The following is a 280,695-nucleotide window of genomic DNA, read 5'->3' as shown; positions in this document are numbered from 1 at the left end:
AGGTCCTGAGTTCAATTCCCAGCAACCACATGGTGGCTCACAGCCATCTGTAATGAGATCTGGTGCCCTCTTCTGGCATGCAAGCATACATGGAAGGAATGTTGTATACATAATAAGTAAATAAATCTTTAAAAGAAGAAGAATGGGCTCGTTTTTAAAAAAAAAAAAGGATACTTTGATACCAGAATCAAGAATGAGGCACTTTTAGAAATGATACAGTCTTTACAGACTAATAATGAACACTAGCTGACACAGGATTTATACCATTGAAAATCAAAAGCCAGCTGAAAAAATTAATAGCATTGAAAAGGATAACAGCAATTTTACAGACAAAATTCAATACATGTCAATGGGTTATGAAACCTTACAAAAGGGTGATGAAAAATTATCTGAAAGAATTCATACAGTTGAAATTGACAATCAAAATCATAAAAACTTACCATAAAAAGTTATGATACGTTAGCAGATAGAATATCTTTCCAGGAAGGCACGCTGTATGCCATTGAAATAATATCCAAGGATGAGAAGTTATTGCTAATAAAAAAATGTAATATCTTGGAATCCTATGTGCAGAATGAGGACCAGAAGTCATGTGAGTCAATGAAATCATTAGAAATATTCACAGGTCAAAGATTCTGGCTTTATAGAAGACAGTGGTGAAAAGATTTAAAAGGATTGAGGAAGTTATCAGAACTGATGAGCAGGGAGAGAAGATACAAAGGAAGAATTTAACATCGCCAGTCCTTGTCAGAGTCAGAGATGACTTACCAGGAGTTTTAGCTACTTCAGAATCACCTCTGACAAACCACCCAGTACTAAATAACCAAATAGATTCAAAGAATGCAAACAAAACCCTTTATCATACTCCACTCTGAGCTAGTGTGAGATTACGTTATTGCGATCCTTTACACTCAGGCCTTTATTTTCATTGTTTAGCCCAGGCTACTCAACACACCCTATTTGTGGGGCTTTATGCATGCTAGGCCGTTTATCCATGAGTTTAGCCACATCTCAAGCCACCTTGTTCATTCTTGGATCTTGAAAAAAAATGAACAAAAGAACTCCGAGAGAAACTGGGTATGGTGATTTAGGCTCCCTTCAGTTACAGAGGCTAAGGCAGGAGGATGAAGAATTCAAGGCTAGTCTAGGATACTCTGAGATCATCCGAGAAAGGTGGGGCAGGCTTGGTTGTACACACCTTTAATTCCAGGACTAGGTAGGGAGTGGCAGGCAGATTTCTGTGAGTTTGAAGTCATCACGGTCTACATAGTGAGTACCAAAACAAGACAGCCAGGGTGGCAATCCCAGCACTCAGGAGCTGTAGACAGGAAATCAGGAGTTCAAAACTGTCCAGGAAAATCAGAAGTTCAACGTTACCCTAAGCTACGTCGAAAGTTTAAGGCAACCTTGGGAAGCATGAGACTATATAAATAAGTAAATAAATAAATAAATAAACAATAGGAAAAAGGAAAAGATTAGAGAGATTAAGATAGGGTGTGAATCAGTGCACAACTGGATTTCAACTATACTACCTAAAAGTTCAGAAACAAGTATAATTACAATTTATTATGCTTTGTTTTTCAACAGGGTTCCATGCTACCCTATAGCTCACTTTGTTACCCAGATTTGCCTCAAACTCAGCAATCCTTCTGCTTCCAATCCCCAAGCACTGAAATGACTGTTGTGGACCACCTCACCCAGTTTAAATGAGAGGAACTCCCAGGCAGGGCAGTTCCTGTAATCCCATCACTTGGGAGGCAGAAGCAGGCAGATCTCTGTGAGTATGGTCTAAAGCGCCAGTTCCAGGACAGAGCTGTTACATAAAGAAAACCTGTTTCGAAAACTCAAAAATAGATAAATAAATTCTAGGAACTCTCTAACGAAGGAACAAACATCTAAGGTAAAAAGGAATGGCCTGGGTACTTCAGAATTAATCCTCTGGTATTTTGGAAGTGGCTCAGTCTCCTTCTGGGTTTTAAGTCTTAACCAAGGATTCCCCCTGAACTCAGCTTCCCATGGTGAAGCACCTGGGGCTAAAATCCAACTCTTCTAAAAACAAGGGCCTGGCACTGTAGAGATGGCTCAGAACCTAGGAGGGTATTGGTCTTCTAGACAACAAGGGTTCACTGCCCAGCACCCAAGTGGAGCAGCTCACAACTGCCTTTAACTCCAGATTGATGGATCTGATACCCGCTCTGGTATCTATGAGCACACAGACACACACACAAACACTCTTTGTTTTAATCAAAATTAGATGTGTTTGTTTTATGTATATGAATATTCAGATACACCACCCACAGGATTCCCCGGAACTGAAGTAACAAATGGTTGCCAGCCACCACGTAGATGATGGGAACTGAACCGGATCCTCAGCAACAGCAATAGGTGCTCTTAACCTCTAAGACATGTCTCCAGCTTGTTTTTAAACTTGAATCAAAATGGAAATAAGTGACAAGGAACTGGGGCACCACACACAGAGAGGCACCAACACCACAGTTGGCTTGTCTGTATCCTTGAGTATTTGACCACACACAGATTGGTTGTCGGTGGTGATGGTGGTTATGGGTGGGAGAGCAATTCACCTGCCTCCATATTCTGAATACTGGCACTAGTACTCAAGTAAGTATTTCTGAGAACATGTAGGTAAAATAACAATAAACTGGGGTATGCTTTAGTGGTAAAACCAGTAGACTTAACTGTCAAAAGAGGAAAGGCAGAATAGAGGAAGGGCTACACAAGCTTGTAATCCTGCACACCGAGGATAAGTTTAGGCTTTGGTTTGGTTTGTGGCATGTTGATGATGAGACCAGCTGAGGACTTTGCCCGTGCTAAGCATGGAGCAGCCTCAATAACAGCCCTGAAAGAATTTCGCTAACATAAAGGTTCCTTAAAAGCAGCACCTGCTGGTCACATTCTAACCACAAGAAACGGAGAAAGAAACGCAGCTGAGCCAAGACACAAAGGAGCCGCCTAGGGCATGGAGGCTGTGTGTGTGGTGCATTGGAGACTGGACCTGGAACCTCTTGCTGGCAGGTCATCTGCCTCCTGGCTCCAGACCAGGACCCCCACACTTACTTCTACCTGGAGACAGACCTCACCCTGTTTTTTCCATCTGAGGTAAAACTGACAGACTGAAAGGCAGCCATTTTCTTTTATTGAGACAGTAGCCCAGGCCGGCTGAAGCTGTGAACATTTGCCGTGCATCAGCCGCCGAAATGATGGAATGAACAGCGAAGAGCTGCCCTGATTAACCACTGTAAAGTGAGCCACGTGGGTGGAGAAATGACTCCGGGGTTAAGAGCACTTCTTGCTTTAGCAGAGGACTGGGGTTCAGTTCCCAGCATCCACATGGTGGTTCATAATTTCTGTAACTCCACTCCAAAGGATCTAACACAGTCCTCTGGTTTCTGGTGCACAAACATACATGCAAGTAAAATACCCATATACATAAAATAAAATTAATTCATTAGCAGTGATGTAAATGAGCCGTTTGTAAATTCATAATATCACAAATTCACCCACTTTCTGTAGTCTCCAAATATTTTCCAGTTTTGTTTGTTTGTGGGGTTTTGGTCTGTTCATCTCAAGTCTGGTTTTTGTTTTAGGCATCACAAGCTAACCTCAAATTCATAAAAAATCTTCCTTCTTCGGTTTCCGAAGAGCTGTGATTACAGCTCCCAAATATGTCATCACTCCAAGGATAACACCCATGTGTCTTCCTGCCCCCCGCCACCATCCATCCAGGGATGCCTGCACACATCGATGTGTCCACCCCCACAATGGACCACAAAAGTTCCATTTGCACCACTACCATGTCACAGTGGAATACTATTTCAGTCATGACATCCACAGCTTAAAGACAGATGGAAGCAAAAGAAAGCAGGACATGAAGGCAGCAGGTGAGTAGCTCTATTTTTTTTTCTGTGTACAGTGGGGTGTTGGTGTGGGCAGGAAGTTGATATGCTCCCACACTACTGTACAAGTACAGAGGCCAAGTGTCTGTTCTTTTCTTCCATCAAGTAGGTCCCAGGGATCGAACCCAGGTCATCATCCAACAAGTTTATCTACTGAGCATGAGTCTCCCTGGGCCACTAGAGACTTTTTTTTTTTTCAAAACATCATTTCTCTGTAGCTTTGGTTCCAATTCTGGAACTAGCTCTTGTAGACCAGGCTGGCCTTGAATTCACAGAGATCTGCCTGCCTCTGCCTCCCAAGTGCTGGGGTTAAAGGCATGCGCCACCACCCAGCTAGCTTCCTGATTTCAAGTGCCGTCCTATCTCTTGTCATGAGTGTTTGTGTGGTGTGTGTGTGTGTGTGTGTGTTTTCCAGACAGGGCTCTTAGTCGTTAGCCTTGGCTGTCCTGAAACTCACTTTGTGTACCCAGCTAGCATGGAACTCAGAGATCCTCCTGACTCTGCCTCTTGAGTGCTGGGATTAAAGGTGTGTGCCACCACGACTGGCTTGCCTTAAATTTTCTAAATAAATGGAATTTGTGTGTCTTGCATTGGTGGTGTACACCTTTAATCCCAGCATTTAGGAAGCAGAAGCAGGCAAACCTCCATGTTCAAGGCCAGTATGGTCTACAGCACAGTGAGTTTAAGGATAGTCAGGGGTACACAGAGAAATCTGAAATCCTGTCTCAAACAAACAACTACAAAAAAAAAAAGAGGAATTTGCATGCCAATTTGAGACATCCTCTGCTTTTAATCTCAGCATCTCAGTTATCTCAAGGCCAAGCTTGGAGAACTTTAGGACTAACCTGGGCTTCATAAATAATCTTCCCACCCTAAACCTGAGAGTCATATGACACTGTGAGCCTTTAATCCTAGGGCTGAGAGGATGGAGGCAGAAAGATCTCTATGAGTTTGAGGCCAGCTGGATCTTCACAGGGAGCTCCAGGCCAGCCATGACTGTACTAGAACATGCTATGCTGACCAGGCTGGCCTCAAACTCAGAGAGATCCACCTGCCTCTAACTCTGGATTGCTGGATTAATAGCACCCACCACCATGCCCAGCTTTAAAAAAATTTTATTTTCATCTGGGTGGTGGTGGTACACACCCTTAATCCCAGCACTCAGGAGGCCAAGGCAGTCAAGTTTGAGGCCAGGTCTACAAGAGCTAGTTCCAGAACAGGCTCCAAAGCTACAGAGAAACCCTGTCTCGAAAAAACAATTTTTTTTTTTTTACAGAGACAGGAAACAAGGTGTCTCTGTGTAGCCCTGGCTGTCCTGGAGCTCTGTAGAGCAGGCTGCATTACAGCGATCCTTCTGCTTCTGTCTCCCGAGTGCTGGAGTTAAAGGCATGCACCAGTATACCCAGTTTGAAAGGTGTCCTTTAACAAACCTCACAAGAGCGAGAGATCCAGCCCCATGCCCTGTATCTCCATCCAAACAATGCAGCCAAATCATCAAGGCTAGGATATGGTTTCCACTGACAGATTACTAACTCAGTAAACTCGAAGCCCTGGGTTTGAAACCAATAGTTCACACCTGAAATCTCAGCCCTGGGGATGAGGAGGTTGGAAGATCAGAAGCTCACAGCTGTTCTCAGCTTCATAGTGCCTTTGAATGAACCAGTCTGGGCTACAAGAGACTGACTCTCAACATCAATAAAGACAACAAATGCAAGACTGGTAAGATGGCTCAGATACGCATGACACACAAAGGAAGGAAGAAAATAAAGTGAAATAGGGTCAGAAAGATGCCTCAGAGGATAAAGGTGCTTACTGCCAAGTATGATAAACTGAGTTCGATCCGCAGGGATCCACATGATAGAAGGAAAGAAGAGACTCCCACAAATTGTCTTCTGAGCTCCATGTGCACATAAAATACATTTGAAAAGAAGATTTTTATTTTGTTAGTTTTGTTTTTCCCCCAGACAGTGTTTCTCTGTAGCTTTGGAACCGGTCCTAGAACTTGCTCTGTAGACCAAGCTAGCCTCGAACTCACAGATATCTATCTGCCTGTCTCTGCCTCCCAAGTGCTGGGACTAAAGATGTATCCCACCACCATCTTGCAAAAAAAAAAAGTTTTGAATTAAAATTAGTCAGCCAGAGATGGCTCAGCATTAAGAGCAAATACTGCTTTTTCAGAGGACCCAAGTTGAGCTCCAGCACTCATGTCACGCAGCAAACACCTGGAACTCCAAGTCAGCGAGAATCTAATACTTCTGACCTCCCAGGCAGGGCACCTGTGTTCACATACTCATGCACCTTCCATACACTCACAAATAGAGGCTAGAGAAAGATCTCAGTGGTTAAGAGCACCAGCTGTTCTTTGAGAGGACCCGGATTCAGATCCCAGCACTTACATTTTTTGTTGTTGTTACTTTGTTTTTGTTTTTCGAGGCAGGGTTTCTCTGTGTAACAGTCCTAGCTGTCCTCAAACTTACAGAGATCCACCTACCTTTGCCTCCTGAGTGCTGGGATTAAAGGCATGTGCCACCACTGTCCGGCTCCTACATGGGTTTCTTTTCTTTCTTTCTTTCTTTCTTTCTTTCTTTCTTTCTTTCTTTCTTTCTCTCTTCTCTTCTCTTCTTCTTCTTTTTTTTATTTTTGCTTTTCAAGACAGGGTTTCTCTATAGCTTTGGAGCCTGTCTTGGAACTAGCTCTTGTAGACTTGCTTGGCCTTGAACTCACAGAGATTCCTCTGCCTCTGCTGCCTCTGCCTCCCAAGTGCTGGGATTAAAGATGTGAATCATCACCACATGGGTTTCTTACAACCACCTGTAACTCCAGTTCCAGGAGAATCTGATGCCTTCTGGCTTCTTCTGATCCACATCTCGGTTCCCAGAACCTACATGTACCTTGTCAGGAGATTTGATGTCCTCTTTCTGCCTTTTATGGGCTTCTACACACATATGTCCAAACCCACACACATACACAAAAATAAAAATAAAATAAAATAAACATAAAGGGCTAGAAAGATGGCTTAATGATTAAGAGCTCAACTGCTCTCCCAGAAGCCCTGGGTCCAGTTCCCAACAACCACACTTCAGCTCACAACCCTTTGTAACCCCAGTTCCAGGCAGATCTAGCACCTGCTTCTGGCTCATATGTGCCGTGCACACATTGTACTGCATAAGCATCATGTATGCAGGCAGAAGACCCATACACATAAAAGTGAACATTTCTTTAAAATGTTCCATTCTGGGGACTGGAGAGATGCTGCTCTTCCAGAGGACCTGGGTTCCATTCCCACAAGATCTCATGCCCTCTTCTGGCCTGCAGGCATACATGAAGGCAAAACACTATACATAATAAATAAAAATCTTTTTTTAAAAAAAAAATGTTCCATTCTACCCAGTACTTTGGAGGCAGAGGAAGGTAGATCTCTGCGAGTTCGGTCTAGTCTGGTCTACAAAGCAAGTTCCAGAACAGCCAGGGCTGCTGTACAGACAAACCCTGCCTGGGGAAAAAAAAGCAAATAAAAAATAAGTAAAGCAAATAAAATGTTCCTTTCTGTACAACAAGTGATGCCCCACCCCCTTTCAGAGTGTTCTGCTATGTAGTCAAGGCTGACCTAGAACTCAGGTCTTACTGCCCCAGCCTCCAAAGGCTTGAATTCCATACATGGAATAGAGTGCCTGGATAATCCTTCGGAATCCTGTGCGTTACTCAAAGGAATGCACAGCAAGTCCAGACTCAACGGTGCAGAATGCTCATAAGCAGGGACCACCATGTGTTTCTATTGGAGGTGTCAAATTCTTCCCTGTGCCTTTCAGACCACGAGGATATTAACTTGCAGTCTATTCCAAAATGGTGCTACTGAGAGCTTTGTTAAAATGGTTCAGAGGTAGAGAGGCTGAAGACAGAGGAATCTTGTTCACCTTGGCCTGAAGACTGCATTTTTATAAATTTTTTCTTGTGTATACAATTGTCACAGTACACAAATGAAAATTAAAGGGCATATTTGTGGAGTGACTTCTCTCCTAACCACCTGTACCTGAATTCTGGGACTTCCGTAGTGCAGTGCCACATGACCCCTGATGTACTCATAATAATTTTTTTCAAAAAAAACAGCTGGGGGCTGGAGAGACCACTCATCAATGAAGAGCACAGGTTGATGTTCCAGAGGGTGTCATTACATTCCCAGCCCCCCCCCCAAGGTGCTTTACAGCCCGCATCTGCTGATGCTAGTGCGCTGATCCAGGTGCTACACGTTAGCCATTCTCACAAGAGATGCCAACAATCACTGCTTCCAAAAATCCCCATAACACAGATGGTATCAGCCTGCAATGATTGGGCTAGAACTGATGACATGCTCACAATCCCCATGTCTGCCAACCCCAGTGCCAATTGCCAGAAGAGCTTGATGGAGAGCATCAGAGTCACTGAAAGAGGAGTTACATACAGATGGTTGTGAGCAGACACTGCTCTCAACTTCTGAGACATCTCTCCAGCCTCCAGTTTCTATTGATTACTATTATTGCTACTAATAATGCAGAGCTCATGTGTCAGAACACTCACGTAGCAACAGAAATCAAAGGAGAACTTTGGATTCTGCCTCTCCGCTTTTACAAGTGGATTCCGGTGACTAAACTGGCTGCTAGACATCCCAGAAAAGTGCTTTTACCAGCAGTCACCCCAGACATCCCGATATCACCGCGGCATCCTGGGGATAATAAGGATCAGATCATAGTAAGAGGAAGACAAAGAGGGAAGAGGTGGATCTGTGGGAGTGGTTGGACAAGGATATATACATAAGACACGTGTTTGCCCGCCACGTGGGCCTTACTTGCAGAACTTACTCCAAGGAGCAGCTATGGTTAAGATGTCATCATCACCTTTCACCCTTCCTGAAGGTAAGACAGAGAAAGGGGTGAGCCCTGGTGTCTGACAGACACATTCTGTACTTATCAAGTACAGAACCCAGTGTGGAGACCTAGGTCCTGTCTTGCTTTTTCATTTTGTCATTGTTTACTTTTGTTGTTGTTTTGGTTTGGTTCAGTTTGGTTTTCAAGACAGGGCTTCTCTGTTTAACAGTGCTGGCTGTCCTGGAGCCCCTCTGTAGACCAGACTGACCCCAAATTCAGAGATTGGCCTGATTTCAAGTGCTGGAATTCGTTGGCAAAGGGACCATATTATGGCGATCAGAGATGACTTAGAATAGGTTCTCTCCTACCATAAAGATCCCGGGATTCAAACTTGGGTAATCAGGCATGGTTGCTGTTTCCTTTGTTTACTGAACTTTATTCAGGTTAAACTCTGAAGGTTAACCTATTTGGATCCTTTTTTATTATTATTATTTGAGACAGGGTTTCTCTGTAGCTTTGGAGCCTCTCCTGGAACTAGCTCTTATAGAGCAGGCTACTCTTGAACTCACAGAGATCCGCCTGCCTCTGCCTCCCGAGTGCTGGAATTAAAGGCGTTCACCACCACTGCCCGGTGCCTGCTTGGATCTCTAAGGACAACTGAGTCTTTAAGGAGGACTATACTCACTGATTATGCACTCAGATACTTTGAAGTTCTGGTTGCTTTGTTAATTTTGTTCTTGCTCCCTCAATATAGTTGATCATTAAACACAGCTAGCATAGAGAAATGTTATAAAGGGGTTAGAAGGATGATACTGTGGTTAAGAGTACTAGATAGGGACCTGGATTCAATACCAGTGTGGTGCCATCTGTGACTGCAGTCCCAGGGGGTCTGACATCGTCTGGCCTCTGTGAGCACGGTACATGGTACACAGACAGGCATGCATTCAAAACACCCATATACATCATTTTTGCTGGGTCAGCGGTGGCACTGGCCTTTAATCCAGCACTCTGGGGGCAGAAGCAGATGGATCTCTGTGAGTGTGAGGCCAGCCTGGTCTACAGAGCAACTTCCAGGACAACTAGGGCTGTTACACAGAGAAATCCTATCTTTCTTTTTTCTAAATAGTTTTTAATTGAACTATACATTTTTCATCGCTCCCCCTTTCTTCTCCTCTCCTCTTCTATCCTCTCCTATGACCTCCATGCTCCCAATTTACTCAGGAGATTTTGTCTTCACCTTCCTATGTAGACCCATGTATGTTTCTCTTAAGGTCCTGTTTGTTGTCTAGTTTCCTTGGTGTTGTGGCCTGTAGGCTGGTTTTCGTTTGCTTTATGTCTGAAAGTCACTTATATGTAAATACATATGATATTTATCTTTCTGGGTCTGGATTACCTCATTCAGTATGGTTTTCTTCTAGATCCATCCATTTGCCTGCAAATTTCGAGACGTCATTATTTTTTTACCACTATTTGCACACTCCATTGTGCAAATGTACCTTATTTTCTTTATCCGAGGAGCATCTAGGTTGGATAAATTCTGTTTTGAAAAGCCAAAACAAGAAAAAATTAGAGAGAACTGCTGTAGATAACTTGACTAATTAATCACCTAGTGGGCCGTGGGGGCCCGTTCAGGCGGTGCCGCCATGGCAGCACTACCAGCCGTTTCCTCGGCTTGGTAACAGCACGGGAGTAACATTTTCTTACATATTCGTTTGTCCGTCATGTTTGTGCATATGTATGGGGGCCTTTGGCTATTATGATCATTTTCCACACAAGTCTTTGGGTGACACTTCCACTTCTTCCAGGAACACACCCTGGAGTGCTAGCCCAGCTGAATCGTGTGCTGCGTAACCCAGCACTTTGGATGGAAGCTGCCGGTCATTAACAGCAGGTTCTTCCTACTGCTAGGAACCCTCCCACCCCGGAAGGTTTTAAGCCCTGAGATAATCCTTGCACGCCCAAAGCCAAATCCCTAGTCCTTGTTTTAAAGATTTATTAATCATATATACAGTATTGTCTGCATGTATGCTGCAGGCCAGAAGAGGGCACCAGATCTCATTACAGATGGCTGTGAGCCACCATGTGGTCGCTGGGAATCGAACTCAGGACCTTTGGAAGAGCAGGCAATGCTCTTAACCACTGAGCCATCTCTCCAGCCCTCATTACAGATGTTTGTGAGCCACCATGTGGCTGTTGAGAATTGAACTCAGGACCTTTGGAAGAGCAGGCAGTGATCTTAACCGCTGATCCATCTCTCCAGGCCTTGGTTTTTCAAAAAAGAGTTTCTCTGTACAGCTTTGGAGACTGCCCTGGCACTAGCTCTGTAGTTCAGGCTAGCCTCGAGCTCACTGAGATCCACCTACCTCTGCCTTCTGGGTGCTGGGATAAAGCCCTGCTTATTATTATTTTTAAGTGTGTATGTGTGTGTGTATGTGTGTGTGTGTGTGTGTGTGTGTGTGTGTGTGTGAGAGAGAGAGAGAGAGAGAGAGAGAGAGAGAGAGAGAGAGAGAGAGAGAGTGTTATGTTTCTTGTATGAGCCCCTTCTTGTAGCACTTTCTCCCCATGCAAAGCTTTCGGCTTCTGGAGTTGCTGTCCATATGTGATGTGGCGGACCAACACACCCAGCATAGGTAGCCCTATCTTTTAAGCCCTAATTATAAAAGGGGACTTACTTGGGAGATGATGTAGAAGGATCAGGAGCCAACGCTAGCCTTGGCTACATAGCAAGTTGGAGGACAGCTGGACTAAGTGAGACCCTTTCTCAAAAATGAGGGGAAAAGGCAAAGATAGGTGAATCTCTGCAAGTTCAAGGCCAGTTTGGTTTACATAGTAAAATCCTGTCTCAAAAAAATAAAGGACAGGGGCTGGAGAGATGGCTCAGAGGTTAAGAGCACTGACTGCTCTTCCAGAGGTCCTGAGTTCAATTCCCAGCAACCACATGGTGGCTCACAACCATCTGTAATGAGATCTGGTGCCCTCTTCTGGCCTGCAAGTATACACGCAAGCAGTATATGTAATAAATAAATAAATCTTTAAAAAAATAAAGGACACATTGAGAGTCTCTTGTCTTTCTGTCTTTCCAAGGTGAGTCCCAGAACAATCTATACAGAAGACGAACTATATTCACTCGGAAACAACTGGACTCACTGAAGAAAATCTATGAGGCAACCCCATATCCAAACCCCAAGCTCATGAAAGAAATTGCCTTGCAAATGGACTTGAATCCCAGAGTTCTGCAGGTTGGTCAGCAGTAACCCTTTCCATTTCCTTAAGCTTCTTCCCTGACTGTTGGGGAATATTATTTTAAGATATGTTACACTTGTTTATGCTGTTGAACATTTGTTCTAATGCTGCAAAGACGGATTGCATTCTATTACAATGCATTTAACTTTGGGAAGCTGTGTTACCATTGCCTGTCTAAAACACACCTGATAGCTGAGCAGCCAATAGCAAGGCAGGAGAAAAGGTAGTTGTGGGTGGCAGGCAAAGAGAATAAATAGGAGAAGATATCTTGGAAGAATGATCAAGGAAGGGCTGAGTGGTGGTGGCACATGTCTTTAATCCCAGCACTCGGGAGGCAGAGGCAGGTGGATCTCTGTGAGTTTGAGGCCAGCCTGGTCTACAAGAGCTAGTGCCAGGACAGGCTCGAAAACTACAGCAAAACCCTGTCTCGGAAAAAAAAAAAAGAGGTATATAGAAATAGAGACAGGTAAACGGCCAGATGCAAAAGGTAGATGCAATAATTTAACTTAAAAAAGGCTGGCTAAACCGGGCAGTGGTGGTGCAGACCTTTAACGCCAGCACTTGGAAGGCAGAGGCAGGCAAATCTCTGAGTTCGAGACTGGCCTAGAACTCAGTGTGTAGACCAGGTTTGCTTCCAACTCATAGAGATAGGGCTTTGAAGTCACAGAGGTCTGCCTATGCTGTAATCAGAGTGTGCCACCATACTTGGCCCTGCATTTCTGCTTTCTCACTCCTGCAACCTCTTTTGTCTCCACAACCTCTGGTTTCTGCTCCTGATATAGAATATAAGTGCAGGACGTACATGGCAGAGATGCAGGACTAGCCTTTCTCACCTAGAAGTCCCCATATCTGAACAAGAGCAACAGTAGCAGGCTTCTTAAGCCAGTCTCTACTTATGAACCCTCATGGCTCCCTTTTCCACATAGATTTGGTTCAAGAACCAACGAGCAAAACGCAAGAGAGTCAAATGTAACACTCAGCAGAAACAAGTACACCAGCAGTCACCCCAAGTCCAAGAGCAACACCAGCAGTCACCCCAAGTCCAAGAGCATCAGCAGCAGTCACCCCAAGTCCAAGAGCATCAGCAGCAGTCACCCCAAGTCCAAGAGCATCACCAGCAGTCACCCCAAGTCCAAGAGCAACACCAGCAGTCACCCCAAGTCCAAGAGCAACACCAGCAGTCACCCCAAGTCCAAGAGCATCAGCAGCAGTCACCCCAAGTCCAAGAGCATCACCAGCAGTCACCCCAAGTCCAAGAGCAACACCAGAAGTCACCCCAAGTCCAAGAGAATCACCAGCAGTCACCCCAAGTCCAAGAGCATCACCAGCAGTCACCCCAAGTCCAAGAGCATCACCAGCAGTCACCCCAAGTCCAAGAGCAACACCAGCAGTTACTTCAGTTCCAACTTCAGCCATTACTTCAGTTTCAAAGTCAGCAGTCACTTCAAGTCCAAAGGCAGCAGTCACCTCAAGTTCAACACCAGCCATCACCTCTAGTCCCGCTTCAGTTAGCTCAAGTACAAATTCTACAGTCGTCTCAACTCCAACACCAGCAGTCACCTCAAGTCCAACATCATCCGTCACCTCAAGTACAACACCAGCTGGCACCTCTAGTCCTACTTCAGTTACCTCAAGTTCAACATCAGGAGTTACCTCAAGTCCAGCACCAGCAGTCACCTCAAGTTCCACTTCAGTCACATCAAGTCCAACATCAACAATCACCTCAAGTCCAGCACCAGCAGTCACCTCAAGTTCAACACCAGAAGTTACCTCCAACTCCACTTCTGTTATCTCAAGTCCAGCACCAGCAGTCACCTCAAGTTCAACACCAGAAGTTACCTCCAACTCCACTTCTGTTATCTCAAGTCCAGCACCAGCAGTCACCTCAAGTTCCACTTCAGTCACATCAAGTGCAACATCAACAATCATCTCAAGTTCAACACCAGAAGTTACCTCCAACTCCACTTCTGTTATCTCAAGTCCAGCACCAGCAGTCACTTCAAGTTCCACTTCAGTCACATCAAGTCCAACATCAACAATCACCTCAAGTCCAGCACCAGCAGTCATCTCAAGTTCAACACCAGCAGTCATCTCAAGTTCAACACCAGCAGTCATCTCAAGTTCAACACCAGCAGTCATCTCAAGTTCAACACCAGCAGTCATCTCAAGTCCAACACCAGCAGTCATCTCAAGTCCAACACCAGCAGTCATCTCAAATCCAACACCAGCAGTCATCTCAAGTTCAACACCAGAAGTTACCTCCAACTCCACTTCTGTTATCTCAAGTCCAGCACCAGCAGTCATCTCAAGTTCCACTTCAGTCACATCAAGTGCAACATCAGCAATCACCTCAAGCCCAAATTCATCAGTCACCTCAAATCCAATACCAGCTGTCACCTCTCGTTCCATTTCAGTTATCTCAAGTTCAACACCAACAGTCACCTCAAGTCCAGCATCAGCAATCACCTCAAGTTCAATGCCAGCATTCACTTCATAGTGGAGTCAATACCAGTCCATCCCAGAGTAAGGAGAATATACCACCAGGAGCCCCTACCAGCATCCTGCCTGTGGCCCAAATTTATACCAACAATGAGATGCCCTCTTTCCAACTCAGTGTGTACCCTGACTTGAAGGACTACAACTATCCCCCTGGGGGTCATAAAATAGTCCATTTTGGTTGTTGCCAGGACCCTGCCATATACTGGCTTCAACCAATCTTGTGGTCTCCCAAGTACCTCTCATTCAATCATTTCGTCTCCTTACCCACAAAAACAGAAAAAGAAGCTAGAAACAACAGTAACTCATAGTTGACATTTTTTTTTGAGACTGGATCCTCCTATGTAGTCTGGTTAGTGATGGGGAAGCTCAACCAATCACATCTGGTTAGGGTGTGGCCACCTGGAGCCCAGGTACAAAAACAGGGAGAGGTAGGGGCGTGCTCTCTCTATGCGGTGCTCGCCGAACCATTTTGGATTTCGGACCTCCCACTCATGTAGTGTGAGTTTCCCACTTTTTCAATTATTAAATTATATCTGTTCTCAAGCTGGTCTGGTTATTTATCGTACCGACAGAATACACCAACTGATACTATGTACTCCAGTATGTCCTGGAAGTCAAGGCTATCCTGCTGCTTCCAACTCCCATAACCTGGGACACATCCTTCTATAACTTATTTATTATCGACAGCCACCTGTATTGAACCCAGGACCTTACCATTCTAACCAGGTAATCTGCCACTAAATTACTTCATCCTTGGTGTGAGGTAATGAACACAGAGACTTCCATGTCCTAAGCACACACTGTCACGAAGCTACATACCCAAGTGTGGCATATAGCCAAGAATGACCTTGACCACACAGCAAAGGATAATCCTCATGCTTACGGTTAGATGACACCATGCATTGGGAATTAAAACTAGCCTTCCTATATGTATCCTAGGGTGCTGTCCTCTTGAGTATAAGAGCCATTACCATTTTAATCATAGGAGACTCTAGATTGGTAACAATGATGTTCCCTCCTAGAACCGTGGGATGTGTGACCTTTCCCAGAGAACCTAGACAACAATGAGGACCCTAAGAGAGACATACATAGATCTAAGGAGAAAAAAGACAAGATCTCCTGAGTAAATTGGGATCACGGGGACCTTGGGAGAGGGTTGAAGGGGAGGGGAGAGGCAGGAAATGGAGCAGAGAAAACTGTAGAGCTCAATAAAAATCAATAAAATAAAAAAGAAGGTGTGGCCTTGTCAGAGCAGGTGTGAGCTTGTTGGAGAAACTGTCACTTATGGTGGTGGGCTTTGAGGTTTCAAATGATCAAGACTGACCTAATGTCGCTCTCTCTTCCTGCCACCCACCAGTCCAGATGTAGAAATCTCAACTACCTCTCCATTACCAGGTCTGTGTGCATGTCACCATACTTCCCGCCATGATGATAACGAACTAAACTTCTGAAACTATAAGGAAGCCCCAATTTTTTTTGCTTTGTTTTGTTTTTTATAAGAATTGCTGCTGGGTGGTGGTAGCGCTCGCCTTTAATCCAAGCTCTTGAAAGGCAGAGACAGGTAGATCTCTGTGAGTGCGAGGCCAGCCTGGGCTACAAGAGCTAGTTCCAGGACAGACTCCAAAGCTACAGAGAAACCCTGTCTCGAAAATCAAAAAAAAAAAAAAAAAAGAAAAAGAAAGAAGGGAGAGAGAGAGAGAAAAGAATTGCCATAGCCTGGCGACAGTGGCACACACCTTTAATCACAAGTACTCAGGAAATGGAGGCAGGTGGATCTCTGAGTTTGAGAACAGCCTGGTCTACAGAGTGGGTTCCAGCATTCCCAAGACTACACAGAGAAACCCTATCTTGAAAAAAAAATAGAAAATAGAAAAAAAAAATCCAAGCTAGACATGGTGGAGTATGCCTTTAATCCCAGCACTTGGGAGGCAGAGACAGGCAGATCTCTGTAAGTTCAAAGCCAGCCTCATCTACAAAGAGAGTTTTAGGACAGTCGGGGCTGTTACACAGAGAAACCCTGTCTCAAAAAAAAGAAAAAAAGAAGAAATTGGTTTGGGTGTCATGGTATTTTCTTCACAGCAATAGAACATTGACTAAAACAGGCCATTTGGAGGAATCTAAGTGCAAAGACTGCATGGATGGCATTACCAAGCTTGACTACAGTGTAATCCTGACTCTAGTTCATCACCGGAGTCCATCTGTTTCTTTCTCTCCAGAAGAAGTCAAGGCAAGCCATAATAACCAAGCACTCAACTAACTTGAGCTACAACTCCATCCCAAACATACACATAGCCTTGCTTTTGGTTTGACAGAATCTCGCAACATAGTCATGGAGAACTTTGAATTTGCTTTGTACACCAGGCTGGCCTTAAACCTGTGGCAATCTTTTTTTTTGTTTGTTTGTTTGTTTTGTTTTTCGAGACAGGGTTTCTCTGTGGCTTTGGAGCCTGTCCTGGAACTAGCTCTGTAGACCAGGCTGGTCTCGAACTCACAGAGATGACCTGCCTCTGCCTCTGCCTCCCGAGTGCTGGGATTAAAGGTGTGCACCACCATTGCCCAGCAACCTGTGGCAATCTTTGAGCAGCTACCTCCCCAGGGCTGGGGTTACAACTGCATCCCACTAAGCCCAGCATGTGTGCCTTGGCTTTGGATTTTCTCTTAGACCAGTGCTAGGGATTGTTCACCAGTGCCAGAACATTGTTCACGCTGAGCAAACTCTCTGTCATTGAGCAACACACACCCTCCCACACTAATAGCATTGTTTATATGTAGGAACACATGTAGTATGTAAATGTAGCTCATAACTCCAGTTCTGATGCCTTTGGTAGCACCTGTATGCATGTGCACAAATGTAAACATGATTGGAAAATAAAATAATATATTAAATATATGTTTCAATATATTAAAAGAAGGAAAAGAACAGGTGGGGCTGGCAAGATGGCTCAACAGGTGGGGGCCATTTGTCTATGAAGCCTGACAGGTAACCTGAGTTCAATCCTTGGGAAGCACAAAGTAGAAAGAGAGCCGCAAGTGTCTCTTTACCTCCACACTCATGTCATAACATGTTCGTGCTCACACATAATCACGAAATAAATATCTTGGAAGGTCAGAGAGCTGGCTTAGAAGTTAGCTGTGTCATTTTAAAGCACGGCTTCCTGGGGCTGTGCGGCCAGTGAAAACTCTGGCTTTTATGGGACTGGATGTTTCTGTTCCCGCTTGGGATCTGGACGAAAGTAGCTGAGACCAAGCCCTTGGCTCAGCTCTTCGTGCCTGGGCAGATGGTGGAGTCAGACTTGGTCAGGCGGGAGAGCATGGCAGATTCCTGCCGCCATACAGAGAGATGTTTCCAGGCTGTGCAGTGCTCTGCGTGTCAGATTTGGCTATAACTTGGACGAAAAGAGTTTCTGTGCTGCATGCTCAGTCTCAGAATTAAACTGCTGAATGTGTCTCCAATGTGGACTGCTGTGTGCCTGGAACTGTGCTCGGCTCATGGGCACCAAATGGCTGAGGCAAGATCAGCTCCGGCTCTGCTCCGCCAAGCTGAATTGTGCTGACCTCAGGCGGGAACTATCATAATTAACATAATAACAGCGCAATTAAGGTTTAGACTGGCAGTAAACAGGCAGTACCGTATTACCCCTACATGGTGCGACTTAAGTTTTTAAGAAGTGCTTAACATTTTAAGAAATGCTCCTGGATAGTAAAAAAAAAAATTACAGATTCACAATAGGACAGATTCAGACCACTAAATGGATCACAATGTTGGATGAGTGTACGTAGGCTTGAGAGAGAAAAAAAATGTAGAGAATAAAGTTAATGCCTTTTTTAAAAATTAAAAGGGGGGGTAAAGTCTTTAAAGAGACAGAATAAAGTGATAGAGTAAAAATAAGCCACGTAAAAATGGAAAATTCACAGAAAGTCTGGATTATGTACATTGTGTTTTCTTTAAAATTTTTGACTGTGAAAAAGCTAAGTACAGAGAGACATTTCATTACATGGGCTGCCAAGCTAAACCAGAATAGATATAAGGGTATTATGATTTCAGAATTTGGATCTAAGGTTATGATGCTTTGGAGAGGGTCTTCTTTTGTTTTCACAGAGGATGAGACCCTATGGATTGCTTCTATCCCAATATGGTATGATAGACCATGCCCTCCTGAAAGGTTGGTGTAAACACCCTCAAAAAATTACTTTGCTCAACTGGTGACTGAGATGACCCTGGCACACAGGTTACACCATAAAAGACCTGAATAACAGCACCCCCATTCAGCAGGAAGCAGTTTGGAGAGAAAAAACTGCACCCATGTTCCCAAATATTGTTTATAAATGTTCTTTTACATTTAAAGGGGGATATGATATAGATATGAATAATTTGCATTCGTATGGATTTTAAGGTCAATTTTGTTATATGTATATGTATTTCTGACCTTGATTAAGGTATTGTGATTGTGTAGTTCATTTAAAAATGTAATGTAGGGCCGGGCGATGGTGGCGCACGCCTTTAATCCCAGCACTCGGGAGGCAGAGGCAGGCGGATCTCTGTGAGTTCGAGACCAGCCTGGTCTACAGAGCTAGTTCCAGGACAGGCTCCAAAGCCACAGAGAAACCCTGTCTCGAAAAACCAAAAAAGAAAAAGAAAAAGAAAAAACAAACAAACAAAAAAGAAAAAAAGGGGGGGCTGGAGAGATGGCTCAGTGGTTAAGAGCATTGCCTGCTCTTCCAGAGGTCCTGAGTTCAATTCCTGGCAACCACATGGTGGCTCACAACCATCTGTAAAGAGGTCTGGTGCCCTCTTCCGGCCTGCAGGCATACACACAGACAGAATATTGTATACATAATAAATAAAATAAATATTAAAAAAAAATAAAAATGTAATGTATATAGGTTGTTAATGGATAATCATCTATAATAGTCAAATTTGTAGTCATGTTAGTTAGATTTTCTAGATATGCAGAGATATATTTCAATTAGATAGGCATTCTTCATATCTTTCAAAGACTTCAGAATATGGCATTTATAATATTTTAATAACTTAGGGCTTTTCATTACAATGAGACACTTCTGCTCCTGGCAGCACCAATCTACTTCAAGAGGAAGATGGGCATCGAAGAGGCTCCTTATGGAGTTTGATAGCCATTTGGGCAAGAAACTGTTCTTGCCTGGACTGTTGCATAAACTGGACACAGAGAACCCGCAGAGAGAGGACTGCTGAACTTGCCAAAAGGTGAGATGGTCTTTTGGGGTTCCTGATTCATGAAAGAGTCTACGAGACATTCTGCAGGACACAGCAGATAATGACTGACTGTCTTTGAAATTTCCTGCTTTGTGGAAATGTCTGCTGGATACTATGGGCCTGAAGGCTAAAGATTGATGCCCCAACGGTACAGAGGAACTTTGGGTGACTGTCCAGGCAGCAAGATGTCTCTGTCATTTCTAGAGTTTTGGACTTCTTGTTTGCTTAGGTAATATTATATCCTTCTGGAGTATTTGATGGAGTTGAAGAATGGTTAGTTATAGTTATAGTTTTCCTTAGTTATGAAAAAAGATAAAAAAGATATAAATATTGTAACTGTAATTCTTGCTTGATAACTGTTTTGTTCTATGTAATTTTACTATGTTAAAGTGAAAGCCTTTCTTTTTTGTTTAAACAGAAAAAGGAAAAATGATGGAGGTGGGTCATTTGTCTATCTGTTGCTTTCATTGGTTAATTAATAAAGAAACTTCTTGGCCTTTGATAGGCCAGCCCTTAGGTGGGTGGAGTAGACAGAACAGAATTCTGGGAGAAAGAAAGCCAAGTCAGTCAGTCACCATGATTCTCCCACCCGACACAGATGCAGGTTAAGATCTTCCCTGGTAAGCTACCAGCTCGTGGTGCTACACAGATTATTAGAAATGGGTTAATCAAGTTGTGAGAATTAGTCAATAAGAGGTTAGAACTAATGGGCCAAGCAGTGTTTAAAGGAACATAGTTTCCGTGTAATTATTTCTGGTAAAGCTGGCCGGTGGCCGGGAGCTGAGCAGTGGAAAGCAGCCCGCAGCTCTTATTACACAGGAGGAACAATGAAACCGAATAGAAGACCCGAATATCAATCCACACATCTTTGAACACCTGACTTTTGACAAGGAAGAAAAAAATATCAAGTGGAAAAAAGAAAGCATATTTAACAAATGGTGCTGGCATAACTGGATATCAACATGTAGAAGAAGGAAAATAGATCCATATTTATCACCATGCATAAAACTCAAGTCCAAATGGATCAAAGACCTCAACATAAAGCCAGCCACACTGAACCTTATAGAAAGGAAAGTGGGAAGTACACGTGAACACATTGTCACAGAGAGCCACTTCCTAAATAGAACCCCAGCAGCATAGACACTGAGAGAAACAATTAATAAATGGGACCTCCTGAAACTGAAAAGCTTCTCTAAAGCAAAGGACATGGTCAACAAGACAAAACGATAGCCTACAGAATGGGAAAAGATCTTCACTAACCCCACATCAGAAAGATATCCAAAATATACAAAGAACTCAAGAAATTGGACACCAAAAGATCACATAATCCAATAAAAAAGATGGATTACAGACCTAAACAGAGAGCACTCAACAGAGAAATCTAAAATGGTTGAAAGACACTTAAGGAAATCTTCAACATCCTTAGTCATCAGAGAAATGCAAATCAAAACAACTCTGAGATTCCACCTTACACCTGTAAAAATGGCCAAAATCAAAAACACTGATGACGGGGGCTGGAGAGATGGCTCAGTGGTTAAGAGCATCGCCTGCTCTTCCAAAGGTCCTGAGTTCAATTCCCAGCAACCACATGGTGGCTCACAACCATCTGTAATGAGGTCTGGTGCCCTCTTCTGGCCTGGAGACATACACGCAAACAGAATATTGTATACATAATAAATAAATAAATATTTTAAAAAAAACACTGATGACAACTTATGCTGGAGAGGTTGTGGGGAAAAGGGAACACTTCTGCATTGCTAGTGTAATGCAAGCTGGTACAGTCCCTTTGGATGTCAGTGTGGCAATTTCTCAGAAAATTAGAAAACAACCTTCCTTAAGACCCAGTAATACCACTTTTAGATATATATCCAAAGGATGCTCAATTGTGCCACAAGGACATGTGCTCAACTATGTTCATAGCAGCTTTGTTTGTCATAGACAGAACCTGGAAACAACTTAAATGCCCCTCCACCGAAGAATGAACAAAGAAAATGTGGTACATTTACACAATGGAGTACTACACAGCAGAAGAAAATAACGACAGCTTGAATTTTGCAGGAAAATGGGTGGAGCTAGAAAACATTATTTTGAGTGAGGTAACCCAGACACAGAAAGACAACTATCACAGGTACTCACTCATAGGTGGTTTTTAAACATAAAGCAAAGAAAACCAGCCTACAAACCACAATTCCAGAGAACTTAGACAACAATGAAGACATTAAGAGAAACATACATAGATGTAATCTTCATGGGAAATAGAAAGTAGAAAAAGACAAGATCTCCTGAGTAAATTGGGAGCATGGGGACCTTGGGGGAGAGTTGAAGGGGAGAGGCAGGGAGGGGAGCAGAGAAAAATGTAGAGCTCAATAAATATCAAAAAAGATTAGAATAAAAATATTAGAAATCAGAAAAGAACCAGATTATGGTGGCACATGCCTTCAACCCCAGCACTCCGAGGCAGAGGCAGAATCATTTCTGTGAGTTCGAGCTCAGCCTGTAGGGCCCAGGGTCTACCCCTGCTCCTGGGGTTCATTTTGAGGACAGTTTCTGGCCAGCCAGCATTTCCTGTTTGTTCCTGTGCTCCCTCTGCCCCACCTGGTGATTAGCTATAGGGCATTGTTGACTCCACCTTGGGTGTAGTAATTTCCCCCCTGCCTTAGGGGTATTCCTTTGTGCAGCAGCCAGGTATCTAAGGTTTTTCCTAAGTTTGAATAAATGGCAGTGGGCTTTCAATGACCTAGGTCTCTTGTGTGTTCTTTCAATCTCCAGGCCCTTGTCCTGCTCGCGTATGGTACAGTGGCCCGCGAACTTTACCAAGAGAGTAACACAGGCACAGGTCTAAAGACCAAGTTTCAGGACAGCTGAGGGTACATAGAAAAACCCTGTCTCAAAAAAAAAAAAAGCTGAAGAAAGGCAGGGAGGGAGACAGAAATGGAAAAAGAAGCCAGAGATATGGAGGTACAGACTCCTCCAGCTGCCGTCGCAGGAAAGCCTCTCCTAAGTCCTGCCTTCTCTCCCCACCTGTGGGCTCAGGGCTGCCTCCAAACTTGACTGATGATCATAAGAATCATCAGGTGCTGTTAAATGCAGACTGCTAGCCTAGAATGAGAGGCAAGTCCCAGAACGCAGGCTCGATTTAACCCAGGTTGTACTTCAAGGAAGGTCCCAGCCCAGAGAACATCACAAAAGCCCAGGTCCCCTTTCCCTTAGAGAAGCCAGGAAGCAGAAACTGCCAGAGGCCATCTCCAAGGTGAGCAAAGTCGTTGGATTGGTAGGTAAAGCAGCTTAGACAGTGGGTCTAACTAACTGCATGCGTGTGAATCCGATCAACACGAGAGCTCAGTGTTGGCTACCACTCTGCTTCTGTAAAAGCAGTGGTCTGAGACAACCCCTCCCCCCGCACCTGTTTTAATTTTACCCCCTAAAGAACAGAAATTGTGGTGCGTGTCTTTAGGAGGTCCTTGCCCTGTTTCTGTGTTTTTAGAGTTGGTTGAGGTTGGCTCTCACGTAACCCAGTGAAGCCTCCAACTCGCTGTGCTATTGCAACTCTTCATCCTCCTCCCTCTACTCCCTGAGTGCTGGTATTAAAAGAATGCACAGAGAAACCCTGTCTCGAAAAAACAAAAAAAAAAAAAAAAATGCACAAGCACATTAGGTTTGGTTTGGTTTGGTTTAGGCAAGGCTGTCCTGAAGCTTAGGTCTACATGGCTCTGCCTTATGAGTACTAGGATTAAAGGGATGTTTCATCACACTTGACTGTGTGTTTGGTTTTGAGTTTAGGGTCTCTCTTTACCCAGACTGCCTTTGAATTAATGTAAGCCAAGGGAAACCTTGAATTTGATTTTTCTTGCCTCTACCTTGAGAGAGCTGAGATTCTGCATGGTAGTTTAAAATACCCAGATTCCTGTGTTGTTGTTTTCAATAATATTGGATACTGAACTCCTTAACTCTTGGACGCTACTGGTCACTGACAGTTAATTGACAATTAAAGCAGGCCCACAGTGGTCCAAACCTGTAGCCCTGTACTCAATGCTGAGGCAGAAGTCACAGGCCAGCCTGGGCTATATAGTGAGGCCCTGTGGCAAAAAGTCAATTGAGGCGCTGGAGAGATGACTCAGCAGTTAAAGCACTTGCTGCTCTTCTAAGTGCTGGGTTGGATTTCCAGCACAGACGCATAGGGAGGCCCACAACTCTGTAAATCCAAGTTCAGGAGATCCGCTGCCGTTTCTCTTCTTTGGAGGCACTCACGTGCAGCAGGTGTGTGTGTGTGTGTGTGTACACATACATATATATATGCAGGCAAAATGCCAATACACATAAAATAAAAACCTTCTCTTTAAAAAGCAAAATTATTCCTAGCACTTAGGAGGCAGAGGCAGGTGGATCTCTGTGAGTTCGAGGCCAGCCTGGTCTACAGAGCTAGTGCCAGGCCAGGCTCCAAAGCTACACAAAGAAACCCTGTCTTGAAAAACCAAAGGAAAAAACAAAAATGACTGCAATCCTTAACATTTTCATAGTGATGCAGTGTCAGCTTTAAATGAAAACAGCCAGGGATGATTAAACAAATCCCAGAACTTGGGAGCTAGAGACAGATGGATCTGTGTGAGTTGGAACCCAGCCTAATCTCCAAACCAGTCAATGTTAAAGTTGGGGCTGGCAAAGCCATTGGCTAGCATCTGAGAGTCCCTGGCTTCCATTACCAACCCAACGAGGAAAAGATAATGACCACAGCAGTTAGAACTAATGAGAAGCTAGTCATCGTGGAAGGATTGATTCGGTTAGCTGACATGGGTCTATGTAACATAGGAAGAGCACCTGGAAGTTTTTAAGCAGGTATTCTGGGGACCAAGTAAATGGCTAGGTGAGTGATTAAAGGTACCTGTCATCAAGCCCAGGTATCTGAGTTCAATCTCTGGGACCACTGGAGAAGAGACTGCCATCTGACCTCTATATCCATATGTATGTTCACCAAGAAATACAAACTAAATGCAAAAAATAAATAAATAAAAACAAGCTGAGTGAATTCTGGACGCATGTTGTGGCGCATGTCTTTAATCCCAATACTCAGAAGGCAGATCCAGGCAGGTCTAGCAAGCTCTAACTAGCAAAGGCAAAAAAGGTCTCAAAGACAAGAAAACAAAAAATAAGTTTTGGAACCAGGTATAATCCTAGAATTGGAGAATAGAAGGCTAAGTCGGGAAGATCAAGAATTATATTTCCACCGGGCATAATGATGTATACTGAAAGACCAGGGATAAATCCAGACCCCTCTAGCGGGAAGAGAAGAGCCAAAAATCTAGGTTAGCCGGTTCAGTGACTCTGTTTCAGGAACTAGCTGAAGATAAAGTTAGATTGTAATCTTGAGAATAACTTGAGAAACAGGGAGTTATCCCCTTGTAATTATCATTGGTATTTTCGGAATTTTCAATGATCACTGGTATTTTCGGAATTTTCCAATGATGCCCTCCCTACCCACTTTGGATTACTGGGTTGTGATTTCTTCCCTTAAATACCTCTTCTCCCAGCTACTCGAAGTTGGGTTATGAATCTAGGCCTCAGCACTGGTACCTTTCAATAACCTCGTGTGATTGCAGCAAGGACGGTCTCCCTTGAGTTACTGGGGGGTCTTGAGTGAAAGTCTCTCCACACCCGGGGTCTTTCAATACCTTTAAAGGCAAGTGGATCTCTGTGTCTTCAAGGCCACCCTGGGCTACAGAGTCAGTTCCAGGACAGCCAGGGCTGTTACAGAGAAAGCCTGTCTCAAACCCACCCACCCCCCATATCAAAACAAAACAAAAAAACCTACCTAACCCACCTATCATGTGGTCAAAACTCTCTTAGCAAATATTATGATTATTATTACTATATTTTATGTTTTTTTTTTTTGTTTGTTTTTTTTGTTTTTTTTTGTTTTTCGAGACAGGGTTTCTCTGTGGCTTTGGAGCCTGTCCTGGAACTAGCTCTGTAGACCAGGCTGGTCTCGAACTCACAGAGATCCGCCTGCCTCTGCCTCCCGAGTGCTGGGATTAAAGGCGTGCGCCACCATCGCCCGGCCATAACATAATTTCTGTGGGTGCCCCAAGATCTGGAGATTCAGGCCAAGGAAAAAGATAGCCAATAAATAAGTCTGTGTATAATTGATCTTACGATGAAAAAGGTGGAAAAACACCACCAACAAAAAGCTGGATAATGAAAAAAGGGGAAATGGGGCTGGAGGGATGACTCAGTATTAAAGAGCCCTGGCTGTTATTCCAGGCATCCTGAGTTTAATCCCCAGCAACCACATTGTGGCTCATAACCATCTATAATGGCATCTGATGTCTTCTTCTGGCCTGCCGATAAACATGCCGACAACACTCATACATAAAAACATAAGTAAATCTTAAAGGAAAGAAAGAAGTGTAGGCTTTGCGTAAGTGGTACCTTTCACCAGGGCCCTCAGCAGGAGAGGCAGAAGCGTGCAGGTCTCTGAGGTCAAGGCCTGTCTGCTGTGCAAGCCAGTTTTAGGATACCCACACAAGACTTCATGGTGGAGAGACACTGCCTCAAAAACTAAAATGTGTTTACTAAGAAAAGAAAGAAAGAAAGGTTGCCAGGCGATGGTGGCGCATGCCATTAATCCCAGCACTCAGGAGGCAGAGGCAGGTGGAGCTCTGTGAGTTCAAGGCCAGCCTGGTCTACAAGAGCTAGTTCCAGGACAGGCTCCAAAGCTACAGAGAAACCCTATCTCAGGCTGGAGAGACGGCTCAGTGGTTAAGAGCACTGCCCGATCTTCCAAAGGTCTAAAGTTCAATTCCCAGCAACCACATGGTGGACACAACCATCTGTAAAGAGATCTAGTGCCGCCCTCTTCTGGCCTGCAGGCACACATGAGACAGAATACTGAGAATACTGTATACATAACATAAATAAATAAATCTTTTTTAAAAAGTTTAAAAAAAAAAACCTGTCTCGAAAAACAAAAAAGAAAAGAAAGTTGACGTCAGGAAATGAGGGTTTGTGTAAGGCATTTGGGATGTAGCTCAGAAACATAACCTAGATTTAGCATGCGCCATCACCGGGGTTCTGAGTTCACACCCAACAACAAAGTTATCAAAGGTTTCAGACCTCAGGGTGGAGGGAGGGAGAGGACACAGCCTCCGTGGGGGGAGGCTTTGGTCCCTGAGACGCTGCCTTCCAATAACAAGGTTCCAGAAGTCCTACTTAGAGAAGGAAAATTGCACCAGCATATACTATCCAGGCCAGGAAGAAATATTCGCTGACTGGGGTGTCCATGGTGAGGGTCATTAGATTACAGTTACCTGGGCTAACTCTCAGTGAGACCCCATGCCAAAATAAAATTAAACACTTCAGCTTCTGCCATACTGTTGCCTAGCATTCAGGGAGCTGAGGGTTCAAGATTCTGTCCAGGACGTTGAGGAAAAGATCTGTGCTCTTTGCTTTTTGCTTTTCAGTTCCAGATGCTGGATCAAGAGGGACAGCCAGGGACACTAGGCCTTGAAGGCACTTTCTGTTGTCAAGACCCAGAAGTGCTGTCCCAGCTGAGCGCCCCTGACTGAAGAAAGCCTTCCAGAAACGTGGAGACGTGCGCCACCTGCTGTCATTCTAGGACATTGCTGGTGAGACAGCCATTGAGACAGGAGGCAGCTTTGCTTAGATTCAGACCTTACCCACATGCCTGGGGTAAGGTCTGAATCTAAGCAGTGTTCTCTTAACAAAGGCTGCAAGCTGCAGGACCCCTAAAGCAGTAGAGTATTTAGACCTGCAGGAGAGGGTTTGTCTTCGTCACATGGAAAGGGAGTGGGCTACCGTCTCCCAGGAATGTCCTCCCACAGTAGGTCTTTTCCCTTCAGCTTTACACAGTCCGACCAGGGTGCGGGGTCATACGCCACCCGTGTTGGTCAGCATAGTGATACCAGTGGAGCAAGTTGGAGTAAGGCTCCAGCTTGAGCCACTGACACTGGACTGTCTGGGGCTCAGGCTGTGGTTTCAAGCTGGGAGGACATTTTTGTTCTAGAAAACACCTCTGAGGCTTGGACTTCATAATATAAGGCAAAAGTTCACTCCAACATCTCTGAAAACCTTTCGCATTCCTATACAAGGTTCTTTCCAAGCAGATGAGTAGAGCCAGAGGACCAAGCGAGAAGTGCCCCTGTACCTCCCAAGAGAGAAGACATCATCTTGAGTGTCACCCCTCTCGAAAGCAGCAGCCTGGAACCCAATAAGGGCAGCCAATTAAGTTCCAGATCAGGTCTAATCTCTCTCTACACTACTACAAGTCTTCAGCAAGGCCCAGTTATGGGGGGGGGGGGGGCTGGATACGGACAGAGGACTGGCATGTGTTGGATGATTTTCTGTATTGCTTTGGGGTGTTTCATTTTGTTTGTTTTTATCTTTTTGGTTGTGTGTCTCCAGAGCAACAGAGAATGATAATTGGGACATGGACACCATGCAGCTGTAATGTTCAGGCGACAACCCCAGAGTCATTCACAGAGACTTCTACGGATTTAGAGCAGGTCACAAGGTGGGTGTCAGCGTCCTCCCAGCCATATTGCTGGTATTGAGAAATCAAAAGGCAAGGTCTTCCTAAGTTCCCCAGCCTGGCCTCAGACTCGACCATACCCCTTCTGCTGCAGGTCTAGGATTGCAGGTATGTACCACCAATCACCATGGTTCAGTGGTTTTTTTTTTCAGTGTTTTGTTTGTTTTCATGTGTATGAATTTTTTTTGCCTGCATAGACACATGTGGAACGCATGTATACCTGGCTCCCAAGAAGGTCGTATCAGGGCAACAGATCCCCTTGGAATGGCTTTATGGGTGATGGTGAACTATCCCGTGGGTGCCAGGACTGCAAGGTTCTCTGTGCAAAGAGCCACTGAGTCATCTCCCTGGTCCCCAGTGCTTTCCGTCACTTGGGTTTTCTTTCTACTTGTTACGTTGTTTCCCTTGCACTCTGTTGGTGACACTGGCCTTGGTGTCCTGGCGATCCTCCTGCCTCAGCTCATGGAAGTGTTGATGCCAGGCACGAGTCACTACTCCCAGCAGTTATTCTTTGAAGAGGCCGTGTTCTTTGGTGGGAGATTTGAATCAAGGCCTCAGATTCGCCTCAGCGTTGGTTGGAAGTCATGCCTGGCCTCAAACTCTTTCCTGCCTGCAATTCTAACCATCTTGTCTGAGTCATAGCCATGTAGCTTTAATAAAATCCAAGTCTCCTCTCCAATCTCCTTGTTTGGGGTTGTCATCTGGGAGTGGGGACAGTGGGAAGGCAGAAAGAGGCATCAACAAAGCCCCAGAAGTTGTCCAAAGGTCTTGGTCATTTTATTGCTCTTGTGACTGAGGAAATTGGAGGGGAGGCTTTTCTCCTGACATTTCCCAACACTCTGGACACACAGAGGGTCCTGTATTGTTGGCCAAAAGTGGAGAACAAGAATATCCAGTGCAGGTGAACACAAGGCAATAAGGTTATTTGGGGTTACAAAGATTTTTCTTTTCTTTTCTTTCTTTCTTTCTTTCTTTTTTTTTTTTTGGTGGTGGTTTTTCAAGAAGGGTTTGGCTGTAGCCATTGAGCCTATTCTGGACCTAGCTCTTATAGACCAGGCTGGCCTCACACTCATAGAGATTCACCTGCCTCTGCCCCCTGAGTACTGGGATTAAAGGCATGTGCCACCAACAACAAACTTACAAAGATTTTTCAATTCCAGTTAAGTGTAGGTTCTTTGACTGTATCTAAGTGTGTCCTGTGATGGCCTGATACCCTGAATCCCGTGGACCTGATTAGAACTGAATTTGGTCCCATGCAGGAGCAATGTGCACTGTTCTCCAGTGACTGGAGTCTTTGGAGAAAATATCTTCACATCATTTTGATAGTATGTGCTTGGATGTATTGGGGAGTGCCACCAACGAGAAATTCATGCAGGACTGAGGAACACAGCTCAGCTGAGGAAAATGCTTTGCATGGCAAGATTGAAGCTGTGGGTTCTTCCATAGTATGTGTGTATGTGTGGGCCTGTGCATGCGCACATGCGGTTCTATGGATGCCAGTTACTTGAGAAGCAGAGGCAACAGGATGACCATGAGTTACATGCCTGCCAGAACCACATACTGAGGCCAGATATGAAGGTTTGGGTGACGTTGTGTTCTTTACCACACTGTAGAAAGAAACCATGACAGGTGCAGCTGATGGCCAGCGGAGCCTGTGGCAAAGCAGCAGCCGGGTAGAGCTGAGAAATCATCTCCATGGGAGGGGAATGTTGGCCTGGTCTAGGCCTGGCCACCAGACCTCAGCACTAGTAGAGTTCCCCAGTTGTGCTGCCTCTAGGAGGGAGGGCCGTGAATTTCAAGGCCACTGGGGGATATTGAGGGTGTTTGAGGCCAGCCTGAGCTCTTGGTTTTTGTTTGTTTGTTTGTTTTTGTTTTATTTTGTTTTTGTTTTGTTTTTCAAGACAGGGTTTCCCTGTAATTTTAGAGGCTGTCCTGGAACTAGCTCTTATACACCAGGCTGGCCTCAAACTCACAGAAATCAGCCTATCTCTGCCTCCTGAGTGCTGGGATGCAAGGCCTGTGCCACCACTGCCTGGCCAGGCCAGCAGCTAGAGAGAAACCCTGTCTCGAAAAACCAAAAAAAAAAAAAAAAAAAAAAAGAATTAGACAGGTGGGCTGTGTCTAATTGTAGCAGTGCCACGGACCGACTGTCTTGGAGATCGAAGACCGAGGGAGAACAGGGGTGAAGGCTTAGGAGAACCCAGGATTCGGTGAATGACAGACAGACACAACTCTAATGAGGTTTGAATCTGTTGCAATTTTACTAAAATTTAAGCATCACTTTTAAGAGATTACAGAAGGAAGTTGGCAGACATAAAAGTTTCCATAGAAAAATGATTACAGACAATTGATTATTCTCAGCAAGTCTTGTGGTCAGGGCCAGGTGGGCAGAGCTTTTCTTTGAAATTCGTCTCACACCACTAACTAACTGTGCTTTCTCATGGCCCTAAATCGGGGCTGGAGAGATGGCTCAGTGGTTAAGAGCATTGCCTAAATCATATCTGCCCTCAAGGTAACCCAAATACCATTCTTCAGGATTCCACCCCCAGGGTTTGCTCCAATATTGAATGGCTGGCTTCATGTTATTAAGAATAGCCTGCCCTTTTTTCCTATTGACAAGGATATTTGTGTTCTTTCTGGCCGGTGGGTCTCCACGGAAGGAGTAGAGGTATAAAAGGTTGCTGGGCAAAATAAAGGTTGCTGTTCTTCTACCTCAAAAGAAGCCTCCGGGCACTGGAGAGATGGCTCAGCGGTTAAGAGCAATGACTGCTCATCCAGAGGACCCGGGTTCAATTCCCAGCACCCACATAGCAGCTCACAACTGTCTAAAAATGCAGTTCCACGAGATATAACACCTTCACACCAATGTACATAAAATAAAGTTAAATAAATCATGAAGAAGAAGAAGGAGGAGGAGGAGGAGGAGGAGGAGGAGGAGGAGGAGGAGGAGGAGGAGGAGGAGGAGGAGAAGAGGAAGAGGAAGAGGAAGAAGAAGAAGAAGAAGAAGAAGAAGAAGAAGAAGAAGAAGAAGAAGAAGAAGAAGAAGAAGAAGAAGAAGAAGAAGACGATGAGGAAGACGACGACGATCCCGGCACCCCCAGCCAGTCTTGGCTATCCAGGCTGCTGCACAGGGACACTCAGCTTTGGAGGCACTTTGTGTTATCAGGACCCAGAAGTGCTGTCCCAGCTGCCCGCCTCTGCCTGCGGAACTTCCAGGAATGTGGAGACGTGCGCCACCTGCTGACACTCCAGGACATTGCTGGTGACGCAGCCTCTGAATCAGGCGCTTTGGTATTGGGGCTGCCCACACCTCTGGGGTGAGGTCTACATCCAAGGAAGCAATGGAGCAGGGCTTGCTTGATGGGGTGTTTTAGGGCGCTCAGTTCTGCACCTCTTCTGAAGGTTCTTGCCTGCCTGGTGCTGTGCTTGGGAATGAGCTTGGCTCAGGCTATGATTTCAATCTGGGAGGGTATTTTTTGCTGGTTTTGAAAAAAAAAGAAGAAGAAGCCTCCGTGTCTCAATCCCGGCACCCCCAGCCAGTCTTGGCTATCAGGCTGCGCTGGCAGCAGCACAGGGACACTCAGCCTTGGAGGCACTTTGTGTTATCAGGACCCAGGTTGGTCTCGAATTCACAGAGATCCTCCTGCCTCTGCCTCCCGAGTGCTGGGATTAAAGTGCCACCACCACCCAGCAGACATGGGGATTTTGACCTAGATTGAGACCAGTTTTTTTTTATACATTTAAAATCAATACATTTTATTTATTTATTATGTATACAATATTCTGTCTGCTTGTATGTCTGCAGACCAGAAGAGGGCACCAGACCCCATTACAGATGGTTGTGAGCCACCATGTGGTTGCTGGGAATTGAACTCAGAACCTTTGGAAGAGCAGGTAATGCTCTTAACCACTGAGCCATCTCTCCAGACCCTTGAGACCAGTTTTAACTTTAAAAAAAAATCCATGTATGTAGAAAAAATATGTATGTAAGTATATATATATATATATATATGCATACACACACACACGTATGATTAAGTGGCATGGGGATGTCACAAGAGCCCTCAAGAAGAGAGACATAGGAAGGCAGAATTCTGAAGTCAAACTCTGTATGCTATCCAAAACAACTACCCACCCAAAGCTTCATGTTGATAACCTGACTCAAAAAAAAAAACATTTAGGGCTGGAGAGATGGTTTAGTGTTTAGGAGCACTGCTTGTTCTTCCAGAGGTCCTGAGTTCAATTCCCAGCAACCACATGGTGGCTGACAACCATCTATAGTGGGATTTGGTGCCCCTTTCTGGTGTGCGGACATACATGCCAGAGCACGACATACATAATAAATATTTTTTAAAAAATCTAGTCAATGGGAGGAGGAAGAGTGATTGGCAATAGAAATTGGGAAAATAAAGGTATAAGGCATTTGGGGGATAGCTCAGCTACCTAGCCTATGTTTAGAACATTCCGGGCTGGGGAGATGGCTCAGCGGTTAAGAGCACTGGCTGTTCTTCCAGAGGTCCTGAGTTCAATTCCCAGCAACCACCTGGTGGCTCACAACCATCTATAATGAGATTTGGTGCCCTCTTCCTGACTGTAGGCATCCAAGCAGCCAGAATACTTTATACATAATAAATAAATAAATCTTTTTTTTTTAAAAAAAAAAAGAACATTCCATCTCTGGGGTTCTGAATTTACACAAAACATCAGGTTTACAAAAGTTTTGGGTCTCAAGGTGGAGGGAGGGAAAGGATACAGCCTTGAGGCTTTGGTCACTGAAATTCTGCCTTCCAATGACAAGGTTCCTAGCCGGGCGGTGGTGGCACACGCCTTTAATCCCAGCACTCGGGAGGTAGAGGCAGGCGGATCTCTGTGAGTTCGAGGCCTGCTGGTCTAGAAGCTAGTTCCAGGACAGGAACCAAAAAGCTACAGAGAAACCCTGTCTCGAAAAAAAAAAAAAGACAAGGTTCCTGAAGTCCCCTGTTGAGAAGGAAAATTGTATCAGCCTACACTATCCAGGCCAGTAAAAAATGTTAACCTACTCTGGGTGTCCCAGGGTGAGGCTGGAGGGTCAAGAGATGAAAGTCACTTGGCCTATCTTACACAGTGAGACCCCACGTCTAACTAAAATTGAACACTAAAGTTACTGCTAGACTCTTCCCTAGCATTCTGGGTGTTGTGGGTTCCAGATTCTGTCCCAGAAGTAAATATCTGTGCTGTTGAGATACGGTCTTAACGAAACGTGTTTGGCATTTCCAGATCCTGGAGTCATGAGGGACAAGAGCTCAGCTGGGACACTTAGCCTTGGAGATTTCTGTGGTCAGGATCCAGAATCGCAGTCCCTGCTGAACGCTCCTGACTGAGGCAGGCTCTGCAGGAACACGGAAATGTGCGCCCTCTGCTGTCAATTCAGGGCATCGCTGATAATGCAGCCTCGGAGGCAAGAGACAGCTTTGGGGTCTAGTTCACTGAAGCCATGGGGAGCCCAACTAAATAAATACTTTTTAAAAAATGGATGTAGCCGGCCAGTGGCACACACTTTTAATTCCAGCGCTCAGGAGATGGAGGCATGAGGATCTCTGTGAGTTCCAGGCCAGCCTGCTCTACAGAGTTCCACGATAGCCAGGGCCACACAAGGAAACCCTGTCTTGAAACCCCTCCATCATCCAGAAAAAAAAAAAAAAGATTTGGGGTTACCTGTTCCTAGTGGCACGTGTGTTTAATCTCAGCACATAGGTAGCAGGCATATTCCTGGGACAGTGGCTAACCAGGGCAACATGGTAATACTGTGTCTTGGGGAGATGATAGCTGTGTCATGAAGTCACTTACTTTAGCAAAAGTCACATTTGGGAACCCCTAAATGCACTTAATACCAAGTGGCCTTGGCAGCCTGCCCTCAATTCTAGTTTTTAAGACTAAATTAAAGCAATTGAGAAATGACCCCACCCAAACGAGAGAGGGATTTCAGCACTGACACCAAGCTCAATGTGCGTTTGAAAAATATGGTAGTGTTTTAACTTTCTTCCTACCACTAGGGAGTTATAGGTTGGTAGGGGGTTGGGGGAGATTTCTCTGTGAGGTCCAGGCCAACCAGACCCGCAGAGCGAGATCCTGAGATCCTGCCACAAACACACACAAAGCATTCCTGACGGGAAACTGTGAGGGGACCTCCTGGGGCAGTGACGGGTGTGAAATTCTGACCCGGTGGGGACTCTGGGGAGAAGCAGGAGGCCACTCTGAGTCAGTTTAGACTGGACTGAACTGGAACGTTGGAGCCAAGCGCCTTACACTTCCCCTCTATCTTTCCTCGAACCTGGGCAATCTGATGGCAGAAAAAGCCGCCTGTGACCGGACTCTCCTTCCGATATCAGCTCAGCAATCTGCAGTGTTGAGATCTGGCAGGAAGCAGGAGCCTCAGTGGAAATTCTGTCCCTCTGAGCCCTTTGTGCAGAGACCAAACCCCCTAGATTCTTTCCCCAAAGTGTAAAGTTAGCTAGACTCCTGGCTGCAAGGCTGATGATGGGGTAGGGCTCGGTGGGCAGGCTGCCCTGCCGGTCTGAGAAAGTGAAGGAAAGCGCTCCTGCCGCAAATTCAGTCTGGTCTGCAAGGCGACTCTTGGTGTAACCCCAACCAGCCTTTGGGAGGCAGAGTCCAGAGGACCCAGAAGGAAAAAATTAAGAGAAAATAAATTTGAGGCAGTCTGGACCACACAATGAGACAGATCCCCATATCTGGAAACAACTGGGGCCAAGTGTGGTGGCACACCCCTTTATGCTAGTATTTGGGAGGCAGAGACAGAAGGATCTCTGTGAATTCAAGGCCTGCTGCTCTGCACAGCAATTTCAGGACAGCCAGGACGACACAGAAGAACTGCCTCAAAAGGAAACCAAACTACAATAACCACTGGGTGACTCAGGTCTGTTACGCTATCACTCCACAGGTTGAGGCAGAAGGATTGCTGTGAGTCGCAGGCCAGCCTGTGCTACAGAGCAAGGCCTTCTCTGAAATAAACTATAAACAGCAGGCATGGTGGCATATACCTGGAACCCCAGCATTCAGGCAGAAGTGGCAAGAAAATCAGGAATGTGGGATCATACTTGGCTAGACAGCAAATTTGAGGCCAAGCAGTTATATGAGGTCCTGTCTCACAAAAACAAAGTAAAACTTATGCAGAAAACCTCCAGGGGGTGGTGGCCCTTGTCTTGAAGCCCAGGAACCAGAGGCAGGTAGTAGATCTCTGAATTCTAAATCAGCCTGGTCTACTTAGCAAGTTCCAGGCCAACCAGGGCTACGGAGTGAAACCCTGCCTAAAAACAAAAACTGAAGAAAAACAAGTTTAAAAAAAAAGCTATCTGCTTGGGAGAGGGTTGAAGGGAAGGGGAGAGGCAGGGGGGGGGGAGCAGAGAAAAATGTAGAGTTCAAATCAATAAAAAAAAAATTTCGCTGAGCAATGGTGGCGCACGCCTTTAATCCCAGCACTTGGGAGGCAGAGGCAGGCGGATCTCTGTGAGTTCGAGACCAGCCTGGCCTACAGAGCTAGTGCCAGGACAGGTTCCAAAGCCACAGGGAAACCCTGTCTTGAAAAACAAATAAATAAATAAATAAATTTTTTCAAAAAAAATTTATCTGGAGCATTTGGGTCTCAAAAACTGGCAGTCAGTATCAGACATACTTTGCAGATAAACATGTTCAATTAATTACCGCACTTCCTTATGAGTTTCCTCTTCAATCACAAACCTCTGTTTCATATGGGGACAGGAGATGGGGGTCTTGCATAGCATGAGCAAATCTGAAAACGACTATAGAAGCCATGACTTGAACTTCTGTCGTGGTCATTGTCCCCTCTGTTGTGATGTAGCTGCTGTGGTCTGTAATTGACAAGGATGTTTGTGTTTTTTCTGGCCAGTGTTTTTGCACAGAATCAGTAGAGGTATAAAAGGCTTTAGTCCAGGCAAAATAAAGGTTGCTGATCTTCCACCTGAAAAGAAGCCTCCGTGTCTCAATCCTGGCATACCCCCACCCCTCCGCCGCGAATCTGGGCATCCAGGCCACGCTGGCAGCCCCCCACCACCTCCAGAACGCTGGGATGACAGGCATAGGCACTTGCTTGATTCACACAAGCTAGGCAAGCCTCTACCAACTGAGTCACACACTGACCCTACATGGTCCCATTGACGAAGGAGCTGGAAGTAATAAATCAGTGTTGTAAAGGATTTGACAATAAACTTTCTTAGGAAATACTAAGTTATACAGAAGTAGAATTTATCTGAGGAGCCTCATATGACTGCAAGATACACAGCACTGTGAACTACCCGGACTTCTTAGAAACTACAGAAAGAAAAAGGCAGAACTGACATTCTAGATTAGTCTATGGTTACTACAGGTGTATTTCTCTCCCTCCTCTCAAGACAGGGTTTTTCTGTGTGGCCCTTGACTGTCCTGGAATTCACTCCGTGGACCAGAGCTACACAGAGAAATTCTGTTTCAACAAACAAACAAACAAAAAATCTTAAACCTGCCAGGCAGTGGCGGCACACACCTTTAATCCCAGCACTTGGGAGGCTGGCATACCTCTGTGAGTTCAAGGCCAACCTGGTCTACAGGAACTAATTCCAGGACAGCCAGGGCTACACGAAGAAATACTTTGTGGGGAAAAAAAAAACCCAAATACAAACTGTTACAATATTTTTGCTATATAAATTTCCCATTTGTCCAGAATGTCCAAGATTGCAGTTTCTGTGTGTAAAACATGTTCCATTGTTCCTTGGGGACTGGGACCTCAAAATGATTTACAGATGACAGTGTATGTCTGTCTACAATGGTAGCTTACAGGCTGCAGAGAATTTCTGTTCAAAATGGGTTTTGGTATTTAATTGGTATTAATTTGGTAGAATTGGATACCTTCTACTATTAATAGCACTCTTCCTTCCTGGTAGTCCCATGGCTGCTTGCTTCTGAACTCTCCCACCCATCCCTGCAAACAGCACCCCTGTGCATGACTCAGGTTGTTATTGGAGCCAGCAGGGCCAGACCCTAGGCGCTGCAGCGGCAAACAAGCAAGACTGGCTACTTGTCTGAAATGGAGCAACTAAACAGAGTTGCCACATTACAGGAGGTGAGATCCCCACCGTCCCTAACCCATCATTGACTTGGCTCCAGCAAGGTGGCCTGACCAGTTGTCAGAACTCTGTGGAATCTCTACCTGGGAGGCAGGTTCCCTCCACTGGCTGCAGCTCTTCGCCCAGCGTGAGATTCCTGGGGAAAATTCCATTTCCTTGGGAGCCATTGTCTCAATGATCTGATAGCAAAAGGGAGGGGTACAGGTGTCTCTTTAGAAAATCTTCCTTGGGATCAGGACGGTTGCAATACACTTTGCCCTTGAAGGGGCAACCTCCTAGTGTGAAGGCAGGCACAACCCCGCTGCTGAGAGCAGGGGAATTATCTAATGAGCTGGCAATCTTGAGGAGAAATTCACTTTTCCAAAGCTCCCGCCTGCAATGTCAGCACTCTGAAAATCTAGGCAGACTGCTCTGCAGTTCAAGGCCAATGTGGGCCACAAAACAACTTCCAGGCCAGAGAGGACCAAGCCTAAAGGTCACGTCTTTAAAAAACAAACAAACAAACAAACAAAAAAACTAGCCACCAAAGAAGGGCTGGAGGTGTGGCTAGTAAGAGAGTCCCTTCCTAGCGTGCCTCAAGTCACGGCTTCCTTAAGGTTTCCGTAAATCGACGCAGCACACTTCGGCTGTTTGGCTTCAGGCTATTCCTTGAGTCTGTAAACTGGGAGCTGCTTCTGGCATCCATAAATAATTAATCTTATCTTTTCCTCTCCCAGATCTAGCCTTTGTAAGTGAAGTTTTCAGGCCTGGCAACTATTTAGGGGTGGAGAATTCTCTCAGCCATCTGTCCCCCGGAAGATTTTTAATGACAAAGAGAAGTTAAGAATAGCTCATTCTTTCAAACTGCTAAAAATCTCTGGGGGGTGGGGAGGAACAGAACCCCACATCCTGTGTACGTAAGGGTGTTTTTTTTTTTTTGCTTTTGTTTTTTAAACTATTTTTCTTAATGAAATGTGGTGGTGTGTGTGTGTGTGCACCCGCGCATATGCACATTGGTTGCCCATACGTGCCCATGAGATATGGAGATGTGGAGGTCACAGGTCAACCTCCAGGTGTTGGAAATGGCCTAAGCAGGATTTGAACTCCTGACAATCCTCCTGCCTCCTCTCCTAGGTGAAATTACAAGTGTGAGCCACCTTGCCTGGCTAAGGATAGTGTTAATGGTTAATTTGCGTTCTGGTTTCCAACTTGGGCCATCCAGCAACCACTAGGTTGGAACTAAAACCTATGTGACCAGTACTGGAGACCAGGCCATGTCCCACCTTTAATAAGACGAGCCACGGGAATCCTCAGGAGAAGGTCTATGAAAAACAACAGGGTCCCTGGAGGTGTAACTCAGCTAGCAGAAGGCTTCCTTACCAGGCACTTAACCTCAGGTCGAGGCCCTAGCTTTGCATAGACCCTCCTTGGAGGGAAATACCTGCATTATCAACCTTCTGGGGTGGGAGGCAGGAGGTTCTAGGCTAAGGTCACCCTCTGCTACCTTAATCAGTTTGGGTTTCAGGAAGTCCTCTCAAGTTACAAACTGGGAGTGGCAGAGCGCAACCTTGATCCCAAAACTCTGGCAACCTAGAGGCTGGTTGACCCCTGTGAGTTCATTCCACAGAGCAGGCTGGCCTTAAACTCACAGAGATCTGCCTGTCTCTGCCTCCTGATATGTCCCTCTGTACCTGGCTCTGTTTTATACTCATTCTTATTATGTATAGTCCTAGCTGGACTAGAAATTTATATGGACACCTTGAACTTGTGTCTCCCACGTGCTAGGACAGATATGAGTCACTTGAACTGTCCAGGCAGGTGAGAAAATACATATATACAGCTGGGCAGTGATGGCGCACACCTTGAATCCCAGAACTTGGGAGGCAGAGGCAGAGGCAGAGGCAGGCTCTGAGTTCGAGGCCAGCCTGGTCTACAAGAACTAGTTCCAGCACAGGCTCCAAAGCTACAGAGAAACCCTTTTTCGAAAAACAAAAAGAAAGATAGAATTACTACTGTATATTTATTTTTAGTTTATGTACATTGTTTGTATTTTGCCATGGGTGTTGGGTGCCCTGGAACTTGAGTAAGAGACAGTTGTGAGTGATCATGTGACTCTGTGGATTGAACCAGGGAACTCGGGATGAGTGCTCTTAACCACTGAGCTACCTCTCCAGCTCTGAAAGAAGATATTACTAAAAAGAGAGACTTATGTCCCTTCCCTGAGCCCCAAGCAATCATTAGAACTGCCCTCAGGAATCTCATGCTGGGAAAAGGGAAAGGCTGAAGCCTGGTGCCAGCCAGAAAAGGGAAAGGATTTCACACAGTAAGGAGGCCTTACTGGGGGCACTGGAGCCCAGTCAGTTTGTCAGTAATTAATCAAGCATCACACCTTGTCTGGAGGACGATGGGTGCTTACCTATTTACCTCCTTTTAAACCTAAGCCTGTGTCAGTCCTGAGAAGTTAGACTTGGGGGTCACTGGACCTTGTCATTTGTCTCTCCTCCCACGGTGGGTGGCCACATTGAAAGAACCTCTTTTCTCTGCTTTCTCTACCACAGGCCTGTTTTTGTTTTTGTTTTTTTGGTTTTTTCGAGACAGGGTTTCTCTGTGGTTTTGGAGCCTGTCCTGGAACTAGCTCTTGTAGACCAGGCTGGTCTCGAACTCACAGAGATCCGCCTGCCTCTGCCTCCCGAGTGCTGGGATTAAAGGCGTGCTCCACCACCGCCCGGCTACCACAGGCCTGTTTAATTGGCCTGTTGATAGTCAAGGTCAACTTCTTTTGCTACCAGGGCCCAGGCCTAACCACTGTGGTAATTTAGTCTTTTACCTTTTCACCCGAGGTTCATTTTATAGTTCAGGAAGTAAATGTTAAGGAACAGTACTGCTAGCTGGGCATTATGGCACATGCCCTTAATCCCAGCATTTGGGAGGCAGAGGCAGGCGGATCTCTGTGAGTTCAGAGGTCAGCCTGGTCTACATACAGGGTGAGTTCCAGGACAGCCAAAGATACACAGAGAAACCCTGTCTTGGGAAAAAAGAAGAACATTACTGTTTACTGGGCATGGTGGCACACATCTTAATCCCAGTACTCAGGAGGCAGACACAGGTGGATCTCTGAGTTTGAGGCCAACCTGGACTAAAGGACTACTAAAGCCCATTTCAGGACAGCCAGACACAAAGAAAGCCTGTCTCAAAAACTAAAAAAACAAGACCATTACTGCTATGCTTCTATTCATCTCTTCTAACCCCAACTGAGGGTCTGTCTTCTCTTCTCTGGGCATTTCCGGCGCTGTCACTTTAATTTTTTCTACACAGAGACGGGGTTTCTCTGTGTAACAGCTCTGGCTGTCCTGGACCTCATTCTGTAGACCAGGCTGGCATGGAATTTGCAGAGATCAGCAGGTCTCAGCCTCCTGAGTGGTGGGATTGTCTCTTGGTTTTTGTTTTTATTTCATGAAACAAGTTACAATGTAGCCTTAGCCGGCAGTGACCAGGCCGCTGGCCTCTGTCTCCCAAATGCTGGAATTAAAGGCACACACCAACACTACCAGTACTGGCTTGGGTTTTTTCAGTTGTTTGTGACAGGCTCTAAAGTATCCCAGGCTAGCCTCCAACTCTTTTGGAGGGTGACCTTGAACTCCTGATCTTCCGCCCTCCACTCCCACGTGAGCTGAGATTGTAGCTGGGTCTCACCACACCCAGCTTTTTTTGAGGAACTTTCTAGAGAATGTATTTTGAACCCAGAGGCTCAGCCACTAGGCCTTGGCAGCCTTCTAATCTTTGAGCAGCCCAATTTAGTCTCAGCAAAGAATCTGCTGAGTTACCTCCCATTCTAGGTATCTGATCGCAGATAGCTCCAGGAGTCACTCTGTCTCCTGCCTTTGAAGTGTTAAGAGAAAAGCCTGCCTGCCCTCTCCAGAATCCTGCTGGGTCAGTTTAAGCAAGAATCAGGCCATCTTGGTGGCTCTTCCTAGTAATTTTCCACACACTCCGCCCACAGCACCCCCAGTCTGTGCTTGGTTCTGGCTAAAGTCCCTATTTTGCAGCTTTGTTCAGATAAACTCAATTCATTTCCCCTACCTAGATAATCTTTTCTCTCCCCCTCCCCACCCCTCAGGGTTTCTCTGTTATCCTGGAACTCACTCGGTAACCAGGTGGGCCTCTAACTAGCAGAGATCCACCTGCCTCTGTCCCCTGAGTACTGGGGCTAAAGGTATGAACTACCACCACCTGGCTGGTTTGTTAGTTTTCTTAAAGCGGAATTTCACTTTGTATCCGAGGCTGTCCAGTGTGGTAATCCTCCAGCCTCTGCCTCAACAAATACTGTGATTATAAGCATGTACCAACTCAATTATGTCTTCGTTTGTTTTTGAGACAGGGTCTCATCATAACATAGTCTGGCTCACAACAAAGATATAGCAAAGGATGTCTTTGAATTTCAGATTCTGCAGCCTCCACCTTCCCAGTTCTTCCAGTAGTCTTCCTGTCCTACCCCTTCTTTCCTCCAGCCTAGAAGGAATGCTGGCCGGGCCACGTGCTCCATCAACTGTTCTACACCTCCAGCCTTTCCTTGTGAGGCTTTAAGGAGTGTCGGGATCATTTCTCAATAACGAGCCACATTGTCATAACAGAATATTATATTTAGCACAAGGCTTGAAAACATAAGCCCTATAGGAAGACTGCAGTGTGGGCTGAGACATACTTGTCTGACATGTGAGAGCTTCTTGGGTTCAGTCCCAAACACACACACACACACACACACACACACACACATACACACACATACACACACACACACACACACTCACAGAGAGAAAAGGGGGGAAGGGGGGGGAGAAGGGAGGGAGAGATTCTTGTCCAGCCCCCCTTCCCCATGCTGGTTTCCACAGAACAAGTTTTCGGTAAAGAACTGGCTAGTGAAAAGTTGCATAGTCACAAGGTATCCATCACAAGGACTCAGTTCCTGGATCCGACTAGAAAAGCAGCCTGAGAGAATGGAAAGAGGAATGGGTGTGACAAGTGGAGAGTGTTAGCAGCCCGTGCAGCAATTCTGCAGAAATTGGAATCTCCTGGATCAAATAACTTATTCTTTAAAAAAAAAAAAAGCCTTTAATCCCAGCACTCAGGAAGCAGAGGCCTGTGGATCTCAGTGAGTTCGAGGCCAGCCTGGTTTACAAGAGTTAGTTCCAGGGCAGGCTCTAAAGCTACAGAGAAACCCGGATACGGGAATCACTGTTCTGAGTTCAAGGCCAGCTTGGTGAATTTTAGATCTACCTTGGCTGCGTAATGGGCCTCCCAGGTCTAGGCCTCGGTAGGATTGGAACACCTGGTTCACCTAAGCACACTGGGTCATCCCCAAAAGGAACCTTTTCCTCCACTTTTTCTTTTAGCACTTTTCACTGAAGAAAATATGGTAGTTTACTCTTAGAGGGCTTAAAGAAGATTATCTTTCAGTCCGCTCAGGGTGTGGATAAGCATTTGATGGCCAAAGGGATTACAGCAATTAATTTTGTGTATAAAAGGATTTCAAACACCGTAGGGAACTTTAAGGAAGCAAGTATCCTTATTGTTATGACCAGTCCAGCAGACAAAGCCAAGGCCTGGGAGGGGAAGGGAGGGAGGCCTGGGCCATTACCATTACAGCCAAGTCTGATGGCATGCAAATGACCATCCTTCAGCCTGGAGAATTTCTGGAGAGGTGAAATGTTGTCCTTTCTTGGGTCCTAATTTCAAGCTGTCAAATCTCCTCCCTTAGTTCTGTGAAATTTCCAGTAACTTCCTTCATACTCTCTTTAAGGAAAAGACACGGGTGGTAGTGGGAGAGCACGTGAGATGCCCATTGGGTAAAGGCACCGCCCATACGCCTAGTGCTCTAGGTTCCATAGGACCACAGAGATGGAGAGCCAGATCCCTTAGAATGGTTTTACAGACAGTTGTGAGCTGCCATGTACTGGGATTTGAACCCAGGTCCTCTGGAACATGAGCCTCTAAGCCATCTCTTCAGTCCCAGGAGAAATTTTTTTGTTGTTGTTTTTGTTTTGTTTTGTTTTGTTTTTTCAAGCTAGGGTTTCTCTGAGTAGCTTTAGAGTCTGGCCTGGAACTCACAGAGCTCTACCTGTCTCTACTTCCCGAGTGCTGGGATACTAGGCCTGTGCTACCACTGCTGAGCCAGAAGACATTTCTTTAGGCAGGCTGTCTTTGGACTTCCAAAGAAGCACCCAACTCAAATAAATAAAATAAAACGAAAAGCCCAGCTCTCAGGAGGTAGAGATCTGGGACTTGGAGGCTGCCCTGCTTTTCATAATGAGTCTCAGGCCAGCCAGGGGTCTACATAGGGACCCTGTCTAAAATATAAATAAGTCAGGCAGGCATGGTACATACACCTTTTATCTCAGCACTTAGGAAGCAGAGACATGTAGATCTCTGAGTTTGAGTCCAGCCTGACCTACATAGAGAGACTTATTATGTCTCAAGATAAATAAATAACCCATACCACCCCCAAACCACAAAGGAACAAAAAAATAAAGTAAAATAAATTACTTCATATAATGTAACATATGATAAAGAATAAAGTGTGTTAGGAACTTGCAGGGGCAGCTGGTTGCCTTGAGCCCGGGAAGGGAGCATTAGGAGAGGTGGTTTTCTCTACTCGTCAAGTCTGAAGCGGTTAGCTCAGCTCTGTGACTACGGAGCAGTCATTGAATGAGTCTAAAGCCATCGGCTCAGCTCTGTGGCTATGATCGTTCTGCCAACATCAGGGCCAGTCAGACTCTAGATGAGGAAAGAACTCTTGCTCGTAGCACATTGGTAGGATTGGAAGAAGGGGGATACTGGGGAACCGTAGCCAGTGCCTGGCCTGGCGCCTCCCTTCCCAGCTGTAGCATGAGCCCCACGCATTTTGGCTGTTGCTCAGCACCAGGTGAAAGCCACAGGAGCACAACGATAGGGCACACAGATAAAACGAACATTTTTGCTGATTTTCATGTATCCCAGGTTGTCCTAAAGTTCAGTGAAGAGCCACCCTTGACCCTGATTTTCCAGTTCACCTCCTAAGTGCTGAGCTGGCAAAGGCCACCACACCCCGTGTATAGGGTGTTGGGGAGGGTTTAGTGCATGCTAGAAAAATACTTTTCATTTTTTTAGCCACATTCTTAGCCTCAAAGTGATGTTAGTTGGATGCAACCTTGTTAGCCAAATGCTAGGCTTGCTACTAACTCAACTCCTCCAAAGACCCTTTGTGACAGATGTCTGTTTCACAGCCCTCGGAGAGAGGCTTTAGTCAGAACTCTGGAAGGCAGCTGGCAGTACCGAGCTGTGAGGGGGGAGCGGCAGTCCACCTCCACCCCTCCTCCACTCCCAGTTCCCTGCTTGGCCTCAGGGACAAAGGTGAGCTCAGTGGAAGCCTGCAGAGCTCCTTCTACACTTTTACCCTAGTGGCTTTCAAAACTGTCCTTTTCGGAGCCTGTCAGCTGTCTTAATCGAGTAAAGGTGCTGGCTGACCAAACCTGAAAACCAGAAAGTTCAGTCCCTGGGCGCCACACTGTGAGAGAGAATCCACTGCCACAACTTACCTTGTCACATCTATGTGCTCCTAAAACACCTCTTGATACACCACCCACCACACACACACACCAAAATTAAATTAAATGTAATTTTGTTTGTTTTTCAAGATAGATTTCCTTCGCGTAGCCCTGGCTGGCCTGAAACTTCAGAGGTCCATCTGTGTTTGCCTCTAGAATGCTGGGATTAAAGGCGTGCACCACCACTGCCCGGCTCTAAATGCAGTTTTTAAAAGCTCATTGCAGTCTAGCTTGGTAGTTCAAGCCTTTATTCTGAGAAGCAGAAGTAGTGGGATCTCTGTGACTTAGTGGTCTGCATTGCCTACCTAGTGAGTTCCCGGCTGGCCAGAGCTACGTAGTAAGATCCTGTCACACATACACACACAAAATAAAATAAAGCCAGGCGATGGTGGCACACGCCTTTAATCCCAGCACTCAAGAGGCAGAGGCAGACGAGTTTGTCTGTGAGTTCGAGGCCAGCCTGGTCCACAGAGCTAGTTCCAGGACAGCCAGAGCTGTTACACAGAGAAACTCTGTTGCCTCGAAAAACCAAACTAAAACAAAAGCAAACAAACAAAAAACAAAATAAATCCTGAGAGTGAAGCTAAGTTGGTGGAGTGTTTTGCTTGGTTAGGTCCAGTATAGAATAGACAAGGCATAGTGGCCAAGGCCAGACTGCAAAAGCAGAGACCGGAGGATGATTCAAGGTTATGCTTAGCTACCTAGAGAACCCAAGGCTAGCCTAGCCTACTCTAGCCTAGGAAGACCCAGTCTCAAAGTAAATAAAGGAAGAAAAACTAAAAAGGAATCCAGTATTCTAGACTATAAAACCAATATCCTTGTTGCTATTGTTATTCATTGAGACGGAGTTTCTCGTTGTAGTCTTGTCCCTAAACTAAACTCAAGAGATCTATCTACCTGCCTCCCAAATGCTGGGGTTAAAGGTGTGTGTCACCATATGGAACCAAATCCATATCTTTATCTGCTTCCCCAAATCTAAGACCTAGCTGCCTGCTGAAAAGGCTTCCCGAGACATGATGACTCCCTTTATTCATTTTATTAATATTTTGAAGACTAAATTTCATTATATATTTGTCACAAGCCTCTGCCTCACCAAGTTCAAAAATAAAAGGTACCACCCTACCTGGCTGATTAAAAAACAACAAACAAACAAACAAATCCATTTCCTCTTCTAGGAGGAGGAAAAAAAAAAACGATGAAGGTCATTCTGCCCCAGGGAAGCTCAGCACGGAGGAAGCTGGGTGGGTTGGGTAAGGATGGCCCCAGGTGGGGGAGGGGTACCAGAGCCTCCCAGTCCAGGGGGCCAATGAGCCCTCAGACTATATAAGAACCTACAGCCTTTCCCCCTCCCAGAGGCTTCTTCTCTACACCCCTAGGGTCCAGTTTGCGCTCCCGGTGACTGACTTCTGCGCCACGTTCCCACCGCGGTCGGCTTTCTCCACAGGAAAGGTAATCTGTTTTTTGGGTTTTTTTTTTTTCCTTTAGTTTCAGGATCCTTGGCTTTGGGGGAGCAATAATAGTCTTCATATTAATGGTCTCATTTTTTTGGACGTTTTTGAGCGGGCCGGAGACGATTCATGGGCAAGACTAGTAACTCAGTTCCGCCTGCCTCCCAGGCCTTTTTTTAAACCAGAATTTTAAGGCAACACAGCCGTGAGTTTGGTCTCCCGGCCCCACTGTCGTCTCAGTTTAATTCCACGTGAGGTAGAGGTAGGCAGATAGAACTGTATAGAGTAGAAATGAGTGCGGTAAAGATTGGTTGGTGTAAGTTACAGGAGTTCGAGGGTCCCAGGCAATTAATTACATTTCCAGTGACTTTAGTCCATACTTGGCTTAGTTTTGGAACTGGGTACTAATCTCTGTTTTCATATACAGGTTTTGGACACCAATTGAAGGCATGGATTCAATTTCATCTTTCTGGCGGGTAAATTTTTCCGGTTTGCGTGACTCTGAACCATTTCAGCCTGTGGTACTCAAACTGTGGGGGCATTTTTTTGTTTTTGAATAAAAGTGCCGCCAGGTTTTGAGCGTTACCGGTTGAGAAGACGGCGATTTCCTTGGTTGGGCCAGTAAAAGCCTAGCCATTTTAGTGGCTTATCTGGCAGCCCAGTAGTGTGGGGCACCCAGGAGTTGGCTCTACGCTGTCCCTTGTCACGTGTGTGAGTTGGGTTTCCGGGCATGGATGGAGTAAAGGGATGTTGCAGATTAGGAAGGTTCGGGAAGGACGCGGACTTCCTGCCCAGTAGCCAGTAACTGAAGCGGCGGTGTCGGAAACCTTGAGTTCATGGCCCAGGCTCGAGGGAACGGACTACTCACATAGTGGTCAATAAAGTGGAGGCCCTCTCTTGAGACAGAACTAGAAAGTGCTTCCACTTTGTGCGCCACTGTGTGGGGAACCCTGTATACGTTGGCAGGCCCCTAAAGTCTTCGACAGAGAAGCATTTGCATATGTGCCTAGTATATGTTCCTTGGACCTTAAAGCAGTGCGAGCTGAGCTACAACGGTTACATTTTGAAACTTTAAGCCTTGACGCCAGTTTAGGTCCCATCTTAGGGTTGGGATGAAAGGGATTCATATGAGCCTTCTAATTGTACTGTACTGACCTTGGGATGCTCAACCTGTGATACTCAAACTGGGGGCTCTTTTTTTTTCTTTAAAGAAAAGTGCCGCCAGGTTTTGAGTGTTACCGATTGAGAAAACTCGGCGTGGTTCTCGTGGCTCATGTTTTTTTCCTCATGAGTTTGTGCAAGTGCTGTTGGGTTTCACGGGTCGGCCCCATGTGTTTCCAAGTAAGGTCCCACCTGAGGGGAATTGGGATCCGCTGGGATCTGGTGCGCACAGTGACGATCAAAGTGGAAGCCCTCTCTGAGGTTTGTCCAGAAAGTGCATCCATTTTGTTGGTCTCTGTATGTACAAGGCATCTCAAACCCAGCCCATCCAGTTACAGCCTGGAGTCTGAAGGCTAAAGGTGAATTCCTTTTCCCTACTTCGCTGGTGCTGGAGAAGTTGATGCCGGAACTTGGTGAGCACGGGGGAGTGGGGGGGGGGTTGGGGGCAGGGAGACTTGGGTCTTGGTGTGGGCAGGAGTGAAGGGAGTCTGCTTGCAGTCGGGTATATAGAAGGCCTGACTGGGGGATAATTTAAGTTTTTTTCCAGCTTATTTACCACAGATCCACAGATCTTAACCTGCAATACTCAAACTACGGAGACACTTTTTATTCCAGGAAAGAAGTGTCGCCAAGTTTTGAGAATTGCCGATTGAGAAAGCAGCTTGGGAAGATGTGTTGCCTGCCCACCTGATGGCACTCAAATGTTAGCTCTCTTCTCTTTCTCCAAGTGGAAAGTGTTGCAACATTTGGGTGTTGTCTGTGGGTACCACTCACCGCCTGTGCAGTGGATGGGGGCTCAGTGAGCCTTCCCGGGAAATGGGAGATTGAGGTGGATGGATGGGGGCGATGGATGCACCTAGGATAATTGAAGGCTAGCTTGCTGCCAATGGGGGGGAAGTACTGTGCTGCTCTGACATTTAATGGTTTTAATATTCTGTTTTCAGTAGGCATGTGGTCTTCATGCTGTCTTCCAGTCCCCGTCAATGTCCCAGGTAGCCATACTCAAAATGGAGGCCCTCTCCAAGCCCTTTAAAGTGGAAAGTGCTTCCGTTTTGTGTGTTGCTGTGTGGAGAAACCAGCGTGGAGCTTCAGCTGAGGGACTTCAGTCAACGGAATTGCTCATTTGGGGAAACTCGAATGTGGAGCACTATTCTGGACTGAGTAGAAAGTGCTACGACATTTGAGTTTCCCCTATGAGCACCCTTCAGCCCGCCCGCCCCCCCAATCCCCCGTTCCTGAAGTCTGCAGTGGGAGCCTCCAGGCTTCTGAGGGGCCAGTCTCCAGTTTCCTGGTTGGGTGCTGAGAATTTTAACCCTAATGTTCACCGTTTTTTGAATAAAAGTTTTGTTCTTTTTGGCACTAATGTTTCAGTTTTCTGTTAACCTACACGTGGCAGGGTTGGGCTTCCATTTTATGCAGTTCCATGTGGTTTGGGTCACTTCCTGGGGCTGACCTTAAATGCTTCAATCTAGGCAATGAACTATTATAAGCCGTGTCCCTTTGCATCTTTTAGTGGCTCCCTTATTCAGTCCCAGGGACTTTTGCACCAGGTGGGAGGGCTGGTTTAGCTTCTACACCTGTAAGGACTGGGACAGAACGGGTGTTCAAGGAATGTTTGGTTTTATTTTCCTTTTTGTGGATTTTTCGAGACGGGTTTCTCCCGTAGCTTTTGGTTCCTGTCCTGGGACTAGCTTTTGAATATTTGGTTTCAAATGCAGTGGTAGTGTCTTAGAATTGTGATCCTGTAGATCACATCAGGGGAAATGGGAGGTAATGAACAGGCTTTGAAATTACCAGTTAATTCCATGTCCAAATAGTGAAGCAGTTTTTGAGACTTGGAAACCAAGTGGGAGCATGCATCTGTTTCGGGCCGTAAGGTATTTCCTACCAGGTAAAATCCCCAGTAAGTCAGGCGGACTGGGCATGTGCTTAGTGTGTGGGATGCATCTCTGGTCCTCAATGGCATGCTTTCTTAGGTTATATAGCCTTAATGCCCAGAGCTAAGCCACCTATATTGCCCTGGAGTTGGCATGGTTGTGAACTGTACTCTGGGAGTTTAAACCCATTGCCCATAAAGACTGCCTCCCTGTACCTGTACAGCCCAGATACAGGCACACCTCAAACCAGGCATGCGATCTGGTTCCTAAGGACAGGTTTTCAATGTGTGAATAGCAAAGCAGTCCTGGAGCTTATTAGATCTACCACCTCCGGAACCTTTGCCCTACAGCCCCAGCCTACTTGTTAGGAAAGTTGGCAGGCAGGGAAGTATGAGCCACTCTATCTGCAAGGGTTCTGTGTTACTGATTGCTATTGAATCACCTCTGGAAAATAAGCCCGTAATACTGCACAAATAGCTGCTTCTTGGGAAGCAGAACTCAAATTCAAGCCAAGTCTGGTCTACAGAGCAAGTTCCAGGACAGACAAGGCTACACAGAAACCTCTAAAACACTCCTCCCAGCACGTACAATGTTCTCGGCATATTTTAATCTGTTGTAGTTTTAGACTTTGGCCAGTAGGTGGGAGCCTTGGTCTGATGACTGAAATTTCCAAGCCTCGGATTTTTTTGTTGTGTTGTCTTATTACTGCTCTTCAAACCTGCTAACCAGCCATTCCCGATCTTAAATGATCTACATGGAGTCGACATCAAATCCAAAGAGCTTCATCAAAGATTGGTAATGGCTCAACTGAACAAACATTTTTGTCAGCTGGCACTTTCTGGGCCTCCTGTCCCAAGTCAGGGTCTCTGGTTTCTGATTCCTAGGGTGACCTTGAATTTCTGATTCTCCTGACTCCATCACGTGACAGAGGCTGATCTCTGCCACAAAGTGCTGGATTGTAGCTGTCTGAGGGAATAAAAAGATCCTGGTCGTCTCCATTCTGATGCAGCAGCAATGTTCAGCACCCAATGTCCAAGTATGGCTTTGTGACTCGAAGTGCTGCCAGCTTCCTGTGGGTCATTTTGCTCAGGACCATTCCAAACAGCCTGGAGACAAAGCAGGGAACTGTCACTAAGGTCACTAAAAAGATAGCCTGGTGAGGAGAATTTCCCTACTCAGTTTTCTCTGGGGCTGAATCGAGTGCTTCCTGCTTTTGTGTAGGGTTCAGTTCCACAGGGCCATTTTGAACTCCAGGTCCAAGGGATCCAACATTCTTTTTCTGGCCCATATCAGCAGAAATGCACGAGTACACATACATACACACACAATTAACCATCAAAATCTCTCTGGTTTATGTCATGGCTGTCCTGAAACTCGTTCTGTAGAGCAGGCTGGCCTCGAACTTGCAGAGATCCCACTGCCTGCCTCCCAAGTGTTGGGATTAAAGGCGTGTGCCACCACTGCCCAGCAGCAATTCAAATCACATTTTTTTCTTTTGAAGATTTCTTTTTTAGGCACATTGGGGTTTTGCCTGCATGAGAGAGCCAGATCCCCTGGAATTGGAGTTAGACAGTTGTGAACTGCCATTTTGGTGGTGGGAATTGAACCCAAGTCCTTTGGAAGAATGGCCAGTGTTATTAAACCGCCGAGCCATCACAAAATCTTAAGGGAATGGGTAACAGAGATGACTCAGGATAAAGTCTCTTGCTGTCATGCTTATTACCCAGAGAGCACTCATCTCAAGTTGGCCTCACTCAGATTGTACAAGTGCTGTGGAACTCTAGAATGCAAATAAATGCAAAATTTTAAATACTCATTTGCAGTGTTGGGACTTATAGTTCTGTGTATGCTAGGCAGGCAGGCATTCTACTGACCAGCCATGAGCCATCCTCCTAGCTCACATTTTGGATAGACTCTCACAAAGTTGCCCCGACTGGCCTTGATCCTGGGATCTTCTTGCCTCAGCTCCCTGTAATGCTCGGATGTATACTCCTAGGTTTTTTGTTTTGTTTTGTTTTTGTTTTTTTGGTGTGAAGGTGTGCCTGTGGAGGCCAGAAATCAACCAGCATATGTTTTCCTTTCTATCCACGAGGGTCCTCAAGAGTGAACTCTGGTCACCAGGCTTGGCAGTAGATGCTTTAACCTGCCAGGTCAGCTCACCTGCCCTTTATTTTTGTCTTATGCATGAGTATTTTGCACACAGGTACGACTGAACCTCATTTTGCAGTGTCAATGGAGGTCAGCAGAGGTTATTGGATCCTCTGGAACTGGCTGTGAGTCACAAAGTGGGTTCTGGGAACTGGTCTCTGCAAGAACAAGTATTCTTTGTTTGTTTGATTTTGTTTTTCGAGACAGGATTTCTCTAGCTTTGGAACCTGTCCTGGAGCTAGCTCTTCTAGAACAGGCTGGCCTCGAACACAAGTGTTCTTAACCACAGAGCCACCTCTCCAGCCTCCTTACTTCCAATTGTTTGTTTGCTTGTTGGAGACAGGGTCTCTCTTCAGCCTTGGCTAACCTGGATTTCTTAGAGATCTTCCTGTCAAGTGCGTTACTGTGCTGGAACCAAATATGTTCCCCAGCACTCTGGGTTCCTTACTCCCAGTTTTAGGTGTCTTTAGTCATTAATAAATAAGAATCCCAGGGAAATCCAACTTGCATTCTCATTTACAGGTGCAGACACCATGGTGGGGAAAACATGTCAGGCGGGTAAATAACAGACTGAGATGAGACTGGCTTCGTTTAAAAGAATAGGAAATAAAGGCATACTGTTCATGCTTGCAATGCCAGTATTCAGGAGGCTGAGGCAGGGGGATGGAATGTTTGAAGACTACCTATTAAGTCTAATTCCCAGCTAGCATGTTGCATAAGTACTGATCTCATGTATTATACCCAATTCCATGAGTGAAATAGCTTGTGTTTATCCAGTTTATTTTATTTTTATTATTTACATATATGTATGTCTGTGTGGGTGAGAGGTAGGGCAGGCCCATGACGGCTAGAAAAGGGGGGCTGGATCTATGGGAGCTAGAATTATAGGTGGATGTGGCCACCTGACAAGGGTGCTGGAAACGGAACTCAGGTCCTCTGTAAGAACAGCAAGTGCTTTTAACTGTTGAGCTATCTCTCCAGAGTTATTTATCCAATTTTTTAAATTTTATTTAACTTTATTTTATGTGTATTGGTGTGAGGTGTCAGATCCCTGGAATTGGAGTTACAAATAGTTGTAAGCTGCCATGTGGGTGCTGGGAATTGAACCCAGGTCATCTGGAAGAGCAGCTGGTGCTCTTAACCACTGAGCCATCTCTCCAGCCCCCTATTTATCCACTTGTTAACACATCTCAATTATTCAGTATTCCTACCCCCAAATCTGAGCCCAGCATTCTCAAATCCCCCATTCTCCCCAAGCAATCAGGATCACCTCTCACCACAAGACTCGAAGTTTGCACCCTGGATGCCTTAGCCTCTTGCACAGCAACCGGACACCTGTGTCCCCCAGAGCATTGTTGGTCAAATAAAGCTCCATCAGGGTCTGGCTGGTCCCCAGGATGGAAGAGAGGTCCTCACAGGCTTTTGATGTGAGGCCACAGCTGTCCAGCCTGCAGAAGACAAGTCGAAGATGGGTGAGGTGAGCTTTTCAGGGAATTGGGGTGCTGATTTTGAGGTGATCAGGTTTAAAGGAAACAGGCATGAGCCCATCCAGTGGTTGCTGGACACACTCCTTGGTGAGCGGTGTAGCCCTTAGCAAGTAGTCTCCCTACCATGCTCCCACAGGTAACCCTAATTAAATTAGCTTCACTTTGGTGGGCAGAAGGAGTTGGATCCGACTTCAAGGCTACCCTCCTCTACAAAGCTGAGTTTCAAGAGAGTCATGGCTACACAGAATAACCAAGGGGTGGTGGTGGGGAGGACTTGGAGACGAAAAAATAATACAAGTTATACCAATGTGAGTTATTATAGACTGGATCCCTGGTCAATGATTTCCTTTTGCATTTAAGCGTTCCTCAGTTTTAGCCTGGAGCCAAATTTGGATATAAGGGTAGAGGTAGGGCTGGCTCCAGCCCTCAACAGGTTTCTGTCCCCAGAGAACACATCGTCGATAAACGATAAATCCAACGCCCACAGCTTTTTAAGGATGTAGATTGGTGGTAGCACTCAGAAGGCGAGGCAGGCAGATCTCTATGAGTTCAAGGCCAGCCTGGTCTACAAGAGCTAGTTCCAGGACAGGCTCCAAAGCTAAACAGAGAAACCCTGTTTGGGTCTTGGGGGGTGGGATGAGGGGAGTGGAGAAAGCCATGATTCGGAAGACTAGTCACGGTGGCTCACACCTGTAATCCCAGCAGAGGGAAGCAGATCTCTGAGTTTCAGCGCAGCCTGGTCTACAGCGTGGGTTCCAGAACAGCCAGGGGTAAGCAGAGAAACCGACTCAGGGAGGAAAAAATCTGGGACCGAGTAGGCAGAACAGCCCCGCAGGGATCCTGCTGTGAAGCAGGGTCAGCCTGAGCATGGGGCCAGTATAATAACAAGTCACAGAAGCCACACATCCCAACAGCAGGAGCTGGAAAAGATGGCTCAGTGGGTTAAGATTGCTCTCCTAGAGGACCCAAGTATGGTGTCCAATACCAAGTTTGTTGGTTCACAACAACCTGTAACTGATAATGAAGGGGAGTATGGGGATCTGATGCCATCTTCTGGCTTCTGTGGACACACGCAGACCCAGATGCACTTATACATAGATGAAAAGAAAATGCCCAAATCAGTCCATGCCTGAAGTCTGGTCCTTTTAGCTACACAATTAATAAATGCCACCTCCTCAGAAGTTTGTCACCTGTTTTTTTTTTTTTTGGAGGGGGGGGTTGCTTTTTGGAAGATGGAGGATCTACTCTGTCTCTGGTTTCTCTCTCTCTTTCTTTTTCCGAGACAGGGTTTCTCTGTAACTTTGGAGCCTGTCCTGGAACTCGCTCTGTAGACCAGGCTGGTCTTGAACTCATAGAGATCCGCCTGCCTCTGCCTTCTGAGTGCTGGGATTAAAGGTATGAGCCACTACCGCTCCGCTGGGTCATGTTTCTTAATGTGTTTTCTGTTTTCACAATAAAAACAGCCATCATTTTTGTTTTCTGTTTTATTTTTTGAAGTAGCATCTCTTACAGCTCAAGCTGGCCTGATACTAGTTATGAAGCTGAAATTAGCTTTAACATTTCTGCTTACCCAGGTGGTGGTGGCGCATGCCTTTAATCCCAGCACCCCTCCATTAACATCCCCACCCTACTCCTGTCCCCTTCCTCCCAAGGAAAACACTCACCACAGCTTCTGGAGTCTGCAGGCCGGATGCCGTAGTCCTTCTCCCAGCAGCCGCAGGCCCCTGTCTCCCAAGTCATTGAAGCTCAGGTCCAGCTCTCGGAGGCAAGTGTTGACCTGGAGCACACGGGCAATCCCTGCACATGCATCTGAGCCCAGTCGGCAAATGCCCAACCTAGAGGAAGAGATGGCCAAACTGAGTTTGCCCTATAAATTTCAGTAATGTCACAAGGACTGGGCTTAAGTGTCAAATGTGTATGCTGGGTGTAGGGGTGTGGCTTTGCCCACCTGAGAGAGACAAAAGGGGAGAAAGCAGAGAGGAAGACAGGATAGAAAACAAGGGCCCAGGCAGCTCACAACTGGCTATAACTCTAGTCCCAAGCAATTTAAAGCTGTCTTCTGGTCTCTGAGCATGCACTCGGTCACAAGCACACATGCAGGCAAAAAGTCAAATATGTAGAATTTTTTAATCTAAAAAAGAAGAAAGGCAGGTGGTTGATAGAGAGTACGTGCCTAAGATACACAAAGCCCTGGGCTCCATCCCTAGTGTTGCGTGAATGGGGTGTGGTGTTGTTTGTCTGTGGTCATCATATTTGGGAGGTAGAAGCTGGGAGATCAGGAGTTCAAGGTTGTCCTAAGCTACATAGGAAAGTTTGAGGTCAGTCGGTTGGTTAGCCTGGGCTGCATGAAACCCTGTCTTAAAAAAAAAAAAAAAGGCCGGGCGATGGTGGCGCATGCCTTTAATCCCAGCACTCAGGAGGCAGAGGCAGGTGGATCTCTGTGAGTTCGAGACCAGTCTGGTCTACAGAGTTAGTTCCAGGACAGGCTCCAAAGCCACAGAGAAACCCTGTCTCAAAAAACCAAAAAAAAAAAAAAAAAAAGCATATGACAGAGGATGTGAGACCCCCCGTTCTCTGGGCACATATACACTCACAAAAGTACATATGTAAAAATAAAATTAATATTTGTAAAAATGTTTTAAAGATTATTTTCCTTTTTATGTGTGTGGTTTTTTGAGACAATATTCTCCGTGTCGCTCTGATTCCTCAGTGCTGAGATTAAAGGTCTCAGCCACCACGCCCAGCCAGGTTTTACCTTTTTTTAAAACAATTTATTTTTATTTTATGTGCGTTTTGTGTTTTACCCACATGTAAATCTGTGTGATGGTGTCGGATCCCCTGAAATGGGAGTTACAGGTAGTTATGAGCTGCCCTGTGGGTGCTGGAAATTGAACCCAGGTCCTCTGGAAGAGGAGGCAGTGCTCTTAACCACTGAGCCATCTCTCTAGCCTTGGGCTTTACATTTTTTTAAAGTTAGTAGCATGTGTGCACGAGCATGCATCTGCACATACGCTGCTTTGCCACAATGTCAGAAGACAAGCTGCGAGAGTTGGTTCTCTTCTTCTACCATGTAGGTCTCAGGATTTGAACTTAGATCATCAGGCTTGCCAGCAAAACACCTATTCCCACTGAGTCGTATAGCCCTGGATGTTCTGGAACACTCTGTGTAGTCCAGGGTGATTTATTTATTTATTTAGAGACAGGGTCTCACTGTATATCCCAAAACTCATTATATAGATCAAGTTGGCCTGGAACTCAAAGACCTCCACCTGCCTCTGCCTCCCGAGTGCTGGGATTGAAGGTGTACACTATGGTACTGGGCTAAAAATACACCTTTAAAAAATACTTATTTTTACTTTACAATGCATGAGTATTTTGCCTGCATGTATGTACATCACATGCATCGCTGATGTCTTCGCAGGCCAGAAGAGGAACTGGAGTTACAGATGATCAGTTATAGATGGTTGTGAACCACATTGTGGGTGCTGGAACAGAACCCATGTCCTCTGTAAGAGCAAGTGCTATTAATTGCTGAGACTTCTCTCCAGTCATGGTAGGCATTTTCTTTTTCTTTCTTTCTTTCTTTCTTTCTTTCTTTCTTTTTTTTTTTTTTTTTTTTTGGTTTTTTCGAGACAGGGTTTCTCTGTGGTTTTGGAGCCTGTCCTGGAACTAGCTCTGTAGACCAGGCTGGTCTCGAACTCACAGAGATCTGCCTGCCTCTGCCTCCCAAGTGCTGAGATTAAAGGCATGCGCCACCACCGCCCGGCTCTTTTTCTTTTTTTAAAAAAAGTTTATTTATTATGTACAGTGTTCTGCCTGTATATGAACCTACACCCCAGAAAAGGGCACCAGATCTCATTACAGATGGTTGTGAGCCACCATGTGGTTGCTGGGAATTGAACTCAGAACCTCTGGAAGAACAGTCAGTGTTCTTAACCTCTGGGCCATCTCTCCAGCCCCCCATCGTAGGCATTTTCTTGATGGTTAATTGATGTAGGTGCCCATTGTGGGTAGTATAGGCCTGGGCTGCAGACTAACAACCAGCAGAGCCAGTCAGAGAGAACCAGCCAGTAAGCAGCATTCTCCTGTGGTTTCTCCTGCTTCAAGGTTCTGCCTAGGCTTCCCTCAGTGACAAACTATAACCCTTGCCTTCCCAAGTCGCCTCTGGTCATGCTCTTTATCACAGCTACAGAAAGCCAACCAGAACAGAGGCTCACTTCCGTCAGTAGTATCCGTTCTGAGACTGGACGGATGAGCCAGTCTGCCCTGGAAATGAAGTGGACAGCAGATCAGATGGGCGATTTCAGGGGATGTCAGAGACTTGTGTAAAGGCCCCGTGGCAGGAAATCCTGAAAGCAGGCAAGGAATTGGGAGGCACCATGACCTCCGTGGCAGAGAAGACAGGGCAAGGATGCTAAACTGGCAATCCCACTCACCGGAGGGTCTGGAGTCTACAGTCTGGGTGCCCAAGGCCCTCACATAGCAAAAGCACCCCAGGATCCCCGAGGTCATTCAGTCCCAGGTCTAGCTCCGTCAGGCTCTGGTTCATGCTGAGGCTAGAGGCCAGATCTTCACAGGCAGCCTGGCCCAGGTGGCAGATCTTCAGCCTGTGGAAAAGCCAGTCAGTGAGTATGATGGGGGGATTTCCTGGGGACACTCACTGCTTTCTCACGCTCTGCCCCCATCTTCACAGTTCTGTGTTCTGATCAAGCTATGTTGCACACACCTGTGACACCCACCAGCCCTTGGTAGACAGGCAAGAGGATGTTCCTGCTCCATCAGAGACTATACTGAGTATATAGGAAGGCTGAGGCTCAAAAAGCAAGGGGGTGTGGGTGGGTGGAGCTCAGTAGTAGGGCACTTGCCTAGTACGTGCAAGGTCCAGGGTTTGATTCCCAGCACCATCAAAAAAACAAACAAATCCCAGCACTCGGGAGGCAGAGGCAGGCGGATCTCTGTGAGTTCAAGACCAGCCTGGTCTACAGAGCTAGTTCCAGGACAGGCTCCAAAGCCACAGAGAAACCCTGTCTCGAAAAACCAAAAAAAGAAAAAAAAAAAAAACCAAAAAACTGTTTAAGGCCTATCAATGGTGACACACATACCTTTAATCCCAACCTTTAATCCCAGCACTCAGGAGTTACAGGCAGGTGGATCTCTGTCAGTTCAAGGCCAGCCTGGTCTACAGATGCAAATACATGTACTGGATTACATAAATATATACGTGATTTTTCAAATTGTACTTAAAAATTATTTTGTGTGAACCAGGCATGGTGGCACACACCTTTAATCTCAGCACTCAGGAGGCAGAGGCAGGCAGATCTCTGAGTTCGAGACTAGCCTGGTCTACATATCAAATTCCACGTTAGTCAGAGAAGCACTCAAAAAATATTTTGTGGGCGTGCCTGTGTACATATACAGCAGCAAGTGCTCTGCCCCACTGAGCCATCCCTCCAGCCCCTGCGGGCATTTTCTCCATAGCTAACTAATGCAGGCGCCCACCGTGGGCAGCGTTCCAGGACAGTGTGCAAGACTCAGCCTCCACTTTCATGGTGTGGGCCCCAGGCACGAAACTTAGACTGATGAGCTTGGTGACAGGTATCTTCACTGCTGAACCTTCTCACTAGCCCCTACCGATATTTTTTAGTAAGACTTCTTTTTATTGGTTAAAACAAGCAAGACTGGCATGTGTCTCATGCCTGTGATCCTAGTACTTTGAGGGTGTGTGTGTGGAGATCATTTTCTTCTTTATTCGGTAATGGTTGAACTTCTTCAGGAAGTGGAACTTTGGTCATAAGCCTTGATGGTCAGTGCCTTTACCTGTGGAGCCGTCTTTCTGGCCCCTGCTATCGAATCTCTCTCTCTCTCTTTTACTTTTTTAGATTATTATCTTATGGGGTTGGCGAGATGGCTCAATGGTTAAGAGCACTGGCAGTTCTTTTTTTTTTTTTTTTTTTGCTTTTTCGAGACAGGGTTTCTCTGTGGCTTTGGAGCCTGTCCTGGAACTAGCTCTGTAGACCAGGCTGGTCTCGAACTCACAGAGATCCGCCTGCCTCTGCCTCCCGAGTGCTGGGATTAAAGGCGTGCACCACCATCGCCCGACCGCACTGGCAGTTCTTGCAGAGGACCTGGGTTCAATTCCCAGCACCTACATGGCAGCTCACAACTGTCTGCAACTCCAGTTCCAAAGAACCTAGCACTCTCTCACAAACATACATGCAGGCAAAACACCAAAGCTCATGAAATAAAAATACATAACATCATTTATAATTATAATTTGAAGATTAGATTATCTTATTTTATGTATATATTAGTGTGTGCCTGGTGTCTGTGGTAACCAAAGGAGAGTATTGGATCCCCTAGGACTTTACAGACAGTTGTGACTGCCATGTGGGTGCTGGTTAAACTGAACCAAATTCCTACTGTAAAAGCAACAATTGCTCTTAACCACCAAGCCATCTCTCTAGCTCCCTTTTATTTCAGGTTCGAGTAAGATGCCAAGAGCATGAGGTGGTGGCGCATGCATTTAATCCCAGCAGTTGGGAGGCAGAGGCAGGTGGATCTCCAAGTTCGAGGTCAGTCTGCTCTACAGAGCTAGTTCCAGGGCATCCAAAGATACACAGAGAAACCCTGTCTCGAAAAACTTACTCTCCAAGTCAACCCCTGAAGAACTCACCACAAGGTGCGCAGCCTGCAGACTGGGTGACTCAGCCCTTGACACAACAACTTCAGTCCCAAATCCTGCAAGGGGTTTCCTGTCAGGTCTAGCTCCACCAGATGTGAGTTGCTGCTGAGAACACTGGCGATCTCTCCACCGGCTGCAGCCTCCAGTAGACACTTTCTCAGCCTGGAAGACAGTGAAGAGGATGACATGTCCTGACCTACATACATGTCCTGATTAGTCACCTAACATGAACCTATGCAATTTTCTGTCTTCCCTATGTGGTTGGGTTTTGTTTGTTTTGTTTATTGAGACAGGGTCTAAGGAGTCCAGGCTAGTTGTGGAACTCACAGAGATCCACCAGGCTCTGGCACCCAATCGCTGGAATTAAAGGTGTGCATCACCACACCTGACTTCCAAGGGTGTGATCATGCACCCCTTTAATCTCAGCACTGGGGAGGGAGAGACACACAGATCTCTGTGAGTTCAGGGCTAGCCTGATCTCCATAGCGAGTTCTAGGTTAGCTACACAGTGAGACCTTGCCTCAAAAGATCAAAACCCAAGATAAACAAAAAGAAATAATCTATCTACTTTTTTTTTTAAATCAAACTTTCTGGGATAGTAGGAAAAGGGGGGGGTTGATCTGTGCAAGTGATACACAGCAGAAATATTGTACAGGAGGATCGGTGTGGTGATACACTATCAGCATAGAAACAAATAAAAGGATGAGTTCAAGGGCAGCCTATTCTACAGAACAAGACTGGGGTCAGCCTGGCCGACGTGAGACCCCGTCTTAAAAAACTGAGAGAGAGAGCAGGGGGTGGGGGAGGATGAAGACACTGAACTCCAGTAATATGTACAGTTAATATGCTTATGGATATAAAGAGGAGGAGGGAGCAAAAAGAGGAGGAGGGAGAGAAGAAGGGGAGGAGGGGAAGAACACCCACTGAATCATCTGCAGCCTACACCTGGGGTGCCGCAGGCCCTTGCAGAGCAGTTGCAGGCCTGGGACCCCAATGCTGTTGCCACTGAGGTCCAGCCTGATTAAATTCCTGTTGGCGATGAGAGCTGTTGCAAGATCCTGGCAGGCTGATCCAGAGACCCGACACCGTTTCAGCCTGAGGTGAGAAGGAAGATGGAACCAAGTCATTTATTTGGTAGCTCTTCTGGAATTCTGGCATTTATTTATTTATTTACGACAGAGTTCTTTATGTAGCCTTGACTGTCCTGGAAAACTGACTTTGTGGAGCAGGCTGACCTTGAATTCACAGAGATCTTTGCCAGCCTCTGCCTCCCAAGTACTGGGATTAAAGGTGTGTGCCACCGTACTTGGGTTGTTTCTCCCCCTTTTATCCTAGTTTATTGACGGAGTCCTTGAGTTGCAGGTTTCTGTTCTAAGGGCAAAGAGAGAGAGGGAGGGGAGGGGAGGGAGGGAGGAAGGGAGGGAGGGAGGGAGAGAGAGAGAGAGAGAGAGAGAGAGAGAGAGAGGACTGGAGAGATGGTTCAGAGGTTAAGAACAGGGGCTGCTCTTCCGAACGTCCAGAGTTCAATTCCCAGCAACCACATGATGGCTCACAAACATCTAAAATGAGCCGGGCGGTGGTGGAGCACACCTTTAATCCCAGCAATCGGGAGGCAGAGGCAGGCGGATCTTTGTGAGTTCGAGGCCAGCCTGGTCTACAAGAGCTAGTTCCAGGACAGGAACCAAAAAAAGCTACGGAGAAACCCTGTCTTGAAAAGTCAAAAAAAAAAAAAATGAACAAACAAAAAAATCATAAAAATGTTATGGGGGCTAGATAGGTGGTACCGTGAGTAAAGTGGAGGCCTGTGTTCTATCCCCAGCACCCAAGGAAAAAGTCTGGGTGTGGCTCAGTGGTAGACCCCTTTCTGAGAATTCCCCCAGTGAAGGGCTGGGGGTGCTGCTCAGTGTAGACCCCTGCCTAGCACAGAGGAGGCAGAGGCAAGTGGATTCCAGGGGTAAGCTCCAGGTTCAGTTTAAGAGCTTGCTTCAAAATATAAGGTTGTCAGGCTGGAGAGAAGGATCAGTGGCTACAGGCATATATTGCTTTTGCAGAGGACACAAATTCAATTTCCAGTACCTATGTCAAGCAGCTCACAACTGCCTGTAACTCTCGTTCCAGTCCTCCAATAGAACTCTAGTTCCTACACTTTAGAACTCTAGCTCCAATACAATCGAACTCTAGTTCTAATACACCTCTGTCCTCATATGCAGACATACACATAAAACAATAATAATAAATATATGTATTTTTTAAGGCTATAAGCCAGTGGTGGCACATGCCTTTAATCCCAGTGCTCGGGAGACAGATCTCTGAGTTTGAAGCCAGCCTGGTCTAGGACAGTCAGGACTACCCAGAGAAACCCTGTCCTGAAGAAGAAAAATAAAAGTGGTGCACTGGCTGGGTGGTGGTGGCGCACACCTTTAATCCTAGCACTCGGGAGGCAGAGGCAGGCGGATCTCTGGGAGTTCGAGGCCAGCCTGGTCTACAAGAGCTAGTTCTGGGACAGGCACCAAAGCTACAGAGAAACCCTGTCTCGAAAAACCAAAATAAAAAATAAAAAAACAAAAAAGTGGTGCACTGGAGATGGCTCGGTATGCAAGCCTGACAAAACAAGTTTGATTCCTAGAACCTAGAACCTTCTTAAAAGTGGAAGAAGAGGCTACCCCATTGTAATATACTGCCACACGAGCCATGGCAATCAGATACGCCACCTTGTGTGTCCTTAGATGAGCCTCATGGGAGAGGGTGGTGGGGACCCCGAGAAGCTCATGTTGCAGCTGGGACTCACCTCAGGTTCTGAAGCTTGCAGTTGGCATGTCTGAGGCCTTGGCAGAGCAGCCGCACGCCCCAGCTGCCCAAGGCATGGCGGTACAAGGCCAGCTCGACCAGGTTTGGGTTGGTGCAGACCGCTGCTGAGAGATGTGCACTGTAGACATCAGGAAGTGTGTTCTCCTGTCTGGGTAGAGGACGGCGAGTTCAGTAGTCTGCGTAATCACTAAGGTTGACACAGGAACTCACTAACCAGCTCAGGAAGCATCATGGCCTTTTATAAATCATCTCCTTTTCTCTGCTATTTTCAGCTTATCTCAAACTCCAAGCCTTAGATTATTCTTTGTGTGTGTGTGTGTGTGTTTGTGTGGGTGTGTATATGTGTGTATGGGGGTGAGATGGGGTCTCCTGTAGCCCAGGCTGGTCCTTAACTTACTGTGTACCTGAGGATGACCTTGAACTCCAGATCCTCTGTCCTTCACCTCCCAATTTCTGGGATTACAGCCCTGTGAGGTATCACGCTTACTTCAGAGAGATAGTTCTTTTATTTTTCTATTATGTCTTTTTTCTTTCCTAACTTTCTATGTTTTTGTTTTGTTTTGTGACAGGGTCTCACTATGTAGCTCTGGCTGTCCAGGAACTCACTAGGCAGGCCAGGTTGGCCTTAAACTCAGAGAGTTGCATCTGCCTGCCTCTGGAGTGCTGGAATGAAAGGCACGTGCCACCACGCCCTGCTGAAAGGTTTGTTATAACAGTCTCCCTATCAGAGCTCCAGTTAGTATCAGTGGGTATTGTTTAGGCACAGGTTCAGGCTCTTGCATTATTGGTCTTTTTCTGTTATAGGGGCCACCATACATGTTTGGGGGACCACCTTGTATGGACCCCACTGAGTATAATTAGGGACCGTCTTATGTTTGGCCGGAACCACCCTGCCTAATGTGCCAATTCGAAGCATCTCCCACGTCTTGCCACTAGATGTCAGTAGTATCACCGGCTTCCTAGTGAGACAATCAAAACAGTGTCGCAGAATTCCTGGATGTGGGCTGAGGGCCTGGGTGAGAGGCAACAAAATCCTTGGCTGGTGGTCATGGTGACTCACACTTGTAATCCTAACACCGGGAGGCTAGGCAGGAGGACTGCCAGGGTGAGACCCTGTCAAAGCAGGCGGGCATGGTGGTGAATACATGTAATTCCAGCGCCTGGGAGGGGGAGGCTGGAGAATCAGGGGTTCAGAATCATCTTCCAATACATACCTAGTTGGAGACAAACTTGGGCTACATGGGACTCAAAAACGAAAGTAAGGCCAGTGAGAAAGCTGAGCACGGAAAAAGTTTGCTATATAAGCCTGACACTTGACCTTCTGAATCCCCAGAACTCACCCAGAGGCATAGAACCCACATACATAACACCTGCCCTGGAGCACCTGCACACAAGACACACACACACACACACACACACACACACACACACACACACACACACACGGCACGGACCACGTGGCGACCATTGCTGCTGGACAAAGTTCCAGCATTTTGAATTGCGAATCACAGCTCTCCACCACCTTTTTGCTACTTATTGATTCTCACTATGTGCTAGGGGAGTTCCTTATGCCTTTTCCTTTGGGAATTTTGTGTCAGCTTTGGTGTAGGATGAGAACATATACAATGGCAGTCTCTTTAAATGAAATAATTCTTTGGAAAAAAGTCCTTGCGACAGCAGAACTACATAGCAGGATATGCCTACTCTCCACACAGAACTCCCTACTGTGCCCGCCCCACCCCCATTACACCAGGAAGAGAGACATTCAAGACTTACTAACTGGGCTTACCTGGTCCCAGGGTAGATAATGGAGAGAAACAATGGGGCCATATCAAGAACCTGAAACCCTTCAGGGCACAAGTTCAGTTAATAAACATAGTGGCTTACTGGACTAGCAGCAAGCTCTGACCAGCCCCAAGGGGAACAGAATCCATTAAGAAGTTAGACTGGGGCTGGAGAGATGGCTCAGTGGTTAAGAGCACTGTCTGCTCTTCCAGAGGTCCTGAGTTCAATTCCCAGCAACCACATGGTGGCTCCAAACCATCTGTGATGAGATCTGGTGCCCTCCTCTGGCATATGGGTATAAATGGAGGCAGAAAGTTGTGTGCATAACAAATAAATAAATCTTAAAAAAAAAAGAAGTTACTGGTCTACAAGAGCTAGTTCCAGGACAGGCTCCAAAACCACAGAGAAACCCTGTCTCGAAAAACCAAAAAAAAAAAAAAAAAAAAAAAAGAAGTTAGAATTAATCCCCTCTGACACACAAAGACACATACATTGAACGAATCGGAATTGAAAAAGAGGAAGATGTCAGGACCTTCCCTTTTGGAAGCTTAAGAGGGTAACAAGCCATATTATAAGACTGAGGCACAAAGGAATGCAATTAGGAAACAGCTCAATGCTTGTGGTGCTCATGGTACAAAAAACTAAATCATGCCCCCTGAAAAATGGAAATTGCTCTCATGGGCTTGGTTCTCGGTATTCAATGTCTGACACCTCCTGACCATGTAGGAAGAAGTGCGGTTACTGAATCTTGGAGGACAATAGGCATTTATATTCTCGCTAAACTTGTTGCTTTCTGCCTCAAGAGAAATATTGTAATGACATTGATGATTGCTTTCACGCCAGAATCATTGCCTGCTTTCAATATTGCTTGTGGTTAAGCTAAAATGCAGTTAGAGTATATAAGGTGTAGCCTATTTTCAATAAAGGGGCAGCCATCCTGATTCACCCTCAGATCGTGCCAGTCTCTTTCCCTGGCTGGCTCCACATCTCCTCCTCTTTGGGAGCTGAACCCCACTGGAGCTGGACTCTGGCACACACACACACACACACACACACACACACACACACACACACACACACAGAGACATACTCAGAGAGACAGAGACAGACACACACCAATAGAGGTACACTCATAGAAAGAGACACAGAACCGGACGGTGGTGGCGCATGCCTTTAATCCCAGCACTCGGGAGGCAGAGGTAGGCAGATCTCTGTGAGTTCGAGACCAGCCTGGTCTACAGAGCTGGTTCCAGGACAGGCTCCAAAGCCACAGAGAAACCCTATCTCGAAAAACCAAAAAAAAAAAAAAAAAAAAAGAGAGAGAGAGAGAGAGAGAGATACTAAAACTGAATAAAATAAAGTGTAAGGGTTAGCAGGATGGCTCAGCGGGTAGAGGCACTTGCCACTAAGCTTCATGGCCTGAGTTCAGTCCCTGAGACCCAAGTGGTAGAGGGAAAGAAGTGAGCCCTACATGCCATGACGCTGCACCTACGTACACACATACAAAATAAATAAATGTAATCAAAGTTCTTAAATAAAAAAAACTGAAAGTCCCAAGCCACTGAGAGATGGATGGCTCAGTGCTTAAGAGAGGACCTTAGTTCAGGTTTCACTGCTAGGAACTCTCTCAAGCTCCAGTTCTAGGAGAGCCAGCGCCCTCTTCTGGCTTCATGTGCACATACCCACACTCACACACACATAATTTAAAATAAGTGCTGGAGAGGTGGTTCAGTGGTTAAGAGGGTTTACTGCTCCTCCACAGACCAGAGCGCACCCACGTGCAGGGGCTCATAATGGCTTAGAATGACTCCAACTCTAGGGGAGCTGGTGCCCTCTTCTGGCTTCCTTGGGTTCCTACATACACCCCCCCCCTCTCTTTCACACACACACACACACACACACACACACACACACACACTACAAATAGAAATGGGCGGGGCAGTGGTGACACCTGCCTTTAATCCCAGTACCGGGGAGGCAGTACCAGGTGGATACCTGGTCTACAGAGTGAGTTCCAGGACAACCAACAATACTACACAGAAAAAAAAAAATGTGTCTCAAAAAAAAAATTAAAAAAATCTTCTTATTTATTTTTATTTTTTGTGTATTGGTGTTTCATCAGCACATATGTCTGTGTGAGAGTTCTGGAGTTACACACGGTTGTGAGCTGCTGTGTGGGTGCTGGGAATAGAACCTGAGTCCTCTGGAAGAGCAGTTCCTGCTCGTAACTAACTCAACCATCTCTCCAGCCCCATAAAGGATTGTTTTATGTTATTGTTGTTGTCTTGGGTTTGTTTGTTTGTTTGTTTGAGACAGGGTTTCTCTGGCTGTTCAGCCCTGGAACTCACTTTGAAGACCAGGTTGGCCTCGAACTCACAGAGGTCTGCATCCCAAGTGCTGGAATTAATTAAAGGCACCACACCTAACAAAATCTTTATTTATTTATTTATTTATTTATTTATTTATTTATTTATTATGTCTATAAAATTCTGTCTCTGTGTATGTCTGCAGGCCAGAAGAGGGCACCAGACCTCTTAACCACTGAGCCATCTCTCTAGCCCCTAACAAAATCTTTTTTTTTTTTTTTTTTTTTTTTTTTTGGTTTTTCGAGACAGGGTTTCTCTGTGGCTTTGGAGCCTGTCCTGGAACTAGCTCTGTAGACCAGGCTGGTCTCGAACTCACAGAGATCCGCCTGCCTCTGCCTCCTGAGTGCTGGGATTAAAGGCGTGCGCCACCACCGCCCGGCCCCTAACAAAATCTAAAAAAAAAACCAAAAAACCCAAGCTCCTTCCCCTCCCCAGATCTCGGGCTAAGGAGGCACGAAATCAGAACACTGTTCCCCAAGGGCACTTACAAGGGTTCTGATGGAGCCCGGGCTCCTGAGGGTTCCGGTTCCGGCGGGCCATCTGTGCCAGCACTGTAGGCACTCCCATACAAATGAAGAACCACTGCGTTCCTGCAGTACCTCACGCAAAAGGAGCATACCATGTGCTCCATCGTGGTTGTGATCTTGCTGACTACGACCACTTGAAAGTGGCTCAGGGCTTGCTGGATGAAGTCTTCCTCCTGGATCTCATACAAGCAGCTGAGGAGCTCTAGGGAGCCACGCTGCAGGGTGGAGCCTTCGCTGCGAGCTTTGTCTCGGATCCAGGCCAACACTTCCTCCTTGACCTGAGGTGAGATGGTCCAGCCTAGATTCTTCTCCAGGTACTGTCTCATCTCCTCATTGAGGAGGCCGAACAGGAAGCGGACGGTGAGGGCCAAGAAGCTCCTTTCTGAGAAGCCGTACTCCGCCAGCGCTCTCCTCACTGTCTCTCTGCCTTGCAGGGCACAGTACATGGCTGTGAAGAACTCCTGGAAACTCAGGTGGATGAAGCTGTAGAATTTTTCACACTTGATATCCTTCTGGAAGATGTTCACGTTGAGAAAGGTCGAGACATCTGCTCCATCTAGGCCGTGTTTACCAAGGTCCTGCTCCTCAAATAGAATCTTCTGATTCCAGAGACCCTCTGCAGCCAGAGAGACCAGGCCTCTCTGGCTGGCTGGGACTTTGAATGTTGGGGTCCCTGGCTTGGGCTGCATCAGACTCAGAAGGTAGAACATGTAAACTGCCGTGGTGGTCCGAGATGTTTGTCTTAAAAGCTCCCCACTCTCTAGCTGCTGCTTGAGGCAGGTGCAGACCACCCAGGACACCATGGGCACGAAACACATGGTGAAGAGGGGCTCATTGCCCGTCATGAAGCTGAACACTTGGTTCGCTTGCCCGGTGTTATGGAAATACCTGTAGAAGTATTCCTTCCTCTCTGCCTCAGAGAAGCCCAGGATCTCCACATGCCGTGGGTGTTCCAGCAAGCCATGCAACTTCTCCAGGGCACAGGGTCGTGTGGTGATGAGCAAAGAGAGTTGGGGCAGAAGCGACTTCCGAATCAGGCTGCCGAGGAGGAGTTCAGTGGGTCGTTTCTCCTCCCAGCAGAGGCACCAGGGACCCTGAGCATCATGAAATGAAGGATGAAGGTTATCAAAGCCGTCGATGATGAACAGGAGGCGACCAGGTGCCCTGACGAGGTCCTGGAGGGGTGCACCAGGCTCCGGCCAGCACCTGGAGAGGAGATCGCGTGCGCTGCACTGGACATGGCTTCTGTTCAGCTCCCTGCAGCTGATATAGAAGACATAATCGAACCGACCTTGGAAGAGCCTCCCATCGGCCCAGTCCAGCATCACTTTGTGGGCCAGCATGGACTTCCCCATGCCTGCTGCCCCTTGTAACACCACTGTGCCTGGTGGCTCAGGGCGCTCTTCATCTGGCTCAAAGAGGGTCTCTATTTGGATAGGGCTAGCCTGGTGTCCCTCGGCTCTGTTGTATCCACACCCCGTATCTAGAAGTTTCTGCTGTGCCCAGACAGGATTTGAATGTTCCTTTACTAAGAGAGGCCGAGTATAGCGGTGGCTCAGGTTGACGCATTCGCCTAGTCGTGCATTGCGGTCTTCCATTAGTCGAAATTTCCTGCGGACATAGTCTTTGTAGGTTGCTTGGGGATCTAGTAGAGAGAAAGGGAAAGTCTGTAACATATCCATTAGCAACTTTTTTAAAAAAAAATTTTTAGTCGGGCGGTGGTGGCGCAAGCCTTTAATCCCAGCACTTGGGAGGCAGAGGCAGGCGGATCTCTGTGAGTTCGAGACCAGCCTGGTCTACAAGAGCTAGTTCCAGGACAGGCTCCAAAGCCACAGAGAAACCCTGTCTCGAAAAACCAAAAAAAAAAAAAAAATTAAATTTATTTTTAATTTAGTTTAATTTTTAAAATGTGTATGGGTGAATTTTATTTTATTTTATTTTTTTTGCATGTATGTCTGTGCACCTCACATATGCCTGTGACTGCAGAGGCCAGAGGAAGCAGAAGAAGGCATTGGATTTCCTGGGACTGGTGTTATAGACTTGCCATGTGGCTGCTGAGAATCGAACTCAGGTCCTCTGGAATACAACAAGTGCTCTTAACTGCTGAATCCATCTCTCCACCCCCTATTTTTAGTTTGGAATTATGTGTATATGTGTGGGTATATAAATATCAATTCCAGTGCCCACAAAGGCCAGAAAAGGGTGTTGAATCTCCTGGCACTGAGTTAAAGGCTGTTGGGAGCTGCTTGATGTGGGTGCTGGGATCCAAACCTTGATAGAGCAGTAAATGTTCTTAACTGCCGAGCCATCACTTTTTCTTTTTTTTTCTTGAGGCAGGGTCTCATATATTCAAAGATGGCTTTTGGTCTTCCCGTCTCTACCTCACATGTGCTGGGATTACAAGTATGTACCACCATGTCCAATTTATACAGTGCTGGGGATGGAACCCAGGACTTCAAGGATGGTAAGGAAAGCATTCAAACAATAAGCTACATGCCCGGTCCCTTCCACCTTTTTACTTTGTTTGTTTTGGTTTTTCAAGACAGGGTTTTTCTGTGTATTTCTGGCTGTCCTGGAACTTACTCTGTAGACCATAATGGCCTCGAACTCACTGAGATTTGCCTGCCTCTGCCTCCCTGAGTGCTGGGATTAAAGGCATGCACCACCACTGTCTGCTCTCTGGCCTCCCACATGTCTTGCTGTTTTTTCTTTTCTTTCCTTTTTTTTTCTTCCCTTCCTTCCTTTCTTTCTTTTTTTCTTTTCGAGACAGGGTTTCTCTGTGTAACAGTCCTGGAGTTCACAAACAAGGCTGGCCTCAAACTCACTGAGATCCACCTGCCTCTGTCTCCCAAGCACTGGGATTAAAGGCATGAGCCACCACCACATGGCACACTCTGCTTTTCTTTCTTTCTTCCTCCCTCCCTCCATCTCTGTCTCTCTTTCAGCCACAACCTTGCCCTGTAACTCAGGCTGGATTCTAACTTTTGTTGATATCCCTGCCTCAACCCCGCGCCGCCCCCAGCCTCCGAGCCCTAGGTGGTTTACTGTTGTAAACCACCACTCCCAGATGTCACCAGTGGTGGTGAACACCTTTAATGCCAGCACTCAGGAGGTGGCAGATCTTTGGGTTTGAACCAGTCTGGTCTACAGAGATACTTCTAGGGTAGCCAGGGCTACACAGAGAAACCCTATCTTGAAGGGGAAAAAAATGAGATTATAGGCTTGAACCAACACATCCAGCTCTCTGCCCCTCTTCTCTTAGACTATGAATCATTTGTGAGAGGTAGTTTGTTAGCTTTCTCACGCCCACAGAATGGCAAGTCTTAGGACTTAAGCTAAGAACCTGTCACCCCAACACTTGGAAGTTAGAGGTAGGAGGGTCAGGAGTTCAAGTCCACCCTCAGCTACATGGTAAATTCCAGACCAGACAACAAACCAAAAGATTATATGACAAATGGCTCACATATAGAGGTTGATTCAATCAACAAAGTTGGGACGAGATGCCTCAGCCAGTGAAGGTGCTTGCCACCAAGCTTACCAACCTGAGCTGAATCCCCAGGACTCCTGTGGAGTGAGAAAACAATTCCTTCAAATTGTCTTCTGGCCTTCACACAAGCCCCATAGCATACTCCCCACCCCCATGCACACAAAGTAAGTTTTTTAAAGGGATCGAAGAAATGACTCAGTGGTTAAGAACATTTGATGCTCTTGCAGAGGACCCAGGTTTGGTTCCCAGCACCTATGTGGTAGCTCACAGCCACCTATAACTCCAGTTCCAGGAGATCTTCAAGGCCTTCTGGTTCATCGGGCATGAAAATACAGGCAAACACTCATATAAAATAAAAACAAATAGATATTTTAAAAGTATAAACAATTTTAAAAGAAGTGACATCTTTGATGGTGTTTATCTACCACACAAAACCAGCAACTATCCACCCAAGACTCCTTGCCATGTGCCAACATTAAATTCGGTTTCTGGCCGGATGTGAATGCATACACCTTTAGCACTCAGGAGGCAGAGGCAATTGGAGTTCTGTGAGCCTGGCCTACAGAGTGAGTTCCAGAATAGCCAGGGATATGTAGAGACCCCATAGACACACACACACACACATTTTCTTATACACATATATATTTATATGTATATATATTATATTATTTTATATTATATATTTTTCTGTCTCATCTGCCTTCAACTTATGTGCCTATGTGCAGCTAGTACATCCTAATTGATACAGGGCTCATAGCTTACCTTTCCTTGGAGCACTGGGAGAGGCATCCAGAAGACAAGTTGATTGGCTCTTATAGGAGCATGGGCCATTATTCGGAGTGGCTGGAAGAGACATTGTGAGCGTCAGTTAGCACTCAGTATTATATATATATATATATATACGAGACAGGGTTTCTCTGTGGCTTTGGAGCCTGCCCTGGAACTAGCTTTTGTAGACCAGGCTGGTCTCGAACTCAGAGATCCGCCTGTCTCTGCCTCCCGAGTGCTGGTCAGTATTATATTTTATTCTTTCCTTTTATTACTGCGCAGCTGTTGGGCCTCGAGTTTGGAGACCTGTATTTGGCCGTGATGTCCACATGTGAGTGACTCAGCAGATGCCCACCTAGACCCACCTCTGCCTCAACCACCGTTAGCATGGTATAATATAGTGTCATTAGCCCTTGCTCCTTACTCTGCCTCAACCCATCCCAAGCTTCTCTACCCCCATCACAACCCTATGTAAGTTCCTGCCTGACACCACTAAACAAGATCCTGCTTTGACAGACTCCCAACTCAGTGGGTGATTTTCTCCCCGGTGGCCAGTGTGGAGGGCTGGGCCGTTTGACATTCACCATCCCGCTCAGCCCCAGGGAGAGTCCAGTGGGTGGGCTCTGCCCCTGCTCTTTCTGCCAGAGAACACACAGTATCAAACCCAAAGCCTTGAGCATGCTGGTCAAGCTCTTTTCCCCTGAGCTACACTCCCAGTCCTGATATTATTTGTTATTATTGATATTATTGTTGGGTATCAAATGCCTTTGTAGCTCCTGCCCAGCCAAGCCAGGAAGTCCAGCACTCACAGTGGTGTCGGGAGAGCAATATATGGAAAATAAACAGTATTGTTTCCCACACTGAGTGATGAGTGGTTCAAAGTCAAGCAAGGTGAAGAAATGGAATTGTGTCTAAGGTAAGATATTTTGGGGGGTAGTTAGGAAATAATTTTCTTTAATATACATATATGTGTATACACATACATACATACATACATAGAGAGAATTCCAGTACTTAGGAGGTAGAGACAGAAGGTCCAGGATTTCAAGTCATCTTTGGTTACTTAGGGATTTCAAGGCTAGCCTGGAGCACAAGACCCTATCTCAAAGCCCCCCATATAAATAAATAAATATAACAAAAACATAAATAAGCAAATCTTTTATATAAATAAGATATTTCTCTTCATATATAAAGATAATTTAATTGTTTTTTTTCTTTTTTATTTATTTATTTATTTATTAAGTATACAGGCCAGAAGAGGGCACCAGATCTCATTACAGGTGGCTGTGAGCCACCATGTGGTTGCTGGGAATTGAACTCAGGACCTTTGGTAGAGCAGGCAGTGCTCTTAACCACTGAGCCATCTCTCCAGCACTTTTCTTTCTTTTTTGAGACAGGCTCCTATTATGTAACCTTGGCTGAGCTGAAACTTGCTATATAGACTAGGCTAGCCTCGAACTCATAGAGATCCATCTGCCTCACTCATGTGCTGGGATTAAAGGTAGACACCAACATAAAGCACGCCCAGCTTGATACATACATACACACATATTAGTTTTATTACATTTGATTTTTGAATTTTTGTGGTGATGAGAGACACATCCCTTGGGGAGTCTGTGAAGGTAAGAGGACAACCTTAAGAGTCACTTGTCTCCTTTTACCATGTGGGTTCTGTGGGTTTTGAGGATGAAACTCAGGTCACCGTCAGGTTCAGTGGCAGGAGCTTTTATCCACTGAGCCATTTTACCAGTCCTTGTATTTGGTTTCTGAGACAGGTTTTGCTGTGTTGTCCAGACTGACCTTCAGCTTCTGTACTCCCTACCTCTCAGTGTCTCAAATAGCTGGGATTATAAAGGTGTGGCAGCTCACCCAGCTTCAGGAACTCTTGTTTTATTAGGCAATTTGTGGTGGCACACACACTTTAATCTCAGCACTCAGGAAGCAGAGGCAGACAGATCTCTGTGAGTTCGAGGCCTGGTCTGTAAGAGCTAGTTGCAGGACAACTAGGGCTGTTACACAGAGAAACCCTGTCTTGAAAACATCCCCCCACCAAAAAGAAAAAAGAAAGAAAGAAAGAGAAAACCTCATTTTATTATTGCTGTTATTATTGGGTACATATATGATGTGTGTGTGTGCGTGCATGCATGTGTGAGAGAGAGAGAGAACTCATGTGGAGATCAGAGAACAACTTGGTGAAGATGTCCATTTTTTCTTGCTTTATTTTTTATTTTATTTTATTCTATTTTATTTTTTTATTTTGGTTTTTTTTTCAAGACAGGGTTTTTCTGTGGTTTTGGAGCTTGTCCTGGAACTAGCTCTTGTAGACCAGGCTGGTCTCGAACTCACAAAGATCGCCTGCCTCTGCCTCCCAAGTGCTGGGATTAAAGGCGTGCGCCACCACCGCCCGGCCTTCGTGTTTTAAAGATTTATTTATTTATTATGTATACAGTGTTCTGTCTGCATATATGCATGCAAGCCGGAAGAGGGCACCAGATCTCATAGATGGTTGTGAACCACCATGTAGTTACTGGGAATTGAACCCAGAACCTCTGGAAGAGCAGTCAGTGCTCTTAACCACCGAGCCATCTCCCCAGCCCTCAAAGATGTCCATCTTAACGTAGATTCCAGAGAATGAACTAAGTTTGTCTGGATTGAGATACTGGTAAAAAAAAAAAAAAAAAAAAAAAAAAAAGAAGAAGAAAGAAAAAGAAAAACAAAAAGGTCTAATCCAGAAGTTCTCAACATGTGGGTCTTGATACTTTCACAGAGCTCACCCAAGACCATCAGAAAACACAGATATTTGTGTTACAATTCATAATGGTAGCAAAATTGCAGTTATGCAGCAGGAATGAAAATAATTTTATGTTGGGGTCAGCACAGCATGAGGAACTAACTATATTGAAGGGTCAGAGCACTAGAAAGGTTGAGAACCACTGCTCTAATGAACAGACTCTTTACAAAGGAGCCAACAGCCGGGCGCTGGTGCATTTAATCCCAGCACTCAGGAGGCAGAGGCAGGCGGATCTCTGTGAGTTCGAGACCAGCCTGGTCTACAGAGTGAGTTCCAGAACAGAATCCAAAGCTACACAGAGAAACCAGTCTTGAAGAAAAAAAAAGAAAAGAAAAGAAAACAAAGAAGAAAGAAAGAAAGAAAGAAAGAAAGAAAGAAAGAAAGAAAGAACGAACGAACAAAAATAGCCTATTGTGGTGACTCTTACCTGTAATGCCAGCACTCAGGAAGCTGAGGCAAAGGGATCAATACAGGTTTGAGCCATCCTAGGCTGCATTAAGACTGTATCTCAGAAGTCCAGATAGATAGATAGATAGATAGATAGATAGATAGATAGATAGATAGATAGATGGATGAATAGATAGGTAGATTGATTGATAGATGATAGATCTCTATAGTAATGGATTTTGCTTTAAAAATTATTCTTATTTAAGTGTATGTGTGTGAAGCAGTGTGCGTTTATGTGCAGTCCATACATGCAGGTATCCTTGGCGTCCAGAAGGTGCTGGATCCCCTGAAACTAGAGCTGTCCTCTGACTCCGCACACGGGCTGACACTCAAGTGCTTGCACTCATTCACATGTGCCATATGTACACTATAAACAATAATAATAATAATAATTTTTTGAGTTAGGGTTTATCTCTAGCCGTTGTGGAACTTGTTTTGGAGACCAGGCTGGCCTCAAACTCACAGAGATCCACCTGTCTCTGCCTGAGCACTGGATTAAAAATGTATGCCACCACCACCTGGCTCACAATAATTTTTTTAAAGATAGGGCTTCTGCCTAGCAGTGGTGGTGCACACCTTTAATCTCAGGAAGACAGAGGCAAGCCCATCTTTGTGAGTTCAAAGCCAGTCTGGCCTATAGAGCTCCAGGACATCTAGGGCTGTTACACAGAGAAACCCTGTCTTGGAAAAGCTAGAAAACAAACACAGCGCTTCTCTGTGTAGTTCTGACTGTTCTGGAACAGCTCACTCACTTTATAGACCAGGCAGGCCCTAATTCAAGGATCTACCTGCCTCTGCCTCCCTAGTGTTGGGATTAAAGGCATTCTCCGCTATTGCCTGGCCATAAATATTTGTTAAAAGACAACAAAGTAGCCAGGCGGTGGTGGCGCACGCCTTTAATCCCAGCACTTGGGAGGCAGAGGCAGGCGGATCTCTGTGAGTTCGAGACCAACCTGGTCTATAAGAACTAGTTCCAGGACAGGCTCCAAAGCCACAGAGAAACCCTGTGTCGAAAAACCAAAAAAAAAAAAAAAAAAAAGACAACAAAGTAAAAAGCATATTATTTGGGAGAGGAAGGGTGAAGAGGAGTGACAGGGAGACAGACAAGAAAGGGTTGTAGGGGTGGCTGAGTGTCATCAACATACATTATGTACACACATGAAAATATCATTACAGGGGCTGGAGAGATGGCTCAGCGGTTAAGAGCATTACCTGCTCTTCCAAAGGTCCTGAGTTCAATTCCCAGCAACCACATGGTGGCTCACAACCATCCATAATGAGGTCTGGTGCCCTCCTCTGGCCTGCAGACATACATGCAGACAGAATATTGTATAATTGTATACATAATAAATAAATATTTAAAAAAAAGAAAATATCATTACAGTCAGAGACACGGCAAGTCTGAGGACCAGGGGCTGATCCCTGGGACCCTCATGGTAGAAGGAGACAATGGATCTTCGCAAATTGTCACAGACACACACATGTCAGGAGCCAATTTCCTCCTAAAATCATTACAGGAACCATCACCCTGGGGAGTCTGCAGAGAACCCCACACCCCTAATTGTGTTAGGAATCAAAGCCTACCCCACACCCAAATTGGCTGTTTATGGAGAGCTATCTGTTAGCGGAACCCACCCCGCATTCCAAACTATCTAAAGATCTAGGTGTGTCGACTCGTGACTTCTTGGCCTACAGTGACCTGACCGAAGATAACCTCCTGCCTACGTGACCAACTCGGACCATGTGACCAACGTGAACCACGCAGCAAGAGCCCAGGCCCCTGTGCCCATCCCCCAACTCTTTACCCTATAAAAGTTGTATTCCGTCCCTAATAAAAGGAGGCTTTGACAAGAACTCTCGCTTAGCCTCCTTCCTCTTTCTTAGCTCATATCTTCCAGGTAGTGCCTCTCTGTGACCCTGGAATAACTGAACTGCTAGGTGGGTTACTAACCCTAGACTAAGTAACCCGCCAAGGCAATCAACACACACACATGCGCGGACGCACACACATGCGTGAACGCACACACAGCACATAGACCACTGGGCTGACATCTGAATCCAGCTCAACAGACATTGTAAAGCTAAGAGAATGGGTGCATTCCAGGCAGGGCTCTTTCTCCCTCTCCTTACCCAGCTCCAGGTCTTCTCTCTGTCCTTGCTCCCACAGGTCCTTCCTGTGGATCCTCTCAAAGGTACTGAGAGCCAGCAGCCAAGCCTCCCTTGTCCCCATATGGGCCACCATCAGCTGGGCCATTTCCAAAGGGCCAGCCATTTCCATTCGTCCCCAGGGGATCTTGTCCTGGCCCAGTTCCTCTGCAGTCCCCAGGTATAATTTGAATTTCTTCAGTTCCCCAGCCTCAAGTTCTTCCAGGTAAGTGGACAGTTGACAGAGAACATCCCTAGCTGTAGCTGGCAACATGGGGATGCAGTAGTGGGATCAGACACTCAAATGCTTCTCTGAAGGGGCAGTGGGCACTGTAACATGCTGCCACCACCACACTGACAGGCAAGGGAGCAAGGTGGTACAGGAAAAATCTTTCAAGAAATCACGCTTGCTCCTCCAATGCCTGCCCCTCTCAACAACAGTGTTTACTTTGAAGAAGGGGAAGTTGGTATGAGGTAATCAAATTTCTCCTCTGGTTTCCCAGCTTCTTTGTCAAAACAACCACTGTTCTGTCTTTCCTCTTGTCATCCTCACTCAGGAAAGGCTTGTGAAGACTGCTGTGGCCTCTTCCACGGATATCTATCAAGAACCTTCTAAAGTCAGGCATGGTGGCACATGTGTTTTATACCAGGACTTGGAAGGCAGAGGTAGGCAGATCTGATCTACAAATCAAGTTCCAGGACAGCCAGGGCTGTTACCCAGAGAAACCCTATCTCAAAAAACCAGAAAAAAAAAAAACTTTCCACAGGGGCTGGGGATATGGCTCATTTGGTAATATGCTTGCCTAGTATCAGTGAAGCCACTGCATGGAAAGGCTGTGGTGATGTATTCTTCTATAAGTGCAAAACCCCTGAGTTAGAGGAAGGATGGTCAGAAGTTCAGGACCATGCCTAGCTAAACAGTGAGTTCTCGGGGCACACCTTTGTGGCCAGACTTGTCTACAAAACTCCAGGACAGTCAGGGCTCTGTTACACAGAGAAGTTCTGTCTTTAAAAACCAAACCAATAGATAAGTAAATAAATGCTGAGTTCAAGGTCAATTTGGGACACGCTTGCATTTTTTTTTGTTGTTGTTGTTGTTTTTGTTTTTCGAGACAGGGTTTCTCTGTAGCTTTAGAGCCTGTCCTGGAACTAGCTCTTGTAGACCAGGCTGGCCTCAAACTCCCAGAGATCCGCCTGCCTCTGCCTCCCGAGTGCTGGGATTAAAGGCGTGCGACACCACCGCCTGGCTAAAAACTGTTGTTTGCTGCTCAGGGCTTCTTCCTTCCCATGATCAGTTAGCACCTCTTCAGGAGGCTGAGGACAGAGGTTGAGACACTTCCTGTGAGCTGTGTGCTCACATTCAGACCACAGGGGCTGTCAGGAAGCCAGCATCTTGGTCATCGCCTCCCCCACTGCCCCTTTGGTTTTGGGAACAAAGAGAATATACTCCCACTCTAAATCTCCACCATCTTGTCCTGTTAAATTGGGAGGACTCAGCCACTGTGCTGATGCCAAAAGGTGACCCCAGGACACAGTGTGCAGCAGTTAGAGAAAATACGCCATGCTCCCAACACCCAAGGTCACCCCACTCCAACTGTGGCATGGTTCTCCAGAAACACATAACCAATAGGAGAGATAGGCATGATAAATAGAAGCAAGAAAACAAGATATGTGATAGGCATAGGATATAGATAGAAATCAGGTTTGGTGGCCGGGCGGTGGTGGCGCACGCCTTTAATCCCAGCACTTGGGAGGCAGAGGCAGGCGGATCTCTGTGAGTTCGAGACCAGCCTGGTCTACAAGAGCTAGTTCCGAGACAGGCTCCAAAACTACAGAGAAACCCTGTCTCAAAAAACAAAACAAAAAAATCCAAGCCCATCATCACACACATACACATATACACAGATGCCTACAGATGCACATACCCATGCCAAAATACATCTATAAGCCCAATCTCTCTAACACACACACACACACAGATACCTACAGATGCACACACCCATGCAAACATACATATATAAGCCCAATCTCTCTAACACACACACACAGATACCTACAGATGCACACACCCATGCAAACATACATTTGTAAGCCCACTACACACACACATACACTACCAGCAAGCCAGTAAGATAAAGGTACCTGCCACCAAATTTGGCTCCTGAAGTTCCATCCCTGAGACCCACATAGTAGGAGGAAAGAACTGACTCCTGCGAGTTGTTCTCTGACCTCCACAAGTGTGCCAGCGCATTCAGAGACCAATATACAGACACACAAACTAAATAAAAAATTTTAGAGAAAGAAATTTCTTTAAATGTAGACATGGGGTGCCTCTTGAGGGGCACCTAATAAGATTAGAATTGGTAAAAGTAAGAGCCTAGATCACAGGGATGCAGATAGGAGTCTTCACTGTAAATAGAGGGATTTTGTTGTTGTTGTGTTAATTATATTTACATATTTAAAAAATTCTAATTAAAAAAAGTGGGATTTAGTGGGCAAACTTTTAATCCCAGACTCAGGAGGCAGAGGCAGGTGGATCTCAGCGTTCAAGGCCAGCCTGGTCTACTTGTCTCCAGGACAGCCAGAGTTAAAAAGTGAGATCTTGTCTCGAAAAGAAAAGAAAGACAGAAAAAACTCATGTGTGTGTCTGTGTGCATGTGTGGGGGTGCCCAGTGAGGACTGACCCCCTGAAGCTGGAGTTACAGGTGTGGGGGTGCCCAGTGAGGACTGACCCCCTGAAGCTGGAGTTACAGGTGGTTGGGAGTGGCGTGATGTAGGTACTATGAAGAGCAGACAATAAGCCATCCCTTTAGCTGCTTTCATTTTGTTTTAGTTATTTTATTTATTGGGGAGTAGGGAGGGCTTTCTAAACAGGATTTCTCTGTGTAGTCCTGGAATTCACGTAGTAGATCAGGCTGGCCTCGCGTTGGATGCACAGCTGACAGATTCATAAAGGCAGGCCCACAACTGTACAACGTATGGGCAACCCGTTTCCAGAGCCGCAGGAACACTTGTCTTTTGGGAAAGTCACTGTCAATTCTGTGGAAACCTTCTGAAGCCATGATTCTTCCCTTCAAAATGGAATTCATTTACAAAACACCTCAGCAGTGTGACTTCTGCATGGGCAACGGAGTGATTTTGCTCCATTCCCCCACACCAGGAAGCCTTGGCATTCACTCTTTGTTCTAGCGGTCAAATCTGCATAGTCAGTCCCACAAAATTACCTGCTAACAGACCGCGTAGAAATTTCTATAAAGACAGGCGCTGAGCAGGAAGGCAGCCTGCTCCACGTTAGCTAGCCAACAAATCTGGTTATCACAAAAGAGATTAGATGAGGAGAATGGGTGGCCACAGGATTCATGGATCTTCAGTAACTGCATCTAATGGTTCGGAATGTCAAGTACTTCTCCTTGAATGCTGGGTCTTTCCTGGGTCAGGCCACCTGGGCCACCCCTTCGGGAGTCAAATTCTACCTGCCCATTTTATGACTCTGATATGCATATTATCATTGTCCTTGCCTATGGAATTTTCCAACTCTGTCTTACATAAAGACTAAAAACCTCAGGCTGGAGAGATGGCTCAGAGCTTAAGAGCACTTATTATTATTCTTCCAGAAGTCCTGATTCAATTCCCAGGGACCACATGGTGGTTCACAACTATCTATAATGAGATCTGGTGCCCTCTTCTGGTCTGTTCGCACACATGCAGACGGAACAGCAACCTTTATTTTGCCCAGTAACCTTTTATACCTCTACTCCTTCTGTGGAGACCCACTGGCCAGAAAGAACACAAACATTCTTGTCAATTACAGACCCCAAGGAAGTTCTGCTATAGGTCAGGGGAGTGAGGGCAGCTGGATCACAACACCCCAAATGCTGGGATAACAGGCACGCACCACCACACCAGATTTTATATTGTGCAGCTGATCAAGCCCAAGGCTTTCATGCATTTAAGATAAGTGGTACATTTATCTAAGTATTCTTTAGCAATAAAAATTCTGGAGTCAGGCCGAGCGGTGGTGGCCCAAGCCTTTAATCCCAGCACTTGGGAGGCAGAAGCAGGCAGATCTCTGTGAATATACCAGCCTGGTATACAAGAGCTAGTTCCAAGACAGACTGCAAAGCTACAGAGAAACCCGTTCTCGAAAAACAAACAAACAAACAAACAAAAATTCAGGTGTCAGATATTGGGGTAAGAACTTGAATCATGCACGCCTTTAATCCCAGCACTCGGGAGGCAGAGACAGGCGGATCTCTGTGAGTTCGAGGCCAGCCTTGGTCTACAAGAGCTAGTTCCAGGACAGGCTCCAAAGCCACAGAGAAACCCTGTCTCGAAAAACCAAAAAAACAAATAAAACCTCTTCCTGTTCTTTCTGGTGTGCACATGCGTCTCTCTCTCTCTCTCTCTCTCTCTCTCTCTCTCTCTCTCTCTCCCTCTCCCTCTCCCTCTCCCTCTCCCTCTCCCTCTCCCTCTCTCTCTCTCCTTTAATAAATGTTTATGGCAAAAAAAAAAAAGAACTTGAATCATCAGAGAAGTGAAGGAGAAGCAACCAGTGACCTCCTATTTCTGTAGTTCCTCCATCTATAAGGACCTAAACCATCTCTAAGGCAGACCCTACTACTTCCTGTCTTTCTATCTCTCCGCAGTCCTCCAAAACCTCTATGATTATAGCTAACTTTGCCCTCTGATTCAAAGCAAACTTTATTGTCAGAATGTGATGACGTCACACAACAGACAAGTACTCTACCAGCTAAGCTACACTTTCAGTACTTAAAGAGCGCTAGTAGTCTCTCCCTCCCCCCTCTAGAGACGGGGTTTAACTACATAGCCCTAGCTGCCTACAACTTGCTACTAGAGCTGATGGGCCTTGAACTCACAGTGTTCCTGGAGGGCTGAGGTTAAAGGGGTGTGACGCCCTACCTGGCATGCACTTTGTGAACACTCTAGCTTGCATGTGGAGGGAAAAGGATCACTGTTGGGAGTCAGTGTTCTCGGGTGGATTCTGGGGATGGAACTCAGATCAGCAGGCTTATTCAGCAGGCTCCTTTACTCACTAGCCGTCTGGCCAGCCCTGAACATATTCCTTTATAAAAGGAAGTTTGTTTCTGGGTTGGCAACCTGCGCAGCAAATGTTCGTTGTGCTGGAACTTTCGATTCTCTACTGGCCAGAGGCTTCAGTCAGACTCTATGGTCAGGCTTTGGTCCTCTTCACGTTCCCCATAGGTTTTGACTCAAAACCAAAGAAGAATGTGGAAAATACTGCAAGATGGGCACCAGGGTGCTGTTTGAAATCCCTGGTGCCCCTGCTGCGGAATCTGGATGGGTATTTTTAGAATTGGAGTTGAATTGGCAGTTAAAGCAGTTCTCATCTGCAATAAGAGAAATTTCGTGGGATGGGTTGTAATGGCGTGTTTCTAAAACGTGAACAGATTCAGGGCCTTGGATTTGACAGACTGCTTTACTTGAGGAAGGAGAGGCACCTACCAGTGAACTACAGACTAAGAAATGGTGAAAGAAGCATCAACAGTCCGGTTCTGTTTGGTTTTGGGTGGTTTTTGTTTGTTTGTTTTTCTAGACAGGCTTTCTCTGTGTAGCCTTGGCTGTCCTGGATCTCACTCTGTAGACCAGGCTGTCCTGGAACTCACAGAGATCCGCTTGCCTTTGCTTTCCACGTGCTGGGATTAAAGGCATGTGCCACCACTACCTGGCCCTGATGCTGTTTTTTGTTTGTTTGTTTTTTATTTATTTTTTGGTTTTTCAAGACAGGGTTTCTCTGAAGCTTTGGAGCCTGTCCTGGAACTAGCTCTTGTAGACCAGGCTATTCTTGAACTCACAAAGATCTGCCTGCCTCTGCCTCCTCAGTGCTGGTATTAAAGGTGTGCACCATCACTGTCCAGTTCAGTGTGTTTTTTAAACAGCGCCTCACTTATTATGGCCAGCTAGCCTCTAACATCTGAAGATAACTGAGACCTTCTGACTCTCCTGCTTCTACCTCCTGAGTGCTGAGATCATGGGCAGGTAATGTCAAGCAAAGTTTATGTGGTAAGGCTGCGTGCCTCAGCAGTTGCAAATAGTAGCTGTTTCTCACCGGGAAGGCTGTTGGCCCAGGAGTTGCTCAATCCAAGGGGCTGGGTGTCTCTACAGTCCCAATCTGGCATTGAAGACGTAGAAGGTTCCTGAAGTGCTTCTGGGCCTCAGTCTGGAATGGAAGCCTGAAAATGCTGGCTGTGCTATTAGGGAAAGAATTGGCGGCAGCAGCATCAGGGAAAGGCCAAAGGAGTCATCTTACAACTGCTACGCCGTTTTCTCTGAATTGCCACCAGAAAGTGCCACTCACAATCAGAGTAAGTCTTCCTGTATGATTTATGGCAATCAGGACAGGCTGAGGCGTGATACTTAGGTGATTCTAACTTGTGACAATGTGACATAAAGCATTTGCACGTTTGATACAATTAGGGACAGAATGGGCAGGATCACCACGGTCTGTGGATTTTGATCCAATTTCCTTAATGTTTACTGAAGTCCTGTTCCAAGATCTCCATCAGCACCCTACATACACTTGTAAGTCGTGAACCTCAAGACTCCCCTGGATCATAAGAGTTCTTCAGATCACAGATTACACTACACAATACCCTGCCTTTTTTATTTTTATATTTGGAGACAGTGACTCATGTAGCCCAGATTGGCATCAAATTTGATATGTAGCCAAGGATGACCTCGAACCTTTGATCCTCCATCATCGTCTTTCCCAGGACTAGGATTACAGACTTGTTCCACCACAAGGCACCAACATTTAAAGGAGTCTAGGTTGTTACTTTGTTTTCCTTCCCTACTCAACAAAACATGCCTACATTGCCTGGAGAAATGACTCAGTGGTTAAGAGCACTTACTGCTCTTGCAGAGGACTTGGATTCATTTCCCAGCACCCCCGCTGGACTGCTCACGACTGCCTATAATTCCAGTTCAAGGGAATCTAATGTTCTCTTCTGGCCTTGAGTGCAACTGCACGCAGGTGATCTCAGCAGCTCAAACACACACACATGAATTCACAGAAGCTTCATTTTAAAAAATATTTATTTTTATTTTTTGAGTATGAGTATTTTATCTGCATGTATGTATGGGCACTGGATACATGCCTAGCACCCGAGGTGGCCAAAACAGGGTTCCAGAGACCCGGAAACTAGAGTTAAAGATACTTGTGTCTCCATGGGGGTGCTGGAAACTGAATGAAGGTCCTCTATAATTTTTGTTTTGTTTTGTATTTTGAGACAGGGTTTCTCTGTCACTTTGGAGCCTGCCTTGGAACTAGCTCTTGTAGACCAGGCTGGCCTCAACCTCACAGAGATCCGCCTGCCTCTGCCTCCAGAGTGTTGGGATTAAAGGCGTGCGCCACCCCTGCCCGGCTCTCTACAATATTCTTAAAGGCTGAGCCATCTCTCTCTCTCTCTAGTCTCAATTTAAAAAAAAATTAAAAATAATGAGTTCAGGGCCAGGCATGGTGATAAATGTCTTTAATCCTAGTGCTCCAAAGGCAGATCTCCATGCCAACCTGGTCTACATAGTGAGTACCAGGACAGCTAGGGCTACATAGATCCTGTCTCCAAAAACAAATTATCAAAATGATGATAATGATAAAGAACTCAAGCTCATCCTTGGTTATACAACAACTTGGAGGGTAGTAGCCTTGATTACAGGAGACCCTGTCTTGGCAAGCAAAACATAAACTAAATAAATAAATTTAATTTAAAAACAGGTCCAGGCCGGGCGATGGTGGCGCACGCCTTTAATCCCAGCACTCGGGAGGCAGAGGCAGGCGGATCTCTGTGAGTTCGAGACCAGCCTGGTCTACAAGAGCTAGTTCCAGGACAGGCTCCAAAGCCACAGAGAAACCCTGTCTCGAAAAACCAAAAAAAAAAAAAAAAAAAAAAGAAAAAAAAAAGAAAAAAAAAAACAGGTCCAGGATGCTGAGTAGTGGTGGCACATACCTTTAATTCCAGCAATAGGGAGGCAGAGACAAGTAAGTAAATCTCTGTGAGTTCGAGGCCAGCCTGGTCTACACTAGTTCCAGGGATGGTACACAGAGACACCTTATCTCAAAAACAACAAAACAAACAAACAAAAAAAAAAACAGGATCCGGAGTGCTGGAGAGACAGGCTCGGTGGTTAAGAGCACTGACTGCTCTTCTACAGAACCTGGATTCAATCCCTAGCACCCACATGGCAGCTCACTACTGTCTGTAACTCCAAGATCTGACATCCTCATACAGATATACATGCAGGCAAAACACCAATGCCATAAAATAAAAATAAATTAATTAAACAAATAAAAAAGCACCTCCAGGTTTCACGGTGCATTCCCTCAGGAATGAGAAGAAGAAAGATAAGGAAACTGAAGTTAATCTCCACTACTTACTGATTTTCAAGCCAGCCTAGCTTACACAAAGGACTTCTCACAAACAAGAGTGGGGGTGGCCAGGAGCGCCTCCAAGTGCAGTTCCGAGCACTGCAAACAAATCACTAGGCCACAGTCCAGTCAAAGAGAGGGAGGAGTGAGAAGAGGAGCAAAGAGGTGAAGACCATGACAGGGATACCCACTGAAACAGTTGACCTGCGCTAATGGAAGCCTTCCAACTCCAGCCAGACAGCAAGGGAACCAGCACAGGGCCAAACTAGGCCCTCTGAATGTGGGTGACAGTTGTATGGCTGGGTCAGACTGAAGGGCCACTGGCAGAGAGACCAGGATTTATCCCTACTGTTTGTTCCGGCTTTTTGAAACCCATTCAGCTTAGATATAGTGGGGAGGGCCTTGGTCCTGCCTCAAAGCAATGTGTTAGTCTTTGTTAACTCCCCATGGGAAGCCTTACCCTCTCTGAGGAGTGGATGGGATTGGGTTGGTGGGAGGGAGTGGAAGGAGCAGGAGAAGGGAAGGGTGTGGGAAATGGATTTGGCCTATATAAGAAGAGATAATTTTTTAAAAATAAATTTAAATTAAAAAACAACAAAATAAAACAAAAGCAAGCAAAATAAACCAGTGACAAACTTTTGCAGTCTCATGCTCTGAATATCTTGGAGGAAAGCTCCCTTCCCCTGAGCAGCAAATCCCTGCACACGCTGTGGACCAGTTGGTTCCTGAGGCAATAGATGAAGGGATTCAGCAGGGGCGACACCGTGGTGTTGAAGAAAGCTATCCCTTTGTTGAGGTCCAGCCTCCCTGTCTGTGTGGGGTTGAGGTACATGACGATGCAGCTCCCATAGCTCATCGTCACCACGAGGATGTGGGAAGAACAGGTGGAGAAGGCCTTGCTGCGAGCCCCAGCTGCTGGCAGGCGCAGGATGGTGCTGATGATGAAGCCATAGGACAAGGCTGTGATCAAGGTAGCAATGAGCAGGGTGCACACAGCCACCAGGAAGGCCACTAGCTGCAGAAGCCTGGTGTCTGCACACACCAGCTCCAGCAAAGGGGAGCTGTCGCAGAAGAAGTGATTGAGGACTCGAGGCCCACAAAAAGGGAGAGACAACATCCAGGCAAACAGCCCAGGCAGGGCCAAGAGGCTGGCAGCCCAGCAGGCCAGTACCAGGGAAGAGCAGACGCGGGGCGTCATGAGCGCGGGGTAGCGCAGGGGCCTGCAGATGGCCAGAAAGCGGTCGGTGGACATCACTGCCAGCAGCAGGGTCTCCACGGCTCCCAGGGTGAAGTAGAGAATCATCTGTGCGAAGCAGCGGTGGCGGGAGATGGCCCCGCGTGCCGACAGTAGATGTGCCAGCATCTGCGGGGACACAGTGGATGTGAAACCCACCTCCAGCAGCGAGAAGTGGCGCAGGAAGAAGTACATAGGGGTGTGCAGGCGGCGGTCTGTCAAGGTGAGGGCGACTATGAGCAGATTGCCCAGCAAGGTCAGCGTGTAGGTGACCAGGAGGACCCCAAAGAGGAGGAGTTGGAGCCCGCGCTTGTCTGTGACCCCCAGAAGCAGGAACTCCAGCACTGAGGTGCGGTTGACCGCGGGGATGGGCGCAGAGGTCTCCATCTGCAAGCGTTGTCGGGAGCCTGTGTAGGTGTCAGGAACCTCGGAACTACAGGGCAGTCAGTGTCTGTATCTAAGCGTACTGCGAATCAAATGCAGGAAGTTTAGAGCAGCGCTTGGAATATCGTGAGCATATGAACACCGCATGAATGCGAGATATTCCCAGAGTTCAACCGCACAACAATGGAAAAGAGTTCAGAACCTCTTGGTAATGCACTCCTTTAATGCCAGCACTTGCGAGGCTGAGGCAGCAAAATTAGGAGTTCAAGATCAGCCTCAGTTAATGGGAAGTTTCAGGCTAACCAAGACTATATGAGATTCCATTTCAAAAAACACTTAAAAAAAGATTTATTTATTTATTTAGTATATGAGTGTTCTATTTGTATGTATGCCTGTACGACAGAGGGTATCAGACAGAAGATAGCATCAGACTCCATTCTAGGTAGTTATGAGCCTACATGTGGTTGCTGGGAATTGAACTCAAGACCTCTGGAAGAGCAGCCAGTGGTCTTAACCGCTGAGTCATCTCTGCAGCCTGGATTCCACTTCAGAAATAAATTTCACAAAAATATTACTTTAATTAGGTAATTTTTGCTTCCTACTCTTACAAGATGCTTGTTAGGTACTGAGTGAAAACTTTGCCAATCCAGCTTGATGGATATGATGGTCCATCTGGGGGAGACCTTATTCTTTGCAGGGACTTTCTTATATATGGACTGAGTTAATATAGTTTGGCACTGACCAGGTCACAGACAGCATTCATTTCATTTCCTGCAACTGTCATATTGCTTATTTATGTTTGAATGGTAAAATGTATTTTTGATAAGTGCACACATTTTTTGTGTCCCTTGCTTCCTTACAGCCTGCACATACTTACACTCTCACAACTGTGACGATTTCCAGTTTTTCTGCAGCCCCCACCTTCAGAGCAAGTGGATGGACTGGAGATCACAAGCCAGGAGAGGGTTGGGTGTGGGGATGTATATGGGCGATTTCAGTGCATGAGAGGTTGAGGCAGGCACGTCATGAGTTTGAGGCTTAGCCTGAACCACACCAGAGACTCTGCTATGACATTTATAAAGCAAGCAAACAAACAAAATACCTGGAAACTTTCAGATCTCTTTATCATGAAGAGCCAAGGTTCTATTTCTCGAGTTCCCATAGAAGTATATGGCAGGAGAGGACTGACAGGGGAGGTTCATTAGTCAAACCAGCCCAAATGACGAGAGGAGTCCTCAGAGTGGAGTAGAAACAGACAGAGTCAGACCCTGTGAGACAGTGGCTCTCAACCTGTGGGCGGTGACCCTTCTGAGGGTCGAATGACCCTTTCACAGGGGTCGAATATCAGATAACCTGACTTTCAGGTATTTACATACGATTCCTGATAGTAGCCAAAATCCAGCTACAAAGTAGCAACGAAAATAGTTTTATGGTTGGGGAAACCACATGAGCTGTGTCACGGCATCTGGAAGATTGAGAATCACTACTACTGTAAGGCAAGAATGCAGGGAGGGGGTGGGGATGGGGTCCACAGAGATGGAGGTGGGGAAGACCGGCAGCTGGGGAAAAACACACAGGAGTGGCCAGAGAGCCAGACAGAAAGGGAAGACGCAGAACACAGGAAGACAGAGGAAGAGAAAAATAAGGACAGAGACACAGAGAACGGAAGGAGTCAGAAAGACAAGGACAGAGACAAAAGAAAGACTTTGAGGACCTTGGGAGACGTGGAGCTGCTCTGATCTCCAGAGACACTATTATTGCTGGAGCCAGTGTGAAGATGAAGGACCTTGCCCTCTCAGCTTCCTTCCCCAAGGCCTCAGACCTCAGGGACCCAGAAAACATCTAAAATTTTCGTCCTCCTTAAGGGAGTGATTAACTCAACTTGCTTCAGATGTTGCCCACGGGAACTTGTTTGGAGCCTCATTTTTATTTTATTTATTAATTTATTTTTAGACTACTACTGTTATTTTAGATTATTGTTATTAGATTATTTAACATTATTATTAGGATTTATTTTAGATTATTTATATTTAGATTATTGTTTATATTATTCTTTTAGATTATTGTTAGATTATAATTTATTCTTAGATTATTATTTATTAGAGACTGGAGAGTCGGCTCACTGATTGAGACAGGATTTTTCTGTGAAACAGTCCTGGCTGTCCTGGAACTTGCATTGTAGGCCAGGCTGGCCTCAGACTCACTGAAATCTACCTACCATGTACTGGGATTAAAGGCGTGAGCCACCACTGCCCCTACAACTACTCTTTTTGTTTGTTTTTTGAAAGAAGGTTTCCCTGTGTAGCCTTGGCCATCCTGGAACTTGCTCTCTAGACCTGGCTAGCCTCAAATTCAGAGATCTACCTGCCTCTGCTTCCCAAGTGCTGGGACTAAAGTCCTATGTCACCACTGCCTGGTCCACCTGCAGCTACATGAGACCCTATTTCAAAAATCCACAAAGAAGAAGGAAAAGGAACAAAGAGGAAATTGAGGAGGATGAATATTGGAAGAGAAAATAAGAATGGGTGATGTCCAAGAGGATGGGGAGGAAGACGGGGAAGAAACAGGAAGTGGAGTGAAAGTAAGAAGGAGGGGAAAGAAGAGAAAGAGGAATGTGGAGGAGGAGGAGGAATTTTAATTCCTGCTTCCCTAATTCATTTGCTAGGGACTTCGAGAAAACTGTGATGATTGTGTCTGGTAAATCTGACAGTCTACTGTGGTGAGACCTGTTCTTCGCAGGGAGTCTCTTGAGTATGGAATTGGTCGGTTATTACAAAGAATTTTTTTTTTTACACTGCCGTGCTGTTTGCTTACATGTTGCATGATAACATCAGTTTTTATAAGGGCATGTGTCTCACTGTGTAGACCAGCCTGGCCTCCAACTTCCCAGGGCCTGGGATTAGAGGTGCTCACTTCTGTCCCTGGTTTTGGGCATATGTCCTTTAGATGCCACTTGCTGAGTCTTCACAAATGTAGCCAGGACACAGAGCAAAAAACAGAACACAGCCTGGGCAGGTGGGTCATCTGCCATCTCAGTACTAGGGAGACAGAAGCAGGAGGATTAATGCAGATACAGGACCAGCCTGAGTTACAGATTGAGTGCAAACGGATCTTGGTTACAAAGTGAGACTCTGTCTTGGAGGAGAGAAAGGCATGGGAGAAGGGACGAAGGAAAAGAAGGAGACAGGGAAGAAGAAAAAAGAGAGAAAAGGAGGGAGAGAAGGAAGAGGTGAGGGGTAGCTTAAAGGATAGAGATGTTTGCTGCAGCACCTAACAGCCTGGGTTCAAGGATAGAGATGCTTGCTGCAGCACCTAACAGCCTGGCTTCAAGGATAGAGATACTTGCTGCAGCACCTAACAGCCTGGGTTCAAGGATAGAGATGCTTGCTGCAGCATCTAACAGCCTGGGTTCAAGGATAGAGATGCTCGCTGCAGCATCTAACAGCCTGGGTTCAAGCCCTAGGACCTACATGGTGGGGCAAGAGAATGAACTCCTGTAAACTGTCCTCTGACCTCTACATGGCCCCTTCAGTAAATAAGTAAATAGATAAATGTAGTTTCTAAAATGAGGAGAGCAGTTTGAGTCCCAGCACCAATGTTGAGTGACTCACAACCACCATGAAGACTAGCTCCAGGAGACCAGACACATTATTCTGGACTCTGTGGCACTGACACTTGCATGTATCCCTCCAACTTCACTCACACACACAATTATTTTTAAGAATAAAAAATAATTATTTTTTAAAAACGTGAGAAGAAAGAAACCAGGGATGAAGGATGGATGGGTGGAAGGAAGGAAACACCACACACAAACTGCTGCTCTGGGAAGACAGTACCATCTTCTGTAAGAGAACCACAATAGAAAGAACTAGAGATCTGAACAGGGATGAGTTGATTGACAGCTGGAGAAAAGTGGCTATTCCAAGCTTCTGCGAGCTACTACATCACATTGGATTGGTCTACAGAACATGACTAGCAAAGCCCATCGTTGTTTTCATCTTGTTCACCCAGACCAGATGTGCTAATGAAGATATAACATAGTGCTTGGGTAAAAGCCACATCTGTATGCACTTTTATTTCTTCTGGGGCCAGGGTCTCATGTAGCCCAGGTTGGCCTGGAGCTCCCTATGCAGCAGAGGATAGCCTTGAACTTCTGATCCTACTGGCTCTCCCTCCCAAGTGCTGGGATAGCAGGTGAGTGCCACTGTGTCTTGCTCTATGTGGTGTTGGGAATGGAACCTGAGTCATCCAGCACACTAGGCAAGTGTTCTCCCAACCTAGCTTCATCCTCAGCTCTTAAGTCAAGTTTATAATGTACATCTCAGCACGGAGCCTCGGCCAACGGTGACAAAGTGAACAGATGAGCAGTAAGTGCTCTGAGGAGAAGGAATGAAAATGTGAAGGAAGGATAGCTATGAGAAGATGGGTCAGTAGGTGTATCAATTAATGGGTGAGAAAAGGAAGGAGGGCTGCAGGCGAAATGCAAAGCTGAGGGATGCCTTTGCCAGGCTCAGACACCTTGGACAGCTCAGGATCCTATGTGTGGCTTGCTCCCATGCCATCACAAGAACAAGAGCACTATGGGGCCTCATGAGCTTCAGGGTTCTTCTCAATTCATTACAGAGACATCACCCAAACCCACAGCATGTGGCTGGGAGGAGGTGGCTTTCCCTGTCTGAGCCTCCATCTCTGCCCCCTCTGAGGTGACACTAACACCTCCTTGGTCTTCTCCATCAACATGTTATGACATCCTAACAAAGCCATGAATGTGAAGTAACCTCTGTTATAATGTGTGCTGCAAAAAAGAAGTTAATTCCAAGTTCGCACTCCCTCTGCTTGGCTTCCACGGGCTCTCTCCTGCTAAAGATTCACCACTCAAATCTGAAGCTGGTAGCTTGCCAAGAGACTGTGCCTAAAGGTATCCAGGCTTCCTCACCTCTAATTACTCTATTCCAGCTGCACTGGGAAGCCAAAGTGAGTCCTAGCGGGTGCAGTGAGCCCTAGCAGGTGTAGTGAGCCCTAGCGAGTGCAGTGAGCCCTAGCGGGAGCACGCCTTCAATTCTAATACTCAGGCCGGGCGGTGGTGGTGCACGCCTTTAATCCCAGCACTCGGGAGGCAGAGGCAGGCAGATCTCTGTGAGTTCGAGACCAGCCTGGTCTAGAAGAGCTAGTTCCAGGACAGGCTCCAAAGCCACAGAGAAACCCTGTCTCAAAAAACAAAAAACAAAAACAAAAAAAAACAATTCTAGTACTCAGGAGGCAGAGGCAGGTGGAGTTCTGTGAGTTCCAGAACAACCAGGGATACACAGAGAAATCATCTCAGACACCCCCTCTAAGAGCCCCCTCTCCTGCACAGGTATCTCTTCTGCATCTTTGGCTGTGTTCTGCTTTCTGGCCCCCAGCTTTCTAGAAAATGGGCTGACTGGAAATTAAAAAACAGGGTAGGGCTGGCATGGTGATGCCAGCCTATAACCTCAGCTTGTGAGTAGTTGAGGCAGGAGCATTATGAGCGGGAGACTAGCCTGCACTATACAGCGAGACTTCACTCTGAAGAAAAGATTTTTTTTTTAACCTAGAATTTATTAACCCCCGTTATCATGAAGGGTCAAGGTTCTGATTCTGGAGTTTTTCCACAGAGGCACATGGCAGGAAACGGGCTTACGGGAGATTCTCGATGGAGAAACAGAGACAGACACACACGGACAGGCAGGCAGACTCTGTAAGGGGACAGCATGACAAGGTCTAGAAACGGAGAAGAGAGGCAGCTGGGGAGAAACTAGTGGTCAGAGAGCCGGAGGGAGGAGGATGATACAGAACTGGAAAGACAGAAAGCAACAAAAACAGAAAAAACAGAGGCACAGAGAAAGGAAAGGATCAGAAAGGCAAACCCAGAGAGAGACAAAAGAAAGACTTTGAGGTCCTTTAGAGACATTAAAGTGTCCTGGACTCTAGAGACACTATCATTTCAGGAGCCAGGTCACACTCCAGTGTGTGGGGAGGGACATTTCCTTCTCAGTTCCCCAGTTCCTCAGGCCTTAGGAACAAAGAACACTTGTAAAACTGTAGTCATCCTTAAGGGACTGATTAACTCAACTTCCTCCCAGCTTTGCTCATGGGGACTGTTTGGATATTCTCATTTCAGAGAGAGTTGTGGTTTTCCCTCCCACTTGTTTGGTATCTGGAAGAACCATATAACCACTGGTTTCATTCAGAAAAGACACAGAGTGCTGGGTGGTGGTGGCACACGCCTTTAATCCCAGCACTCGGGAGGCAGAGGCAGGCAGATCTCAGTGAGTTTGAGGCCAGCCTGGTCTATAGAGAAAGTACCAGGACAGACAGGCTCCAAATCTACACAAAGAAAACCTGTGTCAAAAAACCAAAATAAATAAATAAATAAATAATAGAAAGAAAGAAAGAAGGAAGGGAAGGAAGGAAGGGAAGAAAGAAAGAAAGAAAGAAAGAAAGAAAGAAAGAAAGAAAGAAGAAAAAAAGAAGGAAAGATGAGAGAGAGAGAGAGAGAGAGAGAGAGAGGCCAAGCGGTGGTGGTGCACACCTTTAATCCCAGCACTCAGGAGGCAGAGGCAGACAGATCTTTGTGAGTTCAAGGCCAGCCTGGTCTACAAGAGCTAGTTCCAGGGCTGGAGAGGTGGCTCAGAGGTTAAGAGCACTGACTACCCGATGGGCGGTGGTGGTGCACACCTTTAATCCCAGCACTCAGGAGGCAGAGGCAGGTGGATCTCTGTGAGTTCGAGACCAGCCTGGTCTACAGAGCTAGTTCCAGGACAGGCTCCAAAGCCACAGAGAAACCCTGTCTCGAAAAACCGAAAAAAAAAAAAAGACAGGGTTTCTCTGTGTGGCCCTGGCTGTCCTGGAACTCTCTCTGTAGACCAGGCTGGCCTCAAACTCAGAGATCCGCCTGCCTCTGCCTTCTGAGTGCTGGGATTAAAGAGGTGTGCCACCACACCCAGCCCTCAAGTAGTCATTAGAGAGAGGTGTTCTGTTTGAAAATGGGAAACAACCTGTTTTTGTTGTTGCTTTGGGGCAAGCCTCCCTGTCCGTAGAATTTGCATTGATTTTTCTGCGTGCCGGGGTTACGGCAGTGTACAATTATACCTTGCTTAATTTTTCAGTTTTTCTGAACATCCCAAGCTTCACTTCAATTACTTACAAGAGGTTTTATTTATAGGCATCTTTCCAGTGGCTACCCCAATGAAGGGGAAGTAGATATGTTAAAACTCCATGTCCAAAAGCAATTTGGGATGAAAAAGATTTATTTCAGCTTGTAACTGTCAGGTCACAGTTCATCACTGAGAGAAGTCAGGGCAGAAACTCAAAGCAGGAATCTGGAAGCAAGAACAGAAGTGGAGGTAGTAGAGAAGCACTGCTTACTGGCTTGTTCCTTAAGGCTTGCTCAGTCTGCTTTCTTTCTTTCTTTCTTTCTTTTTTTTTTTTTTGGTTTTTCGAGACAGGGTTTCTCTGTGATTTTGGAGCCTGTCCTGGAACTAGCTCTTGTAGACGAGGCTGGTCTCGAACTCACAGAGATCCGCCTGCCTCTGCCTCCCGAGTGCTGGGATTAAAGGCGTGCACCACCACCGCCCAGCCAGTATGCTTTCTTTTATACCCCAGGATAACCTGCCAGGGGTTGTACCATCTACAGCAGGCTCAGCCATTCTACATGAATCGTTAATCAAGAAAATTCCCTAAAGATTTGCCTACAGACCAATTTTATTGCAGCATTTTCTTGATTAAGATTCCTTCTTTTGCCAAGCAGTGATGGCACATGCTTTTAATCCCAGCACTTGAGAGGCAGAGGCGGGAGGAACTCTGTGAGTTCAAGGCCATCTAGGTCTACAAATGAGTTCCAGGACAGACAAAGCTACACAGAGAAACCCTGTCTCAAAACCAAACCAAACAAAACAACAACCACAACCCTCTTTCCAGATGACTGTAGCTCAGCAGTTCTTAATCTATGGTTTGCAACCCTGGGGGTCGAGTAGTGGTGCAAGCCTTTAGTTCCAGCACTCAGGAGGGAGTGGCAGGTGGATTTTTGTGAGTTCAAGGCCAGCCTGGTCTACAAGAGCTAGTTCTATGACAGGCTCCAAAGCTACAGACAAGCTACAGAGAAACCCTGTCTTGAAAAACCAAAAAAAAAAAAAAAAAAAAAAAAAAAAAACCAACCCAAAAAACAGAAATAGTATCTTACCCTAATTCTGGTAGGCAATAAATAGTAAATAATAGTAATATCAATAGCCTGTATTGGTTTTGGGGGTGTATAAGGGACTTTCCTGGGTCACACACTGAACACAGGAATCTTCCATTTACTAACCCTGTTCTGGGACAAGCTTATTTGCTCGTCCAACACTTCTGTTTAATCTGTTTAAAGTTTTTGTTTGAAATCAGCTTAGCAAATTTCCATTTCCTTTACAGTTTTGTTGTTGTTGTTGTTTTGTTTTTCAAAATAGGGCTTCTCTGTGTAGCCCTGGCTGTCCTGAAACTCTTGCGGACAAGGCTGGCCTCGAACTCTCTGGCTTCTGCCTCCCAAGTGCTGGGACTAAAGCGGTGTACTGATACTCTCATGGCTTTTTTTTTCCTGTTTTTTTTTTTAATTTATTTTATGTGCATTGGTGTTTTTGCCTGCATGTAAGTCTGTGTGAGGATGCCAGATCCCCTGGAACTGGAGTTACAGACAGTTCAGTTGTGAGCTGCCGTGTGGGTGCTGGGAATTGAACCAGGGTCCTCTGGCACTGGTGCCCTTAACCACTGAGGCATCTCTCCAGCTTCTTTATGGCTTTTTTTGTACATCTTTAGTTTTGGTTGATTCTCTGCTCTTCTTCTCTTTCCCATCTCCCCTGGAATCTTTCCACTATCAGTTATCTCCCTTCATCATTTTCTTTCTTTCTTTCTTTCTTTCTTTCTTTCTTTCTTTCTTTCTTCCTTCCTTCCTTCCTTCCTTCCTTCCTTTCTTTCTTTCTTTCTTTCTTTCTTTCTTTCTTTCTTTCTTTCTTTAATCTAACTTTATTTTTTATGTGTATTGGTGCAAAGGTATCAGATCCCCTGGAACTGAAGTAACAGACATTTGGGAGCCGCCATGTGGGTTGGGAATTGAACCTGGGTCCTCTGGAAGAACACTCAGTGTTCTTAGCTGCTGAGCCATCTCTCCAGCTCCCTTCATTTTCTTATCATATGGGCCTTAAAGGCCCCTCCTCCCTTAAAGCCCCTTTCTAGTCTCCTTGGCTCTACATCCACACTCCCACATACATGTATGTACGCGTGTGTGTTTGAGAAAGCAGGATCTGCATATGAAAGCAAACGTTCAGTATTAGTCTTTCTGAGCCTGGTGCCTCACTTAACATTTTTTTCATCCTTTAGCCATTTTCCTGAAATTTCACAATTTTACTTTTCTTCGCAGCCCCTCACAGTTTCATGGTGGGTAGGTAGCACATTTTCATGATCCATTCGTGAGTTGAAGGACAACTGTGCTGATCATGTTTCCTGGCCGCTGTGAGTAGAGCAGCAATGAACGTGGAGACGCGAGCATCTTCCTGGTAGAATCTAGAACCCCTCGAGGACACACTAGGAGTGACACAGCTATGCTACTCTAGCTCTACTTTTTAAAAAGACGGTTTCAGATCGATTTACATAGAGGCTACACACTTTACACTGCCAACAATGAATACAAATTCTCTTTTCCCCGCATCCTCACCAGCATTCGCTGTCATCGATTAATTAACTCATTTATTCATTTGTTTGTTTAGGTGGTAGCCATTCTCACCGGGGTGAGATAAAATCTCAAAGTAGGGGCTGGAAAGACGGCTCAGAGGTTAAGAGCAGTAGCAGCACTTCCAGAGGTTCTGAGTTCAATTCCCAGCACCCACATGGCTCACAACCATCTATAACGAGAGCTGGTACCCTCTTCTGGCCTGCAGGCAGAACACTATATACATAATAAATAAATCTTTTAAAAAATCTCAAAGTAGTTTTAATTTGCATTTTCCCCAATGGTTGAAGAAATTAAACATTAAAAAAATATTTTCCATTTGTATTTTTTCTTCTGAGACCTCTTTGTTCATTTCTTAGCCCATTTTTAGAATGATTTTTTTGTTTTTGTTTTTTGTTTTTCGAGACAGGGTTTCACTGTAGCTTTGGAGCCTGTTCTGGAACTTGGAACTAGCTCTTGTAGACCTAGCCTCAAACTCACCTGCCTGCTGGGATTAAAGGCAAGCGCCACCACTGACCTGCATGATTTGTTTTTGTTTTTATTGTGTGTATGCATGTGTGTCTGTGAGATCTGGGTATGTGCCTGTGAGTGTAGTGGTCAGTAAAGACCAGAAGAGGGCACTAGATCCCTGAAGTTGGAGTTTAAGTGCTCGTGAGTGTGTGTGTGTGTGTGTGTGTGTGTGTGTTGTGTGTTTAGGTCCTCTGCAACCATCCACTCTTTTTTAATTTTTAAAAAATAAAGCCGAACATGGTGACACACACTTTTACTCCTGGCACTCAGGAGGTAGAAGCAGGTGGATCTCTGTGAGTTTGAGGCCAGCCTGGTCTACAGACAAAGTTCCAGGACAGCAAAGATATTACACAGAAAAACCAATCCTGTCTTGAGAAATTAAATAAAATAAAATGCTTATTTATTTACTTTAGGTGTATGAGTGTTTTGCTTGCATATTCTACCAAAGCGCCAAATGCTCAAGGAGACCAATAGCCTGCAGAGGTTCTCTGTCCTGTCCTCCTCAGCAGGTGGCAGGTCCTGCTGAGAGCTGCAGGTTTCACGAGTAAGCACTCATGCTGAAGTTGAAGTCGGGTTTTGTTTTCTTTTGGGGGGTTTATTTTCTTTGCTGCTTCTTTCTTCTTCTTCTTCTTCTTCTTCTTCTTCTTCTTCTTCTTCTTCTTCTTCTTCTTCTTCCTCTTCTTTCTCTTCCTCTTCTTCCTCCTCCTTCTTTTATTGATTTTTCAGGACAGGGTTTCTCAGTAGCTATGGAGCCTGTCACTCATGTTCCTGTTAGTAACCCCAATAAACACACAGGTCCACCAGACTCTAATGTAACTGTAAAACTGCTGGATATCTATGAGCTTGAGGTCAGCCTAGTCTATATAGTGAGTTCCAGGACAGCCAAGGCTACATAGAGAGACTCTGTCTCAAAATTAATTAATTAGTTAATTAAAAACTGTACACAAAGTTCAGTTGGTAGAGTCCTTGCCTTTCAAGCATGAGACCATAGGTTGATTTCCCAGTGTTAGAAAAAGGAATAATTAGGGGTTGGAGAGATGGCTCAGTGGTTAAGAGCACTGGCTGCTCTTCCAAAGTACCTGGGATTAATTCCCAGCACCAACATGGCAGCTCCCAACTATTTGCAACTCCAAGATCTGATACCCTCATTGCAGGCAAAACACCAATACACACACAAAAAAAATAAATAAAAATTTAGGGGGAGGGGGAGGGAAATGGGAAGCGGTGGCAGGGAGGAGGCAGAAATCTTAAATAAATAAATAAAGGAAAAAATAAATAAATAAAAATTTAAAAAGGAATAATGATAATAATAATCACACAATGAAGATATCTTTTTCATGCAATCAAATTGAAGCTTGAGTTACATAGCTAGCTCTATCCAGGCAAGTGATTCCTTCCTTCCTTCCTTCCTTCTTTCCTTTCTTCCTTTTTTCCCTCTCTTTCTTTCTTTTTTCTTAAATTTATTTATTTAATCTTCAAGTGTGTGGGTGCTTTGCCTGCTTGTACATCTGTGCAGCACATGTGCCTGGTGCCCGAAGAGGTCAGAAGAGAGCATTAGATTCCTCAGAACTGGAACCATGGATGCCTGTGAGCCATCACATGAAAGCTAGGAATTGAACTCCAGTCCTCTGCAAGAGCAGCCAGTGTTTGTAACCACTGAGCCATCTCAACCTCAATTTCTTTCATCCTCAATAGCTACTGAAAATCATTAATCAGTTTAATCACTGGGGGGTGGGGGGTGCGCTCGTGCGCATATAGACGCTAAGGACAACCTAACGTGTCATTCTTTAGGCATCATTCACTCTACCAAAAAGTTATTTTTTTAAAGATTTGGGTTTTTTGCTTTTTTTGGTGTTTTTGTTGCTGCTTTCTTTCTGTTTTTTGTTTTTGTTTTTTGAATTTTCGAGACAGGGTTTCTCCGTAGCTTTTGGTTCCTGTCCTGGAACTAGCTCTTGTAGACCAGGCTGGCCTCGAACTCACAGAGATCCACCTGCCTCTGCCTCCCAAGTGCTGGGATTAAAGGCGTGCGCCACCACCGCCCGGCCTGTTTTTGTTTTTTTGAGACAGGGTTTCTCTGTATAGCCCCTGGCTATCATAGAAGTCATTCTGTGGACCAGGATGGACTCAAATTCAGAGATCCACCTGGGGATTAAAAGTGTGCATCACCACTGCCCAGCTTAAAGATGTCCTTTTATTGTTTTAAGTCACATGGAGGTGTGTGTGTGTGTGTGTGCGTGTGTGCACACGAGTGCAGGTTAGGGCAGGGCTCAGATTTCCTGGAACTAGAGTTACCTTATGACGTAGGTGCCAGAGGTTCCATTCCTGGTCTTCTGGAAGAGCAGCCAGTGCTCTTAACCACTGAGCCATCTCTCTGGCCCTGCCTCCAATTTCTTTTTGAGACAGGATCTCTCTTGACCTGAAATTCACAAAGGAGGCAAGGCTGGCTGGCTTATGAGCCCCAGGAATATGCCTGTCTCTGCTTTCCAGGACTGGGATTACAAGTGGCTACCTAGCACCACACCTGGCTTTAGGGCTCTGGGGATTGATTGCAGGTCCTTGGACAAGCACTATACCTGCAGTCTCAAATAAGCTTTATATTCAGATTAAGAGCCTAGTAAAGAAAGGTATTCAACTGGCATTTTTAAGGTTAGTAATAATCAAAAGTGAACTATTTTCTTTTCTTTGACTATTTATTTTATATGCACTGATGTTTTGTCTGCATGTATATCTGTGTGGGGGTGTCAGATCCCCTAGAACTGTAGTTACAGTTGTGAGCTGTTTGTGTGGGTGTTTGGATTTGGACCCAGGTCCTCTGGAAGAGCAGCCAGTGCTCAACCACTGAATGGTCTCTCCAACCCATTAACTATTTTTTCTTCCTTCCTTCTTTTTCCTTCTTTTTTTCCTTTCTTTCTTTCTTTCTTTTTCTTTTTTCTTTTGTTTTTTCAAGACAAGACAGAGTTTCTCAGTAGCTATGGAGCCAGTCCTGAAATTTGCTCTGCAGACCAGGCTGGCCTTGAACTCACAGAGATCCACCTGCCTCTGCCTCTGAGTGTGGTGGGCATCACCACAGCCCAGCGTGAACTGTTTTCTTATGGGATGTAGAAGTACACTGCTTTCTGAGTCCTTATTTGCAATTTTGCATAATTTCTGAGATGCTGGGATCAAACCCTGGCTTCAGCCACACTCTACTAAAGGGAGCCACACCCCAGGCCTCTTTCTGGACTTTATAGATGTCCTCTGGCCTTTCTGGAGGGCCAAACGTAGAGGGCCTCTGACTTGCAGAGGACGTTGGAGCTCAGCAGGGGGCGCTGGAACGGAGCAAGTGTAAACAGAGAACAAGCCTTGAAAGAGTCCCGTAAACCACGAAGTGACTCACTCCTTCCTGGGCGCGGTTACTTAAGTAAGATAAATAGAAATCGTAAGGAGCAAAGGCTTCAGCTGCAGAGGAGTGCAGAGACCTTAATAAAACAAGTGCAAATTCAAGGTCATTGCTTTGTGAGGGGGAAAAAGGGGTCTTAATTACCTCAAGTCAGGCGTCAGTTGCGGAGAGCAAAGCCGGTTCACAAGGTCAGTCCAGCAGCTAAGGAGATTAACAGCTCTTGCATTAGTACTTAGAAACGTAAATTCGTAAGAGCTCACGCTACGATCCTTCGCCACACAGAGGGATAAAGAAAAGCTACCAGTAACACCAGCTCTAGGGGAGCTGGGGCCAAAGGTCACTCTGGGCCACACGGGGAGGCCCCATTTTTTTTTTTTCAAGAAAAGAAAAGAAACAACAACAACAAAACTTTTAAAAACCACAACCTAATAAATTCTACCGACTGTTTACTTAGAAAATATTTGTGAGGTCATTGCACCATGGACCCAAACATCAGAGATACCCAATGCTGCCAGAGGATACAGGAACTTACAGACATTCAACGTTTTCAGTTAAGGAGAGAGGGAAGAATGGGAAAGATTGAGAGGAGGAGAGGAAGGAAGGAGGGCATGCAAGGATTGAACTCAGATCGTCAAGCTTGGCGGCAAATATTTTCACCCACCTGGTCATCTTATTGAGCCCTGTTTTTTGGTTTTACTTTTTTTCTTTTTAAAAAAAATGACATTGACTGGTTTTGTTTTGTTTTGTTTTTTTGGGGTTTTTTTGGGGGGGGGGTTCGAGACAGGGTTTCTCTGTGGTTTTGGAGCCTGTCCTGGAACTAGCTCTTGTAGACCAGGCTGGTCTCGAACTCACAGAGATTCGCCTGCCTCTGCCACCCGAGTGCTGGGATTAAAGGCGTGCGCCACCACTGCCCGGCTGGTTTTTGTTTGTTGTTTTTGTTTTTTGAGACAGGGTTTCTCTGTAGCTTTGGAGCCTGTCCTGGAACTAGCTCTTGTAGACCAGGCTGGCCTCGAGCTCACAGAGATCCGCCTGCCTCTGCCTCCCAAGTGCTGGGATTACAGGCGTGCGCCACCACCGCCTGGTAATACTGACTGTTTTATATAGACATTTCCTTCGTTATTGATGTTTCTGAAGAGCCAGCCTGCTTTCATCTTTTTTTTTTTTAAAGGTTTATTACGTAGACAGTGTTCTGCCTGCATCTATGCTTGCATGCCAGAAGAGGGCACCAGATGGCCGTGAGCCACCATGTGGTTGCTGGAAACTGAACTCAGGACTTCTGCAAGAGCAGTCTCCAGCCTTTTTTTTTTTTTCGAGACAGGGTTTCTCTGTGGCTTTGGAGCCTGTCCTGGAACTAGCTCTGTAGACCAGGCTGGTCTCGAACTCACAGAGATCCGCCTGCCTCTGCCTCTCTAGTGCTGGTATTAAAGGCGTGCGCCACCATCGCCCGGCTCAGCCTTTTTTTTTTTTAAATAACATTTTTTTTTCATTTATTTTACATAAAAATGGAATGCTTCATGAATTTGCATGATGTCCTTGTGCAGGGGCCATGCTAATCTCTGTATCATTTTAATTTTAGTATATGTGTTGCCAAAGCAAGAACAACCTCTTTAAAGAAAAAACATTCATTTATTATTTTTTTTTTTAGATTTATTTTGCTCATTAGAGTGTTTTGCCTACACATATGTCTGTGCACCACGTTGCATGCCTGAGGGAGTGGTGAGCCTCCACGTGCCTGCTGGGAATTGAACCTGAGTTCCTCACAAGAACAGCAAGTTCTCTTTACCACCGAGCCAGTTCTCCAGCCGCTGCTTATTTATAGTTTTTAAGTTCTTATGTGTATGGGAGGAGCTGCTCCAGAGGCCAGAAGAGGACATTGGATCCATCCCCTGTTCCCAGAAGCTGGGTGTTAAACTCAGTCGTCTAGAGGGGCAGCACTCGGTCCTCGAGACTGAGCTGTCTGTCCACGCAGCCCCTTTTAGACGGGGTCTCCTGTCTTCAGGACTAGCCTCAAACCCGCCACTGCCAAGGAAGACCTTGAACTTCCTGCCCCACCTCCCTCATGCTGGGATTCTGGAGAGTCCGTTCAACTGGTGTTGGAAACGCTCTGCTCTACCCCGTCTGGGAGGAGGAGCGATTGAGTCAGCCGTTACATGGGCTGGAGACTGTCTCCAAGGCAGGGCCCGAGTGCATCCAGCTGGTGATTTCACCATGGCTCAAGCAAGAAGCTGAAGGAAAGTCTACTGAATTAGGAAACTATGCAATAAATCAGCTGGGGGAAATTAAGGCTGTCAGTTTTGTTGTTGGCATGTTGACCCAGCCAGCCTGGGGGAGTCTCGGCTGTTAGAGCTGGCTGGATGTTTAGTGAGATCATCTGGACCTCTTCTTAGAAGCTATCAGTAGTGTTCCCTGACCCCAACCAAAATTGTCTGCAGCCGCTGCAGTTGTTCCCCAGAGGCGGTGCGACATATTAAGCTTTTTCCCTCCTCCTCCTCTTTCTCTTCCTCCTCTTCCTTCCTGAAACAGCCCAGGCTGGCCTGGAACTCACTCTCTAGAGTAGGCTGGCTTCGAACTCAGAGATCCTCTTGCCTCTGCTTCTTAAGTGCTGACTACCACCCAGCAGCTTTTCTTTTTTTCATTATTTTGTTTTGATTTTTGCAGATGTCACAAGATAACTTTATTCAGAAGGAGCAACAATGAAGATTTTAGAGGGCCACATGGCTCAGGGTGACAGCTGGCCAAAGCGAAAGTATCCCAGGACCTAGTTTCTTTCTTTTTTGGAAAGGTTTATTTATTATGTATTTGGCATTCTGCATGTATGTCTGCAGGCCAGAAGAGGGCACCAGATCTCATTACAGATGGTTGTGAGCCACCATGTGGTTGCTGAGAGTTGAACTCGGGACCTCTGAGAGAGCAGTCAGGAATCTTACTGGCTAAGCCAGCCATCTCTCCAGCCCCCAAAACCTACTCTTGGTGTGTTTGTTTGTTTGTTTGTTTGTTTGTTTGAGACAGGGTTTCTTTGTGCAGCCCTGAATGTCCTGGCATTTGTTCTTGTAGACCAGGCTAGCTCAAACTCAGAGATCCACCTGTCTCTACCACTTAAGTAATGGGATTAAAGGCTTGCACCACCACCGACTGGCCTATTCTTGTTTTAAATAATTATTATTGTTTTGTCTATGTAGCATAGACTAGCCTTAATTTCACCATTCTCCTGTTTTAGTCCCCTGAGTGCTGGGGTTACAGGATTGTACCAGTTCCCCTGACTTGTTCTGATTCCCAGCTCACCCATCTTCTTCAGTTCAGGGAATTTAACCTAAAACATTCAAAATGCTAGGCAAGAGATTTACCATTGAGCTGTAGGGAAAATGCAGAACTGAGTTAGCAAGATGGCTCAATGGGTAAGGCACCTGCTGCCAAGAAAACCATAGGCTTTGGACTTCTGATCTTCCTGCCACCTTCTCCCAAACTGGCCCATCACTTTTTCCCCGGGGTGGGGGAGAGAGGAGTGCAGTTTGAGACAGGGTTTCTCTGTTATGTGGTTCTGGCTGTCCTGGAACTCACTGTGTAGATAACATTGGCCTCAAACTCACAGAGATCTGTCTGCCCCTGCTTCCTGAGTGCTGGGATTAAAGGTATGCACCACCACGCCTGGCCTGACTCTTTACTGCTGTATTTTTGACACTTGAGGTTCTTGCCTCTGCCCCTCCCAGAGCTAAGAAATTTCTATGTGCAGCAAACAGTTTGCCAAAGGCAATTATTCTTCTGCTGGTTACACAATCCAGGGCCTATAAATCCAGTGATACCAGCTCTACTAGGCTCTCTTGCCCAGGTTTGCTGTGACCCCAGGGCAGGTCCCACGAAAACCACTATGCTCCAGGGCTCTCTGAAGTAATTCAAACCAGCTGATCCTCTTGCCTACACCTTCACAACATTCCCTCTGCCTCTTTTTTAATTTCTTGTGCATCGGTGTATTGCCTGAATGTTTAACTGTGTGAGGATGTTAGATCCCCTGGGACTGGAGTTACAGATAGTTGTGGAAGAGTAGCCAGTATTCTTAACTGCAGAGCCATCTCTCCACCCCCTCCCTTTGCTTAAATGCTAACTTAGTCTGGGTTACTGTTGCTATGATGAAACACCACTACCAACAGGATGTTGAGGAAGAAAGGGTTTATTTGCCTCAAGCTTCTGCATCTTAGTGCATCACTGAAGGAAGTCAGGACAGGAACTGAAACAGAGCAGGGATCTGAAGGCAGGAGCAGAGGCAGAGGTCATGGAGAGGTGCTGCTTACTGGATTTGCATTCTGTGGTTTGCTCAGCCTGCTTTTTGTAGAACCTAGGAAAACCAGCCCAAGGAGGGCACCATTCAATGGGCTAGGCCCTCCCCCATCAGCCACTAATTTAAAAAAATGCCTGAAGGCTTGCCTACAGCCTTATGTTCTGGAGACATTTTCTTAATTGGGATCCCCTCCTCTCAGATGACTCTAGCCTATGTCAAGCAGACATAAAATTAGCCAGTGTGAGCGCACCTCCCCCCACAGAAAGGAAGGAAGCTGCCAGGCATGATGGCATACACCTTTAATCCCAGTCCTGGGGAGGCACAGGCACGTGGATCTCTGTGAATCTGAGGCTAACCTGGCCTACATAGTAAGTTCCTGGAGAGCCAGGACTATATGGAAAATCCCATCTCAAATAAATAAACAAACAAATACATACATAAATAAAGATGATGGTGGTGGTGATGATGACAGTGATAACAATAATAATACATAGAAAAGAAGGAAGCTTGCTTCACTAGAGGCAGGCAAGCTTGTGTATACTTGTAACCTCACCTCTCTAGAAGTTCAGCCTTGAGGGACATGAGTTCCAGACCCTCAGAACAGCTTGGGCTGCACCGTCAGATAGCAGGAAGATCTCTTCTTCCTGCCTCTTCTCTTCCTCTTTTCTTTGAAACGCGGTCCTATTACATTGTTCAAATTGTTCTCACACTCACTATGTAGCTAGGTATGGTAGTACACCCCAATGCTTTGGGCTGTGTGGGGCCAGATGTGGTGGTACACCCCAATGCTTTGGGCTGTGTGGGGCCAGATGTGGTGGTGCACACCAATGCCCTGCACTGTGTGGGGCCAGATGTGGTGGTGCACACCAATGCTCTGCACTGTGTAAGGCCAGATGTGGTGGTGCACACCAATGCTCTGGGCTGTGTAAGGCCAGATGTGGTGGTGCACACCAATGCTCTGTACTATGTGGGGCCAGATGTGGTGGTGCCCATCAATGCTCTGCACTGTGTGGGGCCAGATGTGGTGGTGCACACCAATGCTCTGGGTTGTATAAGGCCAGATGTGGTGGTGCACACCAATGCTCTGCGCTGTGTAGGGCCAGATGTGGTGGTGCACACCAATGCTCTGCACTGTGTAGGGCCAGATGTGGTGGTGCACACCAATGCCCTGCACTGTGTGGGGCCAGATGTGGTGGTGCACACCAATGCCCTGCACTGTGTGGGGCCAGATGTGGTGGTGCACACCAATGCTCTGTGCTGTGTGGGGCCAGATGTGGTGGTGCACACCAATGCTCTGCGCTGTGTGGGGCCAGATGTGGTGGTGCACACCAATGCTCTGTACTATGTGGGGCCAGATGTGGTGGTGCCCATCAATGCTCTGCACTGTGTGGGGCCAGATGTGGTGGTGCACTCATTTAATCCAAGCACTTAGGAAGCAGAGGCAGGTGATCTCTGATTTCCAGTCCAGCCCATTCTACATAGCAGTTTCCAGGCTAGCCACGGGTGGGGGTTCAGGGAGATGTATTATTACTTGTGGGGCTTAAACTCCTGAAGATCCTGCTACTACAGCCCCCAGAGTGCTGTGATTACAGGCAGGAACAATGCCCAACTTTGTTATTCACTAAAACGTGGATTTGTTTCTGTTTCGTATGTATGAGTGTTTTGCCTGCAGGTATGTCTGTGTACCACATGTGTGCAATGCTCCTGGAGTGCAGAAGAGGGCAATGATCCACTGGAACTGGAGTTAAAGGTTGTTAGGAACCCTCCAGTGTGGGTGCTGGAAATGGTACCCCCCGTTCTCTGCAGGAGCAGCCAGTGCTCCTAAGGCTGAGCCATCTCACCAGTCCTTATTACACTTCCTTATTTCCCCAGGTTTAATGAGTCTTGAGGCAGAGCTCTGGCACGAGTCTAGCCTTGCCTGGCAGGTCGGGCCAATGGTTTATATGCTTTATGCTCATTAAATCCTTCAGTCACTGAACAGACCTATAATGTGTACTTATATAATAAATCACAATGAAAAACAATAGAGGGAGTGAGACAAAACATGGTTTCATTTCATCCATGGCCTCCCCGCATGACATCCATTCCCATCTTTGCAGCCGATCCCATTTTGTCTTCACATCCAATTTCACATGTGGGGAACACATGGGAGGAGGATGTGGCCAGCTTCCATAACACACAGAGACTAAATGCCACAAGAATTCTCACAGTCTGTATGAGGAAGAGTCATACCACCTCTCTCTGTCTCTGTCTCGTGTGTGTGTGTGTGTGTGTGTGTGCGTGCGTGTGTGTGTGTGTGTGTGCGCGCGCGCGCCCAGGCCCTTCACTGATGCTAGGCAAGAGGATCTACCCCTGAGCCATGCCCGTGGCCCCACTATGGTGGATTATAGTCAAGAGATCTACCACTAAGCTACATTCTCAGTCTTTTACTGGTAGATATTAGGTCCGCAATAGAACACTGAGCCATGCCCCAAGCCCCTCTGGTTGGATTTTAGGACAGTTGCTATACTGCTGAGCCATGTCTTCAACCCCTCACTCGTGGATTGTAGGCAAGTGCTCTACCACTGAGGCATGCCCACAGACCCTCACTGGTGAATTCTAGGCAGATCCGCCTGCCTCTGCCTCCCCAGTGCTGGGGTTAAAGGTGCGCACATCCCCACCCCTACTCCTACTGGTGGGTTTTAAGCTAATTGCTCTACTTCTGAGCCACACCCACAGCTGCCCACTGGGGGATTCTAGGCAGGGACTCCACCACTGAGCCCTTTTTAGACTTCTTTACTTTGAGACAGGACTCACTCTGTCATCCAGGCTTGCCTGGAACTCAAGATTCTTCTGCCTCAACCTCCTAATGTTGGTGTTAGAGATGTGTACTGCCATGCCTGGTTCTCTGCTTGTGACTTGACTAATAAGCTAAACCTCAGATTTTCTAAAAAGAGCTTCTCCTAGAATTGTTTCTCAGAGCTGGTGCTTTGTGTAGCATGAAAACTGTATGGTCAGGACAGACAGAGTTGTGTATGCCTGTAATTGCAGCACTTGGAAGGCTAAGGCAAGATTATCCTCTAGGCTAGCCTGGGCTACATAGTGAGTACTCAACCAGAAAAAGCTACATGGCAAGATCCTGTCTCAAAGACAAACAAACAAACAAACAAACAAAAACTACTAAGAAAAAGAAAACTGAGAGAGATGGGCTGGCAAGATGGCAAGTGGGTAGAGGAGACTGTCACCAGAACAAGTGATGATGTGAGTTATGATGTCCCCGGAACCCACATGGTAGGAGAAGAGAACCAACCCCCCTAAAGCTGTCCTTTGACCTCTACATTTGTGCCATGCATGCCCCCCCCACCCCCCCGCAAACCAATGATGCAATTTTTCAAACTAAGAGAAAATCAAACAACCAGGGTTGGGCCTGTAGTTCAGTTGGTAGGTGTTTGTCCAGCATACAGGAGGCTCTCACTGCCACCCTCATCGCTGCATAAGCCTGGCCTGGTGGCAAGCTAGCACTCAGCTAGCAGAAGCAGGAGGATGAGAAGTGCAAGCCGGGCATGGTGGCCCACTCCTGTAATACCAGCACTCAGTAGGCAGAGGCAGACAGATCTTTGAGTTCAAGGGCAGCCTGGTCTACAGAGTTCCAGGACAGCTAGGGGTACACAGAGAAATCCAGTCTCTCTTACACACACACACCCAAAAGAGCGAAAGATTATCCTTAACTAAACTACATATTCAGTTTGAAATCAGCCTCAAGGGGTACAGGACATCTGCATGTACACATGGAAAGGAAGGAAGGAAGAAAGGGAGGGAGGGAGGGAGGAAGGGAGGGAGGGAGGGAGGGAGGGAGGAAGGGAGGGAGGAAGGGAAGTGTAGTGCTGGTTAATTTTTTTTTTTTGTCAATGTGACATAAACTAGAGTCATCTGAAAAGAGAAAACTTAAGTTGGGAAAATGTCTTTGTTAGACTGACCTGTAGGCAAGTTTGTGAAACATTTTCTTGATTGATGATTGACATGGGAGGGCCTACTCCACGGTGGTACTGTCCCTGGGCAGGTGGTCCTGGGTTGTATAAGAAATCAGACTGAGTTGAGCGGTGGTGGCACAGGCCTTTAATCCCAGCACTCAGGAAGGATCTATGTGAGTTCGAGGTTCAAGGCCAGCCTGGTCTACAAAGCGAGTTCTAGGACAGTCTCCAAAGCTACACAGAGAAACCCTGTATTGAAAAACAAGAAAGAGAAAGAAAGAAAGAAAGAAAGAAAGAAAGAAAGAAAGAAAGAAAGAAAGAAAGAAAGAAGGGAAGAAAGAAAGAAAGAAAGAAAGAAAGAGAGGAAAGAAAGAAGGAAGGAAGGGAAGAAAGAAATAAAGAAAAAGGAAAGAAAGAAAGGAGGAAAGAAACCAAGCTGAGCAAGCCGGTTAGCAGTCTTCTTCTGTGGCCTCCACATCAAATTCTGATTCCCCCTCATAAGGGACTGTGATGTGAAAGTGTGAGAGAAGCAAACCCTTTTCTCCCTAAGTTGCTTTTGGTTGTGGTGTTTATTTGAGTAATATAAAAGTAAATAAAGAAGAAGGCAATAAGGAGGAAGGGAGAGAGGAGGAGAAGGAGGGAGAGGGGGAGGGGAGGAGAGAGAGATGCAGGGGAAAGGAGAAAGAGGCTTAGCCACATAGCACTGTCCCATCCGTCTTCCATTGTGTCCTCCAGGACAGGAACTTCGTTTTCTTCATAGCTTCATCAGTGCTTACAATGGGGCAGTCATCCCTATATAAATACTTGTAGATAAAAAAAAATCTCCTTACAGCTTACAGAGCCAGGCTGCCCTGTGGCCACCCATGGGAGGCCTCCAGCATGGTCCCAAGTATCCCAGCAGATCAGATCTCCTCCCTTCCATCTTTCAACTCACTTTTTGCTACAGCAAGATTCATTCAACTGAGCAGTGATGGTGTACACCTTTAATCTCAACACTTGGGCTCGGTGGTGGTGGCACATGCCTTTAATCCTACCACTCAGGAGGCAGAGGCAGGTGGATCTCTCTGAGTTTGAGGCCAACCTGGTCTACAGAGAGAGTTCCAGGACAGACTCCAAAGCTACACAGAGAAAACCTGTCTCAAAAAACAAAAGCAAACAAACACAAATCAACACTTAGGTGGCAGAGGCAGGTGGATCACTATGAGTTCAAGGCCAGCCTGGTCTACAGAGAGAGTTCTAGGACAGTCAGAGCTACACAAAGAAACCCTGTTTCAAAAAACCTTAAAAAGAAAAGAAAAAAAATTCAACCCAGGTTCTTTCAAAACCAGAAATGGAATTGTGTCATTTCCTGCCTCCAGTTGCTTCCCTTTATACTTGAACAAAAGCCAGATGCTTTATCATGTCCTGGTCTGCTTTCTATTCAGCTTCCCCATCTCATCATAGCTCCCTGTCAACTTTCTGTTACACTGACCCCTGGGCTACTGGTCTCTTTATTCTGGATTCTACGCTCTGGACCCTTAGGTCTACTCTGCCCTTAGTTTGGAACGCCCAGCCTTTCCTGAGATCTTCCAAATAAATGGCTTTTCTTTATTTTTCAGTTCTTGACTTAAATGTTATCATTTCAGAATCCTTAAGAAATTAAAAATAGAACCTCCATCTGATGAGGCAATCCAGCTTCTGGGTATACATCCAAAGGAAATGAAGCCAGTGTAGGAAGAGATATCAGCATCCTATGCTTGTGTGGACCATCACCTCAGCAGCCAAGAGAAGCAGCCTGTTAGCCATCACTAGATGAATGGATAACAGCAATGAGATATATAATGGACTATTATTCAGCCTTAAAAAAAAAGTTGGGCTGGGGATATATTCCAGCGGTAGAATACTTGGTTAGAGTGTGTGAGGTTTTGGTGACCATCCTCAGTACAGAGAGAAAGAAATAAAACAAGGAAAGGAGGGTCAAAGGAAGGAAGAGGAGGATTCCTGTCCTGTTTTTAGGGGTTTGTTTGTTTGCTTGTTTGAGACAGGGTCTCTTCATGTAGCTCTGACTGGTCCTGAGACTCAGTATGTAGATCAAGTCGACCTTAAACTCACAGAGATCCTCCTGCTTCCTTCTCACAAAGGCTGGGCTTAAAGGCGTGATCCACTGCATCTGGCTACGGGTTCCTGCCCTTTGTCACAAGATGAATGAACCGAACCTGCAAGACTTTACAGTAACTAAAATAAATCTGACATAGAAAAAACACTCACATGTGGAGAGGAAAAACAGTTCAACTCACGAAAGCTAGGAGTGAAAGAACCGCACCAGGGTCAGCAGAGGGGAGGACTGGGACACTGTTGTTTAAAGGACACAAAGTTTCAGCGAGACAGATGAGAAGAAAAAGGCCAAGGGAGTAACAGAGTAAAACTGGAGCTAACAACAATGATTGGTGTTGTTGAAAATCGCTAAGTAGTGTGGTGGATGCCTTTGCTCCCTGATGTGGGATTCCCCTCTGTATGCTGTGATTACCATTGGTTAATAAAGAATCTGTTTTGGGCCTGGCAGGGCAGAATAGAGGTAGGCAGGGAAAACCAAACAGAATGCTGGGAGAAAGAAGGCAGAGTCAGGAGAAGCCATGTAGCCCCGCCAGAGACAGATGCCGGATGCAACCTTGCCGGTACGCCACAGCCAAGTGGTGATACACAGATTAATAGAAATGGGTTAAATTAAGATGTAAAAGCTAGCCAATAAGAAGCTAGAACTAATAGGCCAAACAGTAATTTAATTAATATAGTTTCTGTGTGGTTATTTTGGGGTTGAGCAGCCAGGAACAAACAAGCAGCCTCCTACAACAGATCCGAGCACTTAGAGGGCAGAGGCAGGAGGATCTCTGAGTTTGAGGCCAGCCTGGTCTATGAAGCAAGTTCTGGGACAGCCAGGGCCACATAGAAAAACCCTGCCTCAAAAACAAACAACATGGGACTGGAGAGCTGGCTCAGTGGTTAAGAGCACTGACTGCTCTTCCAGAGGACCCAGGTTCAATTCCCAGCACTCACATGGCGGTCCACAACTGTCTGAAGATCCAGTTGCAGGGGATCTGACACCTTCATACCAATGCACATAACATAAAGTTAAATAAACCATAAAAAATATTGAAAAAAAAAAGAACAGCAACAACCGAAAAAAAGAAAAAGGAAAGAAAGAAAGAGAAAAGTAACTCACTACGTAGACTGAGTGGAGCTTTTTTTTGGTTGCAATCAATCTCCCTGTATGTCCCAGGCTGATCTGCCACTGTCCACACTCCTCCTGTTTTAGCTTTCCCAGTGCTGGGACTGCAGGCCTGCACTGCCATGCCCACTGGCTAAGAAGACTGTAAGTGTTCTGATCACATGAAAAAAATAATAATACCTGTCAGGTGTGTGCCTTTAATCCCAGCATGTGGGAGGCAGAGGCGGGCAAGTCTGTGTGACTTTGAGGCCAGACTGGTCTACACACAGGGTTCCATGCCAGCCACAACTGCACAGTGAGACCCTGTCTCCAATGATATGTGAGGTTATGTATACATGAAGTAGCTTATCATTCCCCAGGATACATGTACATCGAAACATGTTGTGTACTATGGATTTATGGAATCCAGGGCTAAGGATTAAGACTCTGTCTCAAATTTTTAAAAAGTCAAACTTTGGGGCTGGCCAATGGCTTAGCAGTTAAAAGTGCTTGCTGCCACTACAAGTGGTAAGAAGGTTTTAAAATGTCGAACTTTGAACTCAACAAGGATAAATAATAGCCGTAATTCCAGGTCTCAGGATTCTGAGTCAGTTGAATCACTGAGAGCTCAAGGCCTGCCTGGTCTTTACAGCAAGCTCCAGGCCAGCCAGGATCACAAAGTCAGATCCTATCTCCACCTCCCCCAACAATAAGTTTGTGTGTTAAAGTGCAGAACGGAACTTCTAGGACTTGGGGTTTTTTGTTTTGAGTGTGACTTTTTCTACTAGATTTTAGATTCCCTTTCTTCCTTCCTTCCTTCCTTCCTTCCTTCCTTCCTTCCTTCCTTCCTTCCTTCCTTCCTTCCTTCCCTTCTCTCTCTCTCTCTCTTATTATTTTTCTTTCAGGTTTTAGAAAAATTCTGTCTAGAAGACAGGATTCCCTAGCTGTCCTGAAACTTTCTTTGTAGTCCAGACCGGCCTCTAACTCATAGAGACCCACGGGCTTCTGCCTCCTGAGAGCCTCAATTAAAGGTGTATGTTCTACCACGCCTGGCTAGCTTTTAGATTCTTGGGTTTAGCGGGGCGGTGGTGGCGCACGCCTTTAATCCCAGCACTTGGGAGGCAGAGGCAGGTGGATCTCTGTGAGTTCGAGGCCAGCCTGGTCTACAAAGGGAGTTCTAGGACAGGCTCCAAAGCTACAGAGAAACCCTGTCTCGAAAAACCAAAAAAAAAAAAAAAAAAATTAATTAGATTCTTGGGTTTTTACTTTCAATTTTTGTTTTGTTTTTGGGACAGGGTCTCATGTGGCTCAGACTGACCTTCACTGTCTTCAAAGGTAAGACTGACGGTGAACTACAGATCCTACTACCTGAGCCTCCTGAGCACCGGAATGACAGAGCAGCGCTACCATGGTCCTTCTGGTGACACAGCAGTCCTCTCAGGGGAACTGAGCAGAGCTCCACAAGAGCTACATTAATGGCTTCTGAAGACAGCGTCCCAGCACCTCTCAACTCTGCCACACCCAGGCCTAACACACCTCACTTAGTGCACACACTCAAACTGCAATCCAAACCTCACCAGTTAGAGAAGAAAGATACAAAGAAGTCTGGTGCAGGGTGGTAGTGGTGCACGCCTTTAATCTCAGCACTCAGAGGCAAAGGCAGGTGGATTTCTGTGAGTTTGTAGCCAGCCTGGTCTACAGAGTGAGTTCCAGGACAGCCAAGGCTACACTGAGAAACTCTGTCTCAAAAACAAAACAAAAAAGAAACAAACAAAAGAAGTCTGGAAAGGTTGGCGAGGAGCGGCATCTGGGTGAATGTATGATCAGTCAGTGTCATGGGGCGAGGAGAACAGTTAGCTGCTCCTGAGCGGCAACCTCACAAGCCGGCTCTGGGTGCAACGTGACTTAGGAAGCATTTCTCAGGCTGTCTACACTCGGCTTTCTGACAAATTCCTGGGCCTGCTTCTCGTCTTCCCGTGGCGTCCCATGATTTACTCAGCATCCTCAGACACAATTCTCCTTTCTTGGTTTGCAAGGAGCCAGGATGGGCACAAGTTCCGGTGGCTGTTCTGCTCCGGTGAGACCCTGGGAAATTCCCCCGTGGTGGAGTGGGAGAGGGGCTTTCACATGGTGAAGTGAGTTTCTTTTCTTCCTGATGCAGATTGGATTAACAGATAGCAGCTTTGTCATCCTTAGACCGAAGAGGATGAAGTCGTCTGTTTTGAAGGCGTGGGCTGCATCTGGGGACAGGGCAGGAAGGAAATCTACTTGATTTCTAAAGTTGCTAAATGCATTTATCATGTTGGAAATGAGTCAAGCCTCCATGTTAAGAACTGGGTTCACAATGAATAGTTAGATAATGTAACAGGCTGTTAAGACGGCTCAGCGAGTAAAGGTCTCTGCAGCCAAATCTGGCTACCTCAGAATCTAAATGGTGAAAGAGAATTAACATTCCCACAAAAGGCCGTATGACCAGCAAGTACAACCACACACACACACACACACACACACACACACACACACACACACACACTTAAAAATGTGAGCCATTGAGATGGTTCGTTGGATAAAGGTGCTTGCTGCCAAGTTGACTGCCTGAGTTAAATTCCCAGGATCCAAACAGATGAAGAGAGAACTGACTCCCACAGATTTTCCTCTGACTTCCAAACACTTGTGTCCTCCACCCTAAACACAAATAAACGTAATAAAATATTTTTCTTTCTTTTTTTCTTTCTTTCATTTTTTTTTCTCTATGTAGCCCTAGCTGTCCTAGAACTCTCTCTATAGACCAGGCTGGTCTTGAACTCACAGAGATCTGGCTGCTTCTGCCTCCTTAGTGCTGGGATTAAAGGCATGCGCCACCACCTCCTGGTTTGTAATAAAATATTTTTTAATGTTAATAAAAATTATTAAGGGTGGTGAGATGGCGCAGGATTTAAGAGCACTGGCTGCTCTGCAGAAGATCCAGTTTCAGTTTCCAGCACCCATATGGTAACTCATTACCATACAGTTCCAAGGTATCTGATTCTCTCTTGAGGCCTCTATGGGTACTAGGTACATTTATAGTGTGCCTAGATACATGCAGGCAAACAGTCATACACACAAAAAAAATTAAGATATATAAATATTTTAAAGTTTTTAAAGGAGGTGGTGGCCCACGTCTTTAATACAGCACTGAGGAGGCAGAGGCAGGTGGGTCTGTGAGTTCGAGGCCAGCCTGGTCTACAGAGTGAGTTCCAGGACAGGCAGGGCTTCAGAAAGAAATCCAGTCTCAAAAAAAAAAAGTTAAGATAATGAAATAATATACACATCTTATTTTTCTTTCTTTCTCTGGTACACAGTGATGACCAGAACCTCAAAAACATAAGAATCCTGCTGCAGCCGCCTGACTGCAGGCAATGCGCATGGCTTAAAAATAGAATCAGGAAATTATGTTTACATAAATGAAAAAATTTCAGGACAGAGTCTTGAGTTAAAAAGTCCTGGTGTAGGCCGGGCGGTGGTGGCGCATGCCTTTAATCCCAGCACTCGGGAGGCAGAGGCAGGCGGATCTCTGTGAGTTCGAGACCAGCCTGGTCTACAGAGCTAGTTCTAGGACAGGCTCCAAAACCACAGAGAAACCCTGTCTCGAAAAAAAAAAAAAGAGTCCTGGTGTAGAATGGGGTATGAAGACACAATTATTACCTGTGAGAAAACTGAGAATGTTTGGGCCTTTGAGAGGACCCAGCTGGTAAAGGCAATGGCTGCCAAGAAAGACAGCCTGAGGGGGATCCTCAGGACCTGGAGGAATCGGAGGAAGAATAGAAACAGCTCAGAATAGTTATCCTCTGATCTCCACGGATGTGCTGTTTGTATACCTCTCCCCAACAATGTGAGCAAAGAAATGTTGTTTAAAAAAGAATTTATTTACTTATTTTATGTGTATGGGTTTGCATGGATATATCTGTACATATACACACAGTGCCCTTGGAGGCCAGATGGGAAGCTGGATTTCCTGGAACTGGACAACAGATGGTTGTGAGTGCCGGAAATTGAACCTGGATCCTCTGCAAAAGTAAGTGCCTTTAAACGAGCAGCACTTTTCCATGGCCTCTGCATCGGTTCCTCCCTCCAGGTTCTTTCTCTGCCCTCAGGCTTGTGGAGGTGAACTGTTACATTTAAGTGTGAATGAAGTAAAAACTCTATTTCCTGCCCTGCGGTGGTGGCTCAGCCTTTAATCCCAGCATTTGAGAGGCAGAGACAGGCTCTGTGAGTTCAAGGCCAGCCTGGTTTATAAGAGGTGGTTCCAGGACAGGTTCCAAGGTACGGAGAAACCCTGCCTCAAAAAAACAAAAACAAAAAACAACAACAACAACCAAAAAACCCAAAACTTTCTTTTCCAAATTGCATTTGGTCACGGTGGCTCATGACAGCAATAGTAACCCTAACTACGACATTTCCTAATCCTTCCCAAACAGCTCTACCCACTCGGAACAAACACTGCAAATGCCTGGCATCATGAGGGACATGTCTCAATCAAGCTGTCACAGATATTCAACAGTATCTTACCTCAGGATATTCTGACATGGGCACCTACACTCCTTGAATACATGTGGATAGATATTTCTGGAAACACAAATAATGGATATTATGCAATGGATATTTCTGGAAAGTTAGAAAATAGACCAGTAAAGACAAAAAGGAAGAGGCACTGGGCAATTGGAAAGGTATTTCCTTAAATAGATTACTTCTGCTTACCTCTCTGCCTCTGGAGTGCTGGCTGGGATTAAAGGCATACTCCATCACACCCAGCTCTTGCCTTTTGTTTTTGTTTGAGACAGAGTCTGACAATTTAGCTTGACTCTCCTGGGATTCATTATTAGACCAGGCTGGCCTTGAACTCACTATGGGTTCACTTGAGATCTCACACTCACTGGAGATCTGTTTGCCTCTGTCTCCTGAGTGTTGGGACTAAAGGCGAATGCCAACATGACCGGCCCTGCATGTCACACATTGTAAGTATGAAACCAGAGTATAACTTGAAGGAGCCATTTTGGTTCTCTCCTTCCTCCATGTGGGTCCCAGTAGCCTTGGAGGCAAGCATCTTTATCCGATGAGCTGTCTGACATACCTCTACTTTTGGTTTGCTGTGGAATAATCTTTTAGTACACTTTAGATTGAGGCTGCTACACCACTGCAGGTCCAGTTGATACACTGTCACCATTCCCTCTGCACCGCTGTCTCATTCCAAAAGGTTTGTGCACCGAGCCTCCAGCCATACATGCTCTGACTCCCATGGCTCACTGAAAGCTGGCCAGCACCCAGGAGAGCATGCTTTGCTCCACCCTGGCCTCTTATTCGGGTAGTTAGGTCACAAAGCCTCCAATAAAACTCCACCCCTTGGGCCCAACTGCTTCTTACAATTGGCTAATCAAACTGATGCCAGAATTCTTGCAACATTGGCTGTCGTGGTACTCGCTCAATAGACCAGGCTGGCCTCAAATTCACAGAGATCTGCCTGCCTCTGACTCCTGAGTATAAGTCCCAAGTCCTGGTCCATCTTTGGAAGCCCCAGGGAGGAGGGCCAAGACAGCCTGCCAAAATCTTGACCACTCCCCCAGACTATTTAAACAGCTTCCCGGAAAGTTCTGGCGTGTTCCGTGTCCCACCCTCCATCTCCCCCCATTGTCGTCATTGTACCCCCCAAGTCACATCTGCGGCTTCCCAGTTCCCCCTCAGGCCCACCCGAGAGTGCAGGAATCCCATTAAACCTGGATATATTTTAATTTGGCTTGATTGGGATTTTTGCATTGGCAGAGAGCTCGCGTTAGGAAAATTCCTGACACTGAGTATTGGGATTACAGGTATGTGCCACCACTGCCTGGCTTATACATCCCCACTTTTGAGACAGAGCTTCATGTTGTTGACAGAGGTTTCTGTCCAACCAGGTTCTACAGCTGTTTAGTACCAAATAAACACAGAGAGGTCTACATTAATTATAAACTGATTGGCCTATTAGCTCAGGCTTCTTATTAACTCTTATAACTTATATTACCCCATAATTCTTATCTGTGTTAGCTACATGGCTTGGTACTTTTCCAGCATCTGGGTGCTGGCTACAGACTGAAACTTCCCTCTTCCCAGAATTCTTATGCCCCACCTCTACTTCCTGCCTGACTACTGGCCAATCAGTGTTTTATTAAAATACAATTGACAGGGTCAAGACCATTGTCCCACAGCATCATGTGGCTTGGCAGGCTTGAACTCACTATGTAGCCCTGTATGAATTTGAGCTGTTGGTTCTTCTTTCTCCACCACCTTTCAAATGCTGGAATTCCAGGCATGCACCGAATACCTGGTTTATTTAGTGTTAGGAATTAACTCTAGGATGCTACATTCCCAGTACACTTGAGCTGTCTTGGTGATCAGACAGATCACCATGGTATCACAGCACTGTTCAAGCAAACTATTTTTTTAACAGTGGTCCCAAACCACAAGAGTAGAGATGTTGGCTCTGTTTGTTACTTTGTGCTCCCATGGTCACTATTCCTGAAAGAACGTGAAGAAAGGTTTGTTTTGGTTCATGCTTTCAGAGGGTTCCATCCACTGCAGCAGAGAAGGCATACCAAAGCTGTTTGTGTCAAGGTGATGAGGAAATGGGAAGAGGGGAGGGGCCTGGATACTTGGTATAATCTCCAAAGATGCATCCTCACTGACCTATTTCCTCCAGCTCTTCCCGCCTCCCAAAGTTTCCAGAGGATCTCCAAAACAGTGCCAGAAGGGTATCAAGCCTTCTATACACGGAACTTTGTGGGACATTTAAGATCTACACCATAGAACTGGGCACAGTGGCCCAAACCTCTAATCCCAACACTTGAGAAATAGAGGTAAGAAGATGGCTGTGAATTCCTAGGCTATGTTCCTTCCTAGTTTCTGTCTAGATTGGTCTTCAGAGTAAGATCCTGTCTCAAAACACCAAAAACATCCATGAGAGTGAAACTCACAATTCCAGCACTCAGGACGTGGAAGCAAGAGGATCAGGAGTTCAAGGTCAACTTAGACAATGTAGGGATTTCATGACTAGCCTAGGCTACATGAAAACCTATCTCAAAAGCACCAACAGGGCCATGGAGATGGTTTGTCTAGTAAAGGTATTTACCTGCAAGTCTCATGACTTGATTGTGAACTCAGGTCTTCCGCGAGAGTAGTAAGGGCTATTAACCACAGAGTGGTCTCCAGCCCCATGGAAGCTTCTTCCCTCCTTAAATAAGATCTCAGTGGTGATCTTGTGCACCTCTAAACCCAGCACTCAGGAGGCAGAGGAAGGTGGATTTCCGAGAGTTCAAGGCCAGCCTGATCTACAGAACGAGTTCCAGGACAGTTAACACAGAGAAACCCTGTCTGGAGGGGGCAGTATCTCACTATGTTTCTGTGTCACTTTTAAATTTTATTATGTGTGTGTGTGTGTACACATGTGTGTGCATGTGCATGTCTAGATGTGAGCATGGAGGTCAGAAGACAATTTCTTCTTCCACCATGGATTCCAGAGATTAAATTTACATGTGTTGAGCAAGCATTTTTGCTCACTGAGCCACCTTACCCAGGAAGACAGCTATTTGCTGTTGTTGTGTTCAGTGTTGTCCCTAGCCCTGGGTTTGATGCTCAGAACAACACAAACTGGTCTAGGTGATACACACTTGTAATATCAACTCTAGGGAGTTAGAAACAGGTGGATAAGGAGTTCAAGGTCACCCTTGTCTACCCAGCAAGGTCAAGGCCATCCTGGGAATGACAAAATCTTTGCTCTTCCAGATATTCAGAGTTCGAGTTCAGGTCCTAGTACCTACACAGTGGCTCACAACCATCCGTTAACACGAAGGGTATCTAACTCCCTTTCCTGGCCTTTGAGGGATGCTTGTAGTGCACATAAATTCACGTAAGCACACATACATTAGAATGAAAAAATTCTTTTAATTGAATTGTAAGATAGAAAAAGATTTGATTGTTAGTTCAGAAAATAAAAGTTATATAATAGGTGAAAAGTTTCTGCACCTCAATAAGCCTCTCTGCCAATGCAGCAATCCAAACCAGACCAAATCAAACAGATTTAAAAAAAAACCAGGTTTAGGGCTGGGCAGTAGTGGTGCATGCCTTTAACCCCAGCACTCAGGAGGCAAGGGCAGGAGGAACTCTAAGACTTCGAGGTCAGCCTGGTCTACAGAGTGAGTTCCAAGACAGTCAGAAATACACAGAGAAACCCTGTCTTGAAAAACAAAAACAAAACAAAACAAAAGGCTGGGTAATGGTGGGAGGCAGAGGCAGGCAGATCTCTGTGAGTTCGAGGCCAGTCTGGTTTATAATGTGAGTTCCAGGACAGGCTCCATAGCTACACAGATAAATCTTGTCTTAAGAAAAACAAACAAACAAACCAAACAAAATTAAAAAGCCAGGTTTAATGGATAAAAGGTTTTCAGATGACTTTCCAGCACCCCCACCCCTCACCCCTACCCATAGGAGACAGGAAAGGAAGACTAGAAAACCACACTTCTGTTTTCTGGGGGGGGCAGTTTAAGTACACTGTGGGAGTGGTCTTGAGCATTTCAGGGGAGGGGTCATTGTTTGGTGGGCCTTCTGAGATGAAGCAGGGTTTGGAGAGTGCTAGGGAGGTGGCTTTGGGTGGATCTTCAGCCTGAACATTCCAGGCTCTTTGGGTTTATGGATGCCAGGGCCTGGGGTGAAGCTTCCAGGAGAACAGTAGATGTTAGAAGTTGTGAGAATGAAAACTACCTCATAGTTTATATCTCATGAACTCTCCCATAACCACCTCTACTAGAGGGAATTTTATTATGTCACGTGGTAGACAAGATGGTTGCTTGGTGTCTCTTGGTCAGCTCTTGTAGGGCCCACAGGTCTACCCCTCCTCTCAGGGTTCATCTTGAGGACAGTTTCTGGCCAGACATCTTGTTGCTTTTTCCGGCTAAACATCCTGTTTGTTTCTGTGCTCCCTCTGCGGTCCACCCCCACCCCCCCTCACCCGTGGTGGTTAGCTATGGCCATTTTGGGCTTGATAATTTCCCATTTGCCTGGGGGGAATTCCACTGCGCAGCAGTTAGGTATATAAGGGATTTCCTAAACTTGAATAAGCGGCATTTAGCATAATCTCCTCATGAATGACCCATGTCTCTTGTATGTTCTTTTAATCTCCAGGCCCTTGCCCAGCTCGCGAATGGTACAGTAGCGCGAACTGTACCGTAGAAAGTAATGCAGGCATTGTTATTACAAGCTCTTCTCTGGGTATTTCAGCTCCTAAGCAAAAATGGCCATGGAAGACCATAGTAGATTCAACTCACCAACCTTAGCCTGTCGCATCATCAATGAATGCAAACCTTGCTGTTGGCAGCAACACTTGCTGAGCCCCCAAGGAAGCACAGTGTACTATGGAGGCCAGGCAAATGCCCAGTCTTCTGAGGACTGCATTGGGCCTCTCCTATCATGGGTTGGGCAATATGTTTTTTCTCCATGGAATAAGTAACTCTGTTCTTGTTATTTGCTTTTCTTGCCCTTTTCACTTCTGCCAAAAGCAGCCTGTGTGTGCACAATGAATGGCCCTATTCACCATTCACCATCGTGGTAAAGCACACAGTACTGCTTCTGATCAAGGGACTGTTTATTTAGAAGTTGGGTCGAGTTTGGAGAAGGGTTGTTCGTGTACAACAACACCCCCAAAGCAGTCAGCCTCCTAGAACACAGGCACAGCCTACTGGAAAGGTGGTAAGAGTGACAGATTGGGGGACATTTGGGTGGGGGCTCTGTCTTAAAAGATGTGTAAACACTGAACCAGTGGCACATACCTGATCCCAGGTAACACAGACCTGGGAACCCAAGAGAGTAACATTTCTCCAAAATCACACCCTGTGACTCACTCTTCAAATGTTTGCACACTGGGCTGGGGAAAGGTCTCAGGGGTACTGAGCTCACCTAGCATGTTTGAGGCTGGGGGTTCAGTCTTCAGCATCACACATGTGTGCACCCCAGATTGTTCTTGTATCTTGTTCATGTTACCCTGAACACTGAGATGTTTTGTTTGTTATTTGTTTCTTTTCCATCTATGCGTGTGTGTGTGTGTGTGTGTGTGTGTGTGTGTATGCATGTGTCGGAATGCACGCCGCAGTGGACATGTGTCAGCCAGAAGAAAACTTTTGGGAATCAGTTCTCTCCTTCTACCACATGGGTTCTGGAATTCAGGTCATTAGGCTTGACATGACCCACTGAATCATTGTAGGGCCCATGGGTCTACCCCTGCTTCCGGGGTTCCTTTTGACGGCAGTCTCTGGCCAGCCAGTGTTTGCATTTCCTGTTTGTTCCTGTGCTCCCTCTACCCCACCTGGTGATTAGCTATAGGGTTTTGTTGACTCCACTCTAGGGCTTTGTTGACTCCACCTTGGGTGTGGTAATTTCCCACCTGTCTGGTGGGTATTTCAATTGTGCAGCAGCTACTGATTTAAGGTTTTCCCTAAATTTGAATTAACGGCCTTCGGCTGATCTCCTTTCAAATGACGCAGGTCTCCCATATGGTACAGTGGCATGCTAACTATACTGAGAGGGTAACATAGACGCAGGTGTTACAAACCATCTCTGTACAGGAAATAGTTCACAGGATATGGCATGGTAGGTTGTGAAAACCAAGACCTCTGCAGAGCACTTGAGATGCCTCCAACTTCGTGGTTGTGTGACTTACTAAGTAGAAGGGGGAGAGAGACATTACTAAGCCTGAACCCCAGTGCTAACGAGGCTTGTAAATAGAATCTATGGGAAACCCAACCTGTTATTTATAGACTATATAGGTTTATGCTCCGAGCGTGTGTGTGTGTGTGTGTGTGTGTGTGTGTGTGCGTGTGCAATGTCTGATGCTGGACCTATTAAAAACTCCTCAGCAGTTAAGAGCACTTATCTTGCGGAAGGAAGAGGGTTCAATCACCCGCAAAGGTGGCTCACAAACATATGTAACTTCAGTTCTAGGAGATCTGATTCCCTCCTTCTGACCTCTGAAGAGACCAGGTTTGCACGTGGCGCACATACATACATGAAGGCAAAACACCCAGACACATTAAAAACGAATAAATCTAAAAAAAAAATAAATAAAAACAAAATCCTGCCTTCCACAGACCAACAAGATACCTCAAGTAGATAGAGGCGCTTGCTAATCAAACTGATGACCTGAGCTGGAGCCTCAGATCCTACATGGCGGAAGGAGAAAACTGACCCCACAAGTTGTCCTCTGCCTTCCACAGTTGCTCTCTAACACATACAATAAGTAAACGTGTGTGTGTTTAAACTAAACTAAAACCCTCCTTATGCAGGCCAGAGGATGACGAAGAGGGTCTGTTTGTGTCTCTTCGCGGGAATGCAAAGTGAGTGTGCAGCTCTTCACCTACCCATTCCCTATACCTCGGTCCCCACCCCCACTTCAGCAAATCCCCAAGCAAGCGCCCAGGTCTCCCCCTACAGCTCCTCCCTCCACCGTAGGGCACGTTGCTGGCGGTTCTGAGCTCCTGGACCCCTTCCGACCCTTCCCTTCGCAACGTTCCTGGCTCCCACTATAGGGCTGCGCCTCTAAACCTCCTTAGACCTCCTGGAAGACGACCAGAAGCAGCCGCGGGGAAGAGCCTAGCATCTGCAGCCGCCACTAGGCCCCGCCCAGCAGCAGCGGTGCAGGGCCGCGCCCGGGACCGCTGCAGAGCCGGGTGAGTGAGAGCGACAGAGGAGGGAGGGAGGGAGCCAGGTATCCCGGGTTCCCGCCCTGCCCAAGGGGCCGGCGTTGCGACCTTCAGCAGCTCCCTCGGCAGCACGACCTTCAGTTTCCTTTCCCATTTGGCTAGGTCCAATCCTTTCAGGTCCTCAAATCCGACCAAAAAAAAAAAAGCCCAATCCTAAAGCCCTTCCCTGCTTTGCCCCCCCCCTTCTCGGGGCACCACGGGGTCCACCGTATCCCTCCCATATGGTAGAACCCAGAATCCAGAACTCCAGGCTCCAGGCCCATCCTCGTAAAGATTCTGAGTCCCTCCCTGTTTCCTGAAGGCAGGAATGCTAGCCAAAAATAGCTCGCCTTTCTAGACTCAGGAGTCTCAGAGACAGCTAGCCACATATGTTCTGAAAACCGTCTGATCGCTCAGACATCCCCTCTCCCCCAGAATTCCAGTAATTTAGCTACTGTTCATCACCCCTTCGCCTCTCTTGACTGTGATCTTCAGAGGCGTGGCCCAGTCCTCTTGCCGCAGTTACAGTGCATGGCCCACTCCTATCTAGGAAGACCCCCCCCACCACAGAAATATAGTCTTTGTTCTTTGGGGAGGGGGGAGCCTCGCTTCTCAAGGTTGCTTGCTCAGAACTCCTAAAAGCTCTAGGCCTGGCACCCTAAATTCCTTTCTTTTTTAGGTAGACAAGACCCTAGCCCATAGATTCCGTTAAACTGTGAGGTCTGGCCCTAAATACGCTGCGACCTGGATGTTTTTTTTTTTCCTTTCTTTTCTCCAGTCTGCGTTGGGGATCAGATAGACAAGGACAGGAGCAGAGAGAGGGAAAATTGAATGGGGGGTAAGACTAGGCGTGGGTACCCAAGCTAGGGGCGAGGGGGAGCGGGGAAGGGGACTCCCATCTAAAAACAAACCGTAAACATGCAGGTTTCCACGGCAACGGCATTCTCGGGCCTACCCTGGAGAGTTCATTCTAGAGCTATGTCAAGGAGGATAGCCCCTGGGAGCCCCCGCGCCGCCAGCTGCTGTGTCTTCCTGTTTTGTCTCCACGGCAACGGTGACCTCAGCCCTGCACCCCCTCCCTGGTTGGGCTAGAAATAGGCGACGTTCTAGTCTTTAGAGGGGCGTGGTGTGACATTAGTCCCGCCTTGGGGGCCCGACCAGGGATAGCTCAAGCGGAGGAAAGTACCCCCTTCACCGCCCAAATCAGGCCCAAACCCCGCCCTCAGCCCCGCCCTCGCACGCTTCTCAGATGGTCAACTCCACCCAGCCCAAGACCCTTCTGGTCTGCAGCTGTTGCTCTGTTTCTGCTGCAGACGCCACTGACTGGAGAGGTGAGGCTGCAGAGACCCCGAAGGGAAGGAGTGGTAGCCCAAGATCCTGGGGTCTGGAAAGAGAAGTGAGCAGGGATTCAGATGTCTGGGTCCCTAGAAACACTCCATTTGAGCCAGAACCCTGAGCTCATTCAGGTCTAACATGGTAACGAGAAGGGATTAGAGAGTGGGCGCCTGGGTCTGAGATAGGACGGTGGGGGTTGAGTCCTTGAGGCTGAGAGAGGTGAGATGGGGTCTGGAATACTAGGTAAGACCGAACAGGCCTGGGATCCGGATTTAGATGGGTCTTGGGGCACGGAGGGCTGGATTTTGGGCTTAATCCGGAGGAGGGCGGAGGTCTGAATTTGTTCTGAGGGAGGAAGGACTGGGCTCTGAACTTGGACTGAAGGAGGCGGGTGCGACTGGGATCCGGACTCCAGGGTTTGAGGACCTGGAGAGATGGAGTATAGATTCCTGAATTTCAGGGGAGATGGGACTCTTGGAGACGAGGTTTGCATCTGGTGCCCAGCAGCTCAGGATGGGAAGAATTCCGTGGTCTGAACCTCCTTCCAGAGGCCCTGTATGGGCAGTTGGAGTGTGGGGGAAGTTGTGGGATTAAGGCTGTGCCCACTGATGGTGTGGGGCGTGGCCGGGAGTCTGATCCGGGCAGTGCCCGAGTCTGTGGAGTGATGGATGACATCAGGAGTGTAGCTGGGGGGGGGGGATGATAGCAGGGGTGCTGGGTGTGGCCCAGGAGAGTGGAACTAGGTCTAGGAGGAAGCTCAAGGGGCGTTTCCTTTCCCTGCTTAGGTCTTTGAGCATTCCTGAGCTCTGATTTCAAACAGTGCTGGAGGCCCTGTCGAGGGGCAAGGGCGTCGTCAATCTTGCGTCTCGTGTCTCCCTTTCTCTTCTTCCTCCTTTCCTAAACAACCTTTCTCCAGACCAAAGGATTTTTGCTCTTTCCTCCTCCTCCAATGTTTATGGCGGGACAGTAGCCTACTTTTAGCCTACTTTTTTTTTTTTTTTTGAAAGACAGGGTCTCTCCATGTATAACCTTGGTTGTCCTGGAACTTGCTCTGTAGACCTCGCTGGCCCTGAGCTCGCAGAGATCCGCCTGTCTCTGCCTCCTGGGATTAAAGGCGATCAGTAGCCCACTTTTTACCGTGCTGGGTATGGGACTAATCCTGGCTTCCCATTGGCCGTTCCCAGCGGAACTGAGGTTCTCCTTTCCTGTGGCATCTACCAGGTGAACTAGCACTGACCTGAAAAAATACATTTATTTTGTGTACCTAATTCTAATTTAGCATGAGTTTTACAGCCTGGAGCTGGGAAATCGATGCGTCCTCCAGTTTAGCAAGGCGAATTCGGAGCGTTTTTAAAGGAGTTCAGGTGTGGTGGGTACTCAAGAGTTTTATTTCCCTAACCACATCCCCACTGGTTGTTGGGGGTTGAACCCAGTACCTCCACCTACTTCACCACTACCGATCTCCCCCCTTCCCTATTTTGTTTTTTTTTTGTTTTGTTTTGTTTTTTTTTGTTTCGAGTTTTGGTTTGTCTTGAAGTCTACGACTACAGGAAGGCCTTGAATTTCCAATTCGGCCTTTGCCAGGATTCTGGGAATACAGTCCTGCGCTACCAGGTCACACTCATCTCCAATCCATTCTTGGAGGGACAAAAAAAAACAAGATAAAATAAAAAAATTCCCAGTACTTGGGAGACAGAGGCATGCGGATCTCTGTGAGCGCCAGGCCAGCACATAGTAAGCGCCAGGCGAGCGAGGGTTACAGAGCAAGAGCTTGTCTCAAAATAGATTTTTAAAATGTACTTGCTTTGCATGGGGTTGGGGACGCACGTACCACAAGGCATGTGTGGAGGTCATAGGACAACTTGTGGGAGTCAGTTCTGTCTGGCACCCAACTCACTTTTCAAGGATCCACACACCCTCTCGCCTCCTCCTAGAACCCAGGATTCTTCCCCATCCCCCCACCCCCACACGCTGAGTCAGTTCTGCCTGGTTCTCCCAACTCACTTTTCAAGGAACCACAAATCAGACCCTCCTGCTTCTTTGGAAACGCGCGCGCACGCGCACACAGACACACACACACACACACACATTCTCCTACACACACGTATGTATATATGTATATGTATGTGTATACAGCCAGTCTCTAGCTAGGGTGTCCTGGAGGGGTGGGCAGCCTCCGAGTGGGTCTCCTGGATTTTGGCACCACCTCCTGGTCCCTGCCACATAGCCCAGACTGAGGCCACTTAAAGCCCTTATAAGGCGCGGAGACGCCGGGCGAGGCTGGGCTTCCCGCTCCCAGAACCTCCGCCCAGGGATCTCACTCCAGCCGACTGCAAGGCTGGGCTAAACGGTTAACACACTCACGCCCCTAGCGGTCCCGAGGGCCGGCCCTTTGTCCACTTTTGCTTCCACCTCGCCCACGCGGCTAATCCTAGGGGAGGGACGAGAGGGCGGTGCTTCCTCCGGTTACCCTCTGAGACCTCGCCCCGGGGCAGGCCGCCAAGTATGCGTCCCCACCGGGAGATTTGTCCCTGCTGTCGCGTCTAGGGCTCGGGGTCAGGGTGCTGCAAGGGAGGACAGTCTGAGTTCCGTCCTGACTGCCTTTCTCCTTCTCAGGGCTTCTGTTCAGCCTTTTCCAGGTGCTCAACCATTTCGGCCTTCACAGCGTGATCTTCCTCCTTCCAGTCTTCAGTTAAGACAGCAGGTGAGTGTGCTAGTGTCCCCATTTCCTAGTTCTTGAGAGTGAAACAGTTGTGGTCTGGACTGTAATTACAGTTCTTGAAGGTGAACAGCTGGGGTAGGAAGAGCTCCGAGTTTAAGGGAAAAGGCTGGGGGGTTCTGGATCTAAGGGAAGAGTATCTAGGGTGCTTTTCTTTTGAGTCTTTGGAGGAGGGCCTGGAGCCTGGTCCCCTGAGCCTAAGAGCGAAGTGATTGGAACCTGAACTTCTGAGTCTATGATAGGAGGGCTGGTGATTTCCTGGGTCTTACTAAGGGAGGTTGACCAGGAATACTGAACTGGATCTGCAGGACCTAGGGCCCCATCTCTGGGTATGAGGGAGGAGGGGAATGGTGCCTCGATTCCTAGATCCCCGATAGAGGAGGAGCCTGGTAAGGTTCCAGATGATATAATCAGAGTTATCCGTGTGCCCAAGAAGTTGTATCCAGGAGCTGGCTCCTGTGTACTTTTGGGAGCTCTTCTGGGACGGTGTGAGCTTCCAGAGGTTAAAGCCTGCCCTTTTGTCTTTCCACAGGCCTGACCTTAGCATGACTTTTCCTGAGGGAAAGTTAGGAATAGCTTATGCTTGTCTCGGAGCATAAGATGATGTACCACTGCGGGGTGGTGGGAAACAAGGGAGGCAAAGACAGGCGGATCTCTGTGAGTTCGAGGCCAGCCTGGTCTACAGAGTGAGTTCCAGGACATCCAGGGCTACACAAAGAAACCCTGTCTCAAAAACAAAAAAGGATGATGGACCAAAAAAGGATGATAATCTGTTAAGCCAGGTACAGCCTATTGAGCCAGTGAGTTGATTGGGATACTTACAGGGAGGGGCATGGGCATCATTGAAAAACCCACCCCAGCATGGGTGATGAAAGATTCATTTCTGGGTCACAGGTCGGTGGGCCTCGTACTTTTACGCATGCACAGCCATAGATGCCAGCGCGGGAAGATCCCTAATTTAGGCCAAAAATGGGTTCAGAGTCACATGTGAAAGCAACCTGGGACAGGAATAAGGGTGAGGTGTTCAGCCTGGACCATCCCAGCAACCCAGGAGCTGGTGTGGGTGTTTGTATGAAACTTCAAATTGAAATATATTTTCAGTATATAGCCCATGTAATCCAGGTTGGCTTTGAACTCCCTGAGTAGCTGAGGATAGTCTTGAACTTCTGATCCTCCAGTCTCCATCTTCTGTGTGCTTACAGTCACGTACCACCACACCTGGTCCATCCTGTGTTGAGGATCAAACCCTCTACCAACAGAGCTGTAAAGTCATACCTTCCTCGGTTTGTTTGTAAAATGCAGCCACGCTGAAATACTTCCTTCAGGGTAACTTGAATGAATTCGTGTTCACGACCTGTTTGGCTCAGAATAAACTATCATGTCTTTAAAACAAAAGAAAGAAAGAAAGAAAGAAAGAAAGAAAGAAAGAAAGAAAGAAAGAAAGAAAGAAAGCAACATTCCTGGATCATACTTGTATGTAGCTGGGCAGGAGGTTTTTCGAGACAGAGTTTCTCTGTGTAGATCGGCCCATCTGCAACTCCTGTAGACCAGGCTGGCCTAGAACTCAGAGATCCACCAGCCTCTGCCTCCCAAGGACTGGGGATTAAAGGCGTGCGCCACCACTGCCCAACTAAATAAAATATCCAACCCCCCCACTCCCCCGAATCCAATGAAATATCCACCACCCACCTGCATCCCATCTTAATTGCTCAATGCTTCCCTCCGACACACAGGGTTTCTCTGTAGCTTTGGAGCATGTCCTGGAACTTGCTCTGTAGATCAGGCTGGCCTCGAACTCTGCCTTGTGAGTGCTGGGATTGAAGGCGTGTGCCACCATTGCCTGGCTAATGCTCATATATTCTTGTGGTGGGGCTTCAGTTTTGGTAAGGGACCTTATACCGTAACCTTGTAACTTTCTAAGTGTGTTTCCTGAACGTTGAAAGTTCCTATGGTCATTTTTCTTTCTAACATGTAATTATTTCGTGTGTATGTGTATGTTTTCTTTTGTGGTTTTTTTGTTTGTTTGTTTTGTTTTTGTTTTCTGGGACGGGATTTCACTGTAGTTTTAGAGCCTGTCCTGGAACTAACTCTTGTGGGCCAGGCTGGCCTCGAACTCACAGAGATCCGCCTGCCTCTGCCTCGCGAATGCTGGGATTAAAGGTGTGTGCATACCTGAGGCAAGTCTATGGAGGTCAGAGGACAATTTGCAGAATTCAGTTCTATGCACCATGTGGATCTTGCGAGTTGAATTCAGGACTGCCATGCTTTGTTGCAAGTTCCTTTACCTGTTGAGCATCTAATTTGGCCCGGGTCTTCTTAGCTTTTGAGTCATTTGAGCCTCTCCCCTCCCTCCAGCAGCTGATGTTAAGTCAGAGGAAATAACTGTAGAATGATACTAGCAATAAGGAAGTTTTATTTTCCAGGTCTGGGAACCACCTCCCCAGCATCAGCTGAGAGGTCAGACAGTCATGCTGAGGAGGGCTCTGGCATCTGGTCCCTGTTCTGAGTCTCCAGGACAAGGAAATAGAAGCTGTGGTTTGTCACTGGAAAAAAAGATGGTAGTCCTTCTACCCCCATTCTATGTCTGGGTCACATGGGACGTCAGAAGAGTGAGAGGCCTGTCCTGAGGTCCAACCCTGCAGGACTGATCTTGAAAACTAGAAATTTCAGTGGATGAAGCTGGGCCACTGATCGGTGGGAGTGGAGGGAGTTGGATTTTCCTGAACTTGAGGAACCTGTTGATTGAGTCCCTATAGGAAGTGATAAGGCTTACTGATAGGAAAAAGGAAACTGAGCTGTCTTTTTAACATGTTTCCATGTCTGAAGTAGGATTAGGGGGAGGATGGGTGAAATTTAGGAGAGAAAGAAAACTTGATGTTCCAGATCAGAGGTCTTTGGGAGGGCAGTGAGAAGGATGGAGGTCCAGCGCTCTGGTTAGATGTGGGTGCTGGAACTGACGTTGGACTATTGGATGTGTAGGGGCTGCTAATGTCTAGGTTGCTTTTACATAAAAGAAATCTTTTTGTTGTTGTTGTTTGTGTTTTTTTTTTTTTGAGACAGGGTTTCTCTGTGTAGTCCTGACTGTCCTGGAACTAGCTCTGTAGACCAGGCTGGTCTCGAACTCACAGAGATCCACCTGCCTCGGCCTCCCGACTGCTGGGATTAAAGGTGTGCGCCACCACCACCCGGCCATAAAAGAAATCTTTTTGCTGGGCAGTGGTGGCACACGCCTTTAATCCTAGCACCCACGAGGCAGAGACAGGTAAATCTCAGTGAGTTCCAGGCCAACCGCTGGGGCATTTATACAGAGAAACCCTGTCTTATACTGAAAAAAGAAAAAAAAAAGTTTACTCACAGGGCCTAAAGTATGAGGAAGTTTGAGTCTTGGCTGTGGGGAAGCTACAGAGGCCTGGCTTGCTGCAGGGTCAAAGGGGGAACCTCCGTTCATAGGGCCTGGGGTATAAAGCCCCAGGTCATGCAGAGGAGGAAATGACACAGGCAGGATCTTAGACCATAATGCTTTTTTTTTTTTTTGCTGGTGGACCTCACTGAAGGTTGAATGATATATGATATATATATATATATTTAAAGGTAGAATCTTTCATTTTGTAGCCCAAGCAGGCCTAGATTAACTCAGGCTGGCTTCTATCTCACGGTAACCCTACCTCAACCTTTGAAATGCTGGGTTCACAGTCTGCACTTCTGCACTTGGTCTATGCAGTGCAGGAGTTGGAGCCAGGCCTTCCTGAATGGTAGGCAAGCGTGTTATCAACTGAGCCACATCCTCAAGAGCACATCTTAGGTGCGCGTTTGGGGTGGGTTCTGTGTGTACACACGTGTGGAGGGGTTGGTGCTCTCCTTCCGTCCACCAGGTGTCTCCCAGGGATCCAGTTAGGTTTGTCCAGCATGGCAACAAGTTCCTTTGTCCACTGTCTTTCTGGTCCACAATACTTCAGCAGTCGAGGGGTTGCTGAGTCCCTGGGGAAGGAGAGCAAGAAGTGCTGCTTTGGGTCTCTGGATTCTGAGTTCTCTCACAGGTAGATTTGGGATGAGCCTAGAACCTAGGTGACCAATTCATTGTTTTGTTTTGTTTTTTGTTTTTCAAGACAGGGTTTCTCTATCTAGCTTTGAAGCCTGTTCTGGAACTCACTGTGTAGACCAGGCTGGCCTCGAACTCACAGAGATCCATTTGCTTCTGCCTCCTGAGTGCTGGGATTAAAGGCGTGTGCCACCACCACCTGGCTGACCAATTAATTCATTCTTATAGTTAATAAACAAGTTCTACCCCCCCCCCCCATTTGACAGGGATTCTCTGTGTGGCCTTAGCTGTCCTGGAACTTGCTCTGAAGACCAGGCTGGCCTCGAACTCACAGAGTTCCTTCTGAATGCTGATATTAAAGGTGTTCACCACCACTTCCTGAGTAACAAGTTCTATATTTTGAGGCATACCCTTTTCAGAGTTCAGAGTAATTGTTCCAAGACAGATGAGGGGCTGGGTGCCTGGATTCCTCGCTATGAGACCTTATCCAAATGCTTTTGTTTTTTCTCAGCCATGCCGGTAACAGTAACCCGCACCACCATCACGACTACGACGACATCGTCCTCCACTATTGTGGGGTCCCCTCGGGCACTGACGCAGCCCCTGGGCCTCCTGCGTCTCCTGCAGCTAATATCCACTTGTGTGGCTTTCTCGCTGGTTGCCAGTGTGGCTGCTTGGACTGGGCCCATGGGTAACTGGGCCATGTTCACCTGGTGTTTCTGCTTTGCTGTGACCCTCATCATTCTGATCGTGGAATTAGGCGGACTCCAGACCCGCTTCCCCCTGTCATGGCGAAACTTCCCCATCACCTACGCCTGCTATGCAGCTCTCTTCTGCCTGTCGTCTTCCATCATCTATCCCACCACCTATGTGCAGTTCATGGCTCACGGACGTACCCGGGACCACGCCATCGCCGCCACCACCTTCTCCTGTGTCGCCTGTTTGGCCTATGCCACTGAAGTGGCTTGGACTCGTGCGAGGCCTGGTGAGATCACTGGCTACATGGCTACAGTGCCAGGGCTGCTCAAAGTTTTTGAGACCTTTGTAGCCTGTATCATCTTCGCCTTCATCAGCGAACCGTCTCTGTACCAGCAAAAGCCGGCCCTGGAGTGGTGTGTGGCAGTCTATGCTATCTGCTTCATACTAGCTGGGGTGACCATCCTGCTCAACCTGGGGGATTGTACTAACATGTTGCCCATCCCCTTTCCCACCTTCCTGTCAGGCCTGGCCTTACTGTCTGTCCTCTTGTATGCCACTGCCATTGTCCTTTGGCCCCTCTACCAATTTGATCAGAGGTATAATGGCTTCCCCCGGCGTTCCTCGGATGTCAGCTGCACTTATACACACCCGCACTCAGTGTGCTACTGGGACCGCCGACTGGCGGTGGCCATCCTGACGGGTGTCAACCTGCTGGCATATGTGTCTGATCTGGTGTACTCCACTCGTCTGGTGTTTGTCAAGGTCTAAGGTTAACAAGGGGCTCCCCTCCCCATCCCTTCTTGCGGCCTCTTCACCTGATTACCCAAGCTTTTGGTATCGTGCTGTTTCCTCTTCCTCCTTCCCTCCCATGTGCTCTTCCTCCTATGTATTCTTCCTGACTTACCTTCCCTTTCCTCCACCTGTTTGCTTGCCCATGTCCTGTTTTGCCCCTGAGCTCTCTCCACAGCGCTCTTCCTTACCTCTTTCGTATTCTTGTTTCTCTTGTTCTCTGGTTGGTTTTGTCACCTGCCTGTTTTCCTGGGAGCCCTCAGAATTCCTGCTTTCTCTCCCTCACCCCTCAAAGGTGCTGGCCCCACACATCCCATACTCCTTTGCAGTTCTTCATCCATGGGCCTTTTTCGGGGCCTCATTGCCAAAGCATGTCTGCCTGCCTGCTTGTCTGCCTTAGCTGTGCCTTAGTGTGTGTGTGTGTGTGTGTTTAAGTGGTTGGGGAGCAGGCTGTATATCACACCTCTCCTTTAGGTTCAAAACCCTGGAGGTCAGTGATTCCCGGTAGCCAGGAGTCATTAAGCAGAGTCTGTCTCTATCTGTCACTCAGTTTTCTTTAAATTGGCTCTTGAATTTTTACCAGATTTCCTGAAAACCTGTTTATCCTAGATGAAGCAAAGGATGGATACCTTTTGCTGACTTATTCTCTGTGCTATTCCAAAAAACAAGCATAAAAAGCAACAAACAGAAATCCACCAAAATAGCCACATGGTCTTCAAGATGACTCTGAAGTATTTCTGAGGGGCAGTCACAGTACCCTCCTATCTCAGTGTTAAAAATACCATGACCCGCTTTAGCATGGAGAAGAAAAGCGGCCTCTGCCGGCCTTAAAGGCACTATTAGCCTCTTTGATTTTTTTTTCCTAAATATGAAGGCAAAAACAAAACAACTAAGAAGCTCTTTTGGGTTTTGTTTTTGGTTTCTGGAGACAGGATTTCTCTGTAGCCTTGGAGCCTGTCCTGGAACTAGCTCTTGTAGACCAGGCTGGCCTCGAACTCACAGAGATCCCCCTGCCTCTGCCGAGTGCTGGATTAAAGGCCTGCACCATCACCCACTGCCCGGCTTTTTGTTTATTTTTTTAAAGGTTTTTGAGACAGGGTCTCATATAGCTCAGGCTGGTTTCAAAGCTGTGTAGCTGAGGCTGCCCTTGAATCCTTGGTCTTCCCATCTCCACCTCCTGGTGCTGAGATTACAGGTTTACTACCACACCCCAATTGTGTAGCCTCATTCAGGAGAAAAGTTCCTTAACTCTTAACGATCTTTTCTTTGGGGGGTGGGGGGGGTGTCAGGGTTGGAATGCCTTGTGTGTGCTGCACACACACCCAGGTCTGTGTGTGTTAGTTGCTTCTTGCTGCTGCTTTTCTGCTTCTCTGGGACTCACATGCATTACTTGGTATACATATATATATATATAAAATAAGTGTATAAATATATATTTTATTTTTTTTTAATTTTTTGGAGCTTTCGGTTCCTCTAGCTCCTACTGTCAGTCATCCCTTCCCACCCTTCACGTCCATAATGTTCTTTTTTAGAATTCAATATAAAGATAACAGGAAGACTCATGCTTTATTTATCACGGCTGGGGGGAGTCTGGGAAGGTGGGTGGGGAAGGCTCGAAGAGAGGGTTGAGACCCAGATTTTTCAGTTTGATGGCAGAGGGGTGATGTGACTAAGAACCTTGGGCTTCATCAGAAAACAGTGGCAGTGTCTGGAATTTTTTTTCCTTAAGACCGTTTCACGTAGCCTAGGCAGACCTCAAAATCACTATGTAGCCAAGGATGAACTCAAGGCCTGCCTCCACCTCCAGTGCTGGGATTGCAGGCATGAGCCACCACTTCCCCTTTATGTAGGGCTAAGGACTGAACCCAGAGCTTGGCACTTGGCCAACTGAGCTATGTACCATAGCCTCTTTGTTTTCTAAATTATTCTGTAAAACCATGAGAGCTCGGAGGTTGGTTAAAAGCACATGCTTCAGCATCTGACTTTGAATCCCGGTACCCATGGAATAAGCTGAGCATCCCTCAAATTCATGCAACATTCCTGCCATGGATGGGGGACAGTGGGACAGAGACAGGAGAATCACTGGGGCTTGCTGGATTCCTGCCTCAGAGTGAAGAAAGGTGACTAGATTAACTCTTTTCTGGCCTCTATGCCCACATTCACACAGACATACACAGACATTTTTCATCTTTTGTGGGCTAAGAACGGCATGAACATGATTTCTCCCCCAGAGAGTCGCATGAGTACATGAGAAATACAAAGCACCATGGCTTGGCAAGTGGCTCGCTTAGCATGTACAAGGCCCTGGCAGTCCTCTCCCTAGCAACGCACACAGAGATTCAGGAGGAAAATCTCAGAAATCCAGTGTCCTGGGGCCAGAGGGGGTGACCTTGCAGATAAAAATGCTTGACTTCAGCCCATAGCACCCACATCAGCAGCTCACAACAGTTTCAGGAGACTGATAGCTCAGAGGTTAAAACTGCTGACACCCTCTGGTCTCCACCACTTACACAGACTTATACAGGTAAGCCTTAAAAAAAAAAATATCCAGGCCGGGCGGTGGTGGCGCACGCCTTTAATCCCAGCACTCGGGAGGCAGAGGCAGGTGGATCTCTTTGAGTTCGAGACCAGCCTGGTCTACAAGAGCTAGTTCCAGGACAGGCTCCAAAACCACAGAGAAACTCTGTCTCGAAAAACAAACAAACAAACAAACAAAAAATCCAGCGTCCAAGCTGAGCATGGTTGCCCCTTGCCTTTAATGTTAGCATTTGGGAGGGAGAGGCAGGCAGATCTCTGGGTTCAAGGCTAGCCTGGTCTACAGAGCTAGCTGCAGAACAGCCACTTCTACCCAGGGAGCCCTGCCTCGAAAAAAAAAAAACGAAAAACAAACATATATTCCAATTTGAGTGCAAAAGCTTTCTCCAAAATGCACTCCTTTCCCCCTGTTTCTCAGCACAGACTCTTGGTGCATGGACCCCATTCTTTCTCCTGAGTTCCACTCATATCTGCTCATATCTGCCTCCTCCTTGACTACCCTCTGTCCAACTTACCCTTTCCCCAAAGGGGCCCACTCCATCCAGTTCTGATCCTGCCCATCCCTGCCGAAATACACCTGAAGAAGGTATTGCATACGGAAAACACACTCGTAGAACACGTAGAGATTCCAGGATCGGGTTGGAGAGATGGCTCAGGGCTTAAAAGCACTGGCTTCTCTTCCAGAGGACCCGAGTTCAACTCCCAGCGCCCACAGGGTAGCTCACAACTGCTTATAATTCCACTTCCAGGTGTCTGGCACCTTCACAGGCAAAACACCAATGCATATAAAAATAAATCATTAAAAACAATTCAAGGATTAGCTGGGCGGTGGTGACGCACGCCTTTAATCCCAGCATTTGCCAGCCCAGTCAACAAAGCGAGCTCTGGCAGAGCCAGGACTATTACACGGGGAAACCCTGTCTGGAAAAACCAAAAAGAAAAATTTCAGGATCATAGGATCCTTTTTTTTTCCCCACCTGTAACTTGGAAAACGAAGGACATGACTGCTTTTAGGTATGTTGGAGGAGGTTTATTGTAGAGAAAAGGGAGAGCATAGCCAGACAAAGACATCTGGGAGAGTTCAGAGTGAACAGGACTGAGCTGGGCCCCGTGAGAGAGTGGGGAGGGGAGAGCCAGGAGACCAAGAGGTCAGGACAGTAAAGGGTAGACAGAAGACTGTGTAACCAAGCTAGCTGGGCTCTACACGGAAGGACAACTGGGGGAAGGGCAGCTCAACCTCGGCTGGAGAAGTTCAGGTAGGGATTGGGGTATGCTAGCCATACTCTACAAACAGGAAGGGACTGAGGAAAGCAGGGAGAACCTGGCTGCCAGGTCTGCTTTGATATGTTAAATAGGAACGTCAGCCTTTTGACCCGGGTTTAAGATTCAACAGGAAGTACGTAGGAGAAGGGCCAGTTAGGACACGCACTCAAGGAGAAAGAAAAGTCTTTTATTTTTTTATTTTTCAGTGGTTACCAAGACCTATGTGCATGAATCCCTCTTTTAGGAGGGCATCACACCCACTCCTTCCCCTACCCGGTTCAGAATACCTTCTAGAAGATACCAGAAAGAACAGCTAGAGGGTTGTGTTGATGGATCAGTCGGTACAAGGTCCTCGGTTTAATCCTCAGCACCTGAGCACTCAGACTGTGGTAAGCCACGTACACCTAGAGGTGGCTTGCAGGGTGGGCAGGGAACTCTGCGTTCAGCGAAGGGTGCTTAAGGGTTGACTCGAATTCCTCCACCACCCCTGCACCTTCTGGAATCCCGACGCCACCGCGAGCTAAGCAAAACCGCAAAGAAGGCGTGGTGCTAAACAGACAACCGTGCCAATGCCGGCGTCCAGTCCGACGCGCAGGGCACGCTGGGAGGAGTAGTTCTCTATTGCTTCCCAAAAATTGCCCTTACGAAGTCCCAACTATAAGTCCCAGAGTGCACTGAGCTCGACAGTCTGGCGGGCCAGGGTTCCCCAAGACCTATGAGCCGCTTCCTGCCAGAATGGACCGGTTGGAGTGCCAGAACTACGGGAAAGGCGCACCGTGGGGCGTGGCTTGGGGGAGGAACGCAGGGGAGTAAACCTGGTGGGGGTGCCTGGGAAACCCCAGGGAGACACAGAGTCGGGAGAAGCCCCCATCCAGATAGTCACAGGGAGACACGAGAGACCCCCGAGACCGAGTCACAGAGAGATCCACAAAACCCTCACAACCAGATATAGTCGTAGGGAGACACCGAGGAGGCAGGCCCTCAGAGATGGAGAGTTACAGGGAGACACGCAGTGGGGAGGAACCTCCAGAGACGGAGAGCTGTAGGGAGAGACACAGTGGGGAGAAGCCTCTGAGACTCACGGGAAGATAGAGGAGGGAGAAACCCCAGAGAGGGAGCGGTCACTGGGAGACACCGAGGAGGGTGGGACTCCCACAGACAGGGGAATGCGGAGGGCGCGAAGAGACCACTAGAGACAGAGTCACAAGGAGTGGGGAGGGATCCCCAAAGACAAAGAGGGTCACAGAACCTAAAAGAAAAATCCTGAATGGGTCCGAGAGAAGGGGACAGAAGGAAAGAGGCATAGGAAAGGAGGGACAGGCAACTATTCAGGGAGAGCATCCCCTAGCGACAGAAGGGGAGAAATACAAAAGCAGGGAGTGACGGACATCGGAAAACGCTGAATTTAACGGGCAGAGAGGTGAAGCAGGGAACATAGGTTAGTGGAGAAAAGACCGGGAAAGGCAGGAAGGTGGAGATGAAAACACTTCCAGTGCACCAAGTGGGGCATGAGGAGAGATGTGAGCAAGAAAACGAAAGAGGCAGATTGGGGAAATGGAGAGAAAACACAGAGGAGAGAAGAAAGGGAAGAAGAGACAAGAAACGGGAGAGAAAGGAGGGACACACCCAGAGGGAGGCGAAGCTGTAAATTCAGAGATCAGAGAGCAATAAAGAGCCTGCAGCATCACGGGGAGTGAGACGCTAGCCTCTCGGTTCATTCGGAAGTCCTCAGCACTGAACACAAAAGTTTCTTGATTCAAGGATTAATATGACCAGAGACCCACAGATCTAGCCCAGATTCACGAGCCTGACAAGACCGACCCATGCAACTGAGTGGGGAGGAAAGTGGAGTGAGGGGGACCAGGATGACAGAATGGAATGGATTTGGGGGGAAGGGGATGGACAAGTGTACCCTACCTGCTTATAGCCTGCGGAATGGGTGTGTGCACGTGGAGAGGAGGGAGGGGACATCTGTCCGGGATTCGGGGGGGGGGGCTCGTTGCTCCTTTAAGCTGAAACCCCGCCCCTTGGTCGTCATGGCAACGCCTCTCCCACCCCCCCACCCCCCACCCCCAGCTTCTACATTTCAGCAGGTGCCGGGAGTCGGAGCTCCCGCCGCCGCCCGTGCCTGCGGCTCTTCGTTGCCCCTGCCTTCTGCTCTGACCCCACCCGCCTGCTCCCCCTTCGGTGCAGCCGGTGCCGGGGTGCTGCTTCCTACCCTGCTCCTCTCACCGTTAGGTGCCTCGCCCCTGTCCTTCCCATCTCTGAGTCTGCAGAGTCTCCCTTTCCCGTCCACCTGTTTCCTCAGAAAAAGGACCAGATCGTGGTCCCTACTGCGTTCCTGGGGCCATGGCGGGTCTGGGCCCCGGCGGAGGCGACTCAGAGGGGGGACCCCGGCCCCTGTTTTGCAGAAAGGGGGCGCTGAGACAGAAGGTGGTCCACGAGGTGAAGAGCCACAAGTTCACCGCTCGTTTCTTCAAGCAGCCAACCTTCTGCAGTCACTGTACCGACTTCATCTGGTGAGGGAAGCGGACTGGGGGAGAGGGCTGGAGGAAGAGGGGACTTGAGGGTCAGTCATGTCACACCGGTCCCTAAGCGATTGAGCAGAAAGGGGCTGTAGCACCCATTTTTGGGCTCAAGGGTGTGTGTGGGGGGTGACGCCTAGGTTCCTGGGTCTGAGAGAGGAGGGACTGGAAGCGAGATTCCAGGGTCCAAGGGAAAAGGAGCTGGGACTAGAATTTCTTGGTTCTAATAGAAAGAGATTGAGACTCACACAGACACCTGGGTGAGGATGGGAAGCCGCAAACCTATGACTTGCAAAGGTGGGAGGGCCCTGGTACCCCTCTTTGCACTGACCTTAGATCCTTGATTCTTCCAGGGGCATTGGAAAGCAGGGCCTGCAATGTCAAGGTAAGAGCTGAGACCTGGACTCCTGGGACCCCCGAGGGTGGAGGCTGGGGCCTCACAGCTGAGGCGGCTGACACACGTGTTCTGTGGTCCCCAGAGAGGCGCGGGGGAGCCCTGGGCGGGGGGTGTGGCAGAGACACAGCCTGTGGTGGGGAGGAAACTCTGATGGCAGGGCCATGGCGGAGGTGGTGCTGGGGGCCCCTCCCTCGGCCGGCTCCAGGTGGGGACAGATATTTGGAGAATCTGTTTCCATGGGAACAGAGAGATTTGGAAAAGGGGAGATGAAGGGGGGGAAGGGGCTCGGAGATGCAAAGTCAAAGCCCCCCCCCCGACTACCGTTGCCATGACAACACCATCCATCCCTAAAGCAGGGGCAGGCCGGGTGGGGTCACTAATGGGCGGGTGGGGGCCGGGCGAGGGGGGCGAATCCTAAAACACCAGCTGCCACTTGGCTGAGAACAGAGTGACTCAAGGTGGGGGGCGGGCCGAAGCAGCGCCCCCAGACTCACTTCTGTTCAAGTTGCTGCTCTCTGCTATGTCTAAGGATTTCTGTTTCTCTTCAAAACCCGTCTCTCTCCTTGCTTTCTTCTCTCTCTCTCTCTCTCTCTCTCTCTCTCTCTCTCTCTCTCTCTCTCTGTATGCGCACGTGTGCGCATGGAGGTTGTGTCACTGTGTTTCTCTGTCTCTTTTTGGCTTCCTTGAAGTCTATCTCTTGGGGTTCTGCGTCCTGCTCTCTGGGTTGTGTCTGTCTGTCTCCATGTGGTCCTTGGTCTGAGTCTCTCCTCTGCCTTTTTTCTCTATTGGACTCTATGTGGGAATCCCTCTTTTTGTGGTCTTCTGTGGGCTGAAATGCCTGGCTCTGAATTTGTGTCTATGGGGATCTCTCCCTGCCTCTGTGTCTCTTGCATTCTCATCTCCAGTCTGCAGCTTTGTGGTCCACCGCCGATGCCACGAATTTGTGACCTTCGAGTGTCCAGGCGCTGGAAAGGGCCCCCAGACGGACGTGAGTGCCCAGACACCTGGTTCCTCCTCCTCAGGCCATGTCCCCGCCCTCACCCCCTCGGCGTCCGTCCCAATTTCTCTTTCTATTTTTAAGGCTGGGAGGGGAGGGGGGCTGGAGAGATAGGGGGAGCTAGTCTGGCCCAGATTCCTTGCCCTTGGCCTGAAAAGGGGGACTGAGAAGGGGGCCTGGAAGAGGCTGGGGACACAGGTGAGGGCATAGAAAGGAAGCAGGGCTTGAAGGGACCAAAGTCATTGAAAGGATGAAGTTGTAATTGGCACGCGCGCACACAGACACACACAGACACACAGACACACACAGACACACACAGACACACACAGGAGAGAGAGAGAGAGAGAGAGAGAGAGAGAGAGAGAGAGAGAGAGAGATTAATGCCCCAACCGAAATAGTAAAATAGGCAGAGAGAATCTCAGAAGATGGACAGAGATGCAGGAAAAGAGAAATTTGAAGTCGGGTATCATGGCACAAGCCAGGTATCCTAGCACTTAAGAGGTGGAGGCAGAAGGATCTGGAATTGAAGGCCAACGTTGTCTCCATAGCAAATTCCAGGCAAGTCTGAGCTACATAGGACTTTTCTGAGGAGTGTGTGTGAAATAGGAAGTGGTAGAGATGTTTAGATGTCTAGGGAGACTCAGAGAGACCCCACAGTGCACAGAAACTTTGCAGATCCACAACCATCTCGCGCTGTTCCTCTGCACAGCAGTGTTGATAAGCACAGTCAACTCTGGGCACTGGTTTCTTTCCTCTTCTTCACTTTCTCATCAAGCCAATGATTCTGTTAAATGGAGCTGTGACCTAGCAGAGACCAGTGGAGCTGTCTGTGGTAATGGAGATGTTTTCTTTCTATGCTTGCCATCAGCAGCATGCAGCTGGCATGAAACAGGGATGCTGTGAGGAAGAGAAACCTAAACTCCGTTTTGCTCAGATCGATTTCAATTTGAACACCTACATGGCTGAACGGGGTAGCGTCAATCTAGACATTTCCAATCTTACGTTAGCGGTTCAACGGAGCTTGTTTCTTCCCAGAGTTTGGTACAGGGCAAGAGATAGTCATATGATTCATAGACAAGGAAGATAGCAATCGGGAAGTTGAGGCAGGAGGATCATGTGTTTGAGGGCAGACTGGGCTAAATAGCAAGACACTATTTAGCAAGACAAAGAAAAGACAGGAGGAAAGATTCACGTAGGTTCATGAGGCACCTGCCTACTTGTCAAGTAAAGAAAACAAATTTGCATAAAGAGTGTGACTACATAGAGCACATATTGAGCACCACTGTGTACCAAAGCCAGGGTGTGTTGTTGCCTGCCTGTGCACCTGCTTGCCTCCAACGCTAGCTGTGTCTTATGAGGTCCTGATTACATACATACTCATCAACTATTTTACACCCAGTGTAGGCTTGAATCCGTATAATTGCTCATAAGATTAGATTAGTTGCTTCTTCATCTGTTCCCATCTGAGCAGAGACTCTTGAACTAGAACACATGATCTGAATGCCAGTCCCTCTATGAAAGAGGAATTATCTCTTACAGTCTTTCTTAAAAAAAAATTAAATACATTTTAAAGTCTTTTCTGTTTCTTTGAGAGAGATCAAAAGTCTTTTTTGCTTCTTTTGGAGGTCTTGTTTTTGTTGTTTTGTTTGAAACAACATCTCACTATATAGCCCTAGATGGCCAGGAACTTGCTGTGTAGACCAGGCTGACCACATAAAATCCATTTGCCTCTGCTGCCTGAGTGCTGGGATTAAAAGTATGCACCACCATGTCCCATGTTTTTCTGTTTTTTTTTTGTTTTGTTTTGTTTTGGTTTTAGATAGGATCTCTCTATGTAGTCCAGGCTGCCCTTAAAACCCTATTCTACTGAGGACTCAGCCCCCCAAATGCTGAGATGACAGGTGTGTGTCGAAACAGCTGGCTTAATTACTTACAGTACATCTTAAGTTCATGGGCTATAAAGTGAGGTGAGAATTGTGCCTAATTACGGGGTCATTTCCTAGTATCAGTTGCATCAAATCCTTGGGATAGTATCTAAAACAGAGTAAGGAAAATATTGGATCATCAAGATGGCTGGTAAAGACATTTGCTGCCAAGGTTGGCAACCTGAATTTCATCCCTAGGGCCCACACAGTAGAAGATAGAATTCCTGCAAGCTGTCCTCTGACCCCCACATGTGTGCCTACACATGCACGCACACATGTACATGCACACTCACACGTGCGCGCACAAGTTCAAAACAGAAAACTAGGGACTAGAGAGGTGACTCGGTGGTTAAGAGCAATTGTTGCTCTTGTAAAGGACACAGGTTCAATTCCATACATTCAATGGTGGCTCACAACCATCTAGTTCCAGGGGATCAAATGCCCTCTTCTGATATCTGTGGACACCAGGCACATACATGTGTAGCATATATATACACATATATACATGCATGCATGCATGCATACATACAGGTAAATCCCTCATTCACATAAAATCATAAATCTAAAAGGTAAAGATAGCAATCTCACTAAAATAAATGAAAGCCTGAGAATATCTTCACTTTCCTATCTTTAGGATAATCTTTCCAATGCTTGCTCAGAGAAAGGTAAATCTGAGGCTGGGGCTGTAGCTCAGAAGCCAGAGCACCTGCCCAGAAGCCCTGGGTTCCATCCTTAACACTGTGTAAACTGTTCATGGCAAGGGATGCCTGCATCACAGTGGTAGAGGCGGGAGGATCAGGACTTCAAAACATCCTGAGCTACACAATAAGTTCCAAACAAGCCTGTACAAAGGACGGAAAGGAAAATCAGAGAGAGGGATGGTGAAAGGGAAGGAGGTAGGAAGGAAGAAGGAAGGGTGGAAGGGAGTAGGGGAAAGTAAAATAATTTTCTAAGAACCAGACATTACCCTGAGGGTGGAATGTGGGTGGGGAAGGTAGTGGCTGATGTCCTAAATTCCTGAATAATTGGGCACTGGGCATTTAATGTCGTTTTAAGACTAGAAAGAATGTTTATTTCTATTTGACAGAGAAGGATGCTGGGGCTCACAACTGGGAAATGAATTTGCTACCCCCCCCCAAATAATCATTCATCTGGGAAGTGACCTAGCTGATATTTGAACTCAGAGCTCTTCAGGGCCAGCAATAAAACCACTCCTAATAACCACAGCACCACAATAACTGCTGTCAGACTAGCGGCAGTGGGCCTGTCCCACATACTAAGTTCTGCTGTGAGTCTCCCATTAATCTCGTCAGGCCCTCTGGTGCCTGCTGTAACTGATTCTTGTCTCACATGGCGCCCGGTGAAGGCAGCCTGGAGGGAGGCAGCAAGCAGAGGACCTGGGGCTAAGGGTGGCTCACCTGTCCTCGGAGAGCAAGTTGAGGGAGAGATGGACTCTGGGAGCTCTCATGCCACTTTGTGGCTAAGACCTTCCCTGAACACTCCTTTTTGAGTCTCCAACATCAGATTTTACTCCTTCTCATCTTCCTCCTCATCTTCCTCCTTTTTCTTCCTCCCACTCTTCTCTCTCCTTTCATGTTTTTCTCCATCCTGTTCCTTGGTTCTCTCCTCCCCTTCCTCTTCTTCATTTTCCTTCTTTCCTTCCTCTCCCTCCTCCTCATTCTTACCCTCCTCTTCCTCCTTCTCTTTCCTCCTCCTCTCTTTCCTCCTTACTCTCACCTCTTCCTCTTCCTCCTCTTTCCTCCTCCTCTCCCTCCTCCTCACTCTCACCCTCCTTCTCCTCCTCTGTCTTCTGCTCATTCTCATGCTCCTCCTCTCCCTCCTTTTCTCCCTCCTCCTCATTCTCATGCTCCTCCTTTCCCTCCTTTTCTCCCTCCTCCTCATTCTCATGCTCCTCCTCTCCCTCCTCCTCACTCTCACCCTCCTTCTCCTCCTCTGTCTTCTGCTCATTCTCATGCTCCTCCTCCTCTTTCCTCCTCCTCTCCCTCCTCATTCTCACCCTCCTCATCTCCTTCTTCCCATCCTCCTTCTCTCCCTCCTCCTCCCCTGCTGTCTCTTTCTTTCCAGCTCCCCCCCCCCCCCGCTTCTTTTTAAAATCCTGGGATCAAACCCAGAGTCTCATGTATACCAGACAAGTGCTGTATCACCGGGCAACACTCCCAGCCCCTTTAAAATGTTAGACAGGGTATCACTAAGTTACCCAAGCTGGCTTTGAATTCTCTGTGTAGCTTAGACTAGCCTTGAATTTCTGATCCACCTGTCTCACTTCGAGAATAGCTGGGATGACAGGCTTATGCCACCAGGTCCCTACCGCTGCTTCATTTTCCTCCAAAACAGCCATGGACATTTGTCTTACCATATTATTTATTTATTATTTACTGCACTTACTATTCCATCCCCCTCCATTAGAAAGAAAAGAAAAGTGTCAGGTGACGAGTGTTTTCATTGTTCTTATTTTTTTAGATAGGGTTTTGAAGCTGCTCCGCAGCTAAAGGATGCTAAAGGATGATACCTTGGATTCTTGACCCTCTGGCATGAACCACCACACCCAGTTTATGGGGTGCCGGGGAGCAGAGGATTCCATGAAGGCCAGACAGGCATTTCATAGCGCTAAATCTCCACATGACAGATTTTTAGTTGCATGTATTCTCTGCTGGGCTTGACACACAGCAGGATCTCGGTGAATTCGTGTAGACTGAAAGGAGAGAGGTGGAGCAGAAAGCCGATGGATAGCGAGGCCAAAGGAAGAAAACTGAAAGGATGTTTCTCTGACTGGGGACACTTCTTTGTTGGTAGTTCTATCCAAGCATGGTGGTCCATGCCTACTACTATCTCAGTTGGAGGCTGGAGGATCAGGGGCTCAAGGTCAGCCTCCACTACATCTTGTTTAGGGCTGGCCTGGACTACATGAAACCCCATCTCATGGCTGGAGAGATGGCAAAGCAGTTTAGAACACTTGCTGCTCTTGCCAAAGCATCTGAGTTCCGTTCCCATACCCGTATTGGCAAGTTCACACTTCATGTAACATCAGCTCCGCGGCATCTGACGCCCTCTTCTGGCCTCCACCTGCACTTGCATTCCCGTGCAGACGTGTGTAGGCAAAAATAATAAACCATTTTTTAAAAAAAAAATCACCTCTCTTAAGATTTCAGGACCCAACCCTATTTCCCTAAATGGCTCTTCTCTGCCCCCCAGGACCCTCGCAACAAGCACAAGTTCCGCCTGCACAGCTACAGCAGCCCCACCTTCTGCGACCACTGTGGTTCCCTCCTCTACGGGCTGGTGCACCAGGGCATGAAATGTTCCTGTGAGTGTGCCAACCAGGACGTCTGTTGCTCTAGCCCAGATCGGGGACTAGGGGGCGCTCCTTCTTCAGCCACAATGCAACGTCTGGGTGGAGGGGAGATTTAAGGGGGAAACGGTGAGCGCCTGTGCCTGAAATACTAACTCCAGTTTTGTCCCTCCAGGTTGCGAGATGAACGTGCACCGACGCTGTGTGCGCAGCGTCCCCTCCCTGTGCGGCGTGGACCACACCGAGCGCCGTGGACGTCTGCAACTGGAAATCCGGGCTCCCACGTCAGATGAGATCCACATCACTGGTGAGGACTTGCTTCCTCAGTAGCCACGCCCTCAACCTAGAGCTGAGGCTGGCTGAACTCACCTGGGGTGTTCTCAGTGGGGAACCAGCATACCACACCCCCACAGACACTGCCCACATTTCTGACACCATCCCCACTGGGCTCCATCTATCCAGTCCCTTTCTAGCAGAAGACCTGTCTTCAGCCATTGTCTTCCAGCTGTGATCTCATGTAGCCCAGGCTCATGTCTGTTTGAGAACTAGATATGTAGCAGATATGCAGGAGAGACTGGTCTCTAACCTGTGGCCTACATGGCTCTACTTCCCTAATGCAGATATGCAACACCATGCCAGGCTTTGTGTGTGTGTGTGCGCGCGCGCTCACGCGCTAGTACTGGGGATTGAACCTAGGAATTCATCGTGCTTATCAAGCACTCTGTCATTAAACTATATCCCCACTCTCATCCCAGATTTCCAATTAGTGGCCATTGAGAGGGCAAGATGAGAGGCTAGATCTGACTTATCAAGCAGTCTGACTCCAGACTCCTGAGTTCTAGTGAAGAAATACGCCGATTTCTGGACACATGCTCCAGACAACAGGCCTTACGTCCTGGATATAGGTGGTAGAAAGATAAATCCTAGAGAAAGGAAACTGACCTTAAATTCTGTTTTTAAGAATATTGATTTTAGATGTATTTATTTTCTATGTGTGAGTGTTATGCCAGAATGTATGCGTGAGCACCATGTGAGTACCTGGTGCCCATAGAGGCCAAAAGAGGGTGTCAGATCCCCTGGAACTGGAGCTATAGTAGCCAACCACCATGTAGGTGCTGGGAACCAAACTTAGGTGTTCTGCAAAACAAGTACTCTTAATGACTGAGCCATCTCTCCAGCCTCTATTACTTTATTCTTTATATTTTTTGAAGATTTATTTATTTATTTATTATGTATACAATATTCTGCTGGCATGTATGTGCCAGAAGAAGGCACCAGATCTCATTACAGATGGCTGTGAGTCACCATGTGGGTGCTGGGAATTGAACTCAGGACCTCTGGAAGAGCAGGCAGTGCTCTTAACCTCTCAGAAATCTCTCCAGCTCTCTCTTTTAAACATTCATTTATCTATCAGGTACACGTGTACATGTATGCACTGTGTGTTACAGCGAATGTGTGCAGGTCAGAAGACAATGGGAAGAAGTCATTCCTTCCTGCCATATCAGAGGATCAGGATTGGTGGCCGGCACCTTTACCATTTAGCTGTCTTGCTGGATGTGATCCTGCATTCCTAATCACTGGCTGTGGGAGGGCTGGGAGCTATTTCTTGGATCTCTAACTCAAGAAGTCATCTTTCCTTGCCTTCTACCTTCAGTTGGCGAGGCCCGGAACCTCATTCCCATGGACCCCAATGGTCTGTCTGATCCCTACGTGAAACTGAAGCTCATCCCAGACCCTCGGAACCTGACGAAACAGAAGACGAGGACTGTGAAAGCCACGCTGAATCCCGTGTGGAACGAGACCTTCGTGTTGTGAGCTCTGGGGCTGTGATGACAGAGGAGGATCTGAGAGTCCCAGAGTGCTTGGGGGCAGGGTATTAGGGTAGAGGAAGTCTCTAATAAGAGACAGGAGAAGGTGGGAGACAGGAATGGAATGATCGAGGAGGACAGGGGAGCTGAGAGACAGGTCTCTGGCTATTTACTCCCCCTCAGTGCCCTACATGTCAGAGTGAGAATATCAGAGGAGAGACAGAGTGAGGACAGGACTCTCAAGAAGCAGGCAGAGGGGCTGGAGAGATGGCTCAGTAGTGAAATGTGAGTACTACTCTTGGTGAGGAACTGGAACCTCAGCACCTGCATGGCACAGCCACTTGTAATTCCAGTTCCAAGGGACCTGGTGGTCTCTTCCGGCCTGTACAGACACCAGGCACACACGTGGTCTATAGGCATGTGCCGGCAAAATGTTCATACACATTCAAAATATTTAAATTGTTAAGGAAGCAGTCAGAGAGAATGAGCAGGCAGGATGATGGATACACAAGTGCTCAGACAGGCAGTCAGAATATGTGAGAACAGAAGAGAGAGAGAGAGAGAGAGAGAGAGAGAGAGAGAGAGAGAGAGAGAGAGAGAGGTCCAGAGAAGAGTTCAGAAGTAGGGTGGCACAGAAAGAGAAGGACAGAGGGACAGACAGACAGAAACAACTAGGAAGGTCAAGAGGCTGGGCATAGTTGTGCATGCCTATAATGTAACTCAACTTGGGAGCTGAGGCAAGTTCAAAGCCAGCTGGAATAATATAGAGAGGCTTTGTTTCAAACGAATAAACAAAAAACCAAAAGAAAGAAAAGGAGTGAGGGAGAGAGGAAGGATAGAGAGAGAAGAGAAGGAAAGAAACAAAGAGGAGAGGAGGAGGGGAGTGACAAGGACAGAAAGGGAAGCCAGGACATGAGGACAGACACCCTGTGAGGAGGAGCACAGAAAGTCAGAGTAAAGAGAGAAAAGGGCCAGAGAACTGATGGGAATGGACCAAGAATTTGAGAGGAATGGAGAGAGCTTGTGATAGCTATGTTTATAAACGGTGACAGTAGGGGAGGCTCTCTGAGGGTCAGAGATGGGAAAACCTCCAGTGCCTGGGGTAAAAAGAAGTGGGGAGCCATGGCTTTGGCTCCTCACTCTGCTTCCACCCTTCCCACAGCAACCTGAAGCCAGGGGATGTGGAACGCCGGCTCAGTGTGGAGGTGTGGGATTGGGATAGAACATCCCGAAATGATTTCATGGGTGCAATGTCCTTTGGCGTCTCAGAGCTCCTCAAGGCCCCTGTGGATGGATGGTGAGGAGCAGGGCTGGGCTGGTGGTGGACCTGGGTGTCACCTTCTCTTTCCATATGTGGTCTCTCTTTTAGGCCACCATCTTTTCCCCCTTTATCTTCCAACATAGCTCCTCCCCTTTCTCCTCTTCCTCCTCCTCTTCCTCTTCTCTCCCCTCCTGCCTCTCCCCTCTCTCCGTATCTCACTCTTTCTCTCTCTCCATCTCTGTGTCCGTCTTTCTGTGTCACTTACCTCCCTTTGGATGTCTTTGCCTCTCCCATGGGTGCCCTGCTTCCCCCATCCCTGCCCGGCCCTGGTCTCCGTCTGTATGTCAGGTACAAGTTACTGAACCAGGAGGAGGGCGAGTATTACAATGTACCGGTGGCCGATGCTGACAACTGCAGCCTCCTCCAGAAGTTTGAGGTACCCTGACCGACTGACTGGCTTCCCCCAGGGGAGCCCAGCCCAGCCTCCCCATCTTCAGAGCTGGCTTTGCCCTCTATCCCTGGTAGATCACTGGGACTGGGACTACAATTCCCAGAAGACTCCAGGGCTCCTTCCTCAACTTTTCTTAGGGGTCTAGGCCACAGGGTCTCATGGGAATTGTAGTTCTCCATCCCCATGACTTTGGGGTATTAGGTGCCCCTTTGGGCCTTTGCTCTAGGGCAATTATCTATCTCTAAAGGGGTTCTGACTGTGACTTTTCTTCTCCTCCAGGCCTGTAATTACCCCTTGGAATTGTATGAGGTGAGTATCACTCATTATCTTCCTGATTCCTTTCTTCAATTTTGCACACATAAGTTGACCACCTACTTTGTGTTTGTTGAATAATATCAGTGACTACATGAGGTAGGGCCACCATCATAGGTATTTGAGTTCAATTACAGGTCCTGAAGTCTTAGTCTACCCTGAAGAGTGAGCAGTGAGTGAGGCTTCTCCTTGAATTGGCCCTTGAGCTTTGTGTCTCTGTAGTGAGGACACTGTTCTCTTCATTCACTCATTTGGTCATTGAACACTATTTCCTGAAGCATGGTGCCAGCAAAGAATCAGGCCATTCCCTAGGGCTCCTCTCTAATGAAGGAGGCAGCTTGAGACATCAGAATGGGGATGTGTTTGATGGTGAAAATAGCTTCAGGCACCAGGGAACCGGCATAGTCTGAGAGTCAGGACAACTTCCTAGAGAGTGCTGATGGGTGGGAAGAGGGAAGAATGCAGGGAAGGAGGCAGTGTGACTCTTCCCCTCCTTTGCTCTTTCAAACAAACAAAAAAAGGACATTTCTGCATACAAGGCAAGGGTCTAGTCCCTGGGGATCCCTATGCAGCCAACAAAACAGTCCTTCCTTCCTCCATCCAACTCACCCATGATGTAAGTCATGATTCTGGCCTAGTGGTGCCTGCCAGCTATCCTAGCTACTCCGAAGGCTGAGGCAGGAAGTTCGCAAGTTCATGCTTGCCATCTACAGAATGAGTAGACAGCCTGAGCTATGGAGTGAGTTCAAAGACAGCAGGGTAAATTAGTGAGGCCCTGTCTCAAAATGGAAAGTAAAAAAAAAAGAAGGGGGGGCTGAAATTATAGTTTAGCAATTGAATTCTTTTTTTTTTTTTTGTTTTTCGAGATAGGGTTTCTCTGTGGCTTTGGAGCCTGTCCTGGAACTAGCTCTGTAGACCAGGCTGGTCTCGAACTCACAGAGATCCGCCTACCTCTGCCTCCCGAGTGCTGGGATTAAAGGCGTGCACCACCATCGCCCGGCAGCAATTGAATTCTTTTCTGGAATCCACTAATGAGGGACTGGGGTATGACTCAATGGTAGAACCCCTGCCTAGAATCCCCCAGTGAGGGGCTGGGGTGTGGTTCAGTGGTAAAGTCCCTGCCTAGAATCCTCCAGTGAGGGGCTGGGGTGTGGCTCAGTGGTAGAGCCCTGCCTAGGATCCCCTAGTGAGGGGCTGGGGTGTGGTTCAGTGGTAGAGCCCTGCCTAGAATCCCCCAGTGAGGGGCTGGGGGTGTGGCTCAGTGGTAGAGCCCTGCCTAGGATCCCCTAGTGAGGGGCTGGGGTGTGGTTCAGTGGTAGAGCCCCTGCCTAGAATCCCCCAGTGAGGGCTGGGGTGTGGCTCAGTGGTAGAGCCCCTGCCTAGAATCCCCCAGTGAGGGGCTGGGGTGTGGCTCAGTGGTAGAGCCCCTGCCTTGAACCCATGAAACTCCAGATTCAGTTCTCTTACTATTAAAAACTAAAAGTGCATGACAGTATGTTAGGAAGTCATAAGCGATAGGGAGCACAATGAGCACTGAGTAGCATTGGGAATTCTGTTGTTAATACTGCAATCTTCTTCGAGAAGCACTGGGAATTCTGCTGATAATAATGTGAGCTTGCAGTAAGAAGATTGCCTGAGAAAGGGACTGTTGGGCAAAGATCTAAATGAAGCAAGACAAAGAGTGCGGATCCCCAGAGAAGGGTCTTGCAACAGAGGGAGGGGCATGTGTGAGCCCTTGAGGTAGGAGCCAGGTAGGAGGGCTGGGAGCAACAAGGACAGTGAAGTTTGGTCAAAGGATGTGGGGGAAGGAAAGGAGATGGCATCAGAGAGAATGCTGTGTCATTCCTCACAAGGATGTCTGATTTTAAGCCAAGCAAAAATGAAGGTTTCTGGGCGGAGCTATGTTGTATCCTGAGATAATTTAAATATTAAACTGGGTGTGGTGGCACATGCCTTTAATCCCATCATCCTGGAGACAAAGACAGGTAGATTTATGTGAATTTGAGGACTGCCTGGTCTACACAGAAACTTCCAGGCCAGCCAAGGCTACACAGTGAGACTATCTGAAGAAAAGGCGGTGAGTGGGTGGGAGGACTCATATAACCCAGGATAGCCTCAAAATCACTATGGAGCTGAGACTGGCCTTAAATTTCTGATCTTTCTGTCTTCCTCTCCCTAGTGCTGGGGTCACAGGCATGTGACTACCATACCCAGTGTAGACTAACTGCTTAGTCCATGAGTACCAATGATTAGTATGACTGTGTGTGGTGTTTTCCACAGCTGTCTCCACAACCAGTAAGCGCACATTAGTGTCACCAATGCAGACCTACTATGTGACATACCAGGGCTGCACAAAGAAACCCTGTCTCGAAAAACAAAGTCCCCGAGAGGCCTGGAGATAGAGCTCACTTGCCTAGCTTGTTCAGGCCCAGTGCTGGGTGAAAAGGGGCATGCTGGGTACTGTTCTAAGCGATTTGCGGATGTTAATCACCAACTCTTGCTAACTCTATTGGAAATTACACCTATTACACTTACATTATAGATGAGGTTATAAAGCGATGCCCTTGGTGATTGGGCCCCAAATTCAGAAGGTCAGACTGCACCTCTGCATAAGAACACATCCTGTAGGAACTGCTTCTTGAATCCAGGTTAGATGGCTTGTCTGTGTAATCCTAGCACTTGGGAAGCAGAAGCAGGCAGATTGAAGACCTCAAGGCACATGGCAAGTTTGAGGCTGGTCTGGGCTACATGAGATCTTGTCACACAAAAATGCAAATACTCCTACTTTCTGTCTCTTTCTGTCTTTGTCCGTCCGTCCATCCGTCCATCCGTCTCTCTATCTCATATATGTGTGCAGTTTTTCTTGAACCTGGCTCTGCTCCAGGCGCTGTGTCTTGGAGAACAAACAGACTGCCCTGTAGGATCTCCCAGGGAGTAAGGAGACAGTCACACTGATGGGGAGTTGCTAATTACTCCGAGCCACGCAGGAGCTGTCCATGGTAGCCAGGGGCCTCAAGAGAGGTGTCTGACCCTGCTAAAGCCACCAGGAGACACCTGCGAAGGAGACACTTGATTCTGGTCGAAAGGAGGAACAGATTGCAGGAGATGGGACAGGACAGCCTTTAAGAAGACTCGGTGTCACCTCCCGAGGCTTTGAGGGGAGACAGAGGACTAGGCAAATGAGGCCAGGGTTTATATCATGGAAAGAAAGCGAGGGGAAGAGAGAAGAAGGGCACTCAGGACCGATCAGAGCCTGGTTTTGAAGCTGCAGGGAATAAAATCTTAATACACGGAAGCCGTTAGAGGCTTTGAAGGCAAAGGGAAGATATGACCTGATTTATTTATTTTTAAATTGGTCCTTCTGCCTGCAGAGCAGAGAACATATCAGAAAGAATGGCAGTGGATATAGAGGGACCCATGTGGCAGCTGTTGTAGTTCAGTCATGGGACCCCCAACTCTGCTCCCCCCTCGAGAGGTGGAGGCACGGAAGGATGAGAACACTTCATCACCAAAACTCAGTGTTGTCCCCAGACCAATGTCCTCAGGCTGTGTCCCCTTGGATCTCCTTTCAAGTCTAAGTTCTCAGGCCCTATTTCCAGAAAACCTGGAAATGAGACTCAGGTGGTTTTTTTTTTCTTTTTTTCTTTCTTCTGATCCCTCAAGGAGTTCTGGTTTAGTGGCTAACAGGTGCAAATCTATAAATGTGAATTCTTTGGATCTGACTAGGTGTTAGTTAAATAATATGTCCATCAGCTATGGAGAATCCTGCCTTCCCTCGCTCCCTCACTCCCTCCTTCCCTTCCTTTTCTCTCCTTCCCTCCCCTCTACCCCCCCTCTACTATCTCTTATCTTCTGAGACAAGGTCTTGTGGCAGCCCGGACTGGTCTTATGCTCTCCATTCTCCTTCTTCGGGTTCCCTAGTGCTGGGATTACAGGCGAGCATAGCCAAAGAATGTTCTTAACCTAACACAGAATGAGGACAATGCTGTTTTCTCTCCATTCTGTCTCTCTTGGTCCTTTTCATTTGGGGGTGTTGTGTCCCGTGGGGACTTCTCTAGGTTCTGACTGTCTCTGAATCTCTCTCTTCTTTCTCACAGAGAGTGCGGATGGGCCCTTCTTCCTCCCCCATTCCTTCCCCATCCCCCAGTCCCACGGACTCCAAGCGATGTTTCTTCAGTGCCAGCCCAGGACGCCTGCATATCTCTGACTTCAGCTTCCTCATGGTTCTAGGGAAAGGCAGTTTTGGGAAGGTTAGATTCCTGGGATTCTGGAGGGAGGGGAGGAGGCCTGCAGACAGGTTGGATTTCTATTCTTTAGGGAGGAAGTTTGGGGGGGGGGATGTACTAGGCTCCTGAGTCCCTAAATGGAGTTAGGCTAAGATTAGATATCTAGGGGCTGGAGAGATGGCTCAGTGGTTAAGAGCACTGGCTGCTCTTCCAGAGGATCCGGGTTCAATTCCCAGTACTCACACGGTGGCTCACAGCTCTCTATAACTCTGCACTGGCTGCTCTTCCAGAGGACCCGGGTTCAGTTCCCAGTACGCACATGGTGGCTCACAGCTCTCTATAACTCTATTTCCAGGGGATCCAACACCCTCACAAGGACATGCAGGCAATCTGAATATTTCTGCTACATACTGGGCTGTTAACCAAAACTGGGCCGCCACCAAAATAGCAAAGCAGATAAAGGCGCTGGCCACCAAGCCAGACTACCTGAGTGTGATTCTCAGGATCCATGTGGCAGGATAGAGCTGACTACCCCAAGTTGTCCCTGACTTCCACACACTCACTGACACTCATATCCCTCCCTGTAGCAAACATGCCAGCACTCTTCTGAAGGGGAGCAGACACAACTGCAGAATACCCGGTCCTCTGGGAGAGGAGGAAGGGGCTATCATCCTGTCTTCTGTATGAGGAGTGGTGCATGTCCCTGCGGTCTTGAGTTTCTCAAATGGACTGGTCCTTTCGGACATCTGTTTGTAGGTGATGCTGGCAGAACGCAGAGGTTCTGATGAACTCTATGCCATCAAGATCCTGAAAAAGGATGTCATAGTCCAGGATGATGATGTGGACTGCACCCTAGTGGAGAAACGTGTGCTGGCACTGGGAGGCCGAGGTCCCGGAGGCCGGCCCCACTTTCTCACGCAGCTTCATTCCACCTTTCAGACACCGGTGAGGAAGGAGGGATGGGGGTCATGGTTCAGAAGGCTGAGTTCAGGGAAAGGCAAAAAAACCCCTTGTGATCTGAGAGGATGTGGCCAGTGCTGAGAGATGGCTCTCTGGGTAAGAGCGCTGGCTTCACGAGTGTGAGGGCCAAGTTTGAATCCCAGTCCTCACTTAAGAAGTCAGATATGGCTGTGCAGTGGTGGCGCACACCTTTAATCCCAGCACTTGGGAGGCAGAGGCGGGTGGATCTCCGTGAGTTCGAGGCCAGCCTGATCTACAGAGAGAATTCCAGGACAGGCTTCAAAGCTACACAGAGAAACCTTGCTTTGGAAACAAAACAACAACCAACCAATAACAACAACAACAAAATGAGGATACAGCTGTGTATTCTGTGGCCTCAGCATTGCAGGGGTGGGGGTGGGATGGGGGTGATCAGAGACAATAGGTCCAAAGATAGCCAGGCTTGTCACTTTGGTGAGCTTCCAGTTCAGAAAATGACCCTGTCTCAAAGCAATAAGAGAGCTAAGAGACACCATTACTGCCACATGGGACACATGGGTTCACACGCCCTCACACTTACATGCATGTAACCACACTTATAGATCACATATAACTACGAATAAATTGTTAAAATGAATAAGTCTGGAGGTGATGCACACCTTAAATCCCAGCACTCAGGAGGCAGAGGCAGGTGGCTTTCTGAGTTGGAGGCCAACCTGGTCTTCAGAGCAAGTTTCAGGACAGCTAGAGCTACAATGTGAGACACCATCTCAATAAAATAAAATAAAAATAAAGAGATGAATGAGTGATCTGGAAGGATGGCCCAGCAATGAAGAGAATGGGCTGCTCTTGCAGAGCTCCTAAGTTTGGTTCCCATAGGTACCAGATGCACAGTGGCTCCTAACCACTTGTAGCTCTAGCTCCAGGGGGTGCTGATGCTCTGGTCTCTGGGGACCCCTGTGCTCATATGCACATACCTGCTCCAATACCTAATTTAAAATCATTTTAAAAATTAATTTTATTTATTTTTAATAAAATTTTTTTTTGATGTTTTTGAGACAAGGTTACTCTGTGTGGCACTGGCTGTTCTGGAACTCACTCTGTAGACCAGGCTGGCCTGGAATTCAGAGATCCATCTGCCTCTGCCTCCTGAGTGCTGGGATTAAAGGTGTGTGCCATCGCCTCCCATAAATTTAAAAATGAATGAATGTGGTCCTACAAGAGGGATCCAGTGGGGTGGGGTTGCTGGTGCCATGCAGGGCATGGTCAGAGGACGAAATCTGAGTGGGTGTGGTCTGAAGCTTTGTGGTTTCTGTGAACTCAATTTCCAATGCTTGTAGTCAGTGTTCTATGGCTTTGAGCTGAGAATAAGTTAGATGGGAATTTTTTTTTCCCTTGAGACAGGGTCTCGTGTATTCCAGGTTTGTCTTGAACTTGCTATTTATAGAGGATGAGCCTGTTGATGCCATGCTGGGGATCGAACCAGGGCTTTGTGAATGCTAGGCAAGCATTCTACCAAACAAATTGTATCCCCAGCCCTTAGTGATGTCTTCTAATTGGACATGCCCAGAATGGTTGGGCTTCCAGGGTGAGCTCATTACTTTTGGATTCTGACTGAAGTATGAGTCACAAAAGGGAGTTTCCCTGAGACTGAGGGATTAAACAAGAAGTTAGGATCCTCGAGGCTTGGGGAGGGTATGACTTCACTTTCCATGGTCTCTGACCAAGCAAAAATTAATTGCAGGCAATTGAGTGTAGTGGCCTACATTTGTCATCCTGGCCCTTGGGAGGCTGAGGCAGGAGGATTGCCATGAGCTTGAACTTAACCTCAGAGTGGAGATCCTATATAATAGTAGGGGCTATGGCAGGGAAGTGGTGGCACATTCCTTTAATACCGATACTTGGGAGGCAGAGGCAGGATCTCTGTGAGTTCAAGGCCAGCCTGGTCTACAGAGTGAGTTCCAGGATAGGTTCCAAAGCTACACAGAGAAACCGTGTTTCGAAAACAAAACAAGGAAACAAAAACAATAGGAGAGATGGCTTAGTGGGTAGGAACGCCTGCTGTGCACACGTGAGGACCTAAGTTTGAATTCCCATCACCCATGTAAAAAGCCAGCTGTGGCTTCATGAGCCCCTGTACCACCAGTACTGTTGGGGTGGGGATGGAAACAGTGTCACAGGGGGTCTTTACTGGGTGCCACCTTAACTCTGGGTTCACTAACAGACCCTGTCTCAGGGAATAAGGCAGAGAGTGATTGAGGTGTGCATCCTGTTTTCTCTGACCGCATACATGCACACATACACATATGTGCACACACGTCTACAGTTTCCCCCTAGAGAAATAAAAACTGAGAGCTGCAGAGAAAGCTGGCCACCGTTGGTCTCAGACAGCCAGAGCTACACTTGCGTGTGGCTGCAGCATGAGATTTAGTGTTCCTGGATTTCAGTCCAGTCCTGTGGGTCTCTTAGAAAATCAGGTAATCAGAGTAACAGAGACAGGGCTGCGGAGATTCTGAGGTGGCAGGGTTAGAATCTAAGAGCTTGCCTCTGTGTTTGTCCAGTTCCTCTGGATTACTGGCAGAGTGAATTGGGAGGTTTCCATGTCTGTCCCAGGTGGGCAGGAGGAAAGAGCTGTTCTTAGACGGCTGTGTTAGATCCCTATATTCCCAGCACTTGGAAATCAGAGGCAGAAGGATTATGAGTTCAGGATTATCCTCAGTTACACAGTGAGTTCAAGGCCAGCTTGGGCTACAGGAGACCATCCTTGTCTTTTTATTTGTATGTTTGTGATACAGGATTTCTTTGATTTAGCCCTAGTCATCCTGAGACTTGCTCTGTAGACCAGGCTGATTTCAAACTTAGAGATTTGTCTGACTCTGCCTCCCAAGTTCTAGGATCAAAAGCATGCACTACCACTGACCTTGTCTTTAAACAAACAAACAAACAAAAAATAGTTTGAGGCTGGAGAGATGGCTCAGTGGTTAAGGGCATTGCCTGCTCTTCCAAAGGTCCTGAGTTCAATTCCTAGCAACCACATGGTGGCTCACAACCATATGTAAAGAGGTCTGGCGCCCTTTTCTGGCCTTCAGGCACATACACAGAATATTGTATACATAATAAATAAATAAATATTAAAAAAATAGTTTGGAGCTAGGGAGATGACTAAGCAGTTAGAGACACCGCTCTTGCAGAAGACCCAGGTTCAGTTCCCAGCATCCACATGGTGGAATCTCCGGGTCCTTGGCATCGATTGATTGTCCTCTTCTGACACTCAAAGATACCAGGTGCAAATGTGGAGACATATATACATGTAGGCAAAACACTCAAAAAAATAAAAAAAGGCGGTTGTGGTCCAGCCCTTTAATCCCAACTCTTGGGAGGCAGAGGCCGGCAGAACTCTGTGACTTTGGGGCCAGCCTGGTCTACATAGAAAGTTTCAGGACAGCCAGAGCTACACAGAAAAACCCTGACTCAAAAAACCAAAACCAAACCAAATCAATACAATAAAACTTTTCTGTCCAGGTGTGGTGTGTCCCTGACACTAAGCCACACCTACTGTTCCTCAGGACCGCCTGTATTTCGTGATGGAGTACGTCACCGGAGGCGATTTAATGTACCACATTCAGCAGCTGGGCAAGTTTAAGGAGCCCCATGCAGCGTAAGTCTCAGCAACAGTGAAGGGAGTGGGAGGCGGGAGGGGGTGGTCTTGTCACTGACCTTCCCACTTCCCATGTGCTCCTCCAGATTCTATGCTGCGGAAATTGCAATAGGCCTCTTCTTCCTTCACAACCAGGGCATCATCTACAGGTCAGTAGCCCCAGCACTTTCCTTGGAGCGAAAATATGGATGCCATTCCAACACATAGCTCTGGATTGCTGAATGCTAGTTGCTTTGGGCTTTGCATCCCATTGTTGTTCTAAATTGCACCACAAGGGGGTTGGAAAGATTGTTCAGCAGAAGACAGAAGTCAACTGCCTATAACTCCAGCTCCAGGAGATATGACATCATCTTTTTGTTTGTTTTATTTTTCGAGACAGAGTTTCTCTGTGTAACCATGGCTGTCCTGGAACTCACTTTGTAGACCAGGCTGGTCTTGAACTCACAGAGTTCCACCTGCCTCTGCTTCCTGGTACTGGGATTAAAGGCGTGCGGTACCACCACTCAGCCATGACATCCTCTTTTGCATCCTTCCCCAGGCACCTGGACACACCCACACACAATTTTTGAATCTAACAAAAGCAACCTAGGGACACCGGGCAGGAGTAATGCATGCCTTTAATCAAGCACTCGGGAGGAAGAGGCAGGTGGATCTCTGTGAGTTTGAGGCCAGCCTGGTCTACAGAGTGAGTTGCAGGACAGGCTCCAAAGCTACAGAGAGAAATCTTGTCTCAAAAAAAACCAAAACAAAAATCAAAACAAAACCAAAAACAAGGAGGGGAAAAGTTTGGTTTGGCTCACAGTTTCCATCACTGAGGAAAAGTCAAGGCTCTTCACACCCACAAGTAAAGGTAGAGAGCAATGAATTAATTCACGAAGCTGGTGTCCTGCCTAGAGTGGTTCCACCCGCAGTAGACTAGGTATGCCTGTCTAAACTAAAGTAATCAAGGAAGTCTTGGCAAATATGTGCACTGGCCAACCGGCTCTAGGCAATTCCCTCACTGAGAGTCTCTTTCTGGAGCTAGTGCATTGTATCAAGTTGACACGGAACGCTGACCATCACACTACTCTTTCGCAATTCTCCCTTGTACTCTCACCTTCCAGGGACCTCAAGTTGGATAATGTGATGCTGGATGCTGAAGGACACATCAAGATCACAGACTTTGGCATGTGTAAAGAGAATGTCTTCCCTGGGTCCACAACCCGAACCTTCTGTGGGACCCCAGACTACATAGCACCTGAGGTAACCCTGAGCCTGCTGCTCTGTGAACATCTCTCAGTGGGTGCAATTGTCTAGTAGTCATAGGAGACAAGGCTTGTCCTTGGTTTGTGGGAATCTTACCAGTCCCCATCTATGGTTGTCTCCACCACTGCCTTGAGTGGAGAGACACATAGGCTGAGTACTTCAAGTCACGGAGCTGGTCACTTTCATGTTAAGAGCAGAAGCAATGTGTTCACACATGTGCTCAGTGCTCAGCCCATACACCTTTTACTATTCCTACACTTCAGGCTTCCCTGCCTAGGGAATGGTACCACTCACAGTGGTCTAGATCTCCCTCCTTCAAGCGGGTAAAGCCAGCAGAACTAGAGGATGAGTAGTGTACAGGAGTAGGATCGGCTTGTAGGAGCGTGAGTAGAGCATGCACTATTCCCAAGTGGAGAAGGTGGAGACTATTTCTAGTATATTCTGAGTGGGAAGGCCTGAGAACACTATGCCTGCTGTGAGGCTTTGTCTCTTCTGTGTGCTGGCTGGGTGGGGCTTACCCTTTGGTACGGAATTGAATGGCAGCTCGTTGATAGTACATGTAGCTTTGCTGTTGAATTTTAAGGAACTCTTTCCATTTTTCTAGTGTGTGTTTGTATAGTGACATGTATATGCATGTTTGCATGTGTGTGGGCACATTTGTGCAGGCATGCAGAGGCCCAGGGTTATGTTAGGAACCCTCCACCACTCTTCTGTTTTATTCACTGAAGCAAATTTTCTCAGTCAAACCCAGAGTTTTCTGATATAGCTAGTCTCCCTAGCCAGCTTGTACTAAGGGTTCCTTGCCCCCACCTTCCAAGGCTGGAATCACAGATGGGTCACTAAACCCAACTGGCATTTATGTGGGTTCTGGGGATTCAAACTCTCGTCCTCACACTGATGTGGCAAACAGTTTTAACCACTGAGTCATCCCTATAGCTCACCGTCTTTATTTTTTGCTTCCTTCCTTCCTTCCTTTTTTTTTTTTGAGACAAACTTTTTTTGTGGTTTTGTTGTTGTTTTGTTGGTTTTTCAAGACAGGGTTTCTCTGTGTAGTCCTGGCTGTTCTGGTTCTTGCTTTATAGATCAGGTTGGCCTCGAACTCCCATAGATCTGCCTGCTTCTGCCTCCCGAGTTCTAGGACTAAAAGTGTGTGCCACTGTGACTGGCCTAGATAGTTTTTAAAATATTAAGTTTATTATTACTTTGTGTATGCATGGGTATACATGTCACAGCATGTTTGTGGGGGTTATAAGAAAACTTTACAGGGCCTGTTCTCACCACTTAAAAAAAAAGTATTGCATTTACGAGTGTGTGTGTGTGTGTGTGTGTGTGTGTGTGTGTGTGTGTGTGTGTGATAGGTAACATATGGAGGTTTCTGGGGATCCAATTCTAGCCATCAGGCTTTATGTGTAAAGGGCCTTTTTATCTGCTGTTATCTTGCCAGCCCTTAGGTAGCCTTTATATCTGACCGCAAAGGAACATTGCACGTATATAAACATCATTTCCTGGATTTTCCAAAGGGTGGAGCTCTTGCTAAAATATTCAGAGTGGAAAATATTTGTGTCAAAAACACTTGAAATAGGTCAGGATCCAGAGAGAGAGAGGCCAGAGGAGTTCTGCACATCTTAAAGTAGCCACAGCCAGGCACAGTGCCACATATCTGAATTCCTAACACGCAGGAGGTGGAGGCAGGAGAATAAAGAGTTTAAGGCCACCCTTCAATACATAGTTCAAAACTAGCCTGAACTGCGTGAGACCCTGTCTCAAAAAATGTCACTCTTTACTTTCTCTTTTAGATCATTGCCTATCAGCCATATGGGAAGTCTGTTGACTGGTGGTCTTTTGGGGTCCTGCTGTATGAGATGTTGGCAGGACAGGTAAGGGGAAGTGCGGATGTGTTGACTTGATTACATTGAGTGGATGCTCCTTTTTGGATGGCATGATTCTTGAAGGAAGTGGAGTCCAGTCTAAGAAAACGTGCTAGTAGTGCTAAACCGCAGGAAGCTGGGGCAGGACAGCGCTGTCCACGGTCCTGAAACATTGGCTTAGCCCTGTCAGTTGGCTTTTGTTTCATCTTTTTCCTGTGGACCTCTTTAGTGGTCTGATGAACCATATCACCACTCCCCAGAACAAAGTGATATCCATGGTATGAACATGGGAAGGATGTCTTTAAATTCAAAAGATTACTGTGTGTGTTATTATATGCCTATAACTTCAAAACTTGGGAGGTGGACATAAGGGGATTAGGAGTTCAGAGTCATCGTTAGCTACCTAGCCTGGCTAAATGAGACCCTGTCTCAAGACAAACAGATAAACAAGCAAACCTTTACTTCATATCGCACTTCCTAACCATGGAAGACTGAACACTTTCAGTGAGGGTAATTGTTTCCAGTCTTCCCTGCAGCCTCTCCTTCTGTGACTCTCTGTCCCTCTGTGTGTGTGTCTTTCTCCTTCCCTACCTCTCTCATTAGATGACATATTTCCTAATTAACACTCCATTGATTTGCATAGCAGAAAAATACAGGCAAACAGTAGAGAGATACACAGAATTGGAGCATGTGTGAGAGGCGATTGGAGATGAAGGTGGGATAGTTTTCTAGGTTTTTCCCAGGGCAGTTGTAGAGGTGCATTATCAGGATGCTTTTGTTTGAAGTGGATAATAAAGAGATGCAGCCTCGGGAAAGGCAGTCTGTCAAGCCCTGACATTATTCTCCCTATGTTTGTAGCCGCCCTTTGATGGGGAAGATGAGGAGGAGCTGTTTCAAGCCATCATGGAACAAACTGTCACCTATCCCAAGTCACTTTCCCGGGAAGCAGTGGCCATCTGCAAGGGGGTGAGAGCCCCAGCTCCCAGCTTCTTCAGATCCACAACCCATACACCCCAGTTTCCAACTCTTTTAGGAATAGGTTCCTATCTCTCAAACCTCTTTACGGCCATCTGCTGCAAAAGTTGGCTGAACAGTAGTTTGCCACCTTGCTGTCATTCCAAACCAACGTTGGCTTCTACTTAATCATTTTTTGCAGTACCCACATCCTGGCACTCTGTGGGGAATGCCGAAAGGGAAAGGCCTGTCTTTCCAGAGCTGGATGGGTCAGATTACCTCCAATTCCTGTGATTTTTATTTTTTAGGGATCTTGATGAGTCGCCCAAACTGTGAGCCCCAAGCCCCAGTTTCTTCTTCCTTAGTTGGCACAGAAGATCCAGAGGAGATCTTCTATTTCCAGCGCTCTCTCTTCTCTCTCTCTCTCTCTCTCTCTCTCTCTCTCTCTCTCTCTCTCTCTCTCCTCTCTCTCTTCCCCCCCTCCCTCCCTCCCTCCCTCCCTCCCTCCCTCCCTCCCTCCCCCTTTGGGATTTTTCTTATTTCTCTTTTATTTTCTCTGATCCTTAGACCACCACACTTGATTTTTAAGGTATTTTAAATTACATTTTTTTAATCTGTTGATTGTGTGTGTGTGTGTGTGAACACACACGCATACCATAGCACATATGTGGAGTTCAGAGAACAATTTTAGGAAGTCATTTCTCCCTTCCATCATGCGAGTCCTAGGGATTGAACTCAGTCATTTATCAGGCTTGTGACAAATCTTTACTCAGTGAGCTATCTGGCAGCCCCTCTCTGTGTGTCTTTCTCAGTTCTTGACCAAGCACCCGGGAAAGCGCCTGGGCTCAGGGCCAGATGGCGAACCTACCATCCGGGCACACGGCTTTTTCCGCTGGATCGACTGGGAGAGGTTGGAGAGACTGGAGATTGCACCTCCGTTCAGACCACGTCCGGTCAGTTGCCCTCCCAGCTTCCATCCCTGGGGGTTGGAGTTCCCGACCTTCAATACCTGTGTGTGTGGTTGTGGGGACCCTTCTGCAGAGATGCTCCCAAAAGGAGTATCAGAGACTACGGGGGTGTGCCTAGGTTCTGATTATCAGAGCTTAATTTTCCATCCGTTCATATCACAGTGTGGACGCAGTGGCGAAAACTTTGACAAGTTCTTCACACGGGCGGCGCCAGCATTGACTCCGCCAGACCGCCTGGTCCTAGCCAGCATCGACCAATCGGATTTCCAGGGCTTTACCTATGTAAACCCGGACTTCGTGCACCCAGATGCCCGTAGTCCCACAAGCCCAGTGCCCGTGCCTGTCATGTAATCTCACCTGATACCACTAGGTGTCCCCAGTGCCCCCCTCCGCCACGTCGGCTGCAGCCCCTCCCTGCCTCTAGTCCAGATTCTAGGTCCCGCACCCCAGGCTCTGGCCTCTTTCCCGCACCCCAATGGGTTCTAGATGCTGTTCCCAAGCATTGCTGGCATTTTAAACGCCATACAGTCTCTAGAGCCTTTCTGTGCTCTAGATTCCGTTGTGCTGAGCCTGTTTCCCCTCCCCACCCCCAACATCTGGATGCTGTTCCCACTGTTCCCAGAAACCCCACTCTGTGAGGGGTTCTAGACTCCATCTTGGTAGTTTTATGCCTTCTCCCCCCTACAACACCCTGGGAGAAGTAGTCTCATGAGATTGCCTGCTCCAGACTAAGATGCCAGATCAGCCCGCCCGCATCCTTCAAGGCCCCTCCTACCTCCACTTCAGTTGTAGAGTTAAGTGGGAGGCTGGGCTCCGTGTTCCAGGCCACCTTCCTTCCACGCTCTGGGGATTCCTGGCATGCACGGAGGATTCTTTCCCCGACTGTTGTCAGTCAGCTTTTGTTCTAGACTTGTTCCAGAACCCATCACTGCTCACCTGCCCCCGTGCATGGCTCCAGCCTTGGTCGGAAGCACACCTCCCCATCCATGTCCTCGGCAGTGCCTGCCACTCTCTGGGACTTTTTTCTCCCCCACCCCCTTCCTTTAGCCTCTCCCACCCAGACACAGCTGCTGGAGAATAAATTTGGGATGCTGATGCTAAAATGTTTGGATGTTTTCTTGTAAGCTTGGGGAATGAAGGGGGTGCGGAGGTGGGCCGGCTGTACATAGAAACAAACATAGGGGGTGTGGAGAGAGATGGGGGAGAGAGACTGCACAGACCAGACCCGTAAAATAAAAGCGAAGACACCTTCGGCATGTGAGCGACATACAGAGACTGCTTTAAAGAAGCAGTCAAATACTTAATGAGAAAGAACACCCCTTGACTATTAATTGTGTCAGCAAATGACCGACCCTCCACCCAGATACCATACGTGTATACTCACCCAGAGCAAAGTACACACACACACACACACACACACACACACACACACGCACACACGCACACACGCACACACACATACACACACACACCAGGATCCAGAGAAGTCCATGGGAAGGGAGATGAAAGGCTAGCCTCCTATGGAGAGACAGACATGATCAGAAGGATGGACCCCATGTCACAGAAGTCGAGACAATCAGAACCTGGGGGCTTAGAAAAACCAGTTAGCAAGGCAGAAAACAGGCAGGAGCGTTCTCCCGGCCTCTTTCTCTCCTGACCCACTTGCAAGTGTGTGTGGAGGGGAGTGATGAGTGTGTGGAGTGGAGCAATCAATTCAGACTACGTTTCCCAGAAGACATCGGAGAAGACCCTGACCCCCGCTCCAGGTGCTGGCCTCTGGCCGCCAGGGCTGATGGGGAATGTAGTCACTGGATCGGGCAGGCCAGCAGAATGGTGTGCCTGTCAGTGTGTTTGGAGGGGACAGAGCCTCAAAAGCTTAGCAGGTTCCTTTGAGGGCCTGGCATCTCCCATGGGTTTCCGAGTCCCACTCCAGCTGGATGCTAAAACTATCCCTTTCTCCAGCACCACCAACCCTGTACCCCTATCCCCGCTCCTGAAGGCCCCAGCCCAAATTCCGACCCTCCGCAGGCGGCCTGCCCCTTTAAGAGTGGCCCCGCTGACATCACGGCGGGGGGGGGGGTTGGCCCCGCTCCCGGCTCCGCGGCGGCTGCAGGACCCGGCTCTGCTCTGCGCCTGCCCGCCTGCTGCTCTAGGGACCCCGGCCCGGGACGCCCCTTCCCGCCTTCTCCAGCTACCCAGACCCCAGGCTCCGCCCCTTGCCTGACTACAGCCCCAGTCCTCACCAGGGGACCTCCCACTCCGGCTTGCCCCTGCTGTCTCTCCTCAGAGAGTATCTATCTATCTATCTATCTATCTATCTATCTATCTATCTATCTATCTATCATCTATCATCAATCTCTGTTTTTCTTTCTCCCCCACTCCATCTCCAAGCTCAAGATCCCTGGATTTCAGTTTTTCTTGACCCAAGGCCTCTGAGCTTTCTCCTGTCTGAATTCTGGGGCTCTCTGACCTCTCCACTTCCAGGGCCTTAGACTCTCTGAGCCTCTGTAGTGGTGGGGGTGGGGACACCTGAAACTATTCCATCTCTCTCCTCTCTCTCCTTTTCTGTCTGTCTCCTCCAGACTCAGGACTCGTGAGTTCCAGAATCAATCTCTCTCTCTCTCTCTCTCTCTCTCTCTCTCTCTCTCTCTCTCTCTCTCTCTCTCTCTCTCAGTGTGTGTCTCTCTGTGTCTCTCTGTCTCTGTCTCTCTCTCTGTCTCTCACTGTCTCTCTCTTTCTGTCTCTCTGCCCCTCTCAGGCTCTCTGCCTCTGTTTCTTTTCTCTCTCCCTCCCTGCCTCCCCCCCCCCATCCTGAAGGCTCATCTCATTCCGTCTCTGCATCCTTCCCCCTCCCTTCCCGCCCCTCCCCTCCTCCGCAGTAGCCAATGAGCGGCCGCCGGTCCCTGCTCCCGGCTGCGTCCGCCGAGTGAGGCCGCGGGCGCGGGGGGTGGGGGGTGGGAGGCCGGGAGGGGGCCGGGACGCCGGGCTCGGGGGCGGGGGCGGGGGGCGCGGGCACCGGAGACCCCGGTGGCGGCGGCGGCGGCCGGGGGAAACCGCGGGGCCGGTCATGCGGCTGCGGAGCCCGCGGCCCGGAGCGTCCGCCCAGCCCTGAGAGAGGTAAGTGTGAGGGGAGGGTCCGGCAAGGCAGGGGTCTCCGCGCTAGACCACTCTCAGCGGGAGTTGGGGCTCAGGGAGGTTAGAGAGGGCTCCAAGAGTGGGATCCTGGGGGTTCCAGTGTCGGATTTGGGAAGGTTTGGGTGGATGGAGGGACATTTGGGCCTGGTGGATCCCAGAGGACCGGGATCCAAGGGTCCGGGAGTAAGAAAACAAACTCTGTAGTGTTTGAGTTCAGAGATCGTCGCCACTGGGCAGGGTCTAGGCAGGGTCTTTGAAAAAGGTGGTAACGGATAAAGGCGGAGGGGCCCAGGTTGGTAGAGCAGCTGTTAGTCTGGGAAAGGGTCCCCAGAAAAGCGAAGAGTTACGGTCTGGGAGATTGAGTTTGGACTTGGGCTTTGAGGAATGGAACTTCAGCCATTCAATATCCAAATCGCGGAAACGCTGGGGTAAGAGACCAAAAGGAGATTCCAGGCCTGGTAAGTGATGGCGGTGGGGGTGTCCCAGAGGAGGAATGGCTGCAGATAAAGAGCTCTGAGTGGGTCAGGTAGAAAGAAGATGAACTGGACGGGAGAAGGAGTGGGATTAGTATGAGAAGTGAGGGGAGCTGAAAAGGTCCAGCTTCCCCACTGTGGGTCCAGTCGGAGGAGCAGACCCGGAGGCTGAGGTCAGCTACCTGGACCGAGACAGTCCAGTGACTGGGTGACTGGGTGGATGGATGATGCTTGTTTGAGCCGAGGACTGGAAGCTGAACAGGCAGCTGGCGGTCAAGCTCCAGAGCCGCTTGGAGGGGGATGGGAGGAAAATCTAGCCAGAGCTCTGACAGAATCTAGATCTTTGGGTCCTCCACGAGGCTGAGGTTGGAAGCCAGGAGTTCTGGAGGCTCAGATTGCCGGGATGTCGGGGGGTGACTCTGATTCTAGGGTCTTATTGGGAAGTAGATTCCCAATGCTCACAGAATTATGAGGAGATGTGGAAACTGAGGTCTCGGGTCGTCTTAACTGCTCTGTTGGGAAAATGTTTGGGGGAGGTGTCTCAAACTTTATAATGAAAAAGATCAAGGGTGGGAGCTGGAGAGATGGTGGCTCAGTGGTTAAGAACACTTGCTGCTCTTCCATAAGTCTAGAGTTTGGTCCCAGCACCCATACTAGATGATTCACAATTGTCTGTTACTCCGGTTCCGGAGTATCCATCACCTCTGGCCTCTTTTCCAGGGGTCTGTCAACTCTGGCCTCATTCTCCTGAACATACCCACATGCAGACTCACACACCTACAAATAATTTTTTAAAAGGGGAATGAGTGTCTTTGCTCATAGAGGACTCTGGTTGAGGTAAATTGCAGACCCCAAGATGAGTCCTGTGTGCACATCATGGCATTTTGTGGCAAGGTGGGATTTCTTGTGTGGTGAGTGGGGGTGTAAGTGTAGATAAAGAATTTGGGGACTGTTGAGATGGCTCAGATGGTAAAGGTTCTAGTGTCTGGCTTGTCTAGCTGATGACCTCAGCTGGATCCCTCAGACTCACATAGTGAGAAGAAAGAACCAATTCTCGAAAGTTGTCCTCTGACTTGTACATGAGTGCCATGATCACACACACACACACACACACACACTCACGCACACACACACATACACACACTCACACACACACACACATACACACACACACACTCACACACACACACACATACACACACACACACTCACACACACACACACATACACACACACTCACACACACACACACATACACACACACACACTCACACACACACACACATACACACACACACACTCACACACACACACACATACACACACACACTCACACACACACACACATACACACACACACATACACACACACACACTCACACACACACACACACACACAATGAATACATTACATAAAAAAAGATTTGGAAGCCTTCAGAACACCACCCCCCCCTTAGCACTTCTGAGCTCCCAATAGGAATTTGGGAGGTCGAAGATGGTATTTCTTGCTTGAAGAGTGCAGGACTGAGACAATACTGACTGGAAAGTTCTACTATGAAAAATCAAGGCCCGGAGTCGGGCAGAATTGGGGGAATGGGATGGAGTGTACTGGAATTCCTGATTGGACAGTCAGTTCAGAGTGCTGGTTTCTTGTTTGCAGGATGAAGGGCATTGGTTTTTACTGGAGATCTCTGGGAATGCTATCTTGGAGGGCCCAGCTCAAGCTCTTGTTATTCTAGAGTCTCTAATCCAGATGATGCTTCAGAGTTCTGGGTCCTAATGTCCTGGAACAAAGTCCAGCATCCCAGGTTCAGAGACATGCCTGGATCTGGAAAAGTAGGGTTAGGTTTGGAACTGACATTATACAAATGATTTGACCCCAAGCTAGGGAAATGACTCAAAGGGTAAAAGCAGTAGCCACAGAAGTGTGAGGACCTGAGTTCAGAGTCCTAGAACCCACGTAATGGTCATGGTAGCCTGTGTCTGTAATGAAAGCATTTCTAGGATGAGATAGGAGATACAGACAGATGAGTCCCTGGTTCAAGTTTGTATGGCAGCTAGCTTGGCATATGCAGGGACAAACAACTCAAACATGGTGCAAGGTGACAGACACCTGAGGTTGTCGTCTGACCACCAGTGAACACACACAGACACACACACACAGACACACACACACATACATGCAGCGGGGGGGGGGGGTGTTAAAAATTACAACTGAGTGTGGGGGTAAGGTAGACATCCAAGAGTGTCAACTCAGGAGCAGGCCTGAAGTCAAGTGTGGGAGTCCAAAGTATGGGGTTAGGGAGAGTAGTGACCTACTTTGAGGATTATTAAATGCGCTTCAGAGACAGGTTCTAGAGAGAACATTCCAATATACAGGTCAGAGCATAGAGTTAAAGCTGGGCAGCATGGGATAGAATTTCTGAGTAAACCAAGTTGTCCGTAATTCAGTGTCTAAACCTAGTACCCCAGTTCTTAAAATGTGCCAACAGGTCCTTTGTGGGGGGCCTGTCTAGTGTGCAGAGTTGAGGGTTAATCAGGGCACACAGTCAGGGTTGAGGTACCAGGTCCAAATTTGAAGCTGTTGAATGAGGCTTGTCTCTGAGTCACTGGCTTACTTCAAAGGTTAAGGACTCTGCTAAGGTCTGACTTTTAAAATTGAGCTTGCAAGCCAACACAGGAAGTTGGATCTGGGGGACTCTGTCATGAGTTGAGAATTTGGAGTCTAGTCAGAATCCTGACTGATACTTTGGACCTCTGGTCTAGACATGGCTCAAGTCAAGACATGGCTCATCTCCCGGTCGAACTTAAAGACTGTGGCTGCAAGTCTTATTTCAAGTTGAGGATCTGCATTCCTAAGAGCAGAGCTCAATGAAGGGTCAGGGAGGTCCAGTGTGGAGGTTTGGAGTCAACAGAGTTCAGGGCTGGGATGGTGGTTCACTGCACAGAAATCAAACCTAGAAGTTTGGTTTTGGGTTTCTGTGTCTCTGACCGGAGCTCATGTCCTAAATGTCTGCATGGGGCTGGGGACTCTGGGCACTCTCTGTTATATTTTCTGGTTCCGCAGGCCCCGCAGGGCGCCCCCCGCCGCTCAGGATGAGTCACTGCAGCAGCCGTGCCCTGACCCTGCTGAGCAGCGTGTTTGGTGCCTGCGGCCTGCTCCTCGTGGGCATCGCGGTCAGCACGGACTACTGGCTGTACATGGAAGAGGGGACCGTTTTGCCGCAGAACCAGACCACCGAGGTCAAGATGGCACTGCACGCTGGCCTCTGGAGAGTCTGCTTCTTTGCAGGTGCCCCCCCTGACCTGCCCTCTCTCACCCCAAAGTCTTTATCTATAGTCACATATTGTAGACTCCAAGAATCCAGAAGTTGATTTTATTTCTCTCCGGAAGTTAATTTCAGCACAGAATCCTCGTGCCTACCCCTTTATCCCCTAGATAGTGAAGCTAAGATACTCAAAATCCATGTCTCAAACCTTCTCCTGGCTTTAACTCTTAGAAGTCAGCAGCCTAGGTCCAGGGAGGTGCTTCAGTGGACGGGGTTTTGATGACCTGAGTTTCATGACCAGATTCACACACATGCTGGAAGGAGAGCGTCTGTTCCAGAATGTTGTTCTCTGACTTCCACACTTGCAGGCTGGCACACTCACACCTGTCTCCCCCAAAATGAGTAATATACTTTTTAAAGTGACAAAAATAAGCCAGAATTCTAGGTCTAGAGCTATAGATAGTATAATTGGTCGAATGGCCGTTTAGCACGCAATAAGGCCTGGGACTGACCCCTGGAACTTCAAGAACTATGTGTAAGAGTACTTGTCTGTAATCGCGGCCTGGGCGATCAGAGGCAAGAAGATCAAGGTCAGCCTCAGCTATGGAGAGAGTTCAAAGCCAGCCTGGAATACATGAGTCTGTCTCAAAAACGAAAAGAAAGCCAGGTGGTGATGACACACGCCTTAAATCCCAGTACTTGGTTGGCAGAAGTAGGTGGATCTTTGTGAGTTTGAGGCCAGCCTGGTGTATAAAGTGAGTTCCAGGACAGCTAGGACCGTTACACAGAGAAACCCTGTCGGGAAAAACCAAAATAATAATAATGACGACGACGACAACAACAACAAAGAGACAAAACCTGTCAACAGTTTAGATTCAGAACTTACTCCTTGGACAGTTCCCATGTTTCATGGGTAATGGGGAAGATTCCCTGCCTTCTAGCTGAACATTAAGACTATTTCCTTTCAGACACCCCAGCTCCCTGGACCTTAGGAACCCAGGAGTCCTTGTCCACAGAGCCCTCCTCATTTCAAATGTTAAAATCCAGCCCTGTCCTCTTCCACCTTCCAATATTCAGAGCAACTAAGTAAGATCTTCCAATACTCTGATGGCTCGCCATTCTATGAATTTCTTCATTTTTCAGTACTTGGGAAGGAACCCAAGGCCTCGTGCGTCCTTGGCAAGTGCTACATCCCTAGCTTTCTCTTTGCTTCCTATTTTGAGACAGGGCTTTATTAAATTGCCCAGACTGGATTTAATCTCATTTATATAGCCCAGCTGGCCTTGAACTTACAGTTCTCCTGCCTCAGACTCCCCAGTAGATATGGTTGCACTCCTGTACCCCCAGGCTCAGCTGGCTCAACCCTTTCTCTCCAGCCCCAAGAGTGCAGATTATAAATGTTGGGTGAAATTTCCCGTCTCCATCCTGGGTCCCGTTCTGTTCCTGAGAGCTTCCCTTGAACCCCAGAGCCTCTCCTCCACCCATGCTTTCTTATCTTCCTCCCCACCAGGTCGGGAGAAGGGGCGTTGTGTGGCTTCCGAGTACTTTCTTGAACCAGAGATCAACTTGGTGACGGAAAACACGGAGAATATTTTGAGTGAGGGGGATCAGGGAAGGGGCACAGGCAACAAGAGGGTTTGGGGAGGAAGGGCAGGATTAGGTAGGGAAGGGGTGGGTTCATACAGAGGGCAGAGGGTTGAAAGAAGAGAGTAGTGGGAGAGAAGAAGTCAAACAGAAATGTCTTGGCTGAAGTGGGGAGGGATCAGCAGGAGACGGGTGGGGTCGATCTGAGTGTGTGGTTTGGTTGAGAGTGGAGTCAGCAGAGGACATAGCTCCCAGGAGGATGGAGTAGGTGAGAAGGGGGAAGCTAAAGGGAAGAACAGTGAAGGGCATGGGGAAGTAGCTCACTGGAGACTTGGCCCTCACCCCTGCTTCTTCTTGTCCACCTCCCCCAGAGACAGTACGCACGGCTACTCCCTTCCCTATGGTTAGTCTCTTCCTTGTGTTCACCGCCTTTGTCATCAGCAACATCGGCCACATCCGACCTCAGAGGACCATTCTGGCCTTCGTGTCTGGCATCTTCTTCATTTTATCAGGTGAGTCCAAGGAACTGTGTGTGGGCTGGGGCAGGGGTGAGGAAGGTAAGAGACTTTCAGCTTCGGAGCTAGAAAGGGACCTTCTTTCACTGAGAGGTTTCTTTGCTGTGTGGCCTAGGAGGCATGTAGGATCTCTGTGTGAAGTAGAGATGGTGTAGTGTCCATGCACTGTGCTGTTTAGTGGGCTAAACTACAGCTACGTTCTTGATCAGGTGTCAGGCTCTGCTCTGATAGAAGCCCATGAGGTGAGGACTATTAATAGCCACATTTTATAGACATGGAAGGAGCCACTCAGAGGGGTGAAGTCATTTGCTTGGGGCCAAAAGAGAGTGAGGGGTAGAGCTGGGAATCAAACTCACGTCACTCGCCTCCAGAAGTTGTATTTTTAACCAGCACTGTTATTTTAGAAATTAACAGTTTACAGAGCTCTTTATTTTGGGTGCAATATTTTATTATTTTAATTTTTTTCCACAAACAAACAGACAAGAGTTTCGCAGTGAGCCACACAGGCCCATCAATTCCAGCCAGCCGATGACCTGTTCCTGGGTTAACATTTCCTTTTATCATTCCCTGTCTCTGTTTTTCTTCCTTCTCATCGTATCTCCTTCCATTTTCTTCCATTGTCTCTCCTCCTTTCTCTGTCTCTTCCCTTCCCTTCTCTTCCCCTTTTCTTCCTTTTCTGTTCTTGGAATCAGGGTCTCAAATAGCTCAGGCTACCTTCCAGTTCATTACGTAGCTGAGGTTGACCTTGAACTTCTGAGCCACCTGCCTCCACCTTCGGAGTACTGGATGTACAGGCACAGTTTATATGGTGCTGGGAATCAAACCCAGGCTCTCATGCGCCTAGGCAAGCCGTGTACCATCTGAGCTATATCCAGCCCTTTATCTAAGCTTCTAACTATCTATCATTTATCTCAGTTTTTGATTTTTTTTAAAGCATTTCAAGGTGTATTTCTGGTGTCCTTCACCACCAGCACTTCACAGTGCATGCCATTAGCTAGAGTGCAGATTTCATCGTCTTCTGAGCTGTGAGGCTCTTTATCTTTAGCATGTGTGAGCTCACACTCCACCCTCTAAGAACTCTGTGGGGAGCTGTTAGCCATCCCCTGATGAAGTAAGGGTTCTAAGATCCACACACCCAAGGCACCAGCACAGACCTCTTCCAGATGATGCCAGTGTCCAGAGATCCAAACACCGCTCTCTGGGGTGTCTTACCTTTCCAGCTTTGTCCAATCCAGTTCTATTCAGATCAGCTTACTGATGGGATGAAATATATTTCATCCCCTCAATCCTGTCCAACTAACCCCGATTCATTCTGACTTATTTCTCCAATTCAATCCAAATTAGTTCACCATTACATAATTTAACTCAAACCAGGTCCTTCCAATTGATTGCCATTTTAATGTGTGTGCATTGTGTGTGGTTTGATGTACATGTGAGGTAGATGAATCCTTGCACCTGTGCGTGTACAGGCAGAGACCAGAGCGGGATGCTGGGTGTCTTTTGACTGGTCCCCCTCTGCCTATGGTAGAGGGTGTGCTTCTACCTGAGAAGCTCAACTTTTCAGTTAGACTGACTCCAGTGAGGTCAGAGGATCTGCTTGTCTCTGCCCCCACTCCCCAATGCTAGGGTTACAGACATGGTAGCCATGTCCCTTTTTGTACATGGGTGCTGGAGATTTGAACTTAGGTACACATGCTTGAACACTCTTCTACACTGAGCCATCTCTCTAGCCCCTTGAGCTGATACTTTCTATATACATACTTATGAAATATTATATTAACCTATCGTGTGTTTCCTCTTCACTCTGCCTAAGTGTGGGTCCATCTTTATAGCTCACTGTGTTACAGAAGGATATCCCTGCTCCTCCCCCAGCTCTCTTGAGGCCAAATCTTCCCCAAGCCTTCACCCTAACCCGAGGAGACCTTTTCCAGGGAAAGCAGGGTGCAGCCTCCGTGCAGACTCAAATCTCAGCATTCGAGCCAGACACCGAGCTAAAATAAGACATGTTGGATATCACGATCCCAGAGTGTCAGAGCAGAAAGGGCTCATCATTTCTGAGATGGAAAAATAGTAGCCTAGAGAGAGAAAGTGGGGCAAGAATGGATCCCATGGGGACTTTTATTCAGTCTTCCCAGTATGTTGGATATAAAGTCCCACTGTTTGCAGATCATAGGAATGGAACTGGTTGATTCAGCCAGTCAATGGCAGAGCTGGGCTTTGAACCAAGAGTATTCTGCGTCTAAAAGCCACCCTTCCAGCACTGAACCAGTAACTGTCTGCTGGGCCAAGGTCAAACTGCAGATTAATGATGCCTTTGGGGCTGGAAGTCTGATGCGTGCCTGTGTGTGTGTGTGTGTGTGGTGTGTGTCCGTGTGTGTGGTGTGTGTGTGTGGTGTGTGTCTCTGTGTATGTGTGTCTGTATGTGTGTGTCTGTGTGTATGTGGTGTGTGTCTGTGTTGGTGTGCGTGTGTGTATGTGTGTGGTGTGTGTGTGTGTGGTGTGTGTGTGTCTGTGTGTGTGTGGTGTGTGTGTTTCTGTATGTGTGTGTGTGGTGTGTGTGTGTGTGGTGTGTGTGTCTGTGTGTGTCTGTGTGTGTGGTGTGTGTGTGTGGTGTGTGTCTGTGTGTGTCTGTGTGTATGGTGTTTGTGTGTCTGTGTGTGTGTGGTGTGTGTATGTGGTGTGTGTGTCTGTGTGTGTGGTATGTGTGTGTCTCTGTGTGTGTGTGTCTGTGTTGGTGTGCGTGTGTCTGTGTGTGTGGTGTGTGTGTATGTGTGTGTCTTGTGTGGTGTGTGTGTGTGGTGTGTGTCTGTGTGTGTGTCTGTATGTGTGTGTGTGTGGTGTGTGTCTGTGTGTGTCTGTGTGTATGGTGTTTGTGTGTCTGTGTGTGTAGTGTGTGTGTGTGGTGTGTGTATGTGGTGTGTGTGTCTGTGTGTGTGGTATGTGTGTGTCTGTGTGTGTGTGTCTGTGTTGGTGTGCGTGTGTCTGTGTGTGTGGTGTGTGTGTGTGTCTATATGTGTGTCTGTGTGTGTGGTGTGTGTGTGTGTGTGTGTGTGTGTGTGTGTGGTGTTCTACTTTGATTTCTCTCACTGTGATAAAACACCCAGGTGAAATATCCAGGGCATACATAGGGAGGGGCTTAGATAAGCTTTCCATATATAGATCTGATTAGCCTAAAATTCATGGCCATCTACCTACCTCATGTTCCCTAGTGCTGGGGTGATAGGTGTATACCACCATACTTGACTGAATCTTTTTCTTGAATTCATTTAATAGATTTTGATCTGTTTACCCTATTCCAGGGTATTTGCTCATGTGTTTTCAAGCTTTTGGGCTGCAGTAGCTGAGCCACATGTTGTAAACCTAGAGAGATGTGGGTTCAGACCCCTTACTGCCTGAATGAGCTCACTCCGAGAGACGAGAGAAGAGTTTCCAGGATGAAAATATTGCTGTAGATCATGATTTCACAGATTTCATTTTGTGGGTTGTCTGGCTCCATTGATGTGAGCCTGTGGTGGGGCAGAATGTCATAGAAGTAAAAGTGTGTGGTTTGGGGTAGGGGGATGGCTCATTGGTAAAGTGCCTACCTTAATTTGGATCCATAGCACCATGTTAAAAACAAAAACAGCAAAAACAAAAAAGCATTATGGCAATGCACTCCTCAAATCCTATCACTGGGGAGGTGGAGACAGGTGGCCCCTCGAGCTTATTGACTTAGTTGAATAATGAGCTTCAGGTTCAGTGAGAGACTCTGCCTCAAGGGATAGGTGGAGAGTGTTGGGGAATTATGCCAGAGCTCCCAACCCCACCTTGTTCTCGCTTGGTCCTTTTAAATTTTTATTTTATTTGATTTTTCTGTATATATGTGTGTGTGTGTGTGGGTATGGGAACTCATGTACTCGTGGAGATGGAGTTACAGGTGCTTGTGAGCTGCCTGATATGGGTGCTGGGACTGAACCTGCATCCTCTGCAAGAGCAGTACACAGTGCTAACTGAGCCATCTCTCCATCCCCTCTGTGTACCTCAGACCACACACACATCCTCGCCTCCATCATAAACGAGTGTTGAGTTGAACAAAGTTGCTAGAGAGCAGAGACAGTGCGTAAGGACAAAATCTATATCCAAGTCATCTTTTAGCTCAGTCTCACTTCCTAAAGAACCTTCTAAAATTACAGCCCCAGCTGGGGAACAAGCTTTCCACATATGAGCCTGTTGGGGTACATTTCGTATTCAAATCATACAGTGTCGTGAAATATTTCTCTCTCTCTCTCTCTCTCTCTCTCTCTCTCTCTCTCTCTCTCTCTCTCTCTCTGTTTTTCTTTTCTATCATGAAGTTAAAAATGTAAAGTCCATCCTTAGCTTGCAAACCAAACAAAACCAGGCACAAACCAGCTGGTGGTGGTGTACGCCTTTAATCCCCAAACATTCCGGTGGCAGAGGAAGGCAGATCTCTGTGAGTTGGAGGTCAGCCTGGTCTACAGAGTTAGTTCTAGGACAGCCAAGGCTGCACAAAGAAATCCTGCCAAAAAAACAAAGAAAAAGCAAATGCCATGCAGAAGAGGAATTGCAATTGTCCGAACCCTGATCTCGGTGGTGGACATCATGTGTTTGGACTGTAACAATATGTGTTCAACTGTATGGAGTAGAACAGACGAATAAGAGAGGCTGTAGTAGTAGCTCATTGGTAGAGTGTTTGTGTAGCATGCACAAATCCCTGGGCTCCGTCCTCAGCATCACATGAACAAAGTGTGGTGGTCCATGCCTACAATACCAGCCCGTGGAAGGTGGAGGCAGGAGGATCATGAGTTTAAGGCCATTTATATCTACAAAATGAATTAAAGGCAAGCTTGGACTACATGAATCCCTGTCTCAAAAAAAAAAAAGAAAGAAATAGAACAAAGCAGAAAAGATTGATAAATAAATAAATGTGCAGGTGTTGGTAGTGTCCCTGCTGGCTTGGTGGCGTGTTTGGGTCTGGGCAGCTCTGTTTTATGTGAATTTCATTATTTCATTTCCTTGACTATTAATAGCTCCATTAAAGTTTATTATTGCCATTATCATCATTATTATTGTGTGTGTGCATGCACACACGTGCACATGTATGTGAATGATGTCTCTGTGGTTGTGGGTGCAAAGGTGAACATGTGGTGGTCAGAGGGAAGCCTTGGGAAGTCAGTTCTTGCCTTCCACTTTGGTGTGGGTTTTAATAATCGAAATCTTGCTTGCTCAACAGGCGCCTTTATCCTCTGAGCTACCTCGCCAGTCCCAATATCTTTATTTACCCCTGTGAAAGCAGAAGCAGTAGGAGGTGAAGTTGTTCAGAATGAGACCAGGGTTCCAGACCAGGCATTTTCACCACAGCCCTGCACCACCCACTAAAATCACAGCTTCTAAGACTCTACCAGGCATGTGCCTGTAAGCTCAGCTCTCAGGAGGCTGAGTCAGGAAGACTGAGAGTTTGAGAACAATCTGGGCTACATGGCAAGACCATTTTAAAGGAACAATAATAACACTGGGCATGGCGGTATGCGACTTTAATCTCAGCACTCAGGAGGCAAAGACAGGCAGAGCTCTACAAGTCTGAGGCCGGGGACTCATCTATGTAGAGAGCTCCAGTCAGCCAGGGCTATATAGTGAGATCTTTTCTTATGCCAACCATACGCACTGGGTGTGGTGGTACACACATGTTATCCCAGTACTCAGGAGGTGGTGGAGGCAGGAAGATCAGATATTCACAGTCATCCTAGACTATATAGTGAGTTCAGGACCAGCCTAGGCGACATGAGACCTTTTCTCAAAACCAAACCAAACAGAAACTCCATGTGTAACATCAATTCCTTAGACTTTGGACTAGAATCATCTGGTCTAACTCTCTGTTCCCAATGAAGACTTCAAGGCTCAGAGACAGGAGTCACTTCCGAGTTTATCACTGATACATCAGCACTCAAAACTGGAGAAAGTGGTGCTGGAGATTGGAGCAGGAGAAAGGAAGGGATGCAGCTGGTTGTCAAACATCCTCCAAGGACCTGTTGGGAAAGAGCTGGGGGGCGAGAGACTTGACTGGTTAATTTTTTTCTTTTTCATTATTGAGACAAAAGACCTAAGAAAACCAACTCAAGGATGTAAGGGGTTATTAAAACTCAGGGTTCCAGGGTGCAGTCCACCCTGCTGGGAGGAGCAGGAGGCAACCAGTCACATTCATCAGCAGTCAGAAGCAGAGAGCCATAAATGCTGACCTCAAATGACCACCCCTGTTTAGGGTGAGTCTTCCCACCCCAGTTAGCTCCATCTAGAAACTCCCTTACGTGTGTGCCCGAAAGTTTGTCGCTTAGATAATCGTAGACTTGGTCAAGTTGACATTCAATTTTATCCATCACAAGGCTGAGAATGGACAGTGTCTGCAGTGGTCCAGGCAACAGCAGACGAGGTCTATGCTGGGTGTCACACGGCTGTGACAGAGAGGGCTGTTGACAGGAGAATCAATAGACCCTATGACTGACTGGGGAGGGGAGCTGGGAGAAAGCCAAGGTGGCATAGATTTCCTTTTCTTTCTTTTGTATTTTTTTTTTGGCAGGACTTCTCTGTCTAGCCCTGGCTGTTATGGAACTTGCTCTGTAGACCAGGCTGACCTCGAACCGAGAAATCTATCTGCCCGCCAGTGCCTCCTCCTTAGTGCTCAGATTAAAGACACGCACCACCGCCCAGCTTGCATAGATTTTCTTGTAGGTCATGACAGACATCCATACACCCCGCACTCATTCCAGCTCTCAAGCTCAGTCTGTACATTTAATCCAAGCAAACAAACAAACACGTACCCTAGAAAGGCCCTAGAAAGGCCTTGAGTGCATGGTGTAGCTGAGAATGACCTTGACATTCTGATCTTCCTGTCTTTCCCCGTCCTGACTCCCCCAGCTCGGGGACCACAGCCCACGGCATCACAGCTGCCGCATGCACTGCTGAGGACTGAATCTAGGCTCGTGCACACTAGGCAAGCACTCCACCAACCAAGCAACATCCCCAGCCCCATATCTGCCTTAACATTCATCCATCAGCTACCCAGGGGAGCGGGTCTCATGTGGCTAAATCTAGGCGAATGCCCCGACAGTCTCAGGACAACCCCATCTCCATGCTATTCCTAGCTAGTCACAGTTTCCCGGATCTCTCCTGCACATTTTTTTTTTTTTTGGTTTTTCGAGACAGGGTTTCTCTGTGGCTTTGGAGCCTGTCCTGGAACTAGCTCTGTAGACCAGGCTGGTCTCCCTCCTGCACATTTTTAATGTGTCAAAAGGCATTCGGGTTGTTCACTCAGCCAACAAGGTCTATTAGGGTCTAGCTGGTGTCCAGGTCCGCGACCTCATCTCCGACCCACTAACGCTCCACCTCTCGCCTTTTTAGGCTGTCCCAGCCTCATTCAATTGCTGGAGCACGCAGATCCCAGCCTCCCTGCAGGACCTCTGCACTTCATTATTCCTCCCTGCAGGGGTCTCTTTTCCTGACCCTCAGGGCCTCTTCAAAAATTGCCTCTTCTGGCTGGGTTTGCTGGTCTATGCCTGCAATCCCAGCAATTAGGAAGTAGAAGAATTGTTTTGAGTTTGAGACCAGCCTGGGTTATGCAATTAGTTTAAGGGCAGCCTGGGATACATGGCGAAACCCTGTCACACACACACACACACACACACACACACACACACACACACAAAAGTCTCTGAGGTGGCTCAGTGGGTAAAAGTGCCTGTCACAAGACTGAAAGCCTGCATTCTAGTCTTAGGATCCACATGGTAAAACGAAAGAACCAATAAATCTAGATGCTGTCCTCTGACCTCTGCACGAACACATTACATGAATAAGTTAAACAAACAGACAGTGAAGAAGTCAGGCGGGCAGGCAACAATGGGACTCCCCTACAATGGAAACAATTTCTAATGTCATAATACATCATATCTCCCCCCCCCAACGTGTGTGTGTGTGTGTGCTACACTCACATGAGAGTGGGTACACACATGTAGAGGTCAGAGCAGAATGTGGAGTGACTTTCATTGTTACTTCCTGCGTTTTTATCTTTTTTCTTAAAAAAAAAGTTTTATTTTTTGATTTTCTTTTTTGACAGCATTTTTCTATGTAACCTTAGCTGTCCTGGAACTCACTCTGTAGACCAGGCTGGTCACAAACTCAGAAATACGCCTACTTCTGTCTTCTGAGTGATGGGATTAAAGTCCTGCACCACCACGCTCAGCTCTGTGCTATTATCTTGGGACAGGCTCTATGACTGACAGATTTGTCTTTTGGGTGTCACTGGATGGCCAGTGTGCTTGCAGGAAGAATGTGTCTATCCCACACCCTGGTGCTGAGGTTACAGGCATAGCAGCAAGGGTTGACCTTTTGTATAGATTCAGGGGATTTGAACTTAGGTCTTCATGTTTGCAGGGTAGGTCCTCTTATCCACTGAGCCATGTCTCCAGCCTCCCCGTTTTCTAGCCCAGGCTGACCTGGAATTTACTATGTAACCAAAGATGATATTGAATTCCTGACTCTTGTGCCTCAGTATCCTAAGTGCTGGATTACAGCCCTGGGCCAGCATGTCTGCTTTATATAACACTAGGAGTCAAACCCAGGACTTTGTCCCTTTAGTTCAGCAGTCTACCAACTGAGCCACGCCCCCACTGCCATACAGATTTTTCATATCCCTTATTCTTAGTCTCAGTCTCATTATTTCTTTTTCTTTTTTCCTTTTTTTTTTTTTTGAGATAAGGTTTCCTGTGTAGCCCTGGAACTAGCTTTGTAGACCAGACTGACCTTGAACTCACAGAGATCCACCCACCTCTGCCCTTGGGATTAAAGCTGTGCACCATCACTACCAGGCTTATTTTATTATTTTTATACCTGCGTTCAAAATATAAACTCTAAAACACATGCACCTTTCCTTTAATCCTCCCCCTTTCCTCTTCTGTGTGTGTGTGCCTGTGGCTGAGGTGAATGTTCATGTGTGTTCATGCATGTTGAGTCCCTGAGCTGAGGTTGGGAATAATTCTCTATCATTTTCATTGAAGCAGGGTCTCTTAGTCAAATTCAGAGGTCACTGATGTGGCTCATGTCTCTAGAGAGCTTATTCTGGGATCTGTTCCACTTTCGAGGCTGGAATCACAGGCAAACCCCCATATCCACCAGGCATTTTCTTGCGTTCTGGGCTTCTAAACGCCAGTCCCCCCATTTGCATGGCAAGCAGTTTAACTGCAGAACCACCCCCCTAGCCCAACAGGGAACTTTTGAAATGTACCCTCATTTGTGTGTCTGAAGAGTCCATATGAATTTCCGGTAGGGAGGAGGTATTTGGAGAGTGGATGAGAGTGACGGATCTGGCATTCCCAGAAAAGAGAATATGCCTTGACCTGGTACAGTGTGATGTGGGGAGCAACAGGGATGGCTTCCATAGGCAGCCCATTAAAGTGGATTGCACAGAGGGAGAGATAGGCAAAGCAAGACAGGTGCCTTGAAATGAGCTACAATGTATAGCACAGACTGGAGGCCATCAGACCAGAGCTGCTACTACCCCAGTCGTCCATGGTCCTGAAGAATCTCTGCTCTAATGTTGGGGTGATTGTGTTCGCTTGGGATGTGATGTCTACAGTTAGCTGAGATTTGTGCACAGATGAACTTGAGGGGACACAGAGAAAATGAGAGAGATGTACTGCAGGTGTAGAAATGGAGAGAGAGAGAGAGAGAGAGAGAGAGAGAGAGAGAGAGAGAGAGAGAGAGAGAGAGAGAGAGAAAGCCATTTTCAGAGATGCTGCCAAATGGCCAGGAAGGGAAAAGTCTTATTGTGCAGGCTTTTCAGCTACTGGGGCAGCTCAGGCAAGCTCAAAGACAGCCTGGTCTACAGAGTAAGTTTAAAGGAGGCTTTATCAATTTAGCAAGACTGCCTCAAAACAAACCAAAAAGTAAGAGGATTGAGAGGGGAGGGGGGAGAGACCATGTTGCTCTCCCAGAGGACCAGAGTTTGATTCCAAACACCCATGTCTGATGGCTCACAGTAGCCTATAACTCCATCTCCAGGGAGTCTGATGACCTATTCTGGCTTGCAACCACATGCACATGTGTGCACATACATTCACACAGACACATACACAGAAATAATAAAGGAAATATTTTAAAATAATTTTTAAAATTTATGTGCATTGTTATCTTGCCTACATGTAGGTCTGTGTGAGGGTGCTGGATCTTCTGGAACCAGAATTATAGACAGTTGTGAGCTGCCATTTGGCTGCTGGGAGTTGAACCCAGGTCCTTTGAAGAGAAGGCAGTGCTCTTAACCTCAGAGCTATCTCGCTAACCCCTGTACATACAAATATAACACACACACACACACACATATAGTTAAGGCTAGGGATATAGCTCAGCTGTAGAGTGCTTCTATTCTAGAACACCCCAGTGAAGGATTAGAGGCATGATTTAGTAGTAGAGCACATCCTAGGATCCCCTAATGAGAGATGGGGTTTAGTGGTATTCCACCTACCTAGAACTTACCATTGAGGAGCTGGAGGCATAGCTAAATGGTAGAGCACCTGCCTAGAATTCCCCAGTGAGGGGCTAGGAGTGTGGCTCAGTGGTAGGGCACTTGTCTAGCATTCTGGAGCCCCATAGATTCTCCATCACTACTGGGTACTGGGGAGGCTAGTTTAGTTCATGAAATTCTCCAGAAGTTCCATTCTACTTGCCTTAGTTAGGATTACTTTTGCTGCGGCAAAACACAGTGATCAAAAAGCAAGTTGAGGAGGAAACGGTTTGTTTGATTTACACTTCCACATTGCCATTTATCACTGAAAGAGGTCAGGAGAAGAACTCCAAGAGGGCAGGATCCTGGAGGCAAGAGCGACGCAGGGGCCATGCAGGGGTGCAGCTTACTGGCTTGCTTCATGTGCCTTGCTCAGCCTGCTTTTTTATAGAACCCAGGACCGACAGCCCAAAGATGGCCCCACCCACCATGGGCTGGGACTGGGCCCTCCCTCATTGATCACTAATTGAGAAAATAAATGCCTTATAGCTGGTCCTCATGGAGGCGTTTCTGCAACTGATGCTCCTTGGTCTCTGATGACTCTAGCTTGTGTCAAGTTGACACACAAACCCAGCCAGGACACGACTGTCTTACATGTGCTGGATGCAGTAGAAAAGACGATGGACTCATTCCCAGCACCATGGAGCTTAGAGAGCTTTCTAATGAGGTGGGAACAATGTACAATAAAACAGCAACAGAGAATACAGTCTAGGTAGTGATGGGTACTGCAGTGAAAACAACCCAGGGGCCAGTAAGATGAAGTGAGGATGCTTGCTGCCAGTGTGCCAGCCTGGGCTCTATCCTTGGGACCCACATGGTGGAAGGAGAACCAACTCCTACACGTTCTTCCCTGAACCTCACATACTCCATGGTGTGCCTCCACCCCCTCCTCACAGAATTAACTAATAAATAAGACAGGCTGGGGGAAAATGAGAGATAAGAAATGGTTTTATCCACCTATCTGAACCATCCAGATATTTCTCCATTCTCTCCTTCCTCTTTCTCTTTTCCCTTATTCTTCCTCCTTGTGCGCCTGTGCATACGCACATAAGGGTGCAGTGCCAACAGAGACCACAAGAGGGCGTAAAATCCCTTGAAGCTGGAGTTACGGGTGGCCGTGAGCTGTCTGACATAGGTACTGGGAACTGAACTTGAGTCCTCTGGGAGAGCAGCGAGTGTCCTCCACCACTGAGCCGTCTTACCAGCTTCCCTCCTTTCCTTCCACGCAGAATGCACCTTCTGCCCCCCAAAACACTGGGGACTGAACCAGGATCTCCCACGTGCCAAGCAAATGCTCTACCACTGGGCTACATCCCGGTCGTTTTATATTTATTAATGTTGTGATGGGGTCCTTGCATGAACTCTCTCTGTAGCTCAGGCAAACCTTACACTTGGCATCCTCCTGCCTCTGTCTGCTGAGTAGCTGTGATTACCAATTACATTTTTTTCATTACCATTTGAAGATAAGTTTGAGAGCCAGGTATAGTAGGTAGTACACATCTGTAATCTTTGAATTCGAGAGTTTGAGGTAGAGTTGGCATTGTGGCACACACCTTTAATCCCAGCACTTGGGAGGCAGAGGCAAGTGGATCTCTGTGAGTTCAAGTCCAGCCTGGTCTACAGAGTGAGTTCCAGTACACCCAGGGGTATATACAGAAACGTTGTCCCCTCCACTCCTAAAAAAGAGAGACTAAGACAAGGAAGACTGCAAAGTCATGGCTAGCTCTGGGTATAGACTGGGGCTTCCTCAAAAAAGCAGGAGGCGGTGGTTGCAGAGAGAGGGAGAGAGAAAGAAAGTAAATTGTAGATACGGTGTCATTTTCCTGCTTTTAAGTTCAGGGACTGGGGAGATGACTCTGGGTGAAGGGTTTGCCACCCAAGCACACACACCTGAGTTCAAGTCCCAGCACCCACATAAGAGTTTCATTTGGAGTACACATCTGAACCCCTAGAGCTGGAGAAGAGGAGACAGGAGGATCTAATCTAATTAGTCATCTCTAATTTCAGTGAGAAACCCTGTCTCGAAAAACAAAACAAACAAGCAAAAAAACTAACGTGGAGCCCGGCGGTGGTGGCGCACGCCTTTAATCCCAGCACTCGGGAGGCAGAGGCAGGCAGATCTCTGTGAGTTCAAGGCCAGGCTGGTCTACAGAACTAGTTCCAGGACAGTCAGGACTACACAGAGAAACCCTGTCTCATAATAACCAAAGCAAACCAAATCAAACAAGAGATTGCGGAAGATGTCTGGTGTTGACCTCTGGCACCCGCGTGCGCGCACACACACACGTGTCTGAGCACACAGAAACATGAACATGTACACATACTTATCACAGTTTTAATGATCTTACAACACATTCTTTGCATGAATACAGTGCCAATATATATCACACCTAGAATTTGACAATATGTGTCTAATGTAATGTAATTTATTTTCTTTTGTTTTTTTTAAATTGCATATATTTATACAATATGTGTGACATGGCACATGCATGAAGGTCAGAGGGTAACTTCTGGGAGTCCGTTTTCCCCTTCCATGCTGTGGAACTCAGGGATCAAACTCAGGTTTTCAGGCTTAGCAACAAACACTTTTTATCCACTGAGCCATCTCACTGGCCCAATTTAATCCATTTTTGTACTGTCCCATTTGTTTCAAAAATACCTTTTCTGAGGTTGGTGGGGTAGTTCCGGGATTGTGAGCATGTGTACTTGAAGCTCTGGGTTCAACAGCATTGAAAAAAAAGAAAAAAATATTTTTTTTTTTTTAGGTTTCTGTTCAGAACCAGGACTCCATCCAGCCTCTTGAATTTATTTTGTTAATAAGTCTTTTTTGGTATATACTGCCACTGGTTTTTTGCCCCACCCCCAACAGTGACTTTTAAAATATGGAAAAAAATAGTGTAAGGAAATCCCATGCACCCTCATTCAGTTCCAACAATTGCCAGCATATGGCGGATCTTTTTTTAGCCAACCACTGCCATGTCCCCCCTCCGTGCTTTGCTGCCTTATTTTAAAGCCAGCCTCAGACACCAGCAACTCATTTTGTCCTCACGTATTTTAGTATGTCTCCGAGTAAGAAGTACTCTTTTATTTACGCCAGCCACACAAGCCACGGTACCGCAACACAGCCTGAACAAAACAAACCAAAGAGAGTAAGTTAATACCATCTCATACCTCCTTACTATTTATTCCCCACACTGGTCTCAGAAATGCCTTTTAACTGTGAGCGGGTTGCAAATCAGCATGTAAATTACAACGGGCATTTATCTGATGGCTCTCTGATGCCTCCTTTAAGTCAGACAGTCTCTCTTTTTCCTGGTAAAAAATAAGCATTTATTTATCTGTGGCTGTGGCTCTGCACATGTGTAGGGGATCGGGGATAGCCCGTGGGAGTCAGTTCTCTCCTCCCATGTGTGTCCTAGGGATTGAACTCAGGCCGTCCAGTTTGGCAGGAGGGGGAGCATGGCAGTTAGTGGCATAGAAACCTCACGTTCTGTGTTCTTGTTTTGTTTTTCTGAGACAGGGTTTCTCTGTAGCTTTGGAGGTCTGTTCTGGAACTCGTTTCTTAGGCTAGGCTGGCCTCGAACTCACAGAGTTCTACCTGTTTCTGCCTCCTGAGTGCTGGAATTAAAGGTGTGTGCTACCACCACCAGACTTTGGGTTCTTCTAAAGGCATGCCATGCTGTGGTTGAATGCATCCATCCGTCTTTGTAAACTAGGATTTTGAAGAAGCTTGGGAAAGCCTGGTTTAATTTCTTGTTTTGTCAAGAGCACTTCCTAAAGTTGACTATGCTGGACACAAGTGCGTAATCCCACCATTTAGCAGATAAAGACAGGAGGATCGGGAACTCAGGGTTGTCCTTGGCTTCAAAGACAGTTCAAGGTCAGGCTGGGTTATAAGATAGATGGGGCTATTAAAGTTCTATTAGGAAATGCAGTGCTCTCTCTCTCTCTCTTCCCCCTCTCCCTCCCCTTTCTCTCTCTCTCCCCTCCACCTCCCTCTCTCCCTCCCTTCCCGCCTCTCTGCTGCAAGGATCGATCCCTGGTCCATTCACCGCTCTTAGAATGCCACAGGGGAAGGGTTTCTGTAGAATATCCTCCCTTGCAGTTTTTGGTTTTTATGTTTGGTTTTAAATAATTAATTCATTTACTTTTATTTCATTTGCATTTGTATTTGTATTTTGCCTCCATGTATGTCTGTGTGAAGGTGTCAGATCTTGACCTTAGAGATAGTTGTGAGCTGCCATGTGGGTGCTGGGAATTGAACCCAAGTCCTCTGGAAGAGTAGTCAGGGCCCTTAACTGCTGAGCTATCACTCCAGTCTCATGGTTTTGTGTTTTTGAAATAGGATTTCTCTGTGTAATCCTGGCTGTCCCGGCACTTACTTTATAGACCAGGATGGCCTTGAACTCGCAGAGATCCACCTGCCTCTGCCTCCTGAGTGCTGGGATCAAAGGCACGTGCTATCACCACCCGGATCTCACTCTGTATTTTATCTGTTTCCTTGCTTAGCTTATTTCTCTTTCCTGTCTGTGCTGTAATCTGAAAAGCTATGCCTGGATTTTAGGCTCGAATTGCATTTGGGTTAAACATAATTGGCAAAAAGAAAAAAAAAAGTGCTGTTATGAGGTTTGTGATCTTCTCTTCGGGTAGTAGTTGCATCTCTCCCCGTAACGTTTGCACTCACTTCTCCTGGGCAGATGGTAACCAATGTTTATTCTCTCAAGGTAGGGCACCAGTGAAGGACCGGAGTAATGCACCAAATTCTAGCTTGGTGAACTTGTTCGTTTATTGGGCTTCCTTACAGGAGGATGGGTGACGGGTTACAGGAGTGTGCCTGAGGAGTTACCTACAAAAGTGTGGGTGGCTGCTCAGTGGGGGCGCATGTCTTTAATCCCAGCACTTGGGAGACACACGCAGGTGGATCTCAGTGAGTTCGAGACCAGCCTGGTCTACAGAGTGAGTGTCAGGACAGCCAGGACTGTTACACAGAGAAACCCTGTCTCGAAAAACCAAAACAAAGCAGCTGTACTGAAAAGCCTCACCCTGGCATGGATGACAACCTCCCCATAGCGGCACAAATGAAGTTCAGCCAGCTTCTCACCTCTGTATTCTGCCTACCATCATCTTCTAAAACCGTATACAACTGGAGCAGAATTACATACAGCTCTCAGGGAGGGAGGGAGCGGCTGAAACCTCATGGAGGTTAGAGGACAGCTTGCTCGAGTCTGTCCTTTGCTTCCACTATGCGAGTTCTGAGGATCAAACTCAAGTCATCAGGCTGGGCTACAGTCCTGCTGAGCCGTCTCAGCAACCCACCGTTAATTTTATTTTGAAGTTATTAGAGTTTCAAGAGTCTCATTTTGTTGCCCAAGATGGCTTCCAAGTCACAGCAATGCTCCTGCTTCAGCCTTCCAAGTGCTGGGGTTAGAGGTTTGAGTTACCATGACCTGGTTCTTCCTCTTGTTTGTTGCCCTTTCTTGTATCCGACCAGCCCGCAGCTTGCCATGGACAACGTTCTTCCCATACTTTGCCTTTAGCTCAGCAGCCTTCTTGTGTGGCTGCCAATCATTTACAGCATGCCCGATCCACGGCTTTCCTGATCGCTTTGCAACACCACCGTGGCCAGGCTCAGCTGTTCTTGGGTTTGAGGGCAAAACTCAGAACAGAAAAGAAGGTCAAGGGAGGCCTCTTGGGTGAATATAGATCCTTAATTTTGAACATTTTTTTGTTTGTTTTTGAGTCAGGATGTCCTGTCACCTAGGCTGACCTCACACTCATTACACAGCCAAGGATGACCTTGAACTTCTGATCTGCCAGTCTCCAATAGTACCCCACGTTTTTTGTTTTGTTTTTGTTTTTATTTTTCTTAGTTTTTAGACACAGGGTTTCTCTGTGGAAACAGTCCTGGCTGTTCTGAACTTGCTCTGTAGACCAGGCTAGCCTTGAACTCACCACGCTTCACCTACCTCTGCCTTCTGAGTGCTGGGATTAAAGGTGTGTGCCACGACCGCCTGGCCACTACCCCAGTTTTATGAGGGCATCTTGCAATCATGCATGCTGGACTAGCTAAGCTGCATCCCCAGATAAACATTAATCAACTTTCTCCTCTTCTTCCTCCTCGTCTTGTTTCCTTAGGAGGAAGGATCCAGTTTTGTTGTTGTTGTTGCTGTGTGTGTATGCATGTATACACATACATACATACAGGACGTGTGTGCCTAGTGCCTGTGGAGTTTAAAAGTGGGCAATGAAGCCAGGCAGTGGTGGTGCATGACTTTAATCTTAGCACCCAGGAGACAGAAGCAGGAGGATCTCTGCCTTTGAGGCCAGGCTGGTCTACAGAGTGAGCTTTAGGATTATACAGAGAAAAGCAAACAACAACAACAGAAATAGGCAACGAATCCCCTGGAACTGGACTCTGCTGGGAGTGGAATCAAGGTCCCCTTCTGGAGTGACAAGTACTCTAAACTGCTGAGCCATCTCTCCAGCCCTGAGGTTTCTTCTATTATTCACATGTATCACTTACACATAGTAATGGGTTTCATTATCACTTTTTTCTTTCTGGCTTCCCTGAAACTCACCAAGCTACACTTGCCTCTGCCTCCTGAGTGCTGGGATTAAAGGTGTGCACTGCCCCACCAGCCCGTTGTCACACTGCCATGCATGTGTATCATGTGTGGTGCGCACTGCCCCACCAGCCCGTTGTCACACGGTCATGCATGTGTATCATGTGTGGTGCGCACTGCCCCACCAGCCCGTTGTCACACTGCCATGCATGTGTATCATGTGTGGTGTACGCTGCCCCACCAGCCCGTTGTCACACGGCCATGCATGTGTATCATGTGTGGTGTACGCTGCCCCACCAGCCCGTTGTCACACTGCCATGCATGTGTATCATGTGTGGTGTGCACTGCCCCACCAGCCCGTTGTCACACGGTCATGCATGTGTATCATGTGTGGTGTGCACTGCCCCACCAGCCCGTTGTCACACTGTCATGCGTGTGTATCATGTGTGGTGTGCACTGCCCCACCAGCCCGTTGTCACACTGCCATGCATGTGTATCATGTGTGGTGCGCACTGCCCCACCAGCCCGTTGTCACACTGCCATGCATGTGTATCATGTGTGGTGTACGCTGCCCCACCAGCCCGTTGTCACACGGCCATGCATGTGTATCATGTGTGGTGCGCACTGCCCCACCAGCCCGTTGTCACACGGTCATGCATGTGTATCATGTGTGGTGCGTACTGCCCCACCAGCCCGTTGTCACACGGTCATGCATGTGTATCATGTGTGGTGCGTACTGCCCCACCAGCCCGTTGTCACACGGTCATGCATGTGTATCATGTGTGGTGTACGCTGCCCCTCCAGCCCATTGTCACACGGTCATGCATGTGTATCATGCATGGTGTACGCTGCCCCACCAGCCCGTTGTCACACTGTCATGCATGTGTATCATGTGTGGTGTGCACTGCCCCACCAGCCCGTTGTCACACTGTCATGCGTGTGAATCATGCATGGTGTACGCTGCCCCACCAGCCCGTTGTCACACTGCCATGCATGTGTATCATGTGTGGTGTGCACTGCCCCACCAGCCCGTTGTCACACGGTCATGCGTGTGAATCATGTGTGGTGTGCACTGCCCCACCAGCCCGTTGTCACACGGTCATATATGTGTATCTTGCATTTTGATCACAGTCCCTCCCATTACCACCTCTTGTTTCCTTCTCCTGCCTTCTGATATCTTTCTTACTAGCTAAATACCTATCTATTTTCATGTTTACTTTTCTTCTTCATTTTTCATAAAAACTGGACTTAGTGCATATTTTTAATTTCAGCATTCAGGAAGCAGAGGCTTTCTATTTTTATGTTTAACTCCTCCCCCCCCCCCAATATCATGGTGCCAAGGCACATACGTGGAAGTCAGAGGACAACTCCCAGCAGCCAGTTCTCTCCTTCAGTTATGTGGGACCTAGGACTCAAACTCTTCACCGCTGAGCCGTCCTGCCAGGCCATGTTTTCTTGTTTTATTCTATCTGTCCATCTTCCTTCCTTCCTTCCTTCCTTCCTTCCTTCCTTCCTTCCTTCCTTCCTTCTTCCCTCCCTCCCTCCCTCCCTCCCTCCCTCTCTCTCTCTCTCTCTCTCTCTCTCTCTCTCTCTTTCTTTCTTTCTTTCTTTCTTTTTTGTGGTGACCCAATGTATTTTATCAGGGTTTCTTACAATATTGTTCTTGAAGGATTATTGATTGGGGAGTGAGCTCTCTACCAGTGATTATATCACTGAAGAAAATGTCTGTCTGTCTGTTTATCCCTGTCCCAGCAACTCTTATTTGCCTGTGAGTCCTCAGGGAGGTGGACAGGTCCTCAGATCCATCACGGCAGGCCTTATTTCCATTTCTCTCTCCTGAGCAGACTGCCCACATATGCTCTGCCTTCAGACATTCTCTTTAGCAGAACAGCCTTGTCCTTACAGGACCATTGTTTAGAAACACGGAGCAGACCAAAGGATCTGAGCACCTCCTGCGGCCCTGGGAAATCTGCTCAAAGAATGCACATGCGGACACGCTGGTCTGATTCTTTTTCTTTATTTGTGTTTTCATGCAGCATAAAGGTTTACGGGAGTGGGCCCATCAGTCCTTGGCCGTAGCCTTGCTCATGGCTGCCAACACGTTGCTTAGCTCCCCCTGCTTCTTCTTGGCACGGACGTATGTGGCCACCTTTTCTTGATGAACTTGTGTGAGCTCTTGTCCTTGAACACCATGAGATGCTCCACGGCCCTCCGCTTGTAGGGCGCACACTCCCACATCAAGTACCGCACGAACCTGATGTGCTTGTTGAGGTGCCCACGGCTTGCTGGGGGCGGGAGAGCTAGCACACATCATGGCTGCTGTTCTCCCTTAGCGGCCGTCGCGACAGGAAAAATAGCACCACGCAGAACCTGGGATATCCTGCCTCTGATTCTTAGAGCCTGATTCGCTGTTTCATAATCTTCCAGAGTGCCCCGGTGCCCGGCATACCCCGACTGCATTTCTGTGGAGCTCTGAGTACTCCAGTGGAGTTCTCTTTATCTTTTATAAAGTTCTGTCACTTTCCTTTACTCTTTCATGTTGACATTTTTATTGCAAAGGGCAGCCCCACAGTGTTCTTCTCAATGGATTCAGGTCGCACAGCTTCAACGGGTACAGCATAGGAAGGAAGGAATAACTTACAGACTTTGTAGCACTTGGTGTTTAGAGTCTGTCTGCCCTTTATCAGTGATACTAGCTTGCTCAACGTGATACCTGCTGGGTCAAGAAATCACAATAAAAGATACGGTTTTTTTTCTTTGCTTGTTTTGAGACAGGGTCTAATGTATTAGCCTAGGCTGGGCTCAAATTCACTGTGTAGTTAAGGATGACCTTGAACGCCTGATCCTCCTGCCTCTACCTCCCTCGTGCTAGGATGACAGACTTGCACCACCATGCCTGGTTAATATGGTGCTGGGGGAAGAATCAAAGGTTTTGTGTACGCCAGGCAAGCACTGTACCAGCTGAGCTACATCCCTAGCTCAGAACGATGCTTTTAATCTCTTGGTAACGAGTCGGTATTCAATGAGGAGATTCTGCTACCCTTTGATTTAGTGTCTGTTGATGATTTATTTTTAATCATGTGGATCTCTGTGTGCACAGGAGTGTAAGTGACCTCAGAAGCCACACGTGTTAGAACCCCTTCAATCTGCATTTACCGATGTGAGCTGCCATAGGGGTGCTGGGAATCGAGCTAGGTTCCTCTGAAAGAGCAACCAGTGCCCTTGCTCCAATCCTTTGAGCAATCTCTCCAGCCCCTGTTGGTGATTCCTGCTTGGTGACTGCTGTTACAACTGACATTGTCAAGTGTGTGTTGTCTTGTGACTACCATTCCATGTACACATATAGATGGGTGTGCTACCATAACAAACCTTTTGGCGTATTCATTTATTCACTTCATTTATTCATTGTCCTCATTCTTATTATTGGATGTGTGTTTGCATTCATGCATGCATGATTGTGCCACTGTTCGTGGAGGTCAGAGAATGACTTTCAGAAGTCAGGCCTCTCTCTGCCTCATGGGCTCTGGGGATTAGGCTCAGGCCATTAGACTTGTGTGACCCTTTGACCCTTTGAACCATTTTATTTGCCCAGTTTAAAAAAAATGAAAAGAAAAGAAAAAAGGAGAAAAAAGAAAAAGAAAGCAAAACCCATAGCTGACAATGTGGCTTAGTTTGTAGAGTGCTTGCCTAGCATGAATGAGTCCTGGTTTCTCTCCCCAGCAATGCAAAAGCCAGGCATGGTGGTGTGGACTTGGCACCTCAGGACTCAGGATGTGGAAGCAGGAGGATCAGGGAGTTTACGGTCATATTTAGCTACATAGCAAGTTTCACCAAGTCCGGACAAGATAAGACCCTGTTTCCAATAAGAAAACAAAAATCTGTATAGGATTTGGGTTATATGAGGAGATCATATGTCAAACAAGCAATCGTTGTATATTATAAATGCACTCACACACACAAACATACACACACAAATTTGGGATCAAACTCACAGCCACACATATGCTAGACAAGCCCTCAACCAACATGAGCCGTATCTCCAGCTCACTTCATCTCTCTCTATCTCAGTGGACTATAAGCCTTCAGTTTAATGACTCATTTTGTTGCTCAGATTGTCCTCGGTTTGACTCAGGAAACTCTTTAAGCTAGTTTCCGTGCCCCCCTTGACCTGCTCCCATCATTTTTTAGCATGTTCTTTTTAAAGGCATCTTTATTTTAACTTTGTGTTATGAGAGTTTGTCAGCATGCATGTGTCTGTGTGCAGTGTCCACAGACACCGGAAGAGGGTGTTTGATCTCCTCAGGCAGGAGTTACAGATGGTTGTGAGCTGCCATGTGGGTCTTGAGAACTAAATGCTGGTCCTCTGGAAGAGCAGGCAGTGCTCTTAACTGCTGAGCTCTCTCTCAAGCCCCTTGAGCTCTTTCTTATTGCAGGGCAAAGCTACACTTTTACTTGGACTCTCCTTGGCTTTGGAGATGTTTCTTCAGGGAGTCCTGTTTCCTTTCAATGGGGGATGGGTTCAAAAGCAAAGAGCTGGCATGCCTATAAGACCTAACAGTTTGAAGACTGGGCTGCATAGCAAGAGAGATTCCACCCTTTAAAAAGATAGATGGGGTGGAGAGGGAAGGAGGGAGGAGGGAAAAAGGAAAGCTAGAGAATGAAGTTACTGGAATCGTTCTCCACTCTTTTATTTTTATTTATTTTTTGGTTGTTGTTTGCCTTGCTTTTGAGACAGAGTTTTGCTGTGTAGCTCAGACGAGTCTCCAACTCTGTCCCTCTCTCTTCAGCAAGCTGCCATCACACCTGGCTTTGATTTTATCCCTTGAATGTATAAAATATTAACATAACTCTGAAGATCAAAATCATGCAGAATTGTGTGCTTTTTCTCATCTCCTTGTTCTACCTACTCCGTGGTGCAATCAGCCTCACTTGTTTGTCAGTTCTCCTTATGCTTATTTTTGCAAAAATAAGCAGATGCACATGGATTCTCTCTCCTCTCTCTCCCCCATTTCCACACTGAGGATTGAATTTAGGGCCTCATTCATGCTGGACAAGGCTCCTCTCCTTCCACATTCCCAGCCTGGGGATTCTAGACTGGTGCTTACCACTGAGCCATGCCCTCCAGCCCCTCACAGTGCAGGGGAGGATTCGCACTGAGCTATATTCTCACACCTCTTCTTTTTTTTTGTTTTTTTTTGTCTTCATTATCTTGACATGGTATCACTAGTTTGCTCAGGCTGGCTTTGAACTCACAATGATCTGGGCTAGTTACAAACTTTCAGATGTGGGTCCTCTGAAAGAGCACCAAGTACTCTTAAATCCTGAGTCATCTTTTGAGTCCTCCTATTTTACTTTTTTTTAAAAGTATTTTTATATGTATGTGTGTGCATGGTGCCCACAGACGCCAGAAGAGATGTCAGATCCCTAGGACTATAAGTATAGACACCGTGGGTTGCCATTGTGGTGCAGAGAATTGAACCCAGGTCCTCTGGAAGAGCTGCCAGTGCTCTTAACTGTTAGGCCATCTCTCCAGTCCTGAGGCAATCTGGATTTGATCCCTAGAAAGCACATAGAAGTGGAAGGAAAGAATAGACTGCACATAGCTGTCCTTTGAACTCCATGTGTGTGCTGTGTTAGGTAGAGCACCTCTCTCCAAACACACTGTCCACTCACATACAGTAACAAATACCTCTTAAAATGATCCCTTCTTTTATGCTTAAGAGTACATTCTAACCCCGGCATGTTGGTGAGCCCCTTTAATCCCAGCACTTGAGAGGCAGATGTGGGAAGATCCCTATAAGTCTAAGGTCCTGGTCTACATAATAGCTCTCCACCCTTGGAGAGACTGGGTATTGTTGGGACTGGGTTAAAGATGAGTTCACTTGTAGCTTTTATTTTGTTTTTTAAGAGTATGAGTGTTGGTCTGCATGTATGTCTGTGCACCATGTGTGTGCAGTATCCACTGAGGTCAGAAGAGGGCATCGGATACCTTGGAACTGGAGTTACAGACAGTTATGAGCCACTGTATGGATACTGGGAATTGAACTTGGATTCTCTGCAAGAGCAACAAGTGATCTTAATGGATAAGTTATCTCTCTAGATTCTAATGAGCGTGTTAAATATTTTTTCATTTATTAATTACTAAGGGGTACTTGCAAGTGCCATAGAGCTCATTTAGAGTTCAGAGGACAACTCGTCCTTCTACCATGTCTGTCTTGTGGATTGAACTCAGGTCTTCAGTGTTGTCAGCAAGCGCCTTTACCCACTGAGCCATCTCATAGGTATGAAAGTCATAGGCTTTAAACATTTGAGGTATAACTCACATAAGACATAACTCATATATAACTTTTAGTAGAGCCAAAGCTGCATAGTTATCCCCTTAGCTGGTTTTAACAGATCTCCTCTAGGACTGAATATAGAGAGTTGTGAGCTGCCATTATGATGCACAGAATTGATCTCAGGTCTTCTGGAAGAGCAGCCAGTGCTTTTAACCACTGAGCCATCTCTCCAGGCCTCCTAAGATACTTACGCTTGTATGAGTGTTAGTTGGTGCATATGCACCTGCACACACAGGCTGGGGGCTGACACATGGTATTGCTTTTCATCTCTTTCCTGGATCTCATCCTTTAGGATGTGGAGAAAGACCTATTTCTTTGATCCCTTTGTTCTTCTTATCACAGATGGATTTGTGCCTAATGGGTGTCCACTATCCTGTCTTTTACCTCTTTCAGTTGCACTGAGGTCTCAGATGTGGGGTGGGGTGAGGGCAACTGGTGGATTCATCTCTGGGTTCTCTGTACCCAACCAAGGCCAGGAACAGGTGGTCCTTCAAAACGCAGAAGTGAAGTCCAACCTGGAGACACATACAGGCTTGTCACGACAGCTACTTGGAAGGCTGAGACAGGAGGATCAAAAGTTCAAGCCTGTCCCGGCAAGTTTCTGAAGTCCTTTCTCAAAAAGTAAAAAGAAAGGGAGAGAGCTCTGTGGTCGAGCTCCAGCCTAGAATCTGAGAATTAGCTGTGGAGTACCTGCCTAGATAGAATTCAGCAGGGAGGGGCAGAGGTTATGGTTCAGTGATAGAACTCTTACATAGATTCTCTGGTGTGGAAGCATGGCTCAGCAGCAGAGTGCTTGCCTAGAACCTCCATTGTAAGGCTGGCGGTATGGCTCAGTTATAGAGCAGGAGGACCTGCCTAGAGTCCCCTAGTTGTGTGAGGGGGCATTGCTCAGAAGTAAAGACTTGCATAGCATGCTGGGTATAGTGCATAAGGTTAGTTGTAGATACCGGACAGAGCTGGAAGGGAAACAGTGAGCTGGAGTTGGGGGTGCTCCCTTCTCATGTTCCTGGCACCCTTCTCCCCTTAGGTCTCTCCTTGGTGGTGGGCTTGGTTCTGTACATCTCCAGCATCAATGATGAGGTCATGAACAGGCCCAGCAGCTCTGAGCAGTACTTTCACTATCGATACGGGTGGTCATTTGCCTTCGCTGCTTCCTCTTTCCTTCTCAAAGAGGTGATGTGTTGGGCCCAGTTTGAAGAAGGAGGTGGGAGTTTTGGGGTGTTCTAGCTCCTGGGGGTCTGCAGCAGATGTCTAAAGATAGGGTCTTCTGGGTTTGGGAGGAGAGAGAGAAACAGAGAGAGAGGGGGGAAGGAAGGAGGGAGGGAGGGCGGGAGGGAAGGAGAGAGAGAGAGAGACAGAGAGAGAGACAGACAGACAGAGAGAGAGAGAGAGAGAGAGAGAGAGAGAGAGAGAGAGAGAGAGAGACCCTGAGGTTTGACGACCTTCTGAGGCCTTAGAGGTGGGAGTCCTGGGTTCTTGGGGAGGAGCAGCCCAGGGATGGGACTCCCTGAACAGAGAACAACCTGATCCCTATGCCCAGGAGGAAAAGAATTCTGTGGGTTATGAGGAAGGTGGATGGACTGCGGATCTAATCTATGGGTCCCAGAGAGGGAAAAGTCTAGGGATTCTAGCTCCTGGGGGTCTTGGGAAGGCAGAAGCTGAAGGAAAGCCTGTCGGTTGAAACTTTGGAGGAGGATGAGGAAGTCCTTGGTCCTGGGAAAGAACAGAGCTGGGGGACCAATCTCTCTACTTTGCAGTGGGAGGATCTAGCAGTCTGATTCCAGGAGGAAGAAGAGGCTGGGGATGTGCCTGTATTATGAGGGAGGTGGGTTAGATGTGGATCCAACCCCTAGTTCCTGTAGAGGAAGTGGTCTGGGTGTTCCAATTCTTGGGGTCCTGGAGGAGATGAAAGGTGAGGCCTCTTGGGTTTTGCAGAAGGAAGTCTTGGGGGGTGATATTCAGCAGTGACTCCCGGGTTTTGGTAGAGGAAGCGGCAGGAGGGTGCCTCTGGGATTCTGACGGTGCCTTGCCACAGGGGGCCGGAGTCATGTCCGTGTACTTATTCACCAAGCGCTATGCGGAGGAGGAGATGTATCGCCCGCACCCGGCCTTCTACCGCCCGCGTCTCAGCGACTGCTCTGACTACTCGGGCCAGTTTCTGCAGCCCGAGGCGTGGCGTCGAGGTCGCAGCCCTTCCGACATCTCCAGCGACGTCTCCATCCAGATGACGCAAAATTACCCTCCAGCCATCAAGTACCCCGACCACCTCCACATCTCCACTTCACCGTGCTGAGGCTGGGCTCCCCCCCCCTCTCCTCTTCCTCCTTCCTCCCCTCACCCGCCCTTCCCCAACGCGGCCCCAATCCCTTAAGGGACTCTTGGCTGGGGGCTGCTGTGCCACCTCCAGGCCCCAACCCATCATCCTCATTTCGATGGCTCCCTCTTTCCAACCTCTCCTCATTAGTCCATTATACTTCCAAATGATTCCCTCCCTTCACCTGTCTAACCCCGGCTGAACCCGTCCCCTCTCCTGGTCCCTCTCCAACTCGGTTAACTATCCTCTGGTGGTATCTTGCACCTAGCTCCCCCAAATCCTTCAGGCTCCCGCTTCCCTACAGGGGTGCTGGGCTGGAGAGTGGGTGTGACAGCCACTGGGAATGCCCTTGAACTCCCTTCTTTCCTAGCACAACACCACGTGCCCTGCAGGGCCCTGGTGGCGGCGGGTGGGAAGAAGCTTGCTCTGCCCAAGTCTGCTGGTCGGGTCAGGGGCTGCAGGGATACGACTGTGGCTTACCTTAACTTTTCCTTTTCGGTCGCCTCTGGGAGACACTATTTCCTCTCTTTCTGTTGTCCTCTGGAAGGTGACCTTCCTTCTAATAGATCCTTCTTCTTTCTTCTTCCTTCTCCCTCTCCCTGCCCTCCACCCCCCTCTTCTCACTTCTCTCTTTTCCTTCTTCCACCTGCTCATCCGAAGTCCCTAGGTGCATCTGGTCTCTCACACCAAACAAGGATGGGACCCCAGGGTGGAGGGAGGTTCCCTCATGCTATCTCCACGCCTGTGCCCGCCTCTCCCCCCTCGAGGTCCCATCGGGGGAGGGAGGGGCAGTAGCGGGGGTTAACGCCCCCCAAAACCTCTGTCTTCCATTTTCTGGTACTCCCTCTCATCCATGTCCCTCTTCCCATCTCAGTTTCCCTAACTCCGGCCTTTTTCAAGGGCCCGTCCGCCCCCTTGGACAGTTTGGGGGGGGGGTTGCCAGAAAACCACCCATCCCACTCCCTTTATTAGGGGAGGAGGGGCGAGGTAGCACAGTGTTAACACACGGAACCAGAACGGCCCCGGGGTGGGGGGAGGGGACGGGAGGGGGGGACCAGGGGCTTTTAGTTTGCATCTTAGGTGGGAGGGGGGAGGGAGAACCGCAGCAGTTATAACCTGTCTTTACGCAGCGATTTTTAATGAGGCTGGGGGAGGGGGGAGGGAAGCAATAAGGGTGGGGAAACGGTGGGGTGGGGGGCCTGGCTCTGTTATTTACTGTGTATCATATGTAAATACCGACAGAAACTTCAATAAACTTTATTTCAAACACGTCTCTGCCTAACCAAAGGGAAGGGGTTGAAAACAACAGGCCTATATACTTGTATTGGTTTCTCCTGTGGGTAAAGCACTATTATACTGACTAGATCTTACCAAGTGTGGTGGCACACACCTGTCCTAGCACTCAGGAGGCAGAGGCAGACAGATCTCTGTGAGTTCCAGGACAGCCAGGACTACACAGCGATACTTTGTCTTCAAAAACAGAACACCACAGCACCAGGTTTGTAATTCTGGACTTGGGAGACAAGAGACAGGAGGATTGCTGCAAGTTCTAGGCAAACTTTCAAGGCTTTCTCAAAAAACAAAACTAATACCACCAAGATGGCTCAACTGGCTATCTGAGCTTGGTGCCTAGAGCCCATTCTTGCAAGTTGTCATCTGACCATACACATGAACACACACACACACACACACACACACACACACACACACACACACTGGCATGGAGTGCTTGAGGCCCCTTCCCTTCCCATATTAATAATAAAATTAAAAATAAGTCAGGCAATGGTGGCACATGCCTCTAATCCCAGCACTTAGAAGGCAGAGGCAGGCGGATCTCTGAGTTTGAGGCCAGCCTGGTTTACAGAGTGAGTTCCAGGACAGCCAGGACTATAAAAAAAAAAAAAAAACAACCAAAAAAAAAAAAGCAAGCTAAGGAAGGACTTGGGATGTAGCTCAGCTGGTAGAGTGATTGCCTAGCACATCTGAGGCCTGAGTCTTATTCTCTGCCAGGCATGATGGCACTCAGGAAACAGGGAAGCAGGAGGAACAGGAGTTCAAGGTCATCGTTGGCCATGAAGAGAGTTTCAGGGCTCAGAGAGAGAGAGAGAGAGAGGAGAGAGAGAGGAGAGAAGAGAGAAAGTGTTGAAATATTAAGTTATTTAGGTAGTTTTATTTTAGCATCACCTCAATTCAGTTCTTGTATGAGGACAATAAATGACCACAGGGTTAAGGTCAATGCAAAAACAAAAGCAAAACCAAGAAAATGCCCATCTCTTGCTATTCCTCTTGCTGCTTACTGCACTGTCCCCGCCGCTCACACTGCTCTATGTGACTTTCTTCTCAGGCCCCCTGTTGAATTTCCTGGCCTCTTTGTGCCCATTCAGCCGACGAGGCCAATGAGAGCACTCCTCCAAACTGACAGCCTTTGACTGGCACCAAGTCAGTCTGGCTCCCAGAGCCGAGCTTCCTTTCCCAGTACAGGCGACAGTGGGCTTCCCATGCTGGGCCCTTTTGCTAGGCTTAGAAGCAACTGCAGCTATTTATCGTACATCCACCATGAGGCAGGTGCTTCCATCTGAGCACAATCCCATGAGCCATTTGCAGCAGTGGGTGTGTAGGAATTCCCACTGTTTGTATAGGTGAGGGAGCAAGGCTCAAAATTGGATTCTAAGAGCTGTGATTCCCCTATACTGGGAGACTGAGAACAGCCAAAATATAAAATATCTGATAAATTTATAACTGAGATTCACCCCCCTCCACAACTGAATCCTGGAAACCAAGCTAGAACTCTGTGTCACTGAGCCACACCCCCGTCTCTCTATGGGGGTCTGGGCAGGTGCTCTACCACCGGCAAAAGCACCCCTCCCCCACCCCGTGGTCCCCATAAACTCAATCTTGAAAGCTATTGGAAAGAAGTATGATGTCTGCCTCGTGTTCTGTCTCATCTGTGCAATGATAATGGCCTTGCAGCCATGACACGTGGGTCACAACCACAGCCATGAGGGAACACGTTCTGTTTCTTCAGTCATTGGTTTTCCCCACCAGCCTGTGAACTCAGCATTAGTCCCATGGTACAGGTGAAGAAACTGAGGCACAGGGAGATGAGGTTACTCAGCTATTAACGTGTGAGCTAGTCCTGTGTCCAGGCTTTCCTTGGTTCACAGTTAATTAACTCTTACATTTAAAAAAACATACGGGAGGAGGTGAATGAGGGGCGTGGTGCGCACATGGAGGTCAGAGGACACTTTCAGGAGTCCCTTCTCTCCCTCTACCACGTGGATGTCAGTGAATGAACTCGGTGTCAGCCGGGCAGCAAGCTCCTGTCCCCTGCTGAGACCACTTGCCACCCCCAGCTGCCACATTTTACCCCTGAGATTTTATGCAAACTCATGCTGTGACCTTGAGGGAGCCTTTTTAATTCCCGAGGCTTTGCTTTCCTTTTCTATCTAAAAAGAAAAACGAGGGGGATGGTTTAGAATGATCCCAAATCCCTCTGGACCAGGCAGGATGATTTGGGGAGGTTCTCAGGAAAGAACTCAGATCCTGCAGGGTCAGACTCCCGGAGGGAAATACATTCTGAGTCATTTCCCATGATTCCAGGAATTTCTGAAGGTTAGGCTTGAGATTCGCAATGGCAAGCACAGTTCAGCTTCTTTGCTGAGACTAATTGATTCCTAGCGGTGGCTTGGAACACAGTATTAGAATTCTATGAACATGGATTTGCTCAGGAGGAGAGAATGTCCCTATCTACTGGTGCTGTCTGCCATGCTGATAGATTGATGCTGTCTGTCGTGCCGGTAGCAGGGGTGGTGATGGTACAAGTGCTGACGATTGCTATTTGTATAGAACGTAACAACCTCAAATCCGGAAGCTGATGCCCTCTTTTAAAAATCAGAAGCCACAGGAAATCAGAAGCTCAGTGGGTAGGCGCCTTTGCTATCTAGGGTATGAGGACTTGAGTTTAAATTTCAGTCACTCATAGAAAAATAGCTGGGCATGGCCACACAGGCATGTAACTCCAGCGCTGTGAGGGGCAGACAGGAGGGTTGCTAGCTTCTGGCTTCTGGCTTAGTGAGGGAGTGAGAGGGTCTGTTTCAAAAGGAATATGGCAGAAACACCTGCAAACTCCTCTGGCCTCTCCTTGTGCACATGCGGTTTCCTTCGTAGACCTGGATGCCCTGGAACCCTGGAACTTACTCTGTAGACCAGGCTGGTCTTGAACTCACAGACATCTACCTTCCTCTGCCTCTTGAGTGCTGGGATTAAAGGCCTGCGCCACTACCATCCAACAGGTTTCTGCCCTCTTACTGAGTCAAAATGTTTGGTTCTTCCTAAAGTTTCTTTTTGTCAGGTGTTTGTTCACAACCAGAGGAACAATAACATTCATCTTGCTTTATTTTTTGCTACATTTTGAGGAGGAAATCCAGAGTGGAATGTTTTGGTTTTATTTATTTATTTATTTATTTATTTTGTTTGCTTGCTTTTGTTTTTTGAGACAGAGTTTCTCTGTGTAGTTCTGGCTGTCCTGGAACTCACTCTATAGACCAGGCTAGCCTCGAACCCACAGAAATCTGCTTGCCTCTGCCTCTTGAGTGCTGGGATTAAAGGTATGCCCCACAACTTCCTAGCAAAAAATTTGTATGGAAAAAAAAATCTCTTTAGTATATGTGTGTGCATATGGAGGTCAGAGAACAACGCTGTCCTGGACCTGGGGAGGATCGAACTCAGTTCATCAGGCTACACAGCAAACCAACAAGGTATCTCTCTCACTGTCTTAGTCAGGGTTACTATTGCTGTGATGAAACACCATGACCAAAGCAACTTGGGGAGGAAAGGGCAGTTCATCATCAAAAAGCAGTGAGGGCAGGAACTCAAACAGGGCAGGAACCTGGAGCAGGAGCTGATGCAGAGGCCATGGAAGGATGCCGCTTACTGGCTTGCTCAGCCTGCTTTCTTACAGAACCCAGGACCAACAGCCCAGGGATGGCACCACCCACAATGGACTGGGCACTCCCGCATCAATCACTAATTAAGAAAATTCCCTATAGGCCTACCTACAGCCAGATCTTATGGGAACATTTTCTTAATTGGGGTTCCCTCCTCATAGATGACTTTGGCTTTTGTCAAGTTGACATAAAACTATCCAGCATAGCCACCATCAGCAAGAACCTTTGCCAAGGTACTATCAGAATTCTGTTTGTTGATGGGTAGAGTTTTTTTTTTGTTTGTATTTTGTTTTTTGCTTTTTTTTTTGACAGTCTCATGTATCCCAGACTAGCCTCTAACTCATCAAGTAGGCAAGGCTGACTCATGTCCCATCATCTCTGCCTTTTATTTTATTTTATTTTTTCGAGACAGGGTTTCTCTGTAGCTTTTGGTTCCTGTCCTGGAACTAGCTCTGTAGACCAGGCTGGCCTCGAACTCACAGAGCTCCGCCTGTCTCTGCCTCCCGAGTGCTGGGATTAAAGGCATGCGCCACCACCGCCCGGTCATCTTTGCCTTTTATGAGGGTGGGTGATTGAAACCAGGTTTGTGTGTGCTGGGCATGAATTCTACAAACTGAGTTGTATCTTCAGCAGGTACCGTGACCTTTGAGCAAATCTCTTGAGAAGCACTCTGTGATGTTGCTTGCACAGGTGTCTGTTTAAATGCACACACAGGTGGGCAGGAAGCACGTATGTGTGCATTTTACATAACAGTCATCACAGAAGGCTCAGAGTTCTCCACCTCCCAACTACACATGTGGAGTGGAGCCAGTTTCATATCAGTTATATAACCCTTCTTGACTATTTTCCAAGGCCACTTAATAACAATAGTTTGCATAAATCAGTTGCATAATTTAGCAAGTACTTCCTGTCACTGGCCACTTTGCTTTAAGTCGTTTACGTCCGGTAACCCGTGGAGGTTTGGCAGTTATTATCATCTCATTTTCTAAATGAGATCCTAGGGCATGGAGAGGTTAATTAACTTTCTGCTCATCACACGGCTAGAAAATCACCAAGCTAAAATTGAATCCTGGAAGTCCCGGAGCCTGTACTACTCACCCATGAAAGGGTATGCCTTTATGTACGGGGAAGCCACACTTCTCTCTGTTACCAGTTTTCACAGTGTCCTGCATCTTATGTTATTTACAGAAGAGTGTCACACATTAGTGGAGCTCAAATTGTGACCCAGAAGCCCTGGGGATCCCTGGGATATATTTAAAAAGCTAGAAGATTCAGAATCTGGAAATAGGATTTATGAATCTGAAGTTCTACCATGGAGCTGGGTGTAGCACACACCCATAACGCCAGCACTCAGGAGGCAGACTTGGGAGGGTCAGGAGCCTAAGGCAGAACTATACATGGAGTTTGAGATGGAGATTCTATCCAAACAAACCACACACACACACACACACACACACACACACACACACACACACACACACACACTAAAATTTTATAAATATTTAAGGAAGCAAGAAATAAATAAAACAGGATCTAAATAAACTTATTTCACCCTTATATTATTATTTCCTTATGAAATATAGAGTATAGCAACATTAGGACCAGTATGTTTGTTTTTCAAGACCAGATTTTGTAACAGCTCTGGCTCTCTTGGAACTTGTTATGTAGACCAGACTGACCTCAAAGTCACAGAGATTCACCGGCCTCTGCCTCCTGAGTGCTGAGATTAAAGGCGTGGCCACCACCGCCCACCTGCTGGGACCAGTGTGAAGATGATAGAATGAACAAAGAAATGGGCTTTCACTTGGACCCAAACCTCACACATACGAGGCAAGGGCTCTACACCCAGACTATAGCTTTAGTCGGCTTTTGTTGGTTTGTTTTTATGTTTTTTGAGACAGGGTTTCTCTATAGCTTTGGAGCCTGTACTGGAACTCGCTCTGTAGTCCAGGCTGGTCTTGAACTCACAGAGATCAACCTGCCTCTGCCTCCCGAGTGCTGGGATTAAAAGCACGCATCACCACTGCCCAGTTAGCCCTTTTTGAATTTTTATTTTGAGACACAGTCTCACTAATTTGCCCAGACTTGTGTTGAATTCACTCGGTAGCCCAGGTCGGCCTCCCATTTACTCTCCTCCTGTCTAATCTTACAAGTAGTTGGGCTGAGGCCCCAGCATGGCTACACGAACCGCCCCTCCTTCTATTAGGACATGGGTTGCATAGATTTTTTTTAAAGCATCTGCATATGCTTCTTTTGTTTTGGAACTCCCTAGAGAGTTTTCGCAAAAGCAAGTTGCTTATGTAAGCATGCTGTGGTCTAGCTATTTATTAAGCTAGTCTCTCACTGTGGAGTCTAGGCTGCACGGAACCTTGATGAATAGCCAGGGCTATCTTCAAACTTGAGATCCTGAGGCTGGAGGGAGGTCAGCAGTTAAGAGGACCCACTGCTCTTGCAAAGACCAAGAAAGATCAAGGTTTGTTTCCTAACACACAGTAGATCACAAACATCTGTAACTCCAGTTCTAGGACATCTGACACCTTCTTCTAACTTCTGAGAGCACCAGGCATGCACATGGTATATGTACATACGTGTAGGCAAAGCACTCAAGCATATAAAATAAATATATCTAAAAAGTAAAAATAGACGGACAGTGCCCGAGGGGGGGCACCTGAGACTGTCCTCTGACCTCTGTGTGTACACACACACACACACACACACACACTCACAGAGAGAGAGAGAGAGAGAGAGAGAGAGAGAGTCAGTCCTGGGGCTAAAGAAATGGCCCCGTGGTTGAGAATGCACCTCACTCAGTCATGAGGACCAGGGTTCAATTCTCAGCACCCATGCTGACTGAACTGCTTACAATCCCTCCAAGGGATTTGACACCGTCTTCTGGCCTCCGTGGGCACTGGCACATATATTAAATTAAATATGAATATACACTCATACAGGTACATTAAATAAAAATATTTTAAAATGCTTCTAAAAAGAAAAGAAGTTTTCAGGGCTGGAAAGCTCAGTGGTTAAGAGCGTACATTGCCTTTTCAGACCATTGAGTTGGGTTCCCAGCACCCACGTTGGGTGACTCACAACTAACTGCCTGTAACCTCAACTTCAGGGATCTGGCGCCCTCTTCTGGTCCCTGTGGGCAGTGCACTTAAACTACGAAGACACAGACATTCACCTAGGAAAACAGTATTTTTTGAGGCAGGGTTTTAGGAGCACAGAAGGCTACAAAGAGAACAGGTGGTTCAGAGTCTTGGCTCAGAGGTGGAGTGCCGGTGAGGGATGTCCTGGTGGCATGGATTAGAGGGTAGAGCCCCTGGTGTGCTCCAGTGAGGGGCTGGAGATAGTGGCTCAGTGGTAGAACAACTGCCCAGCATGCACAGGGTTCTGGGTCCGACCTCTGGTATCAGAAATAAAGGAAATAAAATAAGAGTAGGAGAGAAAGAGAAACAAGATGACTTTACAATTTGTATTCTTTTTAGTTCCGGCCTCATCCCTAGGTGATGTGACCATTAGCAGTTTCTTCTTTTAGGTCAGTGACTCTCACCTGGAAGGGTTTTGCCTCCAGGGTAAAACAAGTGCTTTCTGTACAAGTTAAGATGGAAGACTGGCATCTGTAGGGATTCTGCAAATGTGTTGGTAGGCAGTGGCCACCATCTGCAGCAAAGATTCTTCTGGTCTAAGATGTGATTATAGTGAAGTTCCAAATACTGGCTCTAGGTATTACCCATTCACCTATATTCCTTCTTCCCTTTCCATTCTTTTCTATTGCCGTAGCTAATCTACTCTTCTATGTACTGTCTCTCTTTCTTGTTGTAGAACATTATTTTAAGATGTATCATATTTGTTTATGCTGTGGAACATTTGTTTAATGGTGCCCAGATGTGTTGTATTCTTTTATGCTGCATTAGCTTAATTCTTCTGATGCTCTGTTACTTTGCCTGTCTAAAACACCTGATTGGTCTAATAAAGAGCTGAACAGCCAATAGTGAGGCAAGAGAAAGGATAGGTGGGGCTGGCAGGCAGACAGAATGAACAGAAAGAGAAATCTGGGAAGGAAAGATCAAGGAGCAAGAAAAGGAGGAGGAAGAAAGGAGGATGCCAGGGGCCAGTCACCCAATCACACAGCCAGCCAGGGAGTAAAAGTTACAGTAAGATTACAGAAGTAAGAGAAGAAAAAAGCCCAGAGGCAAAAGTTGGATGGGATAATTAGTTAAGAAAAGCTGGCTAGAAACAAGTCAAGCGAAGGTTGGGCATTCATAAGTAAGAATAAGGCTCTGTGTGTGATTTATTTGGTAGCTGAGTGGTGCCCCCCCCCCAAAGAGGCAAAGTACCAAAAGAATAAAAGAACAAATAACAACACTAACACTTTCCCTCTGTCTCCGCCTCTCCCTCTCTGTCTGTCTATGTATCTACCTCCTATCATCTATCTATCTATCTATCTATCTATCTATCTATCTATCTATCTATCTATCTTTTTTAAAACAGGCCTCACATAGCCTAACCTGGCCCCAAACTCACTTCACATTGGGAAGGTGACCTTGAATTTCTAACACTTTTGCTTTTACTCACCAAGTACTAGGAGTATGGGGGAGGGGGTACCTCTATGCCTGGTTTATGCTGTGCTGGGGATGGAAGTCAGGGTTTCATCCATGCTAGACAGTCACTCTCTACCCGCTGAGCCACACCCCAGCCTCTGCCTTTTTTTAAAAATTAATACAGACATTAGAGATCTCTTTGAGAATCAGATAAAAGCTACAAATCTCCAATGCGTTGTGGGAATACACATACTCACAAATTCTGTATATAATTTCAGGAGCACCATGGACATCGTCACAGCTCTTCCAAGACTCTCTGGGTGTGCTGTTTTGAATCTCTGTTGTAAAATGTCCCCTCCAGAGGGGGCTCGCTCGGGCAACCTTTCCCTTGTGCAGATTAAGAGACCCAGTGGGGAGAGGGTGAGGCACTGGCTCTGGATGCCTTGGGGGAGACCGGGAAAAACAGCATGTGAAACACAGACCACCTGACTCCCCAGAGCTGGGACATTTCCACTTCACCCTGAATGAGGACATTCTAGAAGCGCTGATTATCATCCTTCCCCCGATGCGATGGGAAGGAGAGCCGAGCAGCCACTCTCTGTTCCTCTCCAGAAACACAAAGGCCCCAGCTGTGGCTGATGACAAACACCTGGGGAGAGGATGCAAGGGACCGGAGGCTTCGGGTGATGGGAGGATAGAGCTGACGCTTCAGGGTAGGGACTGCGGAGAACAAACCCACTTATTCCCAGACTCCATTCATTCGTTCACTGAGCCACCCATTTGGTATCCGGGGACAGAGACCTCCCATCTACTGGCTGTGGGAGTGGGGCCGAAGCGAGTCAGACCCATTCCTGCTTTGGTCATCTCTGCGCTGACAGGCAAGATAGATTCCACACACCAACCACTAGGTGGGGTACCTGGGTGCTGGTGGAGGTAGCACAGGGCAAATTGGAAACATAGCAAGGATACAGACTGCAGCAATCAGGGAAGGCTTCCTGGAAGAATGAGGATTGAAGGTGAACTTTTTTATATTAAAAGATATATTTATTTATTCATAAGTTTTGGGGGGGGGATGCAAGTGCCACAGCATGCCTGTGGAGGTCAGAGGACAATTTGTGAAAGTCAGTTCTCTGCTTCCTCTGTGTGCATCCTTAGGGAATAAACCTAGGTCCTCAGGCTTGGCCGTAAGAACAGTCTCCTGCTAAGTATCTCACTGGACCTTATTTTATTCTTAAGACAAGGACTCATGTAGGCCAGGCTGGTCTTGAACTCATTTGTAGTCAAGAAGGACATTGAATTCTTGAATTCTCCTGATTGTCTCCAGACTGCTGGGATTTCAGGCAGTCAGGATCACACCTTGTCTGATGCAGCATTGGCGAATGAACCCAGGGCTTCATCCATGCTAGACAAGCACCCAAATCAACTGAGCTCCACCTTCAGTCCTGTTATTTTGTTTGCTTGTTTTGTTTTTTTGAGACAGGATTTCTCTGTGTGGCCCTGGGTGTCCTGGAACTCACTCTGTAGATCAGGCTGACTTGATCTCACAGAAATCCACCTGCCTCTGCCACCCAAGTGCAAGGGATTAAAGGCGTGCACCACCACTGCCCAGTGCAGTAAGTGCTCTTAACCACTGAGAAATTTGGCCAACTCCTGTTTGTTTTTGAGACACCTGGTCTATATGGTCCAGACTGAGTTGAAATTTGCTATGCAACTAATGCTAACTTTAAATTCCTCAGCCACATACATGCCTCAACCCCCCAATTTTTTGGATTAAAGGTGTGTACCATCACAGCAAGGATAAGGGTGAATCTTTTTTGTTTGTTTGTTTGGTATTTTTTGAGACGGAGTTTCTCTGTGAAGCCATGATTGTCCCAGAACTAGTTCTGTAGACCAGATTGGCCTTGAACTCAGAGATTCATTTGCCTCTGCCTACTGAGTGTTGGGATTAAAGGCGCGTGCCACCATGTCCGGTTGAGGCTGAATCTTTTAAGAGTAGACTGAAGCAGCTAGAGAGAGAGTTCAGTGGTTAAGAGCACTTTTGCTCATCCTGAGTTTGGTTCAAGACTCCCTTTAAGTTCTCAGCAGTCCTCATTGTCCGCTATGTTCAGCGAGTCTGGTTTTATCCCAGGCTTTTTCAGACCCAGGCCAGCTGGCCTTGGTGAGTTCCCGATAGAACATCCCCATTGTCTCAGTGTGTGGGTGCACCCCTCGCGGTCCTGAGTTCCTTGCTCGTGCTCTCTCTCCTTCTGCTCCTGATTTGGACCTTGGGATTTCAGTCCGGGTTTTGATCCTACTGCACGTACTGGCTTTGTGGGAGCCTAGGCAGTTTGGATGCTCACCTTACTAGACCAGGATGGAGTTGGGTGGTCCTTGGACTTTCCACAGGGCAGGGAATCCTGATTGCTCTTTGGGCTGACGAGGGAGGGGGACTTGATTGGGGGGGTGGGAGGGAAATGGGAGGCGGTAGCGGGTAGGAGGCAGAAATCTTTAATAAATAAATAAAAAAAAAGATTCCCTTTAAGCCGGGCGGTGGTGGCGCACGCCTTTAAGCCCAGCACTCTGGAGGCAGAGGAGGGCCAATCTCTGGGAGTTCGAGGCCAGCCTGGTCTACAAGAGCGAGTCCGGGACAGGCACCAAAGGTACAGAGAAACCCTGTCTCGAAAAACCAAAAAACTCCAACTCCAGGAGATGCCAGGCCATCTTCTGGCTTCTGCAGGAAACCACACTTAGAGGAAACAGCAAATACCCCGCCTCCATACACACCTCAATATAACTTTAAAAGAATGATTTTTAAAAAGTGATGGAAGGCCAAAGGAGAAGCCTTAGTGTGTTGAGGTTCTGACTTATGACCAATACTGACGATCTGAGTTTGCTCCTTGGAACCCACATAGTGGAGAACCCTGACTCCTGAAAGTTCTCCTCTGACCTCCACACTTGCAACACGACATGTGCTCATAATGCACGCTATTAATTAATTAACCACTGTTTGAAAATCAAACGACATCAAAAGGAGTGGGCAGACGTCTGTGGGCTGAGCTGGGTAGGAGAGCGACTGTATCATAAGGATGCAGCCAAGGGCATATCCTGCCTTGAGGCCCATGTTTTTGTCATGAAGACTCAGTTAAGGAGCCTGGCTTTTCTCCTGAGGATGCACAGGGAGCCAAGGAGGAGTCTAAGAGGAAGAAGGACAGGACCAGCTATGATGCTGCACAGTCAGGATCAAGTAAGAAGACATCGAGAGGCTAGTGGTGTGGGCTGGGGGCAGAGCAGGGAGAAGGGAACCGAGAGGGAAGGGTACCTACACGAGGCCTGACTGTTGGAACAGAAGGCTTCAAGTGCTAAAGTAACAGTGGCTGAGCAGCGTGTGTGCCCTTCACAGTGTGATGCTTTATAGGACATATTCGTCATCTGTCAAAATAGCAGAAGGCCTATAGCTTCAAGCGACACATACCAATCATCCCGAAGCTTCTGCAGATCAGGGTCAAACAAGATATATGGTGCTGTGACCAGGGTCTCTCAAACCTGAAACCATGGACTGGCTTGGTCTTATCTGGAACTTGGGCTGGGAGAGATGGCCAAACTCATGAAAGCTGTACAGAATTCACTGCCCTGTAGTCAGAAGTTCTTTATTCTCTTGCTGTCAATCAAAATTCTCTGTACCATGGCTCTCTCTATAGTAGGCTGTGTGTGTGTATGTGTGTGTGTGTGTGTGTGTGAGCGTGCATATGTGCTTACAGATACACATGTACCACAGCGTGCAAGTGGAGGTTAGGAGGCTAAAGAACACATTTTTGAGAGTCGGTTCCCTCCTATTTTTTCCCTATAAATTTATTAGTCTTTTTGTGAAGGTGTCTGAATGTGGGTGTGCATATGGGGGTCAGAGGGTGGCTCTGAACTGTCTCTTTCCCTCTACTCTGGGTCCTGGGACTTGAACTCAGTTTGTCAGACTTGTGCAGCAAAAGCATTTACAAACTGAGCCATTTCCATGGCCCATCCACCTTGTGGTTATGACAGGGTCTTCTTTGTTGTATATTCCAGCTGGTCTATGAACTTCTGAGTAATTCTCCTGGTTCACCGTGGGAGAGATGGGATTACAGATGTGAGCCATGTGCCACATCCGACTTTTTATGTGGGTTCTGAGGGTTGAACTGAGGTCATCAGGATTTCATGGCAAATTTGTCTACCTGGTAACGCATCTCTCTAGCACTGGTAGCGCGCTTTATAAAGACACTACAGGGACTGGGGATGCGGCTCAGTAGGGAGAGTGTTTGCATAGTGTGTGCACAAAATCATGAGTTCAATCCACAGCCAGCACTGTATAAATCAGGTATGGTAGTGCACATCTGTAATCAATACTTGAGAGGTGGAGGCAGGAGAATCACAAGTTCAAGGCTATCCTTGCCTACAGAGAATGTTCAAGGGAAACCTAGGCCATGTGAAACCGTTTATAAAAAACAAACCAAAACAAACAAAACCAGCTTCTGAAAACACATAAATAAATTAAAACAAATAAATAATAAATAAATATGTGCTCTTTTTGGTCCCCAGAACAGTAAATGTCCTAATTATGTATCATTTAACATATAGAAAACAGCTAGCAATATAAAAAATTTATATCTGAAGGAAGGGAGAAAAAAGTGAGTAAAACCATTATCTATCAGAGAAACAAACAAACCAAAAAAAAAAAAAACAATAGATAATGCATCATGAGACACATCCAAAGGTAATCATTACTTAGAAATGTCAAGGAAAGTCAGAGAAGAAATACCATTTTCCCCCTTTGAGACAGGGTCTTACTATGTACCCTTGGCTGGCCTCACACAGATCCTTTCTGCTTCCTGAGCACTGGGATGAAAGGTGAGTGCTACCACACCAGGCCCCAAGAGAGTACATAATTTAAAACACTTACAAAGTCAGAGAGTTGGCTCTGTATGTAAGAGCGCTCGCCACACATTCATGACCATCATGGTTCAAGTCCCAGCTCCTACTCCACAAGTTGGGTGTTTGCAAACTTCTATAACTTCAACTCCAAAATGGGCTGAAACTTGGAGGGGGCAGTCCTCTAAAGCTTGCTTGTTTGCTTCCAGAGTAAAGCCCCATGTCCTGGTACAGGGACAGACCCTGCCTCAAAGGAATAGTCCACACTTATACTAGTGTATGTCGCATGAGTATGTGCTCATGCACACACACACACACACACACACACGATGGAAACAGAGAGATGGCTCAGTGGTTTGGAGTGTTTGCTGCTCCTATAGAGAATTCAGGTTCAATTCCCAGCACACACATGGTGACTCATAACCATCTGTACCTCCAATTCCAAGAGGTCAGACTCCCTCTTCTGACCTCTCCTGTACCAGGCACACATGTGGTGCATTACATAGATGCAAGCCAGAAATTTATATGTATAAAATAAAACATAGAACTCTAGAGCAACGACAACAACAGCAATAAAGCCCTACTAATAGCCTTTCCCCAGAAAATACGGAATTTGAGACACAATTGGCTGAACTGTTTTTCTTAAAATCCCTCATGTACTATTTGGTTCTTTTCTGTAAAAAGTAGTTACTAGGAATACTGATTTGTTTAGGAAATTCATTTTAATTTAAAATAAAAATAAAGTTGGCAATTAGCTCCCAGTGGCTAATTATTTTATGTGAACATGTCTCAGCTGTGGATGATTTTTGTCTCTCAAAGGTCTTGGGATGGTTCTGAAGACTTTGGTTGTCACAGCCTTCCTTGCTCGGTCTCCCAAGTGCTGGGATTAAAGGTATGTATCACCATATCTAGTTTAGCTCCCGTTTTATAGAAGTGAAAACTGAAGGTAAGAAAGAGAAGCATCCCATAGCAAGGAAGGCTGATGTAAGTTTAAAGCCTGTCTGGTCTACATAATAAGACCTTTTCTCAATGTATATATGGACTGACTGTGTGGCTCACCAGGCAGCAGGTGCTCACCGTCAGGCCTGATGATCTGAGTTCAACTGCTGGGATTTACTGGCGGAGAGAACCAACGCCCGTTGGCTGTCATCTGGTGTGCACATAAATACTATGTTGTGCATATTCCTCTCACCACCCAAAATCTCACGAAAATAAAATGTAATGAATCGAGCAATTAAAAACTAGGTATGCTGTTGCACACCCCAAATCTCAAAGTTCAGGAGAGAGAGACAAGAAATTCAAGGTCATCTTTGGCTGCAGAGTGAATTTCTGGCCAGTCTGGGACATATGAGAACTTGTCTTTTAAAATAATAAAACAAAGCACATAAATAACTAGAAACTGTAGGGGTGGCTCAGTCAGGGAAAAGCTTGCAGCAAAAGCATGATGACCGGAGTTCAGATTCCTAGCACCTACGTAAACATCCAAGTGTGGCAAAGTGTGCCTATCTATAATTTCAGTTCTAGAGGGGAGGAGACAGGAAGATGCCTGGGGTCTGCTGGCCAGCCAGTCTAACAGAACCCTCAAGCTCCAGGCCTGTGAGAGACCCCGTCTCAAAAATTATGATGGGATGATAGGAGCAATTGAGGAAGGTATTTAACACTGACCTCTGTTCTACACACACACACACACGCACACACGCACGCACAGCACACACATGTAAAAATGAATGCATGCATATACATATATACAACAAAAAATAATAAAACAAAACAGAATGGGGGCTAACCTCTGAATTGTTTCTCGAAAAGACTGAGCCGATGCCTGTAAGGTACTGAGTCTGCAAATTAAACGTTCAATTTATATTAGTTGTCATTGTTGTGTCTGTTATATTCCTCTCCCTGGCAAAAGATGATGAAAAAATATACCCCGAACTGACAAGTGGATTCCAGGTCCCTTCCTTCCCTTAGGGGTTATTTTTATTTGCTTCTAAACCAGAGGCGTTAGGATGTTCTTCCAAACTCTAGTCCCTCAGGGGGCATGGTGGGGATGAAATGAACTGAGATAAACAATACCAAGGTAAGTTGGTGTCCTGATGCATACTTGTCAAAACCGAGACAGGAGGATTGTCTTGAGTTTGAGCCCAGTCTGAGCTATAGGATGAGTCCCAGGCCAGCCTGACCTACAAACTGAGACATTGTCTTAAAAAACTGAAGAGAAACAACAAAACAGAAACAGGAGAATGAAGAGAAAGGAAAACTAGTGGAATTTTTTGAGAAACTGGGTACCCAGAGATACAAAATCAGGTAAATGATGGAGAGAGGAACATAGGTGTCCTCCATGAGTCCCCAAGATGGAGAAATGCCCTGGCAAAGGTATGTTTAAATGTCAGCGAGATGACTCGGCCCATCTAAGCATCTGTCATGCAATCCTAACCACCTTAGTTTCACTTCCAGGACCCCTGCCGTATCAGGGGAGGGTCAACCTTGCATGTTGTCCCCTGACCTTCACACGCAAGCCATGGCACACACCCTTCCTCACTCACATGCACACCACACACACGCATACTCACACACTAAAGAAAAGTTTCTGAAACTTACCCGTTGCTGGTCTCTCTCCACAAAGAGTCTTCTTCAACCCAGCTCTGCCTGCAACCCCTGGGTGATTTTGAATGAACGGCCTCACATCTCAAGAGTCTCAACTTGCCCACTTTAGCAACGATTTTATAAGAATTTCATGAGATAAAATAATCCATAAGCTGTCTAGCCCAACACAGAGACAACCCCTAGCTAGTTCTTAAGATTTTTGTGGTTCACCCCCACCATGTAGCTCAGGCTGACCTCAAACTCCCTGTGTTGTACCTGTCTCTACCTCCCTGGTACCCCAGATGTGACCACCACATCTGGCTCAATTTGCACGGTTCTTAAAAAAAAATGTGTAAAGTGACTTTTCAAGTTGTTCTCATTTTATCTGAAGATAACTTTGTTCCCTAGAATGGCTAAGTTTAGGACAGGAAATGTTTGGTCCAAGGTCACCCAGAAGCAAAGGGTCATCTCTGAAATTCAGACCAAGACTAAAGTTATAATCATCAATTTTCTGCCTCAAATTGGCCCAACCCATACTCACTGGTTAGTTCTAGAAGTGACAGCTATGTTCAAAACTGTTGCCTAGCTCTCCAGCCTGGTCCTGGATACCTTTATTTCTCCTCTTTGCTCCTTAACCTGATTCTGGTCTCGATGGGAACCGAACGGCATCCTCCTTTTCCATCAGGGTTAAACTACGGTAGGAGCAGAGGGTACCAAGAAAAAGAAAATTGTTGAGAAAACTCAAAATGCTTGCTATGCTTGTAAATGAATTATGGTTCATTTAGAAGAAATCTTTGGCCCCGTTACTTGGGGAAAGAGAAAAAAAGGACCCTGAGAAGTTGAGCTTTCCCTTGATTTTTTTAGGAAAAAGAGGGGAGAGCATTCCTGGGGTCTTTTTAAAAAGGCCCTCCCCTCATTTCCGGCCGCCGCTGCCAACCTTGGCTGGGCGCCTGGATCCTGTTGCTATGACAACAGGAAGAGGCGGTGGCGGCGGCAAGCCATGCTGAAGAGATGGAGGCTAGTGGGGGTGGGGGTGATGGCTTTGAAATGGGGGTGGGGGTAGGGATCAGGGGGATGGGGGTGCGGGTGGGAGAGGGCAGAGGTGCCCTCTATTTCGGCCTTCCTCAGTGCATCTGAGCTGGTCCCCTTTCCCATAATCAGTCTCTTTGTCTCTCTGTCTCTCTCTGTCTCGCTGTCTCTCGCGCGGTCTCTCTCTGTGTGTCTCTCCCTCACTCTCTTCCTTGCCCCCATCCCCAATTTCTTTCTCACCCCTTCCTCAGTTTCTTTTCCTTCCCATCCTCTCAGTCTCTCTCTTCCCACCGTCTCTCCTCCCTCTTCTCTGGATGGACTATCTCTTACTCCTATTCCCTTCTGTTTCCCAGACCCCGACCCCCTCTTCTTCGCTCTCCCCCACACCCTCCCCCAGCCTCCCCCTACCCTTCTATTTCTCCCTCATCTCTTGCTGTTCTCTCTTTGCATCTCTTCCTGCTTCTGTCCCCTTCTCTCTCTGGATATTTCTCTCTGTGTGTGTCTCCTCAACTTCCTTCTGCTACCAGTCACTGCCTCCCCCAAATTCCTCCCTCCCCCACCTCTGTTCTCAGTCTCTGGGTCTCTCTCTCTTTCCGATTCTCCTTGTCTCTCTCTGTCTCCCTCCCTCTCTGAATCTATCTCTCTTCTTCCTCAGCTTCCTCCTGCCACTCAGACCCCGCTCCCCAACCACTTCCCTTCCCCCCAATCCCTCTCCTCTCGGAGGCTCCCCCATCCTTCAGCAGCTCCCCTCCCCCTCCCTCCCTCCTCCCTCCTTCTCTCTTCCAGCTCCGCACTTTACCCAGCGACACGAGAACCAAATTGTCTCCTCACCTTTTTTTTTAAAGCCCGACCCTCTCATCCTGACTGCCCAAGCTCCAAGCTACCCCCAGCTCCCCTCCCCCTCACTCTACACCCCCATTCTTCATACGCCTCCTCATCTCCATCCCCTCAACCAGGTCGGACGCCTGGGTCCCTTGCTGCTGGGGGAGGGGGAAGCAGCGAGAATTGGGAGCCCAGAGTTGTTTCTGGGGGTGTGCTGGCAGCAGGGGCTGGACGTCCCTCCCCAGTGCATCGGAGAGTTGATCTACCGTTAACTGAGGTGAGAGATCTTTTTATTAATCGGAGGTGGGTGGGAGTAGATTTAAGGTTCCATGAATCCCCCTAATTCTGGGAGGAAAAACACCTAGTCTCTCAAACGAAGGACTGTGACCCCCCTCTTTTATCCAGAATCTTTATAATTGGGGGGTCCCCTATTTCTTTCTCCGTTGCAGATAGACTCAATGAAGAGTCCCCAAAGCCAAACAGATTGTCTCTCAAATTGACAAAAATGAAAAGCTCTTTACATCTTTATGGATGGAGAAAGTCCCTCCTAGTCCCCTTTCCCCTTATCCTGGATGTAGGGCCCACGAGGTTTGGGAATAAGGTACATGTTGGGGTTAGAGCTCATGTCCGTGGAAGCAGCAATTTGTTAAGGCAGTGGAGGAGGCTGCTGTGGTAGTGGTGAGGGGCACAGGCATGTCCAGAGGCAGGAAGAGGGAAACTCCGTCTGGGTTAGGGACCAACCTGGAAAAAACGGGAAAGCTGGGAATGGGCCCAGGAAGGGGCCGTGTGTGATGGTGTGTGTGTGTGTGATGGTGTGTGTGTGTGTGTGTGTGTGTGTGTGTAGGCAGGAACACACGTGTGGGGACTAGGCCCGTTGCCATGGAGACACCCCCCATAGACAACCTTTCTCTACAGCCCCTCCTGGGAGCAGACCCAGTCCAGGGCCAGCTGGTGGGGGTGGTGGAGCTAGAGAGGAAACTGGGAGGCCAAGGTCACCCTGTACTGGGACCTGGGGTTTCTAGTTGGTGCCTCTCATCCTCGGAGCTTCCAGACTCCTTCTTCACTGGGATTTGGGAAAGAATCAGGGGAAGAGGTTGAAACAGGTGAGGGCAACACAGCCAGGAAGAGGCACAGCGGTGGGGATCTCATAGAAGGGAGAAATGAATGGCCAGGGAGCAAACTGTCTGGAACTGGGAGTTGTAGTTTCGTAGCTTGCTTTCTTTTTTGTGTGTGTTTCTTTTTTGGAGATGATGGGGGCTAAGTTTCTGCACAGGTGAGACTGTTATGAGGAAAGACTGGGGATGTTCCAGAGAATCTGCGGGGCCTGAGGAGGGGATTTTCCTCAGTGAGACAGATGCTGAAAGCTGTGGTGTGTGGAAGAAATAGGCAAAAGGGAAGAGGATTCTCTATGATGTTAAAACAAAAGTTGGGGACGACAAGTTCTAATCTGTTAGAGTGTGGGGTTCAGAGTCACCTGGGAAGATCTAGAATTGGTAGACTACTGAAGCTGTAGCGAGATGTCTCTGCTGAAGGCAAGAGCCAAGGCTTGCTGGGCAGAACAGGGGAAGGCGATTATATTTTGGGACATTTCTGAATGGGAGGGAATTGGGGTCTGGAGAAAGCAAAGGCTGTGAGTGGGAAACCTTGTGAAGCTCACAGAGCAAATTTTTCTTAATGGAGGAGAAAGCAACGGGAAAGATGAGTTTGTGTGAGTTGTAGGGAGAACGGAGACAAGGTTCCAAACACTGGAAAGCAAGACAGAGGTGAAGTTTTCTTTGAGTCCAAAACATAGCAGGCCTCTAGGGTTGGAAGGGAGATGGGTGAATGACTCACTAGGGACGGGGGGGGGGGGGGCTGCGAGAATCCAAGTGGTAGAGATTGGGGTGTAGTCTTCCAAGCCTAGGAGATCTGGAAATTCCCCAGGGAGCTTTTGAAAAGCCCTAGGTGCTTGACCACATTTCAGACCCATTAACTTGGGATTTCTCAGGTAGGAGTCCAGTATCAGAATTTTTATTTAATCTTCTGGTACTTCAAAGATGTTTTTGTCAGGGAGGGAGGCATTCTGTCAAGGAGGGGAAAAACAAAACCAAACCATGGAATTAATGGGCAATTTTTGTTTGTTTTTCTTTAGAAGTAGCCCAGGCTGGCCTCCAACTTGCAGTGTAGCCAAGGACATCCTTGAGCTGATCCTCCTGACTCTACCTCCTGAGTGCTGGGATTACAGGCATATGCCACCCTGTCCCGTTGATGTTGTGATTGCGATCAAACGCAGGGCTTTATGCAGGTTAGGCCAACACCTACCAGGTACAGCTGCATCTGAGAGTGTGGTTTCTAAATTGGAGAAGTATGAACAGGCTTTTCCTCAGCAGTGCCCTAGAGCCTGTGTGTGTGCATGCGTGTGTGTGTGAGTGTGTGTTTATGTATGTTACTGTATGTGGGAAGGCTGGGAATGGGGGTCAGGGGAATTAAGCAGTGAGAGACACAGGGACCTCCTTAGGAGGAGCTAACAGTGGAGTTTGAATCAAGGGTTGGGTTCCTAAGAGGGCAGTGGGGATCACAGGAGAGAAATCAAGGGGGCTGGGTCATGACCTCTGAGTATATGGGCTGATAAAGTACAATCTTTCAGTAGAAATTCGCAGGAAAGGTCGGGTGATGGTAGCGCAGGCCTTTAATCTAGCACCCAGGGAGGCAGAGGCAGGCAGGCAGATCTCTGTGAGTTCAAGGCCACCCTGGTCTACAGAGTAAGTGTTAGGACAGGGTCCAAAGCTACACAGAGAAACCCTGTCTAAAAAATCAGAAAAGAAAAGAAAAAAAACCCACACAAAAAACAAAAAGAAAGTTAGAAAAAGACATTAGCAATTAACAGGAGAGCAGTTTTGAGCAAAAAGAGACCATCTCAACAGAACTAACTCCCTCTCTTGCCTCCACCAGCTGGAGACCATGGCTTCACTCTGACCTCCGCCTCCGCAGCCACCTGCTTGCTGCCTCCATCCCCTCTGGCCCTTCGAGGCCCCCGCTTCTGCCTGTGTTGTGACCCCCCCAGCCGCCGGCACGGCCCCACCTCCGCTGCCCCGGTGGTGGCCCACGGCCCCCCGGCTGCCTGTGGTCAAACTGGAGTCATTGAAACGTTGGAATGAAGAGAGGGGTTTGTGGTGCGAAAAGGGCGTTCAGGTATTGCTGACCACCGTAGGCGCGTTTGCGGCCTTTGGACTCATGACCATCGCCATCAGCACTGACTACTGGCTCTACACACGAGCTCTCATCTGCAACACCACCAACCTCACCGCAGGTGATGATGGACCACCCCACCGTGGGGGCAGCGGCTCCTCGGAGAAGAAGGACCCTGGGGGCCTTACACACTCAGGCCTCTGGCGGATATGCTGCCTGGAAGGTAGGGTGCAGGAAGGCCCTGGCTGGCCACCTCCACTGACGCCTGTGCCTCCAGCAAATTGACGGCTAATGTGTTCTGAGTCTCCATCTCAAGGTCTCCAGGGGTGTGCTTCCCTGCTGGAGCCTCTGTGATTCCACGCATTCCTCTGCCCTACCTCCCAACCCTTCTTCTGTGCTTCTCTTATTTTATTTGATGATGTGGATGGATGCGTCACCTGTAGGTTCGACTATGTACCACGGGCATGCTCCGTAACCTTTGGGGTGGGAAAGAGGGTGCTGGGTCCTCTGGAACTGGAGTTAGAGATGGTTGTGAGCCGTGTGGAATTACTGTACACGTATTTCTGTGTGTCAGTGTTTTAAATACGTGCATGTGTTCAAATACCCATGCAAGCTTGAACAGAGCCTCTGATCCCCTGGAGTTAGTTATTAAAACCTTGTAAGCTGTGCGATATGGGTGCTGGGAACTGGACTCTGGTCTTTTGGGAGAGCAGCGAGTACTCTTCACTACTGAACCATTTCTTTGGCCTCCTTAAATTTTTTTATCCTGTCTGTCTATGTATCTATCTATGTATCTATCTATGTATCCATCTATCTATGTATTCATCTGTCTATCTAGCTATGTATCTCTCTCTATCTCTATCTATCTATCTATCTATCTATCTATCTATCTATCTATCTATCTATCTATCCATCTATCTATGTATTATCTAGTGAGTGCTAGTTCCAGTGTGAATGTGGAAGGCAAAGGCAACTTGAAGGAGTTGATAATCTCCTCCCACTCTGTGGGTTCCAGGCTGTTCCACTCAGCAGCAAGCAGCTTCACACACAGGCCATCTCACCTGCCCTGCCAATTCTCGTCACTTCCTCACATCTTTCCTCTCCTGTTGGCTTCCAGAATTGAAACAAAGCTATGCCTCCTCTGGTCTCTCTTGCTCTCTCTCCCTGCTGGAGGCCGTCTTCTCTTCATCTGCAGCGCTTAGCAACTTTCCCCATCAGAACTTCTCCCAAGCTCACATCCTGGTCTTTCTAGTTATTTGGACAGTTCTGCTCCATCTCCACAGCCTCATGCCTTCCTAGCGGACTCCTGGGATGCTTCCTCTTCTCCGACCCCTTGCTTCTCCACTCTCCCTCCAAGTATTTTCTGTTTTTGGGTGCTGCTTTCAGGCTCAAACCTATCTCCTTCCGGACCCTTCTTGTCCAGGACGCCTGCTATCTTTCTCTTCGCTCCTTCTCTATCCCATCCCCCATGTTAGTAATTCTTTCATGCAAATTTCCTGTATATCTGTCATGCATATAGAGGCTGTGAAGCAAGACTCGGGGTGCTTTACCATGTGACCCCCGTCCTTCCACCTTTCTGAGCCTTCTCACCCTCATCTGTGGCACTGAGGATGGACCAGCAACCCCGAAGTTCCTCCTTTACCACCAAGAGCTGAAGTTTTTACACTTTTACTTTTTGTCTGTCTTATTTTTTCTATTGCCCCTGATTCCTCTGTTCTTGTCAAATCACTCGCCTCAAGTGAAGAATGGGTGGGCTTTGAAGATGAGTCCGTGGAATGTTTCAAACTGGAAACCAAAGTCAGTCACCAGCGTTTCAAAGCAGGGAGACCGCTCCCTAAAGATCTGACCTCTGGCTTCCGGCAAGCTATCACAGAAGATCTGGTGTTCAGAACTGACTCCTATTGGCCCCATTTGAGTAGCAGACACTTTCTTTAGATCTGGTTATGGAGTCAATCAGTTGTCATGGTCACCTCTGCTCACTGTCATCCCATGTCCCTCCTCTTCTCTGGTACCCCCACCCTACGGGACATGTCACTAACGTCCACTCTTTGGCCTCACCAGGGCTGAAGTACAGAGCCGTATATGGGAGTTTGCACCGGAACCCTCCTTGAAATATATTTCATTCATTCATTCAATCAATCACTCATTTATCTGTGTGTCCATCCATCCATCTTTTTAAATTGACTTTAAACTGTGTAGCAGATTCTGTACCTTTTAATTTTGTATGCGTGTCAGTATGGTTTGAATGTGTGTTTTGGTGTGTAGGTAGAGGTCAGAGGAGAGCTTGTGGCGGTCATTTCTCTCCTTCCACCATGTAAGTCCATGGAATTGAATGTAGGCTGTCCGTCAGCCATCTCCATGATCCCCAGGTTCTCCTTGTTGAATCAAGAGCAATAAGGGACAGAAACCACATACAAATCTCTGACTTTAAATATCTTCTGATCTGAAAGGAGAAAGACTAATGGGAATACTAGAAAGAAAGCAGAAATGGAGAGAGGGGTCATATCAGGGTTATGCATGTGAGTTAATTGAGAAGAATGGGAGGCGTTTGTTTCATACAGCAGTTGACATTGGTTGGTGGCCTGAGAAAGTGAGGTTGGAGATGCATGGATGTATGGGCTGTGGAAATAGGGGCTGCAAAGCCTCTGAGGTGACCATGAATCTGTGTTGGCCGCCAGCGGGAAGCCAGTGTGACTGGCAGACAGTAGGGAGGGAGCAATGCATGGTCAGAGAGATAGTAAGCTCTTGACGTCACAGGCTCATATGTATCCCACAGAAGATCCAGCTTTTGCCCAGAGATGGGAGCCATTGGAGTCTCTGGAGTAGAGAAGCCACGGGAGTTGGCTTAAGTTCTAGCAGGATGGTTCTTGCTGCTATGTTGAGAAATGGCTCAGGGGAGGGTGGAAAGGGAGAATGTGGGAGCCGTGGTTTGAATTCATAGTATATTCCAAAGTTCCCCGTGGGAAGGCATTGCTGATGGAGCTACTGTGGGATCTGAGATGGAGAGACGGGTGAGGGGTGTCTTGGAGGCGGGGCTTCTGAACCTCCGCCCCGGTGACATTTTGGGACTGAGGATTCTGTGTGGCGGGGGCTGAGCTGAGCGTCGTAGGATGTTGATCTGCTTCTCTATTCCCTGTCTAGTCCCGCCCACCCCCAACAGTTGTGACAACCAAAATTGTAAATTGTCTCCATACATTATCTACCTTCCCCTGAGGGATTAAAAAAAAAATCACCTCAGGTGAGAAATCCCACGTGATGAGGAAGTTTTGGTGAGAGCCACTTGACAATGGGGGGATCTGTTCATGAGAAGGAAGAGCAGGGCATTTTGTTTAAATTCCTTTATTTTCTCTTATTTCTCTCACTATTAAGGAGGGATATCACTGGCTCAGTTGTGAACGTGTCTGCTTTAGAATGCTTGCTAAGAAATAATGCCAGTGATGGGAGAGGCGGCATTCTCTGAGGGGCTAACAGCATGCAGAGGGGGTAATTATTTCTGGAGTGCTGCCACTTCTAGTGAAAACATCCATTCTACCCCCGAGTGTGGCCGCCATCTTGCTGAGTCCCCTTGGTGGACGTCGGCATTTGAATTTTGCGCCCTCTGCTTTGCTCTTCCTTTCACCCCCTTCTTCCCTCTTTCTCTCCCTTCCTTCTTTTCTCCTTCTCCTTCCTCCACCTCTATCTCTTCTTTCTGTGTGTTTTGGTTTGGGTTTTTGAGATAGGATCTCACGTAGCCTAGGCTGACTTCTAACTTGCTATGTGGCCAAGGTTGGACTTTGTTTTTAAACAGGAAGTCTGTACAGCCTCTTTAAATTTTATTTGTGTTGTATTATACTTATTTATTATTGTGGAGGGGTGCACACACATGCCTGCCATGGTCACATTGGTTGAAGTCAGCAGATAATTCATAGCAGCTAATTTTCTCTTCTCTTCCTACCCTACGAGTTCCAGGGTGGAGCTCAGGCCATCAGATTTGACAGCAAGCACCTTTACCCAGTGAGCCATTTCCTCAACCCAGACAAGATCCCTTTGTCTCTGTCTCTTATGTGGCTGGATTATATAGCACGACTCCTCATACCTAGCTTAAAGTTTTTGCTTTTGCAACAAGGCTATGAGATGCAGCTCAGGCTAGCCTTCAGTTCACAGCAGTTTTCCTGCCTCAGCAAGCAGCCTCAGTACTGAGATCACAGGTATGAACAGCCACACCTAGGCTTTTCCCCTAATAGATTGAATCCAGGGCCGCATGTATGCTAGGAAGGCATTCGATCCCTTAGCTGTACCCTCGGCTTTCTTTTTATTTTTATACAGTCTCACTGACTTTCCCAGGCTGGCCTTGAACTTGCAATCCTTCTGCCTCAGCCTCCCAAGTAGATGTAATAAAAGGTTTGTGTCAAAAGATCTGGCTGAGTTTCATGCCATTTGAGATAAGAGGAAATCACTCTTCTTGATACTTTACAAAGTGAAGAAACCATTCTCAGTTAGGTCTGGTCTGCTCGTTGTCCTTCCCCCACTCTTGTTCTGACCTGTTAGAGACGTGCTCTGGGAGACTGGAGTCAGCAGCCTGGCTGGAGAAGTCTATGTGATGAGCATCAGTGCGTGTGTGGACCAGAGTCACCGAAGAGAAAAGGAAGAAACACAACAAATGACTAAGTTCATAAAGTGCTTTCTTTGCAAATACAAGGACCTGAGTTCAATTCCCAGAACTTACATAAAGAACTGGAAGAGGGGGCTGAAGAAATGGCTCAGTGGTTAAGAGCCCTGACTACTCTTCCAGATGACCTGGGTTCAGTTCCCAACACCTGCATAGCAGCTCACAACTGTCTGTAACTCCAGTTTCTAGGGACCCGACACCCATGAAAAAACACCAAAAGTCAGACATGGCAGCAAATGCTTTTCTGGGGCTTGCTGGTCAACCTAGCCTCTAGGAAGAGGCTCTTTCTCAAAGGAAGTAGCATACAATAGAATGACATTTAAACAAGCATAAGAAAAATCAAACCAAAAACATTTGAAGCCAGGCATGGTGGCCCACTCCTACAATCCCAGCATTCTGGAGGCAGGATCTCCAAGGCAGGATCCATGCTCCAGATGGGCCTGGGCTACCTAGCAAGACCTTGTCTCAAAAGGAAAAAAAAAGACAGTCAAAATGTGTTCTAATTTCATTTCTGTTGTTATGATAAATATTCTGCCAAAAAATAACTTAAAGGAAAAAGGGTCTTTTCCATCTTTTTAAGAAAACTATTTATTTATCTATTTTTTTTTGAGACAGGATTTCTCTGTTTAACTAGCTGTCCTGGAACTAGCTCTGTAGAACAGGCTAGCCTTAAACTCACAGAGATCCACCTGCCTCTGCCTCCCAAGTGCCAGAATTAAAGGCGTGTGCCACCAGAGCCCTGCTCTTTTTATTTATTCTTTGTGTCTTTCACATCATGCATTTGGATCCCGTTCATCTCCCCATTCCTTCGTATCCACTGCCCCTGCAACTCCCTCCACCCAAATAAAATAAAATTTAAGAGGAAAAAAAGAAAAGAAAAGAGAAAAGAAAAAAATGGACAAAAGGAAAAATCTTATCATGGGAGCTGTGTGTGACACAGTAACCCTTTAGTCCATGTATTTTTACTTGCAAATGTTCATTGTAAAGAGTCATTGGTGGGGTTGGAGGTCTCTAGCTTTTGCTACACTATCTATGCTGGGCCCTCATTGGGACTCCTCTAGGATATCCTGTTGTTGCCATGTGTTGTGGAGATTCTGCAGCTTTGGGTCTGCAGGACTGCCCCCTCCATGTGCTCCCACAGATCATGGAAGGGGTGGATGTTGGGGTGGACCGACTCATAACCCTGGTTCTTGGCTCGGGTAGTTGCAGGGTTGGCCAGTCTGCCAGCTCTCCCCCATCCTCACCTTCAGGGTGAACTCTCCAACACTGCTCCTGGCTAAGTCACCCCTTGCAGTGATGAGCAAGAGGCAGGGCCAGTTCTGCTTCCATGCCCTCAGGGTCTGCTCTCCCACACTCGGACCAGGTTACAGTGGATTGCTGGGGGGCAATCAGGCAGTCACTTCAGATAGCTTGTCACATTGCATCCGTATCAAGAGCTGAGAGAAATGCATGCATTGGTGCTTGCTTGCATACTAGTTCTCCCCATTTTCTCTCATACCATCCAGGACCCCCAAGTCCAGGGAATGGGACCATCCCCAGTGGGCACATCTTGCCACCTCAATTAAAGCAAACAAGCCGTCCCTCCACAGATGCTCCCAGAGGCCACCCTGAACTAAACAGTCCCTTGTTGTGACTCTCCGATGGCTCTAGGTTGTGTCCAGCTGGCAAATAAAACCAACTCTCACAAAGGGTTAATGAATGAGGGAGCTGGAGAAGTGCTTCACAGGAGACAGGAGGAAGGGTCAGATGTTGGGTTAAACCTGATGGGTGTGCTGTAAGCCAAAGGAGGTTAGTGTGTCGCGGAGCGAGCTTGTGAAGGCTCACTTGACTGTTCCTGTAGCTGCCATTCATGTGGTGCTCAAATAACCCCGCTAAAGAGCTACTATTATCGTCCCCCTCCCCACCCCCGCAAGAGAAAGAGTTGGCTCAGAGATGCACAGTGTCTTGCCCAGAGTCACACAGCTAACACACTGTAGCAACTGGATTAAAATTTAGGTCCGGAACAAAGCAGCGAAACTACCAGCTTCCAGCCCACTGGGTATTCAGGTGTGCGGAAGGTGGACCTTCAGTGGGTCTGGCACTTGTGGGACTCAGTCTCATCTTCCTTTGTGGTATTTGAAATGGTATAGAATTTTGCCTTGAGACATAAAGCATAAAACAAGACACTTTTTGTCCGCCACTGAGAGCAGTGTGGCCATGGACAGTCTGCATATTTTAACTTTCCCAGTTTCATTTCCATGATTGCAAAAGGAGGATCATGATAATGCCCTTTAAAAATTTTTTAATTTATATTTTATGTATAAATGCTCTGCATGTATACCCACACACCAGAAGAGAGAGTCAGACCCTATTATAGATGGTTGTGAGCCACCACCATGTGGTTGCTGGGAATTGAACTCAGGACCTCTGGAAGAACAGCCAGTGCTCTTAACCTCTGAGCCATCTCTCCAGCCCCCCATATATAATATCTTATTCAAAAGATTGGGAAAGTCTGCATTAATAAAAGTAAAGCACTTAGTAGGCTAGCAGGTGCTGCATGTACTGGTCTACTTACTACTGTTTTCTTCTTATTAGTATCTCAAGTATCCAGAATCTTTCCTCCCTAAGCACTCAGCACTGCCCAACAGAAACATAATATAAATACTATATAGAATTTCTTTTTTTCTAATAGATACATTAAAACGAACAAGAAGGAACAGATAAAGGCTGGGGGGTGGCTCAGAGGTAGAGGACTTTCTTGCCTCGGATCCTCCATTGAGGGTCTAAGGGTGTGCCTCAGTGCAGAGCACCTGCCTAGATATCCCCCCCCCCCCCCCGCAGGGCTCAAGGGCAAGGTTCAGTAGTAAAATACCTGCATAGAATCCACCAAGGGATTGGCTATTGGGTGGGGTAAGGTGGGCCAGTGTTAGAGCACTTGTCTAGGCTTTATTAGCCAGGGGCCTAGTGGTGTAGTTCAGTGGTAAAGTGGCTGCCTAGACTCTTTCAGTTAGAGGTTCCAAGTGGGGCTTGGGGGTAGAGTGCTTGCCTAGAATCTATCAGTAGGGCCCTTTGGTATTTCAGTTTGTTTCTATTCCCAGCAGTAAAATCCAAAAACAGTTGAACTTAATATTTAAGCAAATGTGACCAAAATATCGCATATGATCAATGTGAAACTTACTCCTCCCCCTCCTTGCTCCTCTCACTTCCTCTTATTATGAAAGTTTAGTGGATGTCCCCCTCATAGCCCGTGTCTGCTGCTGTATCGGGGTGGTGCTACCCACACTGGACAGTTGTGTTCCAGCCCCTTTCTGAGAACTCTCAGCTAAGCCGGCAGCTCCTCCCTGAGGATTCAACAGTCTGGACCCACGGCCCCATTTATTGCGGCAGACTCTGCAAATGCCTGCGTTCAGCAGTTTGCCTGCCTTATTATCTCCTTGAGTCTTTGCAATTGTGCCACAGGGAAGGTATTATTATGGCTCCTGTTTGTCAGAGCAGCAAGCTGGAGGCCCGAGAAGGGAAAGTGACTCAGGCTGGGGCACCCACAGTGTGAGGCATGTGAAGGATGCCGTGTGCTGGACCTGGTTTTCACATGTCCTGTCCACGGCTATCTGCTGCCACCTAACCATCACATCCTTGTCTATTAGGCAGATCCTGGGCTTGGGGGAAGAGTTGTAGAGCTTCGGGGCCATCCCTGTACATAAACAGCTCCTGTCTAGCCCAGGGTTGGAAAGACGACTCAGCGGTTAAAAGCACTTGCTACTCTTTCAGAAGACCAGAGTTCAGGTCCCAGAATCCTTGTCAGGTGGCTCATGACTGACCGTAACTACAGTGCAGAAGGGATCTGATGTCCTCTTCTGGCTTTCAGGGGCACCAGTACTCATGTGCACATACCTGCCAATCCCCAATTAAAAATAAAATAAATCGCTGGGCGGTGATGCGCATGCCTTTAGTTCCAGCACCCGGGAGGCAGAGGCAGGTGGGTCTCCATGAGTTCTATGCTAGTCTGGTCTACAGAGCTAGTTCCAGGACAACCAGGGCTATGTAGAGAAACCCTGTCTCGAAAAACAAAAACAACAATAACAACAAAAACCCAAACAAACAAAAAGTACAAGTTCTTAGCCTCCTGGGCTCAGAGCCTAGAAGTTGGTCTGTGTGGTAACCGCCACAGGATCTGTGTCTCACTTCTCCGAAACCTCACCAGAACCTTATAGAGCCACAGCCTCGTCTTCATTTCTCAGCGAGGAGACTGAGACTCAGGGGTGTTCTATTTCCTAAGAGCTGCACTGCTGGGACTCTGGGATGGGAGTCCAGAGAAGCTGGCTCAGAGCCCGAGCTCTGTGACCTCCAAAACCTGGCTGTGGCTGAACCCTCTCCTTCTGTGTGCATCTGTGTGGGGCAGGCAGCTTCCTCAGCACTCTGTGCCTCAGTTTCCTGGTTTGTAAATTAGGGGTCCTGACACTGTGTACTTTAGAGGGTTGTACTGAGTACTGAGCAAGTTATCGAACGCTCTGTCAAATGCTCAGCAGTGGCGGGCACATGGCTAGCCGAGAGGGTACTGTTACAGTGTGTTAGATTCTTTAGTCTTCGAGTGTGTCAGGACAATTGTAGGAGCCAGTTCTCTCCTACCATGGGAGACCTGGGTATCAAATTCAGATCAACAGGCTTGGTGGTAAGTGTCTTTACACCAAGCCGTCTTGTTCACTCCCTCCCCACCCCCTCGCCCGTTTTGAGGCAGAGTCTCAAGTGTCTATTCACTTTGCTTTCCATTTACTGTGATAAAATACTCAACAAGATCAACTTAAGGGGTGTGCATTTGCCTCATTTACGGGCTACAGTCCATCATCATTGTGGGGGCAGGGAGTCAGGGCAGCAAGAACTCGAAGCAGCCAATCACATGACAGCCAAAGTCAGGAGCAGAGGGCAATGCCCAGTGCCCAGCTCTCTCTCTTCTCTTTAATTGCATATGTCTGCCTGCCTGCCTATTTATTTACGTTTGGGTGGAGGGGAGTTTACAGCAAGGAGCATGTGGGGATGTCAGAGGTTGTGGTCAGAATCGGTTTTCTCCACTCACCACATGGATTCCTGGTATCAAAACCAGGTCATCAGGCTTGACAGAAGGCACCTTTATCTGCCAAGTCATCTCGCTGTCCTACCTTCTCCACTTTATGTAGTTCAGAATCTCTTGCTCAGGGAGTGGTCCCATCCACAATTAGATAAGTCTTCCTATATCAGTTTAATTCAGAAATTCCTCACAAATAAACTTTTTTTTTAAAAAAAGATTTATTTATTTGCCAGGCAGTGGTGGTACATGCCTTTAGTAACAGCACTCGGGAGGGAGAGGCAGGTGGATTTCTGTGAGTTTGAGGCCAGCCTGGTCTACAAAGCGAGTTCTAGGACAGCCAGAACTAAACAGTGAAACCCTGTCTTGAAAAACTAAAACCAAACAAAAAACCCAAAACCAATTTTAGTGTTTTTATTATTATTACTTATTTATAATTTATTTATTATCTGTACAATGTTCTGCCAGAAGACCACAAGAGGGTACCAGATCTGTTATAGATGGTTGTTGGGAATTGAACTAAGGACCTCTGGAAGAGCAGCTAGTGCTCTTAACCTCTGAGCCATCTCTCCAATCCCAGACAATACTTGGAGGCTAACCTTAATCTAGACAAACCCTCACAGCTATGCCCAGAGGCTTGCCTTCTAGGCACCCAGTTGATAATTAGTAACATTACAATATTCCAGGCTGGCCTTGAACTTGGTATGTAGCAGAGGATGAGTTGAAGTCTTGATCGTTTGTCTGCACTTCTTGAGTGTGGGTGTGTTTAACACACTTGGTTTATACAGTGCTGCACGTGGAACCTAGGGCTTTGTTCTCACTCTGTCAACTGAACTATATGTGCCCAGCCTTTAGTGCAGTTTAGTGACCAGTCTTATGTGACTCCTACCATTCTGAGGTGGGAACCTGAGACATGGTAAATTCTCTCCATCAGCACACCTATGGCTGGGGAGATGGCTCAATTGTTTAAGTGTTTGTTATACAAGCACTAGGACCTGGGTTCAGATCCCTGGCACCCATGACCATAGCACTATAATCCCAGCATCAGGGAGGCAGAGATAGGAGGGTCCAGAGGTCTGTTGGCCAGACAGCCTAGCTCAGTTGCTGAATTTCTGGTGCAGGAAGAGGCTCTGCTTCAAAGAATAAGATGGTGAGTGATTGAGGAAGACACCCAACATTGACTGCTGACCTTCACACACCACACACACACACACACACACACACACACACACACACACAGAGAGAGAGAGAGAGAGAGAGAGAGAGAGAGAGAGAGAGAGAGAGAGAGAGAATGAATATTCAGATCAGAAAAATCTTTAGCCTGATCTACACAGCAGGTTCCAGGAAAGCCAGGGCTACAGAGTTGAGACCCTGTTACAGAAACGTTTGCTTATGTATTTGTGTATGTGTGCATGTTCTTGTTTTATTCCATACTGGAGGCATGCCATGGTGCATGTGTGGAGGGCAGAGAACAACTCTGAGGAACTGATTCTTCCCAACCTCGCGGGTACAGGGTCTTTCTTGTTTCTGCCATGGTGAATAGTTTCAGCTAGCTGGCCAGTGAACTTCGGGGCAGTTTCCTTGTTTCCATCTCCTATCTCATCCTGGTGTGGGATTACAAATGTGTGCCACTCTGTCTGGCTTTTTGCATGGGTTCTGGTGATCAGAAGAGGCTGTCAGGTTTGCACGGCACGTGTTTTCACCCTCCGAGCCATCCTCTCCATTCCGAGGGAGCAGTGGTCTCGTTTTCCGTTACTGTGTTGCTTTGTTTTGTTTTATTTCATTTCGTGACAAGGTCTCACACAGCCAGGTGGGTCACGAGCAGGTTGAGGCTGTGGATGATCTCGAATACCTCAGCTTCCTGATTCCTGGGGAATCGAACCTGGGTCGTTCGGTACGCCAGGCTGGCATTCTACCTGCTGAGTTACATCGCTAGTACCACCATACTCACTGTTAAGCATACAGATCATCAATGCTGAGTGCATTCATGGTGCTCTATAACCAATCTCCACAACACCTGAGAACTTGCAAAAACTGAAACACTATCCACCAAACCTTTCTCCATTCCCTCTCTCCTCACCTTGGTCACCACTATTCTGCTTTCTGTATTTGTGAGTTTGATTTCTCCAGGTGCCACTTGTAAGGTTTTTTTTTAATTACATTTTAAATTTATTCCTTTTTTCCCCTTATTTTTGGCGTATTGAGGCAAGGTTTCTCTGTATAGTCCTGGAACTCATTCTGTAGACTAGGCTGGCCTCGAACTCAGAGATCCTCTGCCTCCCAAGTGCTGGGATTAAAGGCGTGCGCCACCACTGCCTGGCTTTAAATTTATTCTTAGTGTCCATGTATGTGTGTATATGTGTGAGTGGGTGAGTATGCCTGTACCAATGCACGAGGAAGAAGCAGGAGGACAACTTTTGGGAGTCGTTTTTCTCCTTCTACCATATGGGTCCCAGGGATTAAACTCAGATCCTAAGGCTTGGTGACTGGCTCTCTGAGCCATCTTAACAGCCAAATCATACATGTTTTTTCCATGTGCCTGGCTTATTTCACATAGCATCATGACCTCAAAGTTCAGTGACAGTTTCAGTCGTGTCACAATTCCACTTTTAGATCGAAATTTACTGTTGTGGTGATTGTTTTGATTTTTGTTGTTGTTGCGTGATTGAGGTTTTTCCTTTGTTTTGTTTTTTGACACAGGGTCTCTCTACATAGCCCTGGCTGTCCTGGAACTCACATGTAGATCAGGATGGCCTCAAATTTGTAGAGATCCACCTGTCTCTGCCCTCTGAGTACTAGGAAGACATTTGCCACTGTGCCTGGCTTGTAGTGGTTTTGAAGACAGTCTTGGGTAGCCCAGGTAAGTCAGGAGCTGACTGAGATGAACTTGAACTCATGATGCTCCTGCTTATGAGAGACTTATGTGTCATCATCCTGTTTTAGGAGGTTCTGGGGAATCAAACCCAGGTCCTCTGGTGTGTTGGGCCAACACTCTAGGCACTAAGCTACATCATCAGTATAATTCCTTTTAAAAGGTTCAATAGTACTCCATTGTATACATTACATTGCTTTGTCTTGTGCATTCATCTTAGAAGAGAACTTGGATTCTTCTCACTTTTTAACAAGGTACAATGTAGCTGAGACTGGCCTTGAACTCCTGATCCTCCTGCATCCACCGCATAGGTGCTGGGATTACAAGCCACCATGTTTTTTGTTCCCACTTTTTGGCTACCTTCAATGTTGCTAAGAACATGAGCACGTTAATTCTTCACATTGCTGTTTGCAATTTCTTCAGGTTGAAGTCCAGAAGTAGAGTTGCTGGGTCATGTAACGTTATGATTTTTAACTTAAAAAATAGGTCTATTTATTTCATTTTATGTCCATGGGTGTTTTGTTGGCATGAATGATTGTGTACCACACGCCTGCCTTGTGCTCTCAGCATTCAGAAGAGGGCATCAGATCCACTGGAACTAGAGTTAGAGGCGGTCGTGAACTGCCATGTTGGAGCTGGGAACTGAACTCAGGTCACTGTGCTCTTAACCACTGAGGGTTCTCTCCAGGTCACCTGTCCTTACCTTTTTGAGGACCCTCCACACCATACTATGTCCCCCAGTGGCTGTATTGCCCTTTGTTCCTGCCAGTGGTGCACACGATTTTCCCGTTTCTCCACATTTTGTCAACACTTATTATCTGACTTTCTGCCCTCTGTAGTCCCAGTGGATACAAGATGGCGTCTTGGGCTGAGCATGGTACTGCACACTTACCATCTCAGCATTCGGGAGGCTGAGGAGAGAAGATGGTGAGTTTGAGGCCAGCCATGCTACACAGTGAGACCCTTCTTCATCAAGCCAAGCCAAGCCAAACCAAAAAAAGAAGAAAGTATCTCATTATAGTTGTCACTGTGTTTCCCTAAGAATATGGGGCTTTTATTTGTTTGCTTGTTTTTATTTATTGAGACAGAATTTCTCTGCATAACCATCCTGGCTGTCCTGGAACTCTCTCTGTAGACCAGGCTGGCCTTGAACTCACAGATATCTGACTGCCTCTGCCTCCTAAGTGCTGGAATTAAAGGTGTACTACCACCACCACACACAGCTTTGAATATATATTTTTAAACTTTTGTGTGTCTGTGTATATGCATGTGAGGGCAGTGCAGAAGAGGGCATCAGATTCCCCTGGAACTGGAGTTATAGGTGGTTGTGAGCTACTAGATGTGGGTGCTGGGTGACAGAACTCAGGTTCTCTGCAAAAATAGGACATGCTCTAACTGCTGAGCTGTCTTTCTGGTCTCTGACATCTTTTAAATTTTTGAATTACATATATTTATTTATTTAGTCTCTCTCTCTCTCTCTCTCTCTCTCTCTCTCTCTCTCTCTCTCTCTCGTGTGTGTGTGTGTGTGTGTGTGTGTGTGTGCTCACACGTGCATGTGTGCTCACTTTTGAGGATGTGCACCATAATGAACATCTGGAGTTTAGAGGATAACTTTGGAGAGTTGATTCTCCCCTTCCACCATGTGAATGTTGGGGATGGAACTCAGATCATCAAGATGGCAACAAAGCTCCTTATCCATCAAGCCTACTTGCTGGCTCCCCAACACCATTTTCTTTGCATCTTGGCCCATTCACTCATTCTTTCATTACAAGCTTTTTTCCCCCTTTTCTTCTCTTTTTCTGTGTTGTAGCACAGGCCAGTCTCTGACTTGCTATGGGACTAAGGACAACGTTGAACTTCTGAGTTTCCTGCCTTTCTCTGTTCTGGTGCTAGGAATACAGGCATGCATCACAGCCTCCATTTTATGCTGTTCTAGGGGTAGAACCTCTGGCGTTGTGTGTATCAGGCAAGCACTCTACCATTTGGGACTACATACCCAGCCCTTATCACAAGTATTTATTAAGCATTTACTATGGGTGAGACAGTGTTTGAGATTCTGGAATCGCATTGATGGACAGGCCGATGCTGGCACTCCAATGGTGCATGTGTGAACACTTTGGTGTGAGTTCTGTTTCCTTCATCCATCAGTGCTGAATTGCTGAGCATTTCTCTGCTTTATGTTCCTCATCTGAACAATGGGTGCTATCTATGGTTCCTATTGCTGTGATAAAACATCATGACCAAAAGCAACATGGAGAGGAAAAAGTTAATTTCATCTTACAGTTTACAGGCCATCATGAAGGGAAGTCAGGGCAGGAACTCAAGGCAGGAACCTGGAGGCAGGAACTGAAACAGAGATCATGCAAGAGTGGTACTTATTGGCTTGCTCCTCAGATCTTGCTCAGCCTGTTTTCTATTTTCTTTTCCTTCCTTCCTCCTTCCTTCCTTCCTTCCTTCCTTCCTTCCTTCCTTCCTTCCTTCCTTCCTTCCTCCCTCCCTCCCTCCCTCCCTCCCTCCCTCCCTCCTTCCCTCCCCCCTTTCTTCTTTTTTGGGTTATTGGTTTTCAAGACAAGGTTTCTCTGTTTAGCTTTGGCTGCCCTGGAACTCACTCTGTAGAGCAGGCTGGCCTTGAACTCACAGAGATCCACGTCTCTCTGCCTCCTAAGTGCTGGGATTAAAGGTGTGAGCCATCACTGCCCGGTCAGCCTGTTTTCTTATAGCACCCAGGACAACCAGCCTAGAAGTGGCACCAATGATGGTAATCTAGGCTTTCTCACACCAATCATTAGTCAAGAAAATGCACCACAGGCTTTCCCACAGGCAAATCTGGTGGTAATATTTTCTCAATTAAATTTTCCTCTTCCCAAATGACTTTAGTTTGTGCCAAATTGACACGAAACTGACCAGCACAGGTTACAACAGATCAACAGAACATTCAGTTATGTTTATCTGGATCCTATTTTCACATCAGCACAATGAATTAGGTCTGATTCTTTGAATCTTGATATGTGAAGGCATAGAAAGAATAAGTACAGATGTTAACAAGGTGACAGAATAAAGGTGGTCTAGTCTAACAGGAAACAGTAGGATTTAGAAAAGATTGATTATTCTGTATATGCATGCTCTGCCTTGCTGTATATATGTGCACTGTGTGCATGCCTGGTGTCACAGAAATCAGAAAAGGGCATTGGATCCCCCAGGACTGAAGTTAGGGAAGATTTCAGATGGAATGTGTGTTAGCATTCAGAGAGAGAGAGAGAGGGAGAGAGAGAGAGAGAGAGAGAGAGAGAGAGAGAGAGAGAGAGAGAGAGAGAGAGACAGAGACAGAGAGACAGAGAGAGAGAGACAGAGAGAGACAGAGAGAGAGACAGGGAGAGAGACAGAGAGAGAGACAGAGAGACAAAGAGAGAAAGAGACTGATATGGCCTGGAGAAAAGGGAAGAGAGAGAAAACAGGCGGAATTCCTCCATTTAAAGGAAGGGGCTACTGCCTGCATACTGAGCATGCACACAGGGGAGAAGTACTCTGTCAAGTCTCCAAGGGGTGGGCCAGGTGTGCCTAAATACACACCTGAATGAGAATTTTGGGAACTCAACCTTGGTCCTCTGCAAGAGAAGCAAGTGCTCTCTCTGTCTCTCTCTCTCTCTTAAAAAAAAAATGTAGCCGGGGGTTGGTGGCGCACGCCTTTAATCCCAGCACTTGGGAGGCAGAAGCAGGCGGATCTCTGTGAGTTCGAGGCCAGCCTGGTCTACAGAGCTAATTCCAGGACAGGCTCCAAAACCACAGAGAAACCCTGTCTCGAACCCCCCCCAATGTATGTATGTATGTATGTATGTATGTATGTATGTATGTATGTATGTATACAGTGTTCTGCCTACATGTATGTTGTCTCTGCAGGCCAGAAAAGGGCACCAGATCTCATTGTGAGCCACCATGTGAATGCTGGGAATTGAACTTAGGATCTCTGGAAGAGCAGCAAGTGCTCTTAACCACTGTAATATCTCTCCAGCACCCAAAGTGGGATTCTTAGCATCAAACATTTGGTCTGAACATAATACCAACCTTATATCTTTATTTTCAATTATAATTAATTAAATTAATTAATGGGGGGCACAGACATGTCCTCTGTATTTGTGATGTGGTTCTCAGGGATCAAACTCAGGTTTCCCACCTTGCAAGCTCCTATGCTTGTGTGTGTGGTGTATGCATGTTCTGTGTGTGTGTGTGTGTGTGTGTGTGTGTGTGTGTGTGCTTGTGTGTGTGCACACATGTGCATGCAGAAGCCAGAAGAGGACATCAGATCCTTCTGTATCTGCTTTCTGCCTTACTTCCTTCATACGAGATCTCTCACTGAACGTGAAGCTAGATCAGCAGGCAGCAAATCCCAGCAATCTTCCTGTATCTGACCCCTTGCCCCAGCACCGAAGCAATAGAAACATGCAACCATATCTGTTTTTTTTAAAGCGGTGCTGGAGATTTGAACGCAAGTACTCATGCTTGCCCAGTAAATGCTTTTACCCACCGAGCCACCTCTCCAGCCCCTAAAGCTCTCTTTTGGTGCACATCAAGTGACTTGTCCAGCACAGGAAGCACCTAACCATTGGCTCTTCACAGCATTACTCACTGCCTCAGACTCAATCCCTCCATTTCTTCCCCTGCGTTCGTTTGCCTCACTTGTTCCAACCTTTTTCTGCTGTCTTTATAGTCATTCATTATTCCATCCATCCATCCATCCATCCATCCATCCATCCATCCATCCCTTCTTTGAGGCTTCCTGGGAGCCAGGCTCTATGCCTTGCAATGGTAGGAATACAAGAAGGCCAATTTTAGTTGCCCCTCCCCACCTTTAGGAACTCCCAGCTTGCAGAAGATAAAGAATATCAAAAAGTCTACCTGATGCATGCACTACAAGGGAAGACCTAGGGAACTGTTAGCCCTGGAGGGTCCACCTTGTGCGTGCATGTGTGAACTCCTAAACTGTATCTGCCGAGTAATTATTACATCTGCAAAGACCAGCAAGTTGGAGGGAGCTTGGGTTTAAGAATGAATGTATTTTATGCAATACAATTTGTGTTCACAGGCTATGTATCACAGGCAATAAAACAACCTGCTCCCACAGATTGAAATAGATAGGTTTTATTGGTTCGGAGGGTGAGGGTCAGAGAGAGGATGGGATGAAGCTGCAGGATGATCTCTTGGTTCTCAGGAACTGCATGTAGTGTTTTCGGAGTCCTGGTTTTTCCATGCATTTTCAGCCTTTTCAACAAGCTTAGGGTACAAGGGTGCCTTGACATGGCGACAACACTGACTTCTTGGAGGGAAAAAGGGAAGCCACATAAATTGAGAGCAAAGGTCTCTAGTAGTGGATACTTGGAAGGATGTCAGCCTCTGAGGTATTGTCTTTCTCCCTTCCCTTTCCTCCTGTCTTCTCTTCTTTCTCCTCCCTCCCTCTCTGGCAGGAGCTCAAGCATCCCAGGCTGACCTCCGAACTCTCTTCGTAGCCAGGCATGACCACGAAGCTCCTGTCCACCTGCTTCTACTTCTGGCGTGTGCTGGGATTCCAGGCTTATGCCACCACACCTGCCCCGCCCCCTTCTCTCCCTTTAAAAAACATTCTTAATACAGGTGGGAAACAGGTGTGAGGGGTGCAAAGTTTGCCCCGACACCAGTTGTGGACTAGGATTCCAACCTCTTAGTCAACCCAGAGAGAGCGGGAATAGAAATTGGGGGCTGGGGGTGTGCGTCTGAGTAGGGGAGGGTCTTCTCAGTACACAGGGGTTGACGGTCCCTAAGTCTGACAACCCCACCATCCCCATCCCCTCTCCAGGGTTGAAAAGAGGTGTCTGCGTGAAGATCAACCACTTTCCGGAGGACACGGATTACGACCATGACAGCGCGGAGTACCTGCTCCGTACGTGGGCGGGGTGGAGGTGGGGTCGAGGATCCGGGTGGGATGAGGAAGGACAATGTGAGTTCTTGGAAGGAGACGGGCGGGCTGGGGACGGGGCATTGGGAGGAGCTTGAACCTCACTCCTAGATTAGTTTCCCTTCCCAGGCAATCCAGGTCCAGCAGCTCAGCTCCAGGGCCAGAGGGGCAGGCCCAGCGGGGAATCCTGGGTGATGATTGGTCGGTTGGATGTCTATGGCTGGGCAACTTTGTATAGTAAAAGGTTGTAGATTGGCTGCTGAGCTGGGCCTGCAATCTGCCGCCTGGACTGACTACTCCCCTGAGGGAGCATGTACTGCGATTGGGCTGTTATCCTGAGAGCGTGGCAAAGTCTTTATTATGATTGGCTGCTTTAACCAGGCTCAGAAATAACAGAATCTGACTGTCCAGGGTTTTAGGAACGAGAGGGAAAGAACCAGTGGAAAGGTAGAAAGAAAAAAAAAAGAGATACAGAAGCATAGGATGTACACTCAGAAAGGGAGCGAGGGATGAAATATGGAGATACAAACAAGAGAGGGATGAAGACAAGGGGAAAGAAAAGCAGTGGGAGAGAGAAACGTGATAAAGGTGCAGAGAAAAAGGAGGGGAGGTGGGGTGGAAAAACAAAGAAACTTTAAAATCAGGAGGGAAAATGAGATGAAAAAGAAAAGAACCAGAGAGGCAGAATTAGAGAACTAAATTTAGCTAAGCAAAGAGGGAAGCAGGCAGGAGGTGCGGTGGGCCTGGGGCTCAGTGGCCCGCCTGACAGCCCACGCGCTCTCCTCTCGTTCCTTCTCTTTTCTTTCCTTCCCTCAGGAGTGGTCCGGGCCTCCAGCATCTTCCCGATCTTGAGCGCCATCCTGCTGCTGCTCGGGGGCGTGTGCGTAGCTGCCTCCCGCGTCTACAAATCCAAAAGGAACATCATCCTGGGCGCGGGGATCCTGTTCGTGGCAGCAGGTGAGAGGCAGAGAGAAGGGGAGGCGGGCCACCCACGGACGCGTGGGTGTCTGCGTGTGCATGGGCGCCTGCGACTGCAAATCCAGCCTGCCCTAAGCGCCCCCTGGGGACTGGAGTTTTCCTAGGCTCCTCCCATGCTGGGTAAGGTAGGTTTAGGTTTAGTTTGTGCCTGCACAGACTGGTGTCTGTGAGTAAAGTGGGAGGCAAGGGGCGGAGTTTCCCTAGCAGTCCTAGAGAACTGAAGGAGGCGTCTGGGATGGAGGAGGGGACCTGAGACACCAGGAGTCTAACGATAGGGAGGTGGAACTGGGGCTGAAGAGGAAGAAATTGACCTGAGTGAATCCTTAAAGGGGCTGGTTCTAAGAAAAACCCTCTAGGCCAGTGGTTCTCAGTGGGTCGCGACCCCTTTGAGAGGTTAGTGCTTTCCCAGGAGGTCGTATATCAGATATACTGCATATAGATAATTACATTACGATTCATAACAGTAGCAAAGTTACAGTTATGAGGTAGCAACAAAAATAATTTTTTGGGGGTGGGTCACAGCATTAGGAAGATCGAGAACCACTGCTCTAGGCCCAGGAAAATGAAACTGAAGGCGCGAAGACCAGGCTTTGCCTGTTTGAGTAAAAAGGCTATTTACTGGAAAATTCAAAAGGAGATAGGTTATGCAGGAAGCTAGACGGAGGCCAGGATGTGAAGTTGGTTACCACAAGAGCTAGGGCCTTGGATTGTACATGTGACTGGGCAATAGGGTGTACAAAGGCCCGGGTCCCATCCCAGCCACGTTTACCCCCCCCATGTGATGCCTGTCTGCAGTCCAGGGGGATCATGAAGAGTTTGAGGACTGCCTAGGCTTTGTGAGAAATCTCAAAATAAAGACTCCCAACCCCAAATAAAACTGGCCTAGGGTAGCAGACGCCAGGATAATGAGCCACAAGGAGCTCAAACCTGCTCGTTAGTACGATTAGGACTGGAAAGTAGAGTAGAATGAAGAAAAGGCCCCTTCTGCACAGGAATGGAGTTTAGGGTAATGAACATGGGGCTTGCTTTAGATTCCCCAGGATGGTTTAGACCAATGGGTAACAGGGTATAGATACCCGCCCCCAGACAGACAGACAGACAGACAGATACACACACACACACACACAGCGTGAAGATTAGATTAATGAACATGGGGCTTGCTTTAGATTGATTCCCCAGGATGGTTTAGACCAATGGGTAACAGGGTATAGATAACCCCCAGACAGACAGACACACATACACACACGGAGATTAGATTAATGAAGGTGGGGCTTGCACCTAGAAGGGAGTTTAAGACATTTAACTAGCCTGGTATGTGTTGTGGAGAGCAGTGGTCTAGACCTGCGCAGGGAGGGTCTGGTTAGGTGTGAGAGAGGTGTGTGGCAAGGTGGAAATACTGACCTACACCTACAGGGCCTGGGGTTTAGGAAGATTTATTATAATTAGGGTGCAGTGAAGGCTGGTAAGGCCGGTGCTCTAGAGTGCAGGGAGGGTGAGGCCATCAGTGGACAGATCTTAGACATTTAAAGTGGAATTATGCCATTAGCAACAAAAAAGGAACAGAAGGCGGGAACTGGGGAAAAATCCGGGTTTATACTTTGGACACGAGCTGCAAACTGCGTCTGGGACTACCTCACCAAGGGTAGATTTGAGAGCATTCAGTGTTGGGCCTAGATGTGTGTGTGTGTGTGTGTGTGTGTGTGTGTGCGTGTGTGTATTTAAATCCATGGAGGCTAGATAAGAAGGGGCCGAACCTGAACTACCTGGGGGTGATTAACCTAAACTGTGGGAGGAATCAAGATCCTTAGGACAGGGATGGGCCATTCTCAGCCATTGTTAGGACTCTCCAAGGTAAGGTCTGAGTCCTCCTGGGGGCAAGGCCTTGACCACATAGGGGTGCAATTTAGACCCATATAGGTAAGGCATATGGAACTGATGACCGGAGAAGGGGCCAGGGCCAGGTAGGAATGGGACCAAGATTGGTGGGTGCGGGGGATTGAGCTAACTCAGAGGGCAGAGGCTAGATCTCCAAGGGAAGTATTTTAGGCCAGTGGGGGAGAGGCTTATAGATTTCTGAAGTGGGGGTTTAGACCAATGAGGATGGGACTTAGATTCCGGAAGATGTCTTAGGCCAATGGGAACAGAATTTGCATTCCTCTGGTGGGTTTAGATTCTTGAGGAGGTGTTAGCCCTTTTGAGTGATACTTAAACTACTTGGGGGTGAAATTCATACTGATGGCAGTGGGGCTTAGGCTCTTAGGGTGGAATTTAGCCCAGCAATGGTGGGAGTTAAGTTCTTGGGTGTAGTTTAGCGAGCAGGGCTAAGACTGCTGGAGTAGAGTTTAGTCCAGTGGGAACACGGGTGGAATTTAGCTTAGTGGGCTCAGGGCTTAAGACTGCTGGGTGGAATTCAGTCCGATAGAGGTGAATCTTAGACTCTTGGGTGTAAAGCTCAGACCAGTGGGGTGGGTTTAGACTCCTGAGTGGGTTTAGGCCAGTGAAGTGTAGCTTAGACCAGGTGGGCAGGACTTAAGTGTTTAACCATGAGTGGAGTTTAACCAGTTGCAGCCGGGCCTAGACTCCTGGAGTAGTTTTTAGCTCAGTGGGTCTCAGGGTTTATATTCCTGGGGTGGAGCCTAGCCTAGTGGAGGCTCCGGTTTAGACCACAGGGGATTAAGTCGGCCAGAGGGCTGCGGGTCCTCTAGGCTCCCACATGACCGTCTCCATCCAGGCCTGAGCAACATCATCGGGGTGATCGTGTACATATCAGCCAACGCGGGCGAGCCGGGCCCCAAGAGGGACGAGGAGAAGAAAAACCACTACTCGTACGGCTGGTCCTTCTACTTCGGCGGGCTGTCCTTCATCCTGGCCGAGGTGATCGGCGTGCTGGCCGTCAACATCTACATCGAGCGCAGCCGCGAGGCGCACTGCCAATCTCGCTCGGACCTGCTCAAGGCCGGCGGCGGCGCGGGCGGCAGTGGCGGGAGCGGCCCCTCGGCCATCCTCCGTCTGCCCAGTTACCGCTTCCGCTACCGCCGCCGCTCCCGCTCCAGCTCCCGAGGCTCCAGCGAGGCATCGCCGTCGCGGGACGCGTCTCCCGGCGGCCCCGGGGGTCCGGGCTTCGCCTCCACGGACATCTCCATGTACACGCTCAGTCGCGACCCGTCTAAGGGCAGCGTGGCTGCGGGGCTGGCGGGCGCCGGGGCCGGCAGCGGCGGCGGCGGCGTGGGCGCTTACAGCGGGGCGGCCGGAGGCACGGGGGGAGGCGGGGCGGGCGCCGAGCGGGACCGCGGGAGCACAGCGGGCTTCCTCACGCTGCACAACGCCTTCCCCAAGGAGGCGGCGTCCGGCGTCACGGTCACGGTCACCGGACCGCCCGCTGCGCCCGCGCCCGCGCCGCCCGCTCCTGCAGCACCCGCGCCCGGGACCCTGTCCAAAGAGGCTGCCGCGTCCAACACCAACACGCTCAACAGGAAAACCACGCCCGTGTAGTGGTGCTCGCCTTCGCGGGGAGCCGGGGGGCGCGTCCGGGGCGCGTGCGCGGGCGCGCGTGCAACGAGGCCGCCGGATCGGGGTGCCCCCCAGCTTTATCCCCGCGAGCGCGCTGGACACCGCTGGGCCTTCCAGCCCCTCCCCGCGCCCCTCCACACCCTCTACCCCCGTCACGCTCTGAAGCAGGGACCCTTGGGGAGGGGGACGGGACAGGAAAAGGGGCTCAGGCGTGGGAGCGCTGTGTTTTATTTTTGTGTGGGGGGAATTTTAAGGGAGGAGGGAGGGCCGTGGTGTTTTTTGCAGTTTTGAGATGTTTTCTTTTTAAATGTTTTGCTGTGTGCATGTGGGGGCGGGGCGGGGGGAGGGAATGGAGGGACTCCCAGCCCAGCCCAGCCCAACTCCTGGAGAGGGGCTCATAAAACATGAATATAGAGTTACATCTACAACTATATATACACATGTTCTGTATAAAGATACAGGCCCGCAGAAGGCAAAGGCCAAGGGAGGGGTGCGCTGACATTTAGCTCACTTTTTCATTCATCTTTTGACAAGGGCTTATTAAGCACCTACTGTGTACCAGGTAATGGGTACAGAAGGCGGTGCTAAGGAGGAGGGGACATAAACGCAGGCGCATCCATTCATCCATTTCTGGAAATTCTATGTGTGTTTGCGTAACCGCTAGGCATTGTGCACGAGGTAAAATAGGGTCCCTGGCGTTCCTCAGAGAGTGTGCATCTTGTACATGAGACGGTCATTAATCACAGAATCATGTACCTACCCAGTAAATGACACTTAGAAACGTAGAGGCCCCTTGGGGCTGTGTTTTCCCAATGCAAGCCGTGGGTTACATCTCCAGTACTGCATAAACTAGGTGTAGTGGTGCGCTCCTGTAACTGCAACCCTTGGGAAATGGAAGGTGTTCAAGGTCATCCTGGGCTGTGTGCTGAGACTGAGGCCAGCCTGGACTGCGAGACTTTTGTGTTTTAAAAAAGGCACACCGGGGATGGGGTGGGGTGAGGGTGAATATGAGATGCTGCGGAGTGCTCCAAGTAGGGTGATTAACTCAGATGGGGCACGGGGGCGGGGGGAGGTGGAGAGCACAGCCTACTATACTGACAAAGAATGGTACTGGCTAGTCAGACCTGAGGTGAAGTGACCCAGGCAGAAAATTTAACATACCAAGGCCCTGGGACAAGAAGCAGCTTCCAGGGTGTACCGGAAGTCTAGTGAGCCTAGCCATAGTTGAGTAAAGGACCTGGAGACAAACTGGTCCAGGGCTCCTATGTGACGTATTATGAGTCATCAAAAGGGCCACGAAGTGGCTTTGAGCAGGAATAGGGCACAAAGACAGGAACTCGGAGGTAAGAGTTAAGAGGCAGAGGCCCCTTGTGGGAGGCAGAATACTCTGCCACAAATGCTGGATCTCAGAAGTGGTCTCTGGTGTTCAGGAGACTCAGAAGGTTGGGGCCATTTTCCATCCACCCATCCATCCATCCATTCATTCATTCAGTCACTGTCCTATTAACTATTAGCATTCTGTGCTGTGTAAGTTTGGATTTGGGAGGTGACATCGCTGCTCTGATTTCAGTGTCAAAAAATGTGCAATACAGATAGGGCAGTGGGTGTCACATTAGGGTCACAATGGTCACCTGAGAACACAGGACAGAGTGACCCACTGTCAAATATGTGCAGGGGGAATGGCGCATCCTAGAGTATGTGATGTCTGGACTTAAAGGACCAGCAGGTGTCTGCTGTTTGCTGATGGAGATGGAGGCAACTTGGGTGAGAACCCGGGGAAGCAAAACAGCACAATGTGCGGGTGGTGAGGGCGGGAGAAGGTCAGTGACTCAAGCATGCTGCAGTCCAACTGCAGGCAGTAGTGGAGGATCTACAACCCACACCATAGCTCCAGAGTTCCAGGCTGAGGGGCCTGGCAGTCATTCAGCAGGCAGAGAGTGGTTCTTGCTGGTTTCATTTGCTCAGTAAATAATCCCCGAGGTCTGTGCATCAGCCCTGTACTCAGTGTGGGAGAAGAGGAGGGGTAGGACTGAGGAAGGAAAGCATAGGGACCGGGTATGACATTTGTGCTTCGGGGGGGGGGGGCTTCATGAGTGGCACATACCTGTCATCTTAGTACTGGTGAGACGGAGGCAGGAGGACTGTAAATCTGAGGTTGCTCCAGGCTAAGAAGCTGACTCCAAAAAATGCAAAGAGCTGGGAATGTAGCTGAACTGGGAGAGGATTTGCTGAACATTCACAAGGTCCTGGGCTCCATCCTCAGCATCATATAAACTAGGTGTGTTAAAACTGTGCTAGTAATCCCTGCATTTGGGAGGTGTAACCTGGAGGATCAGAAGTTAAGGCATCCTCAGCTATGTAGTGAGACTGAGGCCAGCCTGTGTTGAACATGGTTTTTAAATAAGGGAGAGAATTTTGCTTCTGGGGCTCAGATGGAATTAGAAGGTGGGGAGGCTGAGTCAGGGTCCTGGGCACAGATCTGCGAGGGCAGTTCAAGAAGAGATGCTAGGGAATGGAGAGAGGAATATAAATTTAGTGGCCCTAGCAGCAGGGATGGGGGAGAGGGCTAGTGTAGGGAGGGTAAGAGACTAGTGTAGAAAGAGGTGAGGTGAAGGAGATAAATGTGGAAACAAATGTGGAGGACATAACTGTTGTGGGGCATGATGGGATCTGTAGTCCAAAGGTCAAGCCTAGAGCAAAAGCGGGGTAGGGAGTGGGCAGGAAAAAGTGAAATAAGGGTGGGTAAGAGGGATGGAGGGCAGAAGAGATCAAGACAAAAGGCAAAGACAAGGTGATCCTGAGAGGGGAGGGGAGAAATGGGAATGACTGGTAAAAGCTTGGCAATCAAAGGTAAGAAGTTGCAAAGACACAAAACAGGAACAGAAAACCAAAACCTCACAGAGGCAAGACAGGTAAGAAGTTCGTGAGGCACGAGGAATGGGCAGTTCCTTGTCTTTTAAGAAATTGATTTTATTTGAAAAGGGTATCACTATATAGGTCAGACTGGCCTGGAACCCACAGACGCCTGCCTCTACCTCCTGAGTACTGGGATTAAAAGTGTGCTACCATACGCTGCATAGCTTTTATTTTAATATTAGAGAAATATTGGACTGGAGAGGTGGATCCGTGGTTATGAACGCTTACAGCAAAGCTACAGAGAAACTCTATCTCAAAAACCAAAAAGAAAAAAGATGCTTAAAGATGCTTACAGCTCTCTCAGAGGACTTGAGTTCAGACCCCAGCACCCATATCAAGTGAAGATAACTCAAGACTCGGGGAATCTAACACCTGATTTCCGTGGCTATACCTCCTCATACAAGTGTGTGCACAGTCTCTCCTCTCCCCTCTCTCTCTCATGCACACGGGACATGTGCACAAATCCACATAAAATTAGAAAAAGAGAAATACTTTGTATGCTAGCCCTGGTGGTACAGACCACAAAAAACTGAGGAAGGAGGATCACTTGCTTAACTTACTGAGTTCAAGACTGGCTTGGTGAGATTGTTTCCAAACAAATAGGAAAGAGAGGACTGATGATATATATAGTTCAGTGGTTGAGCCCCTGCCTAGAATCCCCCAGTGAGGAGTTGGAGATGTGACTCACTGATAGAGCCTATCATATGTGAAGAGTTAGAGTCAATCCCTGGAAGGGGGGCAGCAATCTGTCTTAGATTATCTGAAGAGACCTTACATCATGGTAGACAGGCAGCAGAGAGAAGAATGGTTTGGGACCGATAGCCTCCCAAGGCCGACCACGTAACTTCCTTCAGTTCATCCCACCCTCTACTTTCACTACTACCTTCGGATAAAGCCACCATATGAACTGATGAAGGGGTTAACCCATTGATTGAGCCTTCAGGATCCAATCACTTCCCCAAAGCCTAACAATCTGTAACTGAATTCCTTTTTTTTTTCACAATATGTTTTTTAATTAGGATGTAACTGAATTCTTAATACCCCTCGTGGGATAATTCACATTCAAACTGTAGCAAGTGATGAGTAGACAAGGATCTGCTGTTTTGGGACCTCTCCAAGTGACCTCTCTAAGGTTCATAAATGAAAACAGAGCAGGAGGCTGGGGGTGTGGCTCAGATGGTAGCGAACATGTTTAGAATTCACAGGTGCTGAGTTCAAACCCCAACACTGCATAAACTGCAGGGTGGAGCGTGCACAGTGTAAATCCAGCAGTTGGAAGATGGAGGCAGGAGAATCAGAAGTTCAAGGTCACTTCTGGCCACGTGAGGAATTTGAAGCTAACTTGGGATGCATGGAGATGCTTTATAAAAAAGAAAAAAGGAAGAAAAGCCAGCGCTGGGTGTGCCATTGAGACTCTCTCAATCGACTACAAAAGCTACAGAGGATACGGTAACCGCATGTCAGGGCAGAGCCATTCAAGGTAAATTGTTTGAGATGATGAGTGTGAACAAGGATGAGCAACTTGCACACAAATTCCAAAGCATTGGGAACAAAAGACTGATGAGTCCTTGTAGCCCTGGACAAAAAAAAATCATATTCTGATCCAGCTTTGATGGGAAACACCTGGAGAGCTTTAAGCACAGGCATGCCGGGGTCATAGTTTCGTTTAAACAAAACAATAACAGAATCCTGTCACTGGGCTGGGAATGATTTCACAGTCAAAAAGAGGACTAGGTGGGGGTAGTGCGTGCCTGGAGGTGGAAATGAGAAGATCAGGAGTTCAGGGCTGTCCATGGCGTCAGGAGATTCTCTTTGTCTTCCAAACAAAACCGGAGGGGCTGGGAACGTAGCTCAGTTGGCAGGGTAACTTCCCAGTATACAGCAGACTTTCCTTGTATAAATGGCATGGTGGCTCAGCCCTGTAAACCTAGTGTTTGGGAGACAGAGGCAGGGGCATCAAGAGCTCAAGACCAGCTTGAGCTGCATGGGAGCTTGTATCTGAAACAACAAAAAAGTCAAAAGGGGAAGTAAGCATTAGGGGCATGGAATCTTACAGATTCTGTCTACAGGGGTGGTGAACTAGGTCTGGGGGCGGGGGCCTTCAAGCAACTAAGGTTAAAAGAAGAAAGGAATCTGAGTTGAAGTTGAGCCGTTGTACACCGGACAGATTTTAGGTGGGAGCAATCTTTTGGACGTGCCCAGTTGGTGATGCCTCTGGAAATCCAAGTCAGGGTATCAGGTAGCCAGTTGGTTATGAGAGTGGTGAAGAGGTCAGGGCTGGAAATACAAGTCTTAGTAATGTCAGCATCTAGGAGACATTTAATGCCAGAGAATGGGATAACTGTGAGGAGTAATTAGATAGAGTTATGACTCCGCTCTAGAAACTTGGGAACATCCAAGGCATCTCTATGAGAGAGAGAGAGAGAGAGAGAGAGAGAGAGAGAGAGAGAGAGAGAGAGAGAGAGAGAGAGAGAGAGAGAGAGAGAGAGATATCTGGGGGAAAGCAGAAAGGCAGTTAGTGATGGTGGGGTATGGGGCTCAGTGATAGAACCTTTGCCTAGAATCCCCCAGTGAGGGGATGGGGCATGGCTCAGTGGTAGAGCCCCTGCCTAGAATCCCCCAGTGAGGGGATGGGGCATGGCTCAGTAGTAGAGCCCCTGCCTAGAATCCCCCAGTGAGGGGATGGGGCATGGCTCAGTGGTAGAGCCCCTGTCTAGAATCCCCCAGTGAGGGGATGGGGCATGGCTCAGTGGTAGAGCCCCTGTCTAGAATCCCCCAGTGAGGGGATGGGGCATGGCTCAGTGGTAGAGCCCCTGCCTAGAATCCCCCAGTGAGGGGATGGGGCATGGCTCAGTGGTAGAGCCCCTGTCTAGAATCCCCCAGTGAGGGGCTGGGGTGTGGTTCAGTGGTAAAGCCCCTGTCTAGAATCCCCCAGTGAGGGGCTGGGGTGTGGCTCAGTAGTAGAGCCCCTGTCTAGAATCCCCCAGTGAGGGGCTGGGGTGTGGCTCAGTGGTAGAGCACCTGCCTAGAATACCACAGTGAGGGGCTGGGGCGTGGCTCAGTGGTAGAGCACCTGCCTAGAATACCACAGTGAGGGGATGGGGCATGGCTCAGTGGTAGAGCACCTGTCTAGAATACCACAGTGAGGGGATGGGGCATGGCTCAGTGGTAGAGCACCTGCCTAGAATACCACAGTGAGGGGATGGGGCATGGCTCAGTGGTAGAGCACCTGTCTAGAATACCACAGTGAGGGGATGGGGCATGGCTCAGTGGTAGAGCACCTATCTAGAATACCACAGTGAGGGGATGGGAGTGTGGTTCAGTCCCTACCACGCAAGATGGAAGGGAAAGAAGGGTGGAAAGTACATAATGTTTTATGAAGCAAGAAGTCAGCCATCTGTGTCCAGTGATGCTGAGAGCTGGAAAAAGATATGAAAGACTAGAAGCAATCTTTTGGACGTGCTTTTGGATGATGGATCAGTGGTGACGAGCTCGATAAGAGGTGACTTTTGTCTGATTTCGGAGATAAAAGCCTCGATCCAGCATTGAAGGGGATGGGGGCGTGAGGGAAGAAGAGGAAAATGAAATCCAAGCAATTATTATTTTGGTATACAAACCATACAGAGCTGGGTGTAGTGGTTCACACCAATAATCCCAGCACTAAAGAGGCTGAGGCAGGGAATGACGCAGTTCAAAGCCTGCCTGAGCTTCTGATGGAGACATTTTCTTAGAACAATAACAACATATTTTAAAGAGGCCCAGTGGGATGGCATAGCAGGGGGCACACTTGCTGGCCAGTCTGACCACCTGAGTTTAATCCTTGCCCTGGACCCACAAGCTAGAAGGAAAGAACTGAATCCTGCAAGTTGCTCTCTGCTCCCCCATAACATTCATACCCCTATACCACCCCAAAATAAATGTAATAATCTTTTAAAATTTAAAAATAGAGAAGGAGGCCAGGCGGCGGCAGAGTACACCTTTAATCCCAGCACTCAGAAGCAAAGGCAGGCGGATCTTTGTGAGTTGGAGGTCAGCTTGGTCTACAGAGTGAATTCCAGGACAGCGAAACAGTGAAACCCTGTCTTGAAAAACATAAACAAACAAACAAAAATGAGGGGGGAAGAGAGAAGTAAAATGTACAGACAAAAAGACAGAAAATACACCCCAAATTTCTAGAGCTGTTACAGCAGATGGGCCCGAGAAAGATGGGGAGACCCACGGCCCAGGAGTAGTTGGGGGTGGAGACCAGTTCAGTAGCAGGCAGGGAAGAAAGGCTTGGGAGAACTTCCCGAATGAGGCTGTGCTGTCTGCTTTCCAGCTCCTGCTGCTGACATTGTGGGGCTGGGAGGCCATCCAGCCCTGAGAGATCCAGTGAAGTCTCCTTCATTCATTCAGAAATGAACATGCACTCAGCACTCAGGAATGTCTTCTGGGGACTTGGGGATGCCAGGCCCTGTCGTTTAAGAGCTGTGTCCACCTTATCATGGAATGGGAGCTAGGCCAGGTAGAACAGAGACAGGTGTTCTGGTGGACACTGAAGAGGAGCGGGTCACATCTTTCCTCGTCTGGACAGGCAGCTGTGTATACCCCATCTCATTGCACCAGGCCATTCATTCACCCATACTTCATCCATTCATACTACCCATTGAAGTGTCTCAGGCTTCCTGTGTATCTGACCTTGAGATGGATACCTGAGAGGACCATGACAGGTTGGGCCAGTCTAAGGTGACAGTCAGACCCACAATCACCTCCAATGATACAGTTCAGAGCAGGGCCATCAGAGGTGGCACGGGTGTTCCAGGGACCTGGGGACGGCACCTGGGAAAGGAAGGAGTTGGTAAAAGGTGGGTCCTGCCTGGGTGGTGCACAGAAGGGCTGAGAGGGAATGAGGGGTGAAGAATCAGGCCCTGCTGCCATGCAACAGGGCTGTCCCCGTCTAGGTGTCTGCCCCCGAGGGAGCTGGAACTGCATGGAAGGTCCCCCGGGGGCACTCAGTCTAATAAATTCATGAGGATAGCTACTCTGCTTCAAGATGCGTCCCAACCGCCCCATTCCCTGAGCTCTGCCTTTTCTTCCTTCTGGGGGACTGAGGCCTCAACACTGCAACTGATCTGTATCCATCGATACCCAGGATTCTGGCCATGATGACCTCTTCCAGACCTTCAGCAAATTCAGTCAACTCTGCTAGAGATACAGGTCCTACCCTTCTTCCTCGGACCCTGGAGTCCCCCTTCCACTCTTGTCACCCTCCCATTCCCAGTCCAGACTCAAGGGTCAGGCCCCAGCCTCTTCCCTCTGACCCAGGACTCTTGACCCCAGCCTCTTCCCTCTGACCCAGGACTCCTGACCCCAGCCTCTTCCCTCAGATCCAGGACTCCTGGCCCCAGCCTCTTCCCTCAGATCCAGGACTCCTGGCACCAGCCTCTTCCCTCAGATCCAGGACTCCTGGCCCCAGCCTCTTCCCTCTGACCCAGGACTCCTGGTCCCAGCCTCTTCCCTCAGATCCAGTACTCCTGGCCCCAGCCTCTTCCCTCTGACCCAGGACTCCTGGCCCCAGCCTCTTCCCTCAGACCCAGGACTCCTGGCCCCAGCCTCTTCCCTCAGACCCAGGACTCCTGGCCCCAGCCTCTTCCCTCAGACCCAGGACTCCTGGCCCCAGCCTCCTCCCTCAGACCCAGGACTCCTGGCCCCAGCCTCTTCCCTCTGACCCAGGACTCCTGGTCCCAGCCTCCTCCCTCAGATCCAGGAGTCCTGGCCCTAGCCTCTTCCCTCAGACCCAGGACTCTTGGCCCCAGCTTCTTCCCTCAGACCCAGGACTCCTGGCCCCAGCCTCCTCCCTCAGACCCAGGACTCCTGGCCCCAGCCTCCTCCCTCAGACCCAGGACTCCTGGCCCCAGCCTCTTCCTTCAGATCTAGGAGTCCAGGTCCACTCTCCTTTCTCAGGCCCAGGAGTGCAGGCCCTAGCCTCCTCCCGCAAACTCAAGAGATCCAGGCTCCAGTCCTCCTCCCTCAGACGCAGGAGTTTGAACCAAGCCCTCCCCCTTCAAACCCAGAAGCCCATACTCAAGTCCTTCTCCCTCAGACTCAGGGGTCCACACCGCCCCCCCTTCAATCCTCCCCCCTAGCCTCTGGCTCTTAGAACCCTGCAATTCAGCTAGCGAGTTTCCAGCCCAGTCTGCTCAGGACAGAAACACAAGTTCTCAGTCCTTCATTGGCTCTTTGCCTCCAGATTTTGGAGTTTGGACTTTGCAGCCCCTCCTCCGGACCCTTGGGGAAACAAAATTCCCTAGGTTCTGCCTGTTGAATACCCGGCCCCCAGCCCCTCCTTCCTAGAGGCCTCTCTCCCCCGCCCCTTGTCCCCTTAAAATACCCGGGATCCCTATGGCAACAGGCACCCGCGACAGGTGCGGGTGTTATTTACGGGTCGAGCCCGAAATAGCCCGTGGGGTGAGGGGGTGGGCGGATGGGGCGAGGCCGGGAGCGAGCACAGCGGGTCCGGAGGGCCGAGCGGGAGGAGGCGAGCAAAACCGGACGCTTCGGAGGCATCGCGGAGCTGGGGCCGGCGCAGCGCGGAGGCAGGAGAGCGCGAGGGGCCCGTACCCGGGAGACCCGGGTGGGAAGACCGAGAGGGACGCGGGACCCCGAGCTGAGACTGGAGCGATCCCGGCCGGGCCGGCCCTGGGAGCCAGGGGGAGGGGGAGCCGAGTAACTAGACGGACTCACTGTGTCCCTTCCTAGGTCCTGTGCCTCCAGGGTACTTTGCTCTGGTTTTCTGAGCCACGGTGTGGACCACAGTGCCTTGATCTGAGCCCTGTCGGGACCCCAGGTCTTTCTCCTGGGCCCTTAAAGAGTCCCCAAGACTCTTTTTCTAAACACCACATAGATTCTCAGCCACCATTGAGACCTGGGCTCTTTTCTGTGTAGTTCCTGACTCACCCATCCCTTTTCCCCAGAATTCCATAAGAGTTTACCCGGATCTGTTGTGAATATTGGAGGATACTCCTTGCCTCTTTGAGACTTGGAGCGGTTTCAATTCTTCCCTGGGGAACCACAATTCTTCCTCTTGTATAATCAAAAGGTGTTGTGATTCCTCCCTTTACAAACTCTGAGCCCGAAGAACTCTAGACTATCTCAAACACACGAAACACCTCAGCTTCTCTCTCTGAGAAAATTCTGAGGCTTACTGGAGACCCCATCAGCAGCCTGCAGAGACTAGGCAGGTCTTCCCCCTGGGGCTCCCCAGGGTAGATGAACCTCAGAGGAGCCTGGCTTTTCTTCTAGGCCTCTCCTGTGCCAAATTCATGTGCACAAGCCTGGGTGGTGTCTGTTTAAACCCACCAGGTATGCTTAGGCCAAGAATATAGCTTATTTGCTTGTTTGCTTTTGCTTATTTTTCCTCTCCGGAGAGGCAGAGGCTTCCTCTTGCATTCAGGGTTCAGCTTTTGCTTATTCCCAATCTAGTTGACACTGAGCACCCCACTTCCTTGGAAAGCCCAGGCCCTGCTCCCTGCTCCTCAGGGCCCTCCTGCACAGGTCTGTCTGACTCCCTGAAGCTCGCCTGAGCTCTGCCCGCTCCCATCATCATGATGATGTGGTCTAACTTCTTCATGCAAGAGGAGGACCGCCGTCGAGCAGCTGTGGGACGGCGTCGTGCCCAGGGACAGCAGAATCTTGGCTTGACTCCGGAGCTCGAGGGCAAGATCAAGCTAGTGTTGCTGTTGGCTGCCGTGGGTGCTACCCTGGCTGTGCTGTCGGTGGGCACCGAGTTCTGGGTGGAATTTAATACATACAAGACCAACGGCAGCGCCGTCTGTGAGGCTGCCCATATGGGGCTGTGGAAGGTGTGCATCAAGCGACTGTGGCAGGCGGACGTGCCCGCGAGCAGAGAGACCTGTGGCCCGGCTGAGCTGCCAGGAGGTGAGAGGCTGTGTCCTGAGCCTGTGCCCCACAGTCAGGGAGAAAGAAGCTTATGTCTGGGAAAACTTTGTTCCAGGAGAAAAAAAAAAGTCTTATCCCTGAAAGTTTGTGACTAGATCAACCTGTGCTCACAGAAACTGGAGAGAAAGGAGGTGTGGGGAGAGAAGTGCAGACCTAGCCCATGTCCCCAAGCAACATATCCCCTAAAGTAATTTGTTCCTTTTATAAAAAATTTTTAATTTATTTTTTAAAAACATTCTTTTCTCATTTTACATACCAATCCCACTCCCCCCCCTCCTTCTGCTCTCTCCATCCACCTCCCTCTCCACCCCACTCCTCATCCACTCCTCAGAGAGGGTAAGGCTTCCTATGGAGTCAACAAAGTCTAGTAGAGCTTTGAAGCAGGACCAATCCCCTCCCAGCTATATCTAGACTCCTGGTCCCACTGCCAGCGTCCCCATATTCAGAGGGCCTAGTTTGGTTCTATGCTGGACCCTCCCCCCCCCCCCCCCCCCCCCCCGCAGTCTTGAGTCAGTGAGCTCGCATTAGTTCAGGTAAGCTGAAGAAACTTGCTTCTTAAAGTTTGTCTTCTAGCTATGGCCTGTGCCCCAGACCAGCCTGTACCCCTAGAGACAGCCTGTGCCTTCAGACCCAGCTGGTACCCTCAGAACAGCCTGTAACCACCCCCGCCAACCGTATCCCCTAGAACTGCCTGCATTCCCCATCAGACAGCCATGCACCCACAGACAGCCTGTGCCCTTAACTAGAAGCCTGGAGACATCCCACATCCCCACTCTGTGAGGCTCTGTGGAGACAGACCACCCTACGCCCACCCGGAAGTCATAAAATCTGTGCCGATTCCCTGTTTGTGGATACAATCAAACGAAATTCTTGCCCGGTACCTCTTACAATTCTGGGTGCACATTGTCTCTCTTGAGAAACGTTTGTACCAGCCTCTCTCGCCCCTGTGTCGTCAGAACGTACATTCCCACCCTTCTCCCTTGCTCTGTCGGCACCCACACCCTTCGTTTCCCCACATGGTAGTTCCTTCGCTTTCAGCCGTGCCAGAGGGCTATCCTGTACCTCTCACTTTATGACAGAACACGCTATGCCCTTTTCTTAGACAAGTGGGACATTCTATACCACCCCGGGAACTGGATGGTGTTTATTTTACCTCTTTTAACTCAAGGACAGTATTTGATACATTAAAAACCACGATGGATATCACTTGTTGGATGAGCTCTCTGCGGTGCTGCTCTCCAGTGTGTACCCGATAGTCTCAGGACCCCTGATGGAATACCCTTTCACCCCTTCTGGGCTCTGGTTGGATTGCCTTTCATTCTTTTAACAGCTACTTTTCCAGATGTGGTATGGAACCCGAAATACAGTGTTCTAAGCCTTTGAAGTGGGAAGTCACTGTTTGTGGCTTGAACTACCTGTCTGTCCTGATCAGCTATTTTAATTCTTGTGCTTCTCACTGCTTGGGACCTCAGTCAAGATGATCCAAAATAGGATAATGAAAAAGAATATGGGATGCTAGCTGAGCCTGGTGGTGCAATTCTGTAGTCATAGGTACTCAGGAGGAATGAGAGCTCGAGGGCAGCCTGGGATACAGATGGAGTTGAAAGTCAGCCTGAGCAACTTTGTGAGATCCTCTCTAAAAAAGCGAAAAGAGGACTGGAGGCATGTCTCAGCGGTAGAACACTTGCCTAGAGTCCCCCAGTGAGGGGCTGGGTGTGTGGCTCAGAGATAGAATACCTGCTTAGAATCTCCCATGAAGGAGCTGGGAGTATGACTTAGTGGTAGAGCACCTGCCTAGAGTCTCCCAGAGAGGAACTGGAGCATAGCTCACTGATGAGTTTCACCATACTCGTTCTAGAGGGGAGAAAAATAAGGAGCAAGAACTCTTAGTGTCCAGTCTGTGCCTCAGGCTAGTTCTATGTGGTTTGACTTTCAGATGTCTCGGTTCCTAAGAGTTATGTTTTGTTGCTGTAACTAGAACTTAAGGTCTCAGAGACCCTCATTCTTTGGGAGAGAAGATTGCCCGTTGCCACTTCACCGTGTATGATGAGGTCCTTCACACCTCTTGCTGTTTCCTCTGCTTGTCAGAAAGGACTTCACCGCTGAGCATGGCAACACACACCAGTACTGAGTAGGCAGAAGCAGGAAGACCAGGAATTCAAAGCCAGCTTGGCTACATAGTGAGTTGTAGGTCAGCCTAGGCTACATAACACCTTGTGCCAAAAACAAAACAAAACAAAAAAAGAGGACTTCACCTTTCTTACAAGGCCATTCCCAAAATACCATAATTCTGTTCATCAGAGGACCTCTCTTAGATCCCACTGTCTCAAAGAAATAACTTCATTTGAAAATTAAAAGAAAGCCATTGCATGTCCCTTGGCTATCCTATCAGAGAGTGACTCACTCTGTTGCTTCCTAAGTGAGTTTGCCCTGTCCTCTGTGGGACACGGACACAAAGTCCTGTTATCAGCAGCCAAATGGAATGCCAGATACCACGCCCAGTCCCAGAAGGAACTCTACTTTCTCATGGGTCCAGAATGTATCCTCTACCAGTGTCCACAAAGAGCATCTTCCTTGCCTGGAGACTGCAACCCGACTTCCCCAAGCTGATATCTGGCGTGCCCCTACTCTCACTTGATGTGGATTTATCCCCTTGTCCCTTCATCTCTCCCCCTTCAATTGGTAAAGGTCCATTTCCACTTCTCCAAATTGTCTGGCTCCCTTTTCAATGTTCTCAACCCCTCGTTATTCTGCACACTCCCTTTTGTTCTGTGCCTCGGTTTCCTCGTATGTAGAATAACAGTAGGTCGGAGTGTAGGATGCATTTTAGGAGCCAGGGTGTGATTTAGTTGGCGTACTGTTTGCCTAGCATGCACAAAGCCCCGAGTTTGATCTTCAGCATCACATAAACCAGGCATGGTGCCATATGCCTGTAGTCCTAGCATTTGGGAGGTGGAGGCAGCAGGGTCAGAAGTTCAAAGCCATCTTCTGCTTCGCAGCAGGTTTAAGGTCAGCTTAGGATACGTGAAACCCTGTCTTAGCATGTTAGAACATCCTGTTTTTAACTTTAAACTTTCTCATATTTAAATTAACAACAGTATTGAGTGAATTTTGCATATGTTTACATAAAATGTTTACACAAAAATTATTGTCTGCTTTCAGAAGGTTCTCATGCTATGTCTTAATTTTTTTTTATTTTTAGAGGCGGTGTCTCACATGGGCCAGTCTGACACCACATCTGCATATTTTAAAATTTATTTCCCACGCTGTACATGGTGGTATATACCTTTAGTCCCAGCACTCGGGAAGCAGAGGCTGGAGGATCTTTCTGTCTATATAGCAAATTCCAGGATAGCCAAAGCTACACAGGGAGACCCGTTACCAAAAAAATCTTTCTTAATTCAGTTCTCTAATGTGTTTGGCATTGCAGCCATACACACATGTTTTGACTTGGAAAAAAAGTAGAATTTGAGTTTATATATGTGTGTGTTTTGGTTTGAAGAAATTGTATTATGTGGCTTTGTATTGATTTCAATGTAATTTTTCTTAACACTGATTTCCAAATCTCTCTCGCTTGCTTTATTTTTTTTTAGTTCATCATGATTCTGTTATAAAGCTGTCCACGAGAGCATCTATCTCAACTATCTATCGCCTGAGAGATGGACACTAGATTATTTCCTCCTCCATTTTAGTAAGCGATGCCACAGAGAACAATCATATCTATATTCCCATATGTGGTATTTTTCCTTCTTGGAATATACAGAAGTGAAATTATTGTGTTATAGGGCAAAGACCTATAAACACGCGTCACTTAGTAGCAGAGATGTATTCTGAGACACGCACGTTTTAGCTGATTCATGTTGGAGAACACCAAAGCATGTACTCGTGTAGATTAGGGTGGCTTCTATGTGACAAAATCATGACTTAGTTTACTTTTACTTTTAACATGCGTGTATAAGTGGGGGGCAATGTGTACCTGTGTGCGAAGGCTCAGAAAGGTCCACCGAGCCCAGAAAAGGGCATTGGATGTCCAGTGCTGGAGTTGCTGTTTTAAGCTGCCTGATGAAGGTATCAGGACCCCCACTCAGGTCCTCAGCAGGGATGGGATATGTTCTTAACCACTGAGCCATCTCTCTAGCTGCGAGGTGACGTACTCATTGTCCCTTAGTCACACACCTGGCCTATTCCTGACTGAACGGTTATTGCCTGCTATACACCTGCACTTCACGCTTCAATATGTCAGAGTCCTTCGCATACAGACTAGTGCCGGTTTACCCTCCCAGCTGCTTCCCCTTCTCCCCCCAATGCTTCACACTGCCCTTTCAATATTTGCCCAACTAATTGATCTGAAGTGCTTCCTCCCTGCTGGTTCAAGTCCCATTTCTCTGCCTCCCGCTGCAGCAGTCTCTCTTCATGTACTTGTGAACTCTCCAGATTTGCCCGCCTGTGAATCACTATTCATATCCTTTACCCGTGTTTCAATGGGGTAACTTCTCTTCCCCCTTGCTAATCGGCAGGAGCTCTTTGTGTATGCAGCATAGGAGAGAGGACTCTTTCCCGAGTCCCTTAACCTCCTGGTACCTGCATCTTGCTGTCCTTTGTTGAATGAAATGAAAGCTCGTTTCTAATCCACTTGCTCCTCAGACTCACATGAAGGACCTGGGAGGAGAGATTGTCAACTCATTTAAAGAGGAAAAGAATCTGAGAGTCCAGAGAGGTGAATGGTTCACTGTGCCAAAGGCTTAGACCATAGGTCTTGGGGTTAAAAACGCATTCCCCAGACATCAGTGATGTGGAAAGTGATATTTACATCTCAGTGTTGTTGTTCATCTCGGTGCATTTATTTATTTATTCTGCTCCCCCACGGTGTATTTATGTGTGTGTGTGTGCGCGCACGCACAGAGTCAGCTCTCTCCTTCTAGTGTGTGGATTCCAAGAATTGAACTCAGGTCCTCAGGCTTAGCACAAGCACCTTCATATGTTGCACAGTCTTGCCAGTCTGATTTTTCTCCGCTGTGTGTCAGTCATCCTAATATCCTATTTTTAGCTCCCTGTAAGTGTCTGGGTAGTGTCCAGCCTTGAGCTTACACAGAACTTCATGTCATCACCTCCTCTTTTTCTTTCCTGAACCCCACAGAAGCAAACTGCACCTACTTCAAATTCTTCACCACAGGGGAGAATGCACGCATCTTCCAGCGAACCACCAAGAAAGGTGAGGACATCTCATATTGCAACAAGGGAGGGGTGAGGGTAGCTCTGAAGGAGTGAGTGACAGCGTGGTGCTCGCGATGGGCTCAGATCTGGTACCATCCCATATTTGGAGGAGGATCGTGGGTTAAAAGTGGGGACAATAGTCAGGCAGTGGTGGCACACACCTTTAATGCCAGCACTCGGGAGGCAGAGGCAGGCGGATCTCTGTGAATTGGAGCCCAGCCTGGTCTACAGAGCGAGTTCCAGGACAGCCAGTACTGTTACACTGAGAAACCATGTCTCAAAAGAAAAAGAGAGAGAGAGAGTGGAGCAGTGATCACCAAACCTTGTGTCCAGCATTCTGACCACTGACTCAGCCTGTACCATGTGGCTTGGACAAATTATACTTTCTTTCTCTATTGAACATTATAAACATTTTAAGGACACTGTACAAACTAAGCTCAGCACTCATGGTTTGTTAGCACTAACTCTAGTTCTTACGATAACCCTACAGTTTGGAACTTTAGCTTCATAGCTTCATCACCCAAGTGAGAAAACAAATCAGAAATGGTTGAGAGTATTACTATCCATTTCCACAAAAGGGCAGGGATACGATCCCAATCCTCCTCCAGAATCTGAATCTACAGAATCGTATGTGAAAAATGAAAATGTTGAGCGGGTTCTTTGGTCCATATAATGGCTTCGAGCCCCATGGGAGTGCCAAGTGCTCAGAAGGTGGCTGGTGTAATGGGGAAATGAATTTTTAATTTTAACTTCAGTGAACTTAAAATGGAATGTGTCTCTGGTAGCTACCACTATACCAAACAATCAGACTTGGAGAATTTTGTCCTTTCTACCCTAAATCTAGCTTTTTGAACATCGCTCCAATGCCCAAGTGTCTTCATAGAGGAACTGGGATCATTTCATGTTTCTCACTGTTTGTTTGTTTTTTTAAATGAGAATTTAATGCAGCTAAACTCTTATGATACCTGGTGCATACAAGGGTCCCTTACCTTCTCCATTCATTTCTTGTGTGACCTGAGTCAAATCTCTGTGCACCTCTGAGATGGTAAAATCACCTAGTGCACTGGTCTGGACCACCTCCTATGGTGCCGAGCAGTACACTGAGCACTTCCTGTGACTTCTGATCCTGATTTTCCAGAGCTGAAGACTAAGGGCAGTGTAGGACTTTACCAGAATTTTCCAGCTGGGGGGTAGTTGGGGAAAATTACAGCCTGGGTGATTACAAGATAATGAATCATCTTTACCACTGTCTCCTACATCCTGTTCCCTCCACTTCATTATCTGTTGACCCAGTGATGACCAAAGGACAAGTTGCAGGTGGTCATTCCAGTATCCCTGACCTGACCTTGTCCCCCTTTTGCTCTATACCCTGAGCCAAGTAACTAACAGACCTATCTGAGGCTCCCTTCTTTCAACAGTGTAAATAACACACTCTCCGGAGGACTTTGAAGTCCTCCGTCCTTCTGGTTGTGCTTCTTGTGGAGGGGTGCTGTCCGTGCTCCTGTTCCCATGTTCTCTGCCTCTTCCTTGGCCCCTCCTTGCAGAAGTAAACCTGGCAGCTGCTGTGATAGCTGTACTGAGCCTGACAGCCATGGCCTTGGGCTGCCTCTGTGTCATCATGGTGCTCAGCAAAGGCGCAGAGTTCCTGCTCCGCTTGGGAGCCGTCTGCTTTGGCCTCTCAGGTGAGGGCTGAGTGTGTGGAGGCTAAGGACACTGCATGCTAGGAAGTGAGGTCTCTACACGCTGCTGCATGCTGGGAGGTGGAAACTGTATCCAGTGGCATGCTAAAGGTGGATCTCTACACGCTGTTGCTCTGGGTGTTGCATGCTGGAAGTTAGCATCTCTACGCACATTTGAGTGCTGAGCGCTCCACACAAGGTTGCATGCTGGGAAGTAGAATCTACAAGTCCAGCTGCATGTTGAGAGTAAAGAGAAACCCAAGAGCTCTAGTATACTCAAAGATGGAAGAATTCCAAGGACTCTTACTGGAAAGGTTTATTTAGATTTAAATGCTGTTTTACATTTGGAGCTGGAAAGGCCAAGAATCTCTGTACACTGAGAATGAAATCTCCACCCGCTGCTCCATGCTGGATGCAGAGGAGGGGTCTGTCCAAAGGCTGTAGTAGGCTCAAAGATGGAAGAATTCCAAATTCAGTTGTCGGCAGAGGGGTGGAATGTTTCTAAATAATACTATTTTGGGTTTGGACATGGGGTCTCCAATGACTGATACCAAAGGGAGGGGTAAATCTTCAGGCACTATTGCTTGCCAGGAGTTGGAGTGAGTTTATGTAAAATATAAAATCCAGGAACTTTCTAAATCCTGTTGTTGCATGACAATTGAATGCTCTCCAACCACTCTTTTAGATTTGGCTTGCAATCGCCAACACTGTTGTATAATTGTGTAATTGGAGGAAGAGGCAGGTCTGTGAGCAGTATTGCATGCTGGGTGGTCAAAGAAGCTCAGGAGCTGAGTAGGTCCAAAGATGAGAAAGTCTCAAGCCATTAAGAAGGTTTCCAAAACAGTCTTTGAGTTTTGAACTTTGAGTCTGCAGGGACTGTATTGTATTCTTTTTTTTAAAGATTTATTTATTTAATGTGTATGAGTGCTCTGTCTTCATGAATACCAGAAGAGGCAACCAGATTCCATTACAGTTATAGTTATGAACCACCATGTGGCTAATGGGAATTGAATTCAGATCCTTTGGAAGAGCAGCTGGTGCTCTTAACCACTAAGCCATCTCTCCAGCCTCATGTGCTATATTCTTTTTTTTTCTCCATTCCTGGAGGCAATACCAGGTCAATGAGTGGAGTGGATGGAGTAAGCTCCTACTCCAACTCCTAACTCCAAAAATCCATTTAATATAGAGGACACATTAGATATTAATTGGATAAGGACAGATACTACACATTATTTTGGCCAAAACACCTAGAAGCGATGTGTGTTATATTTTTGTAGGGGAAGATTCAGAAAAAAAAAGGCCACATCTTGTAAAATGTATACCTCAGTAATAACAAAGACTTCAGTTTGGTTGACATCTACCTCAGAGCTTTACATTGAGTGGACTAGCTAAAGGTTGCTATGGTTTATTTATTTACTTAAAAATTTTTTAGTGCTTTATTTAGCTTTGCTTTATGTGAGGATGTCAGATCCCCTAGAACTAAAGTTACAGACAGTTGAGAGCTGCCATGTGGGTGCTGGAAATTGAACCCAGGTCCTCTAAGCAACCAGTGCTTTTAACTGCTGAACCATCTTTCCAGTCCCTATTTTTTGCTTATTTATTTAATATGTATGAAAGCTTGACTTCATGCATGTCTATTCACCATATGTGTGCTTGGTGCCTGAGGACTCCAGACCCTGGAACTGGAGTTACAGATGATAGTGAGCTGCCATGTGAGTGCTGGGAACCCAGCCTGGGTCCTTTGCATGAGCAGCAAGTGCTCTTAATCATCAAGCCATCTCTCCAGCCCCAAAGGCTATTAGTCTTCATTTTGTTGATAAGAGCACTGAAGTTCAGAAAAGTCAAATGACCTCTCATAGACACACAGCCCCTAATGGCAGGGGTGGGACTTTTCTCTTTTAAATTTGCTCACAGTTTTACATTCATGCATACACAGACGCATAGATATGATGTGTGACACCTTGTTTGCACCCCCACCCATGCATTCCCTCTTGTCCCTCTCCTGCCGACCCCCTTCTTTACAAGTTCTCCTTCAACTTTCATGGCTTTGTTTTTTGGTGTCCCACTGCATTTAATTAGGGTTGCCTGCATGGGTAGAAGGTCATTTGCTTCACCAAAGTCAACTTACCAGTGGCTACAACACCACTGAGGAATGTATCTCCATTTCCATAACCGATTGTTGATGGACCAGTCTTGCACAGGTCGCCACCCAGAGGCAAGGTTTGATGCTAAGCTTTCTTGGCGTCTTTCACTGAACTGCAAAGGATGAGCTGGTGATAGAGATGGTGGATGACAGTAAAAGTGATGATAGTAATGGTGATTACGATGGGGTTAGGGTAGGGATAGAGATCATGGTGGCGATAGGTTGTGGTGATGATAGTGATGATCATGGTTGTGACTCTAGAGATGATGGTGGTAGATATTAGTGCGTATGTGGTGGTTGTGACAGTGCTGGTGTCATTGCATTATTAGTGATAATGGTGATAATCATGGTGGTAGTGATACATGATGTCCTAGTTAACCAACCTTCCTTCCTTCCTTCCTTCCTTCCTTCCTTCCTTCCTTCCTTCCTTCCTTCCTTCCTCCCTTCCTCCCTCCCTCCCTCCCTTCCTCCCTCCCTCCCTCCCTCCCTCCTGAATGCTGGGATTTAAGGCATGTGCCACCATCTCCTGGTTTCTATAACTGTGATAAGCACCATCACCCAAAGCAACTTGGTTAGAAAAAAGGATTATTTCATCTTATGTTTCCAAGTAATAGTTCATCACTAAGGAAAGTCAGAGCAGGTGCCAAAGCAGGGCAGGAGACAGGAACTGAAGCAGAGGTCATGGAAGAATACTGTTTACTGGCTTGCTACTTTTGGCTTACTCAGCCTGCTTTTTTATATCACTCAGGAATACTGATTTCCATAGCAGCTACATTTTAAACTCACCTCAACAGTGAACATTCTTGCCAGCATTTGTTTTCATGTATCAATTACTAGCCTGGAATTTATCATGTAGCCCAGGCCAGCCTTGAATTTGTGGTAATCCTGAGTACTAGGAATAGGCACACACGATCATTCCTGACTCTCCTTACTTTAAATATTTGGAGGTGCTGGAGAGATGGCTCATTGGTTAAGAGCAATTGGTGTTCTTCCACAGGATCCAAGTTTGGTTTCCTGCGTTCATGTTAGGCAGATCATAGCTGCATGTAACTCCAACTCCAGAGGATCTGCTGCTCTCTTCTGTCCTCTGTGGATATTGTACTCACATGGTACACACACACACACACACACACACACACACACACACACACACACACAGGCACGCAACCTGCACACACACGCAGACATGCAAAAATACACCTTTAGCTTTTTTCTCCCTACCACATATCACTCTGAAATCCTCTTTTTTCCTCCTGTATTTGTTTCCGAAGGTGCAATATAGCAGCCCCTATCCAGTAGTATCTAATTTGTGTTCCTTTTTTTTTTTTTTGACAAGAATGCCTAAGGATTGGAGAAAAATCCTATAAAAAGAGCTAGCTAGGTATTGTGGTAAATACCTATAAGCCTAACACTCAGGAGACTAAGGCAAGAGAATTGTGAGTTAGAGAACAGCCCGAGTTACATAGCAAGACTCTGTCTCAAACTAAGAAGCAAACAATTCCTTTAAAAAATGATAATAATTTCAACTGGAGTGATGGACCAGTTGTTAAGAACACGGGCAGCTTTTCCAGAGGACCCAGGTTCAATTCCTCACAACCATCAATAACTCCAGTCTCAGGTGATCCGATACGTCTGGGGGCATTTTGTGCACACAGCGCTCAGACAAAAATGCAGGTAAAATACCCATCCACAGAAAAGTGTTTGCCAGGTGTGATGGCACATGCCTTTAATTCCAGAACTTGGGTGGCAGGAGCAGGAGGATTCTATGAGGTCCAAGCCAACCTGGTCTACAAAGTAAGCTCTGGACAGCTAGAACTACATAGAGAGAGCCTGTCTCAACCTCTACCTCCTAACCCAAATAAAAGTGATTAAGCCAGACATAGTGGAAAATGCTGTATTCCCACTATTTAAACAGTTGAAGGAGAATCTCAGGACCTTCAAAGCCAGCCTGGTATACATAATGACTTCCAGGGTAGCTAGGGCTATAGGAGACCTTGTCTCAAAATGAAGAAATGGGAGGCTAGGGCAATGGCTCAGTCAATAAAATGCTTGCTGCTGCAAGCACGGCAACCTGCGTTTAATCTCTAGAACTCGTTAAAAGCAAGGCATCTTTTATACTCTGTTCTTTATAAATCTATAATCCCAACAGAGTGGCAGAGACAGGATGGCTTGCTGGCCAGTGAGTCTAGCCAAACTGTGGGCACTGGGCCAATGAGAAGTCCTGTCTCAAAAAATAAGGTGTAGGACCTGCAGGATGGCTCAGCATGCATAGGGACTTGAAACAAGTCTGATGCCCCGAGTTCAGTCCCCAAGTCCCACATGGTGGAAGGAGAGAATTGATTTGCACAAGTAATTCTCTGACCTCCACATATGTGTCATGGCGCGCACACACACTCACCAAAATGTAATTTAAAGGTGTTTTTAACGTGAAGTGGGAGCTGGAGGTGTAACTCTGTGGACGAGCACTTGCCTAGCAAGTACAAGGGCCAGGGTTCAATCCCCAATGCCTCAAAAATAAGGTGGAAAGTAATTGAGAAAGACACATTGCATTGACCTCTAGCCTTCACATATATACACATGGGTAGGCATACACACACACACACACACACACACACACACACACACACACACAGAGAGAGAGAGAGAGAGAGAGAGAGAGAGAGAGAGAGAGAGAGAGAGAGAGAGACAGACAGACAGACAGAGAGACAGAGAGAGAGAGACAGAGAGACAGAGAGAGAGAGAGAGAGAGAGAGAGAGAGAGAGATTCTCCATGTTAAGCACAGATGTAAAGCTTGCTTCCTGTCCCCCATTGGTGGAATGAGTATGACTGTTGAATGACCGAAGGAAAAACATAAGAGGGTCCTTAGTTGATAAAGGAATGAAGAAGGGGTGACAGTCTCAAACCTGAACTGGAGTCCCAGAGCTAAGAATTTCACTCTCTACTTTTTATTCATTCATTCACTTATTCCTTATTTTTGTACATTGTTGTTTTGCCTACATGTTTGCCTATGTAAGGATGTCAGATCTTGGAGCTACAGACAGTTGTGAACTACCATGTGGGTGCTGGGAATTGAACTCGGATCCTCTGGAAGACCAGTCAGTGGTCTTCACCACTGAGCCATCTCTCCAGCCCAAATCTCTCTCTGTTCCCCCACAGGCCTGCTGCTCTTGGTCAGCTTGGAGGTGTTCCGGCATTCCGTTAGAGCCCTGCTTCAAGGAGCCAGCCCTGACACGCCCCCAGCTCCACGCCTGACCTATGAGTATTCCTGGTCCCTGGGATGCAGTGTGGGTGCTGGCCTGATTCTGCTGCTGGGGGGAGTCTGTTTCCTGCTGCTCTCCCTGCCTTCCTGGCCGTGGCGGTCACTGTGCCCCAAGCGGGGTGACCCAACCACCTAGAGCCCTAGAGCCCTGGCCTGCTTTCTGCAGGCATCTGCCAAGCCTGCCTCAGTTTCCATCTTTCTCCTCAAGACTTTCCATCTCTCTTCTAGAGAGACTGTTCTTCCCACTCTGGGGGTCCATTTTACAAAACATCTTGGCCCCTCATTTTCTCTCTGTAAATAACACTTTTGGGGGTGCAGGAGAGATGGCTCAGTAAGTAAAGTACTTGCTGACCAAGTCATGAGGACTTGGGTGTGGGCTTCCAGAACACACTTTAAAAGCCAAATCAGTGGTACACGTCTGTAATCCCGGGGTTGGGAATAGAGACTGGGGGAACCATGGCACTTAGTGGCCAGAGAGCCTGGCCAATGAATTAGGTCCAGGTTCAGTGAGAGACCCTGTCTCAAAAAATAAGTTGGAAGCCACGGAGGAAGATGCCTGATGCTGAACTCTGACCCCCTCCCAATGCACGTGTGCACGCACACATGCACATGTGTGCACGTGTAAACACACACACACTCTTTCTTAATAGCTGAATTTGGGTTGCTTGGGGGAGGATGAGAAGAGGCTATGTGCAAATGCGGGCTTCCTGGAGAACGTTCCAGAGACCTGTTGGGGAGATGGCTATAAGCTGGTGGGAGGGCAGGGGTCCCAGAAGGATGGGGGGCCCTTCCTTGTCTTGAGTCTGTGATGATTTACTTGAGGGAGAGATGTCCTCCGCCAGCCTGGTGGGGCAGAGAAGAGCCTGGGTCGGGCCTGACTTTACTGTGATCTGATTTGGGATTAAAGGTTTGAAGATGTGACTTGACGACTTTGGTTTGGAGCCTGTCTGTGTGGAGCTCATGGATTCTAGGGTGGGGCAAGGAACCCCTGTCCTCTTCATTCATTGGCCACATGCGACTGTCTGTCCTGGAGTCACCAGTTCACATGCCAACACGTACAGACGAGAACTTGGAGAAGGAAACAGTTCAGAATGTAGACATGGCTACAGTTTGAATCTTGTCCTTCCCCAAAGTGCACGTGCTAGGGACTCTCAGCACAACTTTGTTTGTTTATAGTTTCATGCGTGTGCGCGGGTGTGTGCATGCGTGGGTGTGTGCATGCGCGGGTGTGTGCATGCGTGGATATTCACTGCGCAAAATGTTGGTTTTCATATGACTTTTTTTTAGATTTATTAATTTTTGTTTTATGTGTGAATATTTTGCCTGTGTGTCTGTGCACCTTGTGTATGCTTGGTACCATCAGAGGTAAGAAGAGGGAATCAGAATTCCTGGAAATGAGGTACAGATGGTCATGAACCACCATGGGAGTCAAACCTGTGTGTCCTCTGCAAGAGCAACAAGTTCTTTTAACAGCTGAGACGTCTCTTCAACCCCTCCTATGACATTCTGTACAAATACATTTGACCACATCATCATCTGCCCCACCCCCACTCTCCTACCTGTTCCCAAGTAGCCCCCCTTCTATTTTATATTATTTTTAAAAATTTGAGGCGTAGTCTCACTATGTAGGCCAGGCTGGCCTCAAATTCTCCATACTCCTGCCTCTGTCTCTCGAGTACTGGGGCATCAGGCATGCCCTGCTGCGTCCACCCCGACAATGTGTTGTTGTTTGCTCTGAGGCAGGAACTTGCTTTGAACGCGTGGCTTGTCTAAAACTCACTATGTTGCCAAGGCTGGCTGCAAACTTGCAGTGATTCTCCTGCCTCAGTGCCAGGGTCATAGGTGTGGTTCTGGACAGCAGGTCTTTACAGACATAATCACAGCAAAACAAGGTCTCGGGGGTTGGCTCTAATTCAACCCAACGTGTGAAAAGGGGAGATGGGGACACAGAGACGGAAATTCACAGAGGGAAGGCCGCATGGAGGGACCCAGGAAGAAGACAGCCATCTGTACCCTGAAGAGGAAGCCCCTTGGTGGATCCCTGCTTCGAGCCTCAGAAGGAAGGAAGCAGGATGCTCAACCTATATTTTATACTTAAAACATAAAGAACCATAAGGCGACAGGTTTGTTGTCCAAGCACCTGGCAAGGATTTGTGACAACATCCCCAGCAGGTGAATCCAGACTTTGGCACCCAAGAATGTGGGTACTTCTAGGATAGAAACTGAGAAAGATGGGGAGGAGGGGACAACAAGACTGCTCTTGTTGGAAGATGAAGGCTCTTGCTGCCAAGGCTGAGGACCTGAGTTTGATCCCCACTCAGAAAGCTTCAAAAAGTTGTCCTCTCACTTCCACACGTGCATCATGTCATGCGCACATGGGCACACAGATATACCCTCTGACCTCCACATGTGTACCATGACATGTGCGTGCGCGCGCGCGCGCACACACACACACACACACACACACACACACAAATAAAATGTGCAAGCAGAGGCCGAGGAAGTGGCTCGGTAAAGCCTTTGTCATGCAAGTATGAGGATCAGAACCCGTGTGCACACCTTGCTATGGCAGCCCAGGTCTGTAATCCCAGCACTGGGGAGGCAGTCAGAAGGCTCCCAGGTCTTGCTCTTCAGGTAGTCTAGCCTCCTCATGAACCACACATGAGGGGTGCTGCCTCCAAAACTATCTGGCCTGCACACAAGCACGCACACATGGCCCCCCACAAGTGCATGCACATACTATATGCAGGCATCTTTGAGCAATGATGGGTAGAGTTTGGGCAGTATGAGATTCATGAATGGTGACTGCATCTTGTTGGGGACGTAGAGGGGACATGGAGACATAAGAAGTTTTTCTTTCCTTGTTTTTTTTTAAAATAAAAGTATCTGTTGTTCTCTAACAATTCAATATATATGAGCATTGCATCTCAGTCAGATCTAGCTCCAATCGTCTCTTCCTGTTCCCACAAGGCACCCCAACACAAAAGCATGCACTTTCATATCTCCTCCCCCCCTCGTAACCCGCCAAGTCCAGTTCCAGTGCTTCCTGCTGGAAAGTTGAGTGATCTTTCTGCCTTGATCTTGTGCAGGTGACTGCGGCTGCTGTGGTTTACAAGTGCAGGTCCAGAGCGCAGCGTTTGCTCCCCTCCGTCCTCCAGCCCTTAAACCTCTCTCTGCTCTCTCCCTTTTCCAAAACGTCCTCCAAGCTGCCAGGAAACGAGGACCTTGTATCAGATCTGGAGTCTCTCAGCAAGAAGAGCGCCTTCATCTCTGAAAAGAGCTATCTTTTCCTGCTCACATACCACTGTGTGCTGGGCACTGGTCCAAGGGTTTTATTATGTGGCACAAGCCTGTTACACTGCTGTTGATGCCTCAATAGAAACACAACCCATCAGAGAACTTAAGTGTGGCCTGTCTTAAAGCTATACAGCTCCTACGCGAAGGAAGAATGGCAACTCAGGCCTTTCGCAGCACACGCCTACACTACAAATCATAGAATTATAAGAGAAGCCAGAATAAGTTCAAAACTCAGGCATACTGATCGTGGTGACATGCACCTTTAATCTCAGCACTCAGGAGGCAGAGGCAGGCAGATCTCTGTGAGTTCCAGGGCAGCCAGGGCTATTTATGACTCTACCTCCCAAGTGCAGGGATTAAAGGAATGCACCACCACCACCTGCCTATAAAGGTTTATTTTTTATGTATGCAATGTTCTGTCTGCAGGCCAGAAGAGGACACCAATTCTCATTACAGATGGTTGTGAGCCACCATGTGGTTGCTGGGAATTGAACTTGGGACCTTTGGAAGAGCAGTCAGCGTTCTTAACTGCTGAACCATCTCTCCAGCCCATAAAAGGAGGCCAGATGTAGTGATGCATACTTTAATCTCAGCACTTGGGAGGCAGAGGCAAGTGGATCTCTGCGTTTGACACCAGCCTGGTTTACATAATTCTAGACCAGCCAAGGTAATACGTAATGAGATCTTATCTCAAAAGCAACCAAAGATAAAAATCAACCAGCCAAACAAAAGCCTTAAAAAGAAGAGAAAGTACAAGTCCAGGCCGGGCAGTAGTGACGCACGCCTTTAATTCCAGCACTTGGGAGGCAGAGGCAGGCGGATCTCTGTGAGTTTGAAGCCAGCTTAGTCTACAAGAGCTAGTTCCAGGATAGGCTTTAAAGCCACAGAGAAACCCTGTCTCAAAAAAAAAAAAAAAAAACAAAAAAAAAAAAAACCCAAACAAACAAAAGTACAAGTCTGTGTCTGTTTTAAGGTGTAGCTCCTCCACATTACTGAAGGAACCTGCCTTTCATGCGCCTTCATTTCACCATCTTGAGGAAAGCTCACGGGCTCAGCACAGCACTGGCTTCCTCCAGCCATTCCAAGGAGTAAATGCGGTAATAATCCCTGCAAAGCTGCTTGGAGGCCTCCTGGCACCAGATCATAGCTGCATCTGTCTTTGCACTTATTATTGTTTACCAAGCGGCACTTCGCGGCTGGCATGCAGGAGGCAGTGAAGACCGACCCCTGAGGAGCTGACAAGTCTGCCCATGGAAACAGATATTAATCCCATCATCATGCTAATGGCCGTGTAATTATAAGCTGAGATAAGTGCTAAGAAAGATCACCAACCACTTCTCTTTATCTTTGATTTTGTGCCTCGCCAGCTCAGGCAATCCCAGAGTGCTGTGTAACCATGGGGCTCTGGGTTAGGGAAATGGTTCTGCCTGATGGAATCTCCACCTAGAGCGAATGCCTGAGCCAGAGATGACATCCAGTGTCTTTTCACCTTCTGCCTTATTTCCTGTAAGACAAGGTCTCCCGATAGTCTGCAAACTTACTGTTTCAGCCAGACTGCTTGGCCAGCAAGCACCCAAAATTTGCCTGCCTCTCTCTGCTCCCCAACACTAGGGTGAGCACCCTGAACAGACACCGCCCACTTGAGCATGTGACTCGGGCAGGCCTTGCCCTTCTCCGCCTTTCCCTCTGTCTTGCTAAAAACCCCTAGATTACATTCCTGAAGCTAGCCCCAAGGTCCATTCCCTTGTTTGGCTACTTCCTCCTCCTGAGCCTGATTACCGAGGCCCAGCTATCTTCCTGTTGAAATCTAGCAATCAAACGCTCCTTTAGCTCACCCAATTAACATGCCCAATTAAAGTGAGACACCTCATCCTAACATGGGGGCTCCCTTGTAGCTTTATAAACCAGTATTTTCCTATGTGTCATGTCTGTCTCCTATAAAGAGACAGTCCTTTGTCCCTCTGGGACAAAAACTCTTGCTCCATTTCCTTTCTTCTCTTCCCTTGTCCTCTCTCCTGTCCCTTATCCCTGTCCTCTTTCCCTCTGGGGTAAGTGCTGAGAACTTCGCCTTGGGGTTCCTGAGCTTATACTTTTCTTCCACACTCACAGCCATCTGCAGCTTTTAAATGGGTGCCGAGACACCAAGTGTTCTTACCCACTGCGCCATCTCCCCAGGCCCCCAAATCTCCCTTCCTACCTGGGGTCAAGGCAAGGAAGGGAATGCACTGAGCTCTGACAACCAAAGGAGCCTGCGACCTTCCTCCAAGCCTCCCCAGCCACAGCTCCCCGGACGTAGGCAGCTTTTGTTGCTGTGTGGAGATAGTTGGTAACAACAGATGGTCAACTTAAAGCAAGTGTGGTGGTGGACGCCTGTCATCTCTGAACGTGGGAGGTTGAGGCAAGAGGGCCTTCCAAGCTGCACAGCAAGACCTTGTCTCAGGAAACATGCAGCTTAGCGTGCATATTAGAATACACCAGGAGGAGGGTGTGTGTGACTCAGCAGGAGGGTGCTTGCCTAGGATTCACCAGTGAGGGACTGGGAGCATGGCTCAGTGGTAGAGTGCTTACCTAGCTGATGTAAGTCCTTGGGTTCCAGCCTCAGCACCATAAAAAGAGATAGAAGATAGATAGATTAATGATAGATAGATCATAGATGTTAGATAGATTTTTGCCAGATAGACAGACGACAGACAGAGAAAGAAGAAGAAATGAAACCCTTACAAAACTTGGACAGATTTACTTAGGCTCATAATTTCAAGTTTCAGCCCATGGTCCGCTGGCCCTGTGACTGGGTTTGTTGCAGTGGTAGAGGAGACCTCACACCATGGCAGCCAGGAAACAAGGAGGTGGGTCTGGATATCCCTGTAAAGGACATGCCCCCAGTGATTTCACTTTCTTTCTCTAGGTTTTGCCTCCTAAAGGTTCCACTCTCTCCCAGTAGCACCACAGGCTGACAACTCAGCCTTTGACGTGGCCTTTGGGAACTATTCAAGATCCAATTGACAGCACCTGCTCCCTAGTGCTGGGATGCACAGCATAGGTCTTGGGCCCAGGTGGTCAGTGATGGGAGGGGAAGGAGGGCACCTGGATTTCTCAGAAATGGAACCGGGTGAGCCCCCTGCGGTGGTTTGAATAAAAATGACCCCCATAGGGCCACAGAGAGTAGTACTACTAGGAGGTGTGGCCTTGTGGAGTAGGTCTGGCTGGGTAAGAGGAAGTGTGTCACTAGAGGGTAGGTTTTGAGGTCTCCGTGTGTCTCAGTTTTTTTCATAATGCCTGTGGACCAAGATGCAGAACTCTCAACTCCTTCTCCAGCACTATGTCTGCCTGCATGCTGCCATGTTTCCCCACCATGATGATAACAGATTAAACCTCTGAACTGTAAGCCAGCCCCAATTATACGTTTTCATTGATAAGAGTTGCTGTTGTGGTGCTGTCTCTTCACAGCAATAAAACCTAAGACACCCGCTTTTCAGCTGTTCTTCTGAAGAGGCGAGAAGGTGTTTGCCTCTCTCTCTCTCTCTCTCTCTCTCTCTCTCTCTCTCTTCTCCTTCCCTCCCTCCTTCTCCTACTCCCTTTCTCTCAATAAAACTCCCCACATTTAAAAAAAAACCTAAGACACCCCCCAAAGACAAAGGAATCCCTTTGTGGAACTCTCTGACCAAGCGGTCATTTGTAGAACTGTAGTTGCTGTAGTTGTCAACAATGTATCCTTGCATCCTAGTGTGCTTTTCTATTGCTGGGGTAAACGTCAGGACCAAAAGCAGCTTGGGGAGGAGAGGGTTTATTTCAACTTCCCTTGTAAATCCCAGTCCATCACTGAAGGAAGTCAGGACGGGAACTCAAGGCAGGAACCTGGAACGGAATCACAGAGAAATGCAGTTTACTGAATCACTCACTGGCTCTTGCTTCCTCCTTACCTAGCCTGGAACGAGAGTGTGCTGAACCCTCCCATGTCAGTCTACAAAGAAGACATTTCCTTGAAGACATGGGCCACAGGCCAATCTTAAGATTAAGGCAATTCTTCCATGAGGTTTTCTCTTCCTTAGTGACACTAGGGTTATGTCACGTTGACAATAAAAAGCTTGGAGTCTGGAGAGTTGACTTAGTGGTTAAAAGCTCTAGTTGCTCACCCAGAGAACTGGGGTTTGCTCCCAGCACCCACATGGTGGCTCACAACCACCATGGTCCAGAGGATGCAATGCCTTCTTGTAGCCTCCATGGATACTGAATGCACATGTTGCACAGACATACACACTGCAAACTGCCATACACAAACATTAAGAACTTGAAACAGCTAACCAGCACACCTAGTGCTAACTTGTATTATCTCAGGTGGCTGTGATCGACAACAGTGTATCTTTGTATTAACTTGCATGACTTTCACTGGTTAAAATCTCAGCCTTTCAGATTGCTTAGTACAGATGCTTTTGAAATGATGGAGGGACTGGAGCCATGGCTCCATGGTTTAGGGTACTTGTTGCTCTTGCAGAGGACTCCAGTTCGATTCCCAGCATCCACATGGTGGCTCACAATCATCCTTCACTCCAGTTCCTACCTTTCCTCACAGTAGGAGGGCTGGGGTTACTAACGCATGCCACCATATCCACCTTTTCCACGGACTCCAGGAACTGAACTCAGGTCATCAGCCTGGGTGGCTAGTACTTTAAACACTGAGCCATCTCCCTGGCTCCCACCTTGCTTTTGTTTGTTTCTTGCTTTTGTTTGTTTGTTTCTTGTTTTTGTTTTTCAAGACAGGGTTTCTCTGTGTAGCCCTGGCTGTCCTGGAACTTGTTTTGTAGACCAGGCTGACCTCGAACTCATAGAGATCAGCCTGCCTCTGCTTCCTCAGTGCTGGGATTAATGGTGTGGGCCACACCTACCAGAATTGAATCTCTTACCTTTACCTGGTGTTGTGATCCTGCTGCCCTCACTTCCCCTGACCGGCAGGGGAACTTCCTTGTGGTCTGTAATTGAAGGATGTTTGTGTTCTTTCTGGCTAGTGGGTCTCCACAGAAAGAGTAGAGGTATAAAAGGTTGCTGGGCAAAGTAAAGGTTGCTGTTCTTCCACCTGAAAAGCCCCTGTGTCTCAATCCCAGCACCCCCTGCCACTCTCGGCTATCCAGGCTGCGCTGGCCGCAGCAAGTGGAGGTTCCACCGAGATCTGGAAAGTGGGGATTCGTGAACAGGGTGGCTCAGTCTGAGGAGCGTATTGGGGAAGGTAAAGTGTTCTAATTTTTCATCTCCAGAGATAACTCTGAGAGACATCCTCCAAAAGATAAGCAAGTATAAAGAGGCGGGAGGGTGAATTGAAAGGCCTCAAAAAGTAACTGAAACTCTTAAAGCAACAAGGCATGGAAGTAACAAGGAAGATAGCCAGAGATTTGTACAGGAGGGGGTTTAAATGTTCCAGACTGGAAACAAGCCAAGTCAGATTAAAAGGAGTATGTGTTTATTCATCCCCAGAGATGCTCTGAGGGATGCCCTCTGGAAGATTGGCCAGTAGGAAAGAAATAAAAAGGAGGCAGGAAGGTAAAATGAGGGCCTCAAAGAATGTGTAGAGATATATGTTATTGTGTTGATTGTATTGTCTTTTGTGTTCTGGACTGGAGAAAGACATTTGATCTGGGAATTGCTAAGAAAGGTATTTTGATTTTAAAACACAGACCTAAGGATTTGATGCTTTGAAAAAGAGGTTCTGCTTTTGTCTCCACAGAGGATGAGAACCTGTGGATTCATTGCAAATTTACGTGGTTTGAATCACTGAGACCCCCTGAAATGTTGATGTAAAATATCCCCCAAGAATGCAGCGCCCCTGCTCAGCAGGAAGTAACCAGACAGATTGACAACGCCCAAATTCCCTAAAAGATTGTTAAAGTGGGGCCCCTTCAATGGTTCTGCAGCAGGAGCAGTGAGCTTGCTTCCCTGAGTTCTGCTCCACTCCATGCAGCAGTTTGGATCCAGAGTGAGTGAGGCTGGGGCCAAAAGGCAGCTGGAGCAGAGTTTTGCCACCACAGCTACTGCTGCCGGAGTTGCTCTCTCACAGACTGTGCAGATGCAAAGGCTGAGACTGTCAACCAGCAGGCTGAAAGAGTCAGCAATGCTTTGGACATTCAAAATGATCTTAATGGACATAATCATTTGGACATACTGTCCTTGAACCAACAAGTGGCTCTGGTTCAGGAGCAAGTGGGCTATCTTTGGACTTTTCAACAGTTTATCATGTTATGTGAGTTATTCATGGCACTGTATTGCGTGCTTCTGCTACTGCTATGGAACTCAGCCGTCATATGAGAGGGTTTGGAATACTGCTTTTGTTAATTTTACCACCCAGTTAGTGCATGCTAGATGGTTGCAGTGCTGGTCCTGGAGATACTTGGTTTAGGGCTATGTGTCTGGGTAGCCACAGACAGGCAATACTTTGGGGGCAGGATGCCACCTAAGACAGAAAATATTAGAGGGCTATTCCCCATGACAGGCAAGGTATTATAAAATAAAATGGGGGGAGTTGTTGTGATCCAGCTGCCCTCACTTCCCCTGACGGGCAGGGGAACTTCCTTGTAGTCTGTAATTGACAAGGATGGTTGTGTTCTTTCTGGCCAGTGGGTCTCCACAGAAAGAGTAGAGGTATTAAAGGTTGCTGGGCAAAATAAAGGTTGCTCTTCTTCCACCTGAAAAGAAGCCTCCATGTCTCAATCCCGGCACCCCCTGCCACTCTCGGCGATCCAGGCTGCGCTGGCCACAGCAACCTGGAATTTGCCAGCTTGGCAAGGTGGCTGACCAGAGTCCCTGGGGACCCATCTGTCTATGCCTCTCCAGCTTTCTGAGATAAAAGCACATACTACTCTGCCCAATATTGCCTACCACTGTTATTATGTGGGTTCTGGGGACTGTGTAGCAAGCCCTTTACCCACCAAGCCATTCGTGGAAGTGCTCTCTGTTCCCCAAAGTGTGCACACAGGTGGTTTGGGGGGCATCCTTTCAGTCCCTGTGATCTGTGTCTTAATCCCCGATGCCCTTGTTAATGCTTGCGGGTCTGAATCTAAGGACTTGTGAGATGTCTCTGTGATACACAAGCTCACGCCTGGGCCTGTACTTCTTAATCAGGGGATTTGAAAAGGGAAGTCCAGCATTTGAGAAGCAGAGGCCTTAGCGAAGCCAAAAAGAGAAGCAGTAGAGACTGTGCTGAAGAAAAACGAGGAACTTCCCTGACCCCGTGTCAGAGCCCCTTCCTCACTTCCTAGCTGTGCGATCTTGAACAAGTTGTTGACGCTGTGTCTCAGTTCCCTCTTCTATGTCCAATTATTCTTAAAGCTGGACAATAATATCTATCTTTCAAGGTTGTTGGCAGGGTTAGTGAGTAAAGATTTTTTTAAAGAAATTTATTAACTTTTTATGAGTACTTATTTTCCCAAGGATCAAAACATTAACTCTTTTTAAGTTTTAATTATTTATTATGTACACAGTTCTCCACCTGTATGTATGTCTGAATGCTAGAGGAGGTCGCCAGATCTCATTATAGATGGCTGTGAGCCACCATGTGGTTGCTGGGATTTGAACTCAGGACCTCTGGCGGAACAGTCAGTGCTCTTAACTTCTGAGCCATCTCTCCAGCCCTGTAAGTAAAGTTTTTTTAAAAAAAAGGTTCTCATACGATATATCCTTAAGAAATATTACCTTGCCAGGTGGTGGTAGCACATCCCAGCACTCCAGAGGTAAAGGCAAGCAGATCTTTATGAGTTCAAGGCCAGCCTGGTCTGCAAAGTGAGTTACAGTACATCCAGGGATACACAGAGAAACCCTGTCTCAGTAAATAAATAGATAGATGTTCCCTTTTGATGGCGGTGTAGTCCACAGAGCTGCACGCGGCTGACAAAGTGCCTGTTTTCAAGTTATGCTTCCTCTCTTCATTTTACCCTTGTCTGACTTTGACCAAGATGAGACAGAGGTCCAGGGTTTCAAATGGGAGTAAGGGGCTGGAGCAGCAGCAGTGGGTTGCCTGGAAACAGAGGGATTAGGGCTCACAGTACTAATTTCCTATATGGGGCTGAACCCAGAGAAGTGATAGGAGGGAATAAGGGCTGCCCAGATCTTCAGCTCCTGAGAACTCATTCTTGCTCCCCAAATCCCCCAAACACAGCTTCCACCAACCCTTTTTCTTTCCCTCCCCTTCCTTCTTCTCTCCTCCCTCCCCCTTTCTTCTAAAAATACACACATCAATATACAAATGTATTTGCTGTTCTGAAATTTTTAATTTACATTTTATTTATTTAATTGCTTTTATTTATTTTGTGTTTGGGGTTGGTGCACAGGTACCATGACAAATATATAAGGTCAGAGGACAATTTATAGGAATCAGCTTTTTCCCACAACCAGGTGTGTTTTGAGAATTTTACTCAGGTCATAGGGGTTGGTGCCAAGTGTTTCTTCCCACTGAGCATCCCCACTGGCCCAGTTAGTTGTCTGTGAGATAGTCTCATGTAGTCTAGGCTGGCCTTTAATTCATTACATGGCTGAGGATGACCTTGAACTCCTGATTTTCCAATTCCTGCCTCCAGAATGCTGGGATTAGAAGCTTCCACACCATACAAAATTTACATGGTGCTGAGGAGTGAACCCAGAACTTTGTGATGCTAGGTGAGCGTTCAACTAGCTGAGCTACCTCCCAGACATTTTCTGAAAATGCAGATTTAAGTGGACATTTTGTAGCTTTATGTGAAGTCTTGTTTTCGATTTTGAAAGGCTCCCTGCATCTGCTGCACTGATACAAGACTTTCACAGTGAGAGAAGATGGATGCAGAGTGAAAAGATGCAGGATTGGAGTTGGGTGTAGTGGAACACACCTTTAATCCTAGCATTTGGGGAGGCAGAGGCAGGCAGATTTCTGTGAGTTCAAGGCCAGCCTGGTCTAAGAGTGAGTTCCCGGACAGCCAAGGCTACACAGAGAAATCCTGTCTCTAAAAGATTTGGAGCCAGGTCCAGGGGACACCGAGAAGATGGAGGACCCACCTGGCCTCTCCTCTTGCCTTCGCATCGTTGCACACTGTTCTTTAGGAGTGTAGGTGCAGGAGGAAGGGGCTAGCCGAGTCTGTGACAGCGGATCCAGGTCCAGGGAACACCGAGAAGACGCAGGACCCACCTGGCCTCTCCTCTTGCCTTCGCATCGTTGCACACTGTTCTTTAGGAGTGTAGGTGCAGGAGGAAGGGGCTAGCCGAGTCTGTGACAGCGGATCCAGGTCCAGGGGACACCGAGAAGACGCAGGACCCACCTGGCCCTCCTCTTGTCTTCGCATCGTTGCACACTGTTCTTTAGGAGTGCAGGTGCAGGAGGAAGGGGCTAGCCGAGTCTGTGACAGCGGATCAGCCATGATTCATCGTTACTTCACATGCAGGAGAAAACAAGCGGTACTGAAGTGTGAGTGCCAGAAACCACAGGATATGGTGGGGACAGAGGAGGGTGCTGGCCTCCCTCACCAGTGTTTTAAAAATTGTGGTTACTAGGTTCGGGGGCCGGAAAGGGAGCTCAGTGGTTAAGAGCACTGGCTGCTCACGCAGAGGACCAACGTTCCATTCCCAGGACTTACACAGTGGCTCACACAGGCAAAACATCCACAAACATAAAAATATATAGACATAAAACTATTATTACACTCTGTTTATTTAGTGTGGATGTGTGTGTGTGTGCGCTATGAGAGTTGGTTCTCTCCTTCCACCACGTGGGTCTTGGGTGACCTTGGTGGTCAGGCTTGCCCGCAAAAGCCTTGAATCACTAAGCCATACCACCGGTCCTCTTTTCAGTGTTCTGAGGGCACACTGAATTTCCATTTTCACTTAAAGATGCAAGCATGGACCTGAGATAGATCAAATCATAAAGTGCCTGCCACACAAGAATTAGGAACCTGAGTTTAATGCCCAGCACCCATTTTTTAAAAGCTGTGTGCAGGATCTGAGGAGGCAGCACTCACCGTGCAGGCGTGAGCTCTGGAGTTGAAATCCCCAGCAGCAAGGAAATGTCAGATGGCCATAGTGTAGCCTGTAATTCCATTACTGGCGAGGCAGAGACAGGTGACTTCTGGAGCAAGCTGGTCATTGGACTAGCTCATACCAGTGAACTCTGGATTCATTTGAGAGACTCTGTCTCAATAAATAAAGTGGAGAGAAATAGAGGGAACTCCCGATGTCTCTCTTTGGCCTCTACCTACACAAATGTATGCATGCACGCACGCACGTGTGTGCATGCACACACACACACAAGAAGGGGGTAATTTTTTAAAGTTCTTTAAAATATAAGTTTTCTGCATAGTTTTATTTTTCTTTTCTTGGGGGTTTGAGACAGGGTTTCTCTGTGCAGCTCTGTCTGTTCTGGACCTTGCTCACCTTGGCCTCTAACTCACAGATATACCTGTCTGCCTCCCAAATGCGGGGATTAAAGGGGTGCACCACTGGGGCTGGAGAGATGGCTCAGTGGCTAAGAGCAGTGTCTGCTCTCCAGAGGTCCTGAGTTCAATTCCCGGCAACCACATGGTGGCTCACAATCATCTGTAATGAGGTCTGGTGCCCTCTTCTGGCCTGCAGACGTACACACAGACAGAATATTGTATACATAATAAATAAATAAAATAAATAAATAGGTGTGCACCACCACCATCCCATACATATGCTATAAAATTTTCAATACTTATAAACACCCATAACTTCTCT

At 47.4% G+C, this 280,695-nt stretch overlaps 7 protein-coding genes, 2 long non-coding RNA genes, 1 other non-coding gene and 1 pseudogene across 15 annotated transcripts; 5 read left to right on the top strand and 6 right to left on the bottom strand.

Moving 5' to 3' along the window:
* Positions 1-50,451: 50,451 nt before the first annotated feature.
* On the bottom strand, positions 50,452-77,148 carry Nlrp12 (NLR family pyrin domain containing 12). Its single transcript, XM_075959170.1, has 10 exons — positions 76,860-77,148; positions 71,486-71,566; positions 67,198-68,881; positions 62,539-62,706; positions 60,675-60,845; positions 59,742-59,912; positions 57,505-57,675; positions 54,733-54,903; positions 52,859-53,029; positions 50,452-50,539 (listed from the first exon to the last, which is right to left on the bottom strand). The coding sequence occupies exons 1-10, from the start codon at positions 77,146-77,148 to the stop codon at positions 50,452-50,454; spliced, it is 3,165 nt and encodes a 1,054-aa protein (XP_075815285.1).
* An 8,776-nt stretch (positions 77,149-85,924) lies between these two features.
* Positions 85,925-86,899, bottom strand: LOC142842455 (olfactory receptor 6E1-like). The gene has a single exon (XM_075959169.1). The coding sequence runs from the start codon at positions 86,897-86,899 to the stop codon at positions 85,925-85,927; it is 975 nt and encodes a 324-aa protein (XP_075815284.1).
* Positions 86,900-101,999: 15,100 nt separating this feature from the next.
* LOC142842770 (U6 spliceosomal RNA) lies at positions 102,000-102,105 on the bottom strand. Its single transcript, XR_012909450.1, has one exon. It is a non-coding gene; the product is annotated as a U6 spliceosomal RNA (small nuclear RNA).
* Positions 102,106-113,529: 11,424 nt separating this feature from the next.
* LOC142842454 (uncharacterized) lies at positions 113,530-117,207 on the bottom strand. The gene is made up of 3 exons (XR_012909392.1): positions 117,021-117,207; positions 116,459-116,515; positions 113,530-114,144 (listed from the first exon to the last, which is right to left on the bottom strand). It is a non-coding gene; the product is annotated as an uncharacterized LOC142842454 (long non-coding RNA).
* Positions 117,208-123,410: 6,203 nt separating this feature from the next.
* On the top strand, positions 123,411-134,784 carry Myadm (myeloid associated differentiation marker). Of its 3 annotated transcripts, XM_075942872.1 has the most exons (4): positions 123,411-123,633; positions 124,570-124,976; positions 127,597-127,684; positions 132,250-134,784. In XM_075942872.1, exon 4 carries the CDS (start codon positions 132,252-132,254, stop codon positions 133,203-133,205), a length of 954 nt encoding a protein of 317 aa, XP_075798987.1. In that variant the 5' UTR covers positions 123,411-123,633; positions 124,570-124,976; positions 127,597-127,684; positions 132,250-132,251; the 3' UTR covers positions 133,206-134,784. The 3 variants fall into 3 exon arrangements, with proteins under 3 accessions (XP_075798987.1, XP_075798994.1, XP_075798980.1); XM_075942879.1 differs by lacking the exon at positions 124,570-124,976; XM_075942865.1 differs by lacking the exons at positions 123,411-123,633; positions 124,570-124,976 and having other exon boundaries at positions 127,491-127,684.
* A 4,303-nt stretch (positions 134,785-139,087) lies between these two features.
* Prkcg (protein kinase C gamma) lies at positions 139,088-164,971 on the top strand. Its single transcript, XM_075942850.1, has 18 exons — positions 139,088-139,543; positions 139,903-139,934; positions 140,852-140,934; positions 146,082-146,193; positions 146,354-146,485; positions 147,833-147,989; positions 149,149-149,283; positions 149,596-149,683; positions 149,978-150,007; positions 154,108-154,260; positions 154,993-155,181; positions 158,742-158,833; positions 158,920-158,982; positions 159,937-160,075; positions 161,875-161,955; positions 162,805-162,912; positions 163,713-163,853; positions 164,031-164,971. The coding sequence occupies exons 1-18, from the start codon at positions 139,374-139,376 to the stop codon at positions 164,217-164,219; spliced, it is 2,094 nt and encodes a 697-aa protein (XP_075798965.1). The 5' UTR covers positions 139,088-139,373; the 3' UTR covers positions 164,220-164,971.
* A 1,007-nt stretch (positions 164,972-165,978) lies between these two features.
* Positions 165,979-199,876, top strand: Cacng7 (calcium voltage-gated channel auxiliary subunit gamma 7). The gene is made up of 6 exons (XM_075942826.1): positions 165,979-166,985; positions 170,544-170,768; positions 172,256-172,342; positions 172,701-172,841; positions 197,319-197,464; positions 198,327-199,876. The coding sequence occupies exons 2-6, from the start codon at positions 170,573-170,575 to the stop codon at positions 198,582-198,584; spliced, it is 828 nt and encodes a 275-aa protein (XP_075798941.1). The 5' UTR covers positions 165,979-166,985; positions 170,544-170,572; the 3' UTR covers positions 198,585-199,876.
* On the bottom strand, positions 191,955-217,069 carry LOC142832434 (uncharacterized). The gene is made up of 2 exons (XR_012907227.1): positions 215,572-217,069; positions 191,955-192,666 (listed from the first exon to the last, which is right to left on the bottom strand). It is a non-coding gene; the product is annotated as an uncharacterized LOC142832434 (long non-coding RNA).
* Cacng8 (calcium voltage-gated channel auxiliary subunit gamma 8) lies at positions 216,509-244,174 on the top strand. Of its 2 annotated transcripts, XM_075942819.1 has the most exons (6): positions 216,509-216,573; positions 217,542-217,684; positions 220,339-220,798; positions 238,961-239,044; positions 239,876-240,016; positions 242,769-244,174. In XM_075942819.1, exons 3-6 carry the CDS (start codon positions 220,621-220,623, stop codon positions 243,527-243,529), a joined length of 1,164 nt encoding a protein of 387 aa, XP_075798934.1. In that variant the 5' UTR covers positions 216,509-216,573; positions 217,542-217,684; positions 220,339-220,620; the 3' UTR covers positions 243,530-244,174. The 2 variants fall into 2 exon arrangements, with proteins under 2 accessions (XP_075798934.1, XP_075798931.1); XM_075942816.1 differs by lacking the exon at positions 216,509-216,573 and having other exon boundaries at positions 216,841-217,684.
* Positions 244,175-252,916: 8,742 nt separating this feature from the next.
* On the top strand, positions 252,917-276,635 carry Cacng6 (calcium voltage-gated channel auxiliary subunit gamma 6). Of its 3 annotated transcripts, none has more exons than XM_075942810.1 (4): positions 252,917-254,380; positions 259,539-259,613; positions 261,160-261,297; positions 269,787-274,480. In XM_075942810.1, exons 1-4 carry the CDS (start codon positions 254,047-254,049, stop codon positions 269,969-269,971), a joined length of 732 nt encoding a protein of 243 aa, XP_075798925.1. In that variant the 5' UTR covers positions 252,917-254,046; the 3' UTR covers positions 269,972-274,480. The 3 variants fall into 3 exon arrangements, with proteins under 3 accessions (XP_075798925.1, XP_075798928.1, XP_075798920.1); XM_075942813.1 differs by lacking the exon at positions 269,787-274,480 and adding an exon at positions 274,487-276,635 and having other exon boundaries at positions 252,918-254,380; XM_075942805.1 differs by lacking the exon at positions 269,787-274,480 and adding an exon at positions 266,595-269,143 and having other exon boundaries at positions 252,920-254,380.
* Positions 262,380-262,552, bottom strand: LOC142842875 (U2 spliceosomal RNA; annotated as a pseudogene).
* Positions 276,636-280,695: the final 4,060 nt, after the last annotated feature.

This window comes from Microtus pennsylvanicus, chromosome 1 (genome assembly GCF_037038515.1).
Source record: "Microtus pennsylvanicus isolate mMicPen1 chromosome 1, mMicPen1.hap1, whole genome shotgun sequence".
NCBI lineage: Eukaryota > Metazoa > Chordata > Mammalia > Rodentia > Cricetidae > Microtus > Microtus pennsylvanicus.
Note: the sequence above shows the minus strand (reverse complement) of the source record. Positions and strands in the feature narration are given on the sequence as shown.

Bases quoted from the DNA above. Each gene is read 5' to 3' on its own strand.
- Cacng8 (XM_075942819.1), top strand. From the start codon at position 220,621: ATGACCATCGCCATCAGCACTGACTACTGGCTCTACACACGAGCTCTC. The intron at 220,799-238,960 runs GTAGGGTGCAGG...TCCCCTCTCCAG, and splicing joins GCGGATATGCTGCCTGGAAG to GGTTGAAAAGAGGTGTCTGC. The intron at 239,045-239,875 runs GTACGTGGGCGG...TCCTTCCCTCAG, and splicing joins CAGCGCGGAGTACCTGCTCC to GAGTGGTCCGGGCCTCCAGC.
- Cacng6 (XM_075942805.1), top strand. From the start codon at position 254,047: ATGATGATGTGGTCTAACTTCTTCATGCAAGAGGAGGACCGCCGTCGA. The intron at 259,614-261,159 runs GTGAGGACATCT...CCCTCCTTGCAG, and splicing joins CCAGCGAACCACCAAGAAAG to AAGTAAACCTGGCAGCTGCT. The intron at 261,298-266,594 runs GTGAGGGCTGAG...GTTCCCCCACAG, and splicing joins CGTCTGCTTTGGCCTCTCAG to GCCTGCTGCTCTTGGTCAGC.
- Prkcg (XM_075942850.1), top strand. From the start codon at position 139,374: ATGGCGGGTCTGGGCCCCGGCGGAGGCGACTCAGAGGGGGGACCCCGG. The intron at 149,284-149,595 runs GTGAGGAGCAGG...TCTGTATGTCAG, and splicing joins AAGGCCCCTGTGGATGGATG to GTACAAGTTACTGAACCAGG. The intron at 160,076-161,874 runs GTAACCCTGAGC...TTTCTCTTTTAG, and splicing joins CAGACTACATAGCACCTGAG to ATCATTGCCTATCAGCCATA.
- Nlrp12 (XM_075959170.1), bottom strand. From the start codon at position 77,148: ATGTTGCCAGCTACAGCTAGGGATGTTCTCTGTCAACTGTCCACTTAC. The intron at 68,882-71,485 runs GTAAGCTATGAG...TCTCTCTACTAG, and splicing joins TCCCAGTGCTCCAAGGAAAG to ATCCCCAAGCAACCTACAAA. The intron at 62,707-67,197 runs GTAAGTGCCCTT...TCCTCTACCCAG, and splicing joins CGGGCTCCATCAGAACCCTT to ACAGGAGAACACACTTCCTG.
- Myadm (XM_075942879.1), top strand. From the start codon at position 132,252: ATGCCGGTAACAGTAACCCGCACCACCATCACGACTACGACGACATCG.
- Cacng7 (XM_075942826.1), top strand. From the start codon at position 170,573: ATGAGTCACTGCAGCAGCCGTGCCCTGACCCTGCTGAGCAGCGTGTTT. The intron at 170,769-172,255 runs GTGCCCCCCCTG...CCTCCCCACCAG, and splicing joins GAGAGTCTGCTTCTTTGCAG to GTCGGGAGAAGGGGCGTTGT. The intron at 172,343-172,700 runs GTGAGGGGGATC...CACCTCCCCCAG, and splicing joins AAACACGGAGAATATTTTGA to AGACAGTACGCACGGCTACT.
- LOC142842455 (XM_075959169.1), bottom strand. From the start codon at position 86,899: ATGGAGACCTCTGCGCCCATCCCCGCGGTCAACCGCACCTCAGTGCTG.